Source organism: Geotrypetes seraphini, chromosome 2, assembly GCF_902459505.1.
Source record: "Geotrypetes seraphini chromosome 2, aGeoSer1.1, whole genome shotgun sequence".
In the NCBI taxonomy this organism is placed as follows: domain Eukaryota; kingdom Metazoa; phylum Chordata; class Amphibia; order Gymnophiona; family Dermophiidae; genus Geotrypetes; species Geotrypetes seraphini.
The window spans coordinates 314,668,597-314,956,954 of NC_047085.1; the positions used below are offsets into that span (position 1 = coordinate 314,668,597).

The window sequence follows — 288,358 nt, forward strand, 5'->3', positions numbered from 1 at the left end:
ATTGGGCACACCCCTGATGTGTTGGGACTGCTTTGATACATCCCTATGGTGAAGCTTCGAGAGGTTATTGTCCAAGAAAAAAAGATTAGGTTACTCACCTGTTAATCTTTTTTTCTTGTAAATAGCCTCTGGAAGCTTCACACCCGCCCATCTATTCTGTCCGATTCACAGGTCACCTGCTAGTAATTGGTAAGCTGGATTTCTGTCTTTGACCAGCCTCTCTAAGAATCCCATGAGTATTCTTTTATACAAGGTTAAAGGGTCCCGGGATGATGCCCCTTCTGCTCTTCAGGATGTGTCTTCTTTAGAGAAATATTACTCAGTTGTGTGGTTTAGGCATGTTCATATATCTTGTTAAGCTAAATTTGGCCTTTTTGGGTGTTTGTTAATTATGTGTTTGGTTATCATGAGCAGAATTAACTTGTAGCGGGGAGTCCCCATACCCCCCTCTCTCTTCTTGTGTTTCCTGTTTCTCCTAGATCTTCCTGTCTTTGCTACCTACTGAGCTGGGAGGGGAGTGTCCTAGAAGATGACCTAGGAGAGGGGGTGGATTTATTTGTAAGTTCTGTAGCCAAGGCTGGAATAGATGCAAGACCCTATGGTGAAGCTTCCAGAAAAAAAGATTAACAGATGTGAGTAACCTAATCTTTTTCTTTCTTTTTATATTTGGTTCAATTTTGCAGTGAGGGGAGAATTTTTCAGTTCTTTCATTGTCATGAAATTGACACTACCTCTGTCCACCAAAATATTGCCACGACTTAGGGATGGGCAACTATATTTCTCAACAGCCACAACCCAGTTGGGTTTTCAAAACACCACAATGAATATGCATGAGATTGATTTGTGTATACTGCTTCTGTTGTATGCAAATCAGTGTCATGAATATTCATAACTCAACTGGGTTGTGGTCCCCTAACCTGTCCTGGAGGAACCCCAGCCAATCAGGTGTTCAGGATATCTGTAATGTCTAGTCATTAGTTAGATTTGCATGCAAATCTTACTCATAAATATTTATTGCAGATATTTGGACAGGTTTGGGAAACGTTTCCCTATCGTGTGGGACCAATAGCAGCTTAATTTCTTCTAACTTTAATTGTTTGCTCATGGCACCAGATATCTGCAAAATTCATACATTTACAAATGTTTGTTGTACAGATCTTTTATTGCGATAAAACAAATTACAAATAACAAAGATAACCATAACACAAATAGTTAACCATACTAGAGTGAGCTTCTCACTTGATGTAATGTGTACATCATCATCTCATAAGGTTCTGATAAGTCCTCCAGTGGATCTGGTTCATTTGCATAAATGAAGTTTACTTCTATAGCACTATCTCTCCTTATGACCTAATACTGATCTCACCTTATGACAATGTAGCATTAGAAAGTGTAGCAATACCAAAAGATTTGAAGAAACCACTTGGAAAAACAAGTCCTTCGTTTTGTACAGTATTTGTCATTTTTTTTCAACCAGCAGAGGGGACTCCAATCTTTCCAACTGTCCCCTTCCCCATTTCACTTCTCCCAACTCAGAAGACCATTGGAAAGAAAAATCCAGGAAATGGGGTAGGGCTAATAGCCTCAAAGCTTCAACATGGTTTCTACCACCCCTAAATTATGACAGGCTGCAACCCTTCCAACCTCACACAGAGAAAGAACATGCAATTCTACAGAAAATGCCCTTAATGTTTTCTAATATTGACATGAACCAGTGTTCAGAAGTTGGCATTTTGTTTTATATTTTACTATTGATTTATTTTTGCAGTCCAAAGGAGAGTTTTGTAGAAAAAACAAAAAAAGCTCATCACAATATTTGGCTCGGGTTTGAACCCTGATTGGCAAGGAACAGCTCAGCTTATTGCTTCAGCAGTGGTACTACAAAACGTTATTTACAGTGTCGAGGATGTACAGACAAAGAAAGAGAGTAATTAATGGAGTGCTGAGAAGTTTTGTTCATTTTGAAGAGCATCCAAACAGGAAAAAAATCTCATTAAAATAATGTCTTATCTTCCAACTTGTACATGCAGCTTTTTTTCTTTCATCCAATTCTGTTCTTTTTGTTTTAATAGCAAACACAGTTTGGCATATATAATATAGGCCAGAGTCTGTCAGGATCCCATAACAGGAGTTTGATGCCCTAAAGTTTCTCGCCAGCTAATCAACTTTTGAACCAGCTGCAAGTAATCAGGCTACCACCGTACCAGCCAGCAACTCAAAGCTCCAGCCTACTGTAGTTACTGAAAGGAACTTCTTAAGCAGGAAAATTCAGAACAAAGGGAGACCTGCTAAGGGAGGCTGGAGCAAACTAAAGTTGGGGGCAGACTGAAGGGAGTTCAGACTTAAGGGTGAGGCAGACGGAGACCAAGAGAACATGAAATCAAGTAGGAGAGAGAGAAGAAAGGACTACAGATTGAAAGGGAAAAGAAAATTAGGGATTGAGTAGACACATACAAAGTAAAGAAAGCCTTTGGAACTCAATGTGTTCTTCATGAAGTACACTTTTCCAGCATGTGTACTCCATCACAAAATTTCTAAACTTGGAAATCCTGTCATTTATGATGGGAATTCTTCAAGTGTATTAAATAGACTAGTGACACAATGTTCTTCAGAGGCTTGAGAATGGTTATACTGCATTGATGGAGACAATGCCGGTGGAAGACCGAGTACGCTGGCGCACTTTCTGTTCATCACTGCTCATCTGCTCAGCCTTCAGGCACTGAAGAGAAAGTCGTTTCATCCTGTTATCCAACAGTGGGGCTCCTCTGGATTTGCTGCCACTGCTGTTGAAGTTGTTGTTCACTTGATCCCTGGTTTTGTTTTCTGCCCCTTCTGCCCGGTCCCCTAGAGGAAATTAAGCACTGTTGAAAAACTGACCTTAAGCAATATGCATGCAGTAACAAAATATTGCCAGATTAATTGGTCCTTTTTTATACATCTATTTCATATTTATCCAGACACGGCGGCCCTGAGTCTATAAAGATACCTAAAGTTAGGCTCCTAGCCAATCTAGGAGCCTAACTTAATTTTTTTAATTGGCTTAATCAGTGCTAATAACCATTAATAATTTTTTTAAAAATTAATTAGCTGGTAGACATCTATACCAGGACACCAACTGGCAAGTAGGCATAATTGGGGGTAGATTTGAGATGGAATTTGGGCATAGATTGACTTAGGGGCCAGTGCACTCATTTAGGCCAAGAAAACCCTGGCCTAAATGGCACTGCACCCAAGGATGCTTAGGCGCTGTTGGGCACACTTCTATACCTAGCAGATGATTGACAACCATGCCGAACAGCACCTAAGAGTTAATGCCGTTTATAGAATCAGGGCCGCCAGGACAGATAGGAGGAAAATGCTTGAATAACTGAATGTAAAACTGCATAGATAACCTCCACTGATAGACGGTATACAAATAATAGACTTGGAAACATATCACAGAGGTATAGTCACAGATAATCCTAGGTAAACAATGACCCCTCTGTTTTAGAGTCAGGCCCGCCCAGTCAGCAGCAGTGAGCCAGGCTAATGAACGGCGAACAAGAGATTGTTTATTTAGGCTTGATATACCGTCTTTTCCACGAATGGGGTCAAAGCAGTTTACAAATTTAAAAGTTTAACAAAAATAACATAACATAACTTTATTCTTCTGTACTGCCACAATCAAATGATTTCTAAGCGGTTTACACACAAGAAAGCTGGACAATCAGCGAAGTACAAATAGTTAAAAATACAACATGTTTCCTATGTATACACAATATAGAAATTTTTGTTATCAATGAAAACTTCAATTAGGAGATGAATTTATCAAACAGTACAGTCTTAATTTCTTTTCAAAATGTGCCATAAGACAGCATGGCTCCACTAATGTAACTACCCAACCAGGACTGCTGCTTACTTGCTTGAAATGCAAGAGTCCTATCCAAAAAAGACCTGTAACTGCAACCAGTAATTTTTGGATAGGCGAATAAATTGCAATTCCTAGTTATCCTCATAGTGGCCGTATAGCACAAAATGGGATAGAAGTTAGATTGGGGCTAATCCCCAAACCAGCTTAAAGCAAATACAGGACAATTTAAATATTACTCGTACTTCCACCAGTAGCCAGTCAATAGTAAGAACTAATAGGATCATTTTTCTTCAACCCAAATATTATTCGGACAGCCGTGTTCTGTACTATTAATTTTCTCAGGATTTTCTTAGGAACTCCCAAATAAACAATGTTGCAATAATCCAATATAGATAAGACTAATGCCTGCACCGATAATCTGAAGGATAGAGGATCAAAGTATATGAAAAGAAGGCCATCTGGTAGTTACTCTGTTGATAGTTAAAGTATATTGTCTTCCCTGACCTATACCATGCATCTACTGTAACTTGAGGAGCATAAGGACCACTCGAGTTGTGGTTTTGTGCTCTGAGAAGGATAAGTTGTTTCTTTTCAGGTTCAAACAATTTTTATTGATGCAAACAACAGCAAATACAACGCCAGGGTACCCCAAGGGTGCACAGTACAAACAATGATGCATCATATATAATAATATAACAAGCATGCACAGAAGATGAGTAACAGCAACCAAACTCCCCTTATAATCAACGCAGAAAGGTCTGCCATCTTAAACTGGTGCTAGCAAAAGTCATACACCCACAACTATATAAAAGAATTCTAATGTCTCCTAAAGCCAAAAGATATCCTAAAACTATTTATTTATAAATTGTTTATGTAAATCAGAAAACTAGTTCTTGGCTCCTACAACCAGAGGTCTATGTTTCTTTTTAAAAAGTTATCGTGTTTCCAGATGTAATTAAGGTTGGAAAGGTTAGGAGAAGATCCCTTTTTCAACTCAGTAACTGGGTGTCACAATTTAAATGCTTGGACAGAGTGAGCTAAGCACTAATCCTATAACAGTATCTGGGCACCAAGATTCCTTTACAGAATTCTAGTATAAATTGACATCAAGTTGCCTACATTTAAACACTCAACAGCTTGTCAGTAGCAGGTCTTTCTCTTCTCTCTTCCCATATTTTTTAAACTCTGTAAACCATGTCGAGCTCCACTTCAGTGGAGAAGATGCGGTATATAAACCTAAGGCTTAGTTTAGTTTAGTCTTAAATGTGTATGCTACAATGTGGCCCTTTAGCATGTAACTTACAGTATTCTGTAAATTACATGTGTCATTGTTGGTCCCACCCATGTCCTGTCCGCACTCCTAACATAAAAACATAAGCATGGCCTCTGCCGAGTCAGACCATGGGTCTATCATGCCCAGCAGTCCGCTCCCGCGGCAGCCCCCCAGGTTCACGACCTGTAAGTGATCTTATACCTAAAACATTCTATTCCCTAATCATTTAATATCCTGTAGGTAACCTTCTAACTATACCCTTTAATCCCCTTTTCCTTCAGGAAATCATCCAATCCCATTTTGAAACCCAAAATTGTACTCTGCCCTACCACCTCCTCTGGAAGTGCATTCAAGGTGTTCACCACCCTCTGAGTGAAGAAGAACTACCTAGCATTTGTTTTGAATCTGTCTCCTTTCAATTTTTGCGAATGCCCTCTTGTTTTTGTTGCCCCCGCTAGTCTGAAGAATCTGTCCCTCTCTACCTTCTCCATACCCTTCATGATCTTAAAAGTTTCTAGCATGTCCCCTCTAAGCCTCTGCTTTTCCAGGGAAAAGAGCCCCAGCTTCTCTAGCCTTTCAGCATATGAAAGGTTTTCCATGCCTTTTATCATCCTTGTTGCTCCTCTCGAGTATCGCCATATCCTTCTTAAGGTATGGCGACCAGTTTGAACGCAGATGCAGGCGCACCATCGCCCGATACAGTGGCAGGATAACTTCCTTCGTTCTGGTAGTGATGCCTTTTTTGATAATGCCCAACATTCTATTCGCCCTCTTTGGCTGCTGCACATTGTGCCGCTGGCTTCATTGTCCTATCCACTAAAACCCCCAAGTCCTTTTCCATTTTGCCTTCTCCCAGTACCATCCCCCCATCGTGTAGTTATACATCGGGTTTCCTTTCCCTATGTGCAAGACTTTACATTTCTCCACATTGAAGCTCATCTGCCACTTGTCTGCCCACTCACTCAGTTTGTTCAGGTCCCTTTGTAGTTCTTTGCATTCCTCCACAGTTTTAACCCTACTGGAGAGTTTTGTGTCGTCCGTGAATTTTATAACTTCGCACTTCGTCCCTGACTCCAGGTCATTTATGAATATATTGAACAGCAGCGGTCCCAGTAGTGACCCCTGCGGGACGCCACTCATGACCCCTTTCGAGTCAGAGTAGTGTCCCTTTACTCCTACCCTCCGTTTCCTGTCTGCCAGCCAATTTTTGATCCATCTGTGCACTTCCCCTTCCACCCCGTGGTTCCACAGTTTCCTTAGTAGGCGCTCATGGGGTACCTTGTCGAAGGCTTTTTGGAAGTCCAGATATACGATGTCTATGGGGTCAACTTTGTCCAATTGTTCGCTTATCCCTTCAAAGAAGTGCAGTAGGTTCGTTTGGCATGATCTTCCTTTACAGAAACCATGTTGGCTTGTTCCCATCAGATTATTTCTTTCTATATGCTCATTGATACTGTCCTTGATCAATGCATTTATGTGCAAAGCAAATTGTCCCATCATTTATAGAATAGAACTGAGTGCTCACCTGGTACTTACACCCACAAGTGTTCACTTTCCTGTGCAAGTGCTAGTATTCCATAAACTTAATCATGCAATGGCATTTAAATTTAGACCCCAAAATATCAAAAAGCCTAAACTTCTTTATAAATACGAAGGGGTCAATTTCAAATATAGTACACTCGCATAGACCTGTAGGATGCTTTTCGTGCTCATGCACTGAGGACACACCCAGGTGAACTCCTTTGGAGCTTTTTCTCTCAGGAAGTTCCCAGGACTGATTAGTCCCCCTGTGTTAACCACTCTACAAATTAATTCTTCTCAATTCTTTTTGAATAGAGTGAGTGCTGGTGCATAGTTGGAATTGAAGGAACTTAAATTTAGACACCAGCTGTAGAGCCAGGGGACATGAGAACAGGTATACCTTTGACTCTACAATCCAGGTGTTTTGAATTTCTCACGTGATTCTGCACTTTGATGGTAAAAACAATTAAGGAAGGTCATCATTAGAACAAGAATTCTTCTGATAATGTGATTCCTGATGGAGGTGTAACTGCTGAAGCATGGACCAATGTAAAGTCTATTTATCAAGCCCCTTGGTGCAGTTTTTTAAACTTTTTTTTTGTATTCGTATGAATGGTTTTGATTAATAATGCACAGTTTTAAATTGATCCTCAACCAAATTTTATAGTTGAAAAGGCCTATTTCATTGTTGTTTTTCTGTTGATCCATGTAGGAGATTGCACTTTTTTTTTTTTTTTTGCTTTTTAAACTTTCCTACAACTATACTAAATTTTTATGGTACCTGAAGGCAGTATCTGTGAAAATGGACTTTTATAAAATTTTCTTCCAAATGCGATTATAAGGGGGTAAGTTTATTCTCTTACCTCTTTCAATGTCACATTCTGGAGATGAAGCACCACTGCACTCACTGCGGGGACCCAGCACAGGGGAGATCAGTTCAAAATCAGAAAGCGATGCAGGGCTTGACAAGCTCAGGCTCTCAGGCTGGGTGGCTGGAGGAAACGGACCAGGCATTTCGAAGGGGCTCATTGGACTAGAACCGAGGCTGGACACAGACTGAGTCTCTGAATCTTCCTCAGAGACGAGGCTGCTAAGGTTATCTTCCTCAAACACTTCTGAAGTCACTGTGATAATATAAAAAGGCAGGTCACCAATAAAATTGCTTGTCAAATAATGTCATACTATTTTTATCTAAATACTGTACACTTGCAAGAGATTTGCTCTGAGAGTTAGGTAAATCACCACATTAAAGACTGTCAAAATCAATTAATTAACTAAGAGCCCCTTTTATCTAGCTGTGCTAGAAGTTTTTAGTGCGGTAAATATACAGTTACCAAATGGCTCCAGAAAAAAAAGGATAGATTGAGACATCCAGGTTTTACTTCTATTGAAAGCACTGGAAGTAAAACCGGATGTCTCAATCCATCCTCTTTTTTTCTGGAGATATTTGGTAACCCTAGGTCAGAGGTAGGCAATTCCAGTCCTCGAGAGCCACAGGCAGGCCAGGTTTTCAAGATATCCAGAATAAGTATGCATGAGATAGATTTGAATCTCAAGGAGGCAGTGCATGCAAATCCATCTCATACATATTCATTTTGGATATCCTGAAAACCTGACCTGCCTGTGGCTCTCGAGGACCAGAATTGCCTACCCCTGCCCTAGGTAAATGCTGTGATGCTCATAGAATTCTTATGAGCATCAGAGCACTTGCCTCACTGATCCATGCTAAAAACCTTTAGCACAGCTTGATAAAAAGGGGGAAGTGTAAATTTCACTGATGACTGTGTGTCACACAGAAGATGGAGACAAGAACTCACAAACCCTGGCATTCTTTCAGCCAATGCATTTCAATGGTAACTCCAGAACTGAAGGTCAAGAATTCTGTTAATGATTACTGAGAAATTGAAGGCAGGGTTCAACAGCTACCACCAAAACAACTTTTTTACATTATTACAGTGTGACAAGGATGTGTACATACCTTGTGATTCTTATCTTGGCTCAATAAAAAGCACAGACTGCAAAAAAAATCTTCAGTGGTAATTTATTTTCACATGAAACATCCAAAAATCAAAAGGCTGCATGTATTTGACTTCTAAATTGTGTTAATTTTTCTTTAATAAATAGTAATGGATTTTACTATTTTGAATTTTCAGAAACCACAGAGTCCTCTCTAGTACTGGATTCACAATCTTTTATTTTTTTTTTTTACATCTAAAACTTAAAATAAAAGTGAAGCATTGCTGAAGAGTTATATGTACACTCAAAGCTCTTTATGCCCAAATACTCATTTACTTGGGCATCCAACAGAACCTGTAGTTTCAACAAAGTAATGCGTTCATTCCCTGAGTGGTAAAATCTGGGCTTAATATGTTTAATATTGGGATTTCCCATATGCTATGCTCAGATTTAATGTAACCTTTTTTAAAGGATTTTTTGTCTTTTTTTTTCTAAATTGTGCACTAATGTTGCTATTAATGCATGATACATATAGTGCATGTGTAGCATATGCACAATATCTGTGCTCATTAAAACTTTTTTTTAAATATCTTCATTCATTTTGAAACCAAAAAAAAGTGCAACAATATTATACAATCATATTACACTATAATAGCACCTAAATTCAATCAAAATTGTAATCCATAACAAATACATATATCACCCCCCCACCCCCCATCTTCATATTACATTAGTGATTCCTATTCCGCCAATACCTTGCGGTTCAAGGCAGATTACATAAGAGTTGTCAGGAGGTTACAAGAATTTTCCAGCCCGCACTGGACGTGCATGACCAAGGGCTAAATCCAACAATCACTCTTTGCAAAATTTTGTCAGTAGCTCCCAAATATCCAGAAACATATTTTTAAAAGCTGCTGTTTGGTGCTTTTTTTAACACTACTTGCGCCTCCAGACCCATTGGAGACTTTAGGGTCCTTTTATCAAGCTGCGGTAGGGGTTTAACACGCGTTAAACCGCCTGCCGTGCTAGCCGCTAATGCCTGCATTGAGCAGACGTTACTTGTTTAGCCTGCCGCGGGGGTTAGCGAGTGATAAAATGTCCCGACGCGCTAACCCCGCTAGCGCGGCTTGATAAAAGGACCCCTTTGAAGCGTTAAAAACTAGTGCTTCATTTTGTGCATCGTCCGGGCTGCAGTCGGGAGTGCTTATTTTAATACTGATGAACTCATAATCCATTTACATAGGATTATTGAAGGCTGCTACAAACAACAGAAAAGATTGCGATTAGCCATCAATAGCATAGTGAGTTTTGAGCATATGGGCTTTAGGTGCCTCTAATGGAGGCCTATAAAACCATGGCTTACATTACAGGCGCTTAAGTTTCATGCTAGGCCTCGCTAAGCGTGATTCCGTAATGAGCACCTACATGCAATAGATGTCTAAAGTGAAGTGCCTGCTGCATGTCAGTCACACACAGGTGCCCATTATAGAATCTGGCCCTTACTGCCTTCTATTTAGGAGGTGCTAGGGGCCAGATTCTGTACAGTGTGACCAAAGTTGTGCGTGCACAACTTAATTGTTTTGGCATTGGTATGCGCAGGGGAAATGGCATTGATCCTGCTCAGATCCCACTAGTCCCCTGTTTCCTTTTCCTTTACCAGTGCTAGAATTCAAAACAAAGCCAGCAGCCTCTAATGGTAGTTTTGCAGTGCTATCGCTTGGGGGTCCTGTTGCTGTATAAAGGTTATTTTGAATCCTGTGGCCAGCAAGAGTAAGTGGGATAGAGGTGGCTCTGTGCACAGAACAAAGGAGAAAAAAAACTGTCTGTGTGCATGTGCTGATATGTTGCTATGTGCATAAATATCACTACAGTACTCCCCTGAAATTTACAGGGGTTCCATTTTAGGGACCCCTGCAAATTTTGAAAAACCGCAAATGCAGTTTTTCGCCTGTCAAAAGGCAGGGGAGCTAGGAGAGGGCAGCTGGAGCGCCAGCAGGTGAAGAACATCACTTGCGGTCTGCCCCGACCGCCTCTTCCTATAGTAAAGTCGGGTTACACCAATCAGGAGCTGCTTTGACATGCAGCTCCTGATTGGTGTAGCCTGACTTTACTACAGGAAGAGGCGGGCGGAGCAGACCCTGAATGAGCAAGTCCACAATTTGCAAACCACGAATTCACAGGGGAACACTGTATTGCAAAAATGTAGGGCACAAGAAATGGTTACGATGCCAATTTCACTGGCAAGCATTTTATCCATGGAATAACATTCCAGAACTTGCGCTGGTACGTGCCAGCACTTTTACTGGACCATGTGCACAGTACAAACCGCCCTTGGCATTTATTCAGTGTGGGCACCTTGATTAGCGCACAAATTCTGCCCACTTTTTAAATTTCCATAGCTAGCTTGTTGCATCGGCAAGCAAAACATTGGTGTCACATTTGTATTAGAAGCCCATGTTCAGCTTTCTGCATCAACTCCCGTTTGTCTTTGTTGACCCATGGGACCGGATAAGTGGCAGTCTTTCTACCCTTCCCCTTATGTTCACTGTCCTTGGGATCAAAGGGCCAATGATGGAACTGTTCCATCATTGGCCCTTTGATCCCAAGGACAGTGGGGACAGGTGGATGCATAGTTTTTGTATGGCACTGGGAGCTAGTCTGGATGAAAGATGGTTTAGAGAGGTAAATCATTATTGTTGTGTAATTGCTCAACTCTAACTGGTATTAAGAAAATTAGTATATTTCCATGCTCCAGTGAGCTTGAACTTGCATGCACTGCTTTTTCATACGGGAATGCAAATAGCTTTTGCAGAAGGGTGTAAACACTGTAATAGTTCTCCAGAAAGCTTTTGTGTCTGTAGTCAGAGCAGAAAGAAGATCTTATGGGAAAATTAATAAGAAGGACTGTGAACACACTGTGCTAGGAGCCTGGTTGTGTAATAATCCTGACCCTGTATCCTTCTCACTTGTGAAACATAGCTTTGGTTTGGGTTTATAAAAAGCAAAGTCACACCCTGTGGACTATGATTGCCAGACATGTCCATGAATATCTTGGTGGTCTTCCAGGTGCTAAATTTATATATTTGAGGACCAATACTTATATACTTTCAAAAGTGATGTAATGGGAAAGTACAAACAAGAAGTAGGGGGTATAAGACAATGTCTTCTAACCAACACCAGATGTTTTATTCAAATTGAAGCTTGAGCAAGAAAATGGTATATTGACTCTTGTTTATTTCTGATCTTGTCCTTTTGCTCTTGTGGAATTCCTTCTGCTGTAAGAGGGAAAAATATACCTCAAATCTACCCATGCATCATTAGACATGAAAATTTGTGTCTTCCTATTAATTCATGTGTGTATAACCATGAATTAATAAAAAGACACAAATTTTCATGTCTAATGATGTGACTTGGTCACACTTTTCATCCTCCACTTTTAATTTTCATGTGGTCGACTGATCAGAGGAGGGTTCCTGCTAGTGTTGGGTAAAATTATTTTGATAAAGATTCCAAATCAAAATCACTAAGTAGAGCAAGATACTATTATTAAATATAATTGTCATAAGACAAGATTATACACTAATCCATCAATATTGACAAGCATGTCACTCATTCAAGTCCATATATGGCAAGAAGCTGGAGCCAGAGAGCAGGCTTCCTGCTTCTAACATTTTAAAAAGATATGGGGGAGGTTCAGGGTGGGAGAGGCATCTAGTGGCAGGAGGGAGTGGGCATACTTCCTGCCATTTATACTGGGGCTTGGGGGGGCAATGGCTCCAGGCTGCCTGGCGCCATGTCGCTTGGTGTTCTGTGTGGCAGGAGGGACTGGGCATCCCTCTTGCCATTTTGGGGGGTTCAGGGGGAGACGGTGGCTCGGAGGTGCCTGGCACAGGAGGGGGACATGGTGCAGGGGGATACTTTTTTCTTTTTGTTTAATAGAACAGATTGTGTGTGTGTAACACAAACACACACATCTGTGCCATTAAAAAAATAAGTCCTAACAGCAGTGACAGGAGGCTGCTTCCCCTGTCACTGCTGTTAGGGTTATGTGCATGTGTCAATCAGTCACGTTTGAGTGCAAATGATTTGCACCTCTGTGCAAATCATTTGCTTACAAACTTGATAGTGCATCGATCACTGCTGGAGAATCGGCCAACAGCGATTGAGACAGTATCTTTAGTGCATCTAGCCCTCTGTTCCCAGGGTGAAACATGCTTCAAAACATTCCCTGGTCCTGCCCTCCAACTGCAAAACGCCAAAATTCCTATTCCCATTTCATGCCAAGCCACTGCCCCCACAGATCAGATCCCTCAAAGGACTCCTGAACTTTAGGTAAGCAATTAAAACTTATTTCTTCAACTAATTCCCCGGCTGTTGGATTATGAAGAAATGTATATTGGAACTAGATCATCTGTATATGTTGAGTTAGGAAAAATTGTATTGTAACTACAGGTAGTCGTCGACTTACGACCTATCCAAGTTACGACTGTTTGACCTTACGACGCAACTTCCGCTCTCCGAAGAAAGAAAATGTTTTTAACAGATTGGATAATGATATTTTAATCATCTTAAAGCAGTCTAATATTCTTGCCTTGATTTAACATAGGCCGACTTACATCCTGATCCACTTATGAACTAGCAGTCGGAACCAATTGCGGTCGTAAGTCGACAGCTACCTGTATGTCACATTGTAACCCGTTAACTATAAATTATGCAAATTATGTATGTTATCCTTTAACCTGTCCTGAGCTTGTTGGGGAGAACGGGATAGAAAACAAAATAAATAAATAAGTACAGTGGTACCCTGGATTATGAGCCTAATCCGTTCCACGAGCATGCTCGTAATCCAAAATACTCGTATATCAAAGTGAGTTTCCCTATAGGAACTAAGGGAAATTCGCTTGATTCGTTCCCACCCACCCCCATCCCCCGAGGGCAGCGGCGTTGCTCTACCCCCCCAAGAACCGGCATTGCTCCCCCCGCTCATGAAGGGCCCCCCCCCCCGCGTGATCCCATCTTAGGTGCACCCCTCCCGCGATCCGGCACCCTCCGCTCACGTCGCACTCCCCTCCCTGCCGCGCTCCGGGCGAGCTGGAGAAAACGGGAACATGAAGGCCTTGAGCATGCGCAGATGCTCAAGGCCCAGCACAGAAGGAAGCAGATCTTCGGGCACCGGCACCGGCATGTCCTGTGCGTTGGTGCCGGTGCCAAATGGGGGGTAAGAAATGTGATCTGGTGGGTGGGTGCCTTTTTGATGCCGGATCGCGGCGTGGAGGGGGTGCAACGTGAGCGGAGGGTGCCAGATCGCGGGGGGGAGGGTGCCGGATTGCAGGGGGGGGGGGCGCTCGTAAATCGAGGCACCGATTTTGCGACTGTTTTGCTCATCTTGCAAAACACTCGCAAACCGAGGTACCACTGTACTAATTGGACTCCAAACTATTGACAACACCAGTATGTCGGGAAGTACTTTTAAAAAGCTACTGATTTCAGCAATGTACGGGAACTTGAAGGACACGCATACGAGTCATGCAGAGTCAGCAGGAGACAGAAGGTTCAAAATCTACAAATCAACAGGGTTCAACGGCATGCACCATGACACAAAGTGGGTAGACTAGACAATCATTAGAGTCCTTATGTCTGCTGCCATAATCTATTCTGGAGCTCCAGAGACACTCTAAGAGCTCCTTTTACTATGGTACGCTAGCGTTTTTAGCGCACGCAGGAAATTACTATGCACTACGCGACATTAATTCCGTGCGTCAAAGCCCTAATGCAGTAAAAGGAGCCCTAAGTTGCAACTCTCTACTCCAACCTAGTTCTGGGCATCCATATCTCAAATAAGGATATAACAGAACTAGAAAAGGTTTAAAGAAGGGTGACAAAAATAATAATGGAGGCAGAACACCTTTCTCTTGAAATAGGGTGAAAACAGGTTAGAGACGGAGAGAGACATGATAGATGTTTATAAAATCCTGAATGGCAAGGAATAATTTGACAGGGGATGGTTGCTTAACCTTCAAACACAAAAATAAGGGGGTGAGCCATGAAAGGATGAAGCAATCAGTAGAGAGAAAACAAATCATAGAAAAAAAAAACCCAACAAACATGTTCAAGTGGTGCATAAGTACATGGTCAAGGGGGTTTCAGGGAAGAGGGAGAGTGTGGGCATCTCTCCCGCTACAGGGGGTGGTTTGTTGGATGACAGCGGGAGAGACTGAACATCTAAATACCCGTTCAGTGAGAAACAAAGCACAAATAATAAATGATTGGATACTACAAACAAAACCTGATCTCCTATTCTTGACAGAAACATGGATGATCTCTGACAATGACACTATCATGAAAGAAATCCTTCCCCAGGGATACAAAATCATTCCACTATCAAGAAACTGGAAAAAAGGAGGAGGACTAGCGATCATCCTAAAAGACCACTTCAACTACATCAAGACAGACTCCAAATCATCTGAAAACCTTGAAATACTAACCTGCAAAATTACCAACGCACAGTTAGAAGAATCTCTAATTACAACTTTATTCTATATCCCACCCAAAAAATGGGCAAACGCTAAAGAGGAATTCGCCGAATTCCTTACCTTATCCACCCTAAAAGGATCATACAACCTGCTTCTGGGAGACATAAACACACATCTAGAACAACAGACAAAACCGGAAATATCCGAATTCGCCAACTTCCTAACATCACTAGACTTTCCAAACCCTGACACAGAAATAACCCACGAAAAAGGACACAAACTAGACTTAATCACCTTCTCCCACAAAGAAACAACAGATCCCAAAATACAATACTACCCAGGACCCTGGGAAAAATGCGTCTGGTCAGACCACTTCATTGGCAAGTTCAATCTACACTGGCTAAAACAGAACACACAACAAAAACGCAAAAACGTCAATACGAACACAATAACCAGCCGGGGCATTATTAACCCAACAGAATTCTGGACCCACTATGAATTACATCCCATAACTAATGATAATCAGGATTTCCCTACAAGATGGGAAACTTACAGCAAAGAACTCCTAGACCAAATAGCACCATATAAAACATACAAAAAGAAAAATAGACCACCAAACGAATGGTTTGACTGTGAACTATTAACCACCAAACAGGAACTAAGAAAATTGGAGAGAATCTGGCAAAAAACAAACAATGAGTTAGACAAGACAAACTGGAAACAAAAAATGAAAACATACAAAAATCTGATCAAAGAAAAACGCACTAAGCATTATGCAAAAAAAATTGGTACTTCAAAAATAAACAGCAAGGAATTGTTCAAAGTAGTAAAAACAATAACCGATACAACACAAATACTGAAAAAGGACAATGAACCCACTCCATCGGCACAAACCCTAGCCAACTTCTTTCAAAATAAAACCGCTAACTTAAGAGCAACTCTACCCACTACCATAACAAATGCTCTTCAATACCTCGAACCTCACGACCAAGACACCAGAGTAGACATGATATGGGACCACCTCGAATATCCAAATTGGCATCAATTCCTAAATCTCTTCAACAAATACACCAAAACTAACTGTCTACTTGATGCATGTCCCCCTAAAATCATGACAGTTGCCCCTCTAGAATTTAAAAAGGAACTATTTGAATGGCTAACATCCGCCTTCACAAGCGGAACACTAAACAAAAAATTGGGACACATACTAATCACTCCAATCCCCAAAGATCAGAAAACCTCTTCTGCTCTGACATCCAATTTCAGACCCATAGCAAACATTCCCCTTTTCACAAAGTTACAAGAAGGATTGGTCAACCTTCAACTAGTAAACTACCTGGACAAATTTAACATCCTTAGTGAACACCAATCAGGATTCAGGAAAGGATACAACACAGAAACTGTCTTAGCCTCCCTACTAAACCACCTTTATGATCTCTTTAGCAAAGGCAAAAGCGCACTAATTCTACAATTAGACCTCAGCAGCGCGTTCGACCTGGTAGACCATGAAATCATGCTACTTTGCCTTGAAATAATGGGAATTTCTGGAAAGGCAAAGAAATGGTTCCAAGAATTTCTATCAAACAGATCCTACCGAGTAATCAGCAATGGAAATTATTCCAAACCATGGAAAAACCCATCAGGCGTGCCTCAAGGTTCCCCCCTATCGCCCACACTCTTCAACATCTATATCGCCTCCTTAGGCCACCTCCTACAAAAACTAAACTTTATACACTACATTTACGCAGACGACATATCCATCCTAATCCCCTTAAATGACATCACAAAAGAAATTGTAGACAATCTCTCAAACGTAATGACCGAAATCGATAAATGGACCACCAATTTCAAACTAAAATTAAACGCAGAAAAAACAAAAGTCTTTCTGGCTAGTCCTAATGACAAAATTACGAGAACATCGATAAAAATAAACAATCACGAATACCCAATTTCTAATAACATAAAAATACTTGGTATCACCCTAGACACACACCTAACTATGACCGACCACACAAACTCACTAGTGAAAAAATGTTTTTACACGCTATGGAAACTAAGGACCATAAAAAAATACTTTGACCCAACATCATTCAGGTTGCTGGTACAGGCACTGATCTTATCCATTCTTGACTACTGCAACATCATCTACTTGGGCATCCCACAAAAAACAATAAAAAAACTGAGATTAATACAAAACACCGCCGTTCGACTAATCTTCGGACTAAGAAAAAACGACCACATCAGCCCCTACTATAAAAAGCTGCACTGGCTTCCAATAGAAGCGCGAATACTATTCAAATTTGCTTGCACCTGTTTCAAGCAAGTCTGGGGACTAGCACCTTCATACCTACAAACTCACTTCATCCTACACAACCCCACACGAGCGACCAGAAACAAAAACATATTTGCATACCCAAAGATTACGGGCTGCAGATACAAATCATTCCTGGATAGAACCTTTAAGTTCCAAGCGAACAGACAGCAAGTTTGGCTGAAAAACTACATAAACGAACCCAACCTGTCTTACAGTGCATTCTGCAAATCGATCAAAACCGCCCTATTCGAAAAATTCACGGACTAAAATTGTCCCCTCCCGCACTAGGACTCCCCTCCCTCTAAACGCCTTTCTTTCTTTCTCAAGATGCCCCTCATGTACTCAGATATTCGCTATCCATAGTACTCCAATTCAAATGGAAGTTCTAAAGAAATACTCAGTTACTCATTACCCATTGAACCCCAATCTGTTAACTTTCCCCTCTTCACTATTGTATTATATTTAGACTCATTGTACGATACTGTATTAGACTTATGTATGGTGTTGTCTTTAGACTTATTGTATTGTAGTATATTTAGACTCGTTGTATTATATTGTACTGTGTTGTATACACTCATTGTATTGTATCGTACTGTATTGTATTGTTTTGTCTTGTATTGTATGTTGACTTATTGTATTGTATTGTGACCTTGTTATTCGCTGAATGTCCAGCCTTCTTACAGTGTGAACCGCCTAGAAGTCACCTGACTATGGCGGTATAGAAAAATAAAGTTATTATTATTATTATTATTATCTCTCCCGCTGTTGTGTTTAGGATGGGGGGGGGTGTTTTCTGCGCATATGTCCATCACTATCACCAGTGATGGGCATATGCAAATTTAGTGAATCTTCGCTGCTGTCTGCTGAACTCATTTGCATGCACAATCTTTTAAGAATGTCTCGCTTTTTTCGATTCACTTCTACATTAGCAGACCGTCGCTTTTTAACGTGGGTTTTTGAGAATCCTGGCCTAAGTATCTCCTGATGTTTGCTTTTGTGCTCTAGTCTAGACTAGTCCTGCCCGATTCGAATCGGTTCACTGATTCACTTCAGGTGAATCAATTCGAATCAATTTAAAACAAAAACAAATCAGCCTCCCGATTTGGTAACTGACCCTCCCCCCTCTCCCCAATGCTGCCTCAGTCGGGAAGTGCTGGTGTCCGGCCCCCTCCCAACACTGTCTCAGTCAGGAAGTGCTGGTGTCCGGCTTCCCCCCTGGCCTCCCACTGGTGTCCGGCTTCCCCCCTAGCCTCCCGCACATGCTAGCGATCTTTGTAAGCTGTCATAGGTCTTCGGAGCTGTTTCCTCTGCCGCAGTCCTGCCCCTCCTCTGATATCAGAGGCAGGATCGCAGCAGAGGAAACAGCTCCGAAGACCTATGGCAGCTTGCAAAGATCACTAGCACCGCAATCTTCTCTGCAGGCTGCTGATATTAGGTAAATGGTACACGGGAGGCCAGGGGGGACATGCAGGCTTTCCGGGGGGGGGGGGTGCACAGTCCTTTGGGGGGGGACAGGTCTTCAGGGGGGACAGACAGGCCTTCAGGGGTGGGGTGCAGGCCTTCAGGGGGAGGTGCAGGTTTTCAGGGGGGACAGACCTTCAGGGGAGGAGGGAAGGGGGTTCAAAGAAACATGCATATGCCGGACTTTGGGGAGGAAGAAATAATGGGTCTAAAAACAGAGGAGAGGGAGAGAGATGATGGACAATGGGATTTAGGGAGGGAAGGAACAGAAAAGGAGAGAAGTTGGACACAAGGGAGGGTGTGGAGGGGGGGATAGAGATACTGGATAGGAGGGTAGTTGGGAAAAGAAAGGGAGATATGGTGGACCCTGGAGTGGTGGGGAAAGAGGGAGAGATACTGGATGAAAGGGTAACTGAGAAAAGGTGGATCTGTGGATGGAGACGAAAAAAAGGAAAGATGCTAGACCTCCAAGGGAGTGAAGGGAAATGGAAGGGGAGGACAGAGATGGATGATGGATGGTTAGCACGGAGAAAGAAGGAGACCCTGGCAAGCAAGTTATCAGAAGACAACCATAGCCTGGGATCAACAAGATATGAATAATAACCAGACAACAAAAGGTAGAAAAAAATAATTTATTTTCTGTTTTGTGATTACAATATGTCAGATTTGAAACGTGTATCCTGCCAGAGCTGGTGTTAGACTGCAAACATGAGCTAAGATTTAACAGAGTGGAAAAGTCTTTTTTGTTTGTTTATTTTGTTTACACCACAGCGCCAGTGTGGTTAGGAGAAGCCAAAGGGGGTGAAGAGGCTATAAAATAAACCCACCAGGATGTTTGAAAAAAAAAACCCAATTGGGCAGGAAAATCGAATCGAAATTGTTTTTCCTAAATCGAGCAGCACTAGTCTAGACTAATAGAAAGCACTGTCGTACCATGTGACAAATTAAGAGAAGCACCCCTCACATTCACATTCTTACTTTTGTATTTTCAGTATGAAATTGTAATGATTTTTGCCACAAACTAGCACTCCCAGTAGACATCCATGAAGACACTTCAATTGTATAACATATACGTGGAGAAAATGTGCCACAGTGCATGAAAAATGTATAGCACCTTTAAACTCCCTGGAAATCATTCCTTCCTGACATTCCCCAAAGCTGCAAGGAAACTGTAGGTTATAAAGCAGTTTTCCTTTCTTGTTACCCAAAAATCCTTGGAATGATTGGATCAGTAGCATGGAATGCTGCTACTATTTGGGTTTTTGTCAGGTACTAGTGACCTGGATTGGTCACCGTGAAGACAGGATACCGGGTTAGATGGACCATTGGTCTGACCCAGTAAAGCTATTCTTAGGTTCATATGTCCATAAGATCCATGGATACTGCTAATTATCTGACACTCAGCTTCAGAGCCTTGAATTACGAAACGAGAGAGCAGTGTGTTTCTCCATTCAAGCTGGTGTGTCAATGAAGGATGATTAATCCAGGAGCTTAGTCAAAGCCTTAATCTCCACCCTTCCCTGCCTTCTCCCTAAACCCTAATCTTCCTGGCAGATCACAGTTTTGCAGTGTCACACTTAGACACATGAGCTTCACTCATGCTATGAACTAATTCCACCAAACCTGTGGTGTGTGATCTCTTACAGTCGGCATGTTTACTATTTACTGGGACTTAAGAAGGTAAGTATTATACACTCCGGGAACCACTGACACCAGCTGCTCCCAAGAAAAACAATCCCAGTTCACATTATTATCAGCATGTCGGGGCTTATACAGATCAATTTAAAAAGTGCAAGGCCAATAAGAGAGAGAGAGAGAGAGAGGGTAAACAGCAGTGAAAAACAAAAACACAAAGTGAAAAGATACCAAAAGCAAACATCAGAGAAGCCCTGGTGAATAAAACACTGAAATGTTTAGAAACTGTGGGGTAAATATTAAGCCAATGGTGATCAGCTTTTTTTGGAGGGGGGATACTGGGGAGGTTCGGTGGGGGGGGTGTATGGGTGGGGTTCAGGAGGCATCTCATGGCAGGAGGGAATGGGCATCCCTCCTACTGATTTTAACGAAGGGGGTAGGGCAGGGGGTGGTTGGGGGGGCCTGACCAGGGAGGTGGGTTATGTTCAGCAGGGGGAGGACACCGTGGCAGGAGGGAGTGGGCATCCTTCCTGCTGATCTTCAAGTTGGGGGGGTCAGTTTGGGGGTATCTGGGGTTCAGGAGGGCAGGTGCCAGTGGCAGGAGGGAGTGGGCATCCCTCTTGCCAATTGCAGTGTTGGTGAGAGGGTGGGACCATCATCGGGGGCATTTTTCTTTTTTATGGGGGCACATATTGTTTGTGTATAACACATGTATAACATCTGTGCATTTAGAAAAAATAAAAATAGAAAGAAAGATAAAAGCTCCAACCATTGAGTGACAGGAGGCTGCTTTGAGGCTTCCCCTGCCATTCAGCTGTTCAATCTTCCACAAACCGGCTCTGCACATGTTTCAGTCACTCTCTCAGTTGCTCTCATAGCAACTGATCAGACGGGATTCCGGCGAGCCTCCGTACAAATTATTTGCATGGAAACTTGTTGGAACATCAGTCGCTGTTCCAGAGTCAGCCAAAAAATTGGCCAACAGCAACTCACATGGTCTTAACAATCGTGTTTTGTGCATCTAGCCCTTAGACCCTTACAAAGTTCAGTAGGTTACTATGTAACTTCATAAGTCTAAGTGCTTTGAAAATATGCCTCCAAGTCATATAGGTGGCTGTGGTCACAGCTGTATTGAAAGGGAAAGATACAGAAGGAAGGAAGATCCCAGGCTGTTTCAGAAGGCACATAGCAGAAAGCCTCAGGAGGTGGGTTACAGTACTGAAAAGTCTGGGATGCCAGCAGCAGTAATGGCAGAAGGGATTCTAGCAGGGAAATGGTGTCAGATTACATAGGAATACAGGCTGAGTTGGGTGAGTCAGTTTTGGATGCACATGCACTACCTTCTGCTCTCACAGATATAAACACACACAACCTCCCTCTCCGATTCAACCCCCCCCCCCCCATGCATACACAGTCTCTCACTCCCACATGCAGATCTTCACCTTCCCTCTCATAGCCACACAGGTAAAAGCCCTCGCTCAAACAGAAAAGTGCACACAGTTCTGCAATCCCTGCCTAACCCCATCCCTGGGAACACACACAGGGAAGGTCATTTTCAAGCCACCCTTTTCCACAAATAAAGTCCTGTTTTTCCCATAGAAATATTTTCATATCCTCTTATCTACACACATTTCTGATGTCTAAACCCCATTCTCTCACAGAGGTTGCAAAATCGTACTTGTATTATGCAAAGAATATATGTACATTTAAAAAAACAAATCCTGGTCTTAGGACGCATGAATTGCTATATTTGGTCTCTCTCTGTGGGCGATCTTAAATATTCTTCAGTATGCATATGCCATTCAGCACTATAGAAATTATAAATACCGTGTTTCCCCGAAAATAAGACACTGTCTTATATTAATTTTGGGCCCAAAAAAGGTACTAGGTCTTATTTTTAGGGATGTCTTATTTTTTTTCATGATGGGTGGGAGAGATGGAATGGTTGCAGGGGGAGTGCTGCTGCCACCGGCAACTAGGGCTTATTTTCAGGGTAGGTCTTATTTTAGGGGAAACACGGTAGTAATAGTAGTAGCAGTAGTAGTATTTGCCCCTTTGTATTATGCCTGCTTAAAGGAAAGGGAGGGTGAAATTCTGTTCTCCCACTGAGCCCATGCCTGCTCCAGTGCAGCAGAAGATTGACAGATATCTCAGCTATTCCTCTGGAAGTATGATGGGTGGAACTTCCATTGTGGCGGCCAATGGAGGAGCACCTGAACCACCAAGCGTGAAGGTACCTACCCCATGATTATTTTTCTCCGTGTCTTGAACACAAGTTGTTCCCATTTACTGAGCCAGCAAACATATGGGACTTGGGAGTGTTACCTGTGACTGGAGCACCTGGATGGATGAATATATTGGAGGACGAGTATGTGCCTGGTTCAGGGACTCCCAGAGTGGCAAGAGATGCAGTTGGAGGGTCTCCTGCAGGTTCAGCTCCGGACACCATGGTCTCAATGGTGGAAACTCTGTGCTACAATCAGTGAAAAGTTGTCTTCTCTTTTAGACCAATTCCATGTGGTGAATCTTGAATCAGTCTGGGGAGCACTGGGGAAGTCATTGGATGCGTCCATATTTAAAAGTGCCTCAGATATAAACAAGAATCTTCCTCAAACAGGGAAGAATAAAGAATATGGAGGATGAGTTGAAGGAGGTTAAAGAGAGTGAACAAACACTTTACTGGAAGGTAAGACAGCAATTTATTGTAGTAAGGAATATTTTGTGAAGCATCTGAATCTCCAATGTTTGAACTTCTTTAAAGTGACTGGCATACACTGGCCTTGGCTATTTTTAAGAACATGTTGTCAGAAGTTCTGCATATCCCAGCAGGAACAGGCTTCCCTCACCTGAGGCAGGAAGGATTGCTGAGATTTCCAAGGGAGAAGGGCATATGGAAGCTCTATTAACTGCAAATAAGTTTTGACGTGATGTCTGCGAGATAGGGGCAACTTTACCAGTCACTTGGTTTTGAGTGAGATTTGAATATGTTAAGGCATCATTATTTTGGGACTTCTTTGTTTTCGGGACAAAGAGTTGGGATATTTCTAGGTATGGAAAGAACAGCAGGGGAAGGGTAAAAGCTGTTTCTTTCTACGTGCTGAGAGGCATCTGCCCTCAGTGCTACTTTTTCCAATGCTATTGTAAAGACTTAATTAAACATTGTGCTGTTACATATCTTTTCTTTCTCCGCAAACAATTGTATTTTTCTTGGATGCTAAGAAGTTCACTGGCACCATACAAGTTCAGGGGGCAGGGGAAGAAGGTTGATGGTCTCAGTTGTTATCCCAATTTAATTCCTATAATGCCATTTTCTTTTTACTTATTCGATTAACTTCTTCCCTCTCAAATTCTATATATTGAGGTCTACTGAAGTCAAGGATCAGGTGTGGTTTTATTTTTTTGTTGTTTGTTTGTAGTGTTTTATTTCTTTGTGATTTATGTATGACTAGTCTTAAAGCCCATTACATTAACGGGTGCTAGAATATATGTGTGTGTGTCTCTCTTTATTTCTTTCTCTCTCTCTCTCTCCTTAGCCACTTTCTTTCTTTCTGTCTTTCTTTTTCCTTGGCTGTCCATCACCACCCCTTGCCTGCTCCCCCTGTCCATTCTCCCTTCCTTTTATCTTCCCTGTGTCCACCACCACCCCTTCACAGTTCTCCTTATGCAGCAGCAGCCCTTCTCCCTTTGTTTTACCTCCCCCTTGTCCAGCAGTACCTTCCTTCTTCCCCTGTCCAACATTAGGCCTCCGTTCCTTTTTCTTCACCACCCCTCTGTCCATCAGCACCTCTTTCCTTCTCCACCTGTCCACCAGTAGGCGCCCCTTCCTTTTCCTCCCCCCCTCCTCCTTCTTATCCCTATGATACACTTACCTTGCTCTGCCCCTGATCAGAGGCTCCCGACAGCCGCCCAGTTGCACCCATTGGAAAAGTTCCCTCTGCGGCATCCCGCACCCCTCCTGACGTGACTCCCGCTGTCTTTCTTTCTGTCTGTCTCTGTCCCTGGCCCCCTTTGTCTGTTTGTCTTTCTGTATATCTCCCTGCCCCTGTGTCTTTCTTCTTTTCTTTCTGTCTCCCTTCCTCCCTCTCTCTGTGTGTGCAAAGCAGCATTCCCTCCCCCTTCCATTTCCCTCCCCCCACACCAGTTCCCTGTGCACCTGCCCCTGTGTCTTTCTTCTTGTCTTTCTGTCTCTCTTCCTCCCTCTCTCTGTGTGTGCAAAGCAGCATTCCCTCCCCCTTCCATTTCCCTCCCCCCACACCAGTTCCCTGTGCAGCAGCATTAGCGTTTTCTCTAAACCTTTCCCGTCCCACAGTCGCGACTACAAACGCGGGCTCCTTGCCTTACTATATTTTTAAGTTGAAAGACGAGGCAGCGGCTCCTCTCAGGATCCCCACCTGCGTTGGAAGTCCAATGCAGTCGGGGATCTTGAGAGGAGCCGCCGCCACCGTGTCTTTCAACTTAAAAATATACTAAGGCAAGGAGCAGGGCAGAATGATCTTCAAAATGGCGGCAACTCGATCTCCGTTCCTCCGGAGGGGGTCTGGGAGGAGAGGGATCGCGACCACTCAGCGCACCCAGCGAGGAGCCCAGTGACTTTCCGCTGCCCGAGACCCGAGTCATTTGCCGCCCCCCCTTCCCTTCCCGCGGGCCCGACTACACATGGCGATTTAAGCAGCGTGTGCATCAGTCTTCACACGCTGCTTCGGGTCCTTCTACTGCCCTGATTTACTCTGGCCCTGATTTACTCGGGTCCCGGGCAGCGGAAAGTCGCTGGGCTCCTCGCTGGGTGCGCTGAGTGGTCGCGATCCCTCTCCTCCCAGACCCCCCCCCCGGAGGAACGGAGATCGAGTTGCCGCCATTTTGAAGATCATTCTGCCCTGCTCCTTGCTTTAGTATATTTTTAAGCTGAAAGACACGGTGGCGGCGGCTCCTCTCAAGATCCCCGACTGCATTGGACTTCCAACGCAGGTGGGGATCCTGAGAGGAGCCGCTGCCTCGTCTTTCAACTTAAAAATATAGTAAGGCAAGGAGCAGGGCAGACCGAAGAACAGCAGAGTCTGGTGCAGTTCGAGAGAGGAGCCGGTAGCATGCAGAGTGAGAGGCGGGGGTGAGGAAGGCCGCCGCAGCTGTGTAAGTTTTTTTTTTTATTTGAAAGCCGCCGCCGCAGCCGCGCATGCGCACTCGTGTTTTCGCGACGGATCAGGGAACACGACTTTTGAGTGCGCATGCGCGGCCTAGCATTTTATTATATTAGATTACTTGGCTGGTACTGTAATAATGCAAGGTTCTCTTGCAAATTATTTTTGAAATGCAATAAAATAATAAAAAAAAAGCAACCCTGGCCTTCAAAATCATGGCATTACAGTCGGTGCATGAGAACCAAATGCAAAGGACCTTAGTACCATCAGCTCTGCATCGAGTGGCAGCACAGCACTAAATCAGCTCTGATCTATATAACCACACAAGTGATGCATATATATGATAATTACATGCGGAGCAAAGCGAAACAGTTCACGAAGCTTCACAGACAGCACATTCATCTTTCGTCTCCTCTTGGATCCATATAGCAATAGCAGCGAGCTGGTGACATGGCGGCAGAAGAGCAGCCATGCACTGAGAAGTCTAAAGGTAGAGATTAGATTGAAGTAATACTTGCTCCCTGGGCACACATTGTGATAGATGGGCCATCGGTCACTATGGTATCTACATTAATTTAGCTGCTATCATGGCAATACTGACAGCTACATTACAGGGTAGAGTAACCTTTGCATTACCGCGATGCTCATGAAGCAATACAAACGAGGAGCAGAACTAGTGAAGGCGATGTTATCAAAGAAAGCAGCTGCTCATCTGCATCTGTGGCTCAGAAAATCAAATACTAGAGGGAGGCACTAATCAACGACAATGAGACCAATATTCAGCAGGAAGCATGGTTAAAGTCGGCCACCACCGTTGAATCCGGAAATTCAACACCACGCCATATCCAGAGATTGACACTTAATGTCTGGCTTCATGTTTATCTGCAGGGACTTAACCGGCTAAGCCAATACGCAGCGCTGATTAAATTCCTAGTAGTTAAAGTTAGGACTGTTATTTATGCGATCATATTTAACTGCTAAACCGAGATCTCAATATCAACGTGATATAGTGTCAGAGGAAAGGCCCTGCCAGGGCTGGCCACAAGCAGCCTGTTTCGAGGCTGCCTCCTGCTGACTGGCTGCGCTTTGGATAAAGAGAGGAGAGAGGGAGCAAGCGAGGGGGGTTCACGGCTCTGAACCACCGCCTGCTTCTGCCACTTCAGGGCTCAAGTGGAAGAGGGGAAGGAGGGGGGAGGCTTTGCAGTTCAGGACCACTGCCGCGCTGGTGCTTTGGTTATTTTGGGGGTGTTCCAGAGCTGGAGCTGGCTTTCGGCTAGTTACATGCCAAGCCATGGTGTACCAAGAGCGGGGCATGGGGTGCAGAATGCACAGGGGTACTGAAGCGGTTGCGGGTCTGTAGCTCTAACCACTGCACCACACACTGTCTAACTCCAGATGTCTAGTACTTAGTCTGACCATGCGCTGTGGCATTTTGCTGTTCACACTCTCCAAGGTAGGGAGAACGAGATGGCACTCTCTAAAGTTGAAAGGGGATAGATTCCGTACAAACGTAAGGAAGTTCTTCTTCACCCAGAGAGTGGTGGAGAGCTGGAACGCTCTTCCGGGGTCTGTTATAGGAGAAAACACCTTCTGGGGTTTCAAGACTAAGCTAGACAAGTTCCTGCTAAACTGGGACGTACGCAGGTGAGACTGGACTCATTTAGAGCACTGGTCTTTGTCCTGGGGGCCGCCGTGTGAGCGGACTGCTGGGCAGGATGAACCATCGGTCTGACCCAGCAGCGGCAACTCTTATGTTCTTATGAACTGTAAGATTCCTTCTCTTGCACTGGATTATAGCAAGACTTACAGTGGATATTATGAGAGTTTCTCCTTTCATTTTTTTTTAATGAAATGGCAAGTCGCAAGCATGCATATTTGTTTTAGAACAAGACATCTTACAGTACACGCCACGTTGTTCTCAACTTCAATTTTATGCAATACAAATTTTGTAAAGATGCTGAAGTATCAAAAATACTTACTGGATATAGTGTCTGGCTCTAGTTTGCAAAGGGAAAGGTCTTCTATGGAGGCGCTGCTGCCTTCTGCACCCACCCCACACTCCCTGGGGCCCATGGTGGACGACCTCCGTTTCTCATGGATTTCATCTGAGATCATCTCCAGATTCCTCAGGGCTGCTTTATACTCTCCTTTCGCTAAAGACAACTTCGCTTGAAGTTCATCTACAATCTTCTTTAATTGCTAGTAAGAAAAATATAATAAATTAGGTCAGGACCTCAAATCACGAAGTGAAGATGAACAGGGAGAGCAACTTCGATACTGCCCAAGGTGCTCATTCAATGTATTCTAATATTTGAACTGATTTAAGTCCTTATCGGTGGATTGGAACATTGACAATAAAGGAGTGGCGTTTTTTTGACCATAGGAAGCTTAACTGAGGTTTTTCTCCGCTCCTTTATGTTTGTCAGGTTGTTTGGGCCTGTTTTTTGGATTCTCGGGTGACTGATAGTAATCCTTCATCTCATTATTTAGTTTGAAACAGGTCCGACTGCTGTATAGGAAATTAAACAAGCCCAACAGATGTTCAGGAATGGTCCCTTCAAAGATCTTAAATATCATACAAGCAAGTTTTTTAAAAAAAGCAAAAAACGAGCTCATATAGGAAGCCAGTGAATAAAAATTAAGGCAGGAAAAACCCTATCAAACTTTTTTAATCAAAATATAATTTTTTCAATCAAATAAAATTAAAACACATAATGACAAATATAACATAATTAAAGAGAATTATCAAATAAGTAACATAGAAACATAGAAACATAGAAGATGACGGCAGAAAAGGGCTACAGCCCATCAAGTCTGCCCACTCTGCTTACCCACCCGTCTATGCCCTAATGACCCAATTTCCTTATCTTGACCCTCGTAGGGATCCCACATGGGTATCCCATTTATTCTTAAAGTCTGGCACGCTGTCTGCCTCGATCACCTGCACTGGAAGCTTGTTCCAATGATCAACCACTCTCTCTGTGAAGAAATACTTTCTGGTGTTGCCAGTAGGTTTTCAATGCTTTACAAAAAAGATTAACAAGTCTAGTTGTCTTATTTGAAGTGGCAGACTATTCCAAAATTTAACCCTCTGATTCTCAAAAGTTGATTTAAACCCATGTACATGACATGTGCTATTTCAGGCATGTGTCTGTACCTTGCCAACAGAATGTACTTACGCAATCCCACCTGAAAGCAGCAGACAGACACCATTCTCTCCCACTTCCCTCAAACAGCATTATATACTGGATGTATATTACTTGCTACAGTTTAGTACTGGAAATGGGACTCTTCTGCTGAAAATGTGGCAGTTTCATTTGTTGTAGAAACAGAGAAAAAAAAACTTCCTAGTGTTTATACAAATTAGAAAAAAAAAAGCACAGAATTTTCTTACCCACCTCCAACTGTAGGTAGTACTTTGCCTTGAGTTCAAAATAAGGCCTGTAGGAAATAAAGGAATAAAAAGATAGGTTTCATTAAATAAAATATATTTCAAAATGGAAAAAATAAAAACTATCAGCAAAAAGACACATTTTCTGTCTTGCCCATCTCTATAAGGACCACACTCAAGACCCAGAGATGAATTATGTGGCTTCAGGCCTTTGACTAAGGAAAACTATTCCTTTTGCTGAATCCCCGCTGTCAGAGCACCGACTTTCATTAGGTCCCTCTGTAACTAGTGGACTACTTCACGCAATGTACGCCCATGGCCCTCTGTTCCCCCAGTAATACCAGTAAGCTCACTTTGACTTGTTGATAGTCCTCTTCAGTTTCTTCTCCAGCTGTTTCATCCTGCCCATGGCAGCGTTGTACTTGGCTGCAGTTTCCTTGTGCACCAGTTCACTCCGAGTTTTTGTCTGCTCTGCCTCCATGACCTTGAAAAAAATCAAAAACCAACATGAAAATCCAGCTGTTTCTGGCTCTGCATAATGTGCTTATTTACCTTGTGTACTTTTAACTGCATCATTTCTAGAGCCACTGCTCATTTTGACTAACCTAGGGGCCAACACTCCAAGCTACCACCAGCATTAACGTACAATTAACGCTGGGTTTGCGCACATACTACTGTGTGACAAATGCTCAGAGGGCTCAAGCACCAGTGTTAACGTGTGCAGTAACATAGTAACATAGTAAATGAAGGCAGATAAAGACCCGAATGGTCCATCCAGTCTGCCCAAACATACACTCTCTATAATTTAATGCTCTAATTTAAATTGTTCTTTTTCTTAGATATTTCTGAGCCAAAAACCCAGAACTGTGCCCGGTACTGTGCATCTACTAAGATTGTTATGCATCATAACGAGGTCAGGAAGTATTCCTCTGCAATGGCATAATAAGGGGGAAGTGAGAATATAAGAACATAAGAATTGCCGCTGCTGGGTCAGACCCGGAGTCCATCGTGCCCAGCAGTCCGCTCCCATGGAGGCCCTTAGGTCAAAGCCCTGAGCCCTAACTGAGACTAGCCTTACCTGCGTACGTTCTGGTTCAGAAGGAACTTGTCTAACTTTATCTTGAATCCCTGGAAGGTGTTTTCTCCTATAACAGCCTCCGGAAGAGTGTTCCATTTTTCTACCACAACTCTCTGGGTGAAGAAGAACCTCCTTACGTTTGTACGGAATCTATCCCCTTTTAACTTTAGAGAGTGTCCTCTCGTTCTCGCTACCTTGGAGAGGGTGAACAACCTGTCTTTATCTACTAAGTCTATTCCTTCATTATCTTGAATGTTTCGATCATGTCCCCTCTCTGTCTCCTCTTTTCAAGGGAGAAGAGGCCCAGTTTCTCTAATCTCTCACTGTACGGCAACTCCTCCAGCCCTTTAACAATTTTAGTCGCTCTTCTCTGGATCCTTTCGAGTAGTACCGTGTCCTTCTTCATGTACGGCGACCAGTGCTGGACGCAGTATTCCAGGTGGGGGCGTACAATGGCCTGGTACAGCGGCATGATAACCTTCTCCGATCTGCTCGTGATCCCCTTCTTAATCATTCCTAGCATTCTGTTCACCCTTTTCGCTACCGCCGCACATTGCACAGACGGCTTCATTGACTTGTCTACAATTACTCCCAAGTCTCTTTCCTGGGGGGTCTCTCCCAAGTACCGCACCGGACATCTTGTATTCATGTATAAGATTTTTGTTACCGACATGCATCACCTTACACTAATCCACGTTGAACCTCATCTGCCATGTCGCGGCCCATTTCTCGAGCATGTTTATGTCATGTTGCAGGTCTTCGCAATCCTCCTGGATCTTCACTACTCTGAATAACTTCGTATCGTCTGCAAATTTAATCACCTCACTCGTACCAATTTCCAGGTCATTTATAAATATGTTGAAGAGCATGGGTCCAAGCACCGAACCCTGAGGCACTCCACTCATGACGCTTTTCCAGTCTGAGCATTGTCCATTTACCCCTACTCTCTGTTTCCTATCCGCCAGCCAGTTTTTAATCCACATGAGTATTTCACCCTCCCCCCACCCCCTTCCCTTCTCTTTAACATTCCCAGCATGAGCAGCAGCCCCAACCTGTTGCTTGCGCCAGTGTCATCTCTTCCTCTGATGTCACTTCCTGGTCCCACGCCTAGGAAGTGATGTCAGAGCAAGAGCCGATGCTGGCGCGAGCAGCAGATTGGGGTTGCTGTTCATGCCGGGAACGCTAAAGAAAGACAGGGGAAGGGAAGGGGCAGGCACATGCGTGGCAGGCAGGGGCAGGGTGGAGAAGAGGACGGGTTGGGGCTCCATTGCCCCGGGTGCCTCACCCTCTCACTACGCCACTGCACAGAAGGAAACGATGGCCTACAATGCTGACAAGTTTTTGCCATGTTAGGGGCTGTGTAGAAGAACTTGAGAGGATTTCTGGTCAATTTTCCACACTGAACTTCTAGCTTTGTATTCTTTAACAAGCGGAGGGAGACTCCTACAAGTCACAAATCGGAGCAAAACCAAAAGTAAAAACACACATCTGCATCTAAATTACATTACATTAGGGATTTCTATTCCGCCATTACCTTGCAGTTCAAGGCGGATTACAAAAGAATTATCCAAGATGTATTACAACAAGAACTTACAAAAAAAAAAAAAAAAAAATGAACCTTGCATAAATTTCACCTGCTACTAATCTTTCTGAGGCTCATATTTAGGCGCTGATGAAAAAGTGCTGACGTGTGCATGCCCAGACAAGGTTAGAAAAAAAATGCCAGCACACAAAACCACTACACACGTGTGTCAGGCATACTCCTCCCTTCACGAGTTTAACTCTGCATAAGCTTTAAATGTAATTTTCTTCGAGTGTTGCCGAGCTAGGTTGTTTTTTTTTTTGTGTTACTGAGGTGCTGTGGATCCATCCGCAAGCGGCTTCAGAATGCAACTTGGAGCATCGGCCCTGTACTTTGAAAATGTCTTCCTTGACACACACAGCATCGCTACAGCATGAGGTGTGCTAATGCGGAGACAACAGCAGTGAGGGCTGCAGATCCTGTCTGATTATTTTATTTTTTTTAATTTCTTCTCCCTTTTTTGGTATCAAAGCTTCAACATTCAGGGCGGGTTATAAAAGGTGTGCATTGTGGCTAAAATCATCCCCTCACCCCCATCCCACCCCCACCAGGTCCTTAAAATGCTAGATTATAATCTGGATGCTAGGAGCAAAAAAAGAATGGGGTCCTGAGGAAAGCTGAGCATAAGACAGAAGACAAAAATCTTCCGCAAACCGCAATGCCAGGCAGACAACAGTGGAAATGATGGGGAACAAACCACCTAGACAATGTTCAAGCAGGCAACTTTATTAGTGAACAAAGCGATTCAATACAATTTGGTTTTCGGCCTCACCAGTCTACCTCAGGAGTCTAAACATATATAGAGTTTATAAAGGCTTTATATTGTTGTATTTTTACACTTATGTGATTTATATATTTTACTCTTTATATGTTTAGACTTCTGAGGTAGACTGGGTGAGGCCAAAAAACAAATTGTATTGAATGCTTTGTTCACTAATAAAGTTACCTGCTTGAACATCGTCTAGCTCCTGAGGAAAGCCAACACAATTTATTCAGGTCTTCTAAGAATGGACCAGAGGATAAACAGGAAGTTTCAAAGCATCAGAAGCAGAAAGAAGTTTAAAAACGCTTTACGACAGCGCCATGGACAAATTGAAATTAAGAGGCTCCATTGAAGCAGTCAGAATTTGCCTGTAATGTTGTCATAACTTAGGACAGAGTAAAACTAGAAATGGTAGTTTACTCCACTTCACCCTCTCACTACTGAATGGAATAAACTAACATCTTGGGAGGCCCTCACTACAGAACTGTGAGAAAAATGGAAAAAAAATGTTCATTTGCTTCTCTAAAGGGAGGAATTTAATGTATCTAGCTCATAAGAACATAAGAATTACCGCTGCTGGGTCCATTGTGCCCAGCAGTCCGCTCACGCGGCGGCCCCTAGGTGAAAGACCATTGTTCTAAATGAGTCCAGCCTCCACCTGCATATGTTCCAGTTTAGCAGGAACTTGTCCAACTTTGTCTTGAATCCCTGGAGGATGTTTTCCCCTACAACAGACTCCAGAAGAGCGTTCCAGTTTTCTACCACTCTTTGGGTGAAGAAGAATTTCCTTACGTTTGTACGGAATCTATCCCCTTTCAACTTTAGAGAATGCCCTCTCGTTCTCTCTACCTTGGAGAGGGTGAACAATCTGTCTTTATCTACTAAGTCTATTCCCTTCAGTATTTTGAATGTTTCGTTCATGTCACCTCTTTTCAAGGGAGAAGAGGCCCAGCTTCTCCAATCTCTCACTATATGGCAACTCCTCCAGCCCCTTAATCATTTTAGTCGCTCTTCTCTGGACCCTTTTGAGTAGCCCTGTTGCGGGTGTGCAAGAAACCATCATATGGGGGAAACTTTAGAAAGGGAAAGGGATTAGGACTTGTATACCACCTTTTTGTAGTTTTACAACCACACTCAAAGCAGTTTACATATAGGTACTTCAAGCATTTTCCCTATCTGTCTGGGTGGGCTCACAATCTAATGCATTTGGGAGAGTGGAGGATTAAGTGACTTGCCCAGGGAAGCAGTGTGGGGTTTGAACTCACAATCTCAGGGTGCTGAGCTTGTAGCTCTAACCACCGTGCCACAATCTCCTCCTAAGAAAAATTACAAGCAATGTTTAGCAATTCAGCAGAAACAAAGCAAAGCAGTAGAACTAGTTAATGCAGGCCAGAAAGAAAAGCATGGCTGACAGGTAAACAGAGCCAGCATCATCAGTACAGTGCCAAGAACTTTGCAATATTCTGCATGGAGCAATATTCCCCCATTATGGCTCCAAAGTTGCCATGGTTACATTTCCCAGGAAATCCCAAGGCTTCACAAGGCCCAAAAGAAGAGTATGAGGGGAAGCAGCCTTTATGAGTCTTTGTAACAGATTGGAAGAAAGTGTGTTAAGGAAGATAATGAGGCTATAAGAAACAAAATTAGAATTACTCTCAAAGGGTCACTGGGAGGAATGTTGAAATAAAACACATCATTTACCAAAAAATGAGAGCAAAGACAGAAATATAACTCCCAAGATATAAAAGCATTCAAGTTTAAAGTTTCAAGTTTATTAGATGACTTGATAAATCGCTTAATCAAATATTCTAAGCGATGTACACTTTAAATTTAACAATTATTAAATAAAAAAAAACTAAAACAAACAATACAGTACATACAATTATTAAATAATGGGTAAGAACTCATGATTATTAACATTGATAAACATGGGAAAGAAGGGATGAACTACAATTCATAAAGTAAAGAAGAAACATTGAGGGGAAACACAAAGGGAAATAATTAACACAGGTTTCTTATAGGAAAACATAATACTAAAACTAAAATTATGATATAAAAGCATCTTTAAAAAGGAAAGTTTTAAGTTCAGTTTTAAATTTTCCAAGTTCTTTTTCCTCTCGTAAAAAAATAGGAAGAGCATTCCATGTCTGTGGTGCAGTACATGAAAAGATAAATTGTCTCCTTGTATTGATAATTTTTAACGAAGGGACAGATAACAAATTTTGTTCGCTAGAACGTAATATTCTTTTTGTAGAATAAGAAACAAGAAATCGATATAAAAATGCAGGGGTCTTGTTGATCAAAGTCTTAAAGATAAGTAAACATAATTTATAAGTAATTCTGTAATTAACAGGGAGCCAATGAGCCTCTTTGAGCAGTGGTGTTACATGATCATATTTTTTTGCATTGGTTATTAATTTTATGGCTGTATTTTCCCTCCTCCCCTTCTTTACCCAATTTGTCATCCACCCAAATTCTGGCTTCCCTACACCTCCCATGGATTACAGTTAGTCCAGATTTCTCATTAAATGTTGGGGCTGAAGTTATGCTGAAGACAAAAGTTCTCAACACCTGAAATTTTTCAGAAAGGATTAAAAAAAATCTCCTCACATTACATTGGAGAAATTTCTTGTTTTTAAGAATTAGCAACTGATTAATTTTCTATCAACAGTTTACAAACAAAAATTTCTATATCATTTGTTGTACTCTGTTACCTTATAACAGATGCAAAAATAACCCACACTTCTTGCCCCTTGTTTGGCGAATTATACTTTTTCTGGAACACTCTGAATCAAATTTTTCTTATCTGCTAGAAACACTCTAAGCTTGCTTCACATGTCCTTGAAAGAATATTTTCATGAGTAACTAATCACAAACCACAGCACGCTTTGATAGTAATTCAACTACATATGAACACATATGTGAAGTGCAAAACAAATAAAAGGTCTTTTGTGATATGGATGCTTCCAGCTCAGTCAGAACTAGCCTTTACTAGGGCTAAAGCAGGAGCCTTCATGTGTAGGGTTACCATATTTTCCGTTTGGAAAATTCGAACACCCTAGATCCGCCCCATCACGCCCCCAATTCTCACCTAGCCCCGCCCCCTGATCTCATCGAGCAGAACGCAATGCGAAAACGTCATGGGCACGCCGTTCTGCCCAACAGCTATGGCGGGAGATAGTGTTTTAACGCCAGCCCTGGAGCCACGGCCAATTTTTAGGGAAGCCCCTGTGGACCCCCCCCCGTGGACCCCTCCCCCTGTGGACCCCCCCCGCGTTCCGATGCCTATTTTTCCAGTAAAATACTTACACTTTTTACTGGAAAAAATATTATTTCAGGCAATAACCTTTTTACTTTTACTTAAGTACTTTGAACAACACTGCATATAATGAATGAGCCCACAGGAAAATTATTTGCAGATAGTTTGATGGGAAGGGCAGTCAAGATTTCAATTATCTTACCCGCTGAGTGGCATGATTCAGCATCTCCTGCCATGCAGAATCAAACTGGCGCCCATCATCCTCCAGTAGCCTCTGCTCCGCCAGCGAAATGGTTTCCTTGGCAGCTCGCAGAACCTCAGTGGCCCGCTGGAAATCCTGCGTGGCCTTCTGGGCTTCCAGCTGTGCCTGCAAATGACAGGTTAAAACCAGTCAAACATCTAGGAAATATGCACATAATTCAGCAGAGAGGAAAAAAAAAAACAAGCATAAGACCTTTTACATGTAATCCAGAATTGAGGAGAAAACCACTGCCCATCCCCCCACCAACATATACAGTAAAACCTTGGATTGCAAGTAACTTGGTTTGCAAGCGTTTTGCAAGACAAGCAAAACATTTTATTAAATTTCAACTTGATTTACAAGCAATGTCTTGCAATACAAGTACATACAGTATACACACATCACAACTGAGCCAATGGTTCTCTCTCTGACCCTGCAGGAGTGTAGCGACTGTTCTAAATAAGCGAGGTCCTGCAATACGAGGACATACAGTATACACGCATCACATCTGAGCCGATGGTTCTTCTCTCTCTGACGCTGCAGGAGTGCAGTGACTGTTCTAAATGAGCGAGGTCTTGCAATACAAGTACGTATAGTATTTTGTATTAAAGATTTTGGGTTGTGGAACAAATTGTCTGAGTTTCCATTATTTCTTATGGGGAAATTCGCTTTGATATACGAGTGCTTTGGATTACAAGCATGCTTCTGGAACGAATTATGCTCGCAAACCAAGGTTTTACTGTGTGTGTGTATATATATATATATATATATACACACACACACACACACATACAGCAGGGCCAAATACGAGAATAATTTCACATGCCTAAGGGGTCCTTTTATTAAGGCATGCTAACCAACTAAAGGCACTCAAACTTATAGAAAAAAATTCTAAATAAGCAAAATATACTAATAAGAAGTATTCAGAGCTTAAAAAGTCACTTAATATTTTTCTCTGCAGTCTAAATAATCTATACATATTTTTAAAAAATAACATGACTAGTGAAGAGACACGGTGGAACAGCACTCCAGCCATTTTGATGCAACGAGTGTCACCTCTGAAGTCCTATATAAAAAAATATTAAGTGATTTTTTTTACTGATTTGCATAAGCTCTGAATACTTCTTTTTTTAAAAAAAAACAAAAACATTTTGGCCATCTAGCAGTTTTGCCAGTTTCAAAAATGGGCGTTTATTTGTTCCCATCTTTGGATGTCTTCTGGGAAACGTCCAAAGTTGGACTTACACATTCTTTCTCTTTCCAACTATTTCGAAACATCTGAAAACTTGGCTATTTTCAAAGTTGTAAATTCCACTCCTCTCCATACTATTCCAAATTCATATAGTACTTGTTCTCTTTACTAATTTTTGTAAACTGTGCTGAGCTCTATTCTTATAGAGAAGATGCAGTATAAGCGCCTAAGGTTTGGTTTAGTTAGTTTAGTCTATCGAAAATGTCTCTCTTTACTGATTGAAATTGGCTTTGAAATTTCACTCAGATATAAGGAGACAGACAGAGATTGTTCGGTCCACCTTTCTACAGGCTTTTCCAAGTGGCGCAGATTAACTCCCAAAGGCTGGGCAATAAACTCTTCAGACATGTTCAACTTTTACATCTAAGCAGAATTTATAAAGCCAAGCAGGGGAAGTAATTTTTCACCACATCTTTGGTGATACTGTATAATGAAGTACTCTGCAAATAGATCTCACTGCTCATCAGTGACACTAAGGGATCTCCTTTCCTGCAGACATGAGACAGAGCGCCATAGGTGCTAAATAAGCAGTGTGATTTTAGCAGCTATAACACAAAATAAAGACTAATTAAAGTTGGAAAATGCTTCAAAATCAGGGAAGAGACAAAATGGAAGTAAAATATTGTCTATTTTATATTCTTGTAACATTTATGGGGTCATTTACTAAGCGTGCATCAGCTGCTAGGAAATGACCCCATATTACATTACATTACATTGGTGATTTCTATTCCGCCTGTGCCTTGCGGTTCTAAGCGGATTACAAAATTAGAAGAAATCTGGACATTTCCAGGAAGTTTACATATCAAGTAAGAATAACAACACATTCAGGTTATAGAAGATTATTACATAACATTGAGGGAAGAAATTTTCTGGTTACAGATGGAGGTTGCTTGTTTAGGTTTCTGAATATATATTGGGGATATGGTTTGAAGAATTGGCTAGGAGATACTATAGGGGTGGTATTCATGAAGGAATATGCATGTGTGAGTAGGATGGAGGTTAGAATGAGGAATTCTGGCTCTGGGAGGGGGAGATCCAAGATTAGGAAAGCACTCGCACTCACGCTTCTGCTTTTCAATGGAATTGGATTTTTAGAATGAATGAATTGGCCATTGTTGGAAACAGGATACTGTGCTCGATGGACATTCGGTCTGTTCTAGTATAGCAACTCTGTATAAGTTAGGTACCAGCTAGGCACTTCGATCTAGGCACCTAACTCCACGGCCATTTAAAGAATCTGGGTCTAAATGCAGTTACACACATAACTGGTAATTACTGTCAATTAACACCAAGAGTTAGAGCCAATTAGCAACTAATTTATCAATTAAGTTATATGTGCAACAGTAGGTATTCTATAACCTTCGTGAGCACGATTATAGAATGAGGGGACAGTTGATGAAAATTACTCCTAGCGGAATTCTGCACATGCAAGATAGAGGTTCACGTAAACAGTTGGGTCTACGTAGGCACAGGAGGAAGTGACTCGATGTGCAGTGATTCACTTCCTCCCCCATTGCCTGTGTCTGCACTGAATTCTGCACAGCATTTTTATTTTTTTTATTTTTTTTTTCTCTACCAGAGCCTTTTTTTTCTCTAAATGGGTCTCTACCAGAGCCTTTAATTCAGTAGCATAATTAAATGAAATAACTATTTCTTAAGTTTATAGGGACGGGCGGTGACGGAGGGATTCCTCGCGGGGACGGAGTGATTCTTCACGGGGACGGGTGGGATTTCTGTCCCCGTGTAACTCTCTAGTTCTGAAGCTGCTGTCTAAATGAAAGACAGGACTGCGGCAATGGGTAGAATGGAAGCAGAACAAGGCTTTGGGTGGAAAGGAGGCAAAGTAGAGCAAACCAGGGAGGCAGGGCCTTGTACTGAGAAAAAAGATCTCCTGCTTGGAAACTGCTTGACTGCTCTGCACCCGTCGCCCTACCCCACCCCAATTCAGCCCTTTCCTTCTTCCCTCCCTCTTCTCCTCCTCCACTCCATACCTAGCTAGTTCTATCTCCCAATTTCCACCTCACTCTCCTTCTTACCCCCTCAGTCCTCACTCTTCTCATTTTCCCTCACTCCTCTCTGCTCTCACGGAGCTTGTGCTGTTTCTCCCAACCCTGATCAAGCCTAAAGGCAATGATCTCTCCTGTTTCTCAAGTTCTTTATGGGGATCGAAGAGGATGCTCCCTCATGCACCTCCAATCATCCCATCTGAGTGGATTTATCAAACCCTGTTCCTCTTATCTCGGGCATTCAAGCCCCTCAAAGTATTTCCATACTTACACCCTTCTCTATTACAGTTCAAATTTTAACAAGTAACTGTGAATATGATATACATGACACAGTTTATCTGTCAGTTAAATTAGCAGCTCAGAAGCAATAAACAAGCTTCTTCTGTTTCCTGCTACACTACAGCAGGCCCACGCTAGTCAATGGAGCAGCGGAGGGGGCCACCTGCCATAAGTGATTTATGCAGCTCACACTCTGCACAGCTTTTCACTCTGAATGTCCTTGTTACAGATCAGTGATAAGATGTACAGTTGAATTCACACATTTATAGGAGTGACGTGCACTGCCATGATGTTAAAACTTCCAATATGACCCCCTAGAAACAGAGAAAGACTACATACAGGCCACCGTTCTGAAGTTCCTACAGGTCTGAGCTGGGGTTGAGCCCTTAGTCCATGGTAAGGTCAAAGGTACCACACGTGACCCTTCTGAGAAAAGAGGGCATTACATAAATCCTGTGTTTGCTTTAGCTGATAAGTTGTGCCAAGAATAGTCAAGCCCACCAGCTAAATGATTAAGGCTCCTAGCTTTTAATCTTTTGCTGAGTGTGTGCATATGTAACTCTCTCTGGTCAAACTCAGCAGCACTTCTGGAGATGAGAGCCCACTAAACACCCTGTACTCCGAGGGGAGGGGCAAGAGAAGAGAGGAAGGCCAGACTTCCCTTAGGCTAGTATAGAAATCTTTAGGTTCTTCCCAGTGCAAAGAACCACCACAATTCCATAGGATGGAGTTATTTATTTAAAAAGCTTATAGCCTGCCTAAACCTAAGCGGGTTCCAAAAATACATTCAAAATTAATAACACAAAAAACATAAAATCCATAACATAAAATATTAAATAGTTACATAAGAACATAAGATTAGCCTTACTGGGTCAGATCAATGGTCCATCAAATCCAGTATTCCCGTTCTCACGGTGACTAATCCAGGTCACTAGTACCTGGCCAAAACCCAAGGAGTAGCAATATTCCATGCTACTGATCCAGGGCAAGCAGTGGCTTCCCCCATGTCTTTCTCAATAACAGACTATGGACTTTTCCTCCAGGAACTTGTCAAAACCTTTCTTAACACCAGCTATGCTATCCACTCTTACCACAACCTCCTAAACTCAAATCATTTACGCTGGGTTTTACAAATATGGCACGATAGGCAAGCTGGCAAGGTGAATGCTCTGATGCTCATAGGAATTCTATGAGCAATGGAGCATTTACCTTGCCGGCCTGCACTAAAAATCTCTAGTGCCGTTTAGAAAAGGAACCCTTAGTGGGATGCCTGATAAATATGAACCCAAAAATTCTATGGCATGAATTAGAATATTGCTTGATGTCCGGTCCTATCTTGTGTAAACTTTTTATCGCCTGGACTCTATATAGCTGACACCTTTAATGAATCTCAAAAGGAAGCCTCAGCCCCACCACTCCACCGCAAAGCCACTTTTCAAATTGCGGGAAGCTTTACATGGTGCCTCATCATTGGCTGTCCACTTACTTGTAGTGAAACATTTCTTATTTTAGTTTTTTTATGTAGTGTGAATATATAAATTTTGTGTTGCGTTAGTCGCATTTCCTCAAATAAATACATATACAAATAAATACGTATACATACAAATACTCTTCCTCATCCTAATTCACAAACTCCCTCCCCCTGTTCCCCTTGGGTCAATCATTAGCCAATCTCCGACAGCCATTCTATTTCCCTGTTTAACCCTCTAGGTTCTACCGTGTCAAGCGAAAAAATATACCTCTGCTCACTCTGATTTAACCTCCTTTGGTCTTTCCCTCCATCCCTCCCAGTGATCTTATTGATGACTCGCCATCTAATCTCCTCCACCGTATGGTTATGTGTGATCCAGTGCTCCACTAGGGGTGCCTGAATGACCTTGTTCACAAAGACCAAAGGAGGTTAAATCAGAGTGAGAAGAGGTATATTTTTTCGCTTGACACGGTAGAACCTAGAGGGTTAAACGGGGAAATAGAATGGCTGTCGGCGATTGGCTAATGATCGACCCAAGGGGAACAGGGGGGAGAGAGTTTCTGAATTAGGATGAGGAGGAGTATTTAAACACCGGGTAGCACGCCACCGCCATCTTTCTCTCACACTTTGGAGTCGGATGACAGCAGCAGCCTCGGTGAGCTACATTTTATATATCTATATAAGAACTACTGAAGGGATTATGGAAGGTAGCTGTGTATGAATGTTTTTTTCACAGCGTCCTTTTCTTTATTCTTCATTCTGTAGGGGAACCCTTGATACAGCATTATATGCGAAATATGTCGGGTCAGACTCCTAGGTTTCGGCTGTGATACAAGCTAAGTATAAACTTACCATATATGCATTTTATATGTATATGTATTTATTTGAGGAAATGTGACTAACGCAACACAAAATTTATATATTCACACTACATAAAAAAACTAAAATAAGGAATGTTTCACTACAAGTAAGTGGACAGCCAATGATGAGGACCACGTAAAGCTTCCCGCAATTTGAAAAGTGGCTTTGCGTTGGAGAGGTGGGGCTGAGGCTTCCCTTTGAGATTCATTAAAGGTGTCAGCTATATAGAGTCCAGGTGATAAATATGAACAACATGACATGCTTTATATTTTACTCTAGTGCAATTCATACAAAAACAAATATTCTATAAAATCCAAATGTGGCAGCCACAGAAATAACTTCTGCACTAAGGAGTCCTTTTCTATCAAATCCATCAGAGCATTCTTTGGAGATGCTCACCTCTAGGACCTTCCCTGTGTTAGTATTTGGATCAATAGGATGCAGATCTTGCAGATTTCCTCTAATAGGACTGGAATACTAGTTATAAGCAAGCTCCTGATAATCTTTTCTTCCAAGCAACAACTATGTCAAAGCTTCTCAAGTCTGGAGTGAAGAAGTGATCTTTTAGTTAGAGCAATGGGCTCTGAGGCTCTGATTGGCCTAGATGCATAAGGCCCCTCCCATAGGAGGGGCCTTAAACAACCTGGGCCAATTAGAGACTCAGGCCCCTCCCCGGTGCATCCCAGGATGCACCATGGGGGAAGGGGAAGGCCCACCATTTTGAAGGGGCAGGCCGGCTAGCCGGAGGGAGTAGGCATCCCTCCAGCCAGCTATCTAAGTAAGGTAAGGGGAAGAGGGAGGGTTCATCAGAGGCACAGGGGGTTGCATGGTGGTGGGAGAGCATGGGCATCTGGGCATCTCTCCCACTGCCAAGGGGATGATGGGGGGGTATTGCATGGCGGCAGGAGAAATTGGGCATCTCTCCCGCTGCTGAAGGGGTGTTGGGGATATGTTGCTTGGCAGGGAGAGAGTGGGCATCTCTCCCGCTGCTGGGGTGCGATTTTGGGGTGTGTGTTCTTGGTGGGAAAAGACTGGACATTTCTCCCACAGCCGGGGTACAATGTCGGGGGGAGGGGTGTTGCTTGGTGGGAAAAGAATAGGGATCTCTCCTGTTGCCAGGAAGGTGTGGGGTTTTTAGTGTTGGTGATGCAGCAGGAGAGAGTGGGCATCTCTCCTGCCGAACTTCAATTTAGGTTTGTTTTTTTTTAATTCTTATTTAAATTTGTATCAGGGGGGAGGTTTCTGAACAATCAAACCTTACTTTCCTGTTATGTCTGAACCAATCAGCGCTCAGGCACTGATCAGAAAGTAAGGCAACAACAGCTCAGACCTGTCGGTAAATTTTGGATGCAAATGTGGCACAATAAGGTTAGAGAATCACTCGGCGATTACAGAGAATCCGTCGGAGTGACCATTTCAATATTAATGACCTCGTTTTGCTACATTTGCATGGCAGTATCGGAGACTGCTAGAAAACTTGGAAAAGACATCTGTAAGCCATTTTGATCATCTGCCGCCAAAATACTGTGCATGCAATCTAAACCGGCTGGAACCGATTTTGCGAGCATGTTAAAGGCAGATTTTAGTTTTGAGAATCTGCCCCTTAAGTGTTTAGCATCTGCACTGTTAGTCTGAGTTCATCAAAATTCTCAAATAAACTGGTTAAAAAAAAGTGCTAAATATCAGTAATAATTAGTTTTGTTAAGGAAAACAGAAGCAGACAGGTGCACATAGAAGGGCAGAGATTTTCGGTATCAGATTGTTTTAAGAAGGGGATGGCAGGTGCTGTCTTAACATCCCCACACACACCAGCAAAGTAAAGGAGGAAAGACTTCAATTGCATAAGCTAGGCCTGGGCCCTGCAGAGGGCCTAATGCAGCAGTACCAGACAAAGGGTTGGCAGCCCGGCCTGTGGCAGGTGCGGTGGCCCTGTCAGAGGCTGTTACAGCCTGGAATCATTTCAGAGAATTAGCATGCAGTAACCAGGTTCATGCCACATTTTCATAACATCAGTTCGAGTCTGAATGGGGTTTTTGTGTTCAACGCAGAGTTTAAAAGCAGCCTTTCTGCAGAAGCAATGGGAGAGGAAGGCACTCAAGCTGTTTCCCACATGCAGCTAAAAAAGGATACCCTACGTGTAAAGTGGACGAGTGCTCTGCAGTGACAATAAAAGCAGTCTGAACAGACTGATAGACATTTTTACAGAGCCATAACATAGAAAAGAATTGCATTTCAACTACACTGCTGTTGCCGCCTATGAGAGCGTGTTTTGCTACTATGCATTTAAATGAAAATGAGGAGTGCCCCATCCTGCTTTTATAGGGCTACCATATTTGCTAAGTCAAAGGAGAAGACACCTGACCCAGCCCTGTCCATGCCCCACCCACATCTTGCCCCCTGTCTCCCTCTAGTCTTGCCCCTAAACCACTCCACCCCCTCAACATAGCCTCTCTCTCTCTCTCTCCAACCACCCACCCGGGTCACCCCGGAGTTGGGTATGGCCTTTGTCAGTCTCCCCATCCCCGGTACCTTCTCCGGTGCTGCAATTTAAGAACTTTGGGCAGCCAGCAGCATTAGCAACATGATTTTTCTGTTGTCGGCATGCCCCGGGAGCCATCACTCTGTAGTACTTCCTGTTCCCACGTAGGCAGGATGCTACAGAGTGAAGGCTTCTGGGGCAAACCGACTGCAGAAGGATCACATCACTAATGCCGCTGGCTGTCCAAAGTTTTTAAATTGCAGCTTCAGAGAAGGTACTGGGGATAAGGGAAACTCACAAAAGCCATTATTCGACTTCGGGGTATGGGCTGGACTGGAGAGTGTGAGTCCAAAATCCGGACAAACTCCCTCCAGTCCAGAAAACCATCCAGAAGCCCAGACAGTCCTCTAAAAAGAGGACATGTCTGGGTAAATCCAGATGTCTGGTATCCCTAGATTCCAGCAAAGCTTTTGATACGGTTCCTCATAGGAAGCTCTTGAACAAACTTGAAGGGATGAAGTTAGGACCCAAAGTGGTGAACTGGATTAGAAACTGGCTGTTGGACAGATGCCAGAGGGTGGTGGTTAATGGAAGTCGCTCGGAGGAAGGAAAGGTGAGTAATGGATTTCCTCAGGGTTCAGTGCTAGGGCCGATCCTGTTCAATATGTTTGTGAGTGACATTGCTGAAGGGTTAGAAGGAAAAGTTTGCATTTTTGTGGATGATACCAAGATTTGTAACAGAGTAAATACCAAGGAGGGAGTGGAAAACATGTAAAAGGATCTGCAAAAGTTAGAGGAATGGTCTAATATCTGGCAACTAAAATTCAATGCAAAGAAATGCAGAGTAATGCATTTGGGGATTAATAATAGGAAGGAACCGTATATGCTGGGAGGTGAGAGGCTGATATGCATGGCTAGGGAGAGGGACCTTGGGGTGATAGTCCGAAGATCTAAAGGTGAAAAACAGTGTGACAAGGCGGTGGCTGCTGCCAGAAGGATGCTGGGCTGTATAAAGAGAGGCGTAGTCAGTAGAAGGAAGAAGGTGTTGATGCCTCTGTACAGGTCGTTGGTGAGGCCCCACTTGGAGTATTGTGTTCAGTTTTGGAGATTGTATCTGGCGAAGGACATAAGAAGATTTGAAGCGGTCCAGAGGAGGGTGACAAAAATGATAGGAGGTTTGCACCAAAAGACGTATGAGGAGAGACTGGAAGCCCTGACTATGTATACCCTAGAGCAGGGGTCTCAAACTCAAACCCTTTGCAGGCCACATTTTGGTTTTGTAGGTACTTGGAGGGCCTCAGAAAAAAATAGTTAAAGTCTTATTAAAGAAATTACAATTTTGCATGAGTTAAAACTCTTTATAGTTTATAAATCTTTCCTTTTGGCTAAGTCTTAATAATAATATTGTAATTTAAAGCTAAAGAAACATACGATCAAGAAACTGTTTTATTTTTCTTTTGTGATTATGAAAAACATACCGAGGGCCTCAGAATAGTACCTGCATGTGGCCCCTGGGCCGCGAGTTTGAGACCACTACCCTAGAGGAAAGGAGGGACAGGGGAGATATGATTCAGATGTTCAAATACTTGAAAGGTATTAACGTAGGACAAAATCTTTTCCAAAGAAGGAAAATGGTAAAACCAGAGAACATAATTTGAGGTTGAGGGGTGGTAGACTCAAGAGCAATGCAAGGAAATTCTTCTTTACGGACAGGGTGGTGGATGCCTGGAATGCGCTCCCAAGAGAGGTGGTAGAGACGAAAACAGTGACGGAGTTCAAAAAAGCGTGGAATGAACACAGAGGATTTAGAATCAGAAAAGAATAGTAAATTATTGAAGAACTAAGGCCAGCACTGGGCAGGCTTGCACGGTCTGTGGCTGTATATGGCCTTTTGGTTGAGGATGGGCTGGGTAGGGCCTCAATGGCTGGGAGGGTGTAGATTTATTTATTTTATTTATTTATTCAATTTTCTATATCATTCTCCCAGGGGAGCTCAGAACAGTTTACATGCATTTATTCAGGTACTCAAGCAGAATAGATGGGCTGGAGTGAGCTTTGACGGAGACTTCAGTAGTTGGAACCCAAGCACAGTACCAGGTAGAGCTTTGGATTTTTGGCCAGAAATAGCTAAGAAGAAAGAAAAAAAAAAAAATTGAATTGAATCATGTTGGGCAGACTGGGTGGACCATTCTGGTCTTTATCTTCCATTATCTACTATGTTACTATGTTTAACCCTATGTTTATACCTCTCAGAAGTAACACTAGAAAATATATTTTCATACAAAAGCTGATGGACATATGGAGCAGCCACCAAGTGAAAGTAATGGAGGCAGAAAATGAAGAACTGAAGGCAGCCCAGGAGAAGAACAGAATATCCTTAGTTGCAAAGAAGTAAGGGGAAGACCTAAGATCTTTTGAAATCTACAGCAAAGCACTAGGAGTGAGATTGATAAACCCTTATCTGCAATCATATCCTCAGTGGTTGCATCTAGTATAGTTTATGCTATGCTGACAAAACCCATAACAGAACAGATGTGAAGTAAAAAGACATGAGCACAGGAGAACTCCTTCAAGTCAGATTTTTTAAAAAGGTAGCAAAAGCTTGTAAAAGGAAGGCCTCCCAAACATTTCAAAACCGTATATACTCGAATATAAACTGACCCGAATATAAACAGAGGTAACCTTTTTTTTCCTCAGAAAAAGGAGGAAAAAAGGTTGATTCAAATACAAATCAGGGAGTTAATATTCAAATGCAGTGCTCTGCCCTGCCTGGCTCTGCATCCTGTTCCCTCTCCCTCCCTGCTCTGAGAGGCTCTGCATCCAGCCCCCTCCATCCAGAGAGGGGGAGGGGTTCCCAGTTACTTCCTCGTTCATTCTACCTTCAGAGAGGTAGAGATGCATGGGGAGAGGAGGGTGAGAGGAGAAATGTTGGATATGGTGGTGGAGAGAGAACAGAGGGACAGATTGAAGGGGATGACAGTCCGAATACAGTTTAAACTCCTCTTGCTGACTTACAAGTGCATTCGCTTGATATCTCTCCTCACTTATCTCTCCCTATGCTCCCCCCCCCATGATCTCCGTTCGTCGGGCAAGCCCCTTTTAACTGTACCTCTCTCTTCCAACTCCAGACTCCGTCCCTTCTTTCTCGCGGCACCATATACCTGGAAGAGGCAAAACATCGTGCTCCATCCCTGGCAGTGTTCATATCCAAGCTGAAGGCCCACTTTTTTGAAACTGTTTTCAATTCTTAACTCCCATTCACCGCTGTCAGATACCTATACCCACTGTATCATTTCCTCTGCCATAATCTCCCCAACCCTGTAACGTCCTGCCTAAATTAGATTGTAAGCTCTTCTGAGCAGGGATTGTCTATTATATGTTAAAATGTACAGCGCTATGTACTCCTTTTCAGCGCTATAGAAATAATAAATAGTAGTAATAGGATGTGGCATGGTGCTGCAGAGGAGTGATAGGAGAAATGTGCATGGGGCTAGTGGGCAGTGGTGAAAAATGCTGCACATGATTCGGGGGATGAGAGAGGGAGAAATGTTGGCTATGACAGTATAGGGGGTGGGAGAGATGCCTGGATCTCTCAAGACAGATGGACACTGTGAGAGAGAGAGGGGGATTTGATGCCAATAGGGGTGGAGGAGAAAGGAAGAAAAGTTGGACTCATTGGAGGGACACAGAGAGGTGTTGGTTGGGGAACAGAATGAGGTCCGGAGGACAGGAAGCATGTAGGAGGCAGAAAGTGTGGAGAGAGAGTGTGAGATGGATGGGGAGGGCAGAAAGGAGGGAAGGAGAAATGTCACACTCAGGGGAAGTGGGAGAGGGCAGAAAGTAAAAAGTTGAACTCATGGAGGGAGGGAGAGAGAGATGTTGGTTGGTGGAGGGAATGAGGACTGGAGGAGAGGAAGCGTGCAGGAGGCAGAGAGAAAGATGTTGGATTGGTGGAAAGGAGGGAGAAATGTTAGATGTGGCAGTACAGGGAGCAGGAGAAATGCAACCTGGATCTTTCTCCACTCCCTGTAAAGCAAGGGAGGGAATGAGAGAGGGAGACATGTTGCCAATGGGGGTGGAGGAGAGAGGAAGAAAAATTGGACTCATGGAGGGACAGAGAAAGATGTTGCTTGAGGGAGGGAATGAGATCCGGAGGCGAGGAAGCATTCAGAAGGAAGAAAGAAAGAAAGAAATATTGGATGCACAGTCAAAAGAAAGTGCAACCAGAGTCTCATGAAATCACCAGACAACAAAGGTAGGAAAAATGATTTTATTTTCAATTTAGTGATCAAAATGTATCAGTTTTGAGAATTTATATCTGCTCTCTATATTTTGAACTATATTTGTCTATTTTTCTATAGTTTTTACTGAGGTGACATTGCATATTTTAAAGTCATCTGCCTTTACCTCTAGGAAAAAAATCAAATATAAATGATAATTAACATTTTCTCTATGTACAGTATTCTTTGTGTTTTTTTTTATTTTATGGTTACCATTATGTATTAATAAGATTATATTGTGTGTATATGAAAAATGGATGGAAGCAATTGCATTACAATTAGTATTATTATGGGGTGGAGTCAGACGCGGAGCTTGGGTGGGTGTACTCGGTTGATATTTGTTAGGCTTAGGGGGTACTTGGCTTGAAGAAGTTGAGAAACACTGCCCTAGATTATGATCACATGAAAGGAGAGAAATGGGATAGAGGGTGAAAGATTTATAACTTTTGCATTATGTATGGTCTAACTTGCCTTGGCTACCAAGTGTATTAAGTAGGAGTTTTATGTTTTAGTTTTTTGTTATTTGGATTTAGCTCACAGCTTTTCAGCAATAGCTCAAGGTGAGTAACATTCAGGTACTGTGGGTATTTCCCTGTTCCTGGAGTTCTTACAATTTAAATTTTTACCTGAGGCAATGGGGGGGCTAATGATTTGCTCAAGATCACAAGAGCCAACAGTGGGATTTGACCTGGTCTTCCTTGCTTGTCAGCCCAGTGCTCTAACCACTAGGCTACTCCTCCATTTCTCTAAATGCTAGGTGAATAAACAAACTCATCTGGCCAGCCCAAAGAGCCAACAGAAAGAAGTGCCTGAGCAGGGAGGAAATCCCCAATGACTGGAGCCACTGCCCCATAGCACATGATGGAACATGAGACAGGGTAACCAAAGGCAACGAAAGAAGAACTGAAAATGTAAGCCTGTGACACAGAATTTCCCGTAAGACAGATGTGGAAGCTGTGAGATAAGGGGAAGATGTCTAACACAAGAATTTTTAGAAACATAAAATGATAGCTGAAATAAGCCAGATGAGCCAGATGCCAGGTTTGGACTGGGGCATTGTAAATGATCAAGGATTCACTAGAAAGGTCATTTAAATCTGTGTTTAGGTTATGCATACAGCACTCCGTAAATCTGCCACAATTTGCTGACTTTTTTTCTCACTTTTTAAAGATATTTGGAGCCCCTAACAGGGCTTACAGAGTGAAACTTTGTGAGGGAAATCACTTTATTAACGGCCTCTTTTACAAAGCCGCACTAGCAGCGTGCTGCACTAATGGCCCCAGTTCCATGCAGACAAAAAAACCAACAAGAAATCATGTTTCATCGGTCAAGCCGGCTGCTTCAGGGAAAACTTACATACCCTGTGTGTTCTAACAATAATGGCGCTGGTTTATAAAAAGAATGTCACGGGTTTGGCAGACCATTTCCTGCTGAAAATGCTCCAATCCGGGAAAAGAATCATTTAAAGAGGAATGCACTAATAAAATGCATTCCATTTAATCCTAGCATTAAGCCCCTTTGGCCAAAGTCTTTGAACCAAAGATGAATTTCTTTTCCATTTGCCAAAGTCTTTTATTATCATTTCCATGGCATGCCATTAGTATCAAGTCCATCATTATCCACTGTGCTGATAAATGCGGAGCAATTGTATTATTAAATAAAAATGATTATCCCCCACTTTTACAAAACTGCGCTAGCATTTTTAGCACTGGCCACGGCGGTAACAGCTCTGACACTCATAGGAATTCTATGAGCGCCGGAGCTGTTACCACCGCGACCAGTGCTAAAAACGCTAGCGCGGTTTTGTAAAAGAGGAGGTATATCAGGGAAGCGAAACAGCAATTATCCGATCAAACAGTATATACTAAGTTGGATAAAGATCCGTCAATGGAAATCTTTGGAGATTTAAGTTGATTGATTCAAGAAGGCGTAAAAGAAAAATTTGTTACAAATAAAGAAGAGAAATTCTTTTGTAATCCTAATTTTCAGGTGTCCATACTACACCTAATTCCAAAGATTCACAATTTTTTTACAAAATCCTCCTGGATGTCCAATTGTGTCCTCCACTAACTCATTGTTAGAGCGAGTATGCAAGTATGCGGACACATTTTTGCATCCTTTCATGGAACTGATTCCTTCTCATATTCAAGATACCACTCGTTTTTTATAGTTATTATCATCTAAGGAAGCCTTGTTCCAGCCAGGATTGATAGTAACCCTAGATGTAAGGTCACTGTACACAAATAAAATGTACCTCGGGGTGAGGCTATTCAGATAATTGAGGAAGTTTTGGAGCAGAGATGAGGTCCCCTTCCTTTTTTTAAATTCTTTATTTAATAATTTTAATACAATAATCTCAATACAACACATAATTAACATTAGATATAGTTCATAACCTTAATAAACTAATAAAGATAATGCAAATTATCTATACTACAATTAAAACAGTCCCATTTCCTACCTCCCCCCTCCCCCAGGAGACCTGGATTCCCAATCCATAAGGGTAGGATAATATACATCTCAATTCTTTCATAGAGCTTCTTTTTCCAATTCAATATAACTCTCCCATATATCATTAAACTTTGCCCATTGATTTGATAAAAGGGCTGAAAGTCTATATTTTTCACACACTGTTCCTAAACGTTCCCTCATATCTCTTAATGTAGGTACATTTGACATACACCATTGCTGAGCTAGTGTCAATCTGGCAGCTATGAATGCCAAGTCCAAAAGATTGGATTGAGAGAATGTTAAACCTTCTATTATTACTCCCAACAATGCCCTTTCAGCATTCAGCTTAAGTGGAGTCTGAATTAATCTGCTCACATACTCAAATACTTGCTCCCAAAACATCTGGACCCTTTGACATTCCCACCACATATGATAGAATGTACCTCTTCCACCACATGCTTTCCAACAGGTAGCATCACTCTGCTTGGTACATTTACTAATTAAAACCGGGGTAATGTACCAACGTACTAGGAGTTTAATAGCATTTTCCACCAAAGTGGCAGCCCTAGCTGTCTGAAAAAGATGTGATACAATTACCCTCCACTCATCTATGGACCATTCCTTCCCCAGGTCTTTTTTCCCATGCTTTCATATATGATGTTTTGATTACTTTATCTTCATTTATAATTGTATATAACCAGGAGACACATCCTTTTACTACTGGTTTCCCTAAACCTTTTTCAAATTCAAATTTCCTTAAGACTCCATTACTGGGGAGCTAGTTGCTGTTACTATCTGGGACGCCGGATGATCGTTTTCGCTGCCCCGACCAGCCCTCTGCAGCTGCACTTACTTGGAAAATCGGACAGGCATCTTTAAGGACGGACCCCTGACGTCACCGGGTCCGTCTTCTGTGCCTCGGATTTTGCTTTAAATTGCGGTCTGCAGCCGCGGAGAGACCGGGAGCTAGTTGCTGTTACTATCTGGGACGCCGGAGGATCATTTTCACTGCCCCGACCAGCCCTCTGCAGCTGCACTTACTTGGAAAATCGGACAGGCATCTATAAGGACAGACCCCTGACGTCACTGGGCCCGTCTTCTGTGCCTCGTATTTTGCTTTAAATTGCGGTCTGCAGCCGTGGAGGCGGCTGCAGGGCGTGGCCGAAGGGGTGAGCCCTAAGGGGCAGGTCAAGCCCCTTGGGAGCCCCTTGGAGAACCGTGGAGCTGTGGAGCAAGATACCAGGTTGTATAAGCTAATTGACTATGGGGAAAAGGAAAGTTAAATCTAAGAGTTCAACACCTGTTGTCTCAGGTCCAATGGATAGACATTTGACTTTTTCTTTAGATTCCCCAGCGCAAAATGTATCTGATTTGAATTCTCCCATATCCGGAGCATCGATGAGTCCTCTACAAAGGACACCCCCCCCTTCATCCAATAACCGGTATAAGTGGGAATATAACCCCCACTAGTTCCACAGGTCTTGTGGTATCATCTACCTCAACAAGTAAATTGATGTTTACTGATATACCTAAACCATTTGAATTTACTAGTGTAGTGGATGAACAACCACTAGCTGTGGAAAAACAGGATATCACTCTAAAGGATCTTTGGTTAGGTATTTCTAGAGTTGAGAGGTTTCTCAGAGAATCAATGAAACAAACATCTGATTTCTCACAATCTGTGGTTCAAAAGTTTGAGAATGTGGACGCAAATTTAAATTGTTTGGAAACTAGATTAGATGTGATTGAAACGCAAAGTAACACATTGCAAGCTGTTTCACTATCTGCTGTAAAAGATTCCACATCATTGCATTTAAAAATGGAAATGTTAGAAAATCTGCATCGGAGATAGAATCTCCACTTGGTTAATTTCCCAGTTACTCATCTGTTATTATCAGAAATATTGTTAAGAAAGTATTTTAAGGAAATACTGGGATTACCCAATGCGGATAGTTTTCCAATAAATAATTGTTATTATATTCCCCAGAAGAAAAAGGAAACTGTACAGGATGTGGATCACCTGGTAACAGATGATGTTAACTTGACAGAGTTTTTAGAAGATTCTCAAGATGTTATTCAGACTCGATCCACAATGATTCTAACATGTATGAGTGAGACAGATAAAATGTTGTTAATGAAACTTTACTTTAAAAATAGACTGACCCAAGTTCTGTGGGGATTTGATTAGTATATTTCCAGATGTTTCAAGAGCTACTCAGCTTAAAAGAAAATAATTTTTGAAATTGAGAAATAGAGTATTAGCACTCAAAGCATCATTCTATTTAAAGTTTCCTTGTAAATGTTTGGTTAAGATACAAGATACTGAATTTGTTTTTTGGGATCTCATTCAGCTGCAACAATTTTTGTTAGCTCGTGAACAGAAGTGAGATTTCTTTTTCTTTTCCTTTTCTTTCTTTTTCATTCTTTATTGAGAAAACAGGGTAGGTATGTCCATGTCCTAAATGTAGTAGGGAATGATTTGGGTTCTTTGGAATTCAACCCATTTCTTTGTTTTTCCTTTAAATTTAGTTGATAAATAAGCAACATGTTTTCCCCTTTTATTGGGCTTGTAAAGGATTGTTTGTTGTATGGTTTGTTGTATTGAAAATTTGTATGGAAACCTTTTTTTCTTGATATCTTTATGATATTGTAAATGTATTAAATTCAAATAAAAAATAAAAAAAAGATTCCATTACTTTTCCCCTTATATGTCAATATGTAGTTTTTTATCTGTAGATAAGGGAAAAGATCTCTCGTTTCTAGTTGATATCAATCCTGAATATCTGTAAAAACTTTTACCTCCCCTTCTTCAATTAATTGACCAAAACTTCTTAACCCTTTTGCCTCCCCACTTCTTAAAGATTTCCCCCTCCCTACCTGGTGTAAAATCTCATGCATATAATATAGGGGGGAAAAATACCTTTTTCTCTATCTAAAAGTTTTTTCCTAACACTTTTCCAAGTTTCCAGAGAACATTTACTAAAGGGATTATTTATATGTATTAAATCTTTCTCCCATCCATGGTAAGTATTTCAGATCCCTAATACCTTCTCTCCCATCTAACATTGCTTGTTCTACCTTTACCCAATGATGCTGTCCTCTTCCATGCAGCCTCTGCTCACCCTCTCTATCCTCCTCCATCTATCTTATGGTCCCTTGCTGTTTCTCATCCCAGTCCAGAATCTTCCTCTACTCTGTTCCTCCCTACCCCCCTAATACCCGCATAAAGAATGACACAAGGACAAATTTTACCCCATCCCTATGGGAACACATTTTCCCATCCCAGCGAGTTCTTTTCCTGTCCCTGCCCCATTCCTGCAAGCTCCGTTCTCATCTGCACAAGCCTCAAACACTTTAAAATCATAAGTGTTTGAAGCTTGTGCGGTTAAAGCAGAGCTTACAGGAATGGAGCAGGGATAGAGACAGTGACAAAACTCACGGGGAAGGGACAGGAGAATTGAGTTCCTTCGGGAACAGGAAAAATTTTGTCTCCGTGTCATTCTCTACACCCATGCCACTGCTACTTGTCTAGAAGCAGCTGCAAGACAAACTATAACCACCATGAGGCTGCCTCTCCATTTGCGCAGCTTCCGGCTCTGCCCCAGAACAGAAGTGATGTCAGAAGGATCAGGACTGTCAATCATGTAAATGGAGAGTCCAGCCCTGCAGTGGCCACAGATAGAGAAGCAGCAGCAGTGATAGAGGTGGTGGTGGGAGGAAGGTTCTGGTGTCTCTGTTGCCCAGCAGTGGAGAACTATTGTGCAGCAGGTTATGAAATGGTGTATCCCCACGCAGCTTTGAGGGAACAGTGCAAAAAAGGTATCAAGCAATACAATAATGCATACAATAATTAATAGTCAAAGAATAGAAAACAGAACAGAAACTATAATGCATACAATAATTAATAGTCAAAGAACAGAAAACAATAAAAAGAATGATGTAGAAAGAAACTTTTTCATGCCTCCCTCAGGTACTCAAGGACCATAAGGAACACTCACCTGCCTGGCTATCCTTCTCGCCTCCCAATATGGTTTGGAGTCTTCCACAGCTTTTCCGATTTTCTTTACAAGTTCGTCCAGCTTAACCGTAGCTTCTACCAAAACTGCACGAAATTTCTGGCGTGCATCCTGTTAAAGACAAGATTTTATGAGAACAAAGAGAAGTTATTTTATTGTTTTCCAGCGGGTCATCCTTCCCTCATTTGTTGTTTTGTTTTTTTTAATATTCTTTTACAAGTTGAGTAAACAACACTTGAAAGGAAATATAGCAATTCAAAAAAGGAAACAAGTAAAAAAATTATAAAATAATTCCACACTAATGACTATGACTAAAGTCCACATTGTGAGGAGAGAGAATCAATCACTTCCAAGGGTAGTTGAATTCCAGGAAATAATTGTAAATTAAATCAAATTACAGAGTGCAGTTGGAGTCAATTAATTAATGGCCTGATTGGCTGATTCCATGGAAGTCTCTGGAATTCTTGTAGTTGCTTTACCCTCAAGAAAAAATTGCAATTGATAGGGTTCATAAAAAATATATCTATTACCCTGATATGTAATGCAACATTTACAAGGAAAATGTAACTGAAAAGTTGCTCCTAAACTCAAAACAGATTGACGGCAGGCCAGGAATTTCTTATATCTGGCTTGCGTCCACTTTGATACATCAGGAAAACCCTCATTTGTTGTTATCCTTACAAGTTCACTGAACAAAATGATAAGTTTTCTAAGTTTTATTCATTTTTGATATACCGCTCATCGTAGAACGTCTGAGTGGTTTACAAATAAACGTAATGTCAATAGTAGCAAGAGGAGAGTAAAGAGGAGTGGTAAGGAAAAGTCTAGCATAGGTTAAAGAGGGAAATTTATTACATGATAGGATAGTGGGATGGGAAAAGGAAAGAGAGGGAAAGATGATAATGTGCTATGACAGGTCGCTTTCCAGTCATTAGTGGGAATGAATTGAGAGACCTTATTGGTGAAGGTTTAGTGAGCAAAGGGTGAACACTGGCTGAACGCATCATTAAAAAGAAAAGTTTTCATAGGGGCCTTGAATTTATCCAAAGAAGGTTCTAATCTGAGATGAGAGGGAAGCAGATTCCAAAGGGAGGGCCTGGTTACAGAGATATATGCAATGATGAGTGGTGTCGTATGTTATATGGTGGAGATTTCGGATTACTGAAAGATTTTGCTGTGAGGAGCAGAAAGTATGGAAGGGTGTGTAGAGGATAAGGAAGAGCTCTGGAAAGGAAAGAAACATAGAAACATAGACGATGACGGCAGAAAAGGGCTACAGCCCATCAAGTCTGCCCACTCTGCTTACCCACCCCCTGTCTATGCCCTAATGACCCAATTTCCTTATCTTGACCCTCTTAGGGATCCCACATGGGTATCCCATTTATTCTTAAAGTCTGGCACGCTGTCTGCCTCGATCACCTGCACTGGAAGCTTGTTCCAATGATCAACCACTCTCTCTGTGAAGAAATACTTTCTGGCGTCGCCATGAAATTTTCCGCCCCTGAGTTTGAGCGGGTGCCCTCTTGTGGCCGAGGGTCCCTTGAGAAAGAAAATATCATCTTCCACTTCGACACGTCCCGTGAAGTACTTAAATGTTTCGATCATGTCTCCCCTCTCCCTACGTTCCTCAAGAGTGTAGAGCTGCAATTTGTTCAGTCTCTCTTCGTACGAGAGACCCTTGAGCCCCGAGATCATCCTGGTGGCCGTCCGTTGAACCGATTCAATTCTGCGCACATCTTTACTGTAATGTGGCCTCTAGAATTGCACACAGTACTCCAGATGAGGTCTCACCATGGCCCTGTACAACGGCATTATGACTTCAGGCTTTCGGCTGACGAAACTTCTATTGATACAACCCAATATCTGCCTTGCCTTAGATGAAGCCTTCTCCACTTGATTGGCAGTTTTCATGTCTGCACTGATGATTACTCCTAAATCTCGTTCTGCTGAAGTCCTAGTTAAAGTTTCTCCGTTCAAGAAGTACGTCCTGCATGGATTTCCGCTTCTGAGGTGCATGACCTTACATTTCTTAGCATTGAAGCCTAGCTGCCAGGTTGAGGACCAACTTTCCAATGTAAGCAGGTCCTGCGCCATATAATTCTGTAAACTGCATTCACTTACTATATTACATAGTTTGGCGTCATCGGCGAATAGTGTTATTTTACCTTGAAGCCCTTGAGTCAGATCCCCTATGAATATGTTGAAAAGGAGTGGACCCAGGACCGAGCCCTGCGGCACTCCACTGGTCACCTCCGATGTTTTAGAGAGGGTACCATTAACCACCACCCTCTGAAGTCTGCCACTCAGCCAATCATTGACCCATGCAGTTAGTGTCTCCTCTAACCCCATCGATTCCATCTTGCTTAGCAGCCTGCGGTGTGGGACACTGTCCAAAGCTTTACTGAAGTCCAGGTACACGACGTCCAAAGACTCTCCCAAGTCCAACTTTCTTGTTACCCAGTCAAAGAAGCTGATGAGATTGGATTGGCAGGACCTACCCTTGGTGAATCCATGCTGACTGGGATCCCGAAGATTCCCTTCATTCAAGATCGTGTCCAATTTGCTTTTAATTAGTGTTTCCATGAGTTTGCACATTATTGATGTGAGACTCACCGGTCTATAATTCGCAGCCTCTGCCCTGCAACCCTTTTTATGCAGAGGAACGACATTAGCTAATTTCCAGTCCAGGGGAACTTTCCCCTTACTTAGGGAGAGATTGAATAGCTCAGCCAACGGTTTCGCCAGGACATCGCTCAATTCTCTGAGCACTCTTGGGTGAAAATTGTCTGGTCCCATGGCTTTGTTCACCTTGAGTCTTGCCAGTTCACTGTAAACTTCACCTGGTGTGAACTCAAAATTCTGAAACGGGTCTTCTGTGCTTTGTGTTGCCTTCAACTGCGGACCGTGTCCCGGTGCCTCACAGGTGAAGACTGAGCAGAAGTATTCATTCAGTAGTTCGGCTTTATTGGAATCTGCTTCCACGTAACTTCCGTCCGGTCTTCTAAGGTGTACTATATCCCGCCTGTGCTCCTTTTTCTGTCACTAATATACCTGAAGAAGGATTTGTCCCCCTTTTTAATGTTTTTTGCCAGAATTTCTTCCACTCGAAGTTTTGCCTCCCTAACTGCCATTTTGACCGCTGTAGACCTGGTCCTATATTCTACTTTTGCCTCTCTTTTCTCCGTGTGCTTGTAGGAGAGAAACGCTTTTTTCTTCTCCTTAATGAGGTGCGAGATCTCCACGGTGAACCATTGGGGTTTATTGTATCTTTGTCGTTTATTTACTGATTTTATGAAGCGGCTAGTTGCTTCATGTATGGTTGATTTCAGTGTTAACCACTTAGCTTCTACATCATCGGTCTCCGCTTGGTCCTGCAGCGTCTGATGGACGAAATCTCCCATGCGTGCGAAGTCTGTGCCCCGGAAATTGAGTACCTTTGTTTTCATGTTTGATCTAGGGAAGCCTTTCCTAAGGTTGAACCATACTATGTTGTGGTCGCTGGAGGCTAGCGTATCTCCTACTGAGACCTCTGAGATGCTTTCCCCGTTGGTGAGTACCAGGTCGAGGATCACCTGGGCCCTAGTGGGCTCCATTACCATTTGTTTGAGACGTGCTCCCTTTATGGAGGTTAAGAGCCTCCTGCTACCACTGGTTGTCGCTGAAAATGAGTTCCAGTCTGCATCAGGCATATTGAAGTCCCCTAGCAGTACAGCTTCTCCTCGTAAAGTGATAATTTCCATGTCTTCCAGTTGTCTTGGGGGTCTGTATACCACACCTAGATACAGGCATTTTTCTCTGCCTCTTGCCAGGTTTACCCAGAGGGACTCCCCGGTGTACTTGACATCTGTGATCCTGGTGGTTTTGATGTCCTCTTTAATGTATAGAGCTACCCCCCTCCTAATCTGCCCTCTCTGTCCTGCCGAAGTAGATTGTAGCCCGGTATAGCCATATCCCACCCATGTGAGTCCGTGAACCAAGTTTCAGATATTGCCACCACATCTAGGTCGGCATTCCTTATTTCAGCCTCCAATTCTAGAATTTTGTTACCTAAACTGTGTGCATTGACATACATGGCCCTCCATATCTTGTGTTTGCTAAGTCCCTGTGAGGCGTATCCTACCCGAGTCAGTGTGACTCCCAAAGAACTGTTTGCAATGTGGGTACTTACCTTGGACATGGAAGCAGAGTTTCGACTCACCTCATCAGGATAATTCCTTTCTGCACTAATATGTGAATGGGTACCCTCCCCCGACTTACCTAGTTTAAAGCCCTGTGAAGCAGACGGGCTAGTCGGTGTCCGAAGACGTTCTTACCCCTACTGGTCAGATGGAGTCCGTCTGGTCCCTGAAGTCCTTGTAGCACTTCCCCATGGTTTAGGAATTCGAAGTTCATATCCCGGCACCATCCCTGTAGCCACTCGTTCGTCCTCAGGATACGTTCATCTCTGGCTCTTCCCTTGCCTCTAACTGGGAGGATCGATGAGAAAACCACCTGCGCTCCTGTCCGCTTCAGCCTCTCACCCAGTGCTCCAAAGTCTCTGGTGATGGTCTCCGGTGTGTTCCTGGCAGTGTCGTTGGTTCCTATGTGGACAAGAAACATAGGAAAGTGGTCTCGGGGTGTGAGTAGTCTATCCAGACTGGCGGTGACATCTCGTATCCTGGCTCCAGGCAGACAGCAGACCTCCCTAGATTGCATATCCGGTCTGCAAATTGGTCCCTCGGTGCCCCTCAGCATGGAATCCCCGATGACTATTACTCTGCGCTTCTTTGGGGGGAGCCGGTCAGTTGTCCCTGGAGATGGAGCTGTGTGTTGGGCCTGCTCCTGTTCCTCATCGGCAGTTCCTTCCTGAAGAATCTGGAATCTGTTCCGCAGGGCGAGTTGAGGGGTTGATGTATAGCTGCCCTGTTTGTAAGAAGAAGGAGAAGATGAAGAGATTGAAAAAGGAGGGGGGGGGCCTCCTATGTTTGCCCGTGGAGGAGGTCACCAGCTGCCAGGAGTCAGTGCCGCTAGCCATTTCCTGTATCCCAATTGTTGGTTTCAAAGCTGATGATTTGGGTGTCTCGAGGATGGACTTGTCATGGGCCTGCTCGATGATTTGGGACAGCTCCTGGACGGTTCCGTCAATGTAGGCCTCGTCCTCTCGGATGCTTCTCAGGCGTATTACCTCCTCCCTGAGGCTCCTTAGTTCCTGCAAGAGATCTTGAGTACTAGAAGAAGGATCTTAAACACTAATCTGTGTGTTAATGGGAGCCAGTGTGATAATCAAATTTATGAGCACCTGTGATTAGTTTAATGGAAATGTTTTGTATCAGTTGTAGTTGCTGACGTTCTTTATGTGCCAATCTGTGATAGAGGGTATTGCAATAATTTATTTGTGAGATGATCAGACAGTGAATTAGTATATTAAGTGTGTAGCGCTCAAGCAGAGATTTGATTGAGTGGATCAAATAAAGTATATAGAAGTAGCACTGTACTTTAGAAGAATTCTATTGGTGAAAGCTGAGTTTTTCAACTAGGATGACCCCTGGTACCGCCTTAGGTGAATCTCTTCCTCAATGCCAATAAAATAAATAAATAAGCTCTATGGCAAAAACCATCACTGCCAAAAACATATAGCATTTGAAACAGTAGAGAGCTGGTTCAGAATCTTCCCACCCATTAGGAAAACCGGAGAGAGCTGCTTTGTTCGATATATTTCCAATAGGAAGCATTTGAGGAAGAGCAGAAGGGTTCTCGTAACAAGGTGGCTTAAAAAAAGACTGACCAAACAATATAGACTGGTGTGTTAAATGTTTATATTAGTGGAGTTCTCAGATACCTACACCGTCAAATCATAAACGATTGTTCAAACGGCTCATGTAGGTATAAGTATCAATCATTGAATTCCACTTTTTTTCTATTATGCAGTACTCAAATACTGAGAATTTGAAGAAGAACTTGCCATTCTCACAATTTTTGCGCCTAAAAAGAAATTGCTCCACTATGAAAAAATTCAATAAAAGATCAAAAGCATTGATACAGAAATTAGAGAGTCGAGGATACCCTTACAATATCCTGAAAAGAGCGTACAAAAGGGCAAAATTTTGCCACAGAGATTGGCTAGTTAATAAATGCATAATAAACAAACAACAAATTAGAGAAGAAGACAAGATGACCTGTTTATTAAAATTCTCAGCATATGGCAATAATATTGCCAATATTCTTAAGAATAATTGGAGAATTATGAGAACCAATTCCATCTTTCAAGAAACTGAATTAAGGATTGCTTTTGCCCGAGAAAGAAACCTAAAAGAAATTCTTTCACCAGCAGATTTCTATAAAAGAAGAACCACAGATGATAATCTGTTACCGAAAGGTTTCTACAAATGTGGGAGATGTAGTGTTTGTGAGAACATGTTGCAACTAAAAGATTTCATCAGCCCAAAGGATGGAAAAGTTCATGTTATAAAACATTTCCTTACCTGTTCATCAGAATACATAGTTTACGTAATAATGTGTCCATGTAAAAAATGGTATGTAGGGAAATCCATTAGATCACTGAGAACGCGAATTATTGAACACAAATCGAACTTAAAACGTATGAGGATCACAGCACCCTTAGTAGAACACTGTAGTCAAGCACAACACAGTTTTAGGGAACTTAAATGTTTTGCAATAGACCGCGTTATTCCAAATCCACGTGGGGGAGACAGACATAGGAATCTATTACAAAAAGAGTCACGCTGGATTTTCAATTTAGGAACTTTAAAACCGGGAGGCCTGAACGCCAACATAGATTGGAGTGCTTTCTTTTAGATTTGTATGATAACAATAATCGTATGTCCCTTTAAGTTTCACAGTCGTTATTGAATTGATACTTCCCTCACACTCTTGTGACAATACCATTGGGATGTTTCTTTAAGATTCTTAATATCCACTTAATTGATACATCTTTAAAGCGCATGCGTGGCGTCCTTGGAACTGCTAACGCCATTTTGTAAGAGACGCTGTATGAAGTGCACAGTGAGTAAACCCGATTTTAAATACATTAAAAAATTATATTGATAAATGTTTATAGAATGCAGCAGCAGTAATTATTGTTTTCTGTGTTTATAAAGCCTTAGACCCTTGAAGAAGCCCTTATTCGGGCGAAACGGGTCCCGTCGGCACGGCACAGACAGCAAAAAGAAAAAAGCCACTATTAAAAAAGATAAATGCAATATTAAATTGTTTAATTAGTATTTGAGTACTGCATAATAGAAAAAAAGTGGAATTCAATGATTGATACTTATACCTACATGAGCCGTTTGAACAATCGTTTATGATTTGACGGTGTAGGTATCTGAGAACTCCACTAATATAAACATTTAACACACCAGTCTATATTGTTTGGTCTGTTTCCAGAATTGAGGACTGGGTGCCATCACATTCTAATTGAGTGTTCCCACTTAAAAAAAGACTGGACATTAAGGAAGGAAGGAAATTTTACAGGGTAAGAATACTAAAAATATGAAAGACCTCCAACACAACCCCTACAAAAAGAGACAATCAAAAATGTACTCACCGAAGGGATGTGACGATTACAACAGAAAGGTTAAAATATTTGACAGGTTTCTTTAAAAAAGGGCTGCTCAAAGGTATCCGGCAACCTAGGCCAAACTTCAACCATGCACCCATCAGGGGTGGCTCAAGGACCCTCCCATAGTCCAATATTTTCCCTAAACCACCACTCCATGTACATCATCTCCCCTTCCCTACAAAGTGTCCACAGTTGGAATCTGTGTTGTTGTACTGTCATTACAACCTTAAGAACAGTGACATGACTGCATTAGGCTTTTAAGGAGGCTGTGATATCTCAACAGAGTGGCCACAGTTACAATCAGCGCTAGAGAGAAAGCTATCACTATGCAGTGGCTCTCATCCGGATAAGTACTGCTCACCAGAGTCAGCCATGGATTATCATGGGCATTATCCAGATAGCCCCTCCACCATTTGGATAACATTGGGGGGCAGTGCAGATGCAGTCTTGGGCAGAGCCAGCAGTTACCCAGTTAACTGCAATATTCTGTCTGCTAACCAAGCAACTATCCACATAAGAACATAAGCAGTGCCTCTGCTGGGTCAGGCCAGAGGTCCATCATGTCCAGCAGTCCGCTCACGCGGCAGCCCCAGGACCTGCATATTAATCCTCTATCTATACCCTTCAATCCCCTTTTCCTTCAGGAAAACATCTAATCCTTTCTTGAAACCCAATACCGTACTCTGTCCTATCACGCCCTCTGGAAGCGCATTCCAGGTGTCCACCACCCTCTGGGTAAAGAAGAACTTCCTAGCATTGGTTCTGAATCTGACTCCTCTTAATTTATCCGAATGCCTTCTCGTTCTTGTAGTCTTCGAAAGTTTGAAGAATCTGTCCCTCTCCACTTTCTCTATGTCCTTCATGATCTTGTAAGTCTCTATCGTGTCCCCTCTAAGCCTCCGCTTTTCCAGGGAAAAGAGCCCCAGTTTCTCCAATCTTTCAGCATATGAAAGGATTTCCATACCATTTATCAATCTCGTCGCTCTTTTCTGAACCCTCTCGAGTATCGCCATATCCTTCTTAAGGTACAGCGACCAATATTGGACGCAGTACTCCAGATGCGGGCGCACCATTGCCCAATACAATGGCAGGATAACTTCTTTCGTTCTGGCTTGATAATACCTAGCATTCTGTTCGCCTTCTTAGAGGCCACTGCGCACTGTGCCAACAGTTTCATTGTCTTGTCTACCAGTACCCCAAGTCCTTTTCTAGGCTACTTTCTCCCATTACCAGTCCTCCCATCGTGTAGTTGTACCTCAGATTTCTGTTTCCTACATGCAAGACTTTACATTTCTCTATATTGAACTTCATCTGCCATCTCGTCTCCCTAATTTGTTCAGATCCCTTTGTAAATCTTCGTAGTCCTCTTTAGTCCTAGCCCCATTAAATAGTTTGGTGTCGTCTGCAAATTTTATTACTTCGCACATCGTCCCTGTTTCTAGATCATTTATAAATACATTGAATAGCAGCGGTCCAAGCACCGACCCTTGCGGAACACCACTCGTGACCCTCCTCTAGTCCGAGTAGTGGCCCTTCACTCCTACCCTCTGCTTCCTACCCGAAGTAGGCATTCATGGGGTACCTTGTCAAAGGCTTTTTGGAAGTCTAAGTATACGATGTCTATGGGGTCCCCTTTGTCCATCCGTTTGTTAATTCCTTCAATGTGCAATAAGTTCGTCAGGCACGATCTTCCCTTGCAGAAGCCATGTTGGCTTGTTGTCATAAATTTATTCCTTTCTAGATGCTCCTCAATGCTATCTTTTATCAGTGCTTCCGCCATTTTCCCAGGAACTGAGGTCAGACTTACCGGTCTGTAGTTCCCCGGGTCACCTCTTGATCCCTTTTTAAAGATGGGCGTAACATTGGCTATCTTCCAATCCTCCGGGATCACGCCTGTTTTCAGGGAAAGATTACAGACTTGCTGTAGTAGTTCTGCTATTTCCTCCTTTAGTTCTTTCAGTACCCTAGGGTGGATTTGGTCCGGGCCTGGTGATTTGTCAGTTTTTAATTTTTCTATCTGCCTATGTACGTCTTCAAGGCTTACTTCCATGGATATTAATTTTTCTGCCTGGTCTCCTTTGAAGATTTGTTCAGTTTTCGGTATGTTGGATGTGTCCTCTTTTGTAAATACTGATGAAAAGAACATGGTTAGTCTTTCCACCACTTCTTTCTCCTCCTTCACCACTCCCTTCTTATCTCCGTCATCCAGCGGTCCCACCTCCTCCCTAGCCGGCTGTTTCCCTTTAACATATCTGAAGAACGGTTTGAAATTCGTGCTTCCCTGGTTAGCCTCTCTTCATATTTTCTTTTTGCTTTCCTAACCACAAGGTGACATTCTTTTTGATACTTCCTGTGTTCTTTCCAGTTCTCCTCGGTTTTGCCCTTTTTCCATTTCTTGAATGAATTCTTCTTATCACCTATCGCTTTCTTCACTTCTTTAGTTATCCACGTCGGGTCTTTTGTTTGGCTCTTTTGCACCCTTTTCTGAATCTGGGGATATACAGATTTTGTGCCTCGCTCACCATGTCCTTGAATAAAGACCAGGCTTGCTCTAAAGTCTGCCATTTCTTTGAGCTGTTCCTAAGTTTCTTCCTTACCATTACCCTCATCGCTTCGTAGTTTCCTTTCTTGAAGTTAAAAGTTGTCGCTGTGGTTCTCTTTCCCTTTGGTATTCCTACTTCAACTTTGAACTTGATCATATTGTGATCGCTGTTTCCCAATGGTCCCACTACTTCCACTTCCTTTGCAGGTCCTCTTAGCCCATTAAGGATTAGATCCAGAGTAATTATCTGAGTACTGGTCTGAATATCAGCAGTACCTGAATAAATTCTGGTGGACACTTTGTACCCAGACATTCAGTTCCAATATCTGGGTGTGACCAGGTGCTGAGTATTCTGGCATAAAAATTTCTGCAATGGCCAGCATAAAAAAAAACCAAAAACTGTTGAGCCTCACAGACTGAATATGGGAGGGGGGGAGGTTTCATTACTCAGATGCAGGGTCATTCTCAGTCGGTGGAGGGGAATTCGGGTGACAACTCGCTGCCCGTTAATGTTAAAAAGTATGTCGGTGCAGGGCCCTCCAGTAGAGGCCTGTGCTCATGCATCACATCCAGCCCTTCTCTGATCTATTTCCTGTTAGTGGGAGGGCATGATGCAGCAGCAGTGCTGGAAGAAGTAGGAAGTGACCACATGGAGGAGAGGGAGAAGAAGCTGACCTCAGGATGGGGAAAGGGACAGGAGATGAGATGATGGAGTCCTAGGAGATCGGGAGGGAATGGAGAGAAGCTGAATCTGGAGTGGGTGGGTAGAAAAAGGAAGGAGAAATGCTGGACCTGGAAAGGGTAGAAAGGGGATGAGAGAGATACTGGCCACCTGGGATGGGTAGGCAGGGGAAAGGGAGCACTTTATACTTGGGGTGGGTAGGAAGGAAAATAAGGGATGCCGACCACCTTGGGGAGAGAGAGTGAAGGGTGGGTGCTGGCCATCTGTGAGAGGCGGTGGGGAGGGGAAATGGAAATACTGAACCCTAGGGAGGATAAGGCCTTATGCTACCTGCAGAGGAGGAGATGGGAGAGCACAAAATTGAAGGTTTGCCAAGAGCATTAGAAACCCTTGGGCCAAACCTGGACTTTCCTCTCGCTACAAAGACTCCTCTGTTCTTATCCCCTTAGTTCCATTTCCAGGTGCTTCTCCACCATCTCCCCTGGGTCTCCCCTCTTCTGCAAAGAAATACTGCCAGATATTGCTCCAGAGTCTACTGTCCTGCAGCCTTGTACCATGCCCTTTTGTTTCAGAATACTTTTCCTACAGAGTCCCAAAGGCTGCAACATCTGAATTCGTAACAAAACCCCATTATTCTGATTACAAGGAAGCAAACGTATCGGTGGACATGCAGCCGAGGCCCATCTTCTGGCTGAGTGGAAGTAGCTGCTTTGAAGGAGGGTTCATAATGTTTAATCTCCCATCAACTCACATCTGTTTATACACAAGTACATCCTCATTCCAAATCAAGATTCTCTTTTTCATAAAAAGAGTACAGAAACTCATCATCAAACATTTTCTACGAATCGCTCAGAGAAAACATTAGTGAGCAGATGTGCTTTGCATGCGAGTCGATGCTTTGCTAACTGGCAAATGCTAGCAGGCACAGTCTTCTATCGACTTTTGGCTGGCACCCTTTCAGCTTCTGCCTCATAGAAGAATCCCAATCCTCAAGCATATGCCATTCTGCATCGAATCAATATTTATAAGGCAGAGTGCCAGAAAGCAAGGATTCATTTTCTCAACACCCTTGGCAGTCTTCACAGACAAGATGCCATGAAGAACACTCTTCCAATATGCACTGGTCTCATGTAAAATGCCTCGTAAATATTTGCAAACAGAATTTTAATAAAATATCATTCTTTGTCAACTTGTCACACAGTGTCTTCCAAAATACTACTTCATTTGGATTCTACTCTTCCCCCCAAACTAATGCACAGGCAAAAAAAAAAAAAAAAGTTTAGTACATAATCATCAGATCTTGAATTTCTTCAATCAATAAAGATGACCCAATGGAAAAACAGTTTCATAGATCACAATTTTTCCTTTAAATCAACAGCAACCATTAAATAAATAAGGGGTCGTTTAACTATGCTGTAGCAAAAAGTGGCCCTAGCGAACTCTCATATGGGTCTTTCCCGTGCACTAAGGCCATTTTTCCTGTAGCCATAAAATAGCCATGCAGTAATGTTTGCCTTACCGTGGGACTATTTTTGGAAATTACTGCATGAGTACTTAACACCACCCATTTTATAAGCAGTAAGAGCTGCTACTACTTATCATTTCTATAGTGCTACAAGATGCACACAGCACTGTACGTTAACATGGAAGAGACAAGCCTAAAAAAAATGGGAGCAAATCAGTCCCTATTACCAATGAATGCCTGAGCACATCCCGTGGTGTATGCATGTGTTAGTGTTTAACGCAGCTTAGTATAACGGCCCCACTTAAATCATATTTTTTTTAAACCATCAACCAGTTTGCATATCAGACATATTAACCAGAGCAGTAGAAGCAAATCACAGGCGTACAACTTGGCAGACACACATAAATATATATATGTAGCTGCTGCTGCCCACTGCACAAAGGAGCAGTGATTTTATAAGGGAACGTATATGTACACTTTCCCTTTTTAAAAATCAGCATTTTGCACCAACTCTAGCCAAATCCACTTATCCTATATAATAAAAGACTAAGCGCACATGCGCACTTAGGATTTCATGTTGCCTGCCACTGTGGTGTGTGATCCGTGGCAGCCAACCCAGCGGCAGGGAACATTCTGGCCACTCCCCTCCTCCCGCCCTCACTCACCGTGGAAGCCAGGCAAGCTCTCTCCCTGCCCGCGTCCTCGGCAGGGAACACACCTTGGCCCTTACTCGCCGCTGCCACCGCTGCTGCTGCTGATCCTCCTGTAAAGAGCAGCCTGCAATGGTGGCCGGCTTTAGCGAACCTCGCAGGCCGCTCTCCAACTCGGTAGCACGTTCCCTCTGACTCGATCCCGTGCGTCAGAGGGAACGTGCTACCGAGGCTGGAGAGCGGCCTACGAGGTTCGCTAAAGCTGGCCACCATCGCAGGCTGCTCTTTACAGCAGGATCAGCAGCTGAGAGAAGCCACCACCACTTAAAACAAAAATCTTCGGCCGCAGAAGGCCAGCCCACGGGAAGGGAAGGGGGAGGGGCCGAACGGAGCAGGCCAGATCGCAGGGAGGGGCTGAAACAGAGCAGGACAGCTCAGGTAAGAGAAGGGAATTGCTTCAGCAGGGACCTGGAGGGGAAGGGAAATATCACTGCTGCTTCTGCAAAGGAAAGGGGGGGAGAGAGAAGGGAATGGGGGGGAAATGCTGCTACTACTTCACAGGATCTGGAGGGGAAGGGAAATATCTCTGCTGCTTCTGCAAAGGAAAATGGGGGGGGAAAATGCTGCTACTACTTCACAGGGACCTGGAGGGGAAGGGAAATACCGCTGCTGCTTCTGCAAAGGAAAGTGGGGGGAGGGGGGAGAGACAGAAAGAAATACAGACAGACAAAAGAAGGCCAGGGAGAGAGACAGACAGAAAAAAAGACAGACAGGGAACCAGAGAGACAGACATAAAGAAAGAAAGACAGACAGACAAAGGGTGCCGGGGAGAGAGAGAAAAAAAATAGCAGGAGGGAGAGAGACAGAAAGAAAGGAAGAAAGAGACAGGAGCAGGGAGAGAGACATAAATAAAGAAAGACAGACAGGCATATATTCTAGCACCCATTAATGTAACAGGCTTAAACACTAGTCTTAAATAATTCTTTATGGCTCTGGTTTCATTTTTTCTAAAACCTGATGGGTAAACCTAGAACACACACACACAAGCAGCGCATTGCAATACTGTATATGCATTTTAAATCACCGTGCTTGTGTCTTTATTTGTTGTACACAGCACAGTCTGATTCTGGTATGTAAAATTATGCCGACCTTGGCAAAATTCCCTTAAGATTCTTTTGCTTGCACAATAGCTGGCTAAGACTCAGAGGTGGTTGACCGTCAGAATGCAAAAGCTAAGCAACTTCTTATCCCACTGTGGCTCTGCACTCTTGATTATCTTCGGGAAAAATGGGATAATCCCTACAGAAAACAAATCACACCCCACAGGCTGTCCTGAGGAGATGGAACCACTAGGAATAACCAGAAAAGGCAATGATCTCTGAACCCAACAGAATGGAAACAGAAAGTAACAAGTCTTAATGATGTTTTCTATCTGGGCCTGCAAATCTGAGCCCTACCATTATATAGCACAAGTGATGCAGTACATAAAATTCATCTGGCTTATCCAGCCTGCCTAATTGCCCCCTGTACTCTCTATATAAGCTCCTGTCTTCACACATCTCTGGCCTTTATGACTGGATTCTGTTGCATCTCCTCTGCTAACAGCCTATCTCATTGCTAGAGAACATAGGATGATTATAGTGATATCATAATCTCATTATTCTCCCTAAAATTAATAATTGCCCAAAACTATTTCTGGTTTCATAACTTCATCTTGTCATCCAAAAAGATTTTTATCCTACTATATTTTGATTTTTCTGTAAAGATCTCTTTAAACACCAAAAGTTATTAAGGGAGATGAGCATATCATAAAGATTTAGGACCTCCTATGATTAAATGCCATTAAAGGTCCGCATCCTGTGATCCATTTTTTTAATCATATGTGCTCACTCTTCCCACCCTGCCTTATAAATAAATTGTGTGTGCTCTCTGTATTGTTAAAACATAATCTGTGTTTTTGTAAAGATACTAAAGCTATTCTGGCAGTTTTATCCAGCTAAATAAATTTAATAAGAATACTATTTAATTTCTTATAAAAGGACCCTTGAAAATAAACTGGCAACATACTCATTTGGTAGCAAATTACAGGCAAAATCATCATCTTGACAGTTTGAACTCCCCTTCCCCCCCCCCCCCATCCCACAACAAGAAACATGTAATGGGTTCCATTGTTCACACAGTTCTGTGACCTTCAGCAATAAAGATTTTTCATTTACTCTCATTGTATCTTCCAGCGTTGTTTGAATCCAAACACCTAAATATTTTATACCCTCTTCCTTCCAAAAGAAAGGGAGTGAATCAAATCATCCTTTTACACAATGTACATTTAGCGGAAGAACCTCCGATTTACTCCAATTTATTTTATATCCAGAAAATTTTCCAAATCGGTCAATCAAATCTAGTAAATGCAGACTGGTAGATTCAGGATTCCTCAAATGAAGCAAAATAACATCTGCATAAGCAGAGACCTTATATTCCCGACCTGCATAAGGAATACCTTGTATCTCCTTTGCCTGTTGAATAGCCAATAACAAGGGTTCCAGAACAATGTCAAAAAGCGGGTGGGGTAAATTTTCCAAATTTTTCTAGGTACCATCAGGCCTATATACTGCGTCAGGGTATGTATTGGATCCTTCCTGAGCTCATTGAATATCTCCCTGATTATTTTTTTACTTAGGACTCCTTTTATGAAGGTGCGCTAGCGTTTTTAGCACACGGCACAAGATTAGTGCGCGCTAGCCAAAAAACTACCACCTGCTCAAGAGAAGGCGGTAGTGGCTAGCGCGCGCTATTCCGCGCGTTAAGGCCCTAATGCGCCTTCGTAAAATGAGCCCTTAGAATGGCAACTTATGTCCCCATTAAGATTATGTCATATGGTGAGTATCAAATTGCCCAGAATTTATAAGGACAACAGTATCTTATTTGCCGCATGGAGCACCTTAAAATTTATTAACAACTTAACAGAGATTCCAGTAGAAAAATCCACGTATGAATCCTTATGGTTGAACTCCAAGATTCAAATTGGCGAGTCTAAGATCCTCTGAAAGCATTGGTTGCAGGCAGGTATACGTACACTAGATCAGTATTTTTCAACCTTTTTACACCTATGGACAGGCAGAAATAAAAATATTATTCTGTGGACCGGTATCAGTCCGTGGACTGGCGGTTGAAGAACACGGGGCTAAGTCGTGAGCCAGACCTTGCCCATCTCTACCCAATCTCCACCTCAGACCCCGCCCCCATAATAGTACTAATTGCACCTTGCACATCCCGTGCCTCATCTGGAATCCTTCCCTCTGACGTTGCAACGTCAGAGAGAAGGCTTCCGGTTCAGGCGCAGGATGCCCGTAGGAGCCACTGCCCGTGGCTTTGTGTACTGAATCAGTGAAGAAGAGGGAGCTGGCTCGAAGATAACGCCGCATCGATCGCACCGTGGACCAGCAGGAAATTTCTGTGGACCGGTGGTTGAAGAACACTGCGCTAGATGATGTGATATCTAATGGGAAAATGCTTGCTTTTTCACAACTGCAACAATCATTCGGTATTTCAAAATCTCAAATATATAAGTGGTTGTAGTTGAAGCAAGCCATTTATATGGGGTTCCCTGATTGGCGAAATCTAAAAAAATCAGTATAGCTTGCCAGGCCTATGCTTCCAGATAGATTTGTTGGGGCATTAGGCAACCAAGTAGTATAAATTAATATCTGGCTATATGAATAAGAAACCAAAAAGAAGTTTGAGAGATATTTGGAGCAATGAGATTAAGCAGCAGATTTCTGCTACTCACGGATTTGGTCTTGGAGGATGAGGTGTACAGCGTCAGCATCTGAGACAAACCTGTTTTTTTTTTTGTTGCATAGAAGTTTTTGGACCCCTGTTCCGTTTGCAAAAATTAGATAGTTCTAAGTCAAATAGATGCTGGCACTGTCACCTTGATATAGGGACACTGGATCATCTATTGTTCTATTGTCCTTTGATACTCAGTTTTTGGAGATTTATATGGGGACATAGTACTTTGATTCTGGAGACTGTGGTTCCGCTGTCATATGAATCGGAATTATGTGGGACGCTGTTATCTCCTACATCTCCAGTAGACAGGCATAAAAACAGGTTATTGGGTATAATGACTGGGGTAGCCATCCAAATGATTACAAAAAACTATAAGAATTGTGACCGCTTAAATTTCTCTTTTTGGTAGAATTCGATATGCTTGTGTTATCGTTACGAGAAAATGATGTCTGAACAAAGTGGTTTAATCTGACCAATTTTATTGATTCTAATTGAATGGTTTTTCCCTTTACTTTTGGTTATACGTTTTTACATCCAGGGAAGGGGGGTGGTTGGGAGAGAGAAGGATAATGTATAGGGACTGGTTTATTTATGAGTTGTTAGTACTATTGTATGGGTATCTTGAATATATTGAAATCAGGGGGGGCAACTTGTTATGTAATTTTTGTATGCACTGTTTTTAGAATGAAAATGAATAAAGATATATATACTGTATTTAAAAAAAAACATAATCTGTGTTATTAAATCTGTGTGGGGTTTTTTAATTGATTTTACTGGTTTCTTACATAGCTGGTTCTTGAATGTCACTATAACAATAGTAAGGAAGGCAACACTTATCTTATAGTGGAACCAGCCACAATCAGCGCTGAATGCAATATATAGACTGCCCATCTCAGGTATCCACTACCCTCTCAAGGGGACATGGTCAGTCTAACAAGATTATTTTCTGTTGCAATTGTGACTAGAAGAGTGGAAAATTGTATTTTAGCCACTGTTCTGAAGTTATCTGTGAAAGTGTGAACTTGAGTTATTTTACAGATCCCTATGAGAAAAGTACCATATTTTTTGCTCCATAAGACACACTTTTTTCCATCCAAAAGTAGGTGGAAAGGAAATGTCTGTGCGTCTTATGCAGTGAAGATATAAATTTTTAACACACATACATCCAGTCAGGCCTTTTAAAAACACCCCCAGTACCTTTTTTAACCCTCGTCCCTTTTTAAAACACCCCGTCCCATCCCTCTTCAAATCTCCCCTCCGCCCACCTGCCTGGGCCCACGCCGCCTCTTCCCGTCCTGTTCCACACCTCCTTAAATGTCTCCCATTGCTTGGTGGTCCAGCAAGACCTGAAGGCACCATTTGGAGGGTGGCACTGGCCCAGGCAGATGGGCGGAAAGCTCGCGCCTGCCGGTCGACGTGCCACTGAACCACCAGGCAATGGGAGACTTTTAAGGTGGTGCGGAACAGGACGGGAAGAGGTGGCGCGGGCCCAGGCAGAGGGCTCACGCCTGCCGGCAGATGCACCACTGGACCACCAGGCAATGGGGGAGATTTGAAGAGGGACGAGACAGGGGTGTTTTAAAAAGGGACGAGGGTTAAAAAAGTTTGTTTTTTTTAATTTTTGTTTCATTGTTTTGCATACTGGAGGTTGCTCCCTGCTCTAGAAGGGGGTGGGGGTTCATGCTGTGATATTCTTGATTATTGTTCCAGTTTTGTATGGGACTTGTTTCTGTTTTGGGCTATGCCCTGTTTGTAATTTATTTTGGAAATTAATAAAAAAATTGTACAATAAAAAAAGGGAGGGGGATTAAAAAAGATACTGGGGGGCAGGTTACAGAACAGGGCAGTGCAGTGGGACAGGGTACAGAGCCTGGCAAGGAGTGTAGGGTTGGGTGCCGAGCCTGGCAGGGAGAATTTGGTTCAGAATGTTTTTTTCTTGTTTTACTCCTCTAAATCTAGAGTGCATCTTATGGTCAGGTGTGTCTTATAGAGCGAAAAATGCAGTAAGTTTAGCTGGTTTGCCTTTTCATAGGGTATTAGTCGAGAATGGTTTTCTTACTCCCGAAACACCACTTATCTCATTATCTTGATTTATGTTCATTTAATTTGATATTTTCTGTCATATGGTGCATTGCTATACCATGCTTATACAGATATGTATGTATAAATTTTCTATTGAAAGTTATTTTTGTAATATGCTTTTGTTTAAAATTGATTATGCTTTGTAATATGTGCCTAAGACTGGTTTATCAACAGAAAAGTATAGCTAGACTAAAATGCCATTACTGAAACATGGCTCAAGTCAAAGCCAGGGTTATTTCCTGTTGTTATTTCACCAAGCTCAACCCCTCCTTTACAAAGCTGCGATAGTGTTTTTAGTACCAGCCGTGGTGGTAACAGCTCAGATGCTCATAGGAATTCTATGAGCGGAGCTGTCACCGTGGCGGCCAGTGCTAAAAACGCTAATGCAGCTTTGTAAAGGAGGGGGTGAGTGTCTTTGTAATTGGTTATTTATTGGAGCATATATTAATGGAGACCATTTAAAAATATTACTTTTTGATTATGTGCCATGATTAGATCACTACTCGCAGCACTGGTAAGAGATAATCTTTTTACCGCTTGGTGCCTTGTGAACTGGCAGTCTATGAGTACATGAAGTATTTACCACCTGATATAAGGTTTATGCCAGTGTATCGCAAACTGTGTGCCGCCTGAGATTTCTGGTGTGCTGCGGCACACTGGTGAGGAGGAGAGTCATCCATGCTGGCTGACTGCCTAAAGGACATGCCTCTCGTGGCGAGGCACTGACTGCCTACAGGATGTGCCTCTCGCGGCGAGAGGCATGTCATGTAGGCAGTCAGCCAGCGCAGATGACTCTGCTCTTGGCCGGCATCTCTCCTCCTCTCCCTGTATCTCCCAGATCCCTCCACCAAAGCGGGTTGCGGCCAGATGGGCCTCCGCACATGCGCAGACGTTGACAAGATGCGCATGATGTCATTGTGTCATTGTCTGCGCACTTCCGGGTGCCTTCCAGTCGGGGCACTGGATATAGTGTGCCACTTGTCAAAAAGTTTGCAAGAACTGGTTTATGCAATAAAAGTGCATGTGATACAGTGTTTATGCGGGGTTGCTATTGCAGTGAAGCTGTTTCTTATTACTGAAACAGTATCTTGTTATGCTTTAATATAGCATCCTCTGCTCACAGCTCAAATCTGCAGTGGGCACACTCTTCAAGGAAACCTTCACCCACCCCCACACAGTGGCATCTCTGAACAGAAATATTTGGGGTAGCATCGGGGGGGGGGGAGGAGTCAAAGTGACATTGTCGCACATCATACACCTCACCACCCCCACCCACACTTTTAAATGTACTGGAGTGCTCTCTATTCTCTACAGCAGAGTCTCGCAGACTTTCCGGCCGGCAGCACACCGGCCGGAAGGCACCCGGAAGTGCGTGATCGCCGAGGGCATAGAATGAAGTTAGAAGGTGATAGGCTCAGGAATAATCTAAGGAAATTCTTCTTTACAGAAAGAGTGGCAGATGCATGGAATAATCTCTCAGTAGAGGTGGTTGAGACAAAGACTGTGGCTGAATTCAAGAAAGCGTGGGACAGGTCCGTGGGATCTCTTGAGAGGACGAGATAGTGGATGCTGCGGATGGGCAGCCTGGAAGGGCCATTTGGCCTTTATCTGCTGTCACATTTCTATGTCACAAAATCTGAATACAAATTACTAGAATGAAAACAGTCAGTCTACGCGCCAGGAACCCTGTTTACTTCAAATCCCACTCTTACTTGTTATTCTGTAGGTTAATAAGAGAGTCTCTACCAAAATATTCAGTAAAAGAAAGTAGCAATTATACCCCACAACATACCATATGGGCATCACACCCTGTCTGTGGCGCTGCTGTGAAACCCAAAAGCTTTGAAAGAAAGGAATGTATATTTCTGCAAACACTCCAAAAACATACAGCTACCCTTTGGAACACAGTCTGAAAAAGGTCTAAAAATAATAATAATCAAATAGAAGCTGAGTTTTCTATTTTCAGGTCTGGTATTACGGTAGTTACAGTACGTTTATTTTCAAAAGCTAACGAGAAGTGCCTTCTACTATGGGTACAGAGGTATTTATTTAGGGCTCCTTTTACTAAGGTGCGTTAGGGCCTTAACGCACGGAATAAAACGCGCTAAATTGCCCCACGCGCTAGACCTTAACGCCAGCATTGAGCTGGCGTTATTCTAGAAGCGTCCTGCGCGATTTAGCGTGTGGTAATTTTGTGCGTGCGCTAAAAGCGCACCTTAGTAAAAGGAGCCCTTAGAGTCCTGGTTTGAAATTCGGTTAACATAAAATGACACCAATGTGGCCTTAAAACATATCTGTTTATTTTGCTGTTTCTCAATTAAGAATGACTGCTTTTTCCTCTTATTATTTTTTGCTCATTGTTAAATCTACAAGTCCTGCTAGATGTAATAGCAGGCCTGAATTTAAGGTCTCTGAGGCTTGCTTCTTAAGGTGCTAGTTTAGAGGTGATTTTGGCTGACTAATTATTGTTACACCTCTTTGTATAAATCTACAAGTCCCCCAGAAGACCAGACCTTCCTTACTTTGCCAGAAGCAAGGCTTTTTCAGAGAACCACAAGGCTAAGCCAAAGCCAGTCCTGGCATTCATAATTAAAATTATAAGCAGTTGAGGCAGATTTTTAGCTACAGAACTGTGCAAAATTGTTTATAATTAAGGAAAACTCCAACAGCCAAATCAAATTTTGTGTTCAGTCACAAAATGTAAAACAAATAAAACATTTTTTCCAAATAGAAGCCTCTTTTCTATTTGGGGCCTAGACTAAATGCCCCTGCTGGATCCTCTCTGATAGGCCCTGAACAGAAGATACCAGTAGGGAAGTTACTTCAGACAACAGCCCTTTCCTGCAGGCAGAATTTGCCATCCCAATCTACACCAGCCCTCTCGGACATGGAGTTGCGTTGCTAAATAATTTGTGCTACAGTATACAGTAAAATCTTGGTTTTCGAGCATAATTCGTTCTGAAAACATGCTTGTAATCCAAAACACTCGTATATCAAAGCGAATTTCCCCATAAAAAATAATGGAAACTCAGACAATTCATTCCAAAATCTGTAATACAAAAAACACTGTTTGTACTCGTATTACAAGCCCTTGCTCATTTAGAACAGTCGCTACACTCTCGCAGCATCAGAGAGAGAAGAACCACCGACTCAGTTGTGATGATGCAACGTGTGTATACTATATATACTTGTATTGCAAGACCTTGCTTGTATATCAAGTTAAAATTTAACAAAATGTTTCGCTTGTCTTGCAAAACACTTGCATACCAAGTTACTTGGTATGCAAAACATGTCTATTATATCTGACACCTGAAATGTGAAATTGAGAAGGAACAGAATGGGGCTCCAAATGCTTTTTGGCAAGTCTCAAGTAAGTAAACAGTTGGAGAAAATCAGCACTTCCTATCCTTTCAAAATGTTGCACTGCAGTGGCCAATATCAAGTGTTGCATCAAGAGTAGGGTTACCAATTGGCTCCACAAAAAGGAGGACAGATTGAGACATCCAGGGTTTACTTCCATTGCTTTCAGTGGAAGTAAAATCCAGATGTCTCAATCTGCCCTACTTACTTCCGTTGCTGGATGTCTCAATCCATCCTTCTTTTTCTGGAGCCATATGGTAATCCTAATCAAGAGCCTATTTTACAGAAATGAAGGGCGGACACTAAAAACCCAGAACTCAGGATTGTATTAGGTGTTGGAATCCATCGACTTTAAAAGGCAAAGATTCTGAAACACAGAAGAGTAAATGCGAGGAAATGAGGATACTGATTTTATCCTTACAGATTAAAATTTACCTCATCTCCACAGTCCTTTCTGTCAACAAGCAGAATTGAGTCAGGCACATAAGGGGATGACAAGCACAGCAATGTAGATTCTTCCTCCATTAAGAGGTGATGCTTGGACTGACTCCCTATTGTCTCCTTAATGACCTCTTCAGACTTGGAGCATGAACTGGCTCATTCCCTTCTTCCATCTTCTGCAGACTTGCTTCCATCTAATGTTGAGATGGACTTGGGAAAATCATCCTGGGATAAGCAACATGGAATCTATTTACTCTTTTGGGATCCTGCCAGGTACTTATGACCTGAATTGGCCACTGTTGGAAATAGAATACTAGGTTGAAGAATTATCTTTATTAATATTTAGATATTGCCTGCCTCTACCCTCAGGAGTGCAACAGGGATCAAATCCAAAAGCAGAAACAACAATTTTAAGATAAGAGAATCATCACATTTCTGCAGACATTCTTGGGGCATTGGGGGGGGGTCTGAGAGAGTATGCTTGAAGCTCCAAAAAGGACTTCATAAACCAGAGGCAATGAACATCATTCAGCATTTTGCCCCTTCAGAAGACTAACCTTGCAAACAAGCCAAATCAACTGACGTCCGGTTCATCGGGAGGAATGCAAGTCTGAGATGTAACAACTGTCATTCGATTGTAAGAGACAGACAAAAAAAATCAACTACACAGGATCTGACTCATGAAGGAGTTATGGGCTTACAAATGCTCTTACAAAATCCAAAAATTCATCTTCATCTTGAAGCTGGAGATATTTCCAGGGTTTAAGAGTAGAACTAGCAAAACCGAGGTAAACAGAACAAACAGACCCTTCCCATTATCATCTGACATTAAGGCTTTTTGGTTTAGTTTATCCATAAAATTTCTTGCCTTTTCAGACTGACATTTGTACAAAATGAGATACAGTATAAGCAAATACATACACACATTTAACTAGAAAAGATTGTATAAGAATTACAATATAATGTATTTTTCGCTCTATAAGACGCACCTGGCCATATGACGCACCTGTAAAGGAGAAAAAACCCAAGAAAAAAAATTCTGAACCAAATGGTGTACCCTGTCCCACCATTCTGCCCTGTACCCCCTCTGGTGGTCTAGCAGTAGGCCGGGACAAAGCACAGGGCAGGCAGGGCCTTTTAAGCTCAAATCCCATTCTTCTGCTGACATTACTTGTGACCCTGGGCAACTCACTTCACCCCCCACTACAAAATTAGAATAAACACAGAAATTACACTTTACAGGAATTACCTATAAGGATGAACTTACAGATCTAAGAAACTACATTAGCAGGAAGACTAATAAAGAAACTCACATTTCTGTATAATTCATGCCAGCTAGAGATGTTGAGAAGGCCTCAAGCTAATACCATTATCCTGGCTTCCACTTCCTTCCTCATCTTTATAGTTTGGTCAATAAGTGACATGTTGGGGCTCTGCTCTCCCTTCAATATCTCTGGAGGATGCGATTTTTTTTTTTTTTTTTTTTAAACCCCGATGAAATACTTATTCTTCAGCTTACAACAAACTTTCTGTCTGCCTTCTCCAGCTCAAGTCTCAATCCGAGCGTTTTAGTCCTTTTCAAAACCGTGCCCAGCCTCTCAAGTCAGGCGAACAAGGTATCAATGCAAGCTAAAGACAAGCGTTCGTTTCACATCAAAAGCACGATGCTCACCATGACCCTTTACCCCAACCTCATCCCCACGACTCCCATCCTGGAATTTGGCACCAGCTACCTCCTGTCAGGCTTCGCCTCCATCAAGTCTCATTGAATCGCGCCAGGGAAAGCCACGCCCACAACGTGGTCCGTCTCCCTCCTATCCTGGCCAGCCTTCCCCACTCACCTTCCACCACAGAGCTGCTGAAACGAATGAAAAAAAACAAAACATAACCAAGATGTCCAATGCTATACAGCCTGTTTTGAACTCAGATCAGCAGATAAAGCCTGAGAGCAGCACTAGATCACCAAAATTCAAAAAAGATACCGGGGTGGGGGGTGTTATATTCGCTCCATAAGAAGCACCTACATTTCCACCCACATTTTTGGGTGGAAAAAGTGAATCTTATGGAGCAAAAAAATATGGAATTTTTTTTATTCATTTATAAAGATACAATATATCAAATCAACATATCAGATCAAATGAAAAATACAAACAGAAAAGCATAAAACAGAAAAAGTCATAGGGTGTCATAACATAACATATGAATCCAAATTAAGCATAATACATTAATCATTAACTTTCAGCAAATATTCCCATACATGCCTAAATTTCTCTAAATTACCACTTTTAATTACATTAATCTTTTCATACTTACTATACATACATAACATATTAAGAACATAAGAACAAAAGCAGTGCCTCCGCCGGGTCAGACCATTGGTCAATCCTACCCGGCAGTCCGCTCCCGCGGCGGCCCAAACAGGTCATGACCTGTCTGAATCACCAGAAGGGGCTCCCTTGCCACCTTGGTTTCTCATTGAAGTCCTATCTTCCCATCGAAGTCCTAACCCTCCGGTCTTGCACATGCACGACCTGGTTGGGTTTCTATACTTATTACCTGGTTAGCTTTCTATACTTGTGTTACATCCCAGCTCCTCCCTCAGTATCCCACGATCCCTTTATCCCTCTATTCCACCATGTATTATATTCTAATTTAGAAAAATCCTTCCAATTAATGAAAAAATAGTTTTATGCATTAACATTACAATATTAGAGCCATCAGAATTAAACTCGCTACCATCCTCATCCCTATACTAAAAACCATGTTTTCAGTTTTCTTCCAAACCCAAAATTAATCAATTTCAATTCCATCAGGACCGGGTTTCAGAGCTTTGGAGCTACCTAGAAAATTCCCTGGCCTTTGTAGAGATAAGTGAAACTCGGAAGCTGACAAAATAACCAGACTGCACTCTTGACTTGATCTAAGGGGTCCTTTTACTAAGGCGCGCTAGTGTGCCTTAGCGCACGCTAAAAATTAGCACTCACTAAATGCTAACATGTGCTAATGCGTCCATAGGATATAATGGATATGTTAGCATGCGTTAGCATTTAGCATGCACTAACGCGCCTTAGTAAAAGGACCCCCCCAAGTGTCCATGCTGGTCTATAGAAGCACATTCGCCTACTCACATGAGCTAAGGCAAAACGATGCATTGCTCTATAACTCAAGTACATTATCTTGAATTCCATCTTCTTCACCAATGGAATCCAACTTAAAGACCACAAAAGAAGAGGTATTCAGTCCCGCCTGTCCTCTGAGTAACCAGTCTAGAGGCTGTATCTTGAACCAGCCTCGATTTCAACAGCAGTTTTTACCCTTCTACAGTAAAGCAAAGATGAAAATGAAAGGTTTCCCTGGGCACAAAAGAGCAGGCTAACCTGAGGAAAGGAGGCAAAAGGTTTGCCAAGGAAAATTGATAGGTAATCGGCACAGTCAGACTCTGCAAAGGTTCCTCTTTGTTTGGAGGGAAGAATGAATTCTATTTTGGTTTATGTTAAGCATTTTTTTTTTTTTTAATTCTTTATTGATTTTTAATCAAAAACAGTGTCATACAAATGAGAGAACAAAAGATATTCCACATATTACACTATTATCTATACAGGTAACATAAATATCATTCAATAATTTCATTTTCCTACATATAATAATATCATAATATATCCTATGTAAGGTTATGCACCTTGGTAGCAGAAATCCATGCAGAACATACACCCTGAATGGTGAAAACCTAACCAGAACTGTAGCAGAACGGGACTTGGGAGTAATCATCCGGGAAGATATGAAAGCTGCGAATCAGGCAACAGCAAAAGCTAGACAAATGCTGGGCTGCATCAGAAGGAGCTTTATCAGTCGTAAGCCTGAAGTTCTACTGCTGTTGTACAGATCAATGGTGAGACCTCACCTGGAGTACTGTGTTCAGTTTTGGAGGCCACATTATCAAAAGGATGTGAAGAGAATGGAGTCGATTCAGCGAATGGCCACTAGGATGGTCTCAGGACTAAAAAATCTCCCATATGAAGAACGTTTGAGCAGGCTGCGCTTATATTCTCTCGAAGAGCGCAGGGAAAGGGGGGACATGATAGAAACATTCAAATACATCACGGCCCGAATTGATGTGGAGGAAGAAATCTTTTGTCTTACGGGTCCCACGACGACAAGAGGGCATCTGCTAAAGATTTCATGGGGACACTAGGAAGTATTTCTTCACCGAAAGGGTGATTGATCGATGAAATGGTCTTCCATGTCAGGTAGTCGAGGCCAGAACCACGCTCGACTTCAAGGGACGATGGGACAGACAAGTGGGGTCGCTCCAGAGGAATGCTTAAAAGATGGATTCCCGAAGGAGGGAGGGAGGAGGGAGGGTTCTTGAGTGGGCAGACTTGTTGGGCCGTCGGCCCTTTTCTGCCGTCATAATCTATGTTTCTATGTTTCTAATACAAATAAGCATTTTTTTTTTTTTAATTTCTTCTTGAAAAATCTCCATGATGCTACAACAGAAAGGTAAAACAATTCTGCTATTTGATAGAATATCCAAACAAGATTGTGATAAAGGAGATTCAAAGACATAAGGGAACAGCAAAATGTAGGCAAAGAAGTGTCAAACTTACCCCCTCTTTTACTAAGGTGCGCTAATCGAATTAGCGTGCGCTAAACGCTAACGCATCCATAGACTAACATACACGCATTAGCATATAGCACGCACTAAATCGATTAGCGCGCGCTAATCAGTTAGTGCACCTTAGTTTATCTACTGAGAGAGAATGAATTTTGTAAACAAAACGTTTAATGATTTTCAAAACAAAAAGAGAAAGAAATAACAAAGTCACAGTCAAAATACGTACAAGAACTGCACATGTTTTCTCCAAATACAAAAAAAAAAAAAAAAGACTCTCGGGAGTCTACAATACACAGACATAAATAGCCTAGCTCCTTGTGACTCTGGGCAAGTCACTTATCCCTCCACTGCCCCAGATACAAAATAAGTACCTGCATATAATAAGTAAACCACTTTGATTTTATCCACAGAAAGGCAGTATATAAAATCCAATCCCCTTGTCCTTTATTGTTCAGAGCTTCCCAAACTATGGGTTAGGCCCCAAATGGGGTTATGACTGTAAGCCCCTTGCTTACTCGGCACTAGGCAGGGTGGGTCACACAAAGAATTTGATTAGTTTCAAGCCGTGGGCTGGGACTAACTTTGCACTGGTAGGCTGCAGCAAGCATATTCCACACAGTCTCTTTCTCCTCCAAGAAAAGGCAGACTACTCCAAAGGTTTTAAACTCCAAACTTCAGTTTCTTGGACAAAATCCAACTATATATAGCCTCTCCTTTTAGTTGACAGCTCAGATGCTTTAAAGATCACAAAGATCCTTCTAGTTGGATGGACCTTGGTCATTCAGGAAAAGATGATCTCCCCAAAACACAAATCTCCCGCCCAAGGGCAGGTCTTAAGTCTCCTCTGGTGTGAGGTCATTCTTCAAGACCACCCTGCAGAGAGTCCGAGAGTTACCTTGAACTCACTGTAAACTGAGCTCCATGGGAGTGGCTTTAGGTATCTGGCCAATTGGAGTCCTAGTGCATCCCAGAATGCATTGGGAAAGAGGCCTAAAACTCTGGTTGGTCCAGGTGCCTAAAGCCCCTCTTATGGGAGAGGCCTTAAGTAGCTAGGCCAATCAGGGCCTTGGGACCCTCCCCAGTGCATCCCAGAATACACCAGGAAGGCAAAAGCCCGCCATTCTGAAGAGGCGAGCCTGCCGGCCAGAAGGAATAGGCATCCTTCTGACCGGCCTTGCTGAATAAGATATAGGGGAGTCCTGAGCCTTTGTGGGGTGGAAGGTTGGGGTGTCAGAGGGGTGCAGGGTTTAGGGGGGTGCCGGCAGAAGGGCATGGGCATCCCTCCTGCCAGGGATGTTAGAGGGGGATGCCAGCAGGAGGGAGTGGGCATGTTTTCTGCCAGGGATTGTTTTGGGGTTTGTGGCAGGAGGGATTGGGCATCCCTCCTACTGGGGATTGTTTTGGGCTTTGCGACAGGAGGGAGTGGACATTCCTCCTGCTGTGGACAGTGTGGGAGGAGGGTTCAGGAATGGCGACTTGTGATGGGGTTCGGGTGTTCCCTGCCATGGTCGCTCGGCTGATCACGGCAGGGAGATTTTCTTGACGCAATCAGTTTAGCAGCTGAGTCTATTTGCAATATAGGCCAGCATTTTGCTGGCCTACATTTCAGGTGCCTATCTTGGCCCTAGGGAGATGCCTAGGGCCGCTTAAGCTCGCTTAAGGCCACTTCCAGGTGAAACCACACCCGCACATAGCCTTAGGCAAGCTTAAGTGTTCCTAGGCACCTCCCTGCACCCCCGACAGATGCTTACAATGTAGGCAACCTACCTTGGGGTTTTGTTGTTTGTTTTTTTTAAAACGTACATCCCGATTGGCCGCATAGACAGCAGTAGAACACCTACCACCGCCTACAATCGCGACGCCATTTATAGAATTTGTCCCTTAGTGTCTCCTACTTGGGAGGTGGAAGTGATCCCATGTAACTATGCATTAGCCATTTGCAAACAATAAATTCAATGCAGTAGCTGGTCAATGCTTCTATACTTAGTCTCAGCCCATGTCACACCCCTGACATAAAAATTCAGATATGCGCAGTTTATCATGTGGAAATATGCTAACTACCGCAAAATCCTCCCTAACATGACTTTATTGTATCTCGTTTCTGTGCATTAATCATGCATAAGTGGCAGGATTCAGTGAATGGCACTGAACGATCTTCTCTAATGGGCATTCTGGGATCGGTGCCTTTTATAGAACAGCACATAGTGTCGGGATCTGCATCCAACTGTGGGCGCGAGGAGTTACATCTACTGAAACCATCCTCCTCTTTCTGGTCCCACCCTCTCGACCCTCCTTCAATTGCATGAGTCCGTCATGCCACTTCCCTTCCCTTGCTTAAAAGTAGGCTGAAAACCCACCATTTTGATATAGCCTTCAATTCATAACCCTGTGTATCAGTTGCTGCTCACTGCCCCAGCGAAGATCTGCTGTTTAAAAAGGTATGCTGGGGAGGGAGAGGAGTTGGGAATTTCCAGCTGTGGTACTTGGGATGGTTGTATTGCTATTGTTTTTATTTTTAAATCTTTATTAATTTTCAAAGCTAATGCAAAGTGCCATAAATTATACAGACATTAATAACAAAATAAGCACTTAAATTTCATTAAAAACAATACAGAAGATAAATATCCCTCCCTCCCCTCTACCAATTTAATCAATAAATAAACCAAAAAGATATCCCCCCACCCACCCTCCCCGTCCTGGATATGTATAAAAATAAACAACAACAAAAAAAATTTAACCAAGACAACTATGTTGAAGTAACAAAGGATGTCAACGGGCCCCAAACCAAATTAAATAATTTGCTATGCCCCAACATATCCGCATTCATCTTTTTATATTTGTACCCTAAACATAAACTGGCCACCAAAATGGAAAGTTGAGGCGATCTCAATTCTTCTGCCTTTGTAGCGATCCATGGGAGGTTTGATACGCAGCAATGTTCCACCTATAATTGCCTCATACATCAAAGGGATTGTTTATTCCAGTATGAGGTTAATCTGTCCCCATATTGACTTCCAGAAGTTGAGTATCAAAGGACAATAGAACAACAGATGATCCAGTGTCCCAATGTCTAAATGTATTGCTATTGGATGGACCCAATTCTACCCGTGGCTATGCCAATGCTCCCTCTTCACCTCCTTTTCTCTTTACTTTCCCCTTCTTTTTATTTCCCTTTCTCATCCCCCACCCCATCCAAGACAAAAAATTTAAACACATCATTTCTCTCCGAATCAACATAACATAACAAATCATTTATATATCGCATCTTCCTCGCAGTTCTGTGCGGTTCACAATTCCAAGATACTGCACATTCGCAGTGAAATACAATTCAGCCGATTTAGGTACTTTTCCAAATAAGTAGGTCTTTAATAATTTCCTAAAATTTAAATATGAATAAGATCTTAGAATCAATGTGCAAAAATCCCAAAAGGCCACTTGATAAGCCAGAATTAGATTCAAAAATCTTTTATATTTGCCACCCTTTACTGATGGAAATTCAAATAATCTAGAGCCTCATACAGAACGCAAGGTACCTGCAAACTTAAAATGATCAGGAAGATATATCGCAACCAGACCATTTATTATCTTATATCACGTGCAGCCAGACTTAAAAAGTACTCTGGTTTCATCCCTTCTCTGAAAGATCAATCTTTAAAACCCCAGATTTGCTCTGAGAGGTAATTCTGTAATTTAGGTGCAATCGTCAAAAGCCCCTAGGTCTGATTTGGAACACGAAAGACAATTTAAGTTAAAGACAACTAGCCCTATCACATACAATGTCTTACAGGTAAGTATGACAATTTGGCAATTGATTCCTGCTTCCACGGATAAATCAGGATACTTGTCTCATAATAGAGGACGTGTGAACGATTTGTTGTAACCCTACAATAAATCAATCTGCAATTTTTTCACAACCTTCTTCAGGGGGGTCTACCAGAACTACATTACAATAGTCCAACCAGAGTACAAGTATTGACCAGGTTATTTTAAGAAAATATGGAGGGGAAAAAACAGGAACGGTAACTGGTGTACATTCAGCAAAATGCAAGTGACATGTGTGGAAACAGTAACATGGATTGGAGCTATATTTTATTCAGAATCAATGATTACCCTTACATCTCATACTACAAAAAGTAGGCTTATGCACTATAAAGACAGATTTTGTTTCTCTAGGACAGTGGTCTTCATTGCAAGGCCCACGAGCCAATGGCAGAACATGGAGACCTTTTGTGCGGCTCAGGCTGCAGTTAGGGTTCTATCCAATGTTCCCTCTAAGCTGCTGCTTGGCTGCGCACCAATCGCTGATCACCGCTCACACAGGAAAGCTCTGCACATCCACCAATCAGGGAGACACAGCTGGAGCTTGATGGCCAATCAGGAGCACTTTCTGCAAGGAGGCCAATTTTTACCACAGCTTTGTAAAAGGACCCCTTATTTATTTAGTATCATTTGGTAAACCACCATTCATGACAGTTTACAAATTCTACTACAATAGCAGTTGCTCAAGAATGCCACAGAAATAGAGACTTCTGAAAGAAATAAACATATCTAGGCAAAGACTAGAAACAATAGAGGATATGACTAGAACAGCTTTATCTTTAGACTGAAAAAATAAAAACAATCACCAGTAAGCAATAGTGAGGGTAAAGGAACTCCGGTGTGATTCAAAGAACAATAATATTTAATTGGCATCAATTGAGAGGGAAGGCCTGAGTAAAGAGACAGGTTTTTAAAGCAGTCTTGAATTTTATCTTAGATGACTCAAAGGAAAGCTGTAAGGAACTGAATTCCAGAGAGAAGGAGCAATGCAGCAAAAAGCCATAGAATGGGAAGAGTTAAGCAACAATGTAGGGCTCCTTTTACAAAGGCGCACTAGCGGTTTAACATGCGTAATACCTAGTGTGACCATATGGCTCCAGAAAAAAGGGGACGGATTGAGACATCCGGGTTTTACTTCCATTGAAAGCAACCAAGATGTCTCAATCTGTTCTCCTTACTTCCATTGCTTTCAATGGAAGTAAAACCCGGATGTCTCAATCCTTCCCCTTTTTTCTGGAGCCATATGGTCACACTAATAATACTGCGCGTTAAACCGCCGGCCGCGCTAGCTACTACCGCCTCCTCTTGAGCAGGCGGTAGTTTTTAGGCCAGCGCATGATGAAAAGTCACGCGCATTAACCCAGCTAGTACGGCTTAATAAAAGGAGCCCTTAGAGTAATGTCTCTCAAACTGTGTGCCCCAAAGAGATTTCAGGTGCGCCATGAGAGATTCTAGAATTTTACTTGATTTTTAAAAATTCCCTTCATAAGTATACACTAGATCAGTGGTTCCCAACCCTGTCCTGGAGGAACACCAGGCCAATTGGGTTTTCAGGCTAGCCCTAATGAATATGCATGAAGCAAATTTGCATGCCTATCACTTCCATCATATGCAAATCTCTCTCATGCATATTCATTAGGGCTAGCCTGAAAACCCGATTGGCCTGGTGTTCCTCCAGGACAGGGTTGGGAATCACTGCACTAGATGACATGTACGTTGCATACACAAGTTTGTCAATGTTAAGAGCGTCTGTGGGCGTAAGGATACAACCACCCAGACAAGCATCATTCTTTGATGTGATTGGTCCTTAAAAACTAGCAACAAGTAATTTTATTTTTTTTATGCAGTAGTTATCCTAACGAGCAACAAAGTAATTAATGCTTTGTTACCGTTTGGATCTTCTTATCTTTGCAAACTTGGAGTTTCAGCTCTGACAGAAATTAAATTTAAAAAGAGAATGACTGCAGATGGTGGATGATGAAATGTGTGTTTGCTTGTTGACTACTGAGCCGCAATTTGAGCTAATTTGCACTCAAAAACAAGCATATCCATCGCATTGATTAGCAATATCTACTTTCACCGCCATTACAATTACCCATACATAGCTTAAAGAACTTTAAAGAAATAACTCTCAAATTTAAATTTTGTTGGTTTTGCAATTTTATAATTTCAATTATAATGTGCTGCGAAAAACATTTGCTCCATTTAGTGTGCCGGGGCTAAAAAAGTTTGAGAGACATAACATAACATGACATGTCACTTGTATACTGCAAAACCATGTGGATCCTTGCAGTTTACAATAAGCAAGAGGAGCTGAACCACAAACAGCGAGCTATAATTAAACAAATCAGAAATTATCAATTATAAAAATTTATCATATAGATAAGCCTTGAGCAGTTTTCTAAAATCTGCATAAGAAGTGGAAGTGGAAAATAATTGGCAAAAAACAGAATCCCAATTGGCTGCCTGGTATGAAAACAATCTGTTGTGAAATCTTTTGTAATGGCATCCCCTAACTGATGGAAAATCAAATATTGTTGATATTTGTAAAGAACATCAAGAACTACAGAAATTAAAATAATCAACTAAATACCCTGCAACCATGCCATACACTGCCTTATAACATAGACATCCAAATTTAAACAGCACCCTCGCCTCAAAAGGTAACAATTGTAACTCTCTAGTCTAAAATTTAGATGAACTGCAGTGTTTTGTATCAGTCTAAGTCAATAAAAATTCTTTTGAAGATCTCCCAAATATACAATATTGCAGTAGTCCATTATTCCTAGTATGAGTGACTGAACTAATAATCGAAATGCATTTTTGTTAAAATAAGGTTTGATTGTATGAAGCTTCAGAAGTGTAAAATAACATTTTCGAACCTGAACAGCAGCATTAAAGATCATAGATAAGTTTCTATCCAAGTGGACGCCTAATATTCTAATAGTTGATACACTAGGGAAGGTAATTCCATTTAAAATCAATTTGTCCTCATCCTGGTTTGGTCTATATTTAGTTTTAGTTTGAAATCCATCATCCACTCCTGAGTGTAGTGTTCGAAACAGAAAGAGCAGTGAGGAGAGGTAAGTTGATTGTCTGGTGCAGAGGGGGTCTATGAGTAAGTAATCAAATCATAAAATGGATCCCTTAGCTAATGGATTACCAATGTTGTGCTGACAGCAAAGTTACATGACCATAGAATATTGTTTTATTAAGGAGTTTCATAGTATTCTGTATTAATTGCAGTAGTTTAAAAGCATAAAGTGGTAAGTCAATTAACAAAGAATTACAGTTTTCCAGGCATGTAGAAATCTGATAAAATATAGCAAACATATGTTAGTAGTATTTAGAAACTAAGCCAAAACTTTTCATCCTATCCAGTGTTCACTAACTTCAGTGCTAGTGATGGTAAACCATGTGATTGTCTGGAACCTCATAACTGAAGTGAAGTTTTACTGAGTAAAAGTTTCTATTTTAGCATGAAGACATGTAGAAGAATTTTTTTAAATATTTATCATCTAGAAAAGGTCTAAGAAATTTTACGTTCTGAAGTACACAGAAAGGCTTCTGGATTATTCTAAAAACAGAGGTTGAAAAGAGAGAGACTGATCCAGAAGAACTCCAAGAACGAGGAGGGTTTCCTTAAAAGGAATGGATACTTGATCGATTCTTGGAGCAAACTGAATGGGTGATTTGTAAATAGAGGTCCAAAGGGCCTCAGATTTTGCAGGGTTGAGAATAAGCTTATGTTTAGCCACCCAGGATGCAATGTAGAAAGGTTATTATCTAGTAATTCTAGTTGAACTTGAAAAACTTAATCCTAGTACCATGCACAATGAAAAGCTGACTAGAAGCAAATGGTGATAGAAATATGTTTAAAAGTAGGAGCCAGAATGGAGGTTTGCAGTACCTCGTAGGAAAGAGGGAGAGTAATTTATGAAGCAGTATCAATCATGATTTGAAAAGTATGATATGAAAGATAGCTGCAAAACCAGTTCAAGCCTGGATAATGGATGCGATAGATTGGGAGCTCACCAGGACAGATAGGAAAAATGCTTTAGTACCGGGTAGAGCTTTGGATTCTTGCCCAGAAATAGCTAAGAAGAAAAAATTTAAATTGAATCAGGTTGGGCAGACTGGATGGACCATTCGGGTCTTTATCTGCCGTCATCTACTATGTATGTTATGTATCTCAGCCTGAATCATGTACACGATCAAGAAGCAAAGAATGGTCAACCGTGCTGAAAGCTGAACTAAGATCTAATTGATTAAGTAGGATGTCTCTACCAGAGTCAAGGTGGCAGATTATGTCATTCACTATCACCAAGAGGAGAGCAGTCTGTCTGGAATGGTCTGCTTGAAAATCAGATTGCCTGGGGTGAAATATGATAAGAGGACCAATATCTATTCAGTTTCTGGAAAGTGTCTCTCTGTCAATTTTGCTAAAACAGACAGACAAGCAATTGAACAGAAGTTAGCGGGGCAAAACAGGCCAAGGTCAGCTCATTTCAAACAGGGATGGATAACAGAGTGCTTCCATTGATTCAGGAACTGACCTTCTGTAGGACTTGAGTAAATAAGACTGAGAATTACAGCAGAAAGAAGATCAGCACTCCTTTATAAATTCAAGAGGAGAACCTAACTAACAGATAAGATTAATTTCTGTAATCCAGTGTAAGAAAGGGGAAAAATTGGAAAAGGTACTGCAGCTACCATAAAACAGAGTATAGTAAATAGAATGGTACCCAAACATTTTTTGGTTTCGAAAGAATAACAAAAAGAAAGCCTAAAGCGATATCAAACCATTAGACGTGAAACTCTGCATGCAGCGTAACACTGAAGAATCAGAAATAAAAATGCATTCCCACTGTACTATGCAAAAAAGAAAAGAAATCGGAGACACTGCAGAATCACATTTCCAAAGCTGATGTGTATAAATCATTACACCAAAAAAATATGGTGGTTTTCTACTTTGGCCTAACTTAACACTTCCGTCTTACAACCCACAAAGATTCCAGTATTCTCCAGGATCATTACAGCTACCAGAGCTGATCTAATGAAAAAAATGTTATGTTACATTACGAGGTAATACCAAAAAAAACGACAAGAAAGGTGGAGTGATGAGCTTGGATCGACCAAGTGTAAACAGACTAAAACTCCAGTCTGGGAAATAGGTGCAGCTGACAAACCATAGGTAATGGGGCTGTATCGATATAATGAACAGCAATGAGGAATGCTGATGAAAGTCCAATGTTTATTGCAGCAAAATGACCAATGAAGTTCCCAAACTGTGCGGCAGGAGTAGTGCAGTAGTAGCAGTAGCTGTGAGCTTTTGTGACGTGCTTCTTGTTTTTCTGAAGGATGTATTAAGGATGCTGAGGAAATTTCGAGCTGTGAAGAGGATCGAGGCATTTTGTGCTGGCGGCATTTTTAAAGCCGCGAAGAGAGCGTAGGCACTCCGACCAGTGAGTATTCCGCTTCTTTACTCAGCACTGCATGAGGCTGGATGTTTATGCAGATACGTTTGCTGTCTTTTTCCCTAGAACGATTTGATAATTGAGTATGGAGAACTGAAATACCATATTTTTCGCTCCATAAGATGCACTTTTCCCCCCCCCAAAAGTGGGTGGAAATAAAGGTGTGTCTTATGGAGCGAATACCACCTAAGTACTTCAGAAACCCCACCGTTAATTGGAAGTATGAAAGCGCAGGGCCTTCCCACAATCCTCCAGGAGCTGTTTACTAAGGGGGGCGGCACTTTGTTTATGCTGCGGTGTTGGGGAGGAAGAACACATTGCGTTGGATACAGAAGAGCCTGATAGTAAAACACAGGCTCAGAAAACTGGAGATAGTCAGGGGGAAGGTGCAAGGGATGGCTAAGGATAAATGATAATTTCCAGGATGGATCTATAACTTGGCTCACACATTTAAACTTTAGGGTTGCCCGTTATATTTGATGGAATAGTTCCCTGTTATTTTAACTTAGAGTGCCCTGGTGTTCTTCTAAAAATGTTGCTGTATGTTCTGCATAAGTGAGAATAAGATATGCTACAGAGCCAGGGTGACTGCTGGTGTGTTACCTGCACCTTGATTTGACAGACATGTCAAGGGTGGCCCCATCCCACCAAAATAAGTGAGGTTTTCTAGTGCTGCCTGCATCTGAGTGTGAATGTTGACAGATTTGTATGGCCTGTGCCCTGTCCCGGCCTACCACTAGACCACCAGAGGAAGGACAGGGTACAGAGCCTGGCAGGGAGGGGGGACAGGGTGAAGAGCTTGGCAAGGAATGTGAGGTTGGGTGCAGAGCCTGGCAGGGAGAATTTGGCTCAGAATGTATTTTTTTCTTGTTTTCCTCCTCTAAATCTAGGGTGCGTCTTATGGAGCAAAAAAATACGGTAATTGATTTTGAAGATTTGAAATTATAGTGACTGTTCGATAAATTATTTGGAGGTTTTATGACCGAGGATGTGTCTGCCTGCTTCAACAAAGTGTTCAAACGGGGGAAGTTAAGAACTTTTTGAGACACCCCCAAAGACACTGAGATCTTTTCTCCATTTTTCTAGGATACATCAGGGTTGTCATTTTGTGTTCTGCTCTCAATGTGTGTTGAGTAATAACTGGATGATTATTGTATCGATCAGCAGTAGTATATGCCATACAAAGCCAATGAGCAGCAATAGAAGGCCCAGTGTGCAATGATAAAAGAACCTACACAGTCTGTGTTTTGGCTAATGAAATAGCCTACTAAAATATTTCATATCAATTGAATGAATCTTCATGAGAGAAATTGGTGAAAAGAGTGTGTGTGATGAGAAAAGTGTGTGACAATAACAGTAATCCCTTAAAAACACATAAAGGCAACGTAAAAGTGATAAACGCAAATGATATATGAAGAAAGATCAACTGATAATGTAGTACTGTGAATATAAGAGAAAAAAGGGGTGAATGTTTAAAAATGTGAGCCAGATTTACATTGCCCAAATGTGGAAGTGAAAATATATATAAATTTAAAGTGAATGGGTGAAAGTATGAAAGAGTAAATTAATATAGAAACATGGAACTTAAGGAAAACTCATGCCTAGAATATGACCTTCCAACCAAACAATAATCAAAAAGCACAAATAATGGCAAGTTGTGACTACGACAATAAAGCTAAAAACATAATAAAAAGAGCAAACATTCAAAAGAGCAGAAAAAAAAACAACTTAGGGCTCCTTTTACAAAGGTGCACTAGCGGTTTTAGCGCGTGCTAAAATGCCCCGTGCGCTAGCCGCTACCGCCTCCTCCTGGGCAGGCGGTAGTTTTTCAGATAGTGCGCGCTATTCCGGTGCGTGCGCTAAAAACGCTAGCGCACCTTTGTAAAAGGAGTCCTTAATGCAAACCATGTCAAGGTATAAAAACAAATGGACAATACACACACACAAACGTAAAAAAACATTCTGGTATGAAGAAAAATTCCTAAATACAAAAAAACCCAAGAATAAAACTAATGCTCAACCAAATAGCATTCATATTGTGATGAGCAAGCTAATAATAGCAAAGCCAGAAAAGTTTCAAGTTTATTAAAATTTTTGATATAAACGCAATATCAAATATTTTCAATGTGTATAACAATAAAAAATTTTTGGGGGGAGGACAACATAAAACAATTTAAACAGACAAACATACCATCAATGTACACAATCAATAAGTGATACATAAGGAAAAAGGATTGAACTACAATTATTAAAGAAAGTAAGAGAACATTTAAGGAAAAATAACATCAGATGGGTAATTAAAAATGTTTTACAAATAAAACAAGATCTAAAAATGAAAGGCAGAAATTGTGAACTATATATAGATCTGGTTAGATATAAATATTTGAACCTGAAATTGTTGATAAAAGAGTTATCCTGTTTATGACTCGAATGCATCTTTGTATAGGTGGCTTTTTAATGTGCTTTTAAATTTTTCTAAAGAAGTTTCACCACGCAAATAAATTGGTAACTTGTTCCATAGCTGGGGAGCTATGATTGAAAAAGTTGTTGCTCTTCTGGTGCCTATAATTTTCAGAGACGGAATGGTCAGCAAATGCTGATCTATTGATCTTAAAGATCTAGCTGGGGAATATGGTATCAAATAACAATGTAAAAATATTGGTGTATTGGTTTGTTGAATTTTGAAGGTTAATAGTGCAATTTTATAGATTATTCTATGTGAAATTGGTAACCAGTGTGCTTTTTGTAACAGGGGAGTGACATGATCGTATTTTTTGGAGTTAGTAATAATTTTTATTGCAGTATTCAAGTTAACAAAATATAATGTAGTAAGACAAATATTAAAACTAAAATACATAAAGACCAATATACATACACACACATTTATATACTGGGTGTGTGTGTATATATATATATATATATATATACACACACACACACACACATATAGGCATCAGAATGGGGGGCCACAGGGGCCATGGCCTCCCCCAAAATTACCCGTCATGTAGGTCAGAGGGTACACGGGCTGACCGCCACCCACAGCCACCGCTGCTACATGCTCGCTGTTGCTGCTCGCTGCCGTAAGTGCAGAAAGGGAAGGGCCAGGCGCACGCAGCCAATGCACGGCGCTGGCCCACAAGCCTCCCCCCCCCCACAACGTCAATTCTGATGTCAAAGAGAAGGTTGCTGATGTCAGAATTGACGTCAGGTGAAAGCTTGTGGGCCAGCACCGCTGCACGTGCCTGGCTCTTCCCTTCTTGGATTTGCTGCAGCAGCTGGCGACAAGCGGTGGTGGACCGGGGAGGGGGGAGAATCAGCGGTGGGGAGGTCAGACTTCGGCACATCAGGGAGGGAGGGAGGCAGACTGGTTTCAGCGGCGCTAAAACCCACACTATGCATTAATAAAAGTGGGTATAAATAGTCAGGTGTTAAAATACAAATAGAAACTCTCGCTCACTAAAACTTTCATTTCAGTTACAAGGCTACAGTCAGTCACCTGATTTCCACCACTAACCCTGAGGCTAGTGAGTCGTGGATAGGGTGAAAGTTCTTAGTCACTAGCATATGTTTGATGTATTTGATCAAATTTCTACATATCCATTAATACATCCACATGCCGCATGGTAACCTGTGACTTTTTCAATATAAAAATGTTCAGACATTTGGATTTCTTGCCCTTTAATTCTCATCATCATCCTTTGTTTGCATCTCATGATCACCTCTGAATTTATTTATATGTTCTATATCCTTTTGTTAATATTTTTTCTTCATTCTATCTTTTTTTTCTACATTCCCTCTCCCTTCTGATTTGTTCACTTTCTTTTCTTACCCATTCTGCTCTCTAAGAATTTCTTCTAGATGTTTTTGTCCTGCTGCCCCTTCTATTCTCATGCGGACCTCATTCTCACATCATTTCTTTTGCTTTGCTGCCCTTTATCATAACTCATTGTCTCTTCCCTCTCTCTTTCTTCTCTCACACATACATCCCTCTTCTTCACTCCCCTCCTAATCATACATTATCGCTCCCTAATTCTCCCTCTCTAACACACCTTGCTGCCTTCCACTGTCACACATTGCTCATCTCTCCATAGCACATACGCTCCTCTTGGTACATGCTATTGAATATTAATAAATAGAAAATGTACAACACAAGGACATCTGGTAACCTCTACACCAGATAACAAGTTTCTGGCACTGACAGCATTTCATGCACGCTGATTACTGAACTCTATTAATTGCAAAGCAAATCTTGCCTGCAGTCCAGAGCCCTAATTACCACTTGGGCCCAGAAAAAAAGCAAAATTTACCCAGAAGCTGAAACAACAACATTTCTAAAAATCCAACAGTTTGATCCTGAATTGCAGGAGGCAAATTTAACCGATATACATAGATGCAGGCTGTACAATGTACTAACACACAGATAGCATCAGTGACCTAGCACAAGTTTGAATCCAGCATATTTTCCTCTGGCATTCACAATTCCATTATCTTTTTTTAAAAAAGTAGAAATAATCTAACGTAAACCTTTCATTCATTCACCTCAGGTTAGGATTAATAAAAGTGCCCTGAAAGGCGGGCTCTGAGATTCTTAAGAGTGTGTAATTAGAAATTTTATACTATAAGGAAGGGAAGTTATCAGGAGAATTGGAAGGAAGGGTATAGTATAAAGCACATTTTTTAATTTAGTAGTTTTGATTCTAACTAGAGGAAATATACAAAAAACTGAAAACATACAGAATTTAAAAAAATCATTTATGACCACAGATCCTGCCACGAGCTGCATCCTCTTCCTCTATAAATATTTAAAATTTGAATACTTTTGACTGGGCTTTGAGATTGTCCTGTTTAATGAAAACCACAATGGCTGGGAGGGTGTAGATGGGCTGGAGTAGGTGTTGACGGAGATTTCGGCAGTGGGAACCCAAGCACAGTATCGGGTAGAGCTTTGGATTCTTGCCCAGAAATAGCTAAGAAGAAAAAATTTAAATTGAATCAGATTGGGCAGACTGGATGGACCATTCGGGTCTTTATCTGCCGTCATCTACTATGTTATGTATATGTTACATTTCCAGACACTCTCAGAGCAAAGGGATGGTCTTCACCTAACAGGAGGTCCCATTTCCTTCGATTTGGTCTACATACATAATGTAATACCTAATTGTAATTGCGCAGGAAAACAAACACATAAGAACATAAGAATTGCCAAACTGGGACAGACTGAAGGTCCATCCAGCCCAGCATCCTGTCTCCAACAGTAGCCAACCCAGGTTCCAAGCACCCAATCAGGTCCCAAGCAGTAAAACAGATTCCATGCTGCCCATCCCAGGAACAGGATTTCCCCAAGCCATCTCAATAATGGCCAATGGACTTCTCTTTTGTGAAATTATCCATTGGGCATGTGGTACTGCACACACAAACATGCTAAGGACATCAAGGTTAGGCTGAATCGGCAACAGGGGCGCAGTTCTGCTCTCCAGTGTGAGCCTACTGCTGCTGATCGAGATACAGTGCAAGACACAGGAAAGACTGAAGACGAAGCCTGGGTAATTCACCCTCATGGAGTAGCATAAGAAGCAAACCTCTACACCAGTGTATCTCAAACTGTGTGCCTCCTGAGATTCAAGTGTGCCGCGGCACACTGAGAAGGAAGAGAGGCGCCTGCCAGCTGTCTTCCCTATGTGGTACAGTGCCAGCACTGCCCGATTCACCGAAGGCCTGCATGTTTCCCCCTTCTCTCTAATGTCCTCCAACTTCCCCCCGGCCCCCTGGTCTTACCTTTAAAGCTAATTACAGCAGCTTGCAGAGGATCGCCAATAGGTAAAATGATTTTATTTTCAATATAGTGATTGAAATGTATAATTTTTGAGAATTTATATCTGCTGTGTATTTTGTGTGTATATAAGAAATGAATAGAAAAAATTGCATTACAGTTAGTAAAGGGGATGGGATCTGGGGCAGAGCTTGGGTGGGCCTAGGGAGGTCTGTGGTTGGGGTACTCAGTTGATATTTGTTAGACTTAGGGGGTACTTAGCTTGATGTAGTCGAGAAACACTGCTGTAGGCAATCAGCTGGCGCCAGTGCCTCTCCTTCTCTCCAGCCCTCTTCCCTGCTGGCACCCCCTACTGGTGTCTCAGGGCCCATCTGGAGGGCCTCTGTACATGCGCGGATGTTGACGTGATGATGTCATAACAGCAACGTCTGCGCACTTCTGGGTGCCTCAAGCTGTGGCCACTACCTTTAGTGTGCCCGGCTCAAGAAAGTTTGAGAGACACTGCTCTACACAGAGCTGAATCCAGCCCTGCTTACAGGACAACCCATTCCCTTTCACTGCGTGTTGATAAACTTGTATAGTGTGCATTAATCAAAAAATATGTTGGCTTGTTTTCCTGCCAAAAAGTCAGGAATGTTCTATGTTGTGGATGAAACTACTTCTGACTCACAACCTCTTTTTCACTGGGCTGCACTTGAGTTATTTGGTATTTTCACAAACCTCTCCTTTGGCAAAAGTGGCAAACTTGTTAAACTGAACATCAATAGACAGTGACAGCAGACAATGAGCAAAGGGCCCATCCAGGCCACCCATTTTCCTCCTTCTGTTGCATAGCATTGACCCCAGTACATTTTTTAGCAGAAAAGCTCCTCTGTGCTTTTCCCAGACTGGCATGACCTTCCACAACAGACTCTCTGGCGCAGAGGGAGGAAGGTACAAAAAAAACAAAACTGGAAGGATATCTACCTCAAGTTCAGTTTCCCTTCTATTGATGTAATCTGTGGCTTGATTAAGCTTTTCCAGTTCCCCCTAGAATAAAAGGAAAAAGACAGGATAAACAGATATAACTGGGTAGGAAAGATTTGGACAGATATATAACACCAGATATCAGCATGGGTCAGATAAGATTCTAAAGATTTTAAGTTCACTAAAGTTTTATTATTTCAAATAATAATGTAAAACCACAATAAACAGTTGCAGGGATGCAGGATATTTTATGCATTATGCATTTGAAATATTAGTGTCATAGAGAAAAGAATGAATATACACTGCGTCCCCATTTCACACAGAAGGCAACAATCAGAATGGAGATATCCAAGTCAGAGAATGCTCAGTTCAAATGGTATTTTATTTAGATTTATTAATCTTTATTAATCTTTATGAAGAGATTCACCCAAGGTGGTATGGTTTTCAACATGAAACTTACAATTTTGTTAACAGCTTAACAGTAGTAAAAGGATCAAATACTGTATAAACAAATGCGAATGAGGTAAAAAAAAAAAATTTGCAAATTGAGACTTGGGGATCCTTTTATCAAGGTGCGCTACGGGGGTTAGCGCGTCAGACATTTCATCATGCGCTAACCCCTGTGGCAAGCCAAAATACTAACGCCTCGTCAATGGAGGGGTTAGCGACTAGTGCGGCAGGCGGTTTAACGCGCGGTATTCCGCGCGTTAAACCTCTACCGCGCCTTGATAAAAGGACCCCTTAGAGCTCCTTTTACTAAGCTGCGATAGAGTTTTTAGCGCGCGCAAAATTGCCACGCATGCTAAACCCGTGCTACGCGGCTAGAACTAACACCAGCTCAATGCTGGCGTTAGCGTCTAGCGCGCGCTAAAACCGCTATCGCAGCTTAGTAAAAGGAGCCCTTAATAATAGGACTACCGTGAAACAGTTTCAATATACTTATAACAGCACTGAAATTCAAATAAGAGAGGTATAATATGAGTACAATGTCAACATAATCCCCCCCCCCCTTTTACAAAACCGCAAAAGCAATTTATAGCACTGGCCAGCATGCTGAATGCTCAGTGCTGCTCCCGACGTTCGTAACTCTATGCGCATCGGTAGCAGTGTGGAGCATTCAGAACGCCGGCCTATGCTAAAAACTGCTATCGTGGTTTTGTAAAAAAGGGGGGGGGGTGGGAATATTTGTAAGACACCTAATAAATACACATCCAAACATTCAAATAACATAGACATGACACTAATGCTTTTCTTCAACACAGCTTATCCTATAGCCGAGGGTCCATGTGCAATTATTAGATGAGGACAAAATGGATGATACAGAGTCCGTTGGGATAAACAGATGGGATGCTAAACTCAAGTCAAGTTGTTTTTACAGTTAAACAAAATATAAGCAGTGGTTAAAGCTGCAGCCTTAGCACCCTGAGGCTGTAGGTTCAAACCCACGCTGCTTCTTGTGACCCTGGGCAAATCACTTAATTCCCCCCCCCCCCCATTGCCCCAGGTACATTACATAGATTGTGAACCCACTGGGACAGACAGGGAAAAATGCTTCATGTAAACTGTTCTGAGCTCCTCTATGAGAACAGTATAGAAAAGTGAATAAATAAGGAACTGATTTAGTTAAGAGTGTGTGTAGCAAGCTAGTCTTGGTGCAGAATGAGTGTACTGTATAGTCAATCACCCTTGGGTGAAGAGCCAGGCTTTCACCTGCTTCCTGAAGTACATAGAAACATAAAAACATGATGGCAGATATAGGGCCAAATAGCCCATCCAGTCTGCCCATTCGCAGTAACCATTATCTCTTCCTCTTTCTAAGAGATCCCACACTCTCTTGAATTCAGGCAGTCTCCGTCTCCACTACCTTTTCCGGGAGACTGTTCCACTCATCTACCACCCTTTCTGTAAAAAAAGTATTTCCTTAGATTACTCTTGAGCCTATCACCTCTTAACTTCATCCTATACCCTCTCATTCCAGAGCTTCCTTTCAAATGAAAGAGACTCGCCTCATGCGCATTTACCGTATTTTTCGCTCCATAAGATGCACTTTTTTTCCACCCAAAAGTTTGGATAAAGGCGGATTAAAAATGTTTTAAATAAATACATAATCTGCCTTGCTGCCAGGCTAACAAAGCAGCTAAAGCTATTGGTTTGCAAATCACAATTTGGTGGAAAGAAAGAGTGTATCTGAATTCAAGACAGCTTGGGGCAAGTACATTGGATCTCTAAGGGAGAGGAAGGGGATAGTAGATGGCATAGCTGGGCAGACCAGAAAGGCCATATGGTCTTTATCAGCCTTCATTTTTCTCTGTTCTATGGAATTGGGAATTTCTTCATTCTAGCCACAACACAAAGGGCTCCTTTTACAAAAGTGCGTTAGGGCCTTAATGCGCGGAACAGTGAACGCTAAATTGCCGTGCACACTAGACCTTAACACCAGCATTGAGCTGGCGTTATTCTAGAAGCGTACCGCGCGGTTTAGCGTGCGGTAATTTCAGGCATGCACTAAAAATGCTAGCGCACCTTAGTAAAAGGAGCCCAAAGTCATAATGGGTGCATGTTCCAATATCCTTACAGAACCAGCAATGATTCCATATGAGGCATGGGGTTATACAGTTTAGCATCTGTCCATGTCTCACAGTGAACAGAGACTGGGTCACAGATGTCAAGAGAGAGCGCCTGCACATCTGGATCCAGGACCCTGGTGATTTCAAAACAATTGTCAAAACCAAAATGTAAACAAGTTAAATTCATGCCTCCTTTCTGAACCATTGATTTGATTTCTAAGAAAAAACAATATGTTTGAAGATTGATGTTGAAAACTTCTCCTACCAGCCAGGTTCATCTGGTAGACAGATGCCACCAGGGTAATATAGATGAGAGAAAAAAATATTTTTGAAAATGTAAAGAAAACAAAGATTTGCTTGGCAGCCTGGGAATTAACTTTGCGACATGCTATACCGCCCACAACTGACATTTTATTTATGTACTTAGTTACATGTGATTTTTATACTCAAAGCGTGGTACAATAAGCATTTTCAAATGCACATTATTAACCACACATAAAATCCTCATGATTGAAAATAATCACAGTTGTTATGCAAAAAAAGCCATGTTTTGACTAGCTTTCAAAGTTTTATATAGTCAGTTTCTGCACAGATCAGTAACGGCAAATATGCCATAACTACGGATCAAAGAAACAAAAGCTACTCCTCTAGTTCCTTCTAATTATACTTGATGGCTGTGCAAGAATACTCAGGGAAGCTCAACAGGATGGGTCAGTGCCTTCGTTTCTAGCTTTGCTGGTGGACCACCATAGCAAACAAACAAATATGGGGTATTTCTGCTTTAGCAATCCTGATGGTGTCCCTTTCGAGGTACACACAACAGTGCTTCATTTTCCTGACTCCCACTAATGAGGAGAACAGCCCAAACAGCTGACCCTTAGGGCTCCTTTAACAAAGGTGCGCTAGCGTTTTGAGCGCACGAGCTACCCGAAAAACTACCGCCTGCTCATGAGGAGGCGGTAGCGGCTAGCATGCGGTATTCCGTGCGTTAAGACCCTAATGCACCTTCGTAAAAGGAACCCTTAGTTTTGGGCTGAGAAGTTTTCATTTCCCACACACACATTTTACTTGGAAAAAAAATGTGTTGCTAGCAGGAAAACTGTGAATTTTGGTTATTTTATTTACTTATGAAAAAACTGATGTACCTCCAAGTTTCAAGTTTCAAGTTTATTAGGATTTTATATACCGCCTATCAAGGTTATCTAAGCGGTTTTACAATCAGGTACTCAAGCATTTTCCCTCTCTGTCCCGGTGGGCTCACAATCTAGCTAACGTACCTGGGGCTATGGAGGATTAAGTGACTTGCCCAGGATCACAAGGAGCAGCGCGGGGTTTGAACCCACAACCCCAGGGTGCTGAGGCTGTAGATCCAACCACTGCGCCACACACTCCTCCATGGAGGTGCACATTTTAAAATATAACAGCTGAACAAATAACAATCAACATACTACATACACAGTTGTAAAAACAGGATGGGAATGTAACAACCCAAAAACAATAAAACATAATGCAATTTTACTGAATACTCAAGGACAAAACCATTAAAGCTTTAAATTTTGAAATGGAGGATTCTGCTCAAATCATGGCTGGCAGCAAAACCAAGAAGCAGGTAAGCACTAGTGCAGGGGTAGGGAACTCCGGTCCTCGAGAGCCGTATTCCAATCGGGTTTTCAGGATTTCCCCAATGAATATGCATTGGAAGCAGTGCATACAAATAGATCTCCTGCATATTCATTGGGGAAATCCTGAAAACCCGACTGGAATACAGCTCTCAAGGACTGGAGTTCCCTACCCCTGCACTAGTGGGTAGGCACCTCGCTGCTGGGCCAATGCCGGCACAGTTGGACTATTGAGCAGCGGCGTCAGTGAGATAGGATGGAGCATTAGGCACGACCTCCCCCCCCCCCCCCCCCCCCCGGAATGTTAAATGAAAGCAGATACATGGACAACATTCCAGAAATTCTCTTCTGCTTTATCCCATGCTCAAAAGTCTAGAAGTTTTCATGCTAAAGCCATTAGCGCAAGAGACAAGAAAGCAGCTGTGTAATGTCTTATTTACTTTATGCTGAAGACCCCTCGGTCTGGTATCCAAGAAGCCACACATCTGCACACAGAGGCACTGATCATGGCCAGCCACGAGCAAGTATGTTACCCAAGGGTTCTTAAACAAACAAAAATCCATATTGCTCATATCTGAAACCCCTTCCTCCATCTACTCATATCATTTGTTTTACCCATGGTTTTAAATTCAGGTTTACCTTATGAATAGAAGTAAAAGAAATCTTTGTATCTTTAAGACTGAGGGTCAGAAAAGGCCTCCTTTCTAACCCCCTCCAGTCTATATCTTATTATCTTAAAGCAGGATCCAGGAAAGTGCAGACACATTTCAATTCAGCAAGGCCCTGATAATGAACAATGACTTGGTCCCTCAGCGTTATGTGGCATGATTTCAGGGAATGTGCACCCTTATAGATCTAAATGTCCATGTTCTAATTAAACGTAATAGGGAGAATTGACACCCTCCCACCCAATAATTATACATTTTAATACAAAACCATGAATACAGCTAATGTACGTTTCCCAGTCCACCCACATCTGATGAACCAAAATCTGAGGGTGACCATCTGGCTTCAAGATATATAGTAGATGCTGATTCAGAAAACTTTATTTGCATGATAATTCTTAATGTGCTGCCAAAATAATACATTTATTGTTAGACAAAAAACAACAACACAACAACCCAAAGACAAAAGGAGGTAATCCACAAAGTAACAGTAGGAAAATTAAATTCTATACAGAAAGGTATTTCTTTCTTTCTATATTTTAAGATCCTGGCATTAAAGCCTTCTGAGAATTTCACAGCCTGTAAAACCGGACTTCAGAACCACAAGACTGACTCTCACACCACTGGAACCTGTAGGCACTCACTCTGCCTTACTAAGGTGGGGAGGGGGGTCGAATCCACCCCGAATGAATTCTGATAGTTTACAAATCCCAATCCTTTGAGCCAATGTACCAAACAAAGGTTAATTTTATACCAGCAGTTGATACTAACACCTATACACTGTAATATGCCCACCATTTCCCAGGATCCAAAACTACAACAAAACGTTCGGCCTGTCAAAATACAATCAGAGCCCAAACCGGGGGGGGGAGAGCTGCTGCCCTCAGCACTGCAGACAATGAGAGAGCCGGGGCGCCCGCACTGACAGCTAGGCGGAGAACCAGAAAGGGGGAGGGAACTGCCTTAGCTGCTCGTGCATGTGGCTAGCAGAGAGGCGAGGGAGAAAGAAAAAAAAAAAAAAAAGCTGTCATAATGGCTCTCCTTACCTGGATCCGGGGGTCCACCTCCTCTTCCTCGGGGTGTCCCGCCTGGCTCCTTATCAGCGCAGGATCCATGCCGCGCGCCGGGACCGGAGGAGAACCCCCCTGGCCGTGCCCTCTCCCCCTCCTTCAGAGCGAGCGAGAGACGAGAGGGGGGGAGGAGCGTGCGCGTGGGAGGAGCCTCGCCGCTGCCTCCCCAGAGCCGGCCTCTGGCTTTCGGCCCGAGGTTAAACGCGGACCAGCGGCGAGGAAATGAGCTTCTTCCTCTCACGAGCCGGGGCAATCGCTTCCTCTCTGCCGTGCCCGAGCCCGCAGACCGCGTCCGGCGCCTTTAGTTCCTCTTTCACGCGACGACATAGAAACACGAATGGAAAATGGAGCAATTAATGAGTGAGATGGTTTTCCGGGTTGCTGCTACTGCTTTTGCAGTCCGGCCCAGGTGCAAGATGCTGTCACCTAGTGCAGTGATTCCCAACCCTGTCCTGGAGGAAACACCAGGCCAATTGGGTTTTCAGGCTAGCCCTAATGAATATGCATGAAGCAAATTTGCATGCCTATCACTTCCATCATATGCAAATCTCTCTCATGCATATTCATTAGGGCTAGCCTGAAAACCCGATTGGCCTGGTGTTCCTCCAGGACAGGGTTGGGAACCACTGACCTAGTGCAGGGGTAGGCAATTCCGGTCCTCGAGATCCGGAGCCAGGTCAGGTTTTCAGGTTATCCACAATAAATATGCATGGGGTAGATTTGCATCTCAAGGAAGCAGTGCATGCAAATTCATCTCATACATATTCATTGTGGATATCCTGAAAACCTGACCTGGCTCCGGCTCTCGAGGACCGGAATTGCCTACCCCTGACCTAGTGGAATGGGTTTGCCAGAGCCGGCGCACAGCAGTACATGCACATAGATCTCATGCATATTCATTGGGGAAATCCCAAAATCCTGACTGGATTCGGCCCTCGAGGAGGGACTTTGGAGACCCCTGACCTACTGTTAAGCTTTCTCTCTTTCATATAGTCTGGTTTAACGAGTGGGCTGGGCTTAAGGATTGCTCCGACATCCAGAGGCTCTGACAAGGGGGGGGGGGGGAGGAAGTCTGCACTAGAGGTCTGCACGGGAACGTGGGAATCCCACGGGAATCCCCCCTAACCCACGGGACTCCCATGGGGACCCCCCTCTGGCCCACAGGACTCCCACGGGGACCCCTCTCTAGCCAACGGGACTCCCACGGGGTTGGAAGGCTTTGGAAGCAGGGTTCATCCATATAATATAATGGACACGTCAGCCTTAGTAAAAGAGGGGGTTTGTAAGTTAATTACCTGAACAGAAAACAAAAAAAGGGTTCCAAAAAAGGGATGGAGGTAATTCCTTGCGGGGATGGGTGGGGACGGAGAGGATCCTGGTGGGGACAGGCGGGGATGGGTGGGATTTCTGTCCCCGCACAACTCTCTAGTCTGCACACTGTCAGGCCGATGACAACGAAAAGCCAAATATTGAGATCAAACCACAAAACTCAAAGAGTAATAGGTGACAGAGTATCCCACAAAACCACCCTAATAAAGCCTGCATATACAGGTACTTATTTTTACCTGGGGTAACTGAGAGTTAAGTGAATTGCCCAGAGTTACAAGGAGGCTGCAGTGGGAATTGAGCTCAGTTCCCCAGGCTACTGCACTAACCATTAGGCTACTCCTCACCTGCATGTATTTGCTTGCATCATCGCCTATGTAGAACCAGAATACAAAATAGACTAACCCAGCACCCCGCCACTTTTAATCTCAGCATAGGGAGGGAAAAGCATTAAGATCCGTCAAAGCTAAATTGTCATAGAGGTCTGTCAGAGCCATAACTTATGCCGAGACTAAAAGTGGCACAGACCTCAGATTTTTAAGGACGTGCAGGTTTAGATACACGAGGTCCGTAAGGTCCACATTTTATCCCTTCCCACATAAATGTAATAATTTTGTTAACATAACAATAGGTAAAATGACCAAATACTATATAAATATAGGAAGGGCCACTGAAAAGTTCTCAGCCCAACCAACAAAGCTGGGGCAGTCTCCATCGAAGGCTATACACTTATGGCCTGTTTTACAAAGCCGAATGGTAACGGTCCCAAAGCCCATAGAGATTTAAAGGGTTTCGGGGCTGTTGCTGCGCGGCTTTGTAGAAGAGGGGGTTAGTCCAGTGATTTTCCACTTTTTTCATTCTGTATTTTTCCAACATAATGAAAAAAGCAAAAAATCGCTGGACTAAGCGTATAGCCCTTGATGGAGACTGCCCCAACTTTCTTGGTTGGGCTGAGAACTTTTCAGCAGCCCCTCTTAAATACAGTCAAGGTAGACTTGTTGAAACAGAGAATTGAAGCTTAGTAATTGGACTAACATCATGAAACACTATCAGAAATGTACACATTTAAAAATCATATAACATATTATAAATGTCAGTATAATACAAACAATATGATAATATCATGGAAGAACATTCAAATAATATAGATATAATACTAGAGCCCAACCAAACCCAGGTCTTCAGTTTCTGAGGAAACCGAATCCACAACTGAAATTGGTCAGAAACCAAAACTGTAAATGAAGCTTCCCTTCCCCCACATCTGACCCAAAAGCCCCCCTTTCCCCAAGTAGCAGCCACCTCTCTCTGCACCCCCCCCCCCCAACCCACCTGACAAACCACAGGCCCTCGCTGGGCCTTCCTTAGGAAGTCCTAGTGGTCTTGTGACCTCTTCAGGGGCAGGAATGAACCCCACTCATTCCTACCCCATGCTGCTGCTCCTGATGTAATGACTCTTTAGACTTCCCATGGCAGCCTCACAAGACTGTAATTACACAAAGATATACAGTATATTTGTAAGACCTAGTGGTTCAAATCCCAAGATTACTACACTAGTAAACCCACTAAATCAGTATTATCGCTTAGCAGATATTATTCTACAAACCTATATAAAGTGGTCATTTCCAATTTTCATCTTTTTTTCCCCCCAATCTACTCTTCTTTAGGGGAAAAGCCTCAGAGTTTGAGCTATTAACCCATTCGGGTCACAAGAAGTGACAAATTCATTTAGCTCATATTTCGCCAATGACTGAAATGGGGGAATGGGGGTGGATCACTAGGGTCACAGCCTTATCAAAATTTTGCCCCACAGGGCATCAGAAATGTGAAAACTGGGGGAAGGCAGAGATAAAGTTTAATTTAATTTTCCCTTCTGACCCCAGATAAAAGATGTACCTGTTTTGACTTGGTCTAAGTCAAAAAGGTATAAGTGCCAACTAGGCAACCTGTCTAAGGTTTTGGTTACACTTGCTGCACGCCTAGGTGTAGGTCGGCCCACCGCCCGCCCTTTCCCCTCCTCTAAACACGCCTCTTTTCTATCTGTGCGTTTAGTGGCAGGGGAAAGGCCTAAGCTGGTTTTAGATACGTCTAAAACCAGCTTTGGTTATGGGTACTTGGATGATCAGGCTTTTTGATTGTCCAAGTAACCATTTAGGAAACTTTTTAGACTTTTTCTTTTTTATTATGAACCCCAAAGTTTTAAAGGGAAGCTATGGCGGTTAACATATAATATGCTATGATGTAGTGGGGTTTTTTTTTTTTTTTTAATCTTTATTTATTTTTACATCTTACAACAAGTGTATCAATAATTGACAATTGAAATTGAATACATCACTTGAATTTCTATCATATTTAACATTAATACATAAAATTTAACCCCTTCTCTCCCACCCCTACCATAACATATGCAATCAAATATATCCTATAAAATATTATTTTCTACTGATCTAAACATTTAATAAAATTAAGAATTTCCCCCCTCCCATCCCCTCACTTGCATTGTACTTATAATGGAAAAATGGTATCTATTCATTACAATAATTTGTCAATGGCCCCCAAATCTCTTTAAATTTGTTATAATTCCCTTTTTGTATGGTTATTGTTCTTTCCATTTTATAAATGTGACATAACGAATTCCACCAAAAATTGCTGATGTTTTTGTATGGTTCTGTTTTTTGTTAAAACACTTCAATAAAAATTTATTGAACTTAAAAAAATATATAATAAACAATATCAAGCAGAATTGAAGATCGGTACTTTGCTTAGTTGAAGTAAAAAGCAGTGACCCCTAATGTTTATTTGGGTTCATAAGAAATTATCTACATTTGTTTTGGTATAAAATTGTTGAATCATCTTGTACCCATTTACTCTATTCACTTACAATAACTGGCATGGGCAATGAATTAAATAAACAAGCCCCTTTGACAAGTATATGGCTCCATAATTCAAAACCCTCCAGGTGGTAGGATGTTCAAACTCCTTTATCTCCATCATTAGGGGGCACACCCTACAATGCCCACATTTATAGTGTCTCCTGTTGAAATCACCATCAATAGAGGGCAATAGTCACATGCTTTTAAATCTTTTTATGGCCTCCATTACTTTGTCACTTGAAATACTGAGTGTTCTAGGGATGCACAGTACCCTTGAGAATCAAATCATGGGGAACTCTTGTCCTTCTCTGGCTCCATCCACTGACAGACACAACCCTCAAATTGTTGACTGATCTGCTGGGACTAAAGAAAATAAAACTATCAAGTAAAGACAACATTTTTCCTTAGCCACATAACCTAGGTACCTCCACTTCCCACTTCTGGGAGTGAGCAAACTTGAAGACATTCCTATCTAGGATCTGATGATTACTTTCAAGTGACCCAATCTGGCCACTGCCCAGGACCAGTGTATAGGGCTGACAACCAGGGCACAAGGGACCCTATGACTACCTTATACTGAAGGAGACATAGCCTACTAGCGGAGTTTGGAGACCCCTCCCCAATTTCTGTCCTGGACCCCTGTGTGTCTAACACCACCTTCTCCATCTGAGACAGGCTGCTGCCCTAGATGAGCCACTGGTCAAATCAAGTTTGGTGTTACATATGTTCAAAAGTATCCACCATGCCCGAGATTCTTTATTCGGTTATACTTCTAATGCTTTTACCTTTGCCAACTTTACTAAGTGTCTCCTTAAAAACAATATTTTGTTATCCTAAAATTAATAGGATGTCACATGGCTGCCTTTCTATGCAAACAGACTTCTTTCTTCAAATGTAACACTGTTCAGATGCTCACAATTACTTTTCGGTATGTTCTTATCAGAGCTGCCTGCATAATGATAGTTTCCTGGCACACTGTGGAAAAGCTGACAATTCCTAGAGCACAAGGAGGCAGCCTTTTGTTTACCATACAGGAAAATTACAGAACCAGATCCAAGTGCAAAATTTAATGAGCACTTCCACAACATGAACAGCAGTGATGCTTCCGAAATTAAATAGCAAAAGTCTTAAGCTGCTCCCAATATAGTACACAACAGTCCATAAAAAGACAAAATCTTGACTACAAAGAAGAAATATGCTGCTGGCCCACTTTTTTTTGTCCCCTTTGCACAATTACTGATTGTAAGTTTGCTATCTTTGACTGGGACTAATGATTATTTGTTTTATTTAAAACTAGTCTTTAAGCCCGTTACATTAACGGGTGCTAGAATATATGTCTGTCTGTCTTTCTTTCTGTCTCTCTCTCTCCCGCTGTCTCTCTCTCTCTCTCCTTGGCTCCCTTTTTCTGTCTGTCTTTCTGTCCCTCTCCCTGCCCCTGTGTCTTTCTTCCTTTCTGTCTGTCTGTCTCCCTCCCTCCTGCTGTCTGTCAGTCATTCTTTGACTCCATTTCCCTGTGTAGCAGCATTTCCATCCCACTTCCCTGTGGAGCAGCAACAGCATTTCCCTCCCCCCCCCCGGACTTCCCTGTGCAGCAGCAGCGGTATTTGGCTTCCCCTCCAGGTCCCTGTGCAGCAGTTGCAGCATTTCCCCCACCCCTTCCCTTCTCTTACCGCGATCTGGCCTGCTCCGTTAGGCCCCTCCCCCGCATTGTGGCCTGCTGCAATCTGGCTGCTCCGTTCGGCTCCTCTCCCTTCCCTTGGTCTAGCCTGCTCCATGGCCCCCCCTTCCCTTATAGCGTTCCCCACAGGCAGGCAGGCCCAGCTTCTTCCTTGTGGTTCGAGTCCTCTTCTTTGTCGGCCCCCCCTTCCCTTCATGTCTGTCTGTCTGGGTATTTTTTTTATTTGTCTCTCTCTCCTTGCATGCTGCCTATCTGTCATTTTTTCTTTCTGTGAATGTCCCTGTGCCTCCTTCCTATGTCCTTAATGCCCTTCCTATGTCCATAGTGCCCCTTTCTATGTCCTTAGTGCCCCCAGTGCCTCCTTCCACCCCCCCTCCGATGCCAGCCTGCCTTCCATTGAAAAACCCCCACCCCCTCCATTGCCTCCCATCCCCCTTCCATTGAAACCCCCCCCATGCCAGCCTGCCTGCCATCCCCCTGAGCAGCATATTTCCATGGAACCCCCCCCGATGCCATCCTGCGTGCCTGCCTTCCATTGAACCCCCCACCCCCCTCCAATGCCAGCCTGCCTGCCTCCCATCCCCCTTCCAGAGAAACTCCCCCATTCCAGTCTGCCTGCCTGCCTCCCATCCCCCTGAGTAGCATGTTTCCATGGAACCCACCCCCCGATGCCATCCTGGCTGTCTGCCTTCCATTGAACCCCCCACCCCCCTTCCGATGCCAGCCCATCTGCCTCCCATTCCCCTTCCACTGAACTCTCCCCACCCCCATGCCTGCCTGCTTGCTTGCCTCCCAGCGCCCTGAGCAGCATGTTTTCATGGAACCCCCCTATGCCATCCTGCCTGTCTGCCTTCCATTGAACCCCCCCACCCCTCCTCTAATGCCAGCCTGCCTGCCTCCCATTCCCCTTCCACTGAACCTCCTCCCCCTCCGATGCCTGCCTGACTCCCCCCACCCGACTCCTCCACCCCCGACCTTACCCGGCACAACTGAAACCCCCGTTGACCCTTCCACCGCTACAGGGATGACAAACTCGGCAGGAGCAGCAGCATCCCAGGCACACTAAACGCTGCTTCGGGTCTTCTACTGGCCTAATTTCCTCTGCCGCATCCCTGATGACATCTACAGCTCACGGAAAACCGGTGCACGCATAGGAAGTGCGCATGCGCGGCTTACCATTTTATTATATTAGATATTTATCTTCTTTTAAATTGTATTTTTACTGTATGCTCGGTTCTTATTTGTTGTAATCTGCTTAGAACCATTCTTTTAAATTGCATTTTTCTTTTAAATCATATTTTCTACTGTAGGACCAATTCTTATTTATTGTATTTTGTTTTGAATTGGTTTTTCCTTTTAAATTGTACTCTCCACTGTATGACTTGTGCTTATTTGTTGTAAACTGCCTAGAACCATTTTTGCTTAGGCTGTATATAAAAAATAAAATTATTATTATAACTTGCATTATCTCATTGGGTACATGAATTTTTCTCCATTGCTAATTGTTGTTTTCTTGTTGCAGTACAGATAATTTTTAACCCAACCTGAGAGAATAGGCATACAAGTATTTAAACAATGCTTGAATCCCTGATATTTGGGTAACAATGAAGTCCATTTGCAAATTCAGAAAAAGGTCTTAATGATGTAGGCTTGTGTCCTTGGCTGGTCTTCACATGCTTAGTAGTATTGTGGTACTTAAACATTATCATATATATTGTTTCGGTATATCATGCCACTAGCATTATGTTATTCATTTTCACACTCATATCTGTTGACAATAGTATTTCTCGTAGGACCCCTGAGGAAGAAGTATTTCTTCAAAACACGGACCAGTTGTTGGATACATTTTTGTAGTCTATGTAATTGCTTTATATGTGGTTTACATGTTTTTAAGAAATTTGCATTTCAAATAAACTCCTGTACCCTGTACATTGCACTGCAGTTTTGTTTTGGTTTTGACTTTTTACTGCAGTTTTTATTGGGTTTTCTTGTTTTGCTACTTACAAACCAGGCAGGTACTGGATATGTTCTCTGCAATCTTGCAGACTAAGATTGTACCAATCTGTGAAAATGTATGAGGCATTCCTCCTCTATCCTTGTTTCTGACCATGATACACAGAGGCAACATGAGGAAGCAAGGCATCTGGAAGCAGACATGGCACGTGTGGATTTTCCATAATCTGTCAGAATGTCTCCAAAATTCAGTTTCCAATTGTAGTGCTTCTTCTGAGGCTTGCATGACTGTCCGGAAAAGAAACAATGGAGACGGCATGACTATGAAAAAGGAATGCAGAAAAGAATGGTCCACTAAGGTAGCAATCATGTCTGCTTCAACAGCAAATGAATTTCCCTTAAATATAATTATTCTGATTTTTAGAATGTCCTCTACATCTAACAATGGGTTAATAAATTTAACACTCTGTATTCAGAGCCTGATTAAGGCATACTAGGCATCCGTGGCATAGCCACGGGTGGGACTGTGTGAGCACAGGCCCACCCATTATTCCCTCATGCCCACAAGGATCCCTCGACATCACAGTGGTGGCACCTCACTCCTCTCCTATGCCCTAAGTCAGCATCTGCTCCTCCGGGAGAACCATGGCCCAGCAACTGACCATCTTTCTCTGAAACATCACCCCCCCTTGTCCTGGTCTCCTTCAGAACCATCACTCAGGCCATTCTTATAGGCAATCTGCACCAGTCCTGCAGGCTTCTCTCTATTGCATACTGCCCTCAATGATGACACTTCCAATGTTCACTGGCGGGGGGATACAGTAGGGAAGCCTGCAGGGTCAGTGTGGGTTACTTATAATAATGATCATCAGCAATGACTCTGAGGGACACTGGCAGGGAGGTGGTGTTTCAGGAAAGATGGGCAGATGCTGGGTCACAGACCCCAGAGGCGCAGTGTTTTGGGGCAGAGGAAGGAGACCAATGAAAAAGTGAGTAGGAGCAGAGGAGAAGGAAAAAAAGAGCTAGAGATAGATATGGGGTCAGAGGGAAGGTTAAAAAATATATATATCCTGCTAGGCATATGCCTCAGGACCAAAAGACTTGTTAGATAAGTTCAGGATACAGGAGACTAATATTGCCAACTGTCTAGATTTTTTTTTAGGATTCTAAAAAGCTGTAAATTAACTGTCTCAAACCAGAAGGATGGCTACGTGCGTGGATATTTTTAAGAGTTTAGCTCACTACAGCTATCCATGTTCCTCCTGTCTACTGCGAAGACTGTGGTAGGCTTCAGCAATGGGAAGGCCGCTCTAGTCATAGGAAGGAGAGGCTGAGCTGCAAGAGCCATGGGAAAAGATACCAGACATCAGGAAAAACTCGGACAGATTTGCCAAAACCCGGCAGTTTGTCCGGGTTATGGAAAGCCCTGAGCTCTAGCCACATCTGGATGTCCTTCAGCAAGCATGCGCTGATGATGTCACATGCAACTGTGCATGCTGGAGGCCCTCCAGATGCGGCCTGGAGGTCGGCAAAAAAGAGATGAGGATTTTTGGGGGTGGGGCTGGAGGCAGATCAGGGCAGTTGGAGGCGGAACAAGGTGGGGATGGAGTAGAAATGGGCGGGGCCATGTACCCAGGCTTTCCTGTCTTTAAATATGGTAATCCTAGCTGTGGGGGAAGCAGATCTCTGCACAGTAGTGCTGCCCAATTCACAATTCAAATCAATTCACCAATTCAGTTTGGCTGAATTGATTCAAATAAATTTGTTTTTGAAAAAAAACACTGGACTCATCAATTCAGGCCTGCTCTCGGGCTTTCCTTTTGCCGGAGTCCTTCTTTTTGATGGAATTTCCTGTTTCATGCTGTGCTGCCACTATTGGACCCATGTGGGGAGGTTGCTGCTTTCCACCTCTGCTGCTGCCAATGAACCCGAAGGGATAGCTGGAAGTTGAAGGGAGAGAGGATGCTGGACCTGGGGAGGGGGGGAGTGATTTGACTTTCTGAGGCTGGAGCTGGTGGGAAAGGGAGAGAGAATGCTAGCCATATGGTATGCGGAAAAGAGAGAGGGTGCAGGCCATATGGTGTGGGGAGGGGTTGGAGGGAAGGGAAGGAAGTTACTGACCACATGGGGTGGAGGGGTACTAGAGGGAAGGGAGGCTGAAGGGAAGGGAGAGAGACACTGGAAGGGAGAGGGTGCTGGACCCTTGGGTGGGTGCTGACCTTTGAGGAATGCTGGACCTGCTGGAAGGAGGAGAGAGAAGGGAAGGTATAGAGATGAGAAAGAAGAAACTGTCAAATGGGCAGGAAACCCTGGCGAGCAAGCTAACAGAAGCAAACAGAAACCAGAGCCTAAGACCAACGCAATTTGAATAATAAAAGGACCAGACAACAAAAGGTGGAAAAAATAATTTTATTTTCAATTTTGTGATTACAGTACGTTAGATTTGAAATGTGTATCCTGCCAGAGCTAGTGTTAGACAGTGAGCACGAGCTAGGACTTAACAGTGTTTGTTTTGTTTACACTTGACTGTGCCAGCATAGAGTTGGAGAGGGAAATGGGGTGGGTAAAAAGGCTGCAAAATAAACCTGCCAGCTAATTTTAAAGTTATAACATAGAAAGTGAATTGAATTGAATCGTATCGAAAAATTGATTCACTTGGCAACATTGAACTGAATCGAATTTGACATTTTTTTTTCCTGAATCGGACAGCTTTATTGCAGAGGGTCTTTGGAGAGAATCATTAAAATATAGAAATGAAATAAGGTGATACCTTTTTGATTGGACTAATAATTCATTTTTTTATTAGGAAAATCAGTAGAACTAGTGAATGGTCTGGGGTGGGGATGATTGAAAAGAATTGCGACTGACGATTGAGTGAAAATGTGAAAGGTATGATGTTGGCTGAGGAAAAGAACTGGCAGCAAATGACAGAATTTAAATGGCGGTGGGCGATTGGATGGGGGGGTTGGTCTGCAAAATGTTATGCAATGTTTATGCTTGCTTTGTGTGTTCTTTTGCTCTTGTTTATCATGGTAGGAGGGGTGGGGGCGGACGGTTTGGGGGGAGAAACGGAAAACTGAGTGACACGTTTGTATTTTGTTAGTTTATTTATTGTTGTGCTTGTATTGTCCTCAATACAAACTTTAAATAAATAAATGACGGTGGGCAGACAGACCTAGTGGGGGTGAGGTGGGGACACTGACTGAAGGAGCATATAAAAATTATTAAAACTGTACCTCCCTGTATCTGGTGATATAGAGCATCTTTATTCTAAAACGAGGCTGCCGCAGCTCTGCTTTACTGTTAAGACATTTTTAGTCTTCGTTGTTGTCACTGCCTCAGAACAGATGGTCTCTCCAATAATTATGTTAGTTTCCTCTTTTTAAATGCTGTTAATACCTCGGCAGATGTTGCCTACATGTACTGCTTGTCATATGATAAATTAACAGAAGAGTGCTGTTGCTGAGAGGTGAGTTATGATTTACTGCTCCGTGCTGTAGGCCTGAGGGTCTATGATGTCCTGACAGAAGTATGCCAGAATACAAGAGCTGCTGTTAGATATTCAGGAGCCCAGGACAGAACCTGAGGAGGGACCCTGAAGCTTGGCTGCAGGCTATTGGTCTGATTCAGACCGCAGGAGTTAGCCAGGCTGACTTGTAGCTGAGCCTGTATATTCAATGCTGGGATGTTACCAGTGACTGACATTGAATGTCCGGTTTATTTTTGACTGCTATATACTTAGCCAGCTCAATCAATATTAAGCACTGGCCAGCTAAATGTATAGCAACCAAAGATAGTAACATAGTTACATAAAACATAGTAAATGACAGCAGATAAAGACCTGAACGGTCCATCCAGCCTGCCCTATAATTACATACACTATAATTTCATGATTAAAGTGTCTTTTTTTCTTTGATATTTCTGGATCCAAGAACTGTTTTATAAAAGCACATAGGCACTTTTTTGGATGTCTCAGCTAGGCAGCCTGTTATAAAATCAGGCCCTGAGAGGGTTTAGTTTACTTCCCCTTTAACAAAACCGTAGCGTGGTTTTTTGCGCTGGCCGCAGCAGTAACAGCTCCGACACTCATAGGAATTCTAATACCGCTGCAGTCGGTGCTAAAAAACACAGTTGTGTAAAAGGGGGAGGGGGTTAGTTTATTAAACAATTTGCTTAATGCATCTCTCAATTAATGAACAAGGCAGCATGACAAAGGGGCAGTGTGTGGCACAGTGGTTAGAGCTACAACCTCAGCACCCTGAGGTTGTGGGTTCAAATCCCACACTGCTCCTTGTGACTCTAGGCAAGTCACGTAATCCACTGCCCCAGGTACATTAGCCCACGGTGACAGATAGGAAAATAAGCATGGGTACCTGAATGTAAACAACTTAGACATTACCATCCTCATGCCGTTCGATCAACCAAAGATCGCCATGACAAACATAGTACATCGAACACTAGAAGCAGTAGCGACCTGGATGAAGGATTACAAATTGAAACTCAACCCAGACAAAACAAAATTTTGAATAAGCGATCAATCAAATTTATATTAAACTTGATCACTGTTCATTTTTGTCTCTTTAAGCTGTTCTTTTCTGTTTTGGCGGTTTGCTAATTCATAAACATAACAAGCAAAAGAAAACAAAGGGAAAGCATGTGCACTCTTTAGGCAGCCCTCTAGTGTGGCATGCTGGCATGTTTCTTCTTCCTCCAGAGGGGTCCCAAAAACCCTCAGCCCCAATTGTCTCTTGCCCCATGGGGCTGCTCGAAGGCCATATGGTGGCAGTAGAGTCAGGAGTATGGGTTTGTAAAGGTGTGTGGCTTTCTCAGCACACTTTCTCTCCCAAACCCTCATTCCCTAGGAGGGGGCAGAGGAGGGAAATAATAAGAACATAACATAAGAACATAAGAAATGCCTTCACCGGATCAGACCATAGGTCCATCTTGTCCGGCAACCCACACACGCGGAGACTAAGCTCGGTGTTCCCTAATGGACACCTTGTTCACCCGTATCCCTCAATGTGATTTGCAAGAAGGTGTGCATCCAACTTGCCCTTGAATCCCAGAATGGTGGTCTCTGTCACAACCTCCTCCGGGAGAGCATTCCAAGTGTCCACCACTCGCTGTGTGAAGCAGAACTTCCTGACATTAGTTCTGAGTCTGCCGCCTTCACAATCACTTTCTGCTGCCCTATTAGTATCATCAGGCCTTGCACTGTCCCTGCTTTAGTGGTGAGCCCAATGCTCAAAACTCCGGCACTGTATGGAACAGCACCGGGAAATACCGCAAGAACAGTGCAGCAGAATAACTTCCCGTTGTCTAGTGACCAGGACTATGTTCTTGTCTATTTTTGGCCAGCCAAGACAAAGCCAGCTAGGCCAATATATCAGTGGCTAGCTGGCTAAGTCAACAGCTAAAGATGCACCACCCTTTCAAGCGGTTCTATCTGACCGCCAAACGTAGCCAGTGAGCCAGGTGGATTATGGTACTATATTAGTATCAGAATCCTTACTCTCTCTCTAACCACATTCGGTATTTGGTTGCTACTTCTGGTAGCAGAGAATCTTGGAAGGCATTCCACTTAGCTAGGACTCTTCAATTGTGTTCCAAAGTTAATACCTCTGATAATGGAGTCTTGTAGATATAAAAATCTGCTTTGAGCTGATTTGTCAGTATTTTGAGGATGTCCTTTGGATTGAATTACATTCTCTGTCTCTGGCTGCATCTCAGGTCTTCTTTTCTGAGCATCTGGGCATTATTTTCTGAGTAATACCAGTGCCACTGGTGACCAAAAGGCCTATGGAACTTAAATAAAGTTTAACAATCATCACTGTAATTTTACAGAACAAATAATGAAATCTAGCTTTTTATGACCAGGACAGAGCACTGAAACCAAGCATGTTGAAACACTGGCTTCTATTGCCATCTTGTGGAGAACAATATACAAATTATTGCTTCATTTCTATCCATCTTGCAACAGACAAATCAACCAATACAGTAATCTGGGAATGCTCATTTCCAGGCCTGCAAAAGATCTGATTTTCCATTGTAATAGACTAGGAGATTCAAAACATCTGTAAAGTATACATTAGTAAAAAGGAAAACCAGGTAGTGTTTCTCATTCCACATTTTCAAATTGAGTCATATCACTTCAACTGTTATATCAAAAACACTTTCACATTGCACTAAAGTGACTTATGAGCGTAATTACTCAAAACCTTTTGTTTGTATCCCACACATTAGGGAGTTTTTCTAAAACTTAAAAAACTAACATTAACTAACCAAGAGAGGAACATCAAAGATTTACGGCCTTTTTTACAAAGCCGCACTAGCGGCTGTGTTGCACTAACGGCCCCAAAGCCCATAGAGATTTAAAGGGCTTCAGGGCTCGGCAGCTGCTAGCGCAGCTTTGTAAAAGAGGCCATTAATTCAGGAAAGTGAATCATTTTATTTATTTATTCAATTTTCTATACCGTTCTCCCAAGGGAGCTCAGAACGGTTTACATGAATTTATTCAGGTACTCAAGTATCTTTCCCGTCCGTCCCGGCGGGCTCACAATCTACCTAATGTACCTGTGGCAATGGGGGGGATTAAGTGACTTGCCCAGGGTCACAAGGAGCAGCGTGGATTTGAACCCACAACCCCAGGGTGCTGAGACTGTAGCTTTAACCACTGCGCCACACTCTCCCCTTCATGGAGTCTCTTGTAGCACACAGGTATTTCAGAACCCTCTTCACCAATCCTGGTCTGTTTTATTTGTTCCTCCCCCAACCTCTCTAACCATCTAAATCCTTTTTAATTAATTTTATAATCCTAACTGTTCAGAGAAATAAGTATAAAATGTTCCATAAAGAGTCACAAAAATATATCTGAACATATGATGTCAATCCCAACGTGTGAACTGCTCTTATCTGTTCCACAGAACTCCAGTGCTGTCAGAATTTCACTCCTGACACCAGGGCACAGCTAATATACTGTCCCTAATGGCGTTATGGTTCTCAAACCTTCCTCGGGGGATTCCTCAGTGCACACATTTTAGACGTCTCTCACGATGTAACTGTAACCTTCATGTCTGTTGCCTGCTGGCCTACCATGCTGGCCTCCTGGTTAGTTAATGTTAGTTTTTTAAGCTTTAGAAAAACTCTCCAATGTATGGGATACAAACAAAAGGTTTTGAGTAATTACGCTCGTAAGTCACTTTAGTGCAGGGATCTCAAAGTCCCTCCTTGAGGGCCGCAATCCAGTAGGATTTTCAGGATTTCCCCAAAGAATATGCATTGAAAGCAGTGGATGCACATAGATCTCTTGCATATTCATTGGGGAAATCCTGAAAACCCGACTGGATTGCGGCCCTCAAGGAGGGACTTTGAAACCCCTCCTTTAGTGCAATGTGAAAGTGTTTTTGATATAACAGTTAAAGTGATTTGACTCAAATTGAAAACGTGGAATGAGAAACACTACCTGGTTTTCCTTTTTACAGATCTGATTTTCAGCATAGCCAAACTATATAAAAGTTATTTATGTCGTCCACATTTTACTGTTCCTTCCATACAACTTCAGGTGGGGTGCATCGAAGTAAAACACAGTATAATTAAGTCCTATTTATCGACCCAAATATATCAATTGAATATTTGGATTATTTGGATTTTGCCGACATCTTTTTCAATAGTACCTCAAGATAAATTATATACAGGCATATTAGGTAGATCCCTGTCCCTGCAGGGCTCACAATCTAATTCTGTACCATGCCTTCCCATCTATCCATGTGTACCATCTCCTCCCTTTCTTCTCCTCTACTCCCATCTATCCATAAGCATTTCTTCTTATCTCTTCCCTGCTGCACCCACTGCTGTGCACCATCTCCTCCCTTTGTCTCCCCTCCCCCTCCATCCCTATGCACCATCTCATCCCTCTCCCATGGTCAGACATCTCCGTCTTCCCCCCTCATATGGTCTGGCATCTTTCTCCTCTCCTTCCCATAGCCTGGAATCTCTCTCTCCTTCCTTCCCTCTTTCCGAGGTCTAACATCTCTCGCCTCTCCTTTCTGCCATCTGGCATTTGTCTCTCCCCTCCTTCCCTTCCATTCTGTGGTCTGGCATCTCTCTCTCTCCTTCCCATTATAGTGGTCTGACATCTTTCCCTTCTTTGAGACCATGCTCAAATCAAGATAAACACACAGATATAGAAAATAAGTTGCTTTAATGACAAAAAGTAAGGCACAAGAATAATATACTATACAAACAAAACTAAAAAGACCATCCATTTTAACTTTGCTGATATCTGAACATTTAGGGGATAATGTGCTAAGCATTTTTCTACAAGTAAAGTCTGCTCTACATACAGAAAAGGCTGAACAAATAAGGCATACTTATAGAAGTGCAAATGTTCCCAGGAGTGTGGTTTGTGCACAGCAGGGATGGAGTTAAAATGTACATATACACATTTACATTTGCCTTGTGGCAGGTGGAAATGTTTGCAATGGCATGTATTTGCTGCCTGGGCTGGTTTGGGGAAGCTTATTTTATACAGACAATTACACACTTGTATAAATTCCAATATACATGCTTTCACCATTTATCAATTAATGAAATTTAATCAGATCAGCAGAAGGTGGATATGGGACAGTAGACAAGTACTGGCAAAGCCTTCACCTCAACTTCCATTGTTCTATCTGTTAACATGTACCTGTTACAAAAAGCAATCAAAACAGATGTGTGAAGAAGTTAATTTCATATATTGATAAAATGGTGAAAGCATGCATGTTGGAATTTTTTTTTTTTTAATTTATACTTTTACAAATTAACAAATCAATCAATACTTGAAAGGAAATATAACAATCCAATAAGAAAAACAAATATCTATATATATATATAAAATCGGAGGTATGTATGTGTGTATGTATGTGTGTGTGTATGTGCCGCGATTACGCAAAAACGGCTTGACCGATTTGAACGAAACTTGGTATGCTGATCCCTCACTACCTGGGATGATATGTTCTGGGGGTCTCGCGGCCCACCAGCACATGTGGGCAGAGCTACAAACAGAAAATCAGATTTCACCCATTCATGTCAATGGAAAAAATGTAAAAAGCTGCTATTCTCACAGTAATTCAAAAACGGCTATACCGATTTGTACGAAACTTGGTATGCTGATCCCTCACTACCTGGGGTGATATGTTCTGGGGGTCTCGCGACCCACCAGCACATGTGGGCGGAGCTACAAACAGAAAATCAGATTTCACCCATTCATGTCAATGGAAAAAATGTAAAAAGCTGCCATTCTCACAGTAATTCAAAAACGGCTTGACCGATTTGAACAAAACTTGGTATGCAGATCCCTCACTACCTGGGGTGATATGTTCTGGGGGTCTCGCGGCCCACCTGCACACGTGGGCGGAGCTACAAACAGAAAATCTGATTTCACCCATTCATGTCAATGGAAAAAATGTAAAAAGCTGCCATTCTCACAGTAATTCCAACTATAAAACACTTTCTATGACACTATAACCACTAGGGACATCGTTTCTATTCTACCACGGACACCATACATATAGAGTTTGTATGTTCTAACTGTGTTTGTAACTGTTTCCTTCATGCACCCCAGTTCATAATGTTATTACATTACATGAGTACTCACATATCCTGAACTAGGAACACAGGTTCCATTCTGAACCGGGAACAAACTGCATGGAGTTTCTTTTCAACCTGAGTTTCCACATATTGAATTGTTTAAATCAATTCTGAAACTTTTGGATGCCACTTATTCCAACAGATCTTCCTTTTCAGTTTAAGAGATTGCAAATTCCAGTGAGACTTGCATTCTCTATCACAATCAACAAATCACAGGGACAGACTATTACATACTGTGGAGTGGATTTAAGATCCCCCTGTTTTTCCCATGGACAACTCTATGTTGCTTGATCAAGGGTGGGTTCACCCAAGAATTTATATGTTCTTGCTCCTGGAGGTGAAACTAAAATTGTTGTTTATAATCAAGTTTTGTGTTAGTTGTATTGTATTCATTTTGTCAAATATTTCACATTATAATTTGATTATTGTACTTTTTATAAAGCTGTAAAAAAATAATTTCATTCACCACTATAAAGTTTCTTTATTTCAATCCATTTACTGTGTTATTGCTATAATTAAATACCCGTGCAACGCCGGGGCATCAGCTAGTTAATTATAAAATAATAACACATAGTAACTATGATTAAAGTCCACAATCTGAGAGGAGAAGGAATCAATCACTTCCAAGGGTAGTTGGATTCAAGAAATAAACTAAATTAATCAAATAACAGAGTGCAGTTGGAGTTATTAACTAATGGCCTGCTGGGCTGATTCCATGGAGGTGTCTGGAATTCTTGTGGTTACTTTACCTTCAAGAAAAAACTGCAATTGATCAGGTTCATAAAAAATATATCTATTACTCTGATAAGTAATGCAGCATTTACAAGGGAAACGTAATTGCATGTTGGAATTTTGATTATCTACTTTCATTTCCACAGGAGGTATTGCTACCACCTTACAGCATGCTGTATTTTTTTTTTTTTTTTAAAGCAAATGTACTTAACTGTCTGTATAAAATAAGTTCTGAGAACCAGCCCAGACAGCACATGCATCCCTTAGATGCAAGTATTTGCTAAAGCACTTTCTGAAGACCTAATTTTGTTGATATCGTCCCCAGATCCATTTGGTTAAGTCTTTTTATATCCTACATTGAACCACTTTTTAGATGGTAAGTGCGGTATATAAGTTTCGGAATTCATTATATTGAAAGGGTGTATATATTGAGGCTTTTATAAAATAACCACCTTTTTAAATTTCCCACATCCTGTTATAAAAAATGGACCTATAAAATTCAGTTGTTTATAAAATTTCTAAAACATGACTGTTTCTGGCTTACAAGATTCCAAGAATGGTACTATAGCCAAATTAAGAGCAAAAAAAATTTCAGATTAATTTCATTATGAAACCAAATCTGATGTAAATTGATACAATAAAAATCCTATGATCTCTCAAGGCTTTCTAAATTTACTTTGCAGAAAAACTCTTGGCACACACAGACCTTCTTTCTTATTGACCGTCTCCCGCAGAACATAGTCACTGACCACTTGTTCAAATCCCAGAGTTGTGAAGAGCCAGCCTAAATATTCTACGAGAGAGAAGAAAATACAAGAAATAGAAGTTTGGGAGGAGTCTGCTAATGTTATAGCTGCACTGGTGAAACCAGAGTCAAAGTGGGATTCCGAGTCAAATTATACAGAATTTTGATGCACGAGTACCAACCAAAAATTAACTACGCTCTCCTTCACAGACCTTTGCTTTACATTCTCTCTCTATATGTCTCACATTCTAGTGCACACCGATTAAGAAAAGAATCCCTATCAACATGAAGCATAATTTGGAAATTTTCTTGCATATATGAATAGATCAGCATTATATAAAACAGGGCTGTGGAGTTAGTACACCAAAATTATGGCTCCGATTTCTCTACTTTTCTACTTTCTGACTGACTCTAGTTCCAATTACTACTGATATTAGGCTTTACATTTTTTGTTCTAGGATATAACATTTTCCAGTACTTTAGATCCAGGATGAAGATAAGCTTCTACCACACCCCAATTTACCATGGGAGTCAGCAAGATGCAGTACAACAGTCCCACAGATTGCTCGAAAGCAACCTTATTTACTTACCATTGTAGTCAGTATCGGGCCTCAAAGCTTATGGAAACACGATCCTAATGGTAGTAACACAAGATTGCACTGGCCAGGGCAAGAGTGGCTGGGGATTGCTCTCACCCAATGACCACTCATCCACCAATGAAAATAATAATAGGCCCTTTTGGGGGGGGTGATCTGGGGGTTAGGGGCTTTGGAATTGGAACTATAGCCCCTTTAAACTCCAGCTGGGAGCACTGGGCCATGGCTTTGAGGCCTGATGCTCCTGGTGTGATAAAATAACTCTAACTGTTACAACTGTATGAGTTGGGTCCAGGTCTAGGTCTGGATTGCTATGCTGTACTGGGGAATGGTCTGTTTTCTGGGGATAAAGCAGATAGTTTTGGAAGGAGAGGGAAGTGAGTTTGGAAAATTTCCCATAGTAGGAGAAGGAGGTTTGGGCAATTCTACAATAGAGGGAATATAATGCTTATGCTTCTGAATCCAAATCTTAAAATTTCTTTTTTGCTCTTTGTAATAAATTGTTTTCTTTGGTGCTAATTTTCTACTTTCATTTTTGCATTTGTAGCACTGTGTATCAAACAGCTTCTTGCCAGTGTTGGAAATATATTAAGAAAACATGGGCACCAGCAACATTTGTAGTAGCCAGAGCAAAATATTTCCCTTGTCACTTTTTTTTTGCCAGTTGGCTTTTTCTTTTGTTTCATTTTATCAAAGAAAATAAGAAATGTTAACTGACAATTGTTTGGATTATTACCATATTTCTTCAAATTTTTTGGATTGTCTTTCATGTTTATTTATACCTTTCACTTTTTTTGTCTTATTTGGTTTTAAAGGATTTATTGCTTAATACATTTTTTGAGAATCTCCCCCTCCACCATTATGTACGCAAGGAGGACCATAGGCTGCACAGGTTCCTCCTGGGTCCAAGCTCAACATGGCAGCTCCTTCAGGCCCCAGACTCCTGGGTCCAAAACAGTAGACAGAATTTTATGGAAACTACTGTGATGCCTTTTTTGGCCACCAGCAGTATATCAAATTTTAATAAAGATAATTGTTTGATATCTGGTTACCCTGTGGCCTAGGAATTTCCACCCCTGTTTCTTACACCACAAAAATCTCCTAATATGATTTATAAATGATGCTAAAGGCTTAGTGAAAATGGCATAAAGAAATGAAGAATTTTAAAATAATCAAACAGTAGCTTTATATTTTTTTAAATATAGGATATTACTAAGAGAGGAAGTTGTCAATATGAGCTATCATTTTACCTCTAACTTGTGCTATTTTGGTACAGGACCCATTTTATGCCATAAGATCTAGTTGCTAATAAACCTGTTTTAGTGATAACCCACATTGATGACTTTCCCCCTATATGGTTTTCTTTAAAGCATAAAAACACCTTACCTTCAGTGAAAAAATAGGATCTTGTCCCATCCTGTCTGACATAAAAATTTTCTCCAAGCTTGTTGCCAGATTTAAATCTGAGCATTGTGTGGTCATAGAGTCCATAGTCTCGAAACAGAACTCTTCCACCAGGTTTTAGCACCTGTCAAAAACATGATATAAAATAGGCTTCTAAACATTTGCAATTTGGTAAGCATTAAGACTTTTTAGTTGTCAGTCTTTTCTTCTTTCATTCTGTCCCCACGTTCAATTCCCAGTTTCAAACCCCACCCCCCAGGTTCCCATCCACCAGTGCAAACGTCTTTCCAACCCTTCTTCCAAGATCCCCAAGTGCCACTGCTCTCTCACAAAAATCCTAACTCAAATCCCAACTATTTCATCCTGGCCATGCCCCTCTGCAATGCAATAGCTGGTCTCGCTACATCCATCTCAGGCCTTCCCATAACTCTTCAGAATATGATGGGAAGGAAAGAGACGCCTTCAAGCAGCTCTACAGGTTATACTCCTGCCACTTTGATTGTAATTACAGAAAGATGGTATATCAAATCCATCTCCTTTCCTCAGAACATACCATATATACCTGAATATAAACCGGGATTTTGGGGCCAAAAATGGGGGTCCCAGTTTATATTCGAGCCAACAATACACCCCCTTCCAAAATTATTGCCGGCTACTGCCACCAGGTTCTACACCATGCCCTCCTCCCTGCCTTAGCCCCATACCTCTACTGCCAGTCCCCGGTGGAGGTGCAGCAGGCAGGAGGGAACTTTCTGAGTTCCTGCCCCACTGCTAACTGGCTGCCGCGAATTTCTTTGGCCGCTGAGCAGCACGAGCAGGTGTGATTTGGCGCTGCTGCTCGGTGCTGAGCGTGAGCCAGTAAGGAAGCCGCTCAGCACCGAGCAGCAACACCAAATCGCGCGCCTGCTCGTGCTGCTCAGCTTCTGAAGAAACTCACAGCAGCCAATTAGCAGTGGGGCAGGAACTCGGAAAGTTTGCTCCTGCACGTTGCACCTCCACCGGGGATCGGCATTAGAGGTATGAGGCTAGAACAGGGAGGGGGGCAAGATGCAGAGCCTGGGAGGGAGGGTGCAGAGTCTGAAAGGGGAGGGAAGGAAGGGTGCTGGGTGCAGTCTGACAGGGGAGGGCGGGAAGGAAGAGGGCTGGGTGCAATGCCGGACAGGGGAGGGAGGGAAGGGTGCAGGGTTGGCAGTGAGGGAGCTGGGTGCAGAGTCTGACAGGGCAGGGCACTTGAATATTAAGCCGATTGACTTTATATTCGAGTCGACCATTTTTCCTCCTTTTTGGGGGAAAAAGGGGGGTCTCTGTTTATATTTGAGTATATACGGTAATAGGTAGAGCAGGTGGCTTTAATGTTATCTCTACAGGTTCATGAAGCAGGGAGGGAAGGAGTACTATGGCAGTCAATGGTCCCCTCTTCTAAACTGTGGCCAGTATAACTGCTGAGGGACATTTAGGGTGGTGTGACTGGTAGAACTAAAAAACCATCTACACCACCAATTCTCTCTTCCCTCAGTCTATCTTTCCTAATGCCAGCCCACCCACTCCCCTACAGCTGCCCTCCTCCTACACACTCACTCACAATCCCTTCATGCCTCTCCTACCAGTCAGCCTCAGGACATCCTATCCCTACCCACATCCTCTACATTCTGGTTCTCCACAATTTGTTATTCCGTTTCACCATCTCTAGAGGCTTGCTGACAGTACTGCCTTCAGAACAGCTGTTTATTTCTTCAGCAACACAGAAGCTGCTGAGTTTGAGCCATAAGGTGCCCAAACTCTCATGATGACTTTTAGAGTCTCAGAGCAGAAGTTTGGGTGCTGTATTGCTAAAACTGACTGAGGTGCTACAAGGAAACAGAACAACTGAGGCAGCAGCAGAGCCTCTGCAGAATGTGAGGGAAGCATATACAAGTAGTGGGTGAATAGGACAGAATCACATGACTGATGGGGGTTACCAATGGCTCTCGGGTTTTACAATAGAGAATACCTACCTAGAGGTTTTTGTCAATACTGGAATGGAACCATGCACTTGGAGACCCAACCATAAATCTCTTGGTCCAAAGAAATAAGGCAGGTAGTTTGCAAAAGCCAAGAAAGCAGAAGAAATTAGTAAGCTGATAGTTGTGTATTTATATATATGTACCTTTTCATGGTTTTTTAAAAGTTGTTTGAATTATTTACTATATTACAATTTGTGTGTCCATTTTTATACTAGCTTTTTAAAAGTACAGGTACGAGATCTAAAATTCTGAAAAACAAATTTTGATGCAAACCTGAAGTAGTGAATTTCCCTGACATGACTCTCGCTAAAACCAACGCAAGGTGCATACTTATTTCCTGACCTCTGTGCAATTCAGGTTGGAGGGCTGGAAAGTGGCAAAGAAGAGCTGCAGGTCCCGCTCGGGGTGGCAACGAGAAGCAGAAAAGGTGGGAGGGCTGGAAAGTGACAAAGAAGAGCTGCAGATCTTGCTCGGGGTGGCAGCGAGAAGCAGAAAAGGTGGGAGGGTTGGAAAGTGACAAAGAAAAGCTGCAGATTTCGCTCAGGGTGGCAGCGAGAAGCAGAAAAGGTTGGAGGACTGACTTAACATTATCATTCTGAAAACTGATATACGCCTGGTCCCAAGAATTTTGGATAAAGGATCTTGTACCTCTAAATAAATTTGGTCAGTTTTAGTTATTTTGCTACTTAGCTATATATATATATATATATATATATATATGTTTTGATATGGTGCCTGTAACTGTTATCATTTTACAAATATCTTATTTGAACAGTATAATTTGCCCCTGATGCAGCCCTATTGGTGGATGAAACAGGGTCACATTGGGTGGTTTGTTATATCCTCAAGTGTTGTTGAATTAAAGTTTCTTTTGGACCTCTACATACTTAAACTTACTTATTTCTTCTGCAATGTATATCTTGGTCCAGTCCTGAACTACTTATTTTAAGGTAAGAATTGTGTCTGGTACTCATGCTCTATAAATAGCCATCAGAATTTTTTATTGCAATGATTTACCTTATAAATATTTTTGACAGCAAGATGCATCTTCTCAGGGTGGATAGCAGAAAGCACAAATATTAAGGTGACCACATCGACAGAATGTTCGGGTATGTTATCCAGGAGGTCATCTTTGGTCAGATCACACTGGAACACCTTACATCTCTCTGTGTTATACAATGGATTTTGCTATTAATGTAAAAAAAAGAAGGGGCTGTTTTGGTGAAAAAATACAGTAATATATACCAATACACTCTACAAGGCAAATATTCAGGGTCCTCCTGGGAATAAAGGATCTTTCAGTTGATTTGTCAGTCTCAAATTCAGAGATGGGCAATCATCCCATGGTTATGGAGGAAAAGAAAGAGAAAGTACAAGCTCAGATGTGGTCTTTATCCTGAACTTCGAATGTTAGTACTCGGTTCAAAAGCAGAAAACCACCATAATCAGCAGGAGCTTCTCCTAGATAATGAGCTCTAAACATTCCTAACCTATTTCTTCCCCCCCATAAAGCAGGACTATCAGAAAATTCTAAACTTCAACTGGAAAAAGAAAAAAAAAAAAGTTATTTCAGCTCACAGAGCTAATTCCAATGATTTGGTTCTCAAAGGCACCATCACTACTTTCTAAACTACTTCTCTACAAGTGTTTATACAGTCTGTTTTCAAACGAATGTCTACTTGTAACCCGTTCTGAGCTTCTGGGAGAATGGGATAGAAATCAAAATAAATAAATAAATACAGTAGAAGTGTGCACACAATGCCCATGTTGCAATGAGATCATGGATATCTGCATCCATAACCAGTTTATTTAAACACCTATCAAAATACAGGGCTCCTTTAACAAACGTGCGGTAGTGTTTTTAGCGCGCGCACCGGATTAGCATGCGCTATAGCGTGCGCTACCCGAAAAACTACTGCCTGCTCAAGAGGAGGCGGTAGCGGCTAGTGCGTGCGGCATTTTTGTAGGGATGAGGCTTCACACAGGACTCAGATTGAGATGAGGCGTCCCTAAATGGAAGGCCTCTAACCCTTTTATTGAGTATCTTAACTCCTTATTTACTTATCTAATGCTTTGCAAGGTTACAGTCTCATCATGTATTTACAATGAGGATTATACCAAGGTAACTCCCTTGTTTACATATCTAATGTTATTCTCAAAGCTACCATCTCACGTGACATCTGATTATAATGGTTCCAATAAAGTGATTCCCTAGTTTACATATCTAATACTTCTAAAAGCTTACCACATAGCATGTGACATTCTAAAGGTTATAATGCATGCACCTCGTGATCATCCTTAAGCTCAGCGCGTGACAGAGGCCTGCTTTTGCACATAGGCAATGTCTGTCTGCTGCCCATATAAGGACTACTTAAACAAGATAAGGAATAAGATAAGGGTTAATTTGTGACAGGTAAGGGTGAGAGAGGGAACAATTCAGTATTCATTCACAGGGTCAGGGGCTTAAGATCAGTGTGCTGATCTTGCCTTGTATCAGAACTGCATCCCTTCACATTTTAGCGCGCGCTATTCTGCGCGTTAAGGCCCTAACGCACCTTTGTAAAAGGAGCCCACTATGTTCAAAGCGCAGCACAAGCTTTACAAAGATAGTAACATAGTAGATGACGGCAGATAAAGACCCGAATGGTCCATCCAGTCTGCCCAACCTGATTCAATTTAAATTTTTTAAATTTTCTTCTTCTCCACCACCTCTCTCGGGATCTACTACATCATACAAATTCAGAGCAGAGGTCCTCAAACTTGGCAATGCATGCTGTGAAATACGATAAAAGAATTGTTATAAAACCAGCACATAAGGGAGGTGCAATTGTATTTATGAACAGAGAAGACTGCAAAGTGGAACCATTACAATGGCTGAATGATGAGAAATTCTATAAGAAATAAGAACAAAATAAAGGCTTCCTCATGACTACAGAAACTGAATTTTTGACAGGAAAGCAAGCATCCAGGAACAGCAGCAATATATGTATTATCCAAAATACCTAAGTCCCTCATGACACCTCCAGTCAGACTAACTGTTTCAGCAATTGACTACATATTGGGAGCACTGCTATTTTTGTAGTTGTATTCTTATGTTCTTTTATACCATTGATATCTTCCTACATTTTCAACTTGTCTCATCTGACTAATATTTTGACTGGCTTCAGATGTAACCATGATACAAAGAATATAGAATCTTTATATGTGAAAATACCCCAAATAGAAGTAATATATTTATTTATTTAATTAGTTTTCTATCCAATTCTCCCCAAAGAGCTCAGAACGGGTTACAGGTTACAATTTCCCATAGTTACAGTACAAGTTTGTTTGGGGGTTTTTTGATACAAGTTTATATCCTAACTTGACACATACTGGGGCTCTAATACCAATATACACACGTTACAATTTGCTATACCGTATTTTTCATTCTATAAGACGCACCCCCCTGTAACATAGAAACATAGACAATGACGGCAGAAAAGGGCCACGGCCCATCTAGTCTGCCCACACTAGTGACCCACCCCCTAACTTCCTCCATGAAGAGATCCCACATGCCAATCCCATCTTTTCTTAAAATCTGGCACGCTGCTGGCCTCAATTACCTGATTTTAAGAAAAGGTGGGATTGGCATGTGGGATCTCTTCATGGAGGAAGTTAGGGGGTGGGTCGCTAGTGTGGGCAGACTAGATGGGCCGTGGCTCTTTTCTGCCGTCATTGTCTATGTTTCTATGTTTCTGTAGAGGAGGAAAAACCAAGGAAAAAAATTTGGTTCAGTATTTTTTTTTCTTGGGTTATCCTTCTCTATGATAACTTGATGATGATCAGAGATGAAGAAATAAAATTAACACAAAAATTATTATAAATAAGTAATGTTAACTCTTATTTAGCCCACAATATTGGAGATCAAGAAAAGAAATAAAGGTTATTCTTCTCTATAGGATGGGTGCATCTGGTAGTCTGGTGCTGGGAAGCCCAAAGCAGCGCGCAACCCAAAGCCCAAAGCAGCCTGAAGCAGCCCACCGCATTAAGCAGCCCACAGCCCCGCACCTTTTCAAATTGGCTGTGGTCCAGCACGGTCTCCTGTTGGACGGCTGCCTTTCATTGCAGAGCAGCGCACAACGCAGGAGTTAGGGCAAAACTTGTATTGAAAAACCGTGCTGTATGGCTGCCTTTCGTGCCAGAGCAGCACACAATGCAGGAGTGCAACCTTTGCGCTTATGCCTGGTCCTGCGCCGCTCCGTGATTGGCTGAGGGCAGTTCTCATTAAGAGTCGAAAGTTTGAAGAATCTGTCCTTCTCCACTTTCTCTATGCCCTTCGTGATCTTATAAGTCTCTATCATATCCCCTCTAAGTCTCCGCTTCTCCAGCGAAAAAAGCCCCAGTCTCTCTAATCTTTCAGCGTATGAAAGGTTTTCCATACCTTTTATCAAATGTGTCGCTCTCTTCTGAACCCTCTCGAGTATCGCCATATCCTTCTTTAGGTACGGCGACCAATAGTGTACGCAGTACTCCAGATGCGCCCGATACAATGGCAGGCTAATTTCTTTCGTTCTGCTTGTAATACCCTTCTTGATTATTCCTAGCATTCTATTTGCTTTCTTAGCAGCTGCTGCGCATTGTGCCAATGGCTTCATTGTCATGTCCACTTTTACCACCAAGTCCCTTTCTTGGGAACTCTCACTCAATAACAGCCCTCCCATTGTGTAGCTGTACCTCAGGTTTCTGTTTCCTATGTGTAAGACTTTGCATTTCTCTATATTGAACTTCATCTGCCATCTTGTCACCCACTCCCCTAGTTTGTTTAGGACCCTTTGTAAATCTTCGCAGTCCTCTTTAGTCCTAGCCCTAAGAGACACTTCAAGAGATCCATTTCAGAATATCAATGGAATTTACTGCTGCTCTAACTATTCTACCATTAACTAAGAACGCTTTTTGGTTTGGAAGTGATTTTTATAAGCAAATCAAAAAGGTACAGTTATGGGGGCCACTAGGTCACTAGATACAGTGAATTGGTATGTTGCTAGTTTTGAGAAGGAATATCTAAAAGATCATCCTTTTAATGATTCTACTCCATTCTGGAGATGTTGCATCAATGATATCTATATGGTTTGAAAACAGGCCTGGAAATTCCAACTTAATATTCCAAATGAGTATGATGTACTTGTTATTTCATTCTTAAATACCATTGTTTATCATAAAGGTGACTTGAGCACTAGTATCTATTGCAAACAGACTGATTAATAAAAAGTGTTGCACTTTGTCTTATGCTCTAAAAGAAAATTTACCTGCCAGCTAATTTCTATTTTTACAGACATTGTGTTTGGAGAATGAATCATGAAGAGAGTTCCCTGGGTGGGGGTATAGGAAGAGAAGAGATACTGAGGAGCTGCAGAATGAATAAACTTGTAAGTCGGTAAGAGGAGTTTGAACTGTATATAGAGAAGGATACAGGTACAATATAGCAATGTTACTTACCATAACAGTTGTTATCCAGGGACAGCAGGCAGCTATTCTCACTAGTGGGTGACGTCATCCAACGGAGCCCCGATGCGGACATCTCACAAGCATACTTGCTTGTAGAAACTTTTAGAAGTTTCGAGTTGCCCACACCGCGCATGCGCGAGTGCCTTCCCGCCCGATGCACCGGGCGTGTCTCCTCAGTTCAGATAGCTGGCAGAGAAGCCAACCCAGGGGAGGTGGGTGGGACGTGAGAATAGCTGCCTGCTGTCCCTGGATAACAACTGTTACGGTAAGTAACATTGCTTTATCCCAGGACAAGCAGGCAGGTATTCTCACTAGTGGGTGACCTCCAAGCTTACCACAATGGGATGGTGGGAGAGTTGGCAACTTAGGAAAACAAATTTTGTAACACTGTTTGGCCAAACTGTTCATCCCGTCTGGAGAAGGTAGCCAGACAATAGTGAGGTGAAGGTATGAACCGAGGACCAAGTGGCAGCTTTACAAATCTCCTCAATCGGTGTCGATTTGAGGAAAGCGACAGAGGCTGCCATTGCTCTGACCTTATGGGCTGTGACTTTACTGTGAAGGGGTAATCCAGCCTGGGCATAGCAGAAAGAGATATAAGCTGCCATCCAGTTGGAGATGGTGCGCTTAGAGATAGGGTGTCCCAACTTGTTCGGATCGAAGGAGATGAAAAGTTGAGGAGCAGTTCTGTGAGGCTTGGTGCGTTCCAGGTAGAAAGCCAAAGCACGTTTACAGTCCAGAGTGTGAAGAGCTGATTCTCCAGGATGAGAATGAGGCTTTGGAAAAAACACAGGAAGAACAATGGATTGATTCAGATGAAACTCCGAGACCACCTTGGGGAGGAATTTGGGATGAGTGCGAAGGACCACCTTGTCATGATGAAACACTGTAAAGGGCGGATCCGCAACCAATGCTTGAAGTTCACTCACTCGACAGGCAGAAGTGAGGCCAATGAGAAGCACCACTTTCCAAGTGAGGAATTTCAGAGAAGCCTTGTTAAGAGGTTCAAATGGAGGCTTCATAAGTTGAGAAAGAACAACATTGAGGTCCCAAACCACGGGAGGCGGTTTGAGAGGAGGATTGACGTGGAAAAGTCCTTTAATGAATCTGGAAACCACAGGATGTGCAGAAAGAGGTTTCCCTTGAAGAGGCTGGTGGAAAGCAGCAATTGCACTAAGATGGACTCTGATCGATGTAGACCTGAGGCCAGATTGAGACAGGTGCAAAAGATAGTCCAAAACAGAGGACAAAGAGGCATGTTGAGGCTTCTTGTGCTGAGAAAAACACCAAGTAGAGAATCTAGTCCATTTCTGGGAATAGCATTGTCTAGTAGCAGGCTTCCTTGAAGCTTCCAAAACATCCCGCACAGCTGGTGAAAACTGAAGGGTAGTTATGCTGAGAGGAACCAAGCTGTCAGGTGTAGCGACTGCAGGTTGGGATGAAGCAGAGATCCCTGATGCTGCGTAAGCAGAGATGGAAACACTGGTAGAAGGAAGGGCTCCCTGCTTCTGAGTTGCAGAAGAAGGGAGTACCAAGGTTGCCTGGGCCACTGAGGAGCAATCAGAATCATGGTGGCCTGGTCGGACTTGAGCTTGACCAGAGTCTTTTGAATGAGAGGAAACGGAGGAAACGCATACAGAAAGAGATTCCCCCAGTCCAGAAGAAAAGCATCTGCCTCGAGCCGATGAGGAGTGTAGATCCTGGAGCAGAACTGAGGCAGTTTGAAGTTGTGGGGAGCTGCAAAGAGGTCTATCTGAGGCGTTCCCCACAGAGAGAAGATTTGATGAAGGGGCGTGGAATGGTGAGTCCACTCGTGAGGCTGCGGAAGGCAACTCAAGTTGTCCGCCAAGGCATTGTCCGTCCCCTGAATGTAGACAGCTTTGAGGAAGGCGTTGTGGCGAATCGCCCAATCCCAAACTTTCAGAGCTTCCTGACAGAGGGAGGCCGATCCCGTGCCTCCCTGCTTGTTGACATAATACATGGCGACCTGATTGTCCGTACGAATGAGGACCACCATGTCGTGAAGAAGATGCTGAAAAGCATTGAGAGCATTGAAAATCACCCTGAGTTCCAGGAGATTGATATGGCACAGACGATCCGCACTCGTCCAATAGCCCTGGGTGCGGAGCCCGTCCAGATGAGCCCCCCAAGCATAGGTCGAGGAGTCAGTTGTGAGGATCTTTTGATGGGTAGGCATGTGAAACAGCAAACTCTGGAAAGATTGGAATAGAGCATCCACCAGCGAAGCGACTGCAGCAGAGCAGGAGTGACCTGAATGTGACGAGTCAGAGGGTCGGAGATCTGCGACCATTGAGAAGCTAGGGTCCACTGAGGAATCCGTAGGTGAAGTCTGGCAAAAGGAGTCACGTGAACCGTAGAGGTCATGTGGCTTAGGAGCACCATCATGTGTCTCGCCAAGATGGACGGGCGAGAAGAGACCGAGTGACAAAGATGAAGAAGAGCTGCCAGGCGCTGAGGAGGAAGGAACACGCTGAGTTGAATAGTATCCAGACAGCTCCGATGAAGGGGAGAGTCTGTGAAGGTTGAAGATTGGATTTGGGAAAATTGTTCTCGAATCCCAGACTCTGTAGAAACCAGATTGTCCTCTGAGTGGCCCGGACAGCCCCCTGAGATGTGGAATCCTTGATGAGCCAGTCGTCGAGGTAGGGAAACACCTGCAGACCATGGTTCCTGAGTGCTGCGGCCACCACAACCAGGCACTTGGTGAAGACTCTGGGAGACGAAGCAAGGCCGAAAGGAAGCACTCTGTACTGAAGATGAAGGTGTCCCACCTGAAATCTGAGATATTGACGGGAAGCCAGATGGATGGGAATATGAGTGTAGGCCTCCTTGAGATCCAGGGAGCATAACCAGTCGTTCTGCTCGAGGAGGGGATAGAGAGAAGCCAGGGTCAACATGCGAAACTTCTCCCTGACCAAGAACTTGTTGAGCACCCTGAGGTCCAAAATAGGACGCAGATCGCCTGTCTTCTTCGGAACAAGGAAGTACCGGGAGTAAAAACCCCTGTTCTGTTGGTCCACAGGGACCGGCTCAACGGCATGAAGCCGGAGCAAAGCCTGAGCTTCCTGAAGAAGAAGGGTGGTCTGGGTTAAGTTGGAAGGATACTCTCTTGGAGGATGTTCCGGAGGAACATGATGGAACTGAAGAGAGTATCCCTCTCTTACGATGGAAAGGACCCAGAGGTCGGTGGTAATAGTCGTCCATCGATGGTAAAAATGATGGAGACGACCTCCGATGGGCAAAAGAGGGGAGGGCAGAACGATGGAAGTTATGCTCCCTACGAGACAGTCAAAAAGGCTGGGGAGCCTTGGGGACAGCAGAAGGTTGAGGCTTTTGTTGGGGCTTCTGCTGATGCTGCCTCTTCACTGGCGGCCGAATGGCGGGAGCCTGCTTCGGCGGGTAGTGCCGTTGATAAATCATAGGAGGACGAGACGGACGAGAGATGGCAGGCTTGGGCTTTTGGCGGAGAATAGACTGAAAAGATTTTTCATGCTTGGATAGCTTCTCCGTCGCTGCCTCGATGGACTCGTCGAAAAGGTCCGCTCCCGCACAGGGAACGTTCGCCAGCCTGTCCTGGAGATTCGGGTCCATATCAATGGTGCGAAGACACGCCAAGCGTCTCATGGCCACCGAACAGGCCGCCACTCTGGCCGAGAGCTGAAAAGCGTCGTAAGACGATTGCATCATCTGCAGGCGGAGTTGGGACAATGATGCCAGCACCTCCGAGTACTCGAAGCGAGCCTAAGAGTCCAGATAGGGCAAAAACTTTTGAAGAATGGAGAGAAAAAACTCAAAGTAGGTTGCGAAATGAAAGCTGTAAATGAGGACTCGAGAAGCCATCATCGAGTTCTGGTAGATGCGCCTGCCAAATCTGTCCATGGTTTTGCCCTCCCAGCCAGGAGGAGTGGAAGCATAGAACTGGGAGGGATGAGACCGCTTCAGAGAGGATTCAACCAAGAGAGACTGGTGCAAGAGCTGTGCCCCGTCGAAGCCCTTATGGTGCAGCATGCGGTATCGAGCATCCAACTTCCCCGGGACCGCCGGGATGGAATACGGGGTCTCGAAACATCTCATGAAAGTCTGGTCCAGAAGCTTGTGTAGAGGCAGACGCAGAGACTCGGCCGGAGGTTGAGGAAGATGCATTGTCTCCAGATACTCCTTCGAGAACTTGGAACCCGAATCCAGGGTGATATCCAGATCCACCGCCATCTGCCTCAGGAAGGACGAGAATGACAACTGGTCCGCCAGAGACGGCCCTCGAGGCGAGCTCTAAGACGATGAGGCGGCCTGGTCCGCCGATGCCGAGGACCGGCACGGAGAGAACGAACTCCCGCAGTCTTCAAGTTCCGGCATGGGAGGAGGGGGCGAGTATTCCGGAGAAAACTCCCGGAAAGGTTGCTTCCGACGAGGCGAGGCGTGTCTCGATGAATGCCTCGATGAGTGCCTCGATCGACGACCGGAGCTGTGTCAAGAAGCAGGCCTCGAGCAACGAGGCGAGCGACGCTCAGACGAGGCAGCCACCGAGTAGATGGGACTGGAGGCCGTGGATTGAAGCATCAGAGGCTGAGACGAGGCCCCCTGAGGTGCTCCCCAAGGTTCGAGGCCCGGCATCGCAGAGGAAGGGTCCGGACCAGACAAGCCATGGATCGAGGGTATCGGCTCCAAAGGTGGCATGGGCAAAGACTCTGCTCCTTGCGAGACATGTCCCGGAGCCAGACCAGACACTCGCCGAGACTCTGCTCCCAGCAGCGAGAGTGTGCGCCGAGGAGGCACCGGAGACGGCTCGACCTCGCGGGAGGCTTCCGCGTGCCCAGACTGGATCTGGGAGAGAAGCGTCGGCCCAATTTTGGTAAAGAGCTCGACAAATCGCTTCTCCATCAAGGCGTGAAACGACGCCAGCAAAGAGGGATCCACATCAGAAATGGGACCTCCTGCACGGACGTCGGTCATTCGGCCGCCAGGGGGCTTGGATTAGGAGGCCTTGGGCACCTTAAGCACCACTGGAGGGATAGGAGGCTGCGCTATCTGACCTGAAGAGACATCGGAAGACACCGCAGCCTGCGTCGAGGTCGAAGCAGGCACGAACGAGGCAGGCTTGAGCAGACTCGAGGCCGAAGATGTAGAATCGGAAGTCGAAGGCGTGGCGCTCTGGGAAGAGGGCAGCACAGGAGACGCCTCCATGCCAAACAACGACTCCCACAAAATACAGCGACGCTTAAACGCACGTGCTGTGAGCGTGGAGCAAGGCCGGCACGATTTCGGAAGGTGTTGAGGCCCGAGACACTGAAGACAGCGTCGATGCGGGTCCGTCAACGAAATCGCGCACTGGCACTTGACACACTTTTTAAAACCGGTAACAGGTCGGGACATAGGCCGAAAAAGCTCCGCCTCAAGGTCGAAGCCGCGGGGCCGCAGCCACGCGACCTGCCCGGTCGAACAAAATTATTATTATTTTTTTTTAAACAACAAAACGTAACGTGAGCCAACAGGAATGAGCACAAAAAACCCAAACCCGCGGGCACAGAAGGCACAAAAAAGGAACTTCGCGCAGAGAGTTTCAAAGGCAAACTTCTCAGCTCCGCGGAAGAGAAAGAATTGAGGAGACACGCCCGGTGCATCGGGCAGGAAGGCACTCGCGCATGCGCGGTGTGGGCAACTCGAAACTTTTAAAAGTTTCTACAAGCAAGTATGCTTGTGAGATGTCCGCATCGGGGCTCCGTTGGATGACGTCACCCACTAGTGAGAATACCTGCCTGCTTGTCCTGAGATAAAGCCAGTTACATCTATTGAAAAGTTACTTGCTGGAAGGAAGAGGACTAAGGAGAACCTTGGAAGCTGTTTGGAGAGACACCCAAGACAGCCGACCAGGTGGAGGTGGGACCATTTTGCTGCAGCACTGACCTGCTCACATCATCAACATGGGCAGTGTTTTAGAAAAAAGAAAGCATTTCCCCGTGGCATGGCTGCAGGGCATGCCCTAAGGGGCATGCCAGGCCCCTTGTGGGCCACCGTAGAACCTCAGTGGAATCCTAAGTTCGTTGATTTTGTATTTTCTATGAGTTACCGTATTTTCACATAGATAACGCGCACCCGTGTAAAACGCTCACGGGTATAGCGCGCGAAAAACACAAATTTATGTACAGAAATTTTTATATACCGCGCACACCCGTATACCGCGCATGCTGCCCGACTCTCCTTTCGCCCGCCCCGACTCTCCTCTGGCCACCCCGACTCTCCTTTCGCCCGCCCCGACTCTCCTCTCCCCCTTGAAGTCCTGTCCCCACCCTGAAAGCCTGATGCCCCCCCCCGACGTCCGATTCACCCCCCCTGAGGACCGCTCGCACCCCCACCCCGAAGGACCGCTCGCACGCACCCGCACCCCCACCTTGAAGGACCGCTCGCACGCACTCCCACCCCCACCCTGAAGGACCGCTCGCACCCCCACATTCTCCCAACCCCCCCCCCATCATGTAGAAGCTCCTACCGGTGTCCTGCTGCTTCCTCTTGGTGTCCCGACTCCCCGACACGATCGGGGCAAGAGGGAGCTCAAGCCCTCTTGCCCCAGCCAACCGCGGCACCCCCGACACGATCGGGACAAGAGGGAGCTCAAGCCCTCTTGCCCCAGCCAACCGCGGCACCCCCGACACGATCGGGGCAAGAGGGAGCTCAAGCCCTCTTGCCCCCCCGACACGATCGGGGCAAAAGGGAGCCCAAGCCCTCTTGCTCCGCCGACTCCCCAACTCCCCGACAATATCGGGCCAGGAGGGAGCCCAAACCCTCCTGGCCACAGCGACCCCCTACCCCCACCCCGCACTACATTACGGGCAGGAGAGATCCCAGGCCCTCCTGCCCTCGACGCAAACCCCCCTCCCCCCAACGACCACCCCTCCAAGAACCTCCGACCGCCCCCCCAGCAGCCCCGCAACCCCCCTGGCCGACCCCCACGACACCCCCACCCCCCTTCCCCGTACCTTTGTGTAGTTGGCCGGACAGACGGGAGCCAAACCCGCCTGTCCGACAGGTAGCCAACGACGGAATGAGGCCGGATTGGCCCATCCGTCCCAAAGCTCCGCCTACTGGTGGGGCCTAAGGCGCCTGGGCCAATCAGAATAGGCCCGGGAGCCTTAGGTCCCTCCTGGGGGCGGGGCCTTGGGAACATTGTCAGGTTGGGCAAGGTTGGGGAAGGGGGGTGGGGGTGTCGTGGGGGTCGCGGGTTGGCTGGGGGGGCGGTCGGAGGTTCTTGGGGGGGGGCGGTCGTTGGGGGGAGGGGGTTTTGCATTGAGGGCAGGAGGGCCTGGGATCCCTCCTGCCCGTAATGTAGTGCGGGGGGGGGGTAGGGGGTCGCCGTGGCCAGGAGGGTTTGGGCTCCCTCCTGGCCCGAACAACTAGCAGGGGGGGGGGTCGCCAGGGCCAAGAGGACTTGGGCTCCCTCCTGGCCTGATATTGTCGGGGAGTTGGGGAGTCGGCGGGGCAAGAGGGCTTGGGCTCCCTTTTGCCCCGATCGTGTCGGGGGGGGGGGGGGGGCAAGAGGGCTTGAGCTCCCTCTTGCCCCGATCGTGTCGGGTGTCGGGACCGCCAAGAGGAAGCAGCAGGACACCGGTAGGAGCTTCTACATGATGGGGGGGGTCGGGAGGCTGTGGAGGTGTGAGCAGTCCTTCAGGGTGGGAGTGCGGGTGCGTGCGAGCGGTCCTTCGGGGTGGGGGTGGGGGTGCGAGCGGTCTTGCGGGGGGGGGGGGGAATCGGACGTCGGGGGGGGGGACTATGGAAAAAAAATTTTGTACAACGCGCTCACGCGTATAATGCGCAAGGGTATGCGCGGTACGTAAAAACCACGTATAACGCGCGCGTTATATGCGAGAAAATACGGTAGTTTTGTCTTCCAGGAAAACTGGGGAAGCGCGAGGCAAAGATTAAATATCCAGATTTGAGTATACCAGTTGTTACCGGCCCTATAGATAAAAATTTGACATCTTTTCAACTCCACTTCTCCTACCCTTTTAGTTTGTACAAAAGCAATCAAGTAGCACTTCAGCATCACTCTATATGTGGTTACAGCTGACATTCTGCATTTGGATTTCATTTATGGTTGGTTTTATCTTTTGGTGGAATTTGGATTTCATTAGTGATTTGTTTTTATTACTTGGGGCTCCTGATGCAGGCATTATAGCCAAAACACAGGCCATGTCAAGTCCATGATTTGAAATTATTCGACATATTTATGAAATTATTATCTGCCATATTTATGTGACTTTTTAAGACTATTTGCACACATTTTAAATTGCTACCAATAAGGAAAAGTTTTGAAGACCTGGCACACACTGCTCCTTTTCTTGGATCTTGCACTGTAATGAAAGACATTAACTGGAAGAAGAGAAACAGATAATCCCCGACATTACAATTCTGTTCCAAACATTACCAATAAACATAACATTCAAGTAGTTGCTATAAAAGATTTTTAAAAATGCGTGCAACCAGTACTAAATCTTATATAGAGCTCGTAGTTACTTGCATGATCTGCTATCCAGCAGAAACTTGAAGCAGATTATACACTCTCGAGAGTGATTTTTTGTTTTTATTCTTTCATTTCACCTGAAAGACAAGTATTTCTCCAACTCCAGAAGGCAGGCGAAACCCATGCACACGGCGGGGTTTCAGGACCACTAGATACATCTATAAGAAAGAAGATTATTGCATTAAGAACCTTTCTAGCACAATGTGTCTAGTGGTCCTGAACCGTAGGAACATACCAAAGAAGTCCCCAGAGTCTAGGGTGGGCCCGCTGAGCCTGCCTTCAGAACAGAGGACCCGAAAGTAGCATTTTTCCTGGCTGCTACGTCCACCCTATAAACCTAGTAAAGGTACGGAGGGATAGATCATATAGCCACTCTACAGATCTCCTCAGGCGAGACAGCCCTAGTTTCCACACTTGAGTTGCAATTTCTCTGGTGGAGTACACTTTCAATGCTTACTGCAGCCCACATATGCAGAGGAAATGACCATCTTAATCCAACTGGAAATCAAGGCTTTAGAGGCCAGCCTCTCTTTCTTGGCATGATTGTTCAGAACAAATAGGTGATCTGATAAGTGAAACTCATTGATAACTTCAAAGTATCAGAGGAGAGATCGATGACATCCAGCAAATGCAACACCCTGTCCTTTTTCTTTGAACCCATAGGGTGAACAGTGGGTAAATGGGAGTAACCTAAGAGATCCGACCAATCGGAATGTTAGGCCACTTCCAGTGCATCCCAGAATGCACTGCGAGAGAGGCCTAAGATTTCGGCTGGCCCAGGTGCCTAAGGCACCTCCACGGTGCATCCCACGATGCACTGGGAAGAGGAAGGCCTGCCATTCAGTGGAGGTGGGCCTTTCGGCCAAAGGAACTAAGTATCCCTCCTGCCGACCAACTCAATAAGGTACTTGGGGGAGTCCAGCAGGAGGGACTGGGTAACCCTCCTGCCGGGGGATGACTTAGGGTGGTGGTGGCAGGAGGAATTGGGCATTCCTCCTGCTGTGGACATTCAGGGGTGGTGGGAGGGGAGGCTTCTTGGGTTCCAGCAGAAGGGACTGGGCATCCTGCCTTTAGTCTTCGCGTGGAGGGGTACAGGTTCCCTACAGCTAAACTGATCAGCTTAGTGGCAACCCGATTCTCTAACTGGCACCTGTGAAATGGACGCCAGTTAGAGAATTGTGGTGTTAGACAGGCTTAGGCGATTTCATATAGGACACCCATGTGTGATTCTCAAAAGCTGCTTAGGCAACTTCTGAGATCAGGCGTCCTATACAGAATTCGGCCCTTCCTGTCCAGATATCTGTAAAGTGGGGAAGCAGTGCAGAGGGCTGAACAGGACACATTTCTGTGTTCTCATCGTTTTGCCTTTCTTTGTGCACTATTTTGAAATGTTTCACATATATGCCCTGAGGTAAATCTGATTAATCATTTTCACAGCATGAACCAAAATAGTTTATGCCAAGTACCTCCAAATATTCAATTACACAGCTCAGGAGTTTTACATTCTTAAAAAGTATGCCCCACAGTGACACCAGAGAGAGAATTAAGACATCAACACCAACCTTCACAAATTCAATGGCTCTGGGAGAGAAATCACAGGCATAGGCAAATATATTTGTATCTTCTTCCAACAGAGGGAACAGACAGTTCCCTACTCCGCAGCCCGCTTCCAGAATAGTTAGGTTCTGATCTTCAAACTGTGGAGAGGCAGGAAAAAAACACAAACCTAATATTTTTTCCTTAAATTCATAACACAACTGCCTAATGGCAGAATTAAAAAAAAAAAAATACACACACACATTTAACCGTCTAATTCAACATACAAAGAAATTTAAATATTTTGGGAGTTACTGTTTTGTTGTTCAGATCCTTACAAACCAGAGGATATGTGGGTTTTGTGGATAAAGTTTCAAGTTTATTAAAAGATTTTTTAGACCGCTTAATCAAATATCTAAGCGGTTTACAATGTAGTAATACATAAAAACAATGTACATCATTATAAAAACAGATAAAAACAGGGGGTATTGGAAGAGAATCCAAGTATTAAAAAAAAAAAAACCAAACAAACAACAACAACAAAAAAAACACAGACGTACGGACCTATGCAAGCAATAGGGAAATGGGGAAGAACTACAATTTTTATAGAAAAGGTAAAACATAAAAGGAAAGTATAGTAAGCTAGGGTAAGATAGCAGTTTATTTTATATTTTAAATTTTCAAAATTTTAAGAATTTAAGATTTTCAAAATTTTAAAATATTAAAATATTAAGTATGCCCTTAAAAGGACAATTATTGTCCAAAGGCGTCTTGGAACAAAAAAGTTTTCAGTTTTGCTTTGAATTGTTTTAAGTCTAGTTCACTACGCAAATAATTAGGCATCGAGTTCCAAAGAGTAGGGGCTGTGACGGCAAAATTATTAGAGCGCAATGTATTAATCATTTTTAAGGAAGGTATAGCGAAGAGATTCTGTGACGTCGAACAAAGAGGTATCAAGCAGAAAACCTCCATGACCATATTAATCAGAAAGAAAAGCATGAGAACTGTGCCATATGAGGAATGAGAGAAGAGACAGCCTTGTTTCTCTTCTCCACAACCCATAAAAGTATTTACAGCTCTCTTGAACCTTTTAAATTTCTCCAGCCTAGAATTTGTTTTCAAATATTATCAAGCTGTGTTCAAGCTAACAATAGCTCTGAAACAGAAGGCTGTGTAAATATTTATCAGCCTATTTTTAGCTCTATGCAACAACCATAGTCGTCCTCACTGAGCCACCCACTAGGTATATAATCCCAAACAAGATCAAACAGAATTACTCTTTTACCAACAAATATTCAATCAGAGATTATTCCCTGGTAGAAGTGTAGAAGGGCTCAACCTTTTATGCCCTGAAGTAAGCAGAGAGCTAGGAGGGCCCAGGGACAGCCATCTCCATTGCCATCTCTGTACTGTGTATCTATACTTTTAATTTCTGAAGCAGAAAAAAAAGAAAGAAAACAAGCAAGACAAGGAAAGCCACAGGACAGCAATTATGCTGGTCACATAAAGTGAGGAGCCACAAGGATTACCTAGGCCTTTCCTAAAGGCTAGGGCCTCACTGGTAGGCCCTCATTTCTTCCAAATGGTGACCAGGACTCTTGTTCAAGGACAGGAAAACACTTTGTGTGAAGGGAAGAAGGACCTGCTGCACCTTGGGACTGTGAGGCCGCAGCACTCCTCAAATTCAGAAGAGGAGCAAGTCATTGAGAATTTCTGCACTGCCCACAAGACCAGCAGCACCCAAAGAAATCTGACAGAAGATCTGAGAGTGCTGCCATCAGTATCAGTCAGACTGGTGGATAATTAAAGATAGTACAGACATAGGCCTTGCAAAGCTGTAGATTGCAAACTGCCAGAGACTACTGCACCCTTGCAATGCTGAAGACTGCAAGCCCATGGCCAACAGGCTATTAGCCACTTCAATCTATTATTAGACAATATTTAATTTTGGCTCTGATTTGAGATCATTAACCCCCTCCTCTTTTATCAAGCCGCGTTGCTGAGGACTAGAATGGGCAGTTCAGCATTTAGCTCATGCTGCTTGGCAGCGCAGCTTGATAAAAGGGGGGAGTAAATGCTCGACCTGAGGGGAGGGAGAGAAGAGATGTATATCTTCATCAGTATATGACTCCAATGTATTGATGTTTGTGATCTACTGAATTATGCATAGATTTATAAGTCAAGAGAAGTATCAAACTGCGTATTAAAAAGTATTGTATTCATAAATATTGTTTAAATAAAGCTGTGGCCATTTCTAACCACCATCTCTGGATTTCTTTAAAAAAGCACACTGCCTAACACACCTACTACACCATCTAATCACTCCCTCCTGTGTCCATAATCTTGTCCTTCCCTTACAAGCCAGGTGGGATTCTAGCTGTACTTTTCAAACTAGAGAAGCCAATTTGCTTTAAAGGCTTAAAAAAGCCACCACCACAAATCAATGGCCTGTCATTGATAATTTTGTTGTACTCTAACTAGAATATGACTATCCTATGAGTCTCTACCAGGTCCTGCACAGCAGATCACAGCCTACCTCCCTGCAAGCTCCGAGTTCTTCAAATTCTCTTGTTGTCCAGTGCCGATCCTTAAAGAAGTTGGTGCTGTTTCTTTTAAAAAAGAGGTCCCAGTTCTTCTGAGCCTCCTTCTCCAGCTTCACTTGCTTAAAATGAGACACCACGGTCTGATCCTTCTCCAGCCTGGCTGCTTCCTCTGCAGTAAGAGTCCGTGCAGGACTCACTCTTCTTTGAAGCAGCAAATCCGAGTAGGTGGGGGATACTGAATTGGCAGTCAGAAGATTTTCTGACATTTCCCTAGGTAAAAGCACAGGTCTGGGTGCAGAGTTTACAGAGTTTTCCTCTGGTTGCATCTTGCTTTCTCCAAACAACCCATTGAGCAGCATGCAGCTTCTTGTTCTTCAAGGTTTTCTAAAAATAAATTAATGCCCAGGTTAACAAAAAATTTTACACTGGAAGAATATAGGCCCTACACCTCAAGCAAGCAAGGAATAATAATGAAAAGCTCAGCACATACTAATGTCCAACAGGGCCCATAATCTAAAATAGAGCACGCAGCTTTTAGCGCATGCTAAATTATAGTAAAAGGGCCCTTTAAGTAGGATTACCAAAGTCCGGATTTCCCTGGACATGTCCTCCTTTTGAGGACATGTCCAGGAGTCCAGATGGCTTTTTAAAACCTGGCACTTTATCCAGGTTTTGAAAAGCTTTCCTCCACCTTGCATCGGGCAGGAAGACATCCGTGCATGCCACGTGATAACATCATATGCATGCACGAACATCCTGCCTGAGAGCAGGCAGCAGGGGGTGGGACTACGGTGGGCGGACGGGTGGAACGGGACGGGCCTAGGGGCAGGTCTAGGGGTCCGTATTTCCAAACAGAAAATCTGGTAACCTTAAGTAATAAATAATTAAAAGATCTCCTTGTCACATACTAGTTTGCTTCTGAGGATTTTGTTTAGAATTTAAAATCCATTTGGAAAGGCCCTGCCATTCAAAATATGAATTAAGCAGCCTTATATGCTAACCCCCAACCAGAGGCCCACACAGGCTACATGTACAGTAGCAATATTTATTTACTAGGATTTATTTACCACCTTTTTGAAGGCGCTCACTCAAGGCAGTGTACAGCAAGAAATAAGTCAAACACAAGCAATAGACAATTACAGCAGTAAAAAAAAAAGAAAAAAATTCAGATTAGCAATACAAAGTATGGCATAGTATGTGACACTACAATGCACAATAAAACATTTTAACACACAGCATAAGGTGTAAGCAAAGGAGGAGTATATAGACAGAAGAGAGAGAGTAACAAAGGTTAGAAAATACTGTAAGGGACTAATTTGAAGAAAATTGCACACGAGACCAGACTAGTGCATGAAAATTCTCTCATCAATAGTAGGAGTAGATAAGAACATAAGAAATGCCTCCGCTGGGTCAGACCTGAGGTCCATCGCGCCCAGCAGTCCGCTCACGCGGCGGCCCATTAGGTCCAGGACCTGTGCAGTAATCTTTTATCTATACCCCTCTATCCCCTTTTCCAGCAGGAAATTGTCCAATCCTTTCTTAAACCCCAGTACCGTTCGCTGCCCTATAACGTCCTCTGGAAGCGCATTCCAGGTGTCCACCACACGTTGGGTAAAGAAGAACTTCCTAGCATTCGTTTTGAATCTGTCCCCTTTCAACTTTTCCGAATGCCCTCTTGTTTTTTTATGTTCTGAAAGTTTGAAGAATCTGTCCCTCTCTACTCTCTCTATGCCCTTCATGATCTTGTAAGTCTCTATCATATCCCCTCTAAGTCTTCTCTTCTCCAGGGAAAAGAGACCCAGTTTCTCCAATCTCTCAGCATATGAAAGGCTTTCCATCCCCTTTATCAGTCGTGTCGCTCTCCTCTGAACTCTCTCGAGTAACACCATATCCTTCTTAAGGTATGGTGACCAATACTGGACGCAGTACTCAAGATGCGGACGCACCATTGCCCGGTACAGCGGCAGGATAACTTCTTTCATTCTTGTTGTAATACCCTTCTTGATTATCCCCAGCATTTTATTCGCTCTCTTGGCGGCCGCTGCGCACTGTGCCGTCGGCTTCATTGTCATGTCCACCATTACCCCCAAGTCTCTTTCTTGGGTACTCTCATTCAATAACATCCCTCCCATCGTATAGCCGTGCCTCGGGTTTCTGATTCCCACATGCAGTACTTTACATTTCTCAACATTGAACTTCATCTGCCATCTCTCTGCCCATTCTCTGCTTTAGCATTTGCAGCTATGTAACATAGTAAATTACAAAAGATAAAGACCCATTCAGCACACAGCTCAGCGTCGGGCAGGAGCCTGATACACCGCTGGGCCGCAAGAAGAGGCAGCTATTCAGGGAGGGGCTCAGCGCGAGGCAGAAGCGTGGAAAGCTCGCTTCTGCCTGGTACACCGCTGGGCTGTGAGAACTCAAGGCAGCCATTCAGGGAGGGGGCTCAGTGAAGGGTAGGAGTATAGAAAGCTCGCACCTGTGCGGTACGTCCCTGGACCACCAGAGATTCAAAAAGGTACAGAGGGGGAGGCGGAAGGTAGAAAAAAATGGGCAGAGTTGGCTGGGACAGGAGGGATCCCTTCTCTCAGCCCATCCCACCAGGCCCTACAGTAGACCCGGTGGAGGCCTGCAGGACATCGGGAGAGAGGGAGGACAGGGCAGGGAGGAGGACTGGGTGCAGAGCAGAGAATGACATGGGGACAAATTTGTCCCTGTCACTGCAAGAACTCAATTTCCCTGTCCCATCCCCCAAGTTTTGGTGCAGTCCCTGTCCCATTCCTTTAAGCTCTGTCTTAACTGCACAAGCCTCAAACACTTATGATTTTAAAGTGTTTGAGGCTTTTGCAGATGAGAACAGAGTTTGCAGGAATGGGGCAGGGAATGGAAAAGAATTAGTGGGGAAGGGATGGAACGGAGATGGGGAAAAATTTGTCCTTTATCATTCTTTAGTGCAAAGCCTGGCTGGGAGAGGGGGGGAGGAACAGGGTGGAAAGCCTGGCAGGGAGGGACGGGTGGAAAGCCAGGCACGGAGGGAGGGGGTCTAGATGCAGAGCCTGGCAGGGAGTGAGGGCAAGCTCTAGTTTATATGTTTTTTTCTGTTTTAATTTTTAAAGTTAGATTGTAATAATCCATGTGTCCAGAATTTAGTCTGAAGAGTTTTCATGTTCCATCTTTCTCTCTCATCTGTTTTGGTGTGCTGTATAACTGATCTACAAATATTCAACTTGTAAACCACCAATGAGTGCTTGTATACTAAATGAATATAAAATATTTTTTGTGAAATACATTTTGGACAAAAATGCTACATAAAACTAGAAAAAAATATATATAAGTGAGATATGGCAGGGAGTAAGGGGGGGTTGACTGCAGAAACTGGCAGGAGAGAGAGTGGGGAGGGGGGCAGGGCACATAAAGCACAGTTACTTACCGTAACAGGTGTTATCCAGGGACAGCAGGCAGATATTCTCACATGTGGGTGACGTCATCCACGGAGCCCCAACGCGGACAGCTTTTCAAGCAAACTTGAAAGAAATTTCAAGCTTGCTGTGCTGCACCACGCATGTGTATGCCTTCCCGCTCCACTAGAGGGTGCATCCCCACCTCGTGGTCCTCAGTTCCATAGCCAGCAAAGAAGCCATCCCCGGGGAGGAGGGCGGGTTGTGAGAATATCTGCCTGCTGTCCCTGGATAACACCTGTTACGGTAAGTAACTGTGCTTTATCCCAGGACAAGCAGGCAGCATATTCTCACATGTGGGTGACCTCCAGGCCAACCAAAAAAGGGCAAGTGGGAGGATGGCAATTTAAGAAAACAGATTACGCAACACCGACTGGCCAAACCGGCCGTCGTTCCTGGACAGAATATCCAAACAGTAATGGGAGGTGAAAGTATGAACCGAAGACCAAGTGGCAGCTTTACAGATGTCCTCAACAGGTGTAGACCAGAGGAAAGCCACAGAAGCCGCCATCGCTCGGACCTTATGCCCCGTAACCCGACCATGCAGCGCAAGACCAGCCTGAGTGTAGCAAAAGGAAATACAAGCAGCCAACCAGTTGGACAAGGTGCGCTTGGAAACAGGATGTCCCAGCCGATTAGGATCGAAGGACAAAAACAATTGAGGAACCTTCCGATGAGACTGAGTGCATTGAAGATAAAAAGCCAACGCCCTCTTACAGTCAAGCGTATGAAGCACCACCTCACCGGGATGAGAGTGGGGCTTCGGAAAAAACACCGGAAGAACAATGGACTGATTGAGGTGGAAATCAGACACAACCTTAGGCAAGAATTTAGGATGAGTGCGGAGAACCACCTTGTCATGATGAAATACAGTAAAGGGTGGATCCGCTACCAAGGCCTGCAGCTCACTAATCCATCGAGCGGAAGTGAGCGCAAGTAGAAAGATCACCTTCCAAGTCAGGAACTTCAGATGAGATTTATCCATGGGCTCAAACGGGGGTTTCATAAGTTGAGCCAGAACCACATTAAGATCCCAAACCACAGGAGGAGGCTTAAGAGGAGGATGAACGTTCAAGAGACCCCTCATGAACCGAGAAACCAAAGGATAAAGGGATAGGGACTTTCCCTCAAGATGCCGATGGAAAGCAGCAATCGCACTAAGATGCACCCGAATAGAAGTTGTCTTCAGACTGGAATGAGACAAATGAAGCAAATACTCTAGGACCGAAGCCACAGGAACCAATACAGGGTCCAGATGATGAGAGGAACACCACGATGAGAATCTGGTCCATTTTTGGGAGTAGCAAAGCCGAGTCGAGACCTTGCGAGAAGCCTCCAAAACCTCCCGGACTGACTGAGATAAAGGAACAGAAGTCAGGGGGAAAGGAACCAAGCTGTCAGATGTAAGGACTGAAGATTGGGATGCAAAAGAGAACCCCCGACTCTGAGACAGCAGAGAGGGAAAAACAGGTAGAAGCAGAGGCTCCCTGACACTGAGTTGAAGAAGCAGGGAGAACCACGGCTGGCGAGGCCAACGAGGCGCAATTAGAATCAGAGTGGCCCGTACAGACTTGAGATGCACAAGGGTCCTCAGGATCAGAGGAAAAAGTGGAAACGCATAGAGGAACTTTCCCCCCCAATCGAGAAGGAAGGCGTCGGCCTCGAGACGATCCGGGGAGTACATCCGTGAACAATAGAGAGGCAGTTTGTGATTCACCGAGGAGACGAACAGATCTATCCGAGGAGTCCCCCACCGGTCGAAAACCTGTCACAGGACCCGAGAATGCAGCGACCACTTGTGCGGCTGGAGAAGGCGGCTGAGTTTGTCCGCCAGACAGTTCCGCTCTCCTTGAATGTAAACCGCTCGAAGGAAGATGTTTTGGGAAATCGCCCACTCCCAGAGACGAAGAGCCTCCTGGCAGAGGGACCAAGAGCCCGTCCCCCCTTGCTTGTTCACATAATACATCGCCACCTGGTTGTCCGTCCGGACTAGAACTACCTGATCGTGAAGCAGGTGGCGGAAGGCCCGAGCAGCCAGATAAATGGCTCGAAGCTCCAAAACGTTGATGTGACAACGACGGTTCTCCGCCGACCACATTCCTTGAGTGCGCAGACCGTCGAGATGAGCCCCCCAAGCGTACTCCGAGGAGTCCGTGGTTAGGACCTTGTGGTGCCGAGGGGCGAGAAAGAGCAAACCCCTGGAAAGATTTGAAGAGTTGGTCCACCAACGGAGCGAGCGTCTCAAAGAGGGAGTAACCGTCACATGACTGGAAATCGGTTCCCGATCTTTACGCCACTGAGAGGCCAAAGTCCACTGAGGGATTCGAAGATGTAAGCGGGCAAACGGCGTGACATGGACTGTAGACGCCATGTGACCCGGAAGAATCATCAGGCGGTTCGCCGAGACCGAGGGCAGGAGCGAAACCCGCCGACTCAGGCGGATCAGGGTCTCCAAACGAGGAGGAGGAAGGAATGAACGGAGGCGAACCGTGTCCAGCACGGCCCCGATAAACTGTAGGGATTGAGAGGGGCACAACTGGGATTTGGGAAAATTCACCTCGAACCCCAGACTCTGAAGAAAGATGATAGTCTGTTGGGTGGCTAAGATAACCCCCTCCCTGGATGAGGCCTTGATCAGCCAGTCATCCAGGTAAGGAAAGACCTGCAGCCCTCGGGACCACAGGGCTGCTGCGACCACCACCAAGCACTTCATGAAGACTCGAAGGGACGAAGCCAATCCGAAGGGGAGAACCCGGTATTGAAGGTGCAACTCCCCCACCTGAAAACACAGGAATTTGCGGAAGGCGGGATGCACCGGAACATGGGTATAAGCCTCCTTCAGGCCGAGGGAGCACATCCAGTCCCCCTCGTCCAGCAGCGGGTACAGAACCGGAAGGGAGAGCATACGGAACTTCTCCCGGACAAGGTATTTGTTGAGCCGCCGGAGGTCCAAAATGGGGCGCAGGTCCCAGGTCATTTTCGGGACCAAAAAATAGCAGGAGTAGAACCCCTTGCCCCGCTGACAGGGGGGGGACACGTTCCACCGCCCGGAGGCGCAACAAAGCCCTGGCCTCCGAAAGGAGAAGGGGAAGCTGCGATCTGTTGGAAGGACACGCGCCGGGCGGACTGTCCGGAGGAAGTTCCCGGAAGTTGAGGGAATAACCCTCTGATACGACCCGAAGGACCCAAGCATCCGAGGTGAGAAGGGTTCAAGAGTGATAGAATGCGCGAAGACGACCCCCGATGGGCAGCGGGGTCTGGGCAGCGGGGTCGACGACAGTGCGGAGGGGCCCGCCCCCAACCGCCCAAGGCGTCAAAAGGACGGAGCGGGCTTAGACGCCCCCTGTGCCTGAGGCTTCTGCTGCTGCGCCCGAGGCTGCTGAGGAGGTCTCCTAGGCGGTGGCCTGGAGAAAGCCGGCGTGGTCTTCTGCGGGTAGCGCCTAGGCGGAGCCCGGTAGGTCTTAGGTGCCGACGGTTTCGCCTTGGGGCGCACCAGAGAAGCGAAAGACCGTTCGTGCTCCGAGAGGCGTTTCGTGGCCGCCTCAAGGGACTCGTCAAAGAGCTCCGAGCCCACACAGGGCAGATTGGCCAGGCGCTCCTGCAGGTTAGGATCCATATCAACGATCCTGAGCCACGCCATCGGCGCATAGCGACCGCAAACGCAGAGACCCTGGAGGTCAGTTCAAACGCGTCATATGTCACATGAAACAAATACAGACGAAGCTGGGAGAGAGACTCAATCAGCCTCCCAAACTTGCCTCGGTGAGATGCCGGCAAGACCCCGTGAAAGGTCGGCATAGACTTCACCATGTGACGGAGGTACGAAGTGAATGTGAAGGCATAATTCAGAACCCGATTCACCATCATGGAGTTCTGATATAGTCTCCGTCCAAATTTATCAAGGGTGCGACCCTCGCGCCCCGGTGGAACCGCAGCGGAAACCCTAGAAGGCTGGGACTTCTTGAGGGAGGACTTCACCATCAAGGACTGGTGGGACAACTGATCCCTTTCAAACCCTTTACAAGGCACTGTGAGGTACTTGGATTCCATTTTGGAGGGGACAGCCGTCACCGCATAGGGGGATTCCAGATTCCATAAAAAAGCCTGCTGCAGAACCGGGTTCAACGGGAGGCGGGGAGACTCCCTAGGCGGGTAAGGCAAATCCTGCTCCGCCAAGAATTCCTTGGAATACTGGGACCCCAAGAGGTCCAAATCCAATGCTCGCCCCATGTCCTGAACAAACCTCGAAAACGAGGAGGGACGCAAACCGGACCGGTCATCCTCCGGGGAAGGCGAGCGGGAACCACGAGCCGCTGAAAATGAAGGCGAGGCCTCGCGTGAATAGCGGGGCTCACGGCCAGCTCCCACATCCGACCCCCAAGAAACAGCGCTGAGGGAATGCACCGGGGTCGGAGACCTCCGAGGTCCCGAGGAGCCCCTCGGGGAAGACCTCGGGGTACGGGGCACAGAAACCTTCCGACGCCTCGGAGAGGAATCCCGGGAGCCCCGGGGCGAACCCTTCCGAGGAGGAGATCGAAGCAACCTCGGATTAGAAAGGGTAAGCTCAAAAACCCGGAGCGCCTCGACGTCCCGGGCTGGCGGGGAGTGACCATGCCTCGGAGGCGAACCTCGAGAATGCTTCGGCCTCCTGGAATGGCGCTTCAGCCGAGGCCGACCCGAGTGCGAGGAACCCCCCCTGAGGCCTTGGATGAGGAGTCCGAGGAGGAGAGCCGGCGGGTCCGGCGCACCTTGTCCCGGGGCACTCGGACGCTGCGCTCAGGCTGGGCCGGGGCCGAGGAAGGCTGCAAATGGGCTAAGGCCGAGGACAGCTCCAAGGAAATAAGCGCCCGGAGCATGTCCTGAAAGACCGGGACCGCCATCATGGACGGCATGTCGGACGCAGCTGGATACTCCGCAGAGGGCGACCTCAGTAACGAGTATTCCCGAGGAGTAGATGACTTAGAAGACCGGGGCGGGTCCGAGGTCGACCCACCCGCCCCCGTCGAGGACCCCAAGGATGGCTTCTTCACCGGAACAGCGCCTGAGGAGGGAAGTGGGGACTTACCCTGAGGCGGCTTCGAGCCCGAGGATGAGGGCTTCAAGGTTGAAGACAGCCGAGGCGGGGCCGAGGAGACCAAGGCCGAGGTCAAGGCCGGGGCCGAAGTTGAGGCCGGGCCCGCCGAGAGCTCTACCACAAAAAGCTCCGCCATGCATGCACGATGGCGGTGGAGGGCCCGAGGCTGAAAAGTCGCACACCGGGGGCAGGAATCCATAGGGTGGTCCGCACCCAAACACAACAGGCACCACAGATGGGGGTCGGTGATCGACAGCAGCCGATCACACTTGGTGCACTTTTTGAACCCCGACAAGGGCCGGGACATGAAAAACCAACAGGCCGCGACCGATCGAGGTCCAGCGGCCACAGCAAACCGGGAGCCCCCGGATGCCGAACACGAGGAAAAAGTTTTTGGTTTTTTTTTTTAAACGAGAGCAAAAAACAACGGAATAAGACAACGCACAGCGACTCCGACAAAACAAAGCCGCGGTGCTAGAAGGCACTTCACATGGAAAGAAAACAAGACAGGGCTTCTGGCTCCGCGGAAACTACAGAACTGAGGACCACGAGGTGGGGATGCACCCTCTAGTGGAGCGGGAAGGCATACACATGCGTGGTGCAGCACAGCAAGCTTGAAATTTCTTTCAAGTTTGCTTGAAAAGCTGTCCGCGTCGGGGCTCCGTGGATGACGTCACCCACATGTGAGAATATGCTGTCTGCTTGTCCTGGGATAAATATTAACACCCCACCCTCTCGCGTCAATCTTTTTTCTCTTTTTGGGGGAAAAGGGTATCTCGTCTTATACTCAGATAGACTTATATTCAAGTATATACGGTAGTCTTATGTTAAGCAAAGTCTTTCAGTGAGTGCATTCCAGAGTGTGGAGGCTACTGGTGGGTATCATATCATGTGATGTCCTTCAGAGAGGAGGATTGCAAAGACCTGCAATGTGACATAAACACGCTTGAGAAATGAGCCACGACATGGCAAATGAGGTTTAATGTGGATGAGTGTAAGGTGATGCATGTCGGTCACAAAAATCTTATACACGAATACAGGATGTTCTGATGCAGTACTCTGAGAGACCCCCAGGAAAAAGACTTGGGAGTACTGGTCAACAAGTCAATGAAGCCACCGCGCAATGCGTGGCTGTGGCGAAAAGGGCGAACAGAATGCTAGGAATGATTAAGAAGGGGATCACAAATAGATCAGAGGTTATCATGCCGCTGTACTGGGCCATGGTACGCCCTCACCTGGAATACTGCATCCAGCACTGGTCACCGTACATGAAGAAGGACACAGTACTACTCAAAAGGGGCCAGAGAAGAGTGACTAAAATGGTTAAGGGGCTGAAGGAGTTGCCATACAGTGAGAGATTAGAGAAACTGGGCATCTTCTCCCTTGTAAAGAGGAGACAGAGGGGACATGATCGAAACATTCAAGATAATGAAGGGAATAGACTTAGTAGATAAGAGACAGGTTGTTCACCCTCTCCAAGGTAGAGAGAACGAGAGGGCACTCTCTAAAGTTAAAAGGGGCTAGATTTCGTGCAAACGTAAGGAAGTTCTTCTTCACTTAGAGTGGTAGAAAACTGGAACACTCTTCCAGAGGCTGTTATAGGGGAAAACACCCTCCAGGGATTCAAGACAAAGTTAGACAAGTTCCTGCTGAACCAGAACGTACGCAGGTAAGGCTAGTCTCAGTTAGGGCACTGGTCTTTGACCTAAGGGCTGCCGCATGAGCGGACTATTGGGCACAATGGACCACTGGTCTGACCCAGCAGCGGCAATTCTTATGAGGGTGTGGTTAGGGATACTCTTTGGAAGGACCTTAGTGACATTGAAGGTTTATAGAGGGAGATCCTGTTCTTCAAGTACTCTGGGCCATTTCCTTTCAGGGCCTTGAAGTATAAGTTTTAAATTTAGCTCTGGCTTGTGACGTTTTTACAAAAATGATGCGATGTGCTCACGTCACTTACAGCCTCCTATTAGTTTTGCACAGAATTTGGAATCAATCAGAGTTGGTGCAGACCCTTTGTAGTCAGACCAGTACAGAGTACATTACAATAATACAATCTTGATGTTATCATGGCACGTTCAACTGAGAAAAGATTTGCCTTCCCAGTGTAAGGAGAAAGGCTGCATAGTTGTTGCAAATAATAGAAGCAGCTCGAATGTTGCTTGGATTTGGGGGTTCAAAGTATGTGTTGAATCTAGCTGCATTGCAAGGTTCTGACTTGCAATACAGCTAGATGTCAGGTATGTGCCCACTTGTGTTAGGGACTCATAAAAGCTTGGTTTTACTTGGGTTAAGGCAACATATATTGTTTTTAGCCATTCTTAAATTGATGTAAGACAGGTAGTCAGTTTATTCCAAGCTGCAGATAAATCAGGTTCAATGGGTATGAGTAGCTGCATGTCACCCACAAAGATATAGAACTGTGTGTCTATGAAGTATTCAAAAAAACAGAACAAAGGACGGCAATCTTTGAAAAGAGGAAGCAAGGCCATACTAAAAGAACAGAACTTTTCCTAAATTTACACATGGAAGAAATAATATTTGGAAGGAAGTCGGGAACAGAATGGTTTTAATAATAATCTCAAAATATCTTTCTTATACACTTGCCATATTAATATCTGCTTGCCCGAGTCAATACTCTATAATATATATTAAAAAAAAAAAAAAAAAAAAAAAATCGGTTCATATACTTATGGCAATCACCTTAACAGTAATTCACAACTGGAAAAATCACTCATTTGCTTTCAATTTTGGTGGTCCTCTTTACATAACATACTTAAAAATGAAAGGTTAATAGTAGAATGTAAAGGGTCTTTGCTTCACTTTAAAAATGTATGGAGTCCTTTGTTATTGTTTTGCAAGTCCTTTTAGCAATGAGGGTACCAACTATATATCATTTTATACAATTCTTCCATTTCCACATTTGTTTTCCTAACACATATAGTTTACAGAGTAGCATGATATGCTATTGCTTAATGTGTTCTCCTATATTCTTTGTATATTATTAACATTTTCAATAAAAAATTAAACTTATAAAATACAAGAACTTTTATTTCAGTACATTGCCAAACAGGCTTAGAATGGATTACAATAAGAATTTAAAAACAGGAACCACAGTATCCCTGAATTACTATAAAACCAGCTAAAAATAGAATATTAAGTAAAATTAACAGAATACCAGAAGTCCCTATTTGATTACAGCCAGAAAATATTTCATTCCAAATTTCTAAAATTAATTTTAAAAAGATATGTTTTAAGCAATCTCCATGTAGCAAAGCTATGTTCTTAAGGCAGGAGGTAAAGAATTCCAAAGTTTTCATAGCCTGATAAAGAAAAGAAGATGTCAAAAAAAGTTGAAAACATTTTATGAACAGATTGAGAGTAATAAATTTTTTGACTTTTTAATAACCCTAATGTAGGACGACAGGAAGGTGTCATTTCATGAATTATTCTGAAAGTCATGGTACATTTCTTAAATGTACAAAGGCTTAAATGGGGAGTCAGTGAAGCTTTTGTAAAAAAAAAAAAAAAAAAAAAAAAAAAAAAAGGAAAGTTCCTTTCTTGGCAGTGTAGGCCAAAAACCATTCTGGCTAGAGCCATTTTGCAGCAATTGTAGATGGTCCAAGAGGGTCTCGGTACAGCGACTCATGTTCACCTAATTTATTCTAAATAAGATTTCACGTGCAATAAACTCCATTATCACTCTCTACTTTTGGAGTGTAGAGTAGCCTAATGATTTAGTGCAGTGGCCTGCAAACTAGTTTGAGTCTGGCTGCAGCAACTTGAAACTCTGGTTAAGTCACTTAACTCATTCCCCCAGATATGAAATAAGTACCTATGTATGTGTATGATATGTACCCTGAAGAATGGTCTGGCAATATACTTCTGTATTCTGCCATAAAAGCTTAATGATATCATCAAGCCGCTAGGACTCGAACACGAGTCGATGACAACTAACATATAATATGTAAACTGCTTTGATTGAAACCACAAAAAGACAGTATTTGAAATTCCACCCTCCTCTTTCTTTATGGCTGGGATCCAAGTGTAGGGGTTCATTATTATATATGAAATATTCTTCAGAATAAATTAGCACAATAAACATGTACCACAGTTTGCCTATTTTATTTATTTTTTAGCTACCTTATACCCAGGTCATGAGGGTAAAAGCCATTTCATTCCCAGGGTATATACAGTACTCAGGATTGCTAACTAGCTTCATTTTTTTAGGACAGGTTAATTTATCCCCATAACATACTTGAACTTATCTAGATCCTTCTGAAAACCAGGGTCGACTCACAACCATTGGGCACTACTAAGCAGTCACTTAAGGCAGCAGTTTCGGGGGGGAGCCAACTGGAATCAAAGCAAAACAATAAGCCCCGACTCCTGAAAAACACACAGATTCAAAGGGACAACAGAGGGCAGGAGGGGAAATGGGCACTTTCCAAAAAGCGACCTAAATATTGTTGAGGGGAGTGCACTTAATACCCTTGGCAGCAGCCCTGAATACAATACAACTTCTTATATCCTGTAATTTTTGACAGCCACCTGGCTGAATAAAACAAGCCAGGTAGCAACCTTGTATATCTGGACATTCAGCACATTTTCCCCAAGGTTCTCTAGAATTTCATCACCCACCCAGAAAACGCCATGCCCAGGATTCACCGGGCGAGAAAGCGACTGACGTTAGCAGCACGGCACCACACCTCGAGTGCCCACGAGAGTATCGCGAGAAAGAAACGTTTCTTTGCGGAGAACAGTCGCATCTATGCGTACGTTCAGAAGTTGATTTTTCACCAGAGCGCGCGCCACAAACCAAGCTACTAACCACCCTAGCTGTAGTGCAAACCGGAAGTAGACACACTGCCGGAAGCGGAAGCCGGGAGGGGTTTGGCGGCAAGGGGCGTGCTATGCTGCGGGTGACAGGAGGGCTGCAGCCTAACTCTTCCCGGTTGTTGTTGTTGCTGCTGCTATTCTGGTGCGCGCGACTGACCGTTCCGTTTACCGCTACTCTCAGCGGTTTGTTTACATTGTGACGTAATTGGTAGGGGCGGAGCGAATCTGTTTGCGGCGCCGTTGTCCGTATTTTTCTGTCGCTGATTATGAACGGGACGGCGAATCCGCTGCAAGACCGTGAGGAGCACGGGCTGCGGCTGGGCGAGAGCTTCGAGAAGCGACCCAAGTCCTCCTTCCACACGATACGCTGTGAGTACAGTTCCCACCCTTAAAGCCACAGACTGCCTCTCCTGAGAGTAGGGGGGGAGGGGCACGCCTCCATTCCAGAAGCCCTGCTCTTGACCGTGTACTTGAGAGCGTGCTATCTTTCTTTTGCTTTTAAAGAGAATCGGAGCCCCGCCCCCCGAGACAAAACTACCTGGTAAGATGAGAAGGCCTGCTTGGAGTAGGTTTATGGAGTTACCATGGCGATGGGAGGGTGTGTCTATTATGCGCCCTTCCTCGCGGCTGATACTTGGTGGCGTTTTTTTACCTATTGACTAGACGGCTTTTTCCTTGTTTTGCCCACTATAGAGTAGCCAGACGGGGGTAGACTCACGCAGTGTGCTTTGCTTAAAGGTTACGATCTTTGTTTTTAATTAAAAGAGCCTTCTGTTTGTCTCTGTCTTATTAAACCATACACATTTGGAACTCGCTACCTTTGGGAATACAATGGATTAGCTCGCTCTTATTGTTCTGAAAAATCTTGAAGATATATTTAAAAAAAAAATATTGGTTAATTATGTAATCTTAATTTTTTTCTGTATTTTCTCCGTTGAGTATTCTGATCTTGTGGTCTGTATTGAACATTACAGTATATGCAGAATATGATTTACTATGTTATGTGACTGTATTATGAGGGGAAATGCCAACTTTGAATGATGAGTGATTATAAAATCCAGAGCCCAAAGGTCCTTGATACTGCTTAACGAAATAAATGTTCAGATTTAAGTTCATTTATTAACATTTATATCCCACTTAAACCCCTCCCCACAATTTTTTTTGTTTCAACGTGGCTTACAATCTGACTAAAACAAATCAATTGTTTACTAAAGTAAAACCCAAAAATTCAAATGCAATAAGATGCTAGTAAGCAATACTTATACATAAAAGAACACATAAAAGAACCACAACAAAACTCCATCACTTAGGGCTCCTTTCACATTAAATGTCCTTTCTACACAGCAAATGTGACAAAGCCCATTCAATTCCTGTGGGCTTCATCACATTTGCTGTACAGGAATCACTAGTGTGGCTTTGTAAAAGAAGCCCTTAGCCATTACGTAACAAAAACTTATTTAATGATCTTTGAAAAAATCAGATTATTTACTTTGACTCCTAATGTCAAGGGGATGTGAAGTTCACCATTTTGTTTCTAGATATGCAAAACCAGCAGAATGAACTGATTTACAAATTATTTTATTACATTTAGGATAATTAAGTATTAGATTAGATATTCCCTTGTGTCCATTTTAGCTTTGCAAGGAGGATGATTCACCAGGCTCTGCATATAACTAGTTAGCAGTACTGTATAATATTTGATAGAGTGCAAAGTTTAAATACAGTTTGAGCTTTATGTAGGCAGCCAATGTAGAGATATTAATAGAGGGGACACTTGCTTTTATTGAGAGACCTTATAGATTAAATATGCCAGTGTCCTGTGCAGACAGAAATTTGTTTAGCACTATTTCCTTACATTCTGCATAAATAGTGTTACAGTAACCTGTGCTATTAATAAAGACTGTAACGGTAACTGAAATGTTTCAGTGGAAACAAGTTCTAATTCTCTAAAGACTGCAACCTATATGTTATGTCAGTCTGTCCAAATTAGACTGTAAGCTCTTCTGAGCAGGGACCGTCTATTAAATGTCAAAATGTACAGCGCTGCGTATTCCTTTCAGTGCTATAGAAATGATAAATGGGAGTAGTAGTTTCATAAGGTCCTAAACATTTTTGTTGTTACAACCAATACTTGTTCAAATGTTAGATATTGATAAAAAATTATTCCTAATATTTTTAGATTGGTTTCTAATGGATAGATGTTATTTTCTATAGTAAAGCTATTATTAATTGCAGGATTATTGGGACTAGACAAAGTTAAAAACTTTGGTTCCCTTTTACTAAGCTGTGGTAGAGGTTTCTATCGCAGCCTGGGGCACTAAGGCCCTGATTCTCCAAAGTGCATCCCAATTTTAGGCGTCCTACAGCTGTCTAATCAGCCAATCGGGATGCACGTTTTTTTAAAAAAAAATGCTCCCCAGGCAAGCCTGAAGGCACCTCCGGGAGCCTAGGGAGACCCGCAAGATGCCTAAGCTCGTCTAAGGGCCTTAGGCGGGCCTTAGGCTGAACCTAGGCGGCCCTACGCATCTTCCTAGTAGAGGAGAAGCTTAAAATGTAGGCCAGCAAAATGCTGGCCTACATTGTAAGTAGACGCGGCCGCTATACTTATCGCGGCAAGGGATCTCTCTGCCGCTATAAGTATAGCGGGCCGCAGCCCCCTGACCAGGAGGGTGCCCAAACCCTCTGCCCGAAGACGCACCCCCCCTGACACTACCGACTGCCCCCTCCCCCCCGACATTACCGATAGCTGGCAGGAGGGTGCCCAATCCCTCCTGCCCGAAGATGCACCCCCCCGGCGCTAACCTCCCCCAAACCTCCACGAGGCACGCCTCGTCGAAATAAAGCGGGCCCGCCCCTTCCCGGCCCATCCCGCCGAAGCCTAAGGCCTGATTGGTCTAGAAGCCTGGACCAATCAGGCCTTAGGCATAGCGGGTCCGCCCATCCCCACTTAATCTAAGGCCAGGCCAATCAGACCTTAGACTTAGTGGGGATGGGCGGACCCGCTATGCCTAAGGCCTGATTGGTCCAGGCTTCTAGAGCCTGGGCCAATCAGGCCTTAGGCTTCGGCAGGATGGGCCGGGAAGGGGCGGGCCCGCTTCATTTCGACGAGGCGTGCCTGCCGGCTCAAGACGTGCAAGACCCATCTAAGAACAGGTTTGGTGGAGTGGAGGTTTGGGGGTTGTTAGCGCCGGGGGTGGGGGGGGTGCGTCTTCGGGCAGGAGGGATTGGACACCCTCCTGCCAGCGAAAGATATTGTCGGGGGGGGGGGGAGATCGGTAATGTCGGGGGGGGGGGCGGGCGGGGGGGGCGGTCGGTAGTGTGTGGGGGGGTGCGTCTTCGGCAGAGGGTTTGGGCACCCTCCTGGTCAGGGGGCCGCGGCCCGCTATACTTATAGTGGCAGAGAGATCCCTTGCCGCGATAAGTGTAGCGGGCCGTGTCTAATCTAACCCGTTTCTCTAACCCGCGATTGTAACATGGACGCCGGTTACAGAATCAGGGTTTAGTTTAGGCCAATTCTGAATAGGACGCCTCTCCCGGGCGTCCTATTCAGAATCAGGGCCTAGGTGTCTTGCGGGCCTCGCCTTCAATATAGGCGGCCTGCCTGGGGAGCATTTTTTTTTTTTTTAAACGTGCATCCCGATTGGCTGATTAGACAGCTGTAGGACGCCTACAGCTGCCTAAAATCGGGACGCACTTTTAGAGAATCAGGCCTTAAATGCTATAACCCTGCTCCAACACTTGTAAAATTCTATGAGCATCAGAGCATTTAGCTCTCTGGGCCACAGTAGAAACTATGACTTAATAAAAGGGAGGATTTGTTTTCTCCCTATTAAGTTTCAATTTGAAAATTGAAGCCCAGGATTCCATAACATCCACACTTCTAATGTAATAGATACATCATTCTTGAACACATGGGTTGTGTATCTCTGATCGTGAGAACTAGTGTAGAGAGCCTCATTTACATTTTCTACTCCACCTCCTATCACTCTGGGTATCCTCTAATTTCTCAGTTATACTTTCTACTTGCGAGATGGTAGAAGCCTGTCTGTTCTGCTCATGTTTGGTTTTCTTTAATTTTTTTTTTTTTTTGTTATCCGGTTGTGAGGCTTTTTGTTGCTTCAGAGGCTCCTGGTGTTGGGACATTTCTGACTGCTAGAGAATACAGACTTTGAGGACTGAAGTCTGTAGCCAAGAGGCAGCCTGCTTTGCAGGGTACTTGCTTGGCCAGCCTGCACTATCAGCCTGAGAGCTCAGGGACCAGTCCCTTGGGAGCAAGGCTTGCACCAGGTTTTGTCTACAGATAGCTTGAGTGTAGGCTGAGTGGCCCCGTGGTGGGTTTTCACCAGGAACGGGTGCTATGTTTCCTCTCCCCATCTGCTAACGTGAGTCCAGTGGGGGTTTGAGGTCAAAGTCTGGCTGGTAGGACTGAGGAGCATTGTGAGGGCATGGGAGGATCTAACATTATCCATTTAGTTAATATTGTTTTCATCCCCAACAGTATAATCCTTTTCTAAAACATTTTTAACCCCCTTAGAAGTGGATGTGGTATGTCAAAAATCCAGGAAAGGCTGTAGCTATTTTGATGCCACTGGACCTGCCACATGCATTCTACTTGAGTAAATATCTTTGATCAAAAACTTTGTATGAAGGGGCAGGTTCAGAACATGTGAGACAGCATAGACCTAGATCAAACAAATTTGAATGTACCCACCCAGAGATTTTGGCACAAGCACATCAAGGTGCTATGTACACCCGACATACAAATTTTTATCCCATTTCATTTCATACATCCAGTAATAAGCCATACAAAGATCTCAAGTAATATTTAAGTGGTCTCCCCATAAAGTCAAAGTTAGTTTCCCACTCCAAGCAAATGACAACCTATCATAATCTAGTTCAGCTGTCAAATCTAACAAACACTTATGAAAAAATTTCAACAGTACTCCCAGTTGGGCATCTAAGCAGCATAGTTCACAGAAGAGTTTACGAGGGCTGTTCAAAAAGTATCAGACCATTATTCATAAAAAATACTCGTATTCAGATACAACAATCTTATACTAATCTCCTTCAAAGTAGTCTCCTTGGGCTGCCACACACTTCTTCCAGAAGTTACATGGAGCCATGTTGGGAGAGAAGGCAGCCTGAGGAATTACAGGTGTGTTGTATTTGGCCAGGAAACTCCATATCAAATGTGACGAATGGGCAAGTATGTTATCATGATGGAGCTGCCAATTGCCCGCTGCCCACAAGTCCGGCCATTTGCGTCTCACAGCATTACGAAGGTGACACAGAACCTCTTGGTAGTACCCCTTCATGATGGTTGTGCTGTGTGGTGCATACTCGTGATGATCCACGCCACTGGAGTCAGAGAAGACGGTCAGCATGACTTTGACATTGCTGTGGACCTGCCTTTTTTTGGCCTTGGGGATGTTGAATGCTTCCATTATGAAGACATCAACTTGGTTTCTGGTTCGTACCCATAAACCCAGGACTCATTGCCAGTGATCACTGTGCTGAGAAAGTTGGGATCACTGTTTACAGTCTCCAGTATGTCCTGTGCGATCTCCAAACGGAGTTTCTTCTGCTCGATCGTTAGCAGCTTTGGCACAAACTTCGCTGAAATTCTCCTGAAGCTCAAATCCTCAGTCAAAACGGAATGAACGGATCCAACACTGATGCTTGCCTCATCTGCAAGTTCTCTGATCATGATTCGACGATCCAGGGTCTTCACTTGGTCAATGACGATCTCATTTCTGGATGTTGAGGGCATACTAGAACGTGCTTCACTCTCTACTGATGTGCGGCTATCTCTGAAGCGGTTGTACCACTCCATTATCTGTGTAGTGCCCATTGCTTCATCCCCGAAGGCTTGTTGAATCTTGTGGATCGTTTCCACTTGGGAATCGCAAAGCTTTACACAAAATTTAATGCAGTAGCGTTGTTCAACTTTTTCTGTCATTTTATCAAAAATGAAAATCGGACCACGCTCACTCATCGGCGGTCTGCCGGCAACTGACAGCTTCTATAGGCAGGAAAAAAATTCAAGTATTCACATTAGGGTCGCCTACATACGTGCACTAAACCACGCCTCCCTAGCTTTATTTGTTTAAGCAAGAAAAATTAAGGTCTGATACTTTTAGAACAGCCCTTGTATAAGTGTCAGTGGTAAGTAGGAGTGCCTGGAGGGATACCACATAATGTTTCAATTGCAAGTAGGTCAGTACGTCCAAGTGGCTCCAATTAAATTGGGATTTCAGTGCTTTTCAGGTGGCCTATATCTGTGAGCACTTGATAGAGATACAGTATCCCTCTCTGTGCCCCAAGGAGAAACACCTCTGTTGTCATACCAGGAGAAGGAGGGGCCAAAGGCTACTGGGCCTATTTTGGTTGGCCCAGGCGACTCAGGCCCCACTTGTGGGTGAGGTTTGAGCCATTGGGCCAATCAGACACTAAGGCCAGCCATTCCTGTGATGGCTGGCCTGCCAGACGGACGGGCTTGGCACCCGTCTGTCCAGCCAACGATGTTAAAGTAGGGGAGTAGGGGGGATCGAGGGGTCAGCAGGAGGGTCTTGCGGGTCGGCAGGTGGGGCCAATCGGGGCCTAGGATCAGCCTAGGATCCCTCCTGCCCATATTTTAGGGGGGTGGGGGGTAGTTGGCTCACCTGGGCAGGAGGGGTTGGGCTCCCTCCTGCCTGATCTTGTGGGGGGGGGTCGCATGGCCAGGAGAGCTTGGGTTCCCTCCTGGCCCAATCGTTATCGGCGGGGGGAGGGTTCCCAGATCGCTGGGGCAAGAGGGCTTGGGCTCCCTCTTGCCCCGATCGTACTCGGCGGAGCCAGGAGGGCTTGGGCTCTCTTCTGGCCCGATCGTTTGGGGGGGGGGGTGGATTCTGTAACTGGTGTTGTTTTTGACAGACACCAGTTACAGAATCCAGCTTTTAGGCGAAGGACTGGCTCCTCCTTTGCCTAAAAGCTCTTTTTTTTAGGTTGATTATATGTTATTAGTGTAGACATAGTGGTGGTCTGGGCATTTAAACAGCTGAACGTAGAGGCAGGCCATTATTTTTTTTTAAAACTCCTTTTGGACCTTTTTTTGCTTCTACTTTCAACATATAGGGCTTTAGGCCAAAAGGGGACTTAGATGGGTGTTTTTTTTAATTTATAAATTTTGAATACATTATAATATCCAATAATTCCAAAGGAAAAAAGGATAAACACATAAACAATACATAATCATAATCAAACCATAGATACATAATTCCTTTCAAGCCCACATTAATGGGGAGCACATATTGCTGTTTCTAATCAAGAAAATAAAGGACAATAATTCTCGGTTCGCATTAGAGAACCTTGAATCATTCCTTAAAGTGGGATATTATTAAATTAAATTCTCCTTATATTCTCAGCTAGGTGAAACAAATCTCATTTCTGTTCTCTGGCAACTAAAAATTGTTGTAGTTGTATAGGATCCCAAAAGGCGAACTCAATATCTTGTAACTTAACCAGACATTTACAGGGAAATTTCAGGTAAAAGGATGCCTCCAGGGCCAAAACTCTATCTTTCAATTTCAGAAATTCTTTCCTCCTCATTTGAGTGGTCCTAGATACATCCGGAAAAATCCTAACCAAATCCCCACTAAATTTCATTAACCTATTTTTGAAGTAAAGTTTCATTATCAACATTTTGTGCATCTCGCTCATGCACGTTATTACCAGGGTGGACCGACTCTGAATCACATCCTGTGTATCTTCCAAAAATTCAGTCAAGTTTACTTCTGGTGTGGTCAGATGGTCCACCTCCTGGGCAGATTCAATTTTTTTTTGAGGAATATAGTAATAATTACTTATTGGAAAATTCTCCGCATTGGCCATTCCCAGTACTTCTTTAAAAATCTTCCTTAATAAAATTTCAGGTGACAATAAATGAGTTACTGGAAAATTGACCAAGCGGAGATTTTTCACTCTATTCATATTCGCCATAAATTCAATTTTAGAATGCATCACTGTAGAATCTTTAACCGCTGATACCGAGACAACTTGTAAATTATTACATTGAGTTTCAATAGTATTTAGTCGTTTATCCAAACAACCTAAGTTAGAATCCACATTTTCTAATTTAGAAGAAACTGACTGAGAAAAATCCCCCATTTGTTTCATCGTTACCCTGAGATACCCTTCAACTCTAGTTATTCCTAACCATAAGTCCTTTAAAGTATCGTATTTTCACTCATATACTGCGCACACGGGTATAGCGCGCGGGAAACTATAATTTATGTAAAGAAATTTTTATATACCACGCACACCCGTATACCGCGCATGCCGCCCTGACTGTCGCCGCCCGACTCTCCTTTCGCCCGCCCTGACTCTCCTCTGGCCACCCCGACTCTCCTTTCGCCCGCCCCGACTCTCCTCTGGCCGCCCCGACTCTCCTCTCCCCCTTGAAGTCCTGTCCCCACCCTGAAAGCCTGATGCCCCCCCCGATGTCCGATTCACACCCCCCCCACAGGACTGCTCGCACTCCCACCCCGAAGGACCGCTCACACCCCCACAGCCTCCCCCCCCCATCATGGAGAAGCTCCTATCGTTCTCCTGCTGCTTCCTCTGCCGGCGGTCCCGGGCCTTCTGTGAGCCCTGCGTCTGAAATGCTTCCTCTTCCAGTGGTCCCGACCCTTCTGTGAAGCAGGAAGCAGCGCAGACGCAGGGCTCACAGAAGGGCCGGGACCGCCGGAAGAGGAAGCATTTCAGATGCAGGGCTCACAGAAGGCCCGGGATCGCCGGCAGAGGAAGCAGCAGGAGAACGATAGGAGCTTCTCCATGATGGGGGGGGAGGCTGTGGGGGTGCGAGCGGTCCTTCGGGGTGGGGGTGCGAGCGGTCCTGCGGGGGGTTGAATCGGACGTCGGGGGGGTGAACTATGTAAAAAAAACATTGTAAAACGCGCTAGGTTATGCACGGTTTGTAAAAATCGTGTATAACGCGTGCATTATATGCGTGAAAATACGGTAATATCCTGCGTTTCCTCTGTTCATGGATTTTCTTCCACTCCTCCAGAAGTGTTTCTGTTGCCCATTCGATATGGAGAGCTAAATTCAGTGTCCTTCCCTGATGAAGACTTGAAACTCGAGTCGGGGGGACGGGGATAACTGATCAGTCTAATAAGAACAAAGAAAAAAAGAGAAGAAATAGAATGGAGTAGTCTTTTTAATTGGTCTGGGGTTCACAACAATCAACAATACCTCCATTTTCAGATAAGTTATTGAAGAATTACTCTCAATATCATTTCTGTAGAGTGTTAGTTAATTAGTACTGAATTTTAGCTTACTGGAGTGGTTGGTTTATGGGGACGGTGAAAGCTATGATGATCCCCTTATGAACCCCAGTTTGGAGTTATCACCAAATCATGGGGTGCAGGGTCTGAGCATTTCACAAATAATTATATTATTGTTTAAAGTTGCACAGTATTTTTTTATTAGTTTAAGAGCTGTGATTATCAGATATCACATCATATATGTTACCTAAGGATTTAAATTTGAACACTTACCGGTTTTGCACATAACATCACATCAAAAAGATGTTATGTCAAAAGGTTTTGGAGCAAATAACTTTAATGGCTATGCAATATTCTGTATTTGTTCTCCCTTGCCTCCATTCTCCTTATGTCTCACTTGTGTCAATATTCTTATTCCCTGGTCTTGTTATCCTTCCCCAAATAGTCTCTTTTTTTACTTTGTAAACTGCTTAGATTTCTTGTTTGAAAATGTTGTGGTATATCAAATAACCTGAATCTGAACCTATAAGTAGACAATTTGTTTGATCGGAGGTGGTAATATATTCCATATCTGAACTGCATGGTAAGATAAGCTTCTGTGCTGGGTAGCCTTGTATATGCAAAGCAATTCTATAAAGTATACGCCAACAGTTATGTACTAATTTCCTACATAATTCATGAGAATAATGGCACTTATGTGTGTAAATGCCAGAATTCTGCCTAAGCACTATTCTGCATATATGTATATAATGTATTTTACATGTGGAGTCTGGGTGGGACTCGCATGTGTATAATTTATAGAATACTGTAAGCTGAATATGAATTCCCAGCACTTAGGCGCACACACATACACTAGCTCTATAGAAGGCATGAGCTCACACTTAACTTATGTGTGCATATTTTCATTCTTACAATTACTCCCATATTGTATATTCTTTGGTGTGCTCAGTGGAATTTGTACATGTATTTGCAAATCAATGTTTTTCCCCTCTACAGATGATTTCAAGCCGGCATCAATTGACACATCCTGTGAGGGAGAGCTACAGGTTGGCAAAGGGGATGAAGTCACAATTACTTTGCCACATATTCCAGTAAGTTTCAGTATAACTTTCTAACGTATTCCTGAAATATTTAAAACTTTTTTCCATCTTACTCGCACATATTTTAGTAGTCAAAACTGAGTGCACAGATTCTCAATCCTGTCCACGGGACCCCACAACCTGTAAAGTTCTCAGGATGTCTGCAGTGAACATGCCTTTGAGTTAAACTTTTATACAACAGAGATATAATTGATGCAAATTTATCTTCTACATAATCATTGTGGGAATCCTGGAAACCTGACTGGCTGGGGAATTCTCAGGAAGCCCTGATTTAGATATTCACTGTATCTGGGAAGGCATTCCTTTTCTGTTAAGTAGCCTCTGACTCCATAAATTTTTGAAATCATTGATGATGAAACTCGACTTCACGCCTCCCGTACCATATAAAGAGAGTCGAGCACCTTCATTTATCTCGTGAACTCATCAGCTCGAGGGCTGGATTCCGTGCTTGCATCAATCACTGCCATCACATATCTTAGGACAAGCGGCCTGTAATGACGTTTGAAGTTGGCGATTATCCCCTGGTCCATCGGTTGGATCAAAGAGGTTATGTTTGGTGGCAGAAACACAAGTTTGATGTTGGTTAGTCGTATGTCATTGCTGTATGCTGCACAGTTATCACACATCATTACAATGTGTCTCCTACACCTTTTCATCAGATTGTCAAGCTTTTGCAACTATTCAATCCACAGTGTCACCATCATCCATTCGTTTTTGTTGCTTTCATATTCAAGAGGCAGGCATTTAATATTTTTGAAGCACTGAGGATTTCGATTCTTCCCAATCATCAGTTTCTCGAGCTTTTCACTATCGTCCATATTGCAAATGAGTAGCGATGTCAATCGTTCCTTTGGCACCTTGAAGCCGCGTTTGAAAGCCAATGTTCCATCAGGGATGGCACGCCAGTACAGTCCCGTCTCATTGGCATTGAAAACGTTGCATGGTTCATATCCACCAGTGACCGATGGCAACACTTCCATGACCCATCTTTCTGCACCAAACTCATCTGCATCTTGTTTTTCGCCATGCTGCTTCTTAAATTTTAAGCATTATAAACTTTTCACCTCTCTAGCCATCCATTTGTTGCTTTGAAGTAAGCAGAGGCCCACTGATTGGCAGTTGACGACGTCTAGCTTCAGCAAACCATTGTAGCAACGTCTCCAGTCTTCCCAATTCTTTTCCATTTCCTGGTAGGATTGCTGTTGTTTTGCCAGTCTTTCAGTATGGCTTGCTTTTTTTTTTGTGAATCAGAGAAATCTTACTAGGATGAACACTGTAATGTTTTGCAATAGAGACCTGACTCTCCCGTTGGTCAAATCTCTTTAAGACATCGACACGTTCAGCCAAAGACAATGACTTTTGTCCAGCGTGGTGGACATGTTCAGCCAGAGACAATGACTTTTGACCAGCCAAAGACACAGGTTTTTCTCCACAAGACACCATGATGCAGTTTCAAAAGTTCAAACACCTGGCCAGGCCTAGACTGCTGATCCAAAACACATGGCTCATCAATGTAAGAACGTGATTGCTTTTAACCGGAGTGAACGTAATGTGAATGCATATAGGTGCGACATATAACATCAGTGCGCATAAGCAGATTGTGTGCTTATCAAAATTGCAATTATCCGGAGTTTATGTCCACTGACTTTAATGTTAAAAAAAACCCCAGGACCATGGTGGTAGGCTGCGGATAACCAAAGCGTGCGCTTAACCAACGTGCACTTAGGTGGAGTCGACTGTACATGTATTTGACAACATATATGAAGTCTCAGATCTGTCTGTCTAATTAAATGGTCAGAAGTCTTAACAATCTATAGCAAAAACCCTCTAAAATTATCTTAAGATTTCAAAATACTTATATAGGCCCATCAGATCCATTAGTCCTTTTCAGAATTTTCCATATAAAAATTTTTCTCAAAGTCCATTATTCATATTATTCATTTATTCAGGTTAATCACCTATAAATATTCTTTAAATTTTCTATATCTTTTAAATTTACTTGATTGTCTTCCTCTTTCATTTCTCCAGTAATAGCAGCATTCCATTATTCACCATAGTATCCAATATAGCACCATGTTTCAATACTGAGCTGCATCAGGTGTTATTTCTCTACAAATCAAAAAAGGTCTATCAAGAACAGTTTATTTCACCGGTCCTATCACCCCATAACTTAAAAAAGACACTTACTGAAACTACTGCCTCAAGTGCTCTCCATATCAATGTTACCTTCTTACAAAATGACCGCATTGTTTTTTTCATACTATATACCCACATACCACGTGGTATCAGCAACCTATCATTTCACACTAAGAACATCCAATCCAACTCCTCATTAAGGCCATTAAAAGCCACTGTATTCATCTTATAGATCCATTTCTGTTCCTTATAATTCAAAAATCTTTCAAAGTTATCTCCCTCCCACCCACATTCAATCATATCCAAAATTCTCCATCAAATATCTGTAAGTTTATGGGGTTTTTTTTGCAAAGTAAAAGTAAAAAAATTGATTTAAATGGATTCCATCGTAAATGTGGAACATGCCAATGGTGTGAATTGTGCCGCCAGCCATTGCGCACACTTCTGGACGGACACGTGGTTACTCATGCCCATGCGCCTCCAAATAATATCAGAACAGTCCAAGACTTAAATTCAGCAATTTCTTTATTTTTCTTGCCAACCCCCCCCACCCCCAAACTTGACCACAAACAGTGCTGTGGAGAATGCCTGTAATCCTTTACAATTCAAAATAATCAACTTCAGCTTCAAACAGGACAAAATAATCACTTTGAAATGCAAACAGTTTGTGAAAAAAAACTCTTGTCTCTAGGGCAAACTGGAACAGCTTTAGCAGAGGTCTCTCCTTTCTTTCTCTGCTGAAAGCAGAGTTTTACAAATCTCTCTCCCAGGATAGGACAGGCGTTAGAGCTTATCATTCAAAACAAACAAAACAAAAGCTTCACGGCCTAACTCTTTGGGCTAGATTCACTAAGCAAACTGATCGTGTACCAATCGGTTTCTGACCCCTTAGCGACCCCGGCCCGATTCACTAACCTCTCCTGTAATCCGCTTCCAATCCATGCATGCAAATGAGGGGAACTGCATGCAAAGTAGGTAGGGACGCGATTCGCTAAACAAATTTCCTGATCCGATTGGGCTGGCCGATCAACCCAAAAATCGACTGCTGGGGACCAGTCGAAAATGTCTTTTCGACTCTCCAGCTCCATTAAAAGCCCTGCTCTCTGCTGCCCCACATCTCTCCTGCCCTTCCTCACACTGCGAGCCCGTGGTTTTAACCCGCGGGTTAAAACCACGGGTTCCCTGCCCAACAAAAAAGTTAAATTTTTTTTAAAAAAGTCGTGGCTTAGATGTCCTCCCCCCGCCTGTGCCAATTCTCCACAAAAGGCCTGGCCCACGGCACACCTCCCTCCCTCCCTGCAACTTAATCTCTTGGCCGGGCCAGAACCTAAAAGTTGGGAGCAGGAGGGGTGCTCAGTCCCTCCTGCTCCTTAGGCCTCCAGTGATGTCTTCGGGCAGCAGGAGCAACAGCAAACTCCTCCTGCACCTGCCCCTCCTGATGATATACTACTAATGTGGGCCTTAGGCCCCGCCCTGTTGCATCATGTGATGCACGGGGATGAGCCTAAGGCCCTGATTGGCTCAGGCTCCTACCTTGGGAGGGGCCTGGGGTGCCTGAGCCAATCAGGGACTTCCAAGGTAGGAGCCTGAGCCAATCAGGGCCTTAGGCCCTGCCCAGTGCATCACATGATGCGCTGGGGCGGGGCCTAAGGCCTCAGAGTCATCGCAGGAGGCATTGAAGCAGGAGGAGTTGATCACCCCTTCTGCTCCATTAAAGGAACGGGGAGGGGGGGTGGAAAGGGGGTCTGGAATGGGGAGGGGGTATCCGGGGTAGTGGCAGGAGGGAGTTGGCATCCCTCTTGCAGTTTGTTTTTTGGTGGGTGGCCCGGCCCGGCCAGACGGTCGGACTAGATTTTGCCACAGAGAGGAAAGTGGGCCCGGCCAGGCCAGGAGGGGTTTAACATGGCAGGAGGGAGTTGGCATCCCGGCCAGGCCAGGAGGGGTTTAACATGGCAGGAGGGAGTTGGCATCCAGGTCCGGTTTGACAACTAACCTCTTTCCTGTTAATGTGAAAGTTTTTACTTTTACCCACATCCTTGTCATTCTTGTGGGTTTGGGATGGCCTGGCACCTTCTGGGCAAGGAATATAGGTCCTTTCTGGGTCTGCTTAGGGCACACGGGTGTTACAGATGGTGCAGCGCTGCCCTGCCTATGACAGAATACACCATAGAGAGCCTGAGTTGGGACCACCCTATAACAGGCAATTCTTTGAAATTGAAATACTGTACTTGTAATTCGGCATTTGTGATACAGTGGTGCCTCACACAACGGACGCCTCGCACAGCGCACGCTGCGCACAACGAACTTTATGTCTTGATTCGTACAACGAACTTCGTTTCACACAACGAAGTCGCCCGAGCTGCATCCTTCCGCGCAGGCACTGCGCTTAACTGCCCTCTCTCCGCCTGGCTCCCTCTTGCCCCCCCGACTCCCCGACACGATCGGGGCAAAAAGGAGCCCAAGCCCTCTTGCCCCGCCGATTCTCCAACTCCCCGACAATATCGGGCCAGGAGGGAGCCCAAGTCCTCTTGGCCACGGCGACCCCCTAACCCCACCCTGCACTACATTACGGGCAGGAGGGATCCCAGGCCCTCCTGCCCTCGACGCAACCCCCCCCCCCCCCCAACGACCGCCCCCCCCCAAGAACCTCCGACCGCCCCCCCCAGCCGACCTGCGACCCCCCTGGCCGACCCCCACGACACCCCCAACCCCCTTCCCCGTACCTTTCTGTAGTTGGCCAGACAGACGGGAGCCAAACCCGCCTGTCCGGCAGGCAGCCAACGACGGAATGAGGCCGGATTGGCCCATCCGTCCCAAAGCTCCGCCTACTGGTGGGGCCTAAGGCGCCTGGGCCAATCAGAATAGGCCCGGGAGCCTTAGGTCCCTCCTGGGGGCGGGGCCTGAGGCACATGGGCCCAACCCGACCATGTGCCTCAGGCCCTGCCCCCAGGAGGGACCTAAGGCTCCCGGGCCTATTCTGATTGGCCCAGGCGCCTTAGGCCCCACCAGTAGGCGGAGCTTTGGGACGGATGGGCACCAAAACATGTTGGACAAACTTTGAAATCTCCTTTGATATCTGAATATACCTACCTGGGACCATTTTGTTTCTTTCATTAATAAAAGATTCTTTTTGATCCTATATATCTTCTGCTTTTTGTTTTTCTAAGCTGTTATTGCAGTTTTTGTTTGCTTCTATTTTCTGGTACTTATAGAAACAAAACATGAGAGCAGATAAAGACTGTAATATCCATCTGTCAGCCGACCCGCGACCCCCCTGGCCGACTTCCAACATAAGGTAAGGAGCGTAAGATCCCCGCTCCTCCCACTCCTCCCAGCACGAAAAAACCAGCCACTCCCGATCCAGCTGGGACTCAAAGGGAGAACCATTCCTTCTACCTAACACTCCGAACCAGTCATCAAAAATGAAGTTCTCCTTGCATACACACACTCTAGCCACCCTTTTGATAATCCTCCTCATTTCTAGTTGGAAAGCAGCAGCAAACAACTTACCCACCACAACCACATCCTCCAGTACAACCAACTTCCAACTCCCCAACAGAAGAATAATCACAACAAGAAACTCGAACCACCACACCAGCACTCAACACCCCATCACTGTTACCTGGAGAAGAAGATCAACACTTCCGAAAACAAAATCTCATCCATCTCCCACAACACTCATATACCCGGAAACAACACACATTCCCCAGACTGACACGACCTCCCTTACATGTGCCTATGTTAACATCAGAGCACTAGGACCCAAAACAGAAAACATAAAAAATTGGATAAAAACAGAAAAACTTGACTGCCTATTCCTCACTGAAACCTGGTTAACCTCAGACACAGACCCAAGAATAAAAGAAGTATGCCCGCCGGGATACAAAATAACAGTAACCTGCAGAGAAAAAAAAAGAGGAGGAGGACTAGCAATAATAATCAAGAATTCCCTAACTCTAAACATACTTGAAAAAACATCCACCCCGCAAATGGATTTCCTAGCGTGTCATCTCACAAACCCAACACTAAAAAACTCACTAAACTGCTTGCTCTGCTACATAACACCAGGAAACTGGACCACAGTGAGACCTGAATTTGAAAACTTCATCTACCAAAACTCATTAACAGCAGAATATAACCTCATCCTAGGAGACCTAAACCTACACCTAGAAGACACAACCTCCACACCAGCAAATAACTGTCTATCCTTCCTCAATGCCTTATCCTTCCAGATCCTAAATCCACAAACCACCCATGAAAAAGGTCATCAACTGGACATTGCTGCATTCATGACTCACCAACCATCCAATCCAGCAATCCAAACTCCTAACGGAACATGGTCCCCTTCCCTATGGTCAGACCACTACACATACAACTTCAATATCAACTGGACCATGACCAAACACACACCTCAATCAAAAAAAACCACATATACCACACGCAAACATATCGACCCAACCATTTTTTGGTCAAATGTAGACGAAACTATCCAAGACTGCGACCCAAAAAACTTCATCTCCCACTGGAAAAATGTGTCCACCAACATCCTTGATGATCTGGCCCCCCTACAAACCAAAACCAGAACCAGCAGGAAATCAGACCAATGGTTTGATAATGAACTACTCCAACTCAAAAGACAGTGTAGAAGATTAGAAAGAAAATGGAGAAAAAAGAACCAAGATCAAACAAAAACCGAATGGAAAAAAATCAACAAACAATACAAAAATCAACTAAGGGATAAGAGGAAAAGCTACTATACTAATCTCATAGGCACGGAAACCCAAGACTCCAAAAAAATATTCCAAATCCTGAAAGAATTAACAGACACCAAACCATACACAACCACCACGAACACACCTCCACCATCACCCACCCTCTTAGCAGAACACTTCAAGAACAAAATTACCAACACCAGAGCCACCCTCATCCTTAACCCATCCCATCAAAACCCAATCACAATCCACCCTTCAGGAAAAGAGGCATCTGCAGCAGACAGAATTTGGACTCAATTCCCCAACATACAATGGTCAGAATTCAACAAATTCTACAAAAAATACAGCCATGCCTCCTGTGACCTCAACCATTGCCCCTCATATCTCCTTACCACCTCGAGTGTAAAATTCCGCACCATAATTCTGCAATGGATTCAATTCACGCTCACAGAAGGCACATTCCCTGCTGACCTCAGCGAAATCGTCATCACCCCAATCCAAAAAGACCCAAAAGCACCACAAAACCACCCATCTAACTTTAGACCTATAGCCTCAATTCCGCTATATGTCAAAATTATAGAAGGCCTAGTAGCCAAACTCCTCACCAACTACATAGATGACCACAACCTACTCCACCCCATGCAATCAGGCTTCAGAACAAATTTCAGTACAGAGACACTACTAGGCTCCCTTATGGATACCGTCAGACAACACCTTAGTACAGGGAAAAAAATGCTTCTCATACAATTGGACCTAACTGCGGCATTCGACCTAGTGGATCACAACATCCTTCTACAGATCTTAGACGCAATAGGCATCTCAGATAAAGTATACTCTTGGTTTGAAGGATTCCTAAAACTCAGAACCTACAGTGTAAAATCAAACAAAGAAAAGTCAGAATCCTGGTCAAACCCCTGCGGCGTACCACAAGGATCTCCACTATCCCCCACCCTCTTCAATCTCTACACTGCTTCTCTAGGAACGCATCTGGACAATCTGGGCATAACCACTTATAGTTATGCTGATGACATCACCATCCTCATCCCATACGATCATTCTAAACCTACCATGACAGACAAACTTCACCAAACACTTGAAACAATCACAACCTGGATGAAAAATCACAAACTTAAACTCAACCAAGACAAAACAAAATTCATCCTTCTCGAAAATGACAAGATCCAAACCACAACCAACTTAGACATAAACGCAATCAAATATCCCATCCAAACCACCATAAAACTACTTGGCATGACCATAGACAGATGCTGCACCATGCAACCGCAAATAAATAAAACAATTCAGAAATCATTCGCAGTCATGAGAAATCTGAGACAAGTCCGAAAATTCTTTGAAAGAACACAATTCCAACTGATAGTACAATCCCTAATACTAAGTATATTGGACTACTGCAACATCCTCTTCCTTCCTTGCCCTGCAACTACGATCAAACAACTCCAAACAATCCAAAATACAGCATTGAGACTCATCTACTCTTTGAAAAAACATGACCACATCACTGAAGCCTTCATCAACTCACACTGGCTTCCAATCCAAGAAAGAATCCAATTCAAATTCTACTGCATATTATTTAAAACCCTACACGGAGACAGCCCATCATACTTGAACAATCGCCTTATCCAAGCACCCACTACAAGACACAGAAAAACGCACTCCCCATTCATACCCCCCCCAATCAAGGAAGTAAAAAGAACAAAACTACACGACGGCCTCCTGGCCACCCAAGCCGCAAGGCTGGACAACAAGATCTCCAACCTCTTGATGACCACCCCAGACTATAGGACGTTCAGAAAAGAATTAAAAACCACACTTTTCAAGAAATTCCTGAAGCAGCAATAACATCACGACCGTTTAATAACTCTAAAACTGACATTTGACCTATCCATTACTGCACGAATAATAACAAAAGAACTTCCACTATGACCACCTATTAACTCTTTCACAAACCACCTCACCCTCAACAACCCGCTAAATGTTTATAAGATCTACAACTTACCTCTCTTGCTAATCATTGTAACTCTGTTTTTTTTAAATTAACCTTTTGTAATCCGCCTTGAACCGCAAGGTAATGGCGGAATAGAAATCCCTAATGTAATGTAATGTAATATTCAACCTCGTTTCCTGTCTCCTTTACTTTGAATATCTTTCCTGCCTTCTGTTCTTGCTCCATTCTTTCAGCAGTTCTGTTATTGTTTTTGGCACCAGCATTTCCATTGAGTACTCGTTTTGTATTGGTCTTCTCTTCCACCCTTACAGACTGTAATTGACCCTCCTATATAAAGAACCACAACTTTACTTGTCATATATTTCTCAACAAAGAGATTGTACTCTTATAAAACATTTAGGGGCCCTTTTACTAAGCTTAGTGCGCCCTTATGCAGGTCTTTTCAATGTACTAAGTCCATTTCTTGCACAGCTATGAAAAAGTCTTTTTGTATTTGTTTCGTACATGTCTGTGCGCTTATGTTACCATTAGCACACAGCCATTAAAAAAAAAAATGAAGGAGCTCCTGCATTAACCCTGCGGTAACCAGTTATCATATATTAATGTACCTATACTAACTGGATACTGTTTCCATACCTATTCTCCGCCCCTGACACATTCCCTCAAAAAGTAGCAAAAAAAAGTACCATGCACTTAGCACATGCAGATGCCAAAAATAACACAGAACACTTTGGTGCGTCCTATATTAGGCACTAGTTAGCAGTAGCACCTAATACAGCTCAATAAAAGAGCCCTTATTTCCCTCGAACAAGCAATCATTTTTTCTTAAAAGAAACTTTGTTTATGGTATGTGAATATAGTACTTTTAGTTGTTCTGACACTCCTAATAATCTGTGAGGCCTTTGAGTTGGCACCAGATCTGATTTGATATGAGAGTGCATGCATGCATTAGGTGACTGACACTTTATTTATCCTTTTATGTTTTTATCAATTCTCTGCATTATGTAGCCTGTTTGGTCTTTGATTTCTGTCAGGAAGATTCCGGAGCAAGATATTTTATGGAAAATGTTAAAACTTCTTAATACTATTGTACTATCGCTGTGTTGTCCAGTTTTTCATTACTGTAAATAGGATAGAACTGAGAGGTACTGCGGTATAAAAATAAAATTTATTATTTATTACATTTATTATTATATGCTGCTCTGTGGCTCAGGGTGGGACTTCCTGAGCTGTGTCTACACCAGTGGGCTTCCTGTGTTGCAGTACGGTGTCCTGAGCCCTAGGCTGCCATGGAAGCAATCTATAAACAGGAAAGGACCTGTATCTGTTACAGTGCATGACATTATCTTCAGATCCCATTACAGAGACATCATTTGTAAGGGTGAGATGTTACATCAGCAGCTGGTGAGGAGTTCCACACAAGACCATGTGACATGACTACTCTCTTTTACAGAAGTGGAATGTGTTTTGTATGTAACAGAAGCTCAAGCAATGTGTTATATTCCCAAGGATTGGGCTGGATAAATCATTAACACATTGGTCAGCCTTATTTAAACTCAGAGCTGGGGTGATACAAACAAAAGTCAGAATTACTCCAGAATAGTAGGCAGACTGGAAGTTAACTTTTCTGTTTCTCACATGTATATGTCAAGCAATTGTGAAGTGATTTTTTTTTTTTTTTTTTTTGCAAAAAGGCATACAACTCATCTTTCTCTGTGTGAGAGTAATATATCTGTGGGATGTATGAATATCAAATCTTTAAACTCCAGAAAATTCATATTGCAGGACTAACCCCTTTTGGTTTTGTTAGTTGTGTCCTGTAGTGCCTCATTCTTTGTGCTCCTTGCTAACGGTGCAGTGGGTTGGACAGGAGGCATTTGAGGGCTGTGAGCCTCCATTAGTGTATGATAGAAACAAAGAAGCATGTTCTCTGTTTTCTTCTTGCCCCAGGGTTCAACACCTCCCATGACAGTTTTCAAAGGCAATAAAAGACTGTACCAGAAGGACTGTGTACTTATTATCAATCATGACACCGGCGAGTACGTGCTGGAAAAACTTAGCAGCAGCATACAAGTAAAGAAAACCAGGTAAGGGGCACACTTTCTACAACTGAAAGTTTGAAGAGCTAATTCTTTTTTTTTTTTAGTTCAAATATTTTTATTAAGGTTGAAGTGAAAATAACAGCAGAAGACAAAAGATAACAATTTTGACAGTTTGTTCATGAGCAAAACGATATAGATATGATACAGCTTCAACAGATGTATGATTGTTGGTAGACATAATCAAATAAATAGGAATGAAATATCATGAAAGATAAGGTGATAAGGAGCGATTCACCTGCATTTAAGGTGCATTATTAGACTCAGAGCAATATGCAATTAAAGGTGACCAAGTATTAATGTATTTGCAAAGGGATGTAGTTCGTTCCGCCAGGGCTTTTTCATATTTGCTAATCAGGCAAAGATTATTCTACCAGGTATGATAATCAATCTTTGACAGATCTTTCCAGCAGCAAAGAACATTTTGAATAGCTAGAGACATCATTATGGTCAATAATTTACATTCAGATGAGTCAAAGGGGGAGGAAATACCATTTGAATTCAAAATGACAATGTTAAAAGTGAGTGGCTCTTGTATATGTAACACTGAACATATAATATTCCATACCTTCTCCCAATACAGTGTCAGGTGTTTACAAGAAAATAGAAGGTGCTTCAAAGAGCCAGTATGGACTAAACAAGTCCAACAGTCAGTGGATTTTGTCGAGTCTATCTTATTGGCCAGTATGGGTGTCCATAGTGCTCTATGTAATACATAATACATTGATTGTAATAGAGATGCTGATTTGATGGATTTAAACAGTTGTTGCCAAATGACAGACCAATCTATAGCATCCGATGGTAGGTTCAAATCCTCATTCCATTTAAGAGCTGAGTACTTAGGAGTGCTGAAGTAAGTTTTTTGCAGCCATTTGTACCAGAGAGATGCTTTGTGGTGCCATACTGAGAACTTGGATAGTAGAGATTCCAGACTTGGACGAGAGATTAAAGTATGGGGGTCCGGTATCACTTTCCTGATACATTGTGTTAATTGGATCCATTGAAATTGTTGGCTATTGGGTAGTTTCCACTTCCGAGAAAGGTCTTGAAAAGACATCCAACTGTCCCCCTGTATCAGGTCCTGGATTGTGTGAATACCACATTGTTGCCATTGCCGCCAGGAGATTGGAGAGCCTTGTATTTGAAATCTGGCGTTGTTCCAGATGGGGATGAGATTTGATTTATCCCAACTAACATCGAGGTGCGAGTCAACCTTATGTAGGGCAGACCAGTAAGAAGTGAGAACTGGGTCCGCTTTGTCCAGTCGTGATAGCTGAGTTCCCATCAGCATCATCATGCGTGTCTCGCCATATTTGAGGTTTTCCAGGAGAAGCCAGGATGGTATCTCAGATGATTGTAGTGTCGGATAATGTGGGGACCATTGGCGGATCAGAAATGCACAATGATAGTGGAAAAAATTGGGGAAATTGACCCCCCCACAAGATCTGTCCGCCTTTAGTTTAAGCAATGCTATCCGTGGTTGTTTTTTGTTCCACAAAAAATTAGATAAAATGGATTCAATGCTTTTGTAAAATGAAGATGGGAGAAAAAATGGAAGCATGCTCAGCACGTAATTAAGTTTAGGCGAGATCATCATACGAATGGTCTCTAACCTGCCCCACCAAGATAAGTGCAACGGTGACCATTTGCTCGTGGTAGATTTAGCAATATTGAGTAGGTATTCAATATTGAGTTGAGTCGTCTCATCCAACGAGGGACCGAACATAACGCCCAGATATTTCATTTTTGAGCTCGACCAGGTGACACCTAGGGATTTCACTTCTGATTCCATAGAAGGACAATTGAGTGGCATTACTTCCGTCTTGCTTGTATTGAGTTTGTATCCAGATTCCAAAGAATAGTCGTTGATTAATTGAAAAAGTGGGGGTAATGAGGAAGGAGTCATATATAGTAAAATGTCATCTGCATATGCGGATGTTTTGATTTCTAAGTCACGAAACTTGAATCCATCAATATTAGGGGACGAGCGGATGGCTATGAGCAATGGTTCGAGGGCCAAATCAAAGAGCAAAGGTGACAGGGGGCAACCCTGTCTGGTTCCCCTGGATGGTTGGAAAGGTGATGAAAGTGAGCCGTTTATGAGTGTCCTGGTTGAAGGGGAGGAGTAGAGAATACGAACTTTATCAATGAAAGCCTGAGAAATTCCAAACCAACGCAAAACAGAAAACATAAAAGGCCACTCCACTCGATCAAAAGCCTTCTCAGCATCTAGCCCCACAGCTAAGAGGTCTTGTTTACAGTGTTGAGCCTGATTGATGATATGCGAGAAGGTACGAGTATTATCATTGGAATATCTACCTGAGATGAAGCCACATTGATCGGGAGTGATTAGTTTTGTGATCACAGATTGTAAACGATTAGCCAGAAGTTTTGCGTATATTTTGGCATCAACATTTATCAATGATAAAGGCCTATAATTAGAGATGTGTCTGGGGTCTTTGTCCGGTTTAGGAAGGACGATGATGTGAGCTTCAGTGAAGGTGCCTGAGGCTCGTCCCGTGGAGACGAGATGTTCAATGAACTGTAGATATGGTGATAGGAGAACATCTTGGAATTCCTTGTAAAATTCTACAGTCAGGCCATCTGGACCTGGAGCCTTGCGGAGCGACATGGAGTTGATGATCATGGAAATCTCAGAGGTTGAGATAGGTGTGTCCAGGGATGAATTGTCTTCAACTCCCAGGCTGGGATGTGTGAGTGCATCCAAGAACTTAGATGTAGAACTAGAACAAGAGGGAGGCAACTCAGAGGTGTATAAGGAGTCATAAAAGTATTTGAAGGCCTGAGCGATTTCTGTAGTGTCAGTTATTGAGGCACCATCATCTAGTACGATATTAGTGATATTAGACTTGTCAGCACGTTTTTTTAAGTAAGTAGCCAGAAGGTGTCCACCTTTGTTGTTTTCCGAGAAGTAAGTGGTAGATTGTTTAAACACGGCTTGGGAAGCTTGCTTACGGAGAACAGAATTATAAAGAAACCTAAGTTTATTTAGTTGGAGAAGATTATCGATATTGGTTGGATCCTGTTGATGTTTAGACTCCATAACACTAATTTCGGCCTCATATTGTTGTAATTGTTCTCTTTGTAGCTTGTGTTGATGAGCTGTATAAGATATTATTGTGCCTCTTATTGATGCCTTAAATGCGTCCCAGCAAATGGGCCAGGATGTTTGCTCCGGAGTATTAAGTGCAAAGTATTCTCTAATAGCTTCTCTGATGGTGACCTTAAACTTAGAGTCCTGAAGTAAATTAGAGTTGAAGCGCCAGTGTTTTTGTTGAGGGGGCTGCTGTGGAAAAGCGAGTTTTAGTGCTATCGAGGCATGATCTGAGACCGTGATAGGAGATATGGTGGACTCAATGACCGAAGTGCATAATGAATTACTCAATAAAAAGAAGTCTATGCGAGAGTATGTGAGGTGGGGATTGGAGAAAAAAGTGAATGCTTCTTCAGTATTATGCATGCATCGCCAGATGTCAGAGAGGTGCAATATTCGAATGAGGTCTTGTAGCGCAAACCATGATCTGGATTTCTTGTATGTGCATTGTGATTTCCTGTCTATTGTAGGGTTTAGTATCATGTTGAAGTCACCTCCCAATATGAGTTGGGAATTAGGATCTGAAAGCACAGTAGAAGCCAGGGAGCGAAAGAAGTCAGGGCAGTCAGAATTAGGGCCATATATGTTGAGTATGGTAATAGTTTGACCCGCATACTGCAATATAACCTTAACCCACCTACCATTGAGGTCAGAAGTAGAAGATGTTATCAACAGACCTGGTTTTTTTCTGATCAAGGTAAGTACTCCACCTTTTTTATCTGGGGCAGCTGAAAAGTAAGCAGGCATAGACCATGGTAAACGTATTTTGCTGGAGGCAGACTGGTTTAAATGAGTTTCTTGTATCATTATGACATCCGGGTTGTTTTGATCGAGATGTGTCAAAATCTTTTTTAATTTAATCTGATTGTTGAGGCCCTTTGCGTTCAGCGATATGATGTTAAGTGACATTTATGTAAGTGAGAGAAAATACCGTGATTGCAGGTCTGGAAGTAGTACAGCACCTTATTAAGGAGAAGAGAAGTACATTCCTGTAGATTTTCAGAGTTAAACAAATACATGTCATGTGAGAAAGCATCATGATGGAAGAGATATACGTGAACTCATGAACAATCATAGAAGAATCAGGCAAGAAAGCCAATAGAAAACCTATGAGAGCAGCAGAGAGGCTAAAACAGCAGGAAAGAAAAACAGAGACCCCTTAATAAACAAGACTAAATGTGGACAAAGTCCAACCATGAAAATAGCCACCATTTTAACATAACATTAATATAATATCAATCAACAGCTCACAGTCAGTGCAAGCCAGAGTCCTCAAGCCTAACCAGGCAGATGAGAGCAGGTCACCACTTTCAGAGAGGTACATCAGTGGAAGATACACAGTCAGACCTGGTGGATTGGAGTAGGTGACTGCTGCTCAATGAAAGCTGCAAGCTCCTCAGGCGAGGTGAAATCCTTAGTTTGATTTTGCAGTGTGACTCTCATACGGGCGGGATACATCATGCCGAACTTAGCTGATAGTTGTTTAAGCTGCGGCCTGTAGGAGAGCAATTGCTTACGGCGAAGTGCAGTAGACTTGTTCAGATCAGGAACAAACAGCAGGGTAGTGCCTTCATGTTTCACCGGAGAGCGAATTTTTGCACGTTGCATTATTTCTAGCACATGTTGGTACCGGAGGGATTTGAATACTATAGGCCTGGGAAAGCGATCATTGGCATTGCGGTAAGAGGGTACCCGATGTGCCCTTTCGATTTCAAAGTTGCGGGTGAACGTGATGTCCAGTAACTTAGGAATGAGATCTTCTAAGTATTTAGCTAAATCACATTCATGTGGCCCTTCCATAAGGCCTAAAATGCGTATGTTACATCTTCGTGAGCGATTCCCACTATCCTCCAGGTCCTTCTCAAGAACAGAGATTCTGGCCGTTTGTTTGCGCAGCTCAGACACTGAAACGGAGGTCGCAGCCATTTTCTCCTCGAGCGTGGTAACACGTGTTTGCAGTATGGAGAAATCAGCCGATAAAGTTGTGAGTTTATCATTAATTTCATCCGTAGTAGTTTTTGTGTCAGTTACTATTTCCTTTAGTACCTTTAATTCAGCCAGAATTTCTTTTGCGTTGTTATCTCCGTCCGAAACAGGAAGTGGGACCTTCGATGGTGATGGCGGGTCTGGCTTGTGCCGCTTTCCAATTTTCTTATCAGCCATGTGGTCAGATTGGTTAAGTCGCCCGATATATAGAATCAGGAATATTTAATAAGTCGGCTGCGATCGATTTGGCGACTATTCGAGCGCTATTGAAGACGCGGTGGTTATGATTCAGGAAGCTGGGGCAGGAGCTCTGAGATCAGGCTGCCATTTGTCGCGGGCTCAGCAGCGCCCCTGAAGAGCTAATTCTGTTCAATTTGATAGGAGATATGGTGAAAATAAATGTATGGAGACTTTTTCAATATCTTTTTAGCTTGTTCTGATAGTTATAAGATGCCTGAGGCATAGCTAGGATCTAGAGACAGTTATTTGTCAACCCACTTTGCCTGGCATGAAACCTAAAACCTAAAACCCAGTCAGAAAACATAGCCTGTGGAATAGATAGAAGAAGCCTCCAAACTTTCAAGGCACTTCTACCAGAGACATGAAACCAACAGCACAAACTAATCAAAAACACACCCCTGTATCTGTATTTTGGAAAAGGTCCAGTACTAGGGTGATATTAATTTCTTTATAAACTCTTCCACCTCCTGACATGGATATTGCGCCATCCTCGGAGGAAATGGAAAGCATTTTTGTGCAGGGGAAGATCTCTTAGCCTCCATTGCAGACGGTGAAAGTGTGTAAAGAGATGAATTTGGCAGTTTTCATATATTGGTCTTCAGGTGCACTTTTGAACTTGTTTGAGTAGCTATCAGTGTGACTCTGAAAGTGAAACAGTCTTGCTATCTTATCAGCTTGGAAACTGGAAGTGTTGCAGCAAGCCACTGTTAAGATGTTTTCTTCTCCTATTCTTCCAGCCTTTGGAAGTGTGCTGTGGATCTGTCCTGGTTCTCTGTCTGTACTAGAGAGTTGCATGGGGACAGAAATTCCGCCCATCCCCGCAAGGAATCCCCTCCAACTCTGCCCGACCCTGCGAGGAATTTCCTCTGTCCCCGTCCATCCCCCCATAAAAGTTGCCTGTCCCCATAAAAAGCAGCAATTACTTCTGACAATTTTGATTTTTTTTAAGTCTTAGTTTATTTAAACCAACAATAAAATACAATATAAACAACAGTGAACAGAAATAAGAGATGCATACATCAACAGAAAGAATTAGACTAGACATTAGATCATGTGACTGTAAGGTCGACTATTTTTTGTTAAAAGAAATAAAAGAGTTGGATTTTTTAGCAATATAAAACTCATATTTGAAGAGCAAATAAATCTGGTTCCATCATCTGGCATAGGTAACTTGTGAGAGGTCCTTCCAAGATCCACAAATGATTTTTAATGCAGCAATGAGTAAAGTATCAAACAATACAGCATCAAAATTATTTAAAGCAGAATTGAGAGAGGCACTTTTCAGGACAATGGTTGCATAAGAAAAATGTGCCAATACTGAACTGGTAACCCCAAAACAAACTCAGCAAGTACTTTATTTTGTACTAAACACAATTGGTGGTATAACCATGAGAGGGTGCTGGGCCTCCCACTTTGAGCTTAGCCCCCCTCAAAATGAACATCTCCCTTGCTATAGATGGTGGAACATTTTGTTTTTCAATCATCTTGGTCCCAGTTTCTACTTTTGTCTATCTTCTACTAATTTTCTTTTCAGGCCTCGGGAACCCCGGTTCCATCCCCACTGGAGTCCTGTGAGCCTGGGGGGGATCCCCGCGGGAGTCCTGTAGACCTGGGGGGGATCCCTGTTGGAGTCCCATGGGATTCCTGCAATCCCTGTTCTCGTGCAGACCTCTGGTCTGGACCTCAGCATACTTAACTGGGTAAACTTGTTGTAAATGGAACTTTTTGAATTTTTTTGTTTGGAGCTAATTCTTTGGAGAATCTAAAACTGTCACAAGACTTACAAACACTGAAAAGCAGGGTTACAATTTGACTGAATTAATTGCTTGTGTCATTACATGCAGTTGGGCACAATTCAGAACTCATGCTTTAATGTTGTTGCCCCATCTATCTGAAGCAATCTCCTTCTTTTTATCAGGATAGAACCCTCATTTTTTTAAATTTAAGAAAACGTTCAAAACCCTTCTTTTTACCTAGGTGTTGAAACTAATGATGGCACGTCAATTATTTTTCTTTTTACCTAGGTATACACAAAACAATAACTTATGAATTTCAACAATAACATGAATTACTTTCCTCATATTTGCCCTTCCTTTTTTTCTATAATATTTAGCAAAAAAGAATCATAACGTAGGTTTTGTGTACTCTTACCATTTTATCTTAACTTGTTATTATTTATTTTATTGTAAACCACCTAGATTTTCTATTTTATGATTTCATGGTATATCAAGAAATAAATAAATTGTGACTATAAACTGTTAAAGGCTGGGACCCAACCTGTGAGGCAAAGGTCTCATGCCTAAATGAAACTTGGGTTTTTGAATACTCTGTTAAGATACATTTAGGGGTCCTTTTACAAAGCTGCGCTAGCGATTTTATCGCATGCACCGGATTAGTGCACGCTAGCCAGAAATTTACCGCCTGCTCAAAAGGAAGCAGTAGCGGCTAGCGTGTTCAGTAATCTAGCGCGTGCTATTCCATACGTTAAGGCCCTAGCACAGCTTTGTAAAAGGAGCCCTTAATGCTGGTGTCTTATCCACAATGGTTATTGTGTTTGCCAAATATATAGAGAGAAAACATTTGAAATAAGGTATCAGATGCTAAACATGCTTAAATATAGATGAATGGAGAGAATAATCATCACAGTGCCAATCAGTGTACCAGTGGGATAGGTCAGATCTGTATGTTTAGCCAAGTGTGTCTCTTGATTGCCTTTTCAGTATCTGAATTAGCAGGTGATATACAATCAGATTGGTCATAGCAAAGAAGAATCACCAACTATGCAGCTGCCTAGAAAGTTTGAGTCTGTGGCCTTTTTTTTTTTTTTTTCCTTAAAGCTAGCTTCTGCCATTCCTAGAAAATGTCACCGTTGTAGGAGTGGCCTAATGGTCAGAGCAATGGGCTGAGAACCAGGGAAGTTTGGGTTCATTTCCTGCTTCCTCCAGTGATGCTCCTGTGACCTTGGACTTTATTTCCCATTGCCTGAGGTACCTAGTTTGTTCTAAACCATTCGAGGCAGGCACCCTTCTTGTTCCTGAATTACTAATAGTTCTGGAAGTTGCCTAGAGCAATGCTTGGAAAGGTGACTTAAAGGTTTAAATTATTATTAATAATAACAATAATAAGCTCTCCCCATACTGATGAATGACCAGTGTGTACGTTACCTGGAGATATACTGGCCAATATTCAGCAATGTTCAGCATTTTTATGTCCACTGCTAGTTTTATTCCCAGTTATTCAATGCCAGGCTATGTCTTGGCACTAGCACTGAAAATCTAGTTATATGTTGGCCACTTATAGTATATAAGTCACGGGATGGTACCCTATAGAGAATAGCACCTCCATGAAAGATAGGCACTAGAAATGTAGGCCATGGTTTTCCGGGCCTACATTTCTGTCACCTATCTTTGTCGTGAATCACACTTACATAGGCACTTTAGGTTGCCTAATACCACTTCCTGTGTTAGCTACACCCATAGTGGCGCTCGGTGGCCTAAAGCACCTATGTATGTGTGATTCTGATGCATATTATTTAAGCGCCGGTAGGCACTTTAATGGTGCCCTTTTATGCTATTTTAAATTACGTTTGTTACTTCACTTGGGTGCTGGTAGAGTATCTACCAATGCCAAAATTTAGGCGCTGTTTCTAGAATTTCCCCCTATGTATTTAAAGTGCAATATTCAGCCCTTAACCACATAAGCTGAACTGCTTAAAAATAGGACTGCTATTTATATGGCTCAATTTAACTGGTTATCTTATATGATTAAGGACTGAATATTGACCCTTATTGTATAAGTACCAACTCTACCCCGGAATACCTACAAGTTAGCTGGTTTTGGCTCAGGCACTAACTGTGACTATTCACCAGTGCTATCTGGTTAAATGCCACTGAATATTCGTGGTTAACCACAGACAAGCAATTTAGTGGACAGAAGCTTCTCCAGGCCATTTAAAGTGCTTTGAGTATTGGGTGGAAAAATGCTGTAGATGGACTTGTACTTTATAACTGAGAACATTATGGTTTGCGTTTTTAAATAACATTATTACCTCTATTGTTGTTGTCGCTTTACTTTGAATATCTGTAGAAGCAAAGCCCTTTAGATCTGTATCCTGAGTATCTTTTGTTCAGAATATTGGTACTGGGGTTAGTCTAGTTTGAATTGAACCCCAGAGGATTCAGACTTTTCGTTGGGATGTTGTGCTGTTAGGATGAAGTATGATTTGCAGCTCAGCATGAAGTTACATGATAATACTTTTAAAATGAATAAGAGGAAATATTTTTTCACTCAATGAATAGCTAAGCTACTACTACTATATATCACTTATTTAGCACTGAAAGGCATATGCCTCACTGTACATTTTAACATGTGATAGATGGTCCCTGCTCTGAAGGGCTTACAATCTAACTTGGACATGACATATAGGGTTGGGGATGCAGAACCCAAGTTAGATGAGTTAGGAGTTGAAAGAACTCTCGAAGAAGTGGGCTTTTAACTTGAACTTGAACACTGCCAGAGACAGAGCTTGCCTTAGGGATTCGGGCAGTTAGTTCCAGATAGAAGGGAAGCTCTAGAACTTATTGCTAGAAAAGGTGGTAACAATAGTTAAGTGTGTTTATTTTTAAAGAAGGTTTGAACAAGTTTCTGGAGTAAAAAATCTGTAGTCTGCTATTCAGGTAGATATGAGGAAGAACTTGAGATTGTAGCATGGAATGTTACTACTCTGGAATTCTGCCAGGTACTTGTAAACTGGATTGGCCACTGATGAATACAGGGTACTGGGCTAGATGGATCATAGTTCTGACCCAGTATCCTGTTTTCAGCAGTGGCCAATCCAGTTTATATGTGTGTGTGCTTAAAAAGATAGATTGGAGCACTTCCTATGCAGGTATGATAATTGTCTCAACTAACCCCAGACACCTAGAGGGGCATAATAAAAACAAACAAACATCTAAGTCCCCTTTTGGCCTAAGGCCCTAAACGCTGAAAGTAGAAGCAGGGAAAATGTCCATTTAAAAAAAAACCCATCCAAAATGAGTTTTTTTAGAATGGCCTACCTCTACGTTCAGCTGTTTAAATGCCCAGACCACCACTACGTCTACACTTACAACACATTATCAACCAAAAAATAGCCTAAGTCCCAAAGCCCAAACAAGACCTTTTAGGTGAAGGAAGGGCCAGTCCTTTGCCCCGGCGACTCCCTCTTAAGATACGGGCAGGAGGGAGCCCAACCCCTCCTGCCCCTGTGACCCCCCTCCCCCCAAGATATGGGCAGGAGGGATCCCAACCCCTCCTGCCCTGGTGACCCCCCACCCCCCTTATGGGCAGGAAGAAGCCCGACCCCTCCTGCCCACAACGCACTCCCCACGATGACCCCCCCAAACCTGCAACCCCGCAACACACCTCCTCACTCCCTCACCTCCCCATACCCCCGACACCCTCCCTTACTTATAATTAGTTGGCCGGACGGACAGGTCCCAAACCCGCCCGAATGGCGGGCTTAGGGCCTGATTGAGTCAGGGGTGAAGGGGAGTGTCGTGGGGAATGTGTCTTAGGCAGGAGGGGTTGGGCTCCCTCCTGCCCGTATCTTAGGTGGGGGTGGGGGTGCGTCATAGGCAGGAGATGTTGGGCTCCCTCCTGCCCGTATCAGTTCGGGGGGTAGATTGCGGCAGGAGAGATTGGCTATCTCTTCTGCAATGATAGCGATCCCCCGAAGTGCCACAAACCGCAGCACTTTGGGGTGAGGAATGCAGCAGGAGAGATGAGGCATCTCTCCTGTCGCAATCCTCACCTCGAAGTGCCGCGGTTCACGGCAGTTCGGTGATCGCTATCGCGGCAGGGGAGATGAGGCATCTCTCCTGCCGCGATCATTGAGGTGGGGGGTGGGCAGGTTGCCAGAGCCGCTGAGCTGATTGCGGCAGCCACAATCAGCGGCCCCTTTTCAGAACTTTTACCTGTTTTGACTTGGTCTAAGTCAAAACGTATAAGTTCTAACTAGGTAATCTGTTCAAGTTTTTGATTATACTTGCTGAATGACTAGATCTAGGGCGGCCCACCTCCCGCCTTTTCCCCTCCTCTAAAAACACCTCTTTTCATTCTATTCATTTAGAGGCAGGGGAAAGGCCTAAGCTGGTTTAAGATACGTCTAAAACCAGCTTTGATTATCAGTACTTTGATGATCTGGCTTTTTGATCGTCCAAGTACTGATTTAGGCCCCTTTTTGGAAGTTTTTTTTTTTTTTTTATTATGAGCCCCCCTACTGTATAGCCTTGGCATGGGTGGGTATGTGGCTGAAGGGTTGTGATTAGATGCCTTTGAAGCACTGACCTATTTTAACTATACTACATACAACCTTAAGAATGTATTCAACCTCTACAGCAGTGTACAAAATTTACTCTTTACAGGGATTATTGTTTAAGGAAACAAATACAGTGGTACCTCGGTTTACGAGTGCACCGGTTTGCGAGTGTTTTGCAAAACGAGCAAAACATTTGCAAAATCGGCACCTCGGAAACCAAGCGTGGCTCGATTTATGAGCGCCCCCCCCGCAATCTGGCACCCTCCCCCCGTGATCCGGCACCTTCCCCCCGCGATCCGGCACTCCCCCCCGACGCGATTCTGCATCCCTCCGACTCGATTGGGCAACCCCCCGCCGCGATTGGGCACCCCCACCGCTTCTTACAGTCATCTGGGCACCGACACCGGCATATCCTGTGCTTGGTGCCCGAAGATCAGCCTCCTCTTCTGCTGGGCCTTGAGCAAGTTCTGATGTGAACTTGCAGGCCTTGAGCATGTGCAGATGCTCAAGGCCCAGCAGAAGAGGAGGCCGATCTTCAGGCACCGGCACCAAGCACAGGATATGCCGGTGCCCAGATGAGTGTAAGAAGCAGCGGGGGGGATGCCCAATCGCAGCGGGGGGTGCCCGATCACGGTGGGGGGGTGCCCAATCGAGTCAGGGGGTGCAGGATCGCGTCGGGGGGGGTGCCGGATCGTGGTAGGCGGGGGCCAAATCGCAGGGGGGGCCTTCGGGGGGAGCAATGACGGTTCTCGTGAGGGGGAGAACGTATCAAAGCGAGTTTCCATTATTTCCTAAACGAGCATTTTGGATTACGTGCATGCTCCTGGAATGGATTATGCTCGTAATCCAAGGTACCACTGTACTTCTTTAGCGTCCCTTCAGACCGGCACAGAAACGGATGGGTTTACGCTCCTCTGACAGTAGGTGGAGACTGAGACACTGATTTTTGGCGTCCTCTTCAGTATGTGCTTCTTTAGCGGTGGTCGCCACAGAGTCACGATCTGGACTCTCCAGTTCCGCTCTGGAGATTAGTTCAGCACAGCCTATGCTGGTGGCGCCAGTCTTCCAGTCTGGTTCAGGGAGTGAGTCTCAATCAGCCCCAGTGGATAGTGCTTCTCACGAACGCCAGTCTCCTTGGTTGGGGAGCTCAATATCTCGATCGCTCGGCTCAGGACTGCTGGTCACTGGTGGAGGCGTCCTGGTCGATCAGTGTTCAGGATACCAGAGCCATTTGGCCAGCATTGGTGGAATTCCAGTCCTTGCTGGAGGGCAAGTCAGTTCAAGTTCTCTCAGACAATGCCACAGCGACAGCCTATGTCAATCAGGGGGGGCACCAAGAGTCATCTGGTGGCTCTGGAGACCTCTCTGCTCATGGAATGGGTGGAGGCTCATCTTCGGGACATCTCGTCTTCCCATATTGCCGGTGTGGACAATGTCCAGGCAGATTTCCTCTGTCATCATGCGCTGGATCCTGGCGAGTGGTGTCTTGGGCTGGAAGCCTTCAAGTTGATTGTTCAGACCTAGGATCGGCCGATCATGGATCTCATGGCCACGAGTGTCAATGCCAAAGTGCCGAGGTTCTTAAGTCGGTGCAGGGATTGCCATGCCAAGGGGCTGGATGCTCTGGTGCAGGCTTGGCCAATGGATGGCCTGCTGTATGTCTTTCCTCCGTGGCCTCTGGTGGGCAGAGTTCTTCTTTGGAATGCCTGACATATGGGCCGCGTGTTTCTCGTGGCTGCAGATTGGCCCAGGCGCCCATGGTACGTGGACCTGGTTTGTCTGTCAGTGGCAAATCCTCTCCCGCTGCCCCTCTTTGCCCTATCTTCTGACTCAGGATCTCATTCCAATGTTCAATTCGGGTCCCTTTTGTCTTACAGCTTGGCTCTTTAAAGGGCTCGCCTAAAGAAGAAGGGATATTCGGATAAGGTGATTTCAACTCTCTTACGGTCTTGGAGATTTTCTACATCTTGGGCTTATGTCCATCTTATGTCCATGTTAGGCATCTTTTTGAAAAGTGGTGTTCTGCACGTGGCGTGGTTCCCCTTTGTGCTACTTTATCTCACATCCTGGATTTTCTTTAGGATGGCCTGGAGCGTGGCCTTGCCTGATCCTCCCTTCAGGTGCAGATTGCCGCTTTGTCTTCCTTTTGCAGTCTCTTGCGTTTGGCCTCCTCTCCGGATGTGATTCAGTTCTTTAGAGCTACAAAATTGCTCCAGGCATCAGTTCAGGTGTTGGTTCCTGCCTGGGATCTCAATTTAGTTCTCTCCATGCTCATTCAGCCTCCATTTGAGCCTCTCGACGCTTGTACATTGAAGGACCTAACTCTGAAGGCGGTTTTCTTGGTGGCCATTATTTCCACGAGACACGTTTCAGAACTGCAGATCTTTTCGTGTAGGCTTCACTTCCTGGAGGTTTCTAGGGAACGGGTAGTGCTATGGCCGGTTCCCTCCTTTCTTCCGAAGGTGGTTTTGCCATTTCATGCCAACCAGTCCTAGGACTCCCGGTCTTGGGTAGTCGGGAGGGCTCATTGGTGAAGAGGCAGTTGCGCAAGTTGAATGCCTGTAAGGTCCTTCGCTCTTTTGTTCAGCGGACCCAGGAGTTCTGTAAGTTGGATCGTCTTTTTGTCCTCTTAGCAGGTCATGGTAAGGGGGACAGTGCTTCCAAGGCTACCATTATGTGCTGGATCAAGGAGGCTATCACTTCAGCATATCTTCTCTAACAGAAGTCTTTTTCAGAATTTTTCAAAAGCTCATTCCACTCAGGGTCAAGCAGCTTCTTGGGCTGAATCTTCTCTTGTGCCTCTGGTAGATATCTGTAAAGCTGCGGTTTGGTCTTCTCTCCATTCCTTTGTTTGACTTTACCGTGTGGACGTTCATATATGTCGGGACGCGGTGTTCAGTGAGTGTGTTCTTGTGGCGGTCCTTCAGAGGTCCCACCCATGATGGGTAGTGCTTTGGTACATCCCATCTGTTTCTGTGCCAGTCTGGAGGGACACTAAAGAAGGAGAAATTAGGGCCTTACCTGCTAATTATCTTTCTTTTAGTCCCTCAAGATCAGCACAGACCCCACCCTGTCATTATGTTCAGTATTTTTACAAAGAGTATAAGTTTATAAGAACATAAGAATTTGCCGTTGCTGGGTCAGACCAGTGGTCCATCGTGCCCAGCAGTCCGTTCCTGCGGTGGCCCTCAGGTCAAAGACCAGTTCCCTGAGACCAGCCCTACCTGCATGCGTTCCGGTTCAACAGGAACCTGTTCAATTTTGTCTTAAATCCCTGCAGGATTTGTCCTTAAATCCCCTATAACAGCCTCCGGAAGAGCGTTCCAGTTTTCCACCACTCTTTAGGTGAAGAAGAACTTCCTTACGTTTGTATGGAATCTATCCCCTTTTAACTTAAGAGAGTGCCCTCTCATTCTCCCTACCTTGGAGAGGGTGAACAACCTGTCTTTTTCTACTAAGTCTATTCCCTTCAGTATCTTGAATGTTTCTATCATGTCCCCTCTCAGTCTCCTCTTTTCAAGGGAGAAAAGGCCTAGTTCTAATATCTCACTGTACGGCAACTCCTCCAGCCCCTTAACCATTTTAGTTGCTCTTCTCTGGACCCTTTCGAGTTGTACACTTTATCCTTTTACTTAGACACCATAGGGCGAAAGACGGGCACCCGAACTTCCTGATTGATGTGAATGGCCAAAAACACTTTCAAAAAGGACGGAATCATGCGCAAGGAGAGCTCAGCCTCCATGATCCTAAGGAACGGTTCCCTACAGGAAAGAGCTTGTAACTCAGAAACTCATCTTGCTGGCATAACCGCCACTAGGAATACAGTCTTGACTGTAAGCTCCAAAAGGGAAGCCTCCCATAAGGGCTCAAATGGAGCTGTACTGAGACTTTGCATCATGATGTTCCAGGAAGGTAAAGGAGAGCGCACTGGAGGGCAAACTGCAGAACCCCTTTAATGAACCTGGCGACATCTGGGTGTCCCTCTCCCCCCGAGCTTGGAAACAGGAAAGGCCTGTCATCTGCACTTTCAATGATTCTACACACAGCCCCTTCTGAAGACCTTCCTGCAAGAAGTCCAGAATTACAGAAATCGAAGCTCATGAAGACTCTACATCCTTCTAAACTAAACTAAACCTTAGGTTTGTATACCGCATCCTCTCCACAATCGTAGAACTCGGCACGGTTTACCGTGTCCTTCTTCATGTATGGCAACCAGTGCTGGACGCAGTACTCCAGGTGAGGGCGCACCATGGCCCAGTACAGCGGCATGATAACCTTTTCCGATCAGTTCGTGATCCCTTTCTTAATCATTCCCAGCATTCTGTTTGCCCTTTTTGCCACCGCTGCGCATTGCACGGACAGCTTCATTGACTTGTCGACCAGTACTCTCAAGTCTCTTTCCTGGGAGGTCTCTCCAAGTACCGCCCCAGACATCCTGTATTCATGTATAAGATTTTTGTTACCAACATGCATTACCTTACACTTATCTACATTGAACCTCATCTGCCATATCGCGGCCCATTTCTCGAGCATGTTTGTCACATTGCAGATGTTCGCAATCCTCCTGCGTCTTCATTACTCTGAATAACTTCGTATCGTCTGCAGATTTAATCACCTCACTCGTCGTACCAATTTCCAGATCGTTTATAAATATGTTGAAGAGCACGGGTCCAAGCACCAAACCCTGCAACTTGGTTGATTTGGTTGTTTGGGGAGTTTAGCAGCAACATTTGGTTTGGCTTGTTTAGCTGGCGAACTGTGGGGCGTTTCTGAAAGGTTCTGGTTCTAATCATTATCCAACAGTGTTTTCCCTTAGTCTTCTCCTTGTAAGTGGGGAGTTGGGATGTTATTGTTTTTCTTTCTTTATTTTAATTTCCAAAATTACACACAAGAATTCTCTTATACAAGAAAAACAGATAGCAAATACAGAACTTAAAAATTCAGCCCTGCTGCTAAACATCAAAATTTTAAAAATTAAATCATCTCCCTCAGACCACTACATATGAGTAGAAGGTACCATAGAGTAGAAGGAGACTCAAAAGAAGAAATACAAAATAATTTAAAGGAAAACAGGTTCCGCTACTAATTCCTTAATTTCAACAACTATTCACTGATCTTTCCCCATTGTCAGGGTCTTCAAATCCAAAAAGGACCTTAATTGATCTGGTGTAAAGAAAACATATCTGACCCCTAGGAACTTTACTAAACACTTAAAGGGTAAGCGAGTAGAAAAGTTGCTCCCAGGCCTAAGTTTCATTTCACATAACAATAAATAATTTCTTCCACTCCTGTGTAGTTCTGGTGATGTCCGGGAACCACCACACTTTTTTTTTTTTTTTACCATAGAACAAGGATTGAGAGTTGCAAAAAAATAATAATTTCATGACTACGTTCAAGTCCTGTTCAAATATAAAAAATATTAATAAAGTAGCTCTTTCCATATTTTCAGAGAGTGTGGATTCAAGCAGATTGTTAACATTTAAAGGTGTCTCTGCTTCCTGCTGTATCTCAGGTATAGTTCCCGCAATCTTTTTAGCTGGCAGATAGTATATATGATTTATTGGAGGAATGTGTTCTGAAGAAACTTTCAATATTTCTATCACATATTATTTGAAAATATTGATTGGAGCTATGCCATAAGATTTAGGAAAGTTCAGAGCACAAATATTTAATCTTCAATTGTAGTTTTCTAATTGTTCCATTTTCCTAGTCAAAACTGTTCTCTCTTTGACCAAATTATTAGTTATCCCAGGACAAGCAGGCAGCCTATTCTCACATATGGGTGACGTCATTGACAGAGTCCCGATGCGGAAGCCTCGCAAGCAGACTTGCTTGTAGAAACTAGAAGTTTCGAGTCAGCCGCACCGCGCATGCGTGAGTGCCTTCCCACCCAGCACAAGGCGCGTCTCCTCAGTTCTCAGTTTTCCACAGAGCCGAGAAATCCCTCTTTGATTCTCTGCGTTCAACTTACTTACTTCGCGTCTTCTCTCACCGCGGTTTGTGTTATTTTTCTTCTCGAATCGCTATATTTAGTTTATTTCTTTTATTTCTCGTTAAAAAAAAAAATTATTTCTTCTGTTCGGCTGCCGGGGCAGGCCACTCGGCCGCAGCCCAGAGGCTTCAACCTTGCAGCGGTTGTTTTTCCTCCTATGTCCCGGCCAACAACAGGCTTCAAGAAGTGTAGCCAGTGTCAGGGTGCGATTTCTCTTATGGACCCACACAGTAAGTGCCTCAAGTGCCTTGGGCCAGACCATCACCTGAAGTCGTGCGAACGCTGTGCTATTCTTCAACCGCGAGCCCTTAAACATTGTCTGCTTTCAGTGGAGAAGCTCCTCGGGATGGATTCGACCACTTCCTCAACTCCGAAGCCAACCTCGGTCTCACCTTCGACCGAGGGTCCTCCTGCCTCCACTGCTTCGACCTCGAGCCTCATCAGACCTTCTTCGTTTGCAGCGGCTCTTTCCTCGACGACGTCTGCTGTATCTTCCCCTGTACCTAAGGACCTAAGGATGCAACGCTGGGGCCCAGGGCACAAATGAAACTAGCAAGCAGGATCAATGGAGAACATCAGGAGCCAGAGCGGCAACCAAAAACGGGGAAACAGGTTGAGGATGACACAGACACACCGCAGGAGGAGGATGACCGAGATGAGGCTCGGGGACTGGCAACCCATGAGGGGGCCTGCAGGAGTGCCATAATACAAGGAAAACCAACAGGGAGGGCAAACAACCGGGACTTACATTGCCTATACACTAATGCCAGGAGCCTAAGGGCCAAAATGGGAGAGCTGGAGGTCATAGCCAGCAAGAAGGACACAGACATAATTGGAATCACAGAAACATGGTGGACTGATGACAATAAATGGGATGTGGCCATAACAGGGTATAAACTATACAGGAGAGACAGAACACACAAAAAGGGTGGAGGAATAGCGCTATACATAAAAGATTCCATACCCTCAACCACGATGGAAACAACAGTAAGGGCGGATGGCTTGGAATCACTATGGGTTAAGCTACCGGGAGGAACTGGAACAGACATAAAATTGGGTCTGTACTACCGCCCACCTGGACAATCGGAAGAAATCGACCAGGACCTGGAGGCGGAACTGAGGCAGGTATGCAAAAGTGGAAGAGTGGTGGTGATGGGGGACTTCAACTACCCTGGGATAGACTGGAATATTGGGCACTCAAACTGCATGAGGGAGACCAAATTCCTGGAGGTCACGAGGGACTGTTTCATGGAACAGCTTGTCACAGAACCAACACGGGGAGACGCTACTCTTGACCTAATTTTCAACGGACTAGGGGGACCCGCAAAGGAGGTGGTGGTATTAGCCCCACTAGGAAACAGCGATCACAACATGATCCAGTGCAGGCTTGAAATTGGATCAGTAAAGGTGAAAAGAACCACAACGATGGCACTCAACTTCAAAAAAGGGAATTATGATGCCATGAGGAAGATGGTGGGAAAGAAACTCAACGGCAATACAAGGAAGATGGAGTCCGTAGAAAAAGCCTGGAACCTACTCAAGGACACTGTGCACGAAGCACAAAACCTGTGCGTCCCCAAGTTCAGGAAAGGGTGCAAAAAGAATAGAACTAAAAACCCAGTGTGGATAACAAATGCAGTGAAGAAGGCAATAAGTGACAAGAAATCATCGTTCAAAATATGGAAAAAAGACCGAACAAAGGAAAACCATAAGGAGCACAAAGAACACCAAAGGGAGTGCCACCGAGTGGTTAGAAAAGCCAAAAGAGAATACGAGGAGAGACTGGCGGGAGAAGCAAAAAACTTCAAATCATTCTTCAGGTACATTAAGGGGAAACAACCGGCTAGGGAGGAAGTGGGACCCTTAGATGATGGAGACAGAAAGGGAGTGGTAAAAGATAAAAAAGAGATAGCGGACAAGTTAAATGAGTTCTTCACGTCAGTCTTTACGAGGGAAGACACAACCAACATTCCGGAACCTGAGGAGATCGTAAATGGAGACCGAGATGTTAAGCTGGTCAGATTAGAGGTAAGCCAAGAGGATGTATTCAGGCAGATAGACAGGCTAAAGAGCGACAAATCGCCGGGTCTGGACGGCATTCACCCAAGGGTACTCAAGGAACTAAGGAACGAAATAGCAGAGCCACTTCGACAAATATTCAACCTATCCCTAAAAACTGGAGAGATCCCGGAGGACTGGAAAATAGCGAATGTCACGCCCATCTTCAAGAAGGGTTCAAGGGGTGACCCAGGAAACTACAGGCCGGTGAGCTTGACCTCGGTCCCAGGAAAGATGATGGAAACGCTGGTTAAGGACAGCATCTGTGAACTCATTGAAAACAATGGGCAGCTAGAGTCGAGTCAGCATGGTTTCTGTAAGGGTAGGTCATGCCTTACAAACTTATTGTACTTCTTTGAGGGGGTAAACAGCCAGGTAGATAAAGGGGAATCTATAGACATCATTTACCTTGACTTCCAAAAAGCCTTCAACAAGGTACCACACGAAAGACTGCTTAAGAAGATATGGAACCACGGGGTGCAAGGGGAGGTCCACCGATGGATCAAAAACTGGCTGGCGGACAGGAAGCAGAGGGTTGGAATAAAGGGGCACTACTCAGACTGGAAATGGGTCACGAGTGGGGTTCCGCAGGGGTCAGTGCTGGGACCGCTCCTGTTCAATGTCTACATAAACGACCTAGAGGTGGGAACAAAATGTGAGGTCATTAAATTTGCGGATGACACCAAACCATACAGCAGGGTTAAAACCATGGAAGACCGCGAAGATCTCCAAAAGGATCTAACGACACTGGAAGAGTGGGCCAAAAAGTGGCAAATGAGCTTCAACATAGGGAAATGCAAGGTCTTGCATGTGGGGAAGAAAAACCCGATGTTCAGCTACAAAATGGGGGGATCACTACTTGGGGTAAGTAACCTTGAAAGAGACCTGGGAGTGATGGTTGACACAACACTGAAGGCGTCAGCGCAGTGTGCCGCAGCCTCGAAGAAAGCAAACAAAATGTTGGGTATCATTAAAAAGGGTATCACCACCAGGTCGAAGGAAGTCATCCTGCCACTATATCGTGCAATGGTGCGGCCACATCTGGAATACTGTGTCCAGTACTGGTCGCCGTACCTCAAAAAGGACATGGCGGTACTTGAGGGAGTCCAGAGAAGGGCAACTAAGCTGATAAAGGGTATGGAGAATCTCTCATATACTGACAGATTGAAACAGTTAGGACTGTTCTCCCTGGAAAAGCGGAGACTTAGGGGAGACATGATAGAAACCTTCAAGATCCTGAAAGGCATAGAGAAAGTAGACAGGGACAGATTTTTCAAACTAAAGGGGACCACAAGTACAAGGGGGCACTCGGAGAAATTGAAAGGAGACAGGTTTAAAACAAACGCTAGGAAATTCTTTTTCACCCAGAGGGTGGTGGATACATGGAATGTGCTTCCAGAGGCTGTGGTAGATAGGAGCACTGTACAGGGCTTCAAGGAAGGCTTGGATAGGTTCCTAGAGGACAAAGGGATTGAGGGGTATAGATAAGTGTAGAGATGGGTTATAGGGATAGGAGTAGAGGTAAATTACAGGAATAGGAGTAGAGATAGGTTATAAAGCTAGTCAGGGACCACTGCTCAGGCAAAAGGGCCTGATGGGCCGCCGCGGGAGCGGACCGCTGGGCGAGATGGACTTCTGGTCTGCCTCAGCGGAGGCAACTTCTTATGTTCTTATGTATCCTCAGGTCAGATAGCTCAGCAGAAAGTTCCAGCGGTGGTGCTTAAGGTGCCTAAGACTTCCAAGTCGAAGCACATTTCCATTGCCTCTGTGGAACCTCAAGCCAAAGCAGGTGGTCCGGTTTCAGACACGGATCCATCCTTGCCGGCTTCTTTCCAGACCATGTTAGAATAGCAATTCATTCAGTTCCTCACTAATATGGGACCGAAGCTTGTTACTCTAATCCAGCCTTGGCATTCTGCAGACTCCCGCAAGTTTGAGCCTCTTCCTGTGCCTCAGACTGAGACTACACACTCTATGCAGGGAGCAGAGTCTCTGCGAGTGTCTGGTCTGGCATCTATGCACGTAAAGCAAGGAGCAGATTCTTTGCAAGTGCCTCGACAGGAATCCTCACACTCCATACAAGGAGCATGGTCTTTGGGAGTGCATCGAGGTTCCTTCATCAAGCCTCTGGAGCTTCGATCCATTTCTTGGTGCCATCGACTACTTCCATCTCCGGGGCGAAGTCTCCTCGAACTTCGAGATCTGCTTCCAAGCACCGTTCTCACTGACGTTCGAGGCCTTCATCGAGGGATACTTCCAGGCATAGCTCTTCTTCTAAAGAGCGTCCTTCTTCAACTAAGCCTCGATCTACACCTTCCAGTTCTACTAGACCACCGACTCCTCGATTCGAGGTCTCCACTTCCAAACCTCGAGGACTCAGCGGCTTCGATTGCTTCGTCCAAGTCTCCCTTTTCTTTTGATGCCTTTTTTCCCGGCCGAAGCTTCATCTTCGACCCAGGCTGCCTTGACGACCTCGAGTCCTTCTCGAGGCAAGGCATTGGCGGATCAGCTATCTTTCTCCTCTTTTCTTTGTCAGATGGCTATCGACTTGGACCTTCAATTGAATGCTGGTTCCAAATACTCTAAGGAGTATCTCGAAGTCATGCATTTTCCTCAATCTCCAGCAGAGTCACTTAAGCTTCCTCTTCACAAGCTTTTGTCTCAGACTTTTACCAGATGCCTGGAGACTCCTTATGTAATTCCAGCTGTTCCAGGCAAATTGGACTCTAGATATAAACTTCTCCATTGCAAAGGATTTGAGAATTCACAATTATCTCACCAATCCCTACTTGTGGAGTCATCCTTGAAGAGATCCCATCCTTCCAAGGTTTATACTACTGTTCCTCCTGGAAGGGAAGGGAAAACTATGGACAAATTCGGACGTAGCATCTATCAAAATGCCATGATGTCCTCTAAAGTCCTAAATTACAATTTTCATTTTATAACTTATTTTGAATTCCTCATTACTCTTGCCTAAATTTATCAGTTATTTAGATACTCAAAAGCACTTTGAATTTCAAGAAGTTATAGCTTCTCTATCACAACTCAGATTACATCTATTTCAGTCTTCTTACGCTGCCTTTGAGTTGTCTGCCAGGGCGGCTGCTTGTTCTGTAGCAATGCTCCGCCTTGCTTGGCTTCGTACCATTGACATGGATCCTAATCTTCAGTACCACTTGGCTAATATTCCTTGTGCAGGCAATGACCTCTTCGATGAATCTATTGAGGCAGCCACCAAGAAATTGTCTGAGCATGAAAAATCCTTTGCTTCTATTGTCAGACCTAAGCCAAAGCCAGCTCCTGCCAAGCCTGTACACCCTCCTCCTATTTATCAGAGGCGTTTTGCTCCAAGAGCAGCTCCTTACACTCGCCCTTCACTTAAGAAACAGCAGAATCATAAGCAACAGAAGCCTCAACCTTCTGCACCTAAGGCTATGCAGCCTTTTTTGACTGTTTAAAACAGAGCATAACCTCCACCTTTCTGTCTCTGTCCTATCTTCCCCCTATTGGAGGTCGTCTCCATCATTTTTACCACCGATGGGAGACAATCACATCCGACCTCTGGGTGCTGTCAATTATCAGGGAAGGATACTCTCTTCATTTCTCTCAGGTTCCACCAGAGCTTCCTCCAAGAGAGTATCCTTCCAGTCCATCCCAGACCGCCCTTCTTCTTCAGGAAGCTCAAGCTCTGCTTCATCTCCATGCCATCGAACCAGTTCCTTTGGAACAGCAGAACAGGGGTTTTTACTCCCGTTACTTCCTTGTTCCGAAGAAGACGGACGATCTGCGGCCCATTCTGGATCTCAGGGCTCTCAACAAATTTTTAGTCAAAGAAAAATTTTACATGTTATCCCTGGCATCCCTTTATCCCCTCCTAGATCAGAACGACTAGTTATGCTCTCTGGATCTCAAGGAAGCTTATACTCATATTCTCATTCATCTGGCCTCCCACCAATATCTCAGATTTCGGGTGGGGAATCTGCATTATCAATACAGAGTGCTGCCCTTTGGCCTAGCTTCATCTCCCAGAGTGTTCACCAAGTGCCTGGTAGTGGTAGCCACAGCTCTCAGAAACCATGGTCTTCAGGTATTTCCCTACCTGGACGACTGGCTCATCAAAGATTCAACATCTCAAGGGGTTATTGTAGCGACCCAACGGACTACGTGGTTCCTACAGAGTTTGGGATTCAAAATCAACTTTCCCAAATCCCAACTTCAACCCTCTCAGAATTTACAATTCATCGGAGCTGTTCTGGATACTATACAACTCAGAGCACTCCTTCCGCAACAACATCTGGAAGTACTCCTTTAACTCTGTCATACAGTGTCTTCCCGCTCCTCCATATCAGCGAGACACATGATGGTACTCCTGGGTTACATGGCCTCCACAGTACACGTGACTTCTTTTGCTAGACTTCACTTCAGAATTCCTCAGTGGGCCCTGGCATCTCAGTGGACGCAGGTTTACAACCCACTTTCCCAACACATTGCAGTCACTCCTTCATTGAGACAGTCTCTCCGCTGGTGGATGCTCTCTTCCAATCTCTCCAGAGGCTTGCTGTTTCAAACGCTCCCTCATCAGAAGGTCCTCACAACAGATTCCTCGACCTACGCTTGGGGCACTCATCTCAATGGTGTCTGTACTCAAGGCCACTGGACCAGTACGGATCATCAGTGTCACATCAATCTGTTGGAACTCAGAGTGATTTTCAAGGCTCTCAAAGCTTTTCAACATCTTCTTCACGACCAGGTAGTCCTCATTCGGAGGGACAACCAAGTCGCCATGTATTATGTCAACAAACAGGGAGGGACGGGATCTTCCTCCTTTTGTCAAGAACCTCTGAAGGTTTGGGACTGAGCAATCCGCCACAACACCTTCCTCAAAGCTGTCTACATCCAAGGGGCGAAAAATTGCTTGGCGGACAACTTGAGTCATCTTCTGCAACCTCACGAATGGACACTCCATTCCTCACCTCTTCATCACATTTTTTCACAGTGGAGAACGCCTCAGATAGATCTCTTTGCAGCTCCCCACAACCACAAACTGCCTCAGTTCTGCTCCAGGATTTATTCGCCTCATCGCCTCGATGCTTTTCTTCTGGAAGAATAATAATAATAACTTTATTCTTCTATACCGCCACAATCTTGCGACTTCTAGGCGGTTTACATTCAAGAGAGCGGGACATTCAGCGAGTTACAATATGGAAATAGTCAGAGGAAATGTAGAGTACAGAAATTTTAAGAAAGCGGAAATGTAAACTGTACAGTTTGCTAAGCAAATATATAAAATATACAATTTGCTAAGAAATTTCCAAGAGGACCTGTTAGGAAAAGGTCGTGAATTACAAAAAAAATACAGCGACAATTACAATATACAGTGAAATTCCAAGAGGGCCTGTTAGGAAAAGGTTGCGAATTACAAAAAAATACAGCGAAAATTTCAATATACAACGAAATTACAATATACAGTGAAAATTACAATATACAGTGAAAATTACAGTATACAGTTTGTTAAGGAGTTTTAGTGGGGACATATTAGAAGACAGGTCCCAAATTTCTTTTTTTTAACGTTCTTTATTCATTTTCAAATTAAACAACAAGTGCACAAAAGAATATTCTATACAAGTTATTTCACAATAGCACATTAATCTCTACCACATAATATTCTAGTGATATAATAACCCCCCCAACCACCCACCTTTTATCACCTTTTCAGTAAGAATAAACACACATATTATATAGCATATTTTAACATATTATGTATAAATTATTCCCAACTCCCTCCCCCCCTTTAGTGTGCTAACAAGAAAGAAAAAAGAAAAGGAAAAGAGAAGAATCAATGACTATTCACCACAATATGTTGCCAATGGCCCCCATATTTTTATAAAGTTAGTATATGTCCCTCTTTGTACTGCTATTGCTCGTTCCATTTTAAATATATGACATAATGAATTCCACCAAAATGTATAACTAAGGTTTCTGTGATTTTTCCAATTATTGGTTATATGTTGGATGGTAACCCCTGTCATAATTAATAAAAGCTTTTTGTTATATGATGATATTTGACTCTTTTTCCTCATCATCATGCCAAATAATACTGTATCGTAAGAAAGTGCAACATGATTTTCCAATAATAAGTTCACTTGAGACCAAATTGAATTCCAAAATATCTTAATAAAGGGACAATAATAAAGTAGATGATCTAATGTCCCAGGTTCCAGATTACAGTGCCAGCATTTATTGGACTTAGAACTATCTAGTTTTTGTAAACGAACAGGGGTCCAAAACACTCTATGTAATAAAAAAAACCAAGTTTGTCTCATAGATGCTGACACACTGTACATCTCATTCTCCAAGACCAAATTCGTGGCCATTGAGCTGCAGAAATTTGATGCTTGATCTCAATGCTCCAAATGTCTCTCAGACCATTTTTTGGTTTTTTATTCAAGTATCCAGATAATAATTTATACCACAAAGCGGCTTGATGTCCTAGGAAGTTTGCTTGGAAGCATAGGAACTCCATACTATATTGATTGTTCAAAATCTTCCATTCAGGGAACCCTACCTGAATAGCCTGCTTCAACTGCAACCATTTAAAACTTTGTGTTTTACTAAGACCAAATCTATGCTGCAGTTGTGAAAACTCAAGCAGTTTACCATCTGAAATAACATCATTCAAAGTTTGAATACCTGCAATGATCCAATTCTTCCAAAGGACTTGAGCTCCGCCTATTTTAATCTTGGAGTTTATCCATAAGGATTGATTAGTTGACTTTTTAATTGGGATAGGTGTTAAATTACCAGTATATCTCAATGTTTTCCAAGTATCCATCAAAATTCTATTTTCCCTATATCTCCTAGGCATGTTGATACTTGGAACATGAACTAAGTTCAAGGGAAACAAAAGGCGCCATTCCAAATACAACCAATCTGGTGCATTATCTATGAGTTCTGGGAGGATCCAATACATGCCCTGACGTAAAATATAGGCTTGATGGTACCTATAAAAATTTGGAAAATTTACCCCACCCTCCTTAATTGACCTTTGCAAGGATACTAAAGCAATTCTAGGCATTTTGCCAAGCCAAAGAAATTTCATAAGAATACCATTAAGCTTTTTATAAAAGGACCCCTGAAAATAAATCGGTATCATACTCATTTGGTAGCAAACCACAGGCAAAATCATCATTTTAATAGTTTGAACTCTCCCCCAAGAAAGATGTAAGGGATTCCATTGCTCACATAACTCCATAACTCTTTTTAATACAAATTTTTCATTTTCTTTTACTGTATCCTCAATTGTACTTTTAATTTGAATACCAAGATACTTAAATCCTTCCTCTTTCCATATAAATGGAAAAGAATCAAATAATCCTTTTAGACAATAAACATTTAAGGGTAAAATTTCTGATTTACTCCAATTAATTTTATATCCTGAAAATTTACCAAATAAATCAATCAATTCCAACAAACAAGGTAAGGTAGACTCTGGATTTCTCAAATAAAGCAGAATATCATCTGCATATGCTGAGATCTTATATTCCATATCAAAATAAGGAATACCCCCTATCCCCTTTGCTTGTTGCATAGCTAACAATAAGGATTCTAATACTATATCAAATAACAAAGGACAACCTTGTCTAACTCCCCTCTGCAATTGAAAACTCTCAGACAACGTATTATTAATATTTAATCTTGCAACAGGGAAGCTATACAATGTTTTTATCATTTGTATGCCAAACCAATCTAAAGCTTGATACATAAAGTTCCATTTTACCCTATCAAAAGCTTTCTCTGCATCTAAAGAAACAGCAAAAGCCGGCTCTTCCATATTTTTTAATAATTTTAACATATGGAACGCTAATCTAGAGTTATTAGAGGAATGTCTTTTAGCCACAAACCCAGTCTGGTGCATATCTATAATATAAGGGAGAGCTTTAGATAATCTCAGTGCCAAAATTTTCGCTAAGAGCTTATTATCCATATTTATTAAAGATATAGGCCTATAGTTTGACACCAACGTGGGATCTTTGTTTGGCTTAGGCTAAACAATTACTATTGATTCAGCCATAGTACCCTTAATATGACCTTTTATAAGTTGTGTCTGATATAAATTTAATAAATAAGGTGAAAGGACATTTTGAAATGTTTTATAAAATTCAACCGTATATCCATCACCACCTGGAGCGGATCCAACTCTAAGAGACGTCAACGCTGATTCTATTTCTTTTAGAGATATAGGTTCTTCTAAACTTCTTTTTATATGTTCAGGAACCTTAGGTCCAACAATTAAATCTAAAAAATTTAAACCATCTTTTTGCCTCTCCATATAAGGCTCCGAAGAATACAGGTCTTTATAAAATTTTAGAAACTGCTTTAATATTTGATCAGTTTGATTATTTATAATACCTTTATCATCTTTTATTGCATTAATGTTGTTTCTTCTTTTCTTTGCTTTAAGATAATTTGCCAATAATCTTCCCGCCTTATTAGAGCTTCCATAATATATTGTCTGTTTAGAAAACAAATCTCTTCTTATCATTTTTGAAGCTAATTCATTATATTTACCTTTGGCTTTTAAAAGATCTTGCAAAATGTCCTGATCCTATTTGCTTATCAATTTGGATTCTAATAATTTAATTTCTCTTTCTAAATTCAAAAATTGCTCTTTAACCTGTTTCCTAATATAAGCAGAATAGTAAATAATATAACCTCTCATAGTCGCCTTAAAGGCATCCCATAGATTTTCAATAGATGTATCCTCTAATAAATTAAATTGAAAGAATTCCCTAATTTGTACTTTAAAATCTACCAAAAATTTGTCATCCACCAGCAATGCATTATCAAATCTCCACAGAGGTTAAGATGTACGATGTCAGCATCTATGAGACAAACGTGATTTTTTCTTTTATATAGAGCTTTTTGGACCCCCCGTTCGTTTGCAAAAAATAGATAGTTCTAAGTCTAATAGATGTTGGCACTGTCATCTTGAAGCTGGGACATTAGATCATCTTTTATTCTATTGTCCATTTATTTTATCATTTTGGAAATCAATTTGGCCTCAAATTAATAGGATGTTTGAAAATCCGGTAGCCTTTACATATGATACTATTTTATTTGGAACAACTATGAGAGCAAGAAGTCAAATCTCGTCAGATAACAACAAGCTTTTGTTTATTTTAACTGGAATAGCAATACAACAAATAACATACAATTGGAAAACATATGACAGGTTAAATTATAATTTTTGGTGGAATTCTGTGTGTCATATATACAAAATGGAGCTCACAATAGCAATGGTAAATTTCAGAAAGTCTGGGGACCGTTAACAGATTTTTGTAATGAATGATTAACTTTTCCCATGTTAAGGTATTTGATTAGGGGGGAAAAGGGTGGGTTTTACTTGTTATTATATAATACATGAGTATTTCAATAATTTCACAGTAAGGATGATTTTATGATTTATTGAATAGGGAGGGAGGGGGAGGGATTATTAGATTCAATAAGAATGATATAAATGTTAGATTTCTTTCATAATATTTAAAATATTATAGAATTTTAATTTGTAATGAAATGTTAAATTTGAAGCTTATATGAGAGTTAATCAAGTGTGTATCTTTAAGTTTTAAATGAGTTTATTTGCTACACTTGTTGTAACATATGAAAATGAATAAAGAATTTAAAAAAAAAAAATCTCCACAGAGGTCTTCTATTCTCTAATTGATCTAATTGTAATTCCACCCATATTCCAGCATGATCCGAAATAATAATTGGATCAATGGAAGCTTTAATCACATGTTGCACTTTATGAGATGAAACAAATATATAATCAATTCTCGAAAAAGACTTATGGATCTGTGAACAGAATGAAAATTCCTGATCATTAAAATGAAGAATACGCCATATACCTTTTAAATCACAAAGATTGAACCAGATTTTCTAATCCTAAAGATTTTATACTCTTACTTGATTTTTTATCCATTAATGGATCCATTACAGCATTGAAATCTCCAGCTACTACTACATTTCAAGATACAATTTGATTAGGATTTAGAGGGGGCATATTTGGAATGAGAAAAGAAAAAAAAAAGACTCTTGTCAAGTTAAAGAACGACCATGCCACCATGATTCTGATTGCTCCTCGGTGGCCGAGACAACCTTGGTACTCCCTTCTACTTCAACTCAGCAGCAAGGAGCCATACCTTCAACCAGTTTTTCCATCTCTGCTTACACAGAGTCAGGGATCTCTGCTTCATCCCAACCTACAGTCTCTACACCTGACAGCTTGGTACCTCTCAACATAACTCCTCTTCAGTTTTCTCAATCTGTAAGAGACATTTTAGAGGTTTCTAGGAAACCTACCACTAGACAATGCTATCACCAAAAATGGACTAGATTTTCTACGTGGTGGTTTTCTCACGATAAGGAGCCTCAACATTCCTCCTTGTCTTCTGTTTTAGACTACCTTTTGCACTTATCCACCTCTGGCCTCAAGTCTACATTGATCTGAGTCCATCTTAGTGCAATTGCTGCTTTCCATCAGCCTGTTGAAGGAAAACCCCTTTCTGCTCATCCGGTGGTTTCCAGATTCATGAAAGGATTTTTCAATGTCAAACCTCCTCTCAAACCGCCTCCAGTGGTTTTGGACCTCTATGTTGTTCTTGCTCAATTGATGAAGCCTCCATTTGAACCAATGTCTACGGCTCATCTGAAGTATCTCACTTGGAAAGTGGTGTTTCTCATTGCCCTCACTTCTGCTCGAAGAGTCAGTGAGCTGCAAGCTTTAGTTGCTGATTCACCTTTCACTGTGTTCCATTATGACAAGGTGGTTCTAAGTACTCATCCTAAATTCCTACCTAAAGTGGTTTCGGAATTTCATCTCAACCAATCCATTGTTCTTCCAGTGTTCTTTTCAAAGCCTCATTCTCATCATGGAAAATCAGCTCTTCATACTCTGGACTGTAAACGTGCTTTGGCTTTCTATTTGGAAAGCACCAAACCACACAGAACTGCTCCTCAACTTTTTGTCTCTTTCGATCCAAATAAATTGGGACATCCTATCTCTAAGCGTACCATCTCCAACTGGATGGCTGCTTGTATCTCCTTCTGCTATGCCCAGGCTTGGTTACCTCTACAGAGTAGAGTCACAGCCCATAAGGTCAGAGCAATAGTAGCTTCAGTAGCTTTCCTCAGATCTACACCTATTGAGGAAATTCGCAAGGCTACTACTTGGTCCTCGGTTCATACTTTCACTTCTCACTATTGTCTGGATGTTTTCTCCAAACGGGATGGCCATTTTGGCCAGACAGTATTACAAAATTTATTCTCCTAAACTGACAACACTCCCACCATCCCATTCTGGTTAGCTTGGAGGTCACCCATATGTAAAAATAGGTTGCCTGCTTGTCCTGGGATAAAGCACAGTAACTTAATGTAACAGGTGTTATCCCAGGACAAGCAGGCATGATATTCTCACATGTGGGTGACGTCATCTACGGAGCCCCAGCGCGGACAGCTTTTCAAGCAAACTTGATTGAAGTTTCAAGTTTGCTACACTGCACCACGCATGTGCATGCCTTCTTGCCCACTAGAGGGCGCATCCCCACCTCGTGGTCCTCAGTTCAGTTTTTTCCGCGGAGCCAGAAGCCCTGTGGAAATCGTGCTCTTAGCTATTTGCCTTCTGACACCGCGGCGGAGTGTATTCGCTCAGTCGCTGTGCTTGTTTTGTTGTTTTTATTAGTTGTCGGTTGTTTTTTTGTCAAAAAAAAAAAAAAACACATTTTGTTTCGTTCGGCTCCGGGGGCTCCCGGTAGCCGCGGCCGTGGGACCTCGTTCGTTCCCGGCCTTTTTTTGGTTTCATGTCCCGTCCCTTGTCGGGCTTTAAAAAGTGCTCCCGGTGTGATCGGTTGCTCTCGATTACCGATCCACACCAGTGGTGCTTGATTTGTCTTGGCCCTGAGCACCCTACGGACACTTGTGATAGGTGCTCGACTTTTCAGTCTAGAGCGCTCCGCCGCCGCCGTGCCCAAATGGCGGAGCTCTTCGCTGTGGACCCCGCGGCGGGGAAGGCCTCAACGTCGGCCTCAGCTTCGGCCCCGGCCTTGACCTCGGCCTCGGGTCCCTCGACCTTGCCGCGCGCTTCGACTTCGTCCAAGCCTGCTACCTCGACGAAGCCTGCCCAGGGTAAGTCCTCGCTTCCGTCCTCGACTCCAGGGTCTGCGAAGAAGCCATCCTCGGGCTCCTCGACGACGGGTGGGTCGTCCTCGGCCCCGCCTCGAGTGCCGAAGTCGGGTGCCCCGAGGGAATACTCGAGACCGAGGTCGCCCTCCAGGGAGCACCCAACGGCCCCGGACCTACCCGCCATGATGGGGGTTCCGGTCTTCCAGGACCTGCTCCGAGCGCTGATTGCCTCGGAGCTGTCCGGGGCCCTCTTGCACCTGCAGCAGGCTTCGGCCTCGGCTGCCCCGGCGTCGGCCTCGGCTGCCCCGGCGTCGGCGGCCTCGGTCTCGGTGCCCTCGGCTTCGGCCCCCGGGGTGCTCCCGGCCTCGACCCCGACCTTGCCCTCGACCTCGGCCTCGGTCGACCAACCTGAGAAGAGCGTGCGGCCTCGGGACAAGGTGTGTCGGGTTAGGAGGATCTCTTCCTCTTCATCTTCGTCGAGGTCCTCCCGGGGCTCCTCGCCCTCGGGTCGGCCTCGGGTGAGGCGCCAGCCAAGGAAGCCCAAGCATTCTCGGGGTTCTCCTCGGAGACGCGGTCGCTCCTCGCCGAACAGGGGTGAGACATTGCGTGTCTCGGAGCTCCGCCTCGACAATCCGAGGCTTTTTCGGTCCTCCGAGGGAAGGGGTTCGAGAGACTCCTCGCCGAGACGGAGGGGGCGTGCCTCGGTGCCTCGTACCCCGGGGACTTCCCCCAAGGGCTCCTCGGGGCATAGGCGATCCCCGACCCCCTCCAGGTCGCTGGGTGTGGCCTCCTGGGGATCGGGGTCTGGTAGGGAGCCTCGTTATTCCCGCGAGGCCTCCCCCTCTTTCTTGGCGGCACGGGTTTCACGAACTCCTTCTCCGCCTTCCAAGCCCTCTTCCTTTTCAAAACTCGCAGGTTCTCAGTATACGAAGGAGTTTTTGGAGGAGCAGAACTTGCCCTCTCCCCCGAGAGAAACTCCTCGTATGCCTCTCAATAAGGTCCTACACCAGACCTTCCTGAGAAATTTGGACTCCCCTCTTACAGTCACAGCGGTGCCGTCTAAGATGGAGTCCAAGTACCGAACCATCCCATGTAAGGGCTTTGAGAAAGCACAACTGTCTCACCAGTCGCTGCTCGTCGAGTCGGCGCTGAAGAAATCACAGCCCTCAAAGGTCTCGGCGGCCATCCCTCCTGGACGGGAAGGGCGGACCCTGGACAAGTTTGGTCGCTGCCCCTATTCCAATTCATTGATGGCTACTAGAGTCCTCAATTATGCCTTTACATTTTCCTCCTATCTTCGACACATGGTGAAAGACTTACCCCGCTATTATGAGGTCATGCCAGATTCCCATAAGGAGGGTTTTGCTTCTTTCATGGCCACCTTGTCCCAATTGCGTCTGTACATGTTTCACACAGTTTACGACGCATTTGAACTGGCCTCGAGGGTCTCCGCCTTTACTGTGGCGATGCGCCAGCTAGCATGGCTCCGTACTTGCAGGAGCGTCTGGCCAATCTACCGTGTGTTGGATCGGAATTATTCGACGAGTCCCTGGAGGCGGCGACCAAACGACTGTCGGAACATGAGCACTCCATCGCCTCCTTGGTCCGTCCTAAACCTCGGGCCCCGCCGCAGAAGCCATTCAGACCTCCCCCTTGGCGATACCCGCAAAAGTCCACGCCGGCATTCTCGAGGCCTCCGCCCCGGCGCCCCCCGCAACAGGGTAGAACGGGCCAACCAAAACCTCAGGCGCAGGGGGCGTCCAAGCCGGCGCCGTCTTTTTGACGTGATGTGCAGATGGGGGCGGGCCCCCTCCGCACTCTCGCCGGACCCCCTTCCCATCGGGGGTCGGCTGCGGGCCTTTCATGTGGCCTGGACCGGGATCACCTCAGATGCTTGGGTGCTTCGGATCATCTCCGATGGCTACTCGCTAAATTTCTTAGCCACGCCGCCGGAACATCCGCCGGGGGCTTCTCTGTGCAATCGAGCCCAGCTTCCTCTACTCCTCGCGGAAGCCAGGGCCTTGTTGAGCCTTCGGGCGGTGGAGCGGGTACCCCCCGAACAGCGAGGGCGAGGGTTTTACTCCCGTTACTTTTTGGTCCCAAAGAAGACCGGGGACTTACGCCCCATTTTGGACCTCCGGAAGCTCAACAAGTTCCTGGTCCGGGAGAAGTTCCGTATGTTGTCGCTTCCGGTTTTATACCCTCTTTTGGAGGAAGGGGACTGGATGTGCTCCCTGGACTTGAAGGAAGCATATACTCATGTTCCAGTGCATCCCGCCTTCCGCAAGTTCCTACGGTTTCAGGTGGGGGAGTTGCACCTTCAATATCGGGTCCTCCCCTTCGGACTGGCTTCGTCCCCTCGAGTCTTCACAAAGTGTATGGTGGTAGTCGCTGCAGCCCTGAGATCTCGGGGGCTGCATGTCTTTCCCTACCTGGACGAATGGCTGATCAAGGCATCGACCAGGGAGGGGGTTATCAAAGCGACCCAACAGACTATCATCTTCCTTCAACGTCTGGGGTTCGAAGTGAACTTTCCCAAGTCTCAATTGTGCCCGACTCAATCCCTTCAGTTTATCGGAGCCATGCTGGACACGGTTCGCCTCCGTTCGTTCCTCCCCCCCCCCCTCGGTTGGAGGCCCTGCTTCGATTGAGTCGCCAGGTTTCGCTGATGCCGGTAGTATCGGCTCAGCGCATGATGATTCTTCTGGGCCACATGGCATCGACGGTCCACGTTACTCCGTTCGCCCCCTTGCATCTGAGGCTTCCTCAGTGGACCTTGGCCTCGCAGTGGCGTCAGGATCGCGACCCAGTCTCTTGGCCGATAACGGTGACTCCTTCTTTGAGACGCTCACTCCGTTGGTGGACCAACTCTTCCAATCTTTCCGGGGGTTTGCTCTTTCTCGTTCCTCCGCATCGCAAGGTCCTGACCACGGACTCCTCGGAGTATGCGTGGGGGGCTCATCTCGACGGTCTGCAGACTCAGGGTCTATGGTCGGCAGAGGACCGTCTTTGTCACATCAATGTGTTGGAGCTTCGTGCCATTTTTCTGGCGGCTCGAGCGTTCTGCCACTTGCTACACGATCAAGTTGTCCTCGTGCGGACGGACAACCAGGTGGCGATGTATTATGTGAACAAGCAGGGGGGAACGGGCTCTTGGTCCCTGTGCCGGGAAGCCCTGCGCCTTTGGGAATGGGCGGTCTCCCAGAACATCTTCCTACGTGCGGTTTACATTCAGGGAGAGAGAAACTGTCTGGCAGACAAACTCAGTCGTCTTCTCCAGCCGCACGAGTGATCGCTGAACTCCCGGGTTCTGCGCGAGGTCTTCGACCGCTGGGGAACTCCTCAGGTGGATCTGTTTGCCTCCCCGGAGACTCGCAAACTGCCCCTCTATTGTTCCCGGGACCGTCTCGAGGCCGATGCCTTCCTTCTCGACTGGGGGGGGGAGGTTCCTTTATGCGTTCCCTTCTTTCCCTCTGATCTTGAGGACGTTGGTTCATCTCAAGGCGTCCAGAGCCACTATGATTCTCATTGCGCCTCGGTGGCCGCGGCAGCACTGGTTCTCCCTGCTCCTGCAACTCAGTGTCAGGGAGCCTCTGCTTCTGCCTGTTTTTCCCTCTCTGCTGTCTCAGAGTCGGGGTTCGCTGTTACATCCCAATCTTCAGTCGTTACATCTGACCGCTTGGTTTCTTTCCCCTTGACTTCAGTTCCTGTTTCTCAGTCTGTGAGGGAGATTTTGGAAGCCTCGCGCAAGGTCTCGACTAGGCTTTGTTATTCCCAGAAGTGGACCAGATTTTCATCCTGGTGTTCCTCGAACAATCTGGACCCGAATTCGGTTCCAGTGTCTTCGGTGCTGGAATATTTGTTGCATCTGTCTAGGTCTGGACTAAAGACGACTTCCATTCGGGTGCATCTCAGTGCCATTGCGGCGTTCCATCGGCATCTCGAGGGTCGGTCTCTTTCTCTTCATCCTCTGGTAACTCTTTTCATGAGGGGTCTCGTGAATGTTCATCCTCCTCTGAAACCTCCTCCTGTAGTTTGGGATCTTAATGTGGTCTTAGCTCAACTGATGAAGCCTCCTTTTGAGCCTATCGACAAATCTCATCTTAAGTTTCTCACTTGGAAGGTGGTCTTTTTGCTTGCGCTCACATCCGCTCGTCGGATTAGTGAGCTGCAGGCTCTGGTTGCGGATCCACCTTTTATGGTGTTTCATCATGACAAGGTGGTTCTTCGCACACATCCTAAATTTTTGCCTAAAGTTGTGTCTGATTTCCACCTCAATCAGTCCATTGTTCTTCCGGTGTTCTTCCCGAAGCCCCACTCTCATCCTGGTGAGGCGGCGCTTCACACGCTTGACTGTAAGAGGGCGTTGGCCTTTTATCTCCAACGTACCAACTCTCATCGGAAGGTTCCTCAATTGTTTTTGTCCTTTGATCCTAATCAGTTGGGACATCCTGTTTCCAAGCGCACCTTGTCCAACTGGTTGGCTGCTTGTATTTCTTTTTGCTACGCTCAGGCTGGTCTCACGCTCCATGGTCGAGTCACGGGGCATAAGGTCCGGGCTATGGCAGCTTCGGTTGCTTTCCTCCGGTCTACTCCTGTGGAGGACATATGTAAAGCTGCCACTTGGTCTTCGGTTCATACGTTCACCTCCCACTACTGTCTGGACACTTTGTCCAGAAGCAACAGCCGGTTTGGCCAGTCGGTGTTACGTAACCTGTTTTCCTAAATTGCCATCTTCCCACCTGCCCTTTTTTGGTTGGCTTGGAGGTCACCCACATGTGAGAATATCATGCCTGCTTGTCCTGGGATAAAGCACAGTTACTTACCGTAACAGGTGTTATCCAGGGACAGCAGGCATATATTCTCACAACCTGCCCTCCTCCCCGGGGATGGCTTCTTTGCTGGTTATGGAACTGAGGACCACGAGGTGGGGATGCGCCCTCTAGTGGGCAAGAAGGCACATGCGTGGTGCAGTGTAGCAAACTTGAAACTTCAATCAAGTTTGCTTGAAAAGCTGTCCGCGCTGGGGCTCCGTAGATGACGTCACCCACATGTGAGAATATATGCCTGCCTTCCCTGGATAACACCTGTTACGGAAAGTAACTGTGCTTTATCCAGGGACAGCAGGCAGCTATTCTCACAACCCACCCACCTCCCCTGTTTGGCTTCTCTGCTAGCTATCTGAACTGAGGAGACGCGCCCTGTGCTGGATGGGAAGGCACTCTAGTTTCTACAAGCAAGTCTGCTTGCGAGGCTTCCGCATCGGGGCTCTATCGATGATGTCACCATATGTGAGAATAGCTGCCTACTGTCCCTGGATAACACCTGTTACAGTAAGTAACTGTGCTTTACTGCTTGAACTTCTACAACACTCTCTTTAATTTGTTGAATTTCCGTAGCCATTTCTTCCTTAGTATTTTTAAGTGATTACCCAAGTTCGTCCACCATATTTACAAGGGTAACAATTTGTTGTGAAGATCCAGTTACTGAGGAATTCTGTCTCTCGCATGCATCCCAGATTGCCTCGAGAGTAATCACCGCCGGTCTTGCTGTTCCCGGGCCAGCATTCAAGCTGGCTCTCAAGTCTCCCTGCCATAGTTGAAATGTTGCGAGTCCCGCCCCTTGATCCGGGATTTCCCCTGGCTCCATCTCTGCACAGGTCTCCTCCAGCAGGACTGCGACTTTGGCAGGGTGCTGCGGTGGAACAGTGCCTGGAGAGGAGAGCAAAATCTCCAGCCTGAAGTCTTCAACCACTCCTCCAGTTGAAGAAAGCCCAGGTATTTCTCTAGGTGATTGTCGAGGAATTATGGGATGGCGGTGAAATCCAAAATTGAGCACTGTATTGGGGTAGATGTCCTAGCCACATTGGGGTTGGCTCAGACACTTCCCTTGCACTTTGAATGCAGCATTTTTAATAGTTAGAAAAGAAAATGTTTTGTAACGGATTCAGGCGTTAGACCCATCGTCTCCTCACTGCTGCCATCTTGACCTCCTCCACTCCTACCTGTTATTGTTTTTCAGTCTTGTTGATTTCTGCTTGGCTATTCATTAAGACTGATTGTAATAGGGACTGCACAGCCCCCTTGTACTGTAGCCAAAAGTCAGTCTCCAACTGCTGGCAGAGGAGTGTAAACCCATCTGTTTCACTGCCGGTCTGGAGGGATTAAAAGAAAGAAAATTAGCAGGTAAGGACTTAATTTCTCCATTCTCCAGTCATTGAGAATATTTCCTGTCTTGTAGTCATACATGCCCCAGGGTACAGAAATACATGAGTTCACCCAGTGTCTCTGTTCCACTTTTCAGAGCTGAGGGCAGCAGTAAGATCCAGGCTCGCATAGAGCAACAGTCAGCGCGATCCTCCCAATCCGCTCCACAGCTCAGAGCCCCACCAAAGCCAGTTGTTGGACCAAAAACGTCTCCTATGAAAGATAATCCTTCCCCTGAACCTCAGCTGGATGACATTAAGAGAGGTATGCATTCTTCCATTGTCCATGCCTCCAGGCTGTACTATTTATTACAATTTGTTTGTTATTAGGGAGCCCCTGCCAGTATGGAGTGGTCCTCAAAGAGCTACTATATACTACTTGGCAGACTAGGGGCACACCATCAGTGAGATATTTGGGGGGAAATTCTGTATAGGATGTCTGTTTCTGCAGCAGCTGAAGAAGCGGCTGAGAATCGCACACCAGCATCCTATACAGAATTGCATCTACCCTAAGGGACAGACGCCTAACCCCACCTAACCGGCCCGATTCTCTAACCGGCGCCCGTGTCACAGATGCCAGTTAGAGAATTGCGCCTGAGTGGCTGCAGCAGGGAACCCACCCCTGCAAACTTGGCCAGCAGGAGGGATGCCCAATTCCTCCCACTGCCACCCCCGAACCCCCACCCGAAATAGAAAACTAAATTCATTATTGCTAACATATTTAGGTATGGGGTTCACATATAATTGAGAGAATCAGCATATCATTGAGACCAACTTATGTTAAAGTATCAATTTATCTATCTTCTTACATTTCATTTTGTTTCATTATGTTTCAAATATATCTTAACTCCTTATTTTAAATTTATCAATCCTTCATTTCGTTTAAGTTCATCAAAGTTGAAAGTGCTATAGTGCTTAAAAGACTAAAAAAGCTAAAAATTCATAGAAAGTGCATGGAAAAAAGTGCTGAAATGTTAAAAATACTTCAAAAAGTTGTTACTTCGTCTAAAATAAGCCCAAATTTCATTTTAAATTACTGTTCAGTTCATAGCAAAACATTTAGTTCATTTATTTCATTCCAACTTGTGACGATTTGATTCAAGACAATGCAAAAAGTTCTTCATATATTGTGCAAAGTACTTTGCCAAACTGGCTCCGTTGCTTGGAATCGATATCCAACAAGGCCTTTGTTTCGCAGGGCAAAACTGTAACACCCGCTGCATCAGGGAAGTGACTTAGGCAATGCTTATGTTAACTTGTTCAAAACTCCAAAGCCACATTGGCCTCAAGCAAACAGGCAAACACTGCAACACGCCTTCTATTTAAACTAAATATGTTAGCAATAATGAATTTAGTTTTCTATTCTAAGAATAAGTTTTTCTGAAGTAAATTATTTAAATAGTGGTAACTAAATTAATTTAAATTAGATGAAAAGTTATAAGTTATTTAATTAAAGCAATAAAATAAATATTTTGGTAGGGAGGTGGGGAACTAGCCAGTGATGTTATAAGGAGGCAATCTTTGAGATTAATTCATTTTTCTCTTGAATGAGTCCCAGCTGGGAAGATTTACTCCTAAGTCTGAGGCTTGTCCCTGCATTAATTAATTAATAATTTAAATCATTGAGTATCTAAATATTTATAAGATTTAAGGTTTATATTAAATTTTAATAAGTAGTTTTGGAATCGGTGTTCCTTTTTTGACTTTTGTGAATGGTTTTTGGTATTTGTTTATTTTGTCAAGTTGTTCATAAACACATGCTTGCATAAATGGTGCAGTATCCACTCCATTCTCACGGTCCTTCTCCAGGATTTTCTTCTGTGAACATAGAGCAGAAGTATTTGTTTAGCAAGTTAGCTTTCTCCTCATCAGACTCCACATAGCGGTTTGAAGCTTCTTTCAGTTTCACAATTCCATGTGACCAGTATAAAAATACACAGTTACATTTAGGATGGCTATTTGCATGAGTGGAGTATAGGTGAAGTGCACAAGTAGCATGTAAATTTTATAATACTGTGATTTATGCATGTTCTCACTAATATCATACTGTTTGTCATTTACACCATCTCTAGAGCTGGTGTAAGTGACCATGCCTTAAATTCAACCACTTGCCCTAGTATTTTATAAAGAAGAGTAGGCACCTATTCTTCTTTATAAAATAGGTGCCTTATATAGTACTTTTAGGCCCCCTTTTATCAAGCATTTTAGTGCATGCCAGCAAGATAAATACTCCGACACTCAGAGGAATTGAATGAGCGTCGGGGAATTTCTCACGGCAGCAGCTCTACAGTGGCTTGATAAAAGAGGGCCTTAATGAGCACCCTGTTATAAAATTATCCTTTTATTGTTCATGCAAAGTCAGTAGTCCTTTGTTTTTCTGCTTAGACTGCTTTCAAAGGTACCAGATATTTAACTTCTGGCTCTTCAGGACCCTTATCTTAAAGACTTGCAGAAAGTCACAGAGCAAGCTGGTGCCTAAAAGGTGTGGCATGAAAGAAAACCCCATTGTGACTAGGACTTTTTGAGACTCCACTTTCAGCTGGAGCAGCTCGTTGATTGATGAGAACTAGAGAATGACACGGGGAAAAAATCTGTCCCCGTCACCGGCCCACCATCCTCTGCACCGCCCCGTCACCGCCACTGCCATCCCATTCACCGCCCTGTCACCGTCCCCGCTGCATCCATATAAGCCTTAGTACTGTAATATTTAGCTTATTCCTTTCTTATAAATCAAAGTTCCTGCTGCTGAACTAGAGAAAGAGATGTTCAGCTGGCAGGGCTTTGTTTATAAATTTTTATCAACACAACTAATATACTATTTTATCCTAAAGCAAAAAATAAATAAATAAATATAATTTTTTTTTCTACCTTTGTTGTCTGGTTTCTGCTTTCCACATCTTCTCATTGAATTCCTTCCATCCACTGTGTGTCTTCTCTCTGCGTCTTCCATTTGCTGTTACTGTGCCTCTCCCTTAACCCCCCCCCCCCCAATTGGTCTAGCACCCATCTTCTTCCCTCCGCTCCCGCATAGTCTGGCATTTGTCTTCTTCCCACTCTGTCTTCCACATTTCCCTTGGGGGTCTGTTCCTCTCCACCCTCCTTCAATGTCTGTTCTATTCCTTTCCACCACCACCCTTCCCTCCCTCCTTTACCATCTGTTCCTTTCTACTACCCTTCAGCTCCTCTCGCGTGGCCTATCTACCTTCCTTCCTCTTATTTTCATGGCACGTTACAATGTAATTTGTGCAAGCCACTGGAGCCTGCAAGCTCGGTCCCTGTCCCATCCCCACAAACCATCTCGCTTCTGTGCTCCTATTTTCTCCATTTCTAATATCTCCCCTATGTATCTGTCATTGCCCCCCCTGTGTCCATATACCATCCCCATGGCATGTCCCCTTTATGTCTCTGTCCCTATGCCCCATGCACATAATTTCCCCTCTTTCTGTTACCTTCCTGTGTCCAGATTTCCCCTATCTTCCTCTTCCATACCAGTGTGTCTCTTCTTTTCAACCCCATCTAGCTTTTTTCCCTCTTTCTTCTCCCCCCCTGCTTCTAGCATCTGGCTCACCTGCCAGTCCTTCCCTTTCTTTCCTGCTGTGGGTTTTTCTTTCCGACTTCATCCCCTTGGCCCAGAATCCTTTTCCCTTTCACTCCCTCCTTCCAATTTGAGCCGGGAACACTAGCGATCGCACGGTCCCCGCAGCCACTACCTGCCTGCCCAATCAATCCTAGTGTTTAGCCAGCTCTCTCCCTTCTCCTCACCTTAGTTTATAGGTTTTCTTTTTCGGCGACCTGCACGCTTTCCCAAAGAGCCGCGCACGCGCGGCTGCTCAGTGTTCAATCTTCTGCTCTGCTGCAACTTCCTGTTTCCGGTTGCGTCAGAGCAGAAGATCGAAACTGAGCAGCAGCGGGTGCGCGGCTCTCTGATAGCGAGCGGGTCGCCGAAAAAGAAAATCTACAAACTAAGGTGAGGAGAAGGGAGAGAGCTGGCTAAACACTAGAATCGATTGGGCAGGCGGGTGTGAGCTGCGGGGACCGCGCGATCCTTCATGCCTCACTGCGGGGACAAGACCATTCACCGCCCCGCGGGCGGTGAATGGCCTTGTCCCCGTCGCCGAAGCGACTGCTAGTTTTCTTCCCCGTTTTCGGCGGGTGACCCGCGGCTAAAATGCGGTGGCCGCGGGTAAACCGCCACCGTGTCATTCTCTAATGAGAACCACTGAACTAGTGATACTTTGTGATGCTGCTTTTAGTCAGGTGGTCCACTGGCACTGGACTCAGACTACTGCCTCAGTTTTCAGCAGACCACTTGCATATGGATAATGACTTCTGTTCCATGCTAAGCAGAGCCACACTTATCTCCTTTTATTTATTTTGTAGCCTGGCAGTTTGCTATTGCACCTTTAAGCTTCCAGCTGAGTACGCGGGTTACGCATCGCATCCCAACATACAGGATATTCTATGCCAGTAATTCATACACAGACATGTAGCATTATCATATGATATAATTCTATTCGGTACATCAATGAGAATAAAAAGTCAAATTTCATCAAGTAATAATAAACTTTTATTGATTATGACAGGAGTCGCCATACAACATATCACCAGGAATTGGAGAAATTATAGTAGACTTAACTATACTTTCTGGTGGAACTCATTGTGCCACATTTACAAAATGGAAAGAATAATTGCCATACAAAAAGGAAATTATAATAATTTTAAAAAGATCTGGGGGCCATTAACAACTTATTGCAATGAATAGACGCCATTTTGTATTAAAAGTACATTTATAATATCGGGGAGGGGGGTGGTATATAGTTCTATTTAAGGTTTAATCATTAGATAATGTAATATTTATATGAAATTTATGATTATAATATTTGTGGGAAGGGTGGGTGGGGAGGGAATAAATTTATGTATTTAAGATAATAATAGAAAGAAATTCAAGTGATGTGTATAAATTTATTATGATGTAATATTGTGCACTTGTTATAAGATGAAAAATGAATTAAAATTTTAGAAAACAAATCATACACAGACATGTAGTTTAATCAAAATAATATTTATTCAATTTATATCCAATTAAACTTGAGGTTAAAATCAGAATTAAGATTAAATTGCCAATCAATTATATGCTTTTCATACATTAATTACCAACTCTGTTAAACATCCTGTGTGTGAGGGGGAGGGGTTGGTCTCTACCAAGGACTAACTGGTCCTTGTGGAGAGAGAAGTCTCCCCCACTTTATCAGAGACAGGGGCCTGCTTATGTACTCTTGCAATAACCAGTAACACGCCATTTCAATCTTCCAATATTCAGTTAGCATGTCACTGTAAAAAGTTGGACTTATTTGAACAAAAGCTTTTACAGAGAATAGGTTTAAAGAAAAGGTCCACAAGATATAACAGTTACATTTGTTTACAGTAATTTACATAAAATAACACTATAATGTATATATTCTTAAAAGAATTCCCTAACTCCACTTAAATTAAATTTTACCAAAGCAATGTAAAACTTATTGTAGGTAAACAATAATTGTACCCTTAGACAAAGAATGTATCTTTTAACCAGTATCCTTGAAAGTATGAATCAGAATGGCTCTTTGACTATGTCTCTGTAAAGCTGACAGCTTGTGACACAGACACTAAGGCCCCGATTCTGCAAAGTGCGCCTAAGTGATGTCTGCCATTTAGGCATCCGATTTTAAGTGGTTAATGAAATGTAATATTGTGTACTTGTTGTAAGATGAAAAAATGAATAAATAATTTTTTTTAAAAAAAGTGGTTAATGAGCGATTTAAGGGTCTTAACAAGCATTAATTGGAACTTAGACAGAGTTTGGCGTTAGCTAAGCATCCTTAGAATGTAGACGCGAGTTTTCAGATGCGTCTTCATATTTGTAGGCGTTCTCAAAAAAAGTTGTGTCTAAGTATGTAGACGTGGGCGTGGTTAAGGATAGGCTCCAGATAGATGCTAGTTGAGCGGCGGATCGAGTCTAAACATCGCGGAAATTGTAGGCATATGAAAAGCTGGTCTAAGTGTGATTTCTGCTTGGGCAAAACGTAGGCGTGCTTTGGGCTTCCAAAATAATATTTTCTACATAGAGTTTAGGAATATGTTTTTTCGTCTTTTTTCCCCTCCCAATAGATTTAATAAGCCACCATATCAATAGGGCACATCAATACAAATATATTGCATGCAAAACATAGTACTTTTCTGCCCAATCAGCAATATAATTTACTAATTACAGCACCTTTGGATTTCCTGCTTAAAAAGAACCCCTTTTTTTCTCACCAAACAGTGCTGCAATCAGCTGTTTCTTGAGAGGAAAGAAAGAACATGAAAAATATATAAATATTGCACACATTACTTCATTTCTCAAAGCTTAAAAATAGAAAAACCAGTTACAGACCTTAACATGCATTTTCCTTCATTGAAAATGGAGGTGTGCAGCTGCACAATGCTGACCTCATTGTGAGATCATCAAGGTGCACCTGCAAGGTACAATGCCACTGTTAAAAGATGGGCTGGGAGTTGAACTCACAACCTCTGCAAGATCAGCACAGGATGTTAACACATTGAGCTACATTAGCTTCTAATCAGGTGGCTCTCGCTGCCCTGTCATATCATAGCTTACTGACCTGCCTATATATCATCTGCTTAGGAATGATATCACAGTCACCACAAAGAAAGCATTTCTAGCTCACCAAGTTAATGCACCTTCTCTATCTTCTCCAGCTCACCGGTTCAAATCCCACTGTCACCTTCACTAATTTTAACAACTTCCTAACAGCTTCTGATTAGCTCTCATAAGAGAGTCTAGATGGTGAACTTTCCATTTTTCATCAACACATTTCCCTTTGCAGGCAAACTTATTTTCACCTTCACATGGCTAGGACATCCTAAGCTATCATGGTAGGAAACTTCTCCCCTGTCAGAAAGAAGCCATTTGTGGCTCACCACATTAAGGCATCTTGTTGCACCTTGTCCATCTTCTCAAGCTCACAAGTTCAAATCCTACTCTCATCTTCACTCATTTTAACAGCTTCCTAAAACTTCCTATTACCTCTCATAGGAGTATACATGGTGGACTTTGCTGCTTTTCATCAGCATTGTGCAGTTTGCAAGCACACTTATTTTGATCTTGCCATGGCTAGGATATCCTAAGCTCTCATGGTAAGAAACACCTACCTCAAAGGAAGTGGCTGTAGTTCAACAGTTAATGGCACCTCTCCCATCCTCTGAAGGTCATATGTAAATGATATTTGGATACCCCAAAACATGTTCAATTTTTTGGTGACAATCTGCCATCTTGTGCATCTTGATGATCTCACATTGAGGTCAACATTGTGCATCAGATACATTCATTTGCTCTCAACTACAAGCCATTGTGGTAGGAATGTATCTCTTTTTATGCAATATGCGCACAGGGCAACAGGTATAAGAGTTTATTAAAACCAGAGGGCTTGGACAGGTGTTGAAGGAAGGTACATGTTTTGAGATGTATCCTAGAGACATTACTATTGGTAAATTCAGCTTGTCTTTAGAATTGGGGGTGTGGTTTCATGCCTGAGGAGTGTGTATTGGGGTGGGGGAGGGGAGTTTAGGATGAGAGAACAGGCTGCTTTAGACATCTGAGAATTGCTGCAGATCATTTTAAAGCTCAACCCAAATATGTTTAAGCAAAGAATGGCCAAAGAACGCTCAAACAGTTTGAAGGTTTTCTTGTAGAAAAAAAAAATGAATATTACATTTTTGCTAATCATACTCAAGACTTGAACCCCTGACGTTTGGAAGACAAAAGCAGTGCCTTGAAGCATAGAGCTATAGAGGGAATTCCTTTCAGAATTTGGTAACAGGAGCCTCTACAGACTAAGCAGATGACAAATGGCTTCTTGTCAAAGCTTTGAGAAGTGAAGGAAATGATTAAAAGTCAGTACAGGTGTGTTTGGCCAAACCACACCCAAAGCACGCCCAATCAGTTTGAACGTTTTCTGATGGGAAGTCCTAACGGTGCCTATGACATCAGACGCTACTTAGGCGTGCTTAGTATAAGAAGGTCCGTCAGAGCAGAGTTTTCTCTTTTAGTACTCCCATTCTGTGTTATTGCTTATGCTGATTTCTGAGACCTCACCTTTCCTGATTATCTTTTAACTTTTTTTTCCTATATCTGCCACAACTCTCTCCATTTCACAGGACCATTAGCAGCTATAGTAATTTGCAATTGATGTCTTTCTAACATTTTTCATCTTTCCAGGTGAATATGCTGCACCTATGCAAGGAACTCCTTGCTAGCAGCTCTGATACCAAATCCAGGTGAGAATGATATATTACTAGCTGCTTAGGTGTCTTAATTACAAAAAAGCTCAGGCAGAACTGATTTGTTCTTTTGGACTCCCATTCTGTGTTATTGCTTATGGTGATTCTCCTTTAACGTTTTGTCCCCCTGATATCTGCCACAGCTCTCTCCATTCCACAGGGCCATTAGCAGGTCTGAGAATTAGTGATGATAAAAATTGGTTCCAGGTGTGTTTGCTGAAAAAACACCCATGCTGTTTGAAACTTTGGTGCCAGGAAAATGGATATGCAAGTTACATGACTTTGTGTTAACCGCAGCCGAGAGTGGAACCTATGTGTTGGGATGATGGAAGCAGTGCTTTTACTCATAGAGCTAAAGGTAATTCTTTTTAGAGTCATATTCAGTGTAAGAACTCATTTGATAACTATTGCCAGTGGGATAACTATTGCTCATGTGTGTCATGGGTGCCTAATTGTTAGGAATCCTTATTATAAAAAGGGTTCAGATGCAGCTGCCTCTTCTTTTTAGGAGTCCAACAGTGTTTGTGCTAGGTGTTATTTTGAGACTGTGCTGTGACATATTCTCCCACAACTTCTGCTTTTTACTTTTGCCACAAATGTCTTTTTAACATTTTCCTCTTTTCTCCTGATTTCAGGTTGACTATGCTCATCTCCCCAGCGTGGCTAATGACTTCCCTTGTGTTTCCCAGAGGCCAGAGCAGGTCCCTGAAACTGGGTTCTGCACACCAGCAACTCAAAGACCAAAACAGAAAGAATAGGTAAGAATGATATATTGCAACCTTTATTTGCTTACTCTACATATCCTTCACTTGACTGCAGATTGTGCTTACTATCTGATGTTAACCTGTTTAACACTTTTTTTCCTGCTATCATGTCTCATACGTTCATAAGGGTGTACTTCTTGATGACTTTCTGAGAGAACAGTATATCGGTGAGTTTTAGATTCTCTTTTACAGAAATGCATTAAATCAAAGCATGCGCTATCTGCTACCGCATCCACATGGTAACATTTAGCATGCGCCAAGGACGCCGCAATGTACAATGGGTTTACCGCATGGTAAAGGTTACCACCTGCATGTTATCCTGTGGACATGGTAACAGATAGCGCACGCGCTCATTTAACACATTTTTATAAAAGAGAGTCTAAAACTCACCAATATAGTCTTAATTTATCTCAATCCATCTTCTTTTTTCTACAGCCTGCCTTCGACTATCAGGAGATGATTATGGTACCTTAACAATTCAACCAGAGTCACAATTTGGACCTTGCTTTCCTGGACCTTTCTTTCCTGGACTGAAACATGATTCTAGATTTTGAGTGTCTAGGAAGTTACATTATATTCTACAATAAAAATCTTAAACCATTTTTGATCTTGTGCTTATTTACGTAAAGGATACAATAGTGCGATAACCCTAACCCTGTGTGATATGGGGGCCACATTGTTGAGTAGCATCCGGGTATTAGTGTTTCCTTTGTTCCATGAGTTACCGTATTTTCGCGGATATAACGCGCGCGTTATACGCGTTTTTACCTACCGCGCATACCCCTCGCGCGTTATATGCCTGAGCGCGGTATACAAAAGTTTTTAAACATAGTTCCCACCCCGCCCGACGCCCGATTCACCCCCCCAGCAGGACCGCTCGCACCCCCACCCCGAACGACCGCTCGCACGCGCTCCCACCTGCACCCGCATCCACGATCGGAGCAAGAGGGAGCCCAAGCCCTCTTGCCCGGCCGACTCCCCGACGTCCGATACATCCCCCCCCCGGCAGGACCACTCGCACCCCCACCCCGAAGGACCGCCGACTTCCCGACAATATCGGGCAAGAAGGGAGCCCAAACCCTCCTGGCCACGGCGACCCCCTAACCCCACCCCGCACTACATTACGGGCAGGAGGGATCCCAGGCCCTCCTGCCCTCGACGCAAACCCCCCTCCCCCCCACCAACCGCCCCCCCCAAGAACCTCCGACCGCCCCCCCAGCCGACCCGCGACCCACCTGGCCGACCCCCACGACCCCCCCACCCCCCTTCCCCGTACCTTTGGAAGTTGGCCGAACAGACGGGAGCCAAACCCGCCTGTCCGGCAGGCAGCCAACGAAGGAATGAGGCCGGATTGGCCCATCCGTCCTAAAGCTCCGCCTACTGGTGGGGCCTAAGGCGCGTGGGCCAATCAGAATAGGCCCTGGAGCCTTAGGTCCCACCTGGGGGCGCGGCCTGAGGCACATGGGCCCAACCCGACCATGTGTCTCAGGCCGCGCCCCCAGGTGGGACCTAAGGCTCCAGGGCCTATTCTGATTGGCCCACGCGCCTTAGGCCCCACCAGTAGGCGGAGCTTTAGGACGGATGGGCCAATCCGGCCTCATTCCTTCGTTGGCTGCCTGCCGGACAGGCGGGTTTGGCTCCCGTCTGTCCGGCCAACTACCAAAGGTACGGGGAAGGGGGGGTGGGGGGGTCGTGGGGGTCGGCCAGGGGGGTCGCGGGTCGGCTGGGGGGGCGGTCGGAGGTTCTTGGGGGGGCGGTCGTTGGGGGGGAGGGGGGTTTGCGTCGAGGGCAGGAGGGCCTGGGATCCCTCCTGCCCGTAATGTAGTGCGGGGTGGGGTTAGGGGGTCGCCGTGGCCAGGAGGGTTTGGGCTCCCTTCTGGCCCAACTACACAAAGGTACGGGGAAGGCGGGTGGGGGTCGGCCAGGGGGGTCGCGGGTTGGCTGGGGGACGGGCGGAGGTTCTTGGGGGGGGCGGTCGTTGGGGGGAGGGGGTTTGCGTCGAGGGCAGGAGGGCCTGGGATCCCTCCTGCCCGTAATGTAGTGCGGGGTGGGGTTAGGGGGTCGCCGTGGCCAGGAGGGTTTGGGCTCCCTCCTGGCCCGATATTGTTGGGGAGTCGGCGGTCCTTCGGGGTGAGGGTGCGAGTGGTCCTGCCGGGGGGGGGATGTATCGGACGTCGGGGGGGGGCATCAGGCTTTCAGGATGGGGACAGACCTTCAAGGGGGGACAGGACTTCAAGGGAGGACAGTGCACGGAAAGTCAGGGGGGGTGAACGGAGAGTCGGGACAGCGCACGGAAAGTCAGGGCAGTGCACGGAAGTCAGGGGGGGTGAACTGAGAGTCGGGACAGCGCACGGAAAGTCAGGGCAGTGCACGGAAGTCAGGGGGGTGAACGGAGAGTCGGGACAGCGCACGGAAAGTCAGGGCGGGCGAAAGGAGCGTCGGGCATCATGCGCGGTATACCCGTGAGCGCGGTATACAAAAGTTTTTGTACATGTCATCGTGATTTCTGCGCGCTATACCCGTGTGCGCGTTTTACACGGGTGCGCGTTATATCCGCGAAAATACGGTACTAGCCCAGGCTGCAAAGGAGAGAAGTGGGTGGTGGAACATGGATGCTTGACCTATAAAAAGGGTGGCCCATTGGGGTGGCAAACAGGGTAGCTGTGCTATGTTTCACGGGGGGGGGGGGCATGGGCGGGCCTACCTCCCACTTACTCAATAGTCCAATGAGACGTCTAAACTGCCTCACAGCCTGCAAACAGCATAATATTTGAGAAAATGGCATTATATAAGAGCTGAAGAGGATGGACAATGTGCCTTAACTTGGTGAGCCAGAAATGGCTTCTTTCAGTCAGGGGAGAGGTTTCCTACCCTGACAGCTTAAGATATGCTTAACTGCAGCCGTTTAGGTGTGCTGCGGGCACTTCGCTACAGAGCCGCAAGCATGCCGTAGCTACAGCCATAACGATGCCTAAACGGAACAGTATAATGAAACCTGAATTGCTAATCTTTTTTATGGCTTTCTCTAGCACAGTGGTTGGAATGAAGGTTAGCGTGTCAGCCTGGTGTAGGTTCAACTCCCTCATGTACTTCAGTTGACACAATACTCATTTTAATAAAAATTACAAGCTGCAGACCAATCCAATATAATTTTCATCTCAAACAGCACAACATTAGCAATAAATTCCAAAAGTGGAGTATGCAATTGATATAAACAGCAGTATTTGACTCAATGTCACATTTATTCAACCATACTTGAGATTCTGGCTTTTGGGATAATGAAATCAGTGCTTTAAGTCATTGAGCTACCAGTCTTGTCTCAGCTAACTGTGATATGATAGCTAAGCATATGATACCTTAGCAGATCACTAAGCTATGATATGACAGGGGAGTCAGAGAAACTGGAGTGGAAGGTGGTGTAGCTCAGTGTGTAAGAGCTCTGTGCTGATCTTGCAGAGGTTATGAGTTCAACTCCTATCCCATCTTTTAATGGTAGCATTGTACCTTGCAGGTGCACCTTGATGATCTCACAATGAGGTCAGCACTGTGCTGCTGCATACCTCCATTTGCAATGAACTATAAGCCACATTCAGGTCTGTTATGTGTTTTATTCTGTTTTTAAACTTTGCCAAATGAAGTTATGGGCTTTCTTTACTTTGAAGAATGCAGCTGATTGGAGCAATGTTTAGTGAGAATGAAAGTGTTATTTGGAGCTAGCAACCTAAAGCTATGATTTTTATGTGCTGTAATTTAGCCAGGAAATGAGTAAGTTTTAAATTCAATATGCTTATATGGATGTGTCCTGTTTATATGGTGGCTGAATCGCAAAATAAAATCCCTGAACTGTATTTAGATCACTTTGGAAACGTCCAAAATCTGCCTACATCCCATTCAGAGAAACATCTATCAAATAACGTCTATCTGACGCCCAGAGAAAGCTCAATGGATGACCTACAGGGCTGCCTAAATAGCATCTATCTGACTTACATCTTTCTGAAGCCCAAATCACGTCTATCTAAAGCCCAAACAATGCTCAAACAGCTATTCTTTATACTGCTTGTAAGAGCTCATTTTACAATTATTATGCAGCTTCCTATGTAGCACAGAGGTTAAACTTATACCCTTCTACACTGATGTTTCCAGTTCAATTCCCAGTCAGTACCTCTCACTAAAAATGAAATATTATAAATATCCTTTTAAAGATGGCATCCTTTTAAAGATGGCTGATGTTAGACCCAAAGATTCATACACCTAATTTGAATTAACTTTTAATTGATGAATTAGGATCTCAAGCGCTCACAGTTACACATTAACAGAACTAGTCTTGGCTCATAACTATTTCGCGAGCTATCATCGGTCCTTACTTCTTTTTCATTCAATTTAAAGTATATGAAAATTTTTCCTTTTTTCAATTACTTTTTCTTAAATTCATTTTTTATCCTTATTTCAATTTTATAATGTAAATATGATGATACTTAGCTCAGGTGTATGTTTTCATACCCGGCCCTCTGACCACAGCAGCGAGGGAAGATCTCCGTTTCGCTCTCATTTACAGTAGGAGAGCTTCATTAGGACCAGAGTGGTTAAATTAATTAACACTATAAAATGAAAACAAAGGACAAAATTAATTAATCATAAACTTATTTATAAATAAATAAATACATTAATTATTTCTTCTATATTTTGACTCATACAATTAGTGAAAGCACCAGGGAATCTACTTTGGCCCATTACCGTTATACCCATCCAAAATCTTTATCTTAATCTTTAAAACTATTTAGTTTAATTTCTTCTTATAATACTTAAAAAAAAATTTTTAAACCTCTAATATTATACCTGTATTATTTATAGACACATTGTCACAAAATACTAAATTCTAGATTATGGCATGACTATTCAGTCCCCACCTGTTTATTTAACTGCCTACTGTTACTGACCTTTATGTAATATATAAACCACCGTTACTTCTTTCAAAATAGTTCATTTAAAATTACATTCCCCTCCGTCGTGCTAGAAAACCCTTTACAAATAAGTTGTCAAACGTACCTGTCCAACTAGCCCCCTAAGGAATATTATAATTTCAACTTTGTCAAAGACTCATAAAAGAGTCGTGAAAGAGTTTTTCCCGGAGCTTCTTTCAGGGTGTCTTACGTCACTTCCAGACTCAATTTACCGGAAGGACTGATCTGAGCTAAGGATCGTAAACAGATCCTTCTTCGCATATGCAGGAGGTTTTTTTTTTGTTTTTTTTTAATTCTTTATTCATTTTACATCTTACAACAAGTGTATCATAAAATAACATTTAAACTTATTCAATATCACTTGATTCTCTATCAATTTAACTTAAATCATAATATTTAAACCCTCCCTCCCAACCCTACTAATTCATATGTAGTACATATATCATATATGATATATTATATATTCTTTCCTATTAATCTAATCATTTAATATCAAACTTGGTTATTTCTGTTGCACCGAGCTTTCTGGACCCCTGTTCGTTTTCAAAAATTAGATAGCTCTAAGTCTAATAGATGTTGGCATTGTCATCTTGAAGCGGGGACTTTAGATTATTTATTGTTCTATTGTCCATTCATTTTGGCTTTTTGAAAATCGATTTGGGACTAAATAAATTGTTGGAAAATCCTGTGGCTCTATCCTATGATACTATATTATTTGAAATATCAATGAGGAAGAAAAGTCAAATTTCTGCAAAGAATAATAAGCTATTACTTATTATGACAGGAGTTGCCATTCAGCAGATTACATTTAATTGGAATAGATTAAATTATAGTTTTTGGTGGAATTCATTATGTCATATGTACAATTAATTAGTAAATTAAATTAGTAAATTAATTAGTAAAGAATGTTAGCCTTGCAGAAAGATAATTTTAATAACTTTCAGGAGGTTTGGAGGCCATTAATAGAATATTGTAATGAGTAATTATTGGCAGTGGCGTACCAAGGGGGGGGGAGGTCCGCCCCGGGTGCATGGCTTGGGGGGATGCACAGGCGACCAGGTCCAAGTCCTCCTGCCCTTCCTTTCCCCCGGTCCGCGCTCGGGGCTCGGGCCTTCCTGGTCCTGTGCCGCCGCCCAAATGGTGCTGTTGGTTCTCAAGAGACTCGCGGGAGTTGACGGCACCATTCGAGCGGCAGCGCAAGACCAGGCAGGCGCACTCGGGGCTCGCGTCTGGCTTTCACTTCCGGCGCAGATGGGGAGCCTGCCGATGCAGTGCTGGACCGAGCTGACACCATTTGGGCGGCACGAGACCAGGCAGGCATGCTCGGGGCTCACACCTGCCTATTAGTACCGCGGCAGATGGAGAGTTGGGCGGCTGTCCAGCAGAGGAGGCTGCCGATGCAGTGCTGGACCACCAGGAATGCATCAAGGTACCGGGGGGGGGGGGGGGTGAGGGGATGTTTAAAATACCAGGATAGCCATCTAGGGAGGGAAGGAGGGATTTTAAAAAGTACAGGGGTATGATTAAAAAAGGTACTGGGGGGTACGTAGGAGGATGATTTAAGGTACTGGGGGGTATGGGGGGATGATATAGGGTACGTGAGGGGTATGGGGTCAGCCTGCCTGTCACTAGGCCTGCCTGCCTGCCACTAGGCGTGCCTGCCCTGTACCCTGCCCCTGCCTACCATTAGACCACCAGAGGGGGGACAGGGTACAGAGCCTGGCAGGGAGGGGGGACAGGGTGCTGACAAGGAGTATGGAGTTGGGTACAGAGCCTGGCAGGGAGAATTTGGTTCAGAATGATTTTTTTCTTGTTTTCCTCCTCTAAATCTAGGGTGCATCTTATGGTCAGGTGCATCTTATGCCCCCCCCAGTGCCTCCTTCCTGTGTCCATGGTGCCCCCAGTTCCTCCTTCCCGTGTCCTTCCTATGTCCTTCCTATGTCTCCTTCTTATGTCCCCCCACTGCCTTCCAGATTTTGTCCATCCCCAAAGCCAGCCTGCCTGCCTACCTATCTCCCTCCCTCCCCGCCGCGCTAAAGCCAGCCAGCTTGCCTACCTACATCCTTCTCTCCCTGCCGTGGAAAAAAAAAAGCGCCTCTCTCCTTCCTTTCCCCTGGTCCGCGCCACTGCAATCTTACCTCCCCGTTGCTGCTGCTAATCGCCGCTGACAATACGTCTTCTTTCCGACGTCAATTCTGACATCGGAGAGGACGTTCTGGGCCAGCCTAATACAGGATTATAAAATTAAAAGAAAGTTACCATATTCAGGATAGGAACAGTCCAACCCCCTCCCACATGGTAACAGTCCCTTCAGCCTTAACTTAAAGGTCAACTAAGGCCAATTTCTAAATGTTGTATCTGGGTTTTCCAAAATCTAATGTTTTATAGTATTTTATAAAACATTTCATATTTAAATACATGCACAAACATCCAATCACAATCTGGGATCCCAACATTCTCTCATATTTCATTCATATTCAATAATTCTTAGAGCACATTTAAGAGATTTAGACTTCCTTCTCTACCAAGTAATGGAATGTGAGATCAAATATCTTCTGAACCAGCCAGCTCAGGAGCATCTGTTACCAATCAAGCTGCAGGCAGGAAACCGTTTTAAACAAACAAACAAAGAAGACTGAACAGAGAGAAGAGATAGAAAAAGAGCACTTATAATTGTAATACCTTTCCAAATGGTTTATATATGCATCCAATAGTTCCCTAAGCTCTTTCTTACCCCAGCAAATTACATAAAGTACTGAATATTATTATGATTATTCTTACTATTAATCCCTAGTGTTTTTCTGGCCCTGGCTGCAATCCATATTCAATTTTTTTTATCTTTCAGGGTAGCCCCTAACTTTTCATATGCTCTTAATAGGGCGTTGGCCTTATCTACCACAACTGCATTGATATTTAGGTGGCCCTGAATTATATGAAAAGTAGGTGTACACTGTCCATTCCAGTATGGCCTACTGTACCCTAGAACCCTTTGCCAGTGGCGTACCTAGCATATGTGACACCCGGGGCCCATCATATTTTGACATCCCCCCATCTGTACGAAAAACATGATTTTTAGTAACAAGCCACACGTCACACATGAGTACCTAGGAAAAGGCAGCATCTTACATACTGCAGTGAGCAGTACAACATCAATACACCCATTGTAAAACTAAACAAGCCAAACTAGTACAGATCAATCCTATACCGTCAATCCTAACAGAAAACCATGTCTTTCGAACACACAGCAATAGAACAAAAAGAAGGTCCAACCTAAACTGCAGTAAAGAACAGCCGAGAACAAACAAAACAAAACTGCAGATCTGTACAAGACGTAGGCAAAATTTATTAGTGACAAAAATATATATATGCAAACCCTTTTACCAATCAAGGGACCCGACACGGTCCGTGTTTCGGACAAACCTTCGTCAGGGGTCCATGGTAAAAATAGAGGGAAAAACAAAAAAATCACAAAGATACTGTATAGTGGTGGCTGAGCTGCTGCTACTGTGGCAGATCTGCAATTTCTCTTGCTCTGGAAAGAGGCTGTAGTGCCAGTGTCAGCATGTGTGCGCTGAGTAGCAGCGCACACATGCTGACACTGGCACTACAGCCTCTTTCCAGAGCAAGAGAAATTGCAGATCTGCCACAGTAGCAGCAGCTCAGCCACCACTATACAGTATCTTTGTGATTTTTTTGTTTTTCCCTCTATTTTTACCATGGACCCCTGACGAAGGTTTGTCCAAAACACGGACCGTGTCGGGTCCCTTGATTGGTAAAAGGGTTTGCATATATATATTTTTGTCACTAATAAATTTTGCCTACGTCTTGTACAGATCTGCAGTTTTGTTTTGTTTGTTTTCGAACACACAGAACACAGAAAACACCTTCGCCTAGTATGGAATATGTCATCACAAATTAACCCCTCCCACTTTTTACAACCCTGTGGTGTGGATTTTAGCCACGGTGGTAACAGCTCTGACGCTCATGGAATTCTGAGCATTAGAGCTGCTACCACCACAGCTGGCGTTAAAAAACGCTCGTTTTGTAAAACGGGGGATAAAATAGAAATACATAGACAAAGGTTAAATTGAACCAGTAAGAAGCTGGACTCTGCATACAATGCAACACCACAGAAACAGTGACACATGTCTCCTAAAGCAATAAATAAATAGAAAATTTTTGTTCTACCTTTGTCTTCTCTGATTTCTGCTTTCCTCATCTTCTTGTTACTCTCTTCCTTCCATCCACTGTCTGCCATCTCTCTGCCCCTAAATGGCATCTTCTCTTCTATGCCCCTTCCAGAAACTGTATGCCTCCCCCTTCCATCTCTCCTTTCACCCCCATTGGTCTGGCATCTCTCTCCTCTCCTTCCCTCTCCCATACCTCTCTTCTGCAATCCCTTTCTTCCCTCATTTTCCTTTTCAATTTATTTTCTGCATCCATCTATATTACGTTCTTAATACCCTCTCATCAATTTCCTTTTTTACTGTCTACCTGCAGCTCGCCACCTCTTTCCCTCACCCCCTCCAGTATTTCCCTAACTCAATCCTTTTCCCCCATCATTTGCCCTCCTTTTATTTATCCCCTCCATCCATCATGTGCCCTCTTTCTCTACCCCTTCCATCTAGCTATAAAAGCACTGCCTGGGCTTTGCAGTCCCCAGTTATGTCTCTAGCAGGATATATATTTCAAATCTGATATATTCTAATGACAAAATAGATATAAAATGATTTTTTTCTACCTTTTGTTGTCTCTGGTTTCTGCTTTTATCTTCTTTTCACTCTTTTCCTTCCAGCGTCTGCTCTGTCTCTTCAATCCAGTATCTGCGCATTCCATCCACTGTCTGCCCCTTCCAGAAATTGTCTGTCTCCCCCTGCCATCTCTCCTCTAGACCCCCCCCTTTGGTCTGGCATCATGGGGGGGGCCCGCCAATGCCGCTCATCGCCGTTGCAGCCCAGACGCTGCCAATGGCCCCTATGCAATCTTGCTGGCCCTGCACAGACCGGCACCGGATGACCCGGACCTGGCCGGCTGTGCACCCCCCCTAAGGCGTGCACCTGGGGTGGACCGCCCCCCCCCCTTGGTACGCCACTACCCTTCGCCAGACTGCGCCAACTCACAGCTCAGCAGAACCAGCCTTTAAAGAGCCAGGTGCCTTTGTTCACAACTTGTTGGGATATTCCTCTTTATATAACTTCCACATCCCCATCTAAACCACTCCTTGCAGTGCCAGTCTGGACACTAGATTTCACCACTGATCAGTAACTCAGACTTCTTCTTTGGTTGGTCTTAAGTACTGCCACCCTTGGATTCATGGTAGGCTTGATGCCATAAAGACCCTTCCCTGACACAGTGAAGGCGTTTGCTCAATAATGGGGACAGTAAAGCACTCACTGCTCCCCTAGTGCTGGTATCTGTGCCTGGTGTACAAAATATCAGACACATGATGCCACACAGTTCCACTGCTGGACAGACCTTATTATTTCTCTGATCTCATATTACATGATTATATAAATATTACCTCTCACGGGGAGCAACATTTCAAGTCTGTAGGGCTAGCAAATGCTTTAAAAGCCAAAACATTGAGCATTTCCACATGTAGCAGTGAAGCCTTGTATAACCACAGTTTTGTTCCACAAATTCTGGAGCCCTACCCCTTCTCCATGTTCACAGCATATAGCATTCTCCTTATACTGCAGATTTGTCAGTCAATGTAAACGTTCGATTTAGTGGTCTTCAGCAGCTAGGTTGCAGTTATTACTTGTGTATTCTTGTTGTCATGAGCAGAGGAGTCGCTGGACAAAACAATGCCATTCTTTAGTAGTTACTAGTGCTGTCCGATTCAGGAAAAAATATTTCAGTTTGATTCAGCCTATTGAATCGATTTTTCGATTCAATTCGATTTTCCTGCCCAATTGGGTATTTTCTCCCAAACTTCCTGGTGGGTTTATTTTATAACCTCTTCATCCATTCCATCCCCTTTGCCCTCTCCTACCCATACTGGCGCTGTGGTGTAAACAAAATTAATAAAAAAGACTTTTCCTCTCTCTGTTAAATCCTAGCTCACGTTTGCGGTCTAATACCAGCTCTGGCAGGATACAAATTTCAAATCTGACACATTGTAATCACAAAACAGAAAATAAAATTATTTTTTCTATCTTTTGTCTTGTCATTATTCAAATCATGTTGGTCCCAGGCTCTGCGACAAACGTCTTCTGATAACTCACTTGCCAGGGTCCCTTGCCCATTTGTCATTTTCTTCTTTCTCCTTGGTAACCATCCATCTTCCATCTCTGTCCTCCCCTTCCCTCCCCCGGAGGTCTGGCAGCTTTCCTTTCTTTCATCTCTTCTCCTAGCTGCAGATCCACCATCTCTCCTTTTCTCAACTACTCTTTCATCCAGCATCTCTTCCTCCTTCCCCTCCATCCCAGGTTCCACCAGCTCTCCCTTTCTGTTCCCAACTACCCTTCTATCCAGTATCTCTATCCCCCCCCTCTCTTTATCATCCCTTGTGTACAACTTCTTTCCCTTTCTGTACCTTCCCTCCCTAAATTCCATTGTCCAGCATCTATCTCCCTCTCCTGTTTTTAGATCCATTATTTCTTCTATCCCTCCCCATCTCCCCTCTCCATGATCTCCCCCAAGTTCATCTTTCCCTCCCCAAGTCCACCTCCTCCACCATCCATCTTCCCCCTCCACCAAGTTCATCTCTCCCATCCATCTTCTCCCCATCTCTCCCTCTCCAGTTCATCTCTCCATCTCCCCCAAGTTCATCTCCCCTCTTCATGATCTCCCCCCTCTACCATCCATCTCCCCCCCCACCAAGTTCCTCTCTCCCATCCATCTTCTCCCCATCTCTCCTCCAGTCCAACATGTCCATCTCCCCTCTCCCCCCAGCTCTGACTCAACACAGAAGCCCAGTATTTGGCTGGCAGAGGGCAACACTTGTGCATTGTGGCACCTACCAAGAGCTCCAGGCGCTTCATACAGCGGACAAGCACTTTTCCCATGAGCTGTAGAAGACGCGGCCTTGCAAAAGCCGAGCAAGAACTGTCTCCACAGCACTTCCAATGCGCTCACACCGCTCCTGGTGAGCCCCAGCACACCACCATGTTGCCCGGTGCTCGCAGGTGCGTGGGGCTCTGGCCGTCACGTGGCAGCCAATGAAAGGCCAGCTGCTGGCAGGGCCCGGGAGAGAAGGCGCACGCCACTGAGCAGCAGCAGCAAGAGCAGTGCATGCAGGTGGCAGATCGGAGGCATTTGCAGGGCTTCAGGAGAAGCATGAGTGTGCATGTGGGAAGATGAGGTGCGGGCATCTGCTGCCAGCCAACCAATTAAAAATCACTTTGCTGCTGCTGATTTGCACGCAGAGGTCCATTCGGCTTTCCCTCTGCCACTGGAGTCCTTGCTTCTGATGTAACTTCCGGTTTTGCAAAACCGGAAGTTATATTAGATGGAAGGATTCTGGCGGCAGAGGGAAAGCCTGAACGGGTCTCTAGCAAGGGGGCCAACGAATTGGTGAGTTTGATTTTTTGCAAAAACAAATAGATTTGAATCGGGCAACACTAGTAACCACCATTCCCCCAGCTCAGTTACCCACCCTTGTGAGTTCCAAGTTTATTAAAAATTTGTTATACCACCTAATCAGACTTCTAGGCAGTGTACATTAGCTAAAAGGTATAACATAAACTATATATAATATGACTAACTTAATAAAAATAAACATTACAGGGGGCAATTAGTATGGCAGACAAAATAAACTAAAACAAACTGGAACAATAGAAAGATGGGGAGAACTACAGTCTTGAGAGAAAAGAACAAAAAAAGGGAGGAACAAAAGGAAGGGGAAGAGTTCTATGTCATACTTTCAAATTGGAGCTCACCCTTGTGTGACATCATCTAGCTATGCATAGGCTTTAACAAAATAAACCCAGGTTTCCCATCATAGGAATGCCCTTAATAAGCCCATGTAAAAATGTAGGCATCTCCCTTCTCACAGTCCCAGATTACAGAAATCTCAGCAGGAGCCTGGTAGTAAAGTAAGAGTCCTCAGAATAATCCAGAACTCAGTTTGGTTATACATGCTGTTCCTAGATTGATTTCATGAAGTCTTGGATCACAGTTACAAAAACTCTTGCCTGCAAGGACATACCCAGATTTTGGACAGGGTTTATGATCACGAGCTAGCCTTTTCTGCATGTCTGTTCTGTCTTGAAAATGCTGCCATGAAAGCACAAATGACCAAACATTCCTATGCAAACACTATTCGTACTATGCAAGACATTTTTTTGCAGTGTGGTGTGTTCATGTGTTTTGGTTGGTTTTATTTGCTTTTCCATTTTGAGCACTGCTGTTGTAACCAGCTGAGTATCACTTGGTCACAGAGCTTCGTGCAGAAGTGGACATCATTGAGCAAATGAGTAGCAGCGGGGGCAGCAGCAGCTCTTCAGAGTCGGCGAGCTCCTCAGGCAGCGATGATGACAGCTCGAGCTGTGCGGAGGAGGATGGTACACGTGGATCCCCCTCACAGCAGCACCACATGAACAGAACCTCAGCTGCCAATGGTACCAGCAGGCCACCAGGATCCCAACAGCTAATGAGCACACTCAGTAAGTAGAGGGAAGTGTGACAACTCAGCAGCAGTGGTATCTCTAGATTGAAATATTTGGGGTGGCAACGGAAGGGCAAGCTAGGTATGGAGGAAGGCAAAGCAACATTTCTGCACATCATGCCCATTACCACATCGCACACCCCTTTCCTAGCCCCCTTTTTAAAATCAGCAGTATAAGACATGAATTTCTATGCATAAGGAAACCCTCCCCTAGTTTCAGCTACCACGTGAAACTACTATTAACATCATTCAGTAAATTCTGCTGTGTTGTTCTTATTTTGTAAAGGACTGGACAAAATCTCAATACAAACCCTGAAGTTCCAGTTCTGTATTGCAAACTCATATCCCCCAACAACAGAGCTATTCCTCTTACAATATAACATATGAAAATTACTTAAAATGTGCCAATCTCTTGTGCATCTTCAAGGTTTATTTGCCCATGAAGCATTTTGGTGGCAATTCTTTTAACCAGGCATCATAATTTGGGTACATTGGTGCTGTTATAGATTTAGCACTCATCACACAGCACCCCAATGCTGTTATAGAATACTAGCCTAAGTCAGCATAAGTGCAAAAAGTTATGCCATGCCTATGGCAGGCATAACTTTTGACTCCCAAATGTTGTATTTAGCTTATAATTGATAATATTCTATAAAGGTGTGTAGCTGGGATACCTGCCATGCTCCGCCCACAGTTAGGCACTAATCAATGTTTGTGCATAAGTTCTAGAATATCACTTAAACACATATGAGCATATTGTATTCATGTGAGTGCTAGTATTTTAGTATGTACGCAATCGACACCTAACTTCAGGTGCCAGGTTATGGAATGGGGTGGTTTGTGCAAACCAGATTGTGTCTCAGAATCAGACATCTGCTGAATGGAGTCCCAGGTGTAAAGAAAGAGCCAAAATTCACAGCATTAAACTCTGGAATAGTTTGACCCAGAACAGCCTTGTGGCATTAATGCTTTTTGCCCTTTGATTTGGTAGCACAGGGTAATGCCCATTGCTTAATCAAATCAGGGTCACAGAGACACTCATTTTCTGAGCCCATATCAGTGATGTGGTGATACATCCTAGTTAAAATATATTCAGTTAAGAAGAATTCAGCATGTTTAGTGTGACGCATTCTCTTCTGTTTTCCAGGAAATGACCTCCAGCTGAGTGAGTCTGGCAGTGACAGTGATGACTAGAGTCTGGGTTTTGTCTACTGTGTTTTACAGGTATAGAGCAATAGTAACATGCATCCTTGGTGAGAAGAGGGTGGGTGAGTTTTTCGAACCACAGCAAGGAATATACTGGGATCTTCTTGGAGACTCTGACTATAACTAACATGTCATCATGTACTCAAGCTGTTGACTAGAATTTCCAGACTGTTTTACCTCAAGAGCACTGCATTTTCTCTCTGTGCTTTTTTATTGTTTTTAAAGTTTTACCTCACTCTCACAGCAGCAGATAAAGCTGCTTATCTGCAGCCATCAGTGTGATGGTCATTGGTTGATATAAATATCTCTGCCTTCTCTCTCTTGGTCTAGGGGTCTAGACAGAGATTGTTGTCAGCCCTGTCTATTGCACAGAAAGATGAAGCTGTATTTTGTTCAGGTTCACAAGTGCAGTTTTAAAAAGAAAAATGGATCTTTGGGATGTTTCTTCTGTTATGAAATTTTGTTGGGGAGTGCTTTTTTGTTCCTTTTTCAATCCAATTTCTCCCAAGTTTCTCCAAATGGTTTGTATATACATAAAAGTTCATAAATGTATCTATATAACTATTTATTACTAAAGAAGGATAGTTGTGAGAACAGCACCTTATCACTAGTTCAGTCACAGGCATCCTTTGTTCCATACTTTTTGTCACTCTGCAGATTTATACAGAGAGATGCTAAAATGGACATTGTAGAAGATAAATACTCACATGTTATTGGCACATCTGACAGAGAGGAAACATGGTACTTTGATGTAAAGAATGATTGCTTTTACCAGGCATGGTGGATGGGCTGGTAGTGCCAATGTGCCACCATTTACTGTGTCATTACGTAAATACTACTATTAAATAGCAGACAGATATACAGTTAGTGTTACTTTTGCTTTTTAGGATCTAAGACTCCAATAGATCTTGCTCCCCAAAGCTTGGCATAGTTTAGTGGAGGTTACCTTGCCAGTAGAGGAAACTACAGATTAATTCACTGCTACCATGGTTTTGCACCTCATGTTGGAAAACAGTAAAAAAAAAAAAAAGCAAAACAATTGATTTAAAATGCACATACAGATTTGTTAATACCTGAAGCATAGTTGTCTGTAAAGTCCTGAGATCCCTTAATGACTTCATCAGCATGATTGTCTATTGTCCACATGATAGTTTTATCCTACTAGTTAAGCAATCCTTCCATTTTAACTTAACAGAGTGATTCACTACTTTGTTCTGACCTTGCTGGGCTCCAATAAACTGTGAACACTGCTGTTATCAGTTAGGACAATGGTCAGAGAGCTGCTGTAAAACTCTTTGGCCCAGGAATGATCCCTTCAATAAGAGCTTCATAGTCCAGAAAAGACCAATATGTCCAGAAATATTTCCTGCATATTACACATACAACAAACTAATAGGGTTGGATTTGGCTCTTTGATTTGAGGCTGCACTCATTTCAGAAAAAGCAGTACTTATTCATATTTGGTAACTGGCTTGAAATCTCAAATATTTGAATTTAAATGTTCAACAAAAATAGCACGATTGTTAACTTTTTATAGTGTAGTAATCTAGTAACCATCTTAGACCCAAAGAATGCTGAAGTCATAGGTTTTAGGACCTTTTAAAGAACTAACATGACAGACACTGAATAGATGAAACTCAATAAAACTACTGAAAATTTTGTCCTTGACATTTCCATGGTGTGAAGCTACTTACAAATGAAAAAAACAAAAAGGAGTGACATGGTGATTTAGCATAAAGATTTATATTTGGAGACAGAAATTAATGCCGCTATATCATGCTGAGCTGATAGCTCACATTAATTGTGCTTTTTGGGTTAAGCATTGAATCTAGTTTGTAACCTTCTCCCAACAAATAGCCAGGGTAGGCCATCACCTGTTGCTGACTGTTCAGCTTCTACATGCACATTTTGCTTCTATACCTGGGAGGGCCAAAACTGAATGAGATGTACCATAAGATGATGATGATTTTGCTCCATGAGCGAGCTATCTCTGCAGTATATGAAGCCGATGATGACAGACATCTGGAAAAAAAATCTAAATCCCCCACTGACAAACAAACCTGGAGAGTCAACATTAAGTTCTACAACAATATACTCAAAAAAGCAAGGAAAAACTTCTATGGTGACAAGATCTCCAGATCAAACAACCAGAATAGTATGCTGTTCAACATCTGGCGCTCCTTAACTCCTAATAACAACCCTTCCACACTTCCCTTCTCCCCATCAGCCGATGTACTAGCAAACTTCTTCAATGGAAAGGTCACCTCCTTAAGAAGCTCCTTCCCACCCGCAGTCTCCTACAACTCTCTGGTGTCCGCCACCCCCAATCCAACCCTAAATGTCTCCACCCCTATCCCAGTCAACAGATCCTGGGCTGCCTTTGAGCAAGTATCTGAATCGCAGATCCTTAAGCTCTGCCTGAAACTGAAATCCTGCAACTGCACCTTGGACCCATTCCCATCCTATCTATTTGAGATATTACCCGCACAGACCATCTCATCTCTCACCAAACTCATAAATTCTGCCCTATTATCAGGCCTCTTCTCCCCAGAAATGGGACACATTGCACTGACCCCCCTACTGAAAAAAGCTGACCTAGATCCCTCCATTCCATCCAATTATCGCCCAATAGCAAATATTCCTCTCCTGACCAAACTGCTAGAGTCCATCGTCTCCTCCCAACTCTCATCCTACCTGGAAAGATTCTCTATTCTCCTACCCTATCAATACGGCTTCAGACCTAACTTCAGTACTGAATCCCTCCTGGCCTCCCTAATCTCGAAGACTCAACAACTTCACTCTCACAAAAAATTTGCCGTTCTCCTTCAATTCAACCTCTCTGCAGCCTTTGACGTTGTCCATCATGACATCCTAATCTTCCAACTCTCCGAGATAGGCATTAGCTCCACAGTCCTTGACTGGTTCTCGAACTTCTTACGTTCTCGCTCTTACACCGTTACCAAGAATGGCACCTCATCCTCCCCATGGAAACCAACATGTGGAGTCCCACAAGGTTCCCCCCTATCTCCTATCCTCTTCAACATTTATATGTCTTCCCTGAATCTCCTCCACCTATCCCCCCTAGAAATACTTTATACTTACGCCGACGATATCCTGGTCCTCCTCGAGACCGACGCGAACCTCACCAATCTCGCAGCAAACATCTCCTCATGCATAACCAACCTTCAATCCTGGGCCCTCACTGTACAAATGAAACTGAATGAGTCCAAAACGAAACTACTTTGGCTCGGCCCTAAACTAGACCAACTACCCACCTCCATCCCATTGTCCACAGGCTCCTCCCTACAGTTGGAGTTCTCTAGCAAAGTTCTGGGCATCACCATTGACTCCTCACTATCCTTCAATGACCACCTCAACTCCCTGATAAAAAAATGCTTTTGCAGCCTTCACATGCTGAGGAAAGTGAGGTCCTGCTTCCACCAAAAACACTTTGCCGTCCTCGTACAATCCATCATCCTCTCCAGACTGGATTACTGCAATTCCATTTACCTAAGCTTAACAAAGGAAAGCCTCCATAGACTCCAACTAATCCAGAACACCGCGGCTAAGCTTATCTTCTCAAAAAGTAAATTTGACCATGTCTCACCACTCCTGTCCAAGCTCCACTGGCTTCCGGTTATCTCCAGGGTCCACTTTAAATGTGCCTGCCTAACCTTCAAGATCCTCCACGGCATCCTTCCTCCTCTTATTCCTCTATCCTGGAATTCCTCAAATCCAATTTCCACTAGATCCATGCAAAAACTAAAATTGTCCTACTCCTCCTTAAAAGGCATCTCCCTCGTTGGTAAACTTGGGTCCTCCCTCCCCTTCAGAATCACTCAGCTCTGGAATAGTCTCTCTTCCCCTCTCCGTAACTTGAGCTCCCTTCTACTATTCCGTAAGCATCTGAAGACCTGGCTCTTCTCCAAAATGTAACCTTTTCCCCTCCCTGGTACTCTTAGCCCTAACTTCTCTTCTTACTTACTTATATATTTCCATTGGAGTTCCGTTCTATCCCAAACCATGTAAACCGTGTCGAGCTCCACTTGTGGAGATGATGCGGTATGTAAACCCAAGATTTAGTTTAGTTTAGTTTAGTTTAGACAGTGAATCCACTTAGCATTTATCTCTAAACTAGTCAGATGATGTTTTATCAAAAACAAACATGTACTGTATTTAATGAAAGTAATGCTCTAAAAGTGTTTTGAGCAAGACCGTGGGCTGGGAGTGTTGCTGAAATAGCACTAACAGACCCCATAAAAAAATGAAACTCTTTCATCCATGCTTACTGGTCAGCGAAAGAGCTCAGGCACAAGAAGATGCTATAGAACTTAGCCTATATAAATACACAGGGGGCGGAGTGAGATGCAGGCAGACATTAGCATAGAAAAAATAAACAAGTCCAAGTATCAGTAACTGAGACTTAACTTGTCTTCTGCTTTCCCTTCCCAAGTTTCCTCCCCTCATGGTGGCCTAGACTCCTCCTAGAGGGGCACTGAACTGACCTGTAAAAAATTTTTTTTATATTTGCACTAGTTTCTCTTATTTTATAAAGTGCAAAGTTGCCTTCCTGAACTGCTTGTACTCAGCCACCTTCCTGCCAGATGCCACAGTCCAGCTTTCATGATATGCATCTTGGTTAACATTACATAAAAACATAAGAATTGCCATACTGGGACAGACTGAAGGTCCATCAAGCCCAGTATCCTGTTTCCAACAGGGGCCAATCCAGGTCACAAGCACCTGGCAAGATCCTGAAGAGATTTTATGCTGCTTATCCTAGGAATAAGCAGTAGATTTCACCAATCCATCTTAATAATTACAACTATAATCCATGCTCAGTTCTATTCTAGTTTTCAAGATGTCCACAATGAATGTTTATTAATGGTTTGTATGACCTGGATTCAGGGACATATGCTGGTTTCCTCAAGAAGCAAATGTTTTTTTAACCTTGGCTGACAGACATGTATCTTCCAGCTCAGCGTTGGCAACTTTACAACTGTGTTTTTTTCTGCAAACTATCAGTGAATGAGATGACAATATTAGATGCCATGAGAAAGAAATTGGTTCAAAAATGTGTTACCTGGAATATTTAACCAGTGGCGTACCTAGCATATGTGACACCCAGGGTCCATCATTTTTTGGCACCCTCCCTATCTGTACGAAAAACATGATTTTTAGTAACAAGTCACATGTCACACATGAGTACCTAGGAAAAGGCAGCATCTTACACATTGCAGTGAGCAGTACAACAGCAATACACCCATTGTAAAACTAAACAAGCCAGACTAGTACAGATCAATCCTACACTGTCAATCCTAACAGAAAACCATGTCTTTCGAACACCTTCACCTAGTATGGAATGTCATCACAAATTAACCCCTCCCCCTTTTACAAAACTGTAGTGTGGATTTTAGCCACGGTGGTAACAGCTCATAGAATTCTGAGCATCAGAGCTGCTACCACTACGGCTGGCGCTTAAAAACGCTCCACAGTTTTGTATAAGGGGGGGATAAAATAGAAATACATAGACAAAGGTTAAATTAAACCAGCAAGAAGCTGGACTCTGCATACAATGCAACACCACACCACAGAAACAGTGACACATGTCTCCTAAAGCAATAAATACATAGAAAATTTTTGTTCTACCTTTGTCTTCTCTGGTTTCTGTTTTCCTCATCTTCTTGTTACTCTCTTTTCTCCATCCACTGTCTGCCATCTCTCTGCCCCTATATGGTATCTTCTCTCCTTCTATGCCCCTCCCAGAAACTGTATGCTTCCCCCTTCCATCTCTCCGTTCACCCCCATTAGTCTGGCATGTCTCTCCTCTCCTTCCCTCTCCCACACCTCTCTTCTGTAATCCCTTTCTTCCCTCATTTTCATTTTCAATTTATTTTCTGCATCCATTTAGATTACGTTCTTACTACCCTCTCATCAATTTCCTTTTTTACTGTCTACCTACAGCTCGCCACCTCCTTCCCTCACCCCCTTCAGTATTTCCCTAACTCAATCCTTTTCCCCCATCATGTGCCAACCTTTTATTTATCCCCTCCTTCCATCATGTGCCCTCTTTCTCTACCTTCTCCTTTCTCTGTTCACTTCCATCGTCTGCTCCCCTCTTTCTCTCCTCCCATTTCCTTCCTGCATTTGCTTCCTTATCTCTCCCTTCTGCACTTCCATCCAGCATAGGCTCCCCCTCTACCCACCACACTACAATCCAGTGTCTGCCCTTTCTCTCTCTATCCACCCCTCTTCAATCAGCATTTGCCCCTTTCTTTCCCTCCGATCCAATTCCATCCAGTATCCTTCCCCCTTAAGTCTCTCTCCCCTTTTCCTGTACATCAATTCCATCAGCACTACCCTTCCATACCACCCTGCCCCCTTTCTCTCCCTGCACCACTCTTTCATTCCAGCAGTCCTGCTCCTTTCTCGCGATGACTGTAGCTGCCGGCTCCCAGTCCACCCCACTCCAACTTACTAGCTCTGGAACAGAGTCGGCAGCCACGTGCTGGAAGTTCCCATGATGACTCCAGGCTTTGCTCCGGAAGAAGTAAGTTACGTCGGAGGGGGTTGACCCGGCAGATGTAGGTAGTTGCGGCAAGGACCCGCGATGACTGCGTCTGCCGGGTCCACCCCCTCCGACATAACTTACTTCTTCCGGAGCAAAGCCGGCATACGAGTCATCGGGGGATCTTCCTGCACCTCAGTGCAGCTGCCGACTCTGCTCTAGAGCAGTATTTTTCAACCTTTTTACACTCGTGGACCAGCAGAAATAAAAAAATTATTTTGTGGACCGGCAAACTACTAAGACTGAAATTTAAAAAACACATTTCCGCCCCGTCTCCGCAAGCTCAGTCCCCGCAAACCATCTGATCCCATCCGCACAAGTCTCAGTTATGATTTTATATTGAACATATTTTATTAAAGTATAAAAAGAAACAATATTCTGTACAATTGTCATTTTATAAATATAGAGCAAGGACCAATAAAACCCCTGTCTCCCCTCCCCTTCACATATATCTCCTCTACTATCAAGAAAACTGAACAAGCCAAATTATTATAGAATGCTACACAGAAATATCATGCTAACAGAATACTGCAGTTACACGACAGGAATAGTGTTAGGGGAGTGCAACTAGGGCAACTGCCCCTGGTCTGAGAGAGCCCTAAGCCAGCTAGAAGCTAAAGAAGCACAGCCTGGGCTTTGCAGTGCCCAGTTATGTCTGTAGCAGGATATATATTTCAAATCTGATATATTCTAATGACAAAATAGAAATAAAATGATTTTTTTCTACCTTTTGTTGTCTCTGGTTTCTGCTTTTATCTTCTTTTCACCCTTTTCCTTCCAGCGTCTGCCCTGTCTCTTCAATCCAGCATCTGCGCATTCCATTCACTGTCTGCCCCTTCCAGAAACTGTCTGTCTCCCCCTGCCATCTCTCCTCTAGACCCCCCCCTTTGGTCTGGCATCCATCATCTTCCCTCTGTTCCCTCATGGTCTGGCATCTTTCTCCTTTCATCTCTCTTTCCCTCCCCCCTGTGGTTTTTAGCATCTCTCTCTTCTCATTTTCTCTGCTCAGATCTGATATCTCTGTCTCCTTCCCCGTTCTCTGGCATCTCTCTCTCCTCTCTCTCTTCCCTTTCCTTCTCTGGTCTTCCTTCTTTATTTTCAGCCTCCGTCTAAATTAAATTCTTTCTTACTATGCAGTACTCAGTTTCCCTCTTTTCACTGTGTCTACCCACAGCATGCCACCCCTTTCCTTCACCCCTCCACTATCTCACTAACTCTATCTTCTTCCCCCATCCAGCATATATCCTTTTTCTTTATCCCTCCTTCCATCCAGTATGTGTTCTCTTTCTCCACTTTCATTCAACGTTTGCTCTCCCTTCTCCCCACTTCCATCATCTGCCCTCTTCTATCTCACCATTTCCATCATCTGCCCCTTCTTCCCACTTCCTTCATCTGCCCTCTTCTCTCCCCTTCTCTCCACTTCCATCATCTGCCCTCTTCTCTCTCCCCCGTCTCCCAACTTCCATCATCTGCCCTCTTCTCTCTCCCCTTCTACCAACTTCCATCATCTGCCCTCTTCTCTCTCCCCCTTCTCTCCACTTCCATCATCCGCCCTCTTCTCTCTCCCCCTTCTCTCCACTTCCATCATCTTCCCTCTTCTCTCTCCCCTTCTCTCCACTTCCATCATCTGCCCCTTCTCTCCACTTCCATCATCTGCCCTCTTCTCTCCACTTCCATCATCTGCCCTCTTCTCTCTCCCCCTTCTCTCCACTTCCATCATCTGCCCTCTTCTCTCTCCTCCATCTCCCAACTTCCATCATCTGCCCTCTTCTCTCTCCTCCTTCTCCCCACTTCCATCATCTGCCCCCTTCTCTCAATCTTTCCATCCACCACAGGCCCATCTTTCTCCCTTCCTCACCTTTCCGATTTTGGCAATAAGATCAGCAATGCCCCCCCCCCCCACTTGCGATGACACTTAAAATCAGCAACGGGCCTCCTTCTACCCCTGGCATCAACAGAACTTCAGATCGTCAATGCGGTGCTCAGTCAAAAGCGGAAACAGGAAGCTGAGAGGGAAGCTTTTGACGTGAGCACTAGAGAATGACACGGGGAAAAACTCTGTCCCAGTCACTGCACAGTCCCCTTCACAGCTCTGTCACTGCCATTCCCTTCACCACCCTGTCACCGTTCCCGCAGCATCCATACAAGCCTCAGTACTGCAATATTTAACTTATTCCTTCCTTATAAATCAAAGTTCTGGCTGCTGAACTGGAGAAAGAGATGTTCAGCTGGCAGGGCTTTGTTTATAAATTTTTATCAACACAACTAATATACTACTTTATTCTGAAGCAAAGAAAAAGAAATAGAATTTTTTTTCTACCTTTGTTGTCTGGTTTCTGTTTTCTTCATCTTCTTATTCAATTCCTTCCATCCACTGTCTCTCTTCTCTCTGCATCTTCCATTTGTTCTGTTACTGTGCCTCTCCCTTTCTCCCCCCCTTCCAAATTGGTCTGGCACCCATCTTCTTCCCTCCTCTCCCCCCATAGTCTGGCATCTCTGTCTTCTTCCCTTCCAGCATCTTCTCCCCACTCTATGTTCCCCATTTCTCTTCAGCATCTTCTCCCCACTCTGTCATCCCCATTTCCCTTCAGTGTCTTCTCCCCCTCTGTCTTCCCCATGTGCTTTCAGCTTCCTTCTCCCCCTCTGTCTTCCCCATGTGCTTTCAGCGTCCTTCTCCCCCTCTTGTCTTCCCCATTTCTCTTCAGCATCCTTCTCCCCCTCTGTCTTCCCCATGTGCTTTTTGCATCCTTCTCCCCCCCTCTGTCTTCCCCATGTGTTTTCAGCGTCCTTCTCCCCCTGTCTTCCCCATGTGCTTTCAGTGTCCTTCTCCCCCCTCTGTCTTCCCCATGTGCTTTTTGCATCCTTCTCCCCTCTATCTTCCCCATGTGCTTTCAGCGTCCTCACCCTCTGTCTTCCCCATGTGCTTTCAGCATCCTTCTCCCCCTCTGTCTTCCCTATGTGCTTTCAGCATCCTTCTCCCCGTCCTTCTCCCCCTCTGTCTTCCCTATGTGCTTTCAGCGTCCTTCTCCCCCTCTGTCTTCCCCTTGTGCTTTCAGCGTCCCCCCTGTCTTCCCCATGTGCTTTCAGCGTCCTTCTCCCCCTCTGTCTTCCCCATGTGCTTTCAGCATCCTTCTCCCCCTCTGTCTTCCCCATTTCCCTTCAGTGTCCTCCCCCTCTGTCTTCCCCATGTGCTTTCAGCATCCTTCTCCCCCTGTCTTCCCCATGTGCTTTCAGCATCCTTCTCCCCCCTCTGTCTTCCCCATGTGCTTTCAGCGTCCTTCTCCCCCTCTGTCTTCCCAGTGTGCTTTCAGCGTCCTCCCCTTCTGTCTTCCCCATGTGCTTTCAGCATCCTCCCCCCTCTGTTTTACCCATTTCCCTTCAGCGTCTTTTCCTCTCCACCCCACCTTTCCTCCCTTTCTCCCTCCCTGCCCCTTACCTTCGTGGTACTTTCAACCCCCCTCCCCCAACAGGCCCGGGCTGACAAACCTCCCTGCCCTGTGGCCGGCGGTCTAAACTGTCTTCTTTCGGCAGCCGCAGTGTTGTAGTTGCATATGGCTGCCGTAAAGGTTGTTTCTGATGCAACTCCGGCCTCTGGGCAGGGAGGTTTGTCGGACCGGACTGGGCCTGGGGGGAGGGGTGAAAGCGCCACGAAGGAGGGTGGCAGTAAGGAGGGAGAAAGCGCGATAGGGACCGGGCTGGCTGTGCACCCCCCCTAAGGCTGCACCCGGGGAGGACCCCCCCCTTGGTACGCCACTGTATTTAACTGTTCATGGTTGTCCTACTACTTGTGTGTGTGTGTACAGCATACTGGCACTTGCATATATAACTGCAAGTAAGTGGCATCAAAGCAGCTTCTTAGTGCTATTCTGTGAGGGCATGTGTAAGCCTGCTGCATAAATGCAAGGGGATGTTCATATGGGTGGAGCATGAGAACAGCATGGGTGGGACTGCCACTAACAAGCCAATACTGTGACACGCATCCCTGCCATATTTAGACACCTGCAGTTATACCAGATCTATAGCTGCTGTAACTGCGGTAAGTGAATATAAGGCAGTAGGCTCTCACTGTGTGGCATTGGGGTGCCTAAAGGGAGGTGCCCACTCAAATAATTACTCCCTTTAAGCCTTGAATGACCAGCAAGACTTCCACAAACTCCTGGCTGAAGCTAAGCCTCCCAGCAAGCCATCTTCCTCTCTCTTTCTCTGTAATGCCTGATGCTACAGCTGGCTGTCACGTTTTATTGGCATATTACTGCTTGTGCAGCCCACCGCTGTCTGCAAGGAGACAGCATATTAAAATTACTTGTTCTGTTAGTCCTCCTGTTTGTGTCCCTAGGAAAAACATTTACTACTGTGTTTCCCCGAAAATAAGCCCTACCCCGAAAATAAGTCCTAGCATGATTTTCAGGGTAGGTCTTAATATAAGCTCTACCCCAAAAATAAGCCCTAGTTGAAGCGCTGGATTTGCCGCCAGCAGCAGTTTCCACCACCACCACCCCTGCCGTGCAGCCGACCCCCCACTGACCTATCTCTCCCTCCCATCTGAACCCCACCAACCACAAGACTGACATATCTTCTTCCAAATGGCAGTGTCGGCAGCAATCTAAACAGGCTGCTTCGTGGCCTTCTACTGCCGGGGTATTCCTCTGCTGCATCATTGATGATGTCTTCAGCAACGCGGCACACGGAACGCCCTGACAGGAGAAGGCTGCGAAGCAGCCTGTTTAGATTGCTGCTAATGCTGCCATTTGGAAGAAGGTTTGCTGGTCTTGCGGTCGGCGATATTCATATGGGAGAGAGAGATGGAAGGGTCAGCAGGGGTTTGGCTGCATGGCGGGGGGAGATGGGAGGGAGGGATAGAAAGATGCATGGGGGGATGGGAGGGAGGGATAGAAGTTGTGCAAGGGTTCTGCTGCACAAGAGATGGGAGGGAGGGATAGAAATTGCTGAGGAAAGGTTCTGCTGCATGGAGGGATGGGAGGGAAAGATAGAAAGATGCTGCACAGGGAAGGCACAAGGGGATGGGCGAGAGGGGAGGAAAGATGCTGCACATGTGAGGAAGAGAAAGAATTGGGGTGGAGGAGAGGAAGGGATAGATGATCATTGTGCATGAAAAAAATAAGGCCTACCCCCAAAATAAGACCTAGTGCTTTTTTTGGGCCCAAAATTAATATAAGACAGTATCTTATTGGGGGGGAAACACGGTACATCAGTTAGAGTCACAAAAATTGGGTTATTTAGGTGGAAAAGCTGGCAAGAGTGTGAGTCATCCAAGGTGGTTTTACACTGTCCCATCACAACTTTTCTAAGGTTATTGTGCTGGTATGTGATTTTCTCTTTTTTAGCATGCTGTTTTTTTTTTCTTACTGGGTATATTCATGTTTACCTTTATGGTATTATAAAAATACTACAGTAGTTGTTTGCTTTAATGTATATAAAGTTTTATAGATAAAAGTGTAAAGCACTGTACCTTTAAATAAAAAATGAAGCCCTTAAAATATATTTCTTGTTCTCACACACACACGCAGCAGGGGAATTTTCGATAGTGCATCTAAGTCTGACTTTGGATATTTCCCACAAGATGTCCAAAAGTTGGGGTAGGGAAATGTTCATTTCTGAAACTGCTAGACGTACAATTTTTTTTTATGACCTATTTGGATATCTTGACCCTTAAAACATCTAACTTTTTTGGCCATTTAGAATACAAAAATGTCCAAGTTCAAAACGTCCAAATCAAGCCCATTTGGGTGTGGGAAGGACCATATCTTATTAAACTGGTAACACAGACATACCAACAGGGCAGTGAGCACCTTAGGGGTGCCAGGTACATATTTCACCAGAACCTCCTTTTAGTGTATGGTAAGCCCTCTAAAACATACTATACCCACGTGTCTACCACCATAATCGCCCTTATGGCTGCAGGTGTCACTTACAGTCATATGAAAAAAAATTAGGACACCCCATGAAATGTTCAATTCTTTCTTAAGAAATGTTCATATATCAATGTCAAATCTATTTTTTATTTACTGTCTCTGGAAAAGAAAGTGATATTATTGCAGGTAAACAACAAAAGTTTTCCTTGAATTTACTCATGAAACAAAAGATATCCACAAAAATGTGTATTCTAACTGAGGAATAAAATTGGACACCCTAATAGCTAGTGTTACCCCCTTTGGCTGAAATAACTGCAGTGAGATGCTTCTTTTAGTCATCTACCAGTCTCTGACATCATCTTGAGGAAAGTTTGGCCCACTCCTCATTGCAGAATTCTTTCAGCTGTGAGATGTTTGAGGAGTTTCTTGCATGTACAGCCCATTTAAATCACCCCACAGCATCTCAATGGGATTAAGAACAGGGCTTTGACTCGGCCATTCCAGAACTCTCCATTTCTTAGTTTTCAGCCAGTCCTTGGTGCATTTACTGGTATGTTTTGGCTCATTGTCGTGTTGCTTCACAACACCAAGGACTAGCACTGTGACAAATCCAGGGCTAGTTCAGGGTTTTCTCCCTTGAATAGCTAGGATTTGCACTATGGTATGTTTAAGATCCTGTCCCTTTAATGGAGCCAGATGCTTGAGGCAGGGACACGTTACCTGCTTCGTTGTATGAAGTTCCTGACTCTTTTTCCTGCCCTAGCTTAGGGGGTGTGGTTTAGAGCTCCTTAAAGTTAGGATCAGGTCACAGAGCAGGGGAGCAGGGACAGAAGCCTCAGAGAAGGAGAGCTTCAGAGAGAATGGACCTGAGAGCAAACAGACCAAATGCCCAGCTAGGAGCCAGCTGGACTTGCCTACCAGTGCTGAACCTTTAGACTGGAATATGTAGGAGGTGGGTGAAATTCTTTCCTAACCCAGCTATTGAATTTACCTCAGTGCCAGAAGCTATGGAAATTGGAGAAGGCAAATTTTAGTTCCCTGAAGCTGTAGAGGCTATGCAGATTGATTGAATCTGTAAGTTATGTCTTTCTCTCATTCTACTTACCTGCTTGATAAGAAATGGTTTTTGTTTTGTGAAATAAGACAGCACAGTGTTCTGGGAAAGTACTTACAGAAGCAAAAGTACTAGGGTCATTTCATAACTAATGCACAATATTTTTTTTTTTTTACTTTTTTATTTGTTTTTTTCAAGTATTTCTTTACAATCCTTCAATATAGTCTCCCTGCTTTGCAATGACAGAGTCCCAACGTCTGGGAAGCTTCATTGTTCCATCCAAGACACTGTTTTTGTTCAGTTGTCGAATGCCTCTGGAACCTGCTGAAAAAAGCTCTTCCAGAGATGCAAAACAATGTCCATGCATAAGTTGTTTCAACTTTGGAAAAAGGTTGAAGTCTGGTGGAGTCATGTCGGGACTGTAGGGAGCATGAGTAACACCTCGCAGCCGTATTGTTGTAGTTTTTCAATGACGACATTCCCTGTGTGCGTGAGAGTGTTGTCGTGAAGAATGAGTGGCCCAGCCAAGAGCAACTGAGGTCAGGTTTTGTGCATTTTTCTGCGCATTTTTTGCAAAAAAATCACAATAATACACTGCTGTGACACTTCTTCCACATGGAACTTTGTAATGATGATGCCTTCATGATCATAAGCAAAAATCATAATTTGTTTGACTTTTGATTGAGCTCATTGAAAATTTTTGGCCTTGGAGAAGATGGAGCTATCCACTCGTCATTGAAAAACTACACAAATACGGCTGGGAGGTGTTACCTCATGCTCCCTACAGTCCAGACATGAGTCCACCAGACTTCGACATTTTTCCAAAGTTGAAACAACTTATGCGTGGACATCGTTTTGCATCTCTGGAAGAGCTTTTTTCTGCCAGTACCTAAGCCATTTGGCAACTGAACAAAAACGGTGTCTTGGATGGAATAATGAACTCCCCGGATGTTGGGACTCAGTCATTACAAAGCAGGGAGACTATATTGAAGGATTGAAAGAAATACTTGAAAAAAAAAAATAGTGTGCATTATTTATGAAATGACCCTCGTATTTGTCTCATGTCTGGTAGCAGTTTGCTTTTCCTATCTGGGCTGATTATTATGCTCCATTCAGCTGTGGTTGCTCAGTATGGTTGCCACAGAGACCAGTAGCAGATTGAGGTCTGCAGGCTGGGAGCTGTATACTGTCCTGCTTGCCGCTAACATTTACTATCATTCTCTGTATGAGCCAATCTATGTGGTGTTTAGAGCTGCTTAAGGATATCATAACACTCCTAAGAACTATACTGCCTGTCTTTGGGCTAGATTTACTAATCACCGATTCTGTCTCTGATCCGTTCCCAATTGCATGCAGGCCGACAAATTCACAAAAGGCCTATATGTAAATGAGGATGATCGTTGACATCCCCCCACCCCCGCATGGATCGCTAGAGAGTGATTCTGGAGCATGCACAGACCGTGACAGGAGAAGCAGCCTCCTGTCAGTGCTTCTGCCAGCTTTTTTTTCTTTTTAATCGGGCAGATATTTTGTGTATATTGCACAAAATAACTGCTCGGATAAAAATAAAGCCCCACCCCGGGGTGTCTCCTCCCTCCCCAAACCCCTAAAAAATGTCCCCGCCCCATGCCAATGCCCTGCCGAAGAACACAAGGCAGGAGGGATGCCAACTCCCTCCTGCCATCTCAAACCCGGCCGAGCCCGGCCCACCTCCCTCCCTGTAGCTTAAGCTAGGCTGGCCCTGCCCGGCCCACCCCCTCCCCCTACCTTGAAAATCATTGGGAGCAGGAGGGGTGCTCGGTCCCTCCTGCTCCTACAGCCTCCAGTGCAGCAATGACGGCCTAAGACCCTGATTGGCTGAGGCGCCTTGGGCTCCTCCCTTGGGAGGGGCCTGGGGCACCTCAGCCAATCGGGGACTTCCTTAGGTAGGAGTCTAAGGAAGTCCCTGATTGGCTGAGGTGCCCCAGGCCCCTCCCAAGGGAGCCCGAGATGCCTCAGCCAATCAGGGTCTTAGGCCCCTCCCCGTGCATCAGATGATGCATTGGGGCATGGCCTAAGACCGTCATTGCTGCACAGGAGACTGGAGGAGCAGGAGGGACTGAGCACCCCTCCTGCTCCCAACGATTTTCAAGGTATGGGGAGGGGGGTGGGCCGGCCAGCCTAGCTTAAACTACAGGGAGGGAGATGGGCCAGGCCCAGCCAGGACGGTTTTGATATGGCAGGAGGGAGTTGGCATCCCTCCTGCCTTGTGTTCTTCAGCGGGGCATCAGTGCGGGGGGGCATCAGTGTGGGGGCATTGGTGCACTGGGGGTCGGGTTAAAACCACAGATTGGCAATGAGTTTTACAGAATATATAAAAAAGAAAGAATTCCTTTTTTATGTATTCTGCAAAAGCGCATTGCCAGCCCGTGGTTTTAAAGGGCAGGAGAGTCGGTAAGAAGTGAAGCGACTGGTTCTCAGCAGTCGCTTCACTTCAGATCAGCAAGCCCAATCAGTACATAAGAACATAAGCATTGCCTCCGCTGGGTCAGATCTGAGGTCCATCGCGCCCAGCAGTCTGCTCACGCGGCGGCCCAACAGGTCCAGGACCTGCACAGTAATCTTCTATCTATACCCTTCTATCCCCTTTTCCAGCAGGAAATTGTCCAGTACCATACTCTGCCCTATTACGTCCTCTGGAAGCGCATTCCAGGTGTCTACCACATGTTGGGTAAAGAAGAACTTCCTAGCATTTGTTTTGAATCTGTCCCCTTTCAACTTCTCCGAATGCCCTCTTGTTCTTTTATTTTTCGAAAGCTTGAAGAATCTGTCCCTCTCTACTCTCTCTATGCCCTTCATGATCAGTATTCCTTCTTCTGTTTAGTGAATCATATCCCTTCCTACTTTGCATGCCGTTTCCCTAATTTGCATGCACAGATCGGAAGCAGATCGCAGGAGAGGTTAGTGAATTGGGTCGGAGGGAAATCGGGTCGCAAACTGATCGGTACACAATCGGTTTGCTTAATTAGTCTGCTAATTAAGAACTGTGGTACAGAATGACATGGGGAAAAAATTTGTCCCCGTCATCGCCCTGTCCCCACGACTACTGTCCCTGTTACTGCCCCGTCCCTGCAACTACAATCCCCACAGCATCCATACAAGCCTCAGTACTGCAATATTTAGCTTATTCCTCCCTTATAAATCAAAGTCCTGGCTGCTGAACTAGAGAAAGATGTTCAGCTGGCAGGGCTTTGTTTATAAATTTTTATAAACACAACTAATATACTACTTTATCCTAAAGCAAAAAAAATAAATAAATAGAATTTTTTTTTCTACCTTTGTTGTCTGGTTTCTGCTTCCCTCATCTTCTCATTAAATTCCTTCCATCCACTGTCTGTCTTTTCTCTGCGTCTTCCATTTGCTCTGTTACTATGCCTCTCCCTTCACCCCCTCCCCAATTGGCCTGGTACCCATCTTCTTCCTTCCGCTCCCCCATAGTCTGGCATCTCTGAATTCTTCCCTTCCAGTGTCTTCTCCCCACTCTCTCTTCCCCATTCCCTTCAGCGTCTTCTCCCCACTCTGTTCCCCATGTCCCTTCAGTGTCTTCTCCCCACTCTCTCTTCCCCATTTCCCTTTAGTGTCTTCTCCCCCCTTTGTCTTCCCCATTTCCCTTCAGCGTCTTCTGCCCACTCTGTCTTCCCCCCACTCTGTCTTCCCCATTTCCTTTCAGCGTCTTCTCCCCACTATCTGTTCTCCATTTCCTTTCAGCATCTGTTCCTCTCCACCCCCCTTCAGTGTCTGCTCCTTTCCTCTACCACCTTTCCCTCTCGCCACCTCACAGCCCTTCGGCACCCCTCACGCGGCCCTCTCCCTCCTTCCTACCCGAATCTATCGCCCTCCCTCCCCTTTACCTTCGCGGCACGTTTTCAGTAACTTCTTCAAAGCTGTCGGAGCCTGCAAGCAGTAGCTTGCATGTGTGGGCGGAAGCTTCTCTTCTGACGCAACCAGAAGTTGCATCAGGAGAAACTTCCACCCACACACGCACGCTACTGCTTGCAGGATCCGACGGCTTTGTGAAGAAGTTACTCAAAACGCGCCATGAAGGTAAGGGGGAGGGAGGAAGATAGATAGATTCAGGTAGGAAGGAGGGAAGGGGCCGTGCGCGATTGGTGACCACGCACGTTTCCTCCCTTAACTGCGAGAACAAGGCCATTCACTGCTCCACGGGGCGGTGGATGGCCTTGTCTCCATACCTGCAGTGAGCACTTTTTCCCCCGTCACCATTTCGGTGGGTTACCCACGGCTAGCCGTAGGTAACAGCCACCATGTCATTCTCTAAACTGTGGCTAAAAGCCTTGAGCACTCCCTTTTCACTGCCTGAATGTGTGGTAGGTGCTGATAACCTGGCAGAGACTGCCTGGAGCACGTTTTGTGCAAAACCAGCTCAGCAATAAACCCAGGCTGGAATTTACAAACCAGAATATAGTGTTTTTGGTAAAGCATTTACTTTACATTATCGTGTTACTTTTTGGACTCTAAACTGAACTTCCCAGTGAAGCTAACTGGGACAGTTTTGGTCAAGTTTTCATTCATTTTGTTCAGAGACTGAACTGTGTGTTGCATTTGAACTGTTTTGGCAATACTCATGAGAATTATCTGTGCGGTGTGCCAGGAACATTAACACAGTGTGAAAACCTGATTTGGCCAGTGGCCTTAATAAACCTTTATTTGATTCATGACATTCTGATTGGTGGATTGGTCATTGCTTACCTACACTTACCCATAAATGCACTGCTAGGCGGTGGCCTAGTCCTGGTCCAAGTCCTGAAGGTGTCCTCTGTCTACAGGGGTCATGCTGGGAGTATTGTTTGTCATTGCCAAAGCGCCCAGACCAAGGTAGTTAGGCACCTTGGGGTGACAGCACCAAGGACGACACTGGTTGTTTCAGGGGATACCAAGGACGGCACTGGTTATTTCAGTCCTGGTATGTTTTGGGTCATTGTCCAGTTCCGCTTCAGCTTTAATTTTCTTACAGATGGTTTCACATGTTCCTCAAGCACCCTCTGATACACGGTAGAATTCATGGTGGTGAGCTGGCCAGGTCCTTTTGCAGCAAAGCATTCCCAAACCATGACACTTCCACCTCTATGCTTCACAGTTGGTAGGAGGTTATTTTCCTGGAATGCTGTATTTGGTGTTTCACTAAACATGTCCTCTTTTCTGGTGTCCAAATAATTCAATTTTAGACTTAACTGTCCATAGAACACTTCCAGAAGTCCTGGTGTTAGTCTTCATTCCCTCTGGCAAACTTCAGTCTGGCCTTGATGTTTCTCTTAGAGAGCTAAGGTTTCCTCTTTGCACACCTCCCATGCAAGTTAAATTTGTGCAGTCTCTTTCTGATTGTAGAGGCATGCACTTTCACATCAACAGTAGCAAGTACCTGCTGTAGGTCCCGTGATAACATTTTAAGGTTTTTGGAAACTTAGTATCTTGCGGTCTGCTCTGGAGATCATCTTGCTTGGACGGCCAGACCTGGGCATGTTGCCAGTTGTTTGGAAGGTGCTCCTCTTGTACACTATTTTTCGGATCGTGGAATAGCTAATGTCAAATTCAAGATCTTTTTAAATCCCTTACCTATTAGTTTGTTACCTTATTTTTAATGAACTGTAAACCGAATTGAGTTCCTTCGGGAAATGATCCAGTATATAAATTGAAGACTAGATTAGATTAGATTATAAGATGCTACAATCTTTCTGAAGGCCCCAGATAGCTCTCTTGATCTCATTATGGTGTTCACTCTCATCACAGCAGTCATGAGCACACCAAACTAAATGTCTGAGGTTTAAATAAGGCAAACCTTCAAAATGCTGAGTAACAATGTTCTAAACATATACACCTAATGTGATACACCTGTGTGTGATTTGAGCCACTTTAAGTGGGAGGATATATGGGGAGTGTCCTAAGTTAGAATACACTTTTTTGTGGATATCTTTTGTTTCATGAGTAAATAGAAAATTAGATTAAATCAAGGAAAAGTTTAGTTGTTTAACTGTAATTACATCACTTTCTTTTCAAGAGATAAATTTAAAAAAAAATTGCCATCAATATGTGAACATTTCTTAAGAAAGAACTAAATATTTCATGAGGTGTCCTAATTTTTTCACATGACTGTATAGGGCACTACAGTAGATTTTGGGTGGGTTTTGGTGGGCTCACACTTTCCACCATAAATGTAGTTAATAGCTTAGAATATGGGCCTAGATCCTGCTCTCCATGGTTCACTACACTGCTCACCAAGCTACTCTAGACACCTGCTGGCTGCTCTACTAAGATGTCCCATAATATTTATAGCTGTCATATGAGGTTTAACAATTAAGTTTGTGAACTCATCCTAGAAAAAGTGCTATATACCTCATTATTGAATATCAGTATGGTCACCTTCAAAGTATCCCCTTGGGAAACTATGCACCAAAACCAGTACCTAGTCCACCCTTCAAAGTAGTTTTGGAACACTTTTTCTAGAATGCCCATCAGAGCTGTTGTCGTATTACACATGATGTCTTGAATGTCATCAAAATGTCTTCTTTGCGGTATTTCCTTTATCTATGAGTAAAGAAAAAAGTCATTGAGGGTCAGATCAGGTGAGTAGGGAGGGTGTTCCAATACAGTTTTTTGTTTTCTAGCTAAAAACTTCCTCACAGACGGAGCCGAGTGAGCTGGTGCATTGTCGTGATGCATAAGCCATGAGTTGTTGGCAAAAAGGTCAAGTCATTTTCATCTAACTTTTTCACGCAGCCTTTTCAGCACTTCTAAATAGTAAACTTGGTTAACTGTTTGTCCAGTTGGTACAAATTCATGATGAACAATCCCTCTGATATCAAAAAAGGTTAGCATCATTTTGGCTCTTGATTTGGACTGGCAGAACTTTTTTGGTTGTGGAGAATTGGCTGACTTCCATTATGCACTTTGACACTTTGTTTCAGGGTCATATTGGTACACCCATATTTCATCACCAGTGATAATACAGCCCAAAACACCATCTTGCCTCTCCTAAAGGTCTTTCAAAAGACACAAATCAATGCATAAAGTGCAATTATCAATAGGGGGTTGTGTTTCAGGAACAACACTTTAACCAAAGCAATATAAATTATTACTAGTTTTATGACTCCTCAGTGTGAGGTAGTAAGCTCTGAGGAGCAAGTCCCAAAAGGAACAACAGCTTCAATGCTCCACCAGGCCCCATTCTTTACCGATCTGAGTATCCGCTCAAAGTTTCAGCTGCACATCATCATAGGATTTCACATAAACGTGTGCATGACAAAGTTTAACAAATTTGTGAAAAATGTGATTATTCTACGAGAAATTAATAGCAGTAAAACTTCCACAAATACAACACCCCATGATGTCAGCCTTAACATAGAAACGAGAGCAAACATTTTCATGGTGAGAACTGCACATAGCTTGTGTAGAGCTTTGCGTCCTTAATACGCCATGAGTATAGTGGTGAGAGATAGCATTTGAACTGTTTTACATCTCTACCAAGGTAAGGAGGAAAGAGAGGGGTGAGAGACACATTGGTGTAAAGGAGTAAGAGAGAGAAGAAACTGGACACAGAGATATACAAAAAAGAGTGAGATGGTGGTCATGGATGGGAGTATAGGGACAGAGACACAAAGGGGAATGCTGTATGGAGGTGGTAAATGGACACGGGGGCAATGCTAGACATTGGAGGGTATATGGACATGAAGGGAAAATGTCTAGACATGGGGGAGAATAGAGAAATGCTGGACTTGGGCGGCCATAGGAACCCAAAGGAATGATGCTCGACATGGGGGATTGGGACATAGAATGATGATGAAGGCAGGAGATGGACAAAGGGGAAATACTAAAAAGGGAAGTACACACAGAAGGGAGATGCTGAACATGGGAAAAAATACATGCACAGAGATGGAAAATGGATGGTGAATTTGGAGAAAGAAGACATGTCAAATAGGCAGGAGACTCCGATGATTGGCTTAAAAGAAGATGGAAACAGAAACCAGAACCTGAGACCAACATGATTTGAAAAATCACAAACAAAAGGAGGGTACAAGCAGAAGTCAAAAAAAGCACACCCCACCCCGGAACCTACACACAGCATTCATACATATTAACTGATGATCCCTGCACAGCAGACCTTTAAACCGCTAACATGTGAAACAGCAAGTCTTCTAAAGAAACTATCCACCCGCAGCAGTTCTCTTGACAACTGCCCCTTATACCTTCCAGCTGCTGTGCCTGAAGTAATCATCTCCTGGATCACCAAATTCCTAAACAACCTAAATCAAGGCCAACTCCCAACCAAAATGGGAAAGATAGCTCTCATACCCATACCAAAATCGCAAAATGCTGACCTATCCATCCCCTCAAACTATAGACCCATAGCTGGTATTCCCATACTTACCAAGCTCCTAGAAAGTCATGTATGTTAAACATCCCTCTCAGTTTGGATTCTGACCACAGCACTGAACTACTGACCCTTGCCACAAATCAAACATATTAAGCACAGGTCAATAAGCAGCACTCTTTCAATTCAACATCTCTGCAGCCTTTGATTCTGTAAAGCACTACTTCTAACAAAACTTACTGAAATTGGAATCAGGCACAACATGTAGTTGGTTCAATGACTTCCTAGGAAAAGAGAATACTTTGGAAAGATTAAGTCCTCTCCAAACCTCAGGGTTTTTCCCTATACTGTTCAACCTATTCATGAGCTCTCTAGGCAACATTACATTTGCCAACAATGAATGCCTGTTATTGTATGCAGATGACATTCTCCTCATTCCTATAACAGACGATGAACTAGATCAGGGGTGCCCAACGCGTCGATCGCGATCGACCAGTAGCTCAGGAAGGCAACTCGAGTCGATCGCACTCGTGTTGCCGTCCTGATCTACGGGCCGATCAGCCTTCCTCTCCAGTGTTCTCCCTAGGGCCTTTTAGCTGGGCGGTCCGCCCAGCTGTCATCTGCCGCTGCTGAACATTAAAACCCCCCCCAAAAAAACCGGCTTGGAGATTTCAGCCCCTAGCGAACTTATGCTCCGGGCTCTAACGTGTGCGTGCCGGCTTCTCTTTTCTTCCTTCCGAAACCGGAAGTTATGTCCGGGGGGGGGAGAAGGGAAGCCGGCACGCACATGTTGAGAGCCCTGAAGCAAGCGTTCGCTACAGGCTAATGCGGGAGACAGGTTAGTGAAGCATTTGTTCTTGTTCCTGCCGGATCCTGCCTACTTTCTGTTTCCGCGAAGGCAGGACCCGGCAGCATTTCCCCCAATAGGTTGATCACGATCTTGGGCTGATCAGCCTTCCTCTTCCCGACGGCAGAATTGACGTCGGGGAGAGGAATGCTGGTTGGCCGAAGCAGGGAGAGCTTGGGGCCTGTTATTGGTGGTGTTTGGGTCCTGGTCCCCGATGGTAATGGCAGTGGCAGTGGCTTGGGGGAGGGCAGAGAGAAAGAAAGAAAAAGGGCAGGCAGGGATACAGAAGGAAAGAAGAGAAACAGAAAAAAATGAAAGGGAGGCAGAGAGAAAGAAAGGGCAGGGAAGAGGAAGGAAAAGTTGGGGGGAAGGAATGAGGTCTGGAGGAGAAGAAGCATACAGGCTAAAAGAAGGGAAGAAAGATTGTATGCACAGTCAGAAGAAGAAAGTGCAACCAGAGACTCATGAAATCACCAGACAAGGTAGGGAAAATGATTTTATTTTAAATTTAGTGATCAAAATGTGTCTGAATTTATATCTGCTGTCTATATTTTACACTAAGGTCCCCTTTTACTAAACCACAATAGAGGTTTTTAGCGCAGGGAGCCTATGAGTGTCGAGAGCAGCGCTGGGCATTCAGCGCAGCTCCCTGCGCTAAAAACTGCTATCGTGGTTTAGTAAAAAGGGAGGGGGTATATTTGTCTATTTTTGTATGGTTGTTACTGAGGTGATAGTGCTTAGAGTCATCTGCTTTGACCTCTTTGAAAAACCCTGGAATAGGAATGATGATTAACATTTTCTATGCATACAGTGTGCTTTGTGGTTTTTTTTTTAATTTTATTGTTGGTAGATCATTTTGACTTGGTCATTTAAAAAGTAGCTCGCAAGCCCAAAAAGTGTGGGCACCCCTGAACTAGATGCATCAAACAAAATTGCTGATATCATCAACAAGATACAATCATGGGCCAAAATCAACAAACTCAAACTGAACGCAACCAAAACTGAAATCCTCTGGTACCATACACATATTTCATCACATATAACAAAATCAGAAACATTATTATACACTTTTGTAGGAATATATCTTTAAAATAAATAAAAAGGCCCTGGGAATACCCTGGCAACTGCTACGTGTCTACCTCATTGACACCCCACATGGTCAAATTTAGTCTGTAGACAAGGCAGTGCTGCAGGTAACCCTTTGCAGGTCACAAATCAGTTCAAATGTGGAAATAACTGATAATAACAACTACTAGCAAAACAAAAATCAATATCTGTTCTTAAACTGCCCAAATTCCACTTCTTTTGCAGTATACGTTACTGGTACAGCCTCTTCTGCTAGCTAGGCTTGAACAGGTAGAATGTCATGTGAAAACAAAACAATGGGTTATCCACAATACTCAGAATTATTTATTGTATGTTCTCAACTCTGTTGCTCCCAATCCTGGTTCTATTTTTTCTATACTTTGATATATTTGAGTAGAGGTACTAGGTTAGGTTGTATCCTTGACTTTCTGCATGCTCAGCAAAGCAAATCTTTGGGTCGCATACAAGGACAAGCAGTTATACTCTGAGCAGCTGTTGTAAAGCAGCATCAAGGTAGCTTTATTCCACCCAGCATAACATGACTGCTAATTTGGAAATGGGGGCTGGTAAAACCAGCTTGAGGGATAAGTCATGTCAAAACAAAAATCATGCAACCAAGAAATGCTCAAGGGAACATATGATGGTTGTCAGATGCTAATTATTGAGGAACTGCAGTTCATCTCTCTAGGCAGTGTACTTTCAAACAATAGAGGAGTTGAGATAGATGTCAATGGCAGAATTTAAAAAGCATCAGCAATGTTCTAATGAGAATTCAATTTGGTTTACAGTACATCTACTGTACAATACTAACTGCCAGCAGTGATCTATGCAAGCAGAACTTGAAAGATCAGGACACAGGTAGTGCAAAAACTCAATGCAGTCCATCAGTGCTGCCTACAAAAGATCCTTGGTGTTGTCAATTACTGCAATTTTATTACCAATGATGAGATTCTATGAAGGAGCAGTTTGTGCTGGCTATAAAATATGTAACAGAGTGCAGGGTACACTTTGCTGGACACATTCTACATTGCCAGACAAGTATTGCACCTAGACTCAAATGCATTGAACATCATATTTAAACTAAGACATACAAAATTCCTTCACCCTTTTTCCCTCTTGTAATTTTCCATTTTTTCTTTGCTATCACGATATTGTAGTTCTTCCTAAGTCCCTCCACCTAGTCTTACAAGAAACTTGAAACTTAGGAGGAAGAGAGGCTGGCAAAACATTGACATCACATGTGAAGAAGCAGAAACCATTGCATCCAATCAAAATTTCTGGAGAATGCTTGCTGACCAATGTGTCCTGCTACCACTCCAGACAAGGTAAATCTAGACAGTCTTTCTTGTGACTGCACAACGTCCTTTATTTTCTGTATGGCTGGCCTCTCACTAGGGGTTATGGGTAGTCCTGAATAATAATTTATTTTAGGATGCCCATTTCTTTAAATAAGAAGAGAACAGTGAACAGCAGAGCACCAAAATGTAAACAGAGGGCCCAGGACTGATGCAAGAGTATTGGGCATCCTAGATGAACCTTCAGCCATATGCTCCCTTTCCTCAAGATCACAATCTATTCTTTCTCCACTCCTGTTTAATATTTTTCTCGCACCTTTAATGACTCTTTGTCAATTTATTGGATTCAAAGTGTTTGCTTACTCAGACGATATTCAACTTCTATATCCAATAGATACCGAGAATCCTTCAGAATCAATATCAATTATCAAGAAACTTGAGCAAATACATCAATGGCTCACTACTAATAGACTTGCTCTTAAAATTTCCAAATCAAATGTAATGCTTTTTCCATGGAAAGAAGGTCTAAAATTCAACCACCCCATTACACTTACAGACGCTACTCTTCAGGCAGTCACTACCATTAAAATTCTAGGAGTCGTATTCAATCAGAAATTGTCTTATGATCATATTAGCAGTATAGTCAAATCAATATTTTTCAGGTTACAGCAAATTCGCTCAATTTCTAAATGGTTAGAACTAAAATCCTTAATCATATTAATCCATTCACTGATCATTTCTAAAATCGATTATTGTAATGCCTTATTCAAGGGTATTACTCAAAAAGAGATCAGGCATTTACAGCTAATTCAAAACACCTCTATTAAAATTATCATGAATGCATAAAAAGTTCGACCATGTCTCGCCACTTCTTTAAAAATCTCATTGGCTCCCAATATCGCATAGAATAATTTACAAAATATGTCTGTTATCATTTAAGGCCCAACTCCATAAGTCTCCAGCTTTTATTGACAGGATTCTAATTCCCTACGCTTCCACTAGAACTCTTCGATCTAATGACCAACATTTGCTAACTGTTTCATCACTTAAAACCATTAATACATGAAGACAATACATTTTTTCCATCGTGGCCCCCCAATTATGGAATTCCTTGCCAATCTACTTAAGGGAGAAAAGAAAAGTTGGTAAATTTAAGAGTCAAAATGTTTTCTTTTTAAAGATACATTTGACTGCTAGACATCGTAAGAACACCAAAACTAAAGCAAAATCCATCCTTTAAAAAAAAAAAAACCCCAACAAAAATCCCTCCTCTTGTAATTTTCCTTGACTGTGTCATCTGTGTCCAATTATTGTATTTCTATCCTATTTACCCTACTAGTCCCGTCTGTTTTGAAAGTCATGTATTTGTTATATGAACTTTTTGTTCCCCTGTGTATTGTTATAAAATATTTTTAGAATTGTACATCGCCCTGAATATATGATAGGGCAATTAAACAAATTTTAAATAAACTTGAAACTTGGAACTTCATCCTTTCAAATATTAGACTTTGCTCTGTATTTACCTGTGTCCCTGCTCTTCATGCAGATAAAAAAATGTGCTATTGGTTCCTTGAGTTTTTTGGCTGTCAGGATCTATTGTTTTGCTTTATCTGCAGCTGCTCTTTGCCATCCTTCAGAAGCAGCTGTTCTAGGGAGACAGATCCCAAGGCCTAAACTTGATGAAATACATAAGACAAAAAGACAAAAAAAAAAAGATATGGACACTAATAGATAAATTTACAGAAAACACTTTGGGGCCATTTTGCTAAAGTTTAGTGTGTGCTATATGCTGCACATCCTATTTTATACTTATGGGCTATGCTAATGTCCATTATCGCATGCTAAGCTTTAGTAAAAGGGTCCCTTTTATTGGTGATCTTAAAAGGAAAATTGCAAAACATATTCAATGCATGTGTGGTTCAAACAACTAGATGTAGATTTCAAAATTTGGGGGATTTGAAGCATTCCTCCATTTCTTCCCTGGTTCTCCTGTAGGTCTTGGGTGAGCTCACTCTCCCCATATAACTTCCCAGTAGACCTCTTAGTCCAGTCCAGTGTCTCTCAAACTTTCTTGAGCCGGGGCACACTAAAGGTAGTGGCCACGGCTTGAGGCACCCAGAAGTGCGCAGATGTCACCGTGATGACATCGCGCATATGCGTGATGTCATTACGTTGACATCCGTTGGGCCCTCCAGATGGGCCCTGAGACGCCAGTAGGGGGTGCCAGCAGGGAAGAGGGCCAGAGAGAAGGAGAGGCACTGGCGCCAGCTGATTGCCTACAGCAGTGTTTCTCAACTTCTTCAAGATAAGTACCTCCTAAATCTAACAAATAACTGAATACCCCAACCACAGACCTCCCTAGGCCCACTCAAGCTCTGCCCCAAATCCCATCCCCTTTACTAATTGTAATGCAATTTTTTCAATTCATTTTTTATATACACAATATACACAGCAGATATAAATTCTCAAAACTGACACATTTGTCACTATATTGAAAATAAAATCATTTTACCTACTGGCGATCTTTTGCAGGCTGCTGTAATTAGCTTTAATGTTGAGACCAGGAGGCCAGGGGGAAGCCAGAGGACGCTAGAGAGAAGGGGGAAACATGTAGGCCTTCGGCGAATCGGGCAGCGCTGGCACTGTACCGTGTGGGAAGTCAGTTGGCAGGCGCCTCTCTTCCTCCTCAGTGTGCCGCGGCACACTTGGAATCTCAGGAGGCACACTAGTGTGCCTCGGCACACAGTTTGAGATAGCACTGTCTTACTCGAAGAAGCTATAATGTACATCTTCAGATAGCTTGGTATCTAAGAGAGGCAAACAGCAGTGTACAATAGCTCTGGATGCAAAAGAAATTCCTTAAATCCTCTGAACAATGGAGGGATATAACCCCTAGATGCAGAGATGAATAGAAGATTTAGGGCATACTTCTGAGACTCTTGCTACATATGGAAGTGAACAAGTAATATTCTCTTTCCTGTTAAATCTTGGGAACTAGCCTATGTCCTCATTTTTCCTTTTATTTGATCCAGTTCACTGGCTTTGCTGACTTGAGTGGAAGTTGATTGTGAGAGCCTGACAGTAAAACAGGGACTAAGATCACAAGATGTGTGTGACTGTGATCCTATGAATGCCAAGCTGTAAGTTATTGGCGCAGTGCAGCTTGATCTGGTGGAATGGACAGTTGCAGAACTTTGAAGAAATTCTGCTTTGTTGCTGCTCTTCCTGCTATGAATAAAATCATCATCTTGAGCTAAGTACAATGAACTTATGTTTTGGGATGGCGTTTGCACTTTTTATGCTGTTAGGATGCGCTGACTATTGAGCAAGGATTGAACTTTGATAAGGCTGCCTTCCTTTTGCTGTATCCTGCTTCACATTTCATTTGCTTTGAAGAACTTTTTATTTAGTTATTTTTTTGGTTTTCCTGCTGTTGAATGGGATATAGGGGGGTCTTTTACTAAGGCACGCTAGTATTTAGTGATCACTAAATCGGCTAGCCTGTCTTAGTAAAAGGGGGGGATAATTTGTTATGTCTGTGGGAGAGTTTTTTTATGACCTATGATGAACCGAGGGCTTACTTGCTTTGCAGCTTTTGCTGTTCTGATAAGCACCTCGTTATAAGTGAGGTCTTTTTCTCCTCCACAGTTTAGTATTATTTTTATGTTCAAAAAGTTTTTATTGAGGACATCACATGAACAACAATCAACAAAGCAATACAAATAGGAACACTTGTCCCACAATTTGTGTTTTCACCCCATACTCCCCTCCCAACAATAAACATTTGCAAAAGAACTACAACTGCACCATGAACCTAACCCACAAGAAAGACCCCCTCAAAAATACAAAAAATCAGCAAAGTATAATGAGAAACTAATCCAAACCCTCCCACCACACCAAAACCCCTACAAATACCTACATTGTATTGGAGACCACAAGTCTAGCCCCCCAAAAGTAACAAAGCAGAGAACCTGAACATTATACCTTAGGCAAGTAAACAGAAAGAATCAATAACAGTGAACTTCCCCTGCCCCCCCCCCCCCAATATCCACCCCAAGAACTCCCAAACTCTCAGAAGAGAATAAGAGAAAAGGAAAGAAAGAGGCAAAAAAGAAAGAGAAGAGAAATAAACAAAATACAAACCCCAGCTATCCCTACAACCCATTCAAAATATCACTCAGAGATGATATATAAGGCCTCCAGATTTGAAGATCCAGCCATTCAAAGTTCAAGTAGCAACAAAGCATGCAAAAGGTTCCTCCATGCCCCAAAAAAGGGCGGAGTCTCCCCTACCCAAACTGCTAATATTTCCTTTTTGCCAAGTATGGCTACCTTCATCATAAACAGACGGGCTCCCCTCTGAGGAAGACAAAAAGGTTCATATTTATCTAATAATAAACCGGCCATGGACCTAGGGACAGGACTCTGTAAAAGACGTATCATATAATTCACAATTTTCCTCCAAAAATCCCTTATTTTAGGACAGACATGTCAAACTCTGGCCTGTGAGCCAAATCTGACCCGTAGTGTATTAAAAGTTGGCCTGCCAGACATTTACCTTTTTTTACTTTAATCTAGCCAACCGGTGCAAACCACTGCCACTGCTCTTCACGAGTGTCTGCCTTTGCCTGGTCTCTTCCTCTTCAAAGCAGCCTGCTGAGGATCACCGGCCAGCTGTAGTGAACCTTGCAGGCCGCCGTCGACCTCGGTAACACATTCCCTCTGACGCGATCCCGAACGCAGGACAATGGCAGAGGGAACGTGCTACCAAGGTTGATGGCAGCCTGCGAGGTTACCTACAGCCAGCCGGCGATTCTCAGCAGGCTGCTTTGAAGAGGAGACCAGGAAACTGGGATGGAGGGAGGGTAGGAATGGCAGGCCCAATCTGAAGGTGAGACCGGGAAGAAGAATGGGGGAAACATGCAGACCTTCAGGACGGTGGGGGGGAGAGCCCTAGTGTAGAAGTACCCGGAGGGAGAGAAGGAGGGGTCCAGAGATGGTGAGCTGGGAGAGATGGGAGAGATGGTGAGCCCTGGGGTGGTGGGGAAAGAGGGAGAGATGCTGGATGAAAGGTTATTTGAGAAAAGGAGAAATGGTGGATCTGGGGATGGTGGGGTCCATCGTTGAAGCTGCGGGGATGGAGATGAAAAATGGGAAAGATGTCAGACCTCTGGGGGAGGGAAGGGAAACAGAAGGGGAGGACAGAGATGGAAGATGGATGGTTAGCACGGAGAAAGAAGAAAATTACAAATAGCCAGGAGACCCTGGCAAGTGAATTATCAGAAGACTACCAGAGCTGGTGTTAGACAATGAGCATGAACTAGGACCTAACAGAGAGAGTAAAAGTTTTATTTATTTTGTTTACACCACAGAGCTGGTGTGGGGTTGGAGACATAAGTAATAACCCTGTACTTCTACTAAGACTAAGGGGTCCTTTTATTAAGGAGTGTATTTAGTGTACGCTAAATCAGTTAGTGTACCTTAATAAAAGGATCCCTAAGTATCTTAATAAAAAATTTGGCCCGCAACTTAGCCTTTTTTCAGATTTCAGCCCCTTATGTGTTTTAGGGCATGACCAAAAAGCATGAATAAAAAAGTGGATGTGCTGAGAACATTTTTGACAATCCGGAGATTCACTATATCCAGATTTATGCAGCTGATCCCGGATAAAATACGTACGAAGTAACACTCGAAATTAACATTCTCTCACATCAGCACTGACCGATATGTCTGGAATTCGCCTTATCAGGGCAACTAAGTTTAAGGAAAGCTCAGGAATTCGTGCATCCTGGCTCCATTTACGACACAACAAAGCTCTATCAGCCGGGGCAACCAACAATTCCATCCAAGCTATCCGAAGCGATCGGAGAAGTAAACTATTTTTAGCAAACTGGGGGAGCAGCAAAGATGGAACATGCAATAAGAAAAGCAGACCACAAGGTGACCACAACGCCAATTCAAAAGACTTTGGGGTAAAATCTTGTCTATCAGAAAACCATTCACCCAGAACACGCATTAAGCAAGCTTAGTATTATTTTAAATTTCCCTCCTCAGCAGAAGGAGATAAAAGTATTTGTGTATTAGTGATTATATTTTTATCCCAGGACAAGCAGGCAGCTATTCTTGACTGATGGGGGTGACGGCACCGACGGAGCCCCGGTACGGACAATTTTAGAGTGATCTCACTCTAAGAACTTTTAGAAAGTTCTAGCTCGGCCGCACCGCGCACGCGCGAGTGCCTTCCCGCCCGACAGAGGCGCGCGGTCCCTCAGTTTCTTAGTTTCCGCGGAGCTAAGAAGACGCGTTTTCAACGGCTGTTGAAATTTTTTCTTAACTTGCCTTCCCGCTCGCGTAAACGTTTGATTTCTTTAACCTTTCTTTTATTTTAAAAAAAAAAAAAAAAAAACAACAATCTTACATTTTTTTCTTCAATTTCGGTTTTTCCCCGGCGGGGCCTTCTGCCACCATCGAAGCCTCGGCCTTCGATTTGGCGGAAGCCGTTTTCCCTTTCATGCCCCCTCAACCGGGTTTTAAAAAGTGCCAGCGGTGTGCTAGGCCTATATCTCTCACGGACCCACACAACTGGTGCTTGCAGTGTTTGGGTCCTGAGCATCAGGCCTCTTCTTGCACCCGCTGTGCTACTTTAAAGAAAAGAACTTTAAAAAATCGCTTAATTCAACAGCGTTTGTTATTCGGTGCCGAGATGTCCGACCCCGTTCCTTCGACTCCGGCTTCGGCACCGCTTCAGTCGGCACCCTCGTCTTCGACGCCGCGTGATTCCACACCGGCATCCCAACAGTCAGGTAAGCCGGCTAAGAAGCCTTCCCCGCTGGAACGTCTTCCGGCCTCGAGTGCAGTGAGCCCAGTCCTGCCGCCGGTTAGACGCCAGCGGAAGCGCTCCGCCCCTATTGAGGTGAGTCCCTCGACATCGGGCTCCTCATCTCCGGGGCGTAGAGCGGCACCGCAGGTACCGCAGAAGAAAAAAGCGGTACCGGTGCCATCCCTCGATGACCGCATTACGGCCATCCTTCATGTGCAGCTTAAGGAGCAATTAGAACGACTCCTTCCTGCTATAATGACACCGAACCTTCCGGTGCCAGTCCGCACCGAGCCATCGGTACCGGTTGTACATCAACCCGTGTCGGTACCGGTTGTCGAACCTGTCTTACCTGCTTCTACTGTCTCGGTACCGCTTCACCTAACTTCATCGGTATCGATGCCAGTCCTTGCACCGGAGCCGACAGCTCACCATCAATCGGTACAGACTTCGGCACCGGTGCGACCGATAACATCGCCTGACTCGGTATCGATGAGGTCGGGTAAGTCGGTACGCAAAACCCGACACATGCAAACATCGACACCTGAGTCTCGGGACCATTCTTCCCATGTCAGAGACCCTGATCTGTGGGGGGACTCAGAGGAACCCTTTCTTTCTGAAGGAGAATGTTCCTCAGAGGAGGAGGATTCGGCTCTCCCTGACCCATCCTCCAAACAGACCACTTCCTCTTTCTCCAATTTCTTGAAAGAGATGTGTGAGTCTTTGTCCATTCCTTTGGAGGCTGAATCCAAAAAGTCTAAAGCTTTTTTGGATGCCCTTGATTTTGATCAGCCTCCAAAGGAATTTTTGAAGCTTCCCCTTCATGACATCTTGAGGGAAACTTTCTATAAAAATTTAGAGACTCCTTTAACTGTTCCAGGGGCCCCACGTAAACTGGATTCTCTATACAAGGTAATTCCCATTCCTGGGTTCGACAAGCCTCAACTTCCACACGAATCCTTATTTGTCGAATCCACCCTTAAAAAGACTTCAGGAGCCAGTGTATATGCATCTGTCCCTCCTGGCAGAGAAGGAAGGGCCATGGATAAATTCGGTAAGAGGCTCTACCAAAACGCTATGTTAGCAAATAGAGCTAGTAATTATGCTTTTCATTTTTCTTTTTATTTAAAGCATCTCCTTACCACCATGGCTTCCTTCGAGAAGTATCTTCCTTCAAGAAAACATCCATCTTTTCACTCCTGCTTGTCGTCTCTATTCCAACTTCGTAAGTTTATGGTTAGGTCCATATATGACACCTTTGAACTTACATCCAGAGCGACAGCTATGTCGGTGGCTATGCGCCGTTTGGCCTGGCTTCGGGTATCCGAGCTTGATGTTAACCATCAAGATCGGTTAGCCAACGCCCCATGCCTAGGGGATGAGCTCTTTGGGGATTCCATGGACTCTACCACCCAAAAGCTCTCGGCTCATGAGACGCGCTGGGATACCCTGCTCAAGAATAAAAAGAAGCCTCCTCCACCAAGACCATACAGGCAGCAATCGGCTTATCAACGCCGTTTCACAGCCCGTCCATTGCCTACCACTGCTCAACAACCTCGACGTCAGAGGCAACAGCAACGTCAGCCTCCCCGACAGCAGCAACAGCAGCAACCTGCGAAACAACCTCCTCAGCAGAAGTCACAGCCCTTTTGACTTCATTCTCCGCAGTATAGCCAGTATCCCTGTTCCTGTTCTCCTGCCTCAACCAATAGGAGGTCGACTTTCTCTGTTCTTCAGCCGGTGGGAAGTAATCACTTCGGACCAATGGGTCCTCAACATCATCCGCCACGGCTACTCTCTCAACTTTCAGACTCTCCCACCTCAAAGCCTGCCAAAAGAGTCTGCTTTGAACAGTCCTCAATCAGCCCTCCTTATTCAGGAGGTCCAATCCCTCCTCCTTCTGAACGCTATAGAGGAAGTTCCTCTAGATCAAAAGGGGCAGGGATTCTACTCCCGTTACTTTCTAGTTCCCAAAAAGACAGGAGATCTCAGACCCATCCTGGACCTTCGCGATCTCAACATTCATCTAGTAAAAGAAAAATTCAAGATGCTTTCTTTAGCCATACTTTATCCCCTTCTAAATCAAAACGACTGGCTATGCTCCCTCGATCTCAAAGAGGCTTACACTCACATACCGATCAATGTAACCTCAAGACCATATCTCCGATTCATGATCAATCATTGTCATTACCAGTACAAGGTGCTGCCCTTCGGTCTTGCCTCATCTCCAAGGGTATTCACCAAATGTCTCATTGTGGTGGCGGCTTTTCTGCGCTCTCACCACCTGCAGGTATTTCCTTACCTGGACGATTGGTTGATCAAAGACACTTCTGCCCAAGCGGTCCTTCTGGCCACCAACCAAACCATCCAGTTTCTGCAACTTCTGGGATTCGAGATCAATCTACCCAAATCTCATATCATTCCCACTCAGAGACTTCAATTCATTGGAGCGATCCTAGACACACTCCTCATGAGAGCTTTCCTGCCATCCAATCGGCTTCAGACCCTTCAGTCTCTATGTCACCAGGTACTTCCTCTGCCGTCCATCTCAGCAAGACAAATGATGGTGCTCTTGGGACACATGGCATCCACAGTTCATGTCACACCTCATGCCCGTCTTCACCTGCGCACTCCTCAATGGACCCTTGCGACCCAGTGGTCCCAAGCGTCGGACTCTTGCTCACGACACATATCTGTGACATCATCTCTTCGTCAGTCTCTGCAATGGTGGTTGGTATCCTCAAATCTATCCAGAGGTCTTCTGTTCCATCAGCCTCCTCATCAACTAGTCATCACCACCGACGCCTCTCTGTACGCATGGGGAGCTCACTTGAACGAGTTCCAGACTCAGGGTCTTTGGTCAGCCCAGGAAAAGAAGCATCAAATCAATTTCCTGGAACTCAGAGCGATGTTTTACGCCCTCAAGGCCTTTCAACACCTTCTCTTTCCTCAGGTCCTTCTGTTGTGCACAGACAATCAGGTTGCAATGTACTACATCAACAAACAGGGTGGGACAGGCTCTCGCCTTTTATGCCAGGAAGCCCAGAAGATCTGGAATTGGGCCATAGACCATCATCTCTTCCTGAAAGCTATTTACATTCAGGGGAAACAGAATTCATTAGCGGACAAACTCAGCAGAATTCTCCAGCCTCACGAGTGGACACTCGACCCTGTAACTCTACAGTCTATCTTCACTCAATGGGGCACTCCTCAGATAGACCTCTTTGCAGCTCCTCACAATCACCAGCTGCCCCGTTTCTGCTCAAGACTTTACTCTCCACACCGTCTCACAGCAGATGCTTTTCTCCTCGACTGGTCGAATCTGTTCCTGTACGCCTTCCCTCCTCTACCTCTCATGTTGAGAACCTTGTTCAAGCTCAAGAGGGAACGAGCCACCATGATTCTGATTGCTCCGAGGTGGCCCAGGCAACATTGGTTCTCCCTTCTACTTCAACTCAGTTCCAGGGAACCTTTTCTTCTTCCTCTGTTTCCTTCTCTGCTTACGCAACAGCAGGGAACTCTTCTGCATCCCAACCTCCAGTCTCTACACCTGATGGCTTGGTATCTCTCGGGCTGAACTCGACTGATACTCTTTTGTCTCAGCCCGTTCGTTCCATTCTGGATGCCTCCAGGAAACCAGCCACTCTACAATGTTACCATCAAAAGTGGACGAGATTTTCTTCCTGGTGTCTTCTTCATCATCTTGATCCCACTTCCCTAGCGGTGGAGACGTTGTTGGATTATCTTCTTTCTTTGTCTGATTCTGGCCTGAAGTCCTCTTCCATCAGGGTCCACCTCAGTGCCATTGCAGCTTTTCATGAGCCAGTCCATGGAAAACTTCTTTCAGCTCATCCCCTGGTATCCAGGTTCATGCGTGGGCTTTTCAATGTGAAACCACCTCTTAAAGCCCCTCCGGTTATCTGGGATCTCAATGTGGTTCTTTCCGCTTTAATGAAACCTCCATTTGAACCTTTAGCTACCTCTCCTTTCAAATTTCTCACTTGGAAGGTACTTTTTCTTATTGCCATTACCTCTGCCAGGAGGGTCAGTGAGCTTCATGCACTGGTTGCAGATCCACCTTTTACGGTTTTTCACCATGACAAGGTGGTTCTGCGTACACATCCAAAGTTTCTCCCCAAGGTTGTTTCTGAATTTCATCTCAACCAATCCATTGTTTTACCTGTTTTCTTTCCAAAACCTCATTCTCATTCTGGGGAACAAGCTCTGCATACTTTGGATTGTAAAAGGGCTCTTGCTTACTATCTGGAGCGTACGAAACCCCACAGATCAGTTCCCCAACTCTTTCTGTCCTTTGATCCGAATAAATTGGGACGTCCTGTTTCTAAACGTACGTTGTCTAATTGGCTTGCAGCGTGCATTTCATTCTGTTATGCTCAGACCGGACTGACACTGGAAGGTTCTGTCACAGCCCATAAAGTCAGAGCAATGGCAGCATCTGTAGCTTTCCTCCGTTCCACTCCTATTGAGGAAATCTGCAAGGCTGCTACTTGGTCCTCAGTTCACACTTTTACATCTCATTATTGTCTGGATACATTCTCCAGAAGGGATGGTCACTTCGGCCAATCTGTTTTGCAAAATTTGTTTTCCTAATGGCCAACCTTCCCTCCATCCCTCTTTTTGTTAGCTTGGAGGTCACCCATCAGTCAAGAATAGCTGCCTGCTTGTCCTGGGATAAAGCACAGTTACTTACCGTAACAGGTGTTATCCAGGGACAGCAGGCAGATATTCTTGCGTCCCACCCACCTCCCCGGGTTGGCTTCTTAGCTGGCTTATACTAACTGAGGGACCGCGCGCCTCTGTCGGGCGGGAAGGCACTCGCGCGTGCGCGGTGCGGCCGAGCTAGAACTTTCTAAAAGTTCTTAGAGTGAGATCACTCTAAAATTGTCCGTACCGGGGCTCCGTCGGTGCCGTCACCCCCATCAGTCAAGAATATCTGCCTGCTGTCCCTGGATAACACCTGTTACGGTAAGTAACTGTGCTATCTCGTCCTGTATATTTGGTTTGATTTCAATTACCACAACATTAACTGGTTAATAATAATAATAACTTTATTCTTGTATACCGCAATACCATGGAAGTTCAGTGCGGTTAACAATAGAAGAGACTGTACATTTACAGCGATGATACATATTACAGTGTTGTTACATTTACAGAGATGTTACATAAATGGCAGTAATAAAAAGGCATATACTAAAGAAGAGACTGTACGTATACAGCGATGTTACATGTTATAGCGGTGATACATTTACAGAGATGTTAAATATGAGGCTATGAAAAGGCAGGGCAATTAGATAAGACAGAGATTGAGTAAGAGAGGCCATAGTGGCTTGGGAGGGGGGCGAAGTCAGTGGGAATGGAGGCATATCGAGGTCAGGAGGGTGTAGGGAAGGAGGGAAGGCAGCGTTAGCGGAATTTTTTCGAAGAGGTAGGTTTTTAGTGACTTCCTAAACAGGTGGTAGGGCGGGGAGTTGGAGATGAGGGCGGTAAGGCAATTGTTCCATTTGCCCGCTTGGAATGCTAGGGTTCTATCAATGAATCTCTTGTAGAGGCAGCCTTTTAGGGAGGGAAAGGTGAATAAGTGGTCGTTTCGTGTGCGAGAGGGGTCTGCTATTTCAAGGTGCTCAGACAAGTAGATTGGGGAAGATTCTGTTAGAGTTTTGAAACAGAGGCAGGCGAACTTAAAGATGATCCTTGCCTCTACTGGGAGCCAATGGAGTTTGGTGTAGTAGGGGCTAACATGGTCATATTTTTTGAGATCATAGATGAGGCGGACGGCCGCATTTTGGACTGTTCTAAGACGTTTGATGGTATTTTTATAGGATCCCAGGTAAATAATGTTGCAGTAGTCTAATATGCTTAATACCAGAGATTGAACGAGTAGGCGGAAGGCTTGGTGGTTGAAGTAACGCTTGATGGTGCGCAGTTTCCAGAGGGTACAGAAACATTTTTTCACCTGGGCACTGGTATGGTCATCGAAGGTCAGGGTGCAGTCCAGGATGACTCCAAGGATTTTTATGGTGGGTAGGATAGGGTAATCTAGCCCATTCAATCTGAGGGAAGTGTTTGTTAATTTATGGTTAATTTATGGGGTTAAATGTTACATCAGGAAGTGATAGGGAGGTAAAATTCCTAGACGTCAAAAATGATTGCTTCTTGGAGCAACTGGTCCGGGAACCAACAAGAGGGGTAGCTATTTTAGATTTGGTCCTTAGAGGAATGCAAGGCATAGTACAGGAGTTAATTGTGTTGTGTCCACTGGGAAACAGTGATCATAACGTCATCAAATTTGAGCTGACATTGCAAAAAAAAAAAAAAAAAAATCTACTGCACAGGCATTTAATTTTTGAAAGGGTGACTGAGAAAATGAGAAAAATGGTTAAAAAGAAGCTAAAAGGATCAGTTGCAAAGGTTAAAACTGTAAACCAGGTGTGGGTGTTATTTAAAAATACCATGGTGGAAACCCAGACTAGAGGGGAGAGTGTGGTGCAGTGGTTAAAGCTACAGCCTCAGCACCCTTGGGTTGTGGGTTCAAACCCACGCTGCTCCTTGTGACCCTGGTCAAGTCACTTAATTCCACCATTGCCCAAGGTACATTAGATAGTGAGCTTGCTGGGACAGACAGGGAAAAATGTTTGAGTACCTGAATAAACTCATGTAAACTGTTCTGAGCTCTCCTAGGAGAATGGTATAGAAAATTGAATAAATAAAATGTATTCTACATATCAGCAAAGGTGGAAAGAAGAGGAAACAAGAGCTGGCATGGTTAAAAGGTGACGTGAAAGAGGCTATTAGAGCCAAATAAAGCATCCTTTAAAGTATGGAAAAAGGGTCTGAATGAAGAAAACAAGAAGAGACACAAGCACTGGCAAGTTAGATGCAATGCATTGATAAAGACAGCTAAGAAAGAATATGAAGAGAAACTTGCAAACGAGGCAAAAACTCATAACAATTTTTTTAGGTACATCAGAAGCAGAAAACCTGAGAGGGAATCCATGGGACCATTGGATGATCGAGGAGCAAAAGGGGCACTCAGGGAAGATAAGGCCTTAGCGGAGAGACTGAATTAATTCTTTGCTTTGGTCTTTACAGAAGAAGATGTAAGAAATCTACTTGAACCGGAAATGGTTTTCAAGGGTGAGGATGCAGAGGAACTGAAAGAAATCTCAGTGAATCTGGAAGATGTACTAAACCAAATCAACAAGTTAAAAAGTGATAAAATCGCCTGGATCAGATGGTATACATCCCAGGGTACTATAAGAACTCAAACATGAAATTGTTGACCTGCTGTTAGTGATATGTAACCTGTCTCTAAAATCGTCTGTAGTACCTGAAGATTGGAGGGTGGCCAATATTTCACCGATTTTTAAAAAATCCCATGGAACAAGGGAGATCCTGGAAATTACAGATCTGTAAACCTGACTTCAGTGCCGGGCAAAATGAGGGAAACAATTATAAAAAATAAAATTGTGGAACACGTAGACAAACATGATTTAATGAGACAGATTCAGCATGGATTCAGCTGAAGGAGATCTTGCCTCTCCAAATTTGCTTGACTTCTTTGAAGGTGTGAATAAACATGTGGATAAAGGTGAGCTGGTTGATGTAGTGTATCTAGATTTTTAGAAAGCTTTTGATAAAGTTCCTCATGAAAGGCTCCTGAGTAAATGAAAGAGTCATGAGATAGGTGGCAAAGTTCAGTTGTGGATTAGGAATTGGTTTAGTGTTAAATGGTCATTTTTCTCCATGAAGGAGAGTAAATAGTGGAGTGCCACAGGGGTCTGTACTGGGGCTGGTGTTATTTAACTTATTTATAAATGATCTGGAAAATGAAATGACCCTTTTGCAATCCCTCCCTATCCTGCCCCTTCCGTCCTTCCCCAAGGTGATCTCTCCCTCTCCTGCCCCCTCCATCTTCCCCCAAGTTCATCTTTCCCTGTCCCCCTTCTTCCCCTGTCTGCCATCTCTCCCTGTCCCCCTTTACCTCCTCTGTCCTACCCATCCATCGCCCCCTCCATCTCCCAAACCTGTCTATATTGAGCACTGCCCTCTACAATTTTTCTAGTCGGTTCTCTCTGCTGCATCCCTTCCAGCATCTAATTCTTTCACCCTTCTCCCCCAAAATGGCATTTTTCCATTCCCCCCCTTGCATCTGTCTTTCATTTGTTTTAAAAGTTGTTGCCTGGCGGCAGTGGTGATTCACAGAGCTACCCTGCCCCCAGTCCTGGCGTCTTCTCTCTACTGTGGCCCGCCCCAGTGGAAACAGGAAGTTGTCAGAGAGGGCAGGCTGCAGTGGAGTGAAGATGCTGTGACCAGGGGCAGGGTAGCTCTGTGAATCACTACCATTGCCTGGCAAGTTTTACAGCAAATTAAAGGTAGATGCAGATGGTGGGGGGAGGAATGGGAAAAATGCCGTTTTGGTAGAGAAAGGTGAAAGAATTAGATGCTGGGAAGTGGGGATGGGGTGCAGCAAAGAGAGAGACAACCAGCAGGTATGCTGGCTGGCAGTGAGATGGTGCTCCCTCAACAGTGCCACCTGAGGCCATTGCCTTAATTGACCTCATTATAAGGCCGCCCTTCCTCCCAGCCAAAGACTATATTACTAAATGGAATCTACTACTGCCTTTCCAAAATGGGTTTAGAAACATGCTTGATAGATCTGACTTTGAGGGTTAGAATAGTACTAAGCACAGGTAAACAAATGCTACTGCTACAATTCAATGTCTCAACTGCATTTGACAGTCAACCACTTTCTGCTGCTAAATAGACTAGCTGAAATAGAAATCTTAGGAAAAGTTTTACAATGGTTTCAAAGCTTTATTTATTTATTTCTATTTATTTCCCACCCTCCCAGAAAGCTCAGGGTGGGTAGCAGTAGAACAAACACAGATTCAGAGAGCAGGGTAAAAGGACTGGTGGGGTTACAGAGAACAGAGGCTAAAAAGTTATCATCAAGGAGAAGTGTACAGATTCCGTAGGCAGTGGATCAAAGTATAAGGTAAGGCTAACATCATGTACAGAGGGGAACCAGGAGGGACAAAGGGCATACATAGTTTAGGGGGAGGATACTTGGGTAACATAGGGAGCATAGCAGGGCTGGAAAGCATATTGGAGGCATATAGACGGGAAGTCAAGCAGTAGTATAATCTTGTTCATAAAGCTGTTCATATGTCTGTTCGTAGAGCTTATGGACATCTTTGTCACAGTTCCTCGTAACCCATTTCTGGTCCGAAGCAGTTAGCAGAAAAGGAAGGTCTTTGCTGCCTTCGGGAAGGTCATCAGAGAATCCAGGGATCTGATTTGTGTGGGCAAATGATTTCATAGCTTTGGGAGGAAGTGGCTTCTTGACAAAGAGGCATTACAGAGTGTTAAAAGATGGATCCTTCTCTGATTATTGGTCTCTACCATGAAGTGGAACAAGCTGCCTGAATCCCTACGGCGGGCTCCGTCTCTGGAAGTGTGCAAGGCCCAATTAAAAACCCACCTCTTTGAGAGTGCTTTGAATTTTTTCCTTTCACCTTGGGTTCTGCATCTCCAATCCTATATGTCGTATCTGTCTGTCCAAGTTAGATTGTAAGCTCTTCTGAGCAGGGACTGTCTATAAATGTCAAAATGTACAGTGCTGCGTACGCCTTTCAGCGCTATATAAGTGATAAGTAATAGTAGTCTTTCATACTCAGGTAGATAAATTATTGAATCTTCCTTGTAGTTGCCAGACATTAGATTATTCTTCTAATTTTTGCAGATCCCTTTTTTTTAAAATTATATCTTTATTTCATTCCAAAACAACGTGACAAAACATCTACACATATCAATACAATAAGCACAATGTGCACAGAACACAAGTAGCTGAATAGACATGGAATCATAAGGAACCTTTATCAACCAAAAGTTCAATCTAACAGTATAAATTTGCAGATCCTTTTTTTAATGTTTTTCCATTCCCTCCAAGGTGTTACAAATCTTGGTATTATCTGCAAAAAGCCAAACCTTACCGTCTAACCCTTTGGCAAATGTCACTCACAAACATATTGAACAGAATTGGCCCCAGCACTGATCTTTGAGATACTCCGTTACTCACCTTTCCTTCCTCTGAGCAAATTCCATTAACCACCACCCTCTGATGTCTGTCCGTCAACCAGTTTCTAATCCAGTTCACCACTCTTGAGTCCTAACTTCAGCTTTTCAAGTTCGTTTAGAGCCTCCTATGAGGAACCGTGTCAAAGGCTTTGCTGAAATCTAAGTAAATTACATCTAGCGCAAGTCCTTGATCCAGTTCTCTAGTCACTCAGTCAAAGAATTCAATCAGATTTGTTTGGCATGATTTACCTTTAGTAAAACCATGTTGGCTTAGATCTTGTAACTCATTAGATTCTAGGAAATTCACTATCCTTTCCTTCAGCAACACTTCCATTATTTTTCCAATAACCAAAGTAACATAGTAAATAACAGCAAGCAGTTTTTCGCATGCCTGCCTGGTCCCGCACCGCTGCCTGAATGGCTGCAGTCAGTTCTCGTGAGTCCCACTCTGCTGCTCGCTGCCGTAACAGATCAGGACTCAGGCAGCCTTCCAGCGAGGGAAGGGCAGAAGTACCCGTTGATACAGCACTGGACCGCTGGGATTACAAAAAGGTACAGCAGGAGCCCTGCCGGGATTAATAAAAGATACATAGGGGGGCCCTGCCGGGATTTTAAAAAGGTATGGGGGAGGGCCCTGCCTGCCTGCCACTAGGCCTACATGCCTGCCTGCCACTAGGCTTGACTGCCCTGTGTCCTATTCCAGCCTGCTACTAGACCTGCCCTGTGCCCTGTCCCGGCCTACCACTAGACCACCAGAGGGGGGACAGGGTTCAGGGCAGGGCAGTGGGACAGGGTACACCATTTGGTTCAGAATTTTTTTTTCTTGGTTTTTCCTCCTCTAAAAGTAGGTGCATCTTATGGTCAGGTGCATCTTATAGAGCAAAAAATATGGTAATTGCTCTTGATTCTTCTTTCCACATATGGAACAGAGACTGTAGAAGCCTCTCCGGGATCAGCTACACTGCTGGAGTCGCCGTAAAAGCTAAGTGATCTGTCTTGCCATATATTGGACACAGACCATAGAAGTCCGTTCAGCATTGTCTTTACTTCCCCGCTACTGGGCTTCCATTTAAGCACCATTCCTGCGCCTCATAAATAAAGTTCTAGTTTTTGATCTGTCAAGTTTTGTGTCGATACTATCCTCTTTCTATTTAAATTTTTATTTTCTTATTTAAATTTTTATTTTCATTTTCCAAACAAAAATACAAAAACAACCTAATAAATACTACAAAGTTCCCCCTTTAGGGATTCTTTGGGTCTATCCCATGCATTTTTTAACTTCGTCACTTTTCTGCCCCCATTTTATGAGGGCATTTGCTCAGTTTCTTGTATATGCTTGTACTAGATGTATAAGTAATGTGTGCTCCGTGGACTTAAATTCCCAGAAGGCTAGGCTGCTTCCACAGAGCATAAGCTCACCTCCTTCTTCTCCAGTCTGGGAGAGATAAGTGGCCTTATCCCAGGACAAGCAGGCAGCATATTCTTGACTGATGGGTGACGGCACCGACGGAGCCCCGGTACGGACAATTTTAGAGTGATTGCACTCTAAGAACTTGGAAAGTTCTGGTAGGCCGCACCGCGCACGCGCGAGTGCCTTCCCGCCCGACAGAGGCGCGCGGTCCCCAGTTTCTTAGTTTCCGCGGAGCTAAGAAGACGCGTTTCTCTCAACGGCCGTTGTGAGAAATCTTTTTGATTCTTCCCGCTCGCGTAAACTCGTGAAGGAAATATTGTTTCCTTCCTTTTTTCTTTATTTTCTTTTCTTTAAAAAAAAAAAAAACATTTGTTTTTTTCTTCTTTTTTCGAATTCGCCCCGGCGGGGCCCTTTGCCACCATCGAGGCCTCGGCCTTCGATTTGGCTGAAGCCGTTTTTACATTCATGCCCCCTCAACCCGGGTTCAAGAAGTGCCAGCGGTGTGCACGACCAATTTCACTCACCGACCCACATAATTGGTGTCTACAGTGTCTTGGTCCCGACCATCGAGCGTCTACCTGCACCCGCTGTGCGACTTTAAAAAAGCGAACTCTGAAAAATCGTCAAATCCAACAGAGATTGCTTTTTGGTGCCGAAATGTCTGACTCTACGACACCGGCACCGACATCGGCTCCGGCGCAGTCAGCACCCACCTCATCGACGCCACGCGATACCGCGTCGGCGTCGACTCCTTCAGGTAAGCCGGCTAAGAAGCCTTCCCCGTTGGAGCGTCCTCCGGTCTCGGTGGCAGCGAGCCCAATCCTGCCGACCTCGAGGCGCCCACGGAAGCGCTCCGCCCCAATAGAGGTGAGCCCCTCGACATCGGGTTCCTCATCCTCGGGGCGTAGAGCAGCACCGCAGGTACCGCAGAAGAAAAAGGCGGTACCGGTGCCCTCACTTGAAGAACGTATAGCTGCTGTTCTGCAAGTGCAGCTTAAAGAACAGTTGCAACACCTTCTTCCTTCACTCTTGGCACCGAGCCTTCCGATCCCGGTCCGGTCTGAGCCACCGGTACCGACAGTGGAACGCCCTATTTTATCCGCTTCCACTTTGTCGGTACCGGTACAATCTGCTTCCTCGGTCTCCATGCCGGTTCTTGCACCGGAGCTGAGAGCTCACCATCAGGCTGTACAGACTTCGGCTCCGGTGCATCCAGTGACATCTCTCGGTACCGAGTCGATCAGGTCAGGGAAATCGCTTCGCAAATCTCGTCACCTAGAACCCTCCACACCAGAATCTCGGGACCGGAGTTTTCAAGTTCGAGATCCTGATTTGTGGGGTGATTCAGAGGATCCTCTCCTTTCTGAAGGGGAATGCTCCTCTGGTGACGAGGACCCTTCTGCTTTGGGACCTTCCTCTAGACCAGATGTGTCCTCTTTTTCTTCCTTTTTGAAGGAAATGTGTGATTCTCTCTCCATCCCCTTGGAGGCTGAGTCAAAGAAATACAAGGCTTTTCTAGATGCATTGGATTTTGACCAGCCTCCAAAGGAATATCTTAAGTTACCTCTCCATGATATCTTGAGAGAGACCTTTTATAAAAATTTAGAATCCCCTTTAACTGTACCTGGAGCTCCCCGCAAATTGGACTCTTTGTATAAGGTCATTCCCATTCCTGGGTTTGACAAGCCCCAACTACCTCATGAGTCCCTTTTAGTTGAGTCCACACTCAAAAAGTCTAAGGGGGCTAGTGTGTACGCCTCAGTCCCTCCTGGCAGAGAGGGTAAATCCATGGACAAGTTTGGAAAAAGGCTGTATCAGAATGCGATGTTGGCCAACCGGTCAGGAAATTACGCATTCCATTTCGCATTCTATCTAAAGCAGCTTATACAGAATCTGGCTCTTTTCGAGAAATATCTCCCTGACCGGAAGAAATCTGTTTTTCACCAAACTTGTTCCTCTCTTTTGCAGCTTCGTAAGTTCATGGTTAGATTAATCTATGACACTTTTGAACTGACCTCCAGAGCCACAGCTATGTCAATAGCCATGCGACGGCTAGCCTGGCTTCGAGTTTCCGAACTTGATGTCAATCATCAGGACCGGCTAGCCAACGCACCTTGTTTGGGGGATGAGCTGTTTGGAGATTCCATGGATTCCACTACTCAAAAGCTCTCGGCTCATGAAACTCGGTGGGACACTCTTCTTAAAACTAAGAAAGCAACTCCACCTACCAGGCCTTTTCGTCAGCACTCGGCCTACCAACGAAGATTTGTGGCTCGTCCTCTGCCACAGACTACACAACAGCCTAGACGTCAGAGACAACAAAGACCAGCTGCTAGACAGGCTCAGCAACAGCAGCAGGTGAAACCTCCTCCTTCACAAAAACCTACTCAACCCTTTTGACTTGGTTCTCCTGGACATAGCCAATCTTCCTCCTTCTACTCATCTTCCACAGCCCATAGGAGGACGCCTTATACATTTCATAAGCCGTTGGGAAATCATCACCTCGGACCTGTGGGTCCTCAACATCATCCGCCACGGCTACTCTCTCAACTTTCAGTCACCTCCTGCCCAAAGTCTGCCAAGAGAGTCTGCTTTCAACACTCCTCGGTCTTCCCTCCTTCTTCAAGAGGTTCAATCCCTCCTCCTTCTGAACGCCATAGAGGAAGTTCCTCTAGATCAGAGAGGCCAGGGATTCTACTCCCGTTATTTTCTAGTCCCCAAAAAGACAGGAGATCTAAGACCCATTCTAGATCTTCGCAATCTAAACAAATGCTTGGTCAAGGAGAAATTCAAAATGCTTTCTCTGGCCACTCTTTACCCTCTTCTCAATCAAGGCGACTGGCTATGTTCTCTCGATCTCAAAGAAGCATACACTCATATACCGGTCAATCTGGCCTCCAGACAGTACCTACGCTTCATGATCAATCGTTGTCATTACCAATACAAGGTGCTGCCCTTCGGTCTTGCCTCCTCTCCAAGAGTGTTCACCAAATGTCTGATTGTGGTGGCTGCCTTTCTACGATCTCACCACCTTCAGGTCTTTCCTTACCTGGACGACTGGTTGATAAAGGCCAATTCATCTCAGACTGTTCTCCTGGCCACCAACCAAACCATCAGGTTTCTTCAACTTTTGGGGTTCGAGATCAATCTACCCAAATCTCATCT

General features: G+C 44.0%; 3 protein-coding genes across 13 annotated transcripts; 1 reads left to right on the forward strand and 2 right to left on the reverse strand.

Moving 5' to 3' along the window:
• Positions 1-1,143: 1,143 nt before the first annotated feature.
• Positions 1,144-104,589, reverse strand: SH3BP5 (SH3 domain binding protein 5). The gene is made up of 9 exons (XM_033930040.1): positions 104,141-104,589; positions 98,244-98,306; positions 55,010-55,138; positions 35,894-36,058; positions 29,363-29,493; positions 29,017-29,059; positions 27,598-27,817; positions 7,508-7,768; positions 1,144-2,844 (listed from the first exon to the last, which is right to left on the reverse strand). Exons 1-9 carry the CDS (start codon positions 104,207-104,209, stop codon positions 2,627-2,629), a joined length of 1,299 nt encoding a protein of 432 aa, XP_033785931.1. The 5' UTR covers positions 104,210-104,589; the 3' UTR covers positions 1,144-2,626.
• A 6,880-nt stretch (positions 104,590-111,469) lies between these two features.
• METTL6 (methyltransferase like 6) lies at positions 111,470-159,041 on the reverse strand. Of its 8 annotated transcripts, XM_033930046.1 has the most exons (7): positions 158,371-158,509; positions 145,191-145,581; positions 142,681-142,815; positions 128,119-128,289; positions 125,081-125,222; positions 123,060-123,146; positions 120,173-120,677 (listed from the first exon to the last, which is right to left on the reverse strand). In XM_033930046.1, the coding sequence occupies exons 2-7, from the start codon at positions 145,554-145,556 to the stop codon at positions 120,667-120,669; spliced, it is 912 nt and encodes a 303-aa protein (XP_033785937.1). In that variant the 5' UTR covers positions 145,557-145,581; positions 158,371-158,509; the 3' UTR covers positions 120,173-120,666. The 8 variants fall into 8 exon arrangements, with proteins under 8 accessions (XP_033785938.1, XP_033785935.1, XP_033785934.1 ...); XM_033930044.1 differs by lacking the exons at positions 120,173-120,677; positions 123,060-123,146; positions 158,371-158,509 and adding exons at positions 111,477-112,279; positions 158,955-159,041; XM_033930043.1 differs by lacking the exons at positions 120,173-120,677; positions 123,060-123,146; positions 158,371-158,509 and adding exons at positions 111,477-112,279; positions 157,988-158,363.
• On the forward strand, positions 158,809-242,809 carry EAF1 (ELL associated factor 1). 4 transcript variants are annotated; one of them, XR_004538019.1, is made up of 7 exons: positions 158,809-158,937; positions 168,828-168,922; positions 179,696-179,832; positions 218,017-218,183; positions 226,398-226,595; positions 226,873-227,168; positions 227,437-227,594. XR_004538019.1 is itself a non-coding variant. In XM_033930050.1 (6 exons), the coding sequence occupies exons 1-6, from the start codon at positions 158,835-158,837 to the stop codon at positions 241,765-241,767; spliced, it is 774 nt and encodes a 257-aa protein (XP_033785941.1). In that variant the 5' UTR covers positions 158,809-158,834; the 3' UTR covers positions 241,768-242,809. The 4 variants fall into 4 exon arrangements, 1 of the variants encoding a protein (XP_033785941.1); XR_004538018.1 differs by having other exon boundaries at positions 226,873-226,995; XR_004538017.1 differs by having other exon boundaries at positions 226,873-227,594.
• The last annotated feature ends 45,549 nt before the right edge of the window (positions 242,810-288,358 follow it).

Excerpts from the sequence above, each read along its gene's own strand:
- SH3BP5 (XM_033930040.1), bottom strand. The coding sequence starts at position 104,209 with ATGGATCCTGCGCTGATAAGGAGCCAGGCGGGACACCCCGAGGAAGAG. Across the intron at positions 98,307-104,140 it reads AGGTGGACCCCCGGATCCAG|GGGGAACTGGAAAAGCTTAA; the intron begins GTAAGGAGAGCC and ends CTTTTATTCTAG. Across the intron at positions 36,059-55,009 it reads CGAGAAGGATAGCCAGGCAG|GCACAGCTGGAAGCCCAGAA; the intron begins GTGAGTGTTCCT and ends TGTCATTTGCAG.
- METTL6 (XM_033930044.1), bottom strand. The coding sequence starts at position 145,556 with ATGCTGCTCAATGGGTTGTTTGGAGAAAGCAAGATGCAACCAGAGGAA. Across the intron at positions 142,816-145,190 it reads AACTCGGAGCTTGCAGGGAG|TTTGAAGATCAGAACCTAAC; the intron begins GTAGGCTGTGAT and ends GCCTCTCCACAG. Across the intron at positions 125,223-128,118 it reads CTGTCAAAAATATTTATAAG|GTGCTAAAACCTGGTGGAAG; the intron begins GTAAATCATTGC and ends TGTTTTTGACAG.
- EAF1 (XM_033930050.1), top strand. The coding sequence starts at position 158,835 with ATGAACGGGACGGCGAATCCGCTGCAAGACCGTGAGGAGCACGGGCTG. Across the intron at positions 179,833-218,016 it reads ATACAAGTAAAGAAAACCAG|AGCTGAGGGCAGCAGTAAGA; the intron begins GTAAGGGGCACA and ends TCCACTTTTCAG. Across the intron at positions 218,184-240,346 it reads GCTGGATGACATTAAGAGAG|AGCTTCGTGCAGAAGTGGAC; the intron begins GTATGCATTCTT and ends ACTTGGTCACAG.